This window comes from Tachypleus tridentatus, chromosome 10, assembly GCF_004210375.1.
Source record: "Tachypleus tridentatus isolate NWPU-2018 chromosome 10, ASM421037v1, whole genome shotgun sequence".
Lineage (NCBI taxonomy): Eukaryota > Metazoa > Arthropoda > Merostomata > Xiphosura > Limulidae > Tachypleus > Tachypleus tridentatus.
This window is the reverse complement of record NC_134834.1, coordinates 25,866,016-26,153,925: the sequence shown is the minus strand read 5'-3', so window position 1 is coordinate 26,153,925 and position 287,910 is coordinate 25,866,016. Positions and strand designations below refer to the sequence as shown.

Here is a 287,910-nt window from a genome sequence, read left to right as displayed (position 1 = left end):
TTAGTTCTAACTTTCTTCTTGATTTTCTGTTAGTTCTAACTTTCTTTTTGATTTTCTATTAGTTCTAACTTATTTTTGATTTTCTATTAGTTCTAACTTTCTTCTTTATTTTCTATTAGTTCTAATTTTCTTTTTGATTTTCTATTAGTTCTAACTTTCTTCTTGATTTTCCATTAGTTCTAACTTTTTTTTGATTTTCTGTTAGTTCTAACTTAATTCTTGATTTTCTTTAGTTCTAACTTTCTTCTTGATTTTCTGTTAGTTCTAACTTTCTTCTTGATTCTATTAGTTCTAACTTTCTTCTTTGATTTTCTATTATTTCTACATTTCGATTTGATTTTCTATTAGTTCTAACTTTCTTCTTGATTTTCTGATAGTTCTAATTTCTTCCTGATTTTCTGTTCATTGTTTTTCTTGATTTTCTGTTAGTTCTAACTAATTCTTTGATTTTCGTTAGTTCTAATTTTCTTTTTGATTTTTCGTTATTTCTAATTTTCTTCTTGATTTTTGTTAGTTCTAACTTCTTTCTTGATTTTCTGTTTGTTCTAACTTCCTTCTTGATTTTCTGTTATTTCAATCTTTCTTCTTGATTTTCTGTTAGTTTATTTTTTTTGTTTCTTGATTTTTGTTAGTTCTAAATTTCCTTTTTTGATTTTCTGTTAGTTCTAACTTCTTTCTTGATTTTCTGTTAGTTCTAACTTTCTTCTTGATTTTCTGTTAGTTCTAACTTTCTTCTTGATTTTCTATTAGTTCTAACTTTTTTTTGATTTTCTATTATTTTTACGTTTCAATTTGATTTTCTATTAGTTCTAACTTTCTTCTTTATTTGATATTAGTTCTATTTTTTTTTTGATTTTCTGTTAGTTCTAAATTTCTTGATTTTCTATTCATTGTTTCTCTTTTGATTTTCTGTTAGTTCTAACCTATTTCTTGATTTTTTGTTCATTGTTTTTCTTTAGCTTTTTTGTGGTAATTCTAATTTAATTCTTGATTTTCTTGTTAGTTCTAATTTTCATTTTGATTTTTCGTTATTTCTAATTTTCTTCTTGATTTTCTGTTAGTTCTAACTTTCTTCTTGATTTTCTATTAGTTTTATCTTCCTTCTTCATTTTCTGTTTGTTCTAACTTTCTTTTTGATTTTCTGTTAATTCTAACTTTCTTCTTGATTTTCTGTTAATTCTAACATTATCTTCATTGATTTTCTATTAGTTCTAACTTTCATTATTTTTTCTCATTAGTTCTAACATTCTTCTTGATTTTCTATTTGTTCTAACTTTCTTTTTTTATTTTCTCTTAGTACTAACTTTCTTGATGATTTTCTACTTGTTCTAACTTTCTTCTTGATTTCTTATTAATTTTAATTTTCTTCTTGAATTTCTATTAGTTCTAAATTTCTTTATTCTCTAATAGTTCTAACTTCTTTATTTTCTATTAGTTGTAACTTTCTTGTTGATTCTCCATTAGTTCTAACTTTTTTTTTGATTTTCTGTTAGTTCTACCTCAATTCTTGATTTTCTTTTCGTTCTAACATTCTTCTTGATTTTCTATTAGTTCTAACTTTCTTCTTTATTTTCTACTAGTTTTAACTTTTTTCTTGATTTTTTGTTAGTTTTAATTTTCTTTTTGATTTTATGTTTGTTCTAGCTTCCTTCTTTAATTTCTATTAGTTCTAACTTCCTTCTTAATTTCTGTTAGTTCTAACTTTCTTCTTGATTTTCTGTTAGTTCTAACTTTCTTCTTGATTTTCTGTTAGTTCTAACTTTCTTCTTGATTTTCTGTTAATTCTGACTTTCTTCTTGATTTTCTATTAGTTCTAACTTTCTTCTTGATTTTCTATTAGTTCTAACTTTTTTGATTTTCTGTTAGTTCTAGTTTAACTTCTTGATTTTCTCTCGTTCTAACTTTCTTCTTGATTTTCTATTAGTTCTTACGATTTTTGTTGATTTTTTTTCTTTATTCATTATTTCTTTTTAGTTCAATTTGATTTTCTATTAGTTCTAACTTTCTTCTTTATTTTCTATTAGTTCTAACTTTCTTTAGTTCTTGATTTTCCATTAGTTCTAACTTTTTTATTTGGTTTTCTGTTAGTTCTACCTCAATTCTTGATTTTCTTTTCGTTCTAACATTCTTCTTGATTTTCTGTTAATTCTAACTTCCTTCTTGATTTTCTGTTATTTTCTAACTTCCTTCTTATTTTTTCTTTTAGTTCTATTTCTAACTTTCTTCTTGATTTCTGTTAGTTCTTCTTGATTTTCTATTAGTTCTTTGTTTTTGATTTTCTTCTTGTTATTTCTAACTTTCTTCTTGATTTCATGTTAGTTTTAATTTTCTTATTGATTTTATGTTTGTTTTAACTTCTTTCTTTATTTTTTATTAGTTCTAACTTTTTTCTTAATAATCTGTTTGTTGTAACTTCTTTCTAAATTTTCTATTAGTTCTAACTTTTTTTTTTATTTTCTAGTAGTTCTAACTTTTTTTTTATAATCTGTTAGTTGTAACTTCCTTCTTGATTTTCTGTTAATTCTGATTATCTTCATGATTTTCTGTTAGTTCTAACTTAATTCTTGATTTTCTTTCAGTTCTAATATTTTCTTGATTTTCTGTTTGTTCTAACCTAATTCTTGATTTTTCGTTAGTACTAATTTTAATTTTAATTTTTCGTTAGTTCTAATTTTCTTCTTGATTTTCTGTTAATTCTAACTTCCTTCTTGATTTTCTGTTAGTTCTAACTTTCTTCTTGATTTTATGTTTGTTCTAACTTTCTTCTTGATTTTCTGTTAATTTTGACTTTCTTCTTGATTTTCTGTTAATTCTGATTATCTTCATGATTTTCTATTAGTTCTAACTTTCATTATTTTCTATTAGTTCCAACTTTCCTCTTGATTTTCTATTAGTTGTAACTTATTTTGAATTTCTGGTAGTTCTAACCTATTTCTTAATTTTTTGGTAAGTACTAATTTTCATTTTGATTTTTCGTTATTTCTAATTTTCTTCTTGATTTTCCATTAGTTCTAACCTTTTTTTTTGTTTTCGGTTAGTTCTATCTTAATTCTTGATTTTCTGTTAGTTCTAACTTTCTTCTTGATCTTCTATTAGTTTTTCTTTATTTTCTATTATTTCTACATTTCAATTTGATTTTCTATTATTTCTACATTTCGATTTGATTTTCTATTAGTTCTAACTCTCTTCCTGATTGTCTGATAGTTCTGAATTTCTTCCTGATTTTCTGTTCATTGTTTTTTCTTGATTTTCTGGTAGTTCTAAACTAATTCTTAATTTTTCGTTAGTACTAATTGTCATTTTGATTTTTCGTTATTTCTAATTTTCTTCTTGACTTTTGTTAGTTCTAACTTCTTTCTTGAATTTCTGTTTGTTCTAACTTCCTTCTTGATTTTCTGTTATTTCAATCTTTCTTCTTGATTTTATGTTAGTTTTAACTTTTTCTTGATTTTTTGTTTGTTCTAACTTCCTTCTTGATTGTCTGTTACTTCTAACTTCTTTCTTGATTTTCTGTTAATTCTAACTTCCTTCTTGATTTTCTGTTAGTTCTAACTTTCTTCTTGATCTTCTATTAGTTCTAACGTTTTTCTTCATTTTCTATTATTTCTACGTTTCAATTTGATTTTCTATTAGTTCTAACTTTCTTCTTTATTTGATATTAGTTCTATTTTTTTTTTGTATGACTGTTAGTTCTAAATTTCTTGATTTTCTATTCATTGTTTCTCTTTGATTTTCTGTTAGTTCTAACCTATTTATTGATTTTTTGTTCATTGTTTTTTCTTGCTTTTGTGGTAGTTCTAACATAATTCTTGATTTTTCGTTAGTACTAATTTTCATTTTGATTTTTCGTTATTTCTAATTTTCTATTATCTATTAGTTTTATCTTCCTTCTTCATTTTATGTTTGTTCTAACTTTCTTCTTGATTTTCTGTTAATTCTGACTTTCTTCTTGATTTTCTGTTAATTCTGATTATCTTCATGATTTTCTATTAGTTCTAACTTTCATTATTTTCTATTAGTTCTAACATTTTTTCTTGATTTTCTATTTGTTCTAACTTTCTTTCTATTTTCTTTAGTTCTAACTTTCTTGATGATTTTCTACTTGTTCTAACTTTCTTCTTGATTTTCTGTTAGTTCTAATTTTCTTCTTGATTTTCTATTAGTTCTAAATTTCTTTTGATTTTCTATTAGTTCTAACTTTCTTTCTTTATTTTCTATTAGTTCTAACTTTCTTGTTGATTTTCCATTAGTTCTAACTTTTTTCTTTGATTTTCTGTTAGTTCTAACTTCTTTCTTGATTTTCTTGATTTTCTATTAGTTCTAACTTTCTTCTTGATTTTCTGTTAGTTCTAGTTTTCTAGTTCTAACTTTTTTCTTGATTTTTTTTAGTTAGTTTTAACTTTCTTCTTGATTTTCTGTTAGTTCTAACTTTCTTCTTGATTTTCTGTTAGTTCTAACTTTTTCTTGATTTTCTGTTAGTTCTAACTTTTTTCTTGATTTTCTGTTAGTTCTAACTTTCTTCTTGATTTTCTGTTAGTTCTAACTTTCTTCTTGATTTTCTTTTAATTCTGACTTTCTTCTTGATTTTCTGTTAATTCTAACTTTCTTCATTATTTTTTCTATTAGTTCTAACTTTCTTCTTGATTTTCTATTAGTTCTAACTTTGATTTTCTGTTAGTTCTAACTTTCTTCTTGATTTTCTTCTTTTTTCTATTAGTTCTAACATTCTTCTTGATTTTCTATTAGTTCTTCTTGATTTTTCTGATTTAGTTCTATTTCTGTTAGTTTCAATTTGATTTTCTATTAGTTCTAACTTTCTTCTTTATTTTCTATTAGTTGTAACTTTCTTCTTGATTTTCCATTAGTTCTAACTTTTTTATTTGGTTTTCTGTTAGTTCTACCTCAATTCTTGATTTTCTTTTCGTTCTAACATTCTTCTTGATTTTCTGTTAATTCTAACTTCCTTCTTGATTTTCTGTTAATTCTAACTTTCTTCGTGATTTTCTATTAGTTCTTTGTTTTTGATTTTCTGTTATTTCTAACTTTCTTCTTGATTTCATGTTAGTTTTAATTTTCTTATTGATTTTATGTTTGTTTTAACTTCTTTCTTTATTTTTTATTAGTTCTAACTTTTTTCTTAATAATCTGTTTGTTGTAACTTCTTTCTAAATTTTCTATTAGTTCTAACTTTCATTTTTATTTTCTAGTAGTTCTAACTTTTTTTTTATAATCTGTTAGTTGTAACTTCCTTCTTGATTTTCTGTTAATTCTGATTATCTTCATGATTTTCTGTTAGTTCTAACTTAATTCTTGATTTTCTTTCAGTTCTAATATTTTCTTGATTTTCTGTTTGTTCTAACCTAATTCTTGATTTTTCGTTAGTACTAATTTCTTTTAGTTAGTTCTAACTTTTCTTCTAATTTTCTGTTATTCTAACTTTCTTCTTGATTTTCTGTTAGTTTTAACTTTCTTCTTCTTCATTTTATGTTTGTTCTAACTTTCTTCTTGATTTTCTGTTAATTCTAACTTTCTTCTTGATTTTCTGTTAGTTCTTTTTCTTCTTGATTTTCTGTTAGTTCTAACTTTCTTCTTGATTTTCTATTAGTTCTAACTTTCCTCTTGATTTTCTATTAGTTGTAACTTATTTCTTGATTTTCTGTTAGTTCTAACTTTCTTTTTTTTTTGTTAAGTTCTAATTTTCATTTTGATTTTCTCGTTATTTCTAACTTTTTTCTTGATTTTCCATTAGTTCTAACTTTTTTTTTGTTTTCTGTTAGTTCTATCTTAATTCTTGATTTTCTGTTAGTTCTAACTTTCTTCTTGATCTTCTATTAGTTTTCTTTATTTCTAACTTTCTTCAATTTGATTTTCTATTATTTCTAACTTTCTTTTGATTTTCTATTAGTTCTAACTTTCTTCTTGATTTTCTGATAGTTCTAATTTCTTCTTGATTTTCTGTTCATTGTTTTTTCTTGATTTTCTGTTAGTTCTAAACTAATTCTTGTTAGTTTTTCTTTCTGATTTTTCGTTAGTTCTAATTTTCTTCTTGATTTTCTGTTAGTTCTAACTTAATTCTTGATTTTCGTTAGTTCTAACTTTCTTCTTGATTTTCTGTTAGTTCTAACTTTCTTCTTGATTTTCTGTTAGTTCTAACTTTTTTCTTGATTTTTTGTTTGTTCTATTATTTCTAACTCTAACTTTGATTTTCTATTAGTTCTAACTTTCTTCTTTGATTTTCTATTAGTTCTAACTTTTCTTCTTGATTTTTTTTTTTCTAACTTTCCTTCTTGATTTTCTGTTAGTTCTAACTTCTTTTTCTGATTTTCTGTTAATTCTAACTTTCTTTTTGATTTTCTGTTAGTTCTAATTTTCTTCTTGATTTTCTATTAGTTCTAACTTTCTTCTTGATTTTCTATTATTTCTAACGTTTCAATTTGATTTTCTATTAGTTCTAACTTTCTTTTATTATTTTCTATTAGTTCTAACTTTCTTCTTGATTGATTTTCTAACTTTCTTCTAAATTTTCTTGATTTTCTTTTTTAACTTGATTTTCTGTTAGTTCTAACTTTTTTTTGATTTTCTGTTTGTTCTAACTTTTTTTCTTGATTTTCTGTTAGTTCTAACTTTCTTCTTGATTTTCTATTAGTTCTAACTTTCTTCTTGATTTTCTATTAGTTCTAACTTTCTTTGATTTTCTATTAGTTCTAACTTTCTTCTTGATTTTCTGTTAGTTCTAACTTTCTTCTTGATTTTCTGTTAGTTCTAACTTTCTTTTGATTTTCTGTTAGTTCTAACTTTTTTCTTGATTTTTTTGTTAGTTTTAATTTTCTTTTTTTGATTTTATGTTTGTTCTAACTTCCTTCTTTAATTTTTTATTAGTTCTAACTTTTTTCTTGATTTTCTGTTAGTTCTAACTTTCTTCTTGATTTTCTGTTAGTTCTAACTTCCTTCTTGATTTTCTGTTAGTTCTAACTTTCTTCTTGATTTTCTTTTTCTATTCTTTTGACTTTCTTCTTGATTTTCTGTTAATTCTGATTTTCTTCTTGATTTTCTATTAGTTCTAACTTTGATTATTTTCTATTAGTTCTATCTTTCTTCTTGATTTTCTATTAGTTCTAACTTTTTTTGATTTTCTGTTAGTTCTAACTTTCTTCTTGATTTTCTCGTTAGTTCTAACTTTCTTCTTGATTTTTTATTAGTTCTAACTTTCTTCTTGATTTTCTATTAGTTCTTACTTTTTTGTTGATTTTTTATTATTTCTAGTTTCAATTTGATTTTCTATTAGTTCTAACTTTCTTCTTTATTTTCTATTAGTTCTAACTTTCTTGTTGATTTTCCATTAGTTCTAACTTTTTTTATTTTCTGTTAGTTCTACTTCTTCTTGATTTTCTTTTAGTTCTAACTTTCTTCTTGATTTTCTGTTAGTTCTAACTTTCTTCTTGATTTTCTATTAGTTCTTACGTTTTTCTTGATTTTCTATTATTTCTACGTTTCAATTTGATTTTCTATTAGTTCTAACTTTCTTCTTTATTCAATATTTGTTCTAACTTTCTTCTTGATTTTCTGTTAGTTCTAACTTTCTTCTTGATTTTCTATTGTTTATTTCTTTTTTGATTTTCTGTTAGTTCTAACTTTTCTTGATTTTCTGTTAGTTCTAACTTAATTCTTGATTTTCGTTAGTTCTAATTTTTTATTTTGATTTTCTGTTATTTCTAATTTTCTTCTTGATTTTCCATTAGTTCTAACTTTTTTTTTGATTTTCTGTTAGTTCTAACTTTCTTCTTGATTTTCTTTTGAGTTCTAACTTTCTTCTTGATTTTCTGTTAGTTCTAACATTCTTCTTGATCTTCTATTAGTTCTTACGTTTTTTTTTGATTTTTTATTATTTCTACGTTTCAATTTGATTTTCTATTAGTTCTAACTTTCTTCTTTATTTGATATTAGTTCTAACTTTCTTCTTGATTTTCTGTTAGTTCTAAATTTTCTTGATTTTCTATTCATTGTTTCTTTTTTTGATTTTCTGTTAGTTCTAACCTATTTCTTGATTTTCTGTTCATTGTTTTTTCTTGCTTTTGTGGTAGTTCTAACATAATTCTTGATTTTTCGTTAGTTCTAATTTTAATTTTGATTTTCGTTATTTCTAATTTTCTTCTTGATTTTCTGTTAGTTCTAACTTTCTTCTTGATTTTCTATTAGTTTTATCTTCCTTCTTCATTTTATGTTTGTTCTAACTTTCTTCTTGATTTTCTGTTAATTTTGACTTTCTTCTTGATTTTCTATTAGTTCTAACTTATCTTCATTGATTTTCTGTTAGTTCTAACTTTCTTCTTGATTTTCTATTAGTTTAACTTTTCTTTATTTTCTATTATTTCTACATTTCAATTTGATTTTCTATTATTTCTACATTTCTTTGATTTTCTATTAGTTCTAACTTTCTTTCTTGATTTTCTGATAGTTCTAATTTCTTCCTGATTTTCTGTTCACTGTTTTTCTTCTTGATTTTCTGGTAGTTCTAACTAATTCTTGATTTTTTTCGTTAGTTCTAATTTCATTTTGATTTTCGTTATTTCTAATTTTCTTCTTGATTTTGTTAGTTCTAACTTCTTTCTTGAATTTTCTGTTTGTTCTAACTTCCTTCTTGATTTTCTGTTATTTCAATCTTTCTTCTTGATTTTATGTTAGTTTTAACTTTTTTCTTGATTTTTTGTTTGTTCTAACTTCCTTCTTGATTTTCTGTTAGTTCTAACTTCTTTCTTGATTTTCTGTTAGTTCTAACTTCCTTCTTGATTTTCTGTTAGTTCTAACTTTCTTCTTTTCTGTTTTTCTATTAATTTTCTAACTTTTCTTCTTGATTTTCTGTTTGTTCTAAATATTTTCTTTTGATTTTCTATTAGTTCTAACTTTCTTCTTGATTTTCTATTAGTTCTAATTTTTTTTTCTTGTTAGTTCTATTCTTTCTTCTTGATTTTCTGTTAGTTCTAACTCTTCTTTGATTTTCTGTTAGTTCTAACTTTCTTTTGATTTTCTGTTAGTTCTAACTTTCTTTTTTGATTTTCTGTTCTATTCTTTTTTTTCTATTAGTTCTTGGTTTCTAACTTTCTTCTTGATTTTCTGTTAGTTCTAATTTTCTTCTTGATTTTCTGTTAGTTCTAACTTTCTTCTTGATTTTCTGTTAGTTCTAACTTCCTTCTTGATTTTCTGTTAGTTCTAACTTCCTTCTTGATTTTCTGTTAATTCTAACTTTCTTCTTGATTTTCTATTAGTTCTATTGTTTTTGATTTTCTGTTATTTCTAACTTTCTTCTTGATTTCATGTTAGTTTTAATTTTCTTATTGATTTTATGTTTGTTCTAACTTCTTTCTTTATTTTTTATTAGTTCTAACTTTTTTTTGATTTTCTGTTTGTTCTAACTTCTTTCTAAATTTTCTATTAGTTCTAACTTTCTTTTTTATTTTCTAGTAGTTCTAACTTTTTTTTTTATTTTCTGTTAGTTCTAACTTCCTTCTTGATTTTCTGTTAATTCTGATTATCTTCTTGATTTTCTGTTAGTTCTAACTTAATTCTTGATTTTTTAGTTCTAATAGATTTTCTAATTTTAACCTTTCTTGATTTTCGTTAGTTCTAATTTTCTTTTGATTTTCTGTTAGTTCTAACTTTCTTCTTGATTTTCTATTAGTTTATCTTCTTCTTGATTTTCTGTTTGTTCTAACTTCCTTCTTGATTTTCTGTTAATTCTAACTTTCTTCTTGATTTTCTATTAGTTCTTTGTTCATTTTTGATTTTCTGTTTTTTCTAACTTTGTTCTTGATTTTCTGTTAGTTCTAATTTTTCTTGATTTTTTATTAGTTCTAATTTTCTTCTTGATTTTATGTTTGTTCTAACTTCTTGATTTTCTTCTTTTTTTTTTTTTATTAGTTCTAACTTTTTCTTGATTTTCTGTTTGTTCTAACTTCTTTCTTGATTTTCTATTAGTTCTAACTTTCTTCTTTTTATTTTCTATTAGTTCTAAATTTTTTCTTTATTTTCTGTTAGTTCTAACTTCCTTCTTGATTTTCTGTTAATTCTAATTTCTTCTTGATTTTCTGTTAGTTCTAACTTTCTTCTTGATTTTCTTTAGTTCTAATTTTTCTTGATTTTCTGTTTGTTCTAACCTTTCTTGATTTTCGTTAGTTCTAACTTTCTTCTTGATTTTCGTTAGTTCTAACTTTCTTCTTGATTTTCTATTAGTTCTAACTTTTTGTTGATTTTCTATTATTTCTATGTTTAAATTTGATTTTCTATTAGTTCTAACTTTCTTCTTTATTTTCTATTAGTTCTAACTTTCTTCTTGATTTTTTTTCTGTAGTTCTAATTTCCTTCTTGATTTTCTGTTAGTTCTAACTTCTTTCTTGATTTTCTGTTAGTTCTAACTTTCTTCTTGATTTTCTGTTAGTTCTCTTTCTTTCTTCTTATTTTCTTTATAACTTTCTTCTTGATTTTCTGTTAGTTCTAACTTTCTTCTTGATTTTCTATTAGTTCTAACTTTCTTCTTGATTTTCTTTTAGTTCTAACTTTTTTCTTTATTTTCTGTAGTTCTAAACTTTCTTCTTGATTTTTTATTAGTTCTAACTATTCTTCTTGATTTTCTGTTTGTTCTAACTTTCTTCTTGATTTTCTATTAGTTCTAACTTTCTTCTTGATTTTCTATTAGTTCTAACTTTCTTTTTGATTTTCTGTTAGTTCTAACTCTTTCTAATTCTTGATTTTCTTTTAGTTCTAACTTTTTTTTTGATTTTCTATTATTTCTAACTTTCTTTTGATTTTCTATTAGTTCTAACTTTTTTCTTGATTTTCTGTTAGTTTTAACTTTCTTCTTGATTTTCTGTTAGTTCTAACTTTTTTTGATTTTCTGTTATTTCTAACTTTTTTCTTGATTTTTTGTTAGTTTTAATTTTCTTTTGATTTTATGTTTGTTCTAACTTCCTTCTTTATTTTTTATTAGTTCTAACTTTTTTTTTTAATTTCTGTTAGTTGTAACTTCTTTCTTGATTTTCTGTTAGTTCTAACTTTCTTCTTGATTTTCTGTTAGTTCTAACTTTTTTCTTGATTTTCTTTTAGTTCTAACTTTCTTCTTGATTTTCTGTTAATTCTGATTATCTTCTTGATTTTCTATTAGTTCTAACTTTCTTCTTGATTTTCTATTAGTTCTAATTTTTTTCTTGATTTTCTGTTAGTTCTAACCTTCTTTTTGATTTTCGTTAGTTCTAACTTTCTTCTTGATTTTTTCATTAGTTCTAACATTTTCTTGATTTTCTATTAGTTCTAACTTTTTTTTGATTTTCTGTTATTTCTAACTTTCTTCTTTGATTTTCTATTAGTTCTAACTTTCTTCTTTATTTTCTATTAGTTCTAACTTTCTTCTTGATTTTCCATTAGTTCTAACTTTTTTTGATTTTATGTTAGTTCTAACTTTCTTCTTGATTTTCTTTAGTTCTAACTTTCTTCTTGATTTTTGTTAGTTCTAACTTTCTTCTTGATCTTCTATTAATTCTTACGTTTTTTTGATTTTTTATTATTTCTGCGTTTCAATTTGATTTTCTATTAGTTCTATCTTTCTTCTTTATTTGATATTACTTCTAAATTTTTTCTTGATTTTCTATTCATTGTTTCTTTTTTATTTTCTGTTAGTTCTAACCTATTTCTTGATTTTCTGTTCATTCTTTTTCTTGCTTTTGTGGTAGTTCTAACATAATTTTGATTTTTGTGGTTTTTTCGTTAGTACTAATTTTAATTTTGATTTTCGTTATTTCTAATTTTCTTCTTGATTTTCTGTTAGTTCTAACTTTCTTCTTGATTATCTATTAGTTTTATCTTCCTTCTTCATTTTATGTTTGTTCTAACTTTCTTCTTGATTTTCTGTTAATTTTGACTTTCTTCTTGATTTTCTGTTAATTCTGATTATCTTCATGATTTTCTGTTAGTTCTAACTTTCTTCTTGATCTTCTATTAGTTTTTTCTTCTTTTATTTTCTATTATTTCTACATTTCTAATTTGATTTTCTATTATTTCTACTTTCGATTTGATTTTCTATTAGTTCTAAGTTCTAACTCTTTCCTGATTTTCTGATAGTTCTGAATTTCTTCCTGATTTTCTGTTCATTTTTTTTCTTGATTTTCTGGTAGTTCTAAACTAATTCTTGATTTTTTCGTTAGTACTAATTATCATTTTGATTTTCGTTATTTCTAATTTTCTTCTTGACTTTTGTTAGTTCTAACTTCTTTCTTGAATTTCTGTTTGTTCTAACTTCCTTCTTGATTTTCTGTTATTTCAATCTTTCTTCTTGATTTTATGTTAGTTTTAACTTTTTTCTTGATTTTTTGTTTGTTCTAACTTCCTTCTTGATTTTCTGTTAGTTCTAACTTCTTTCTTGATTTTCTGTTAATTCTAACTTTCCTTCTTGATTTTCTGTTAGTTCTAACTTTCTTTTGATTTTCTATTAGTTCTAACTTTCTTCTTGATTTTATGTTTGTTCTAAATTCTTCTTTTTTTTCTATTAGTTCTAACTTTCTTCTTTATTTTCTATTAGTTCTAATTTCTTCTTGATATTCTGTTAGTTCAAACTTCTTGATTTTCTGTTAGTTCTAACTTTTTGATTTTCTGTTAGTTCTAAATTTCTTTTTGATTTTCTGTTCATTCTTTTTTTTCTTCTTTTCTCTTAGTTTTAACTTTCTTCTTGATTTTCTGTTAGTTCTTATTTTCTTCTTGATTTTCTATTAGTTCTAACTTCCTTCTTGATTTTCTGATAGTTCTAATTTCTTCTTAATTTTCTGTTAGTTCTAACTTCCTTTTTGATTTTCTGTTAATTCTAACTTTCTTCTTGATTTTCTATTAGTTCATTGTTTTTGATTTTCTGTTATTTCTAACTTTCTTCTTGATTTCATGTTAGTTTTAATTTTCTTATTGATTTTATGTTTGTTCTAACTTCTTTTTTTATTTTTTATTAGTTCTAACTTTTTTCTTAATAATCTGTTTGTTGTAACTTCTTTCTAAATTTTCTATTAGTTCTAACTTTCTTCTTTATTTTCTAGTAGTTCTAACTTTTTTCTTTATAATCTGTTAGTTGTAACTTCCTTCTTGATTTTCTGTTAATTCTGATTATCTTCTTGATTTTCTGTTTGTTCTAACCTATTTCTTGATTTTCTCGTTAGTTCTAATTTTAATTTTCATTTTCTGTTATTTCTTATTTTCTTTTTGATTTTCTGTTAGTTCTAACTTTCTTCTTGATTATCTATTAGTTTTATCTTCCTTCTTCATTTTATGTTTGTTCTAACTTCCTTTTTTGATTTTCTGTTAATTCTAACTTTCTTCTTGATTTTCTATTAGTTCTTTGTTTTTTGATTTTCTGTTTTTCTAACTTTGTTCTTGATTTCTGTTAGTTCTATTTTTTCTTGATTTTTTGTTAGTCTTAATTTTCTTATTGATTTTATGTTTGTTCTAACTTCTTTCTTTATTTTTTTATTAGTTCTAACCTTTTTCTTAATAATCTGTTTGTTGTAACTTCTTTCTAAATTTTCTATTAGTTCTAACTTTCTTCTTTATTTTCTAGTAGTTCTAAATTTTTTCTTTATAATCTGTTAGTTGTAACTTCCTTCTTGATTTTCTGTTAATTCTCATTATCTTCATGATTTTCTGTTAGTTCTAACTTAATTCTTGATTTTCTTTCAGTTCTAATTTTTCTTGATTTTCTGTTTGTTCTAACCTAATTCTTGATTTTTTCGTTAGTTCTAAATTTCTTTTGATTTTCGTTAGTTCTAACATTCTTCTTGATTTTCTATTAGTTCTAACGTTTTTCTTGATTTTTATTATTTCTATGTTTAAATTTGATTTTGTATTAGTTCTAACTTTCTTCTTTATTTGATATTAGTTCTAACTTTCTTCTTGATTTTTGTTTTTTCTAATTTCCTTCTTGATTTTCTGTTAGTTCTAACTTCTTTCTTCTGTTTTCCGTTAATTGTAACTTTCTTTATGATTTTTTCTTTGTTCTTATTTTTTTCATGATTTTTGTTAGTTCTCACTTTCTTCTAGATTTTCTATTAGTTCTAAATTTCTTCTTGATTTTTTATTAGTTAAAAATTTCTTTAATTTTTTATTGGTTCTAACATTCTTCTTGATTTTCTGTTTGTTCTGACTTTCTTCTTGATTTTCTCTTCGTACTAACTTTCTTGTTGATTTTCCATTAGTTCTAACTTTTTTATTTGGTTTTCTGTTAGTTCTACCTCAATTCTTGATTTTCTTTTCGTTCTAACATTTTTCTTGATTTTCTATTATTTCTACGTTTCAATTTGAGTTTCTATTAGTTCTAACTTTTTTCTTTATTTTCTACTAGTTTTAACTTTCTTAGTGATTTTCTGTCAGTTCTGTGTTTTTTATTTTCTGTTATTTCTAACTTTTTTCTTGATTTTTTGTTAGTTTTAATTTTCTTTTTGATTTTATGTTTGTTCTAACTTCCTTCTTTAATTTTTATTAGTTCTAACTTTTTTCTTAATAATCTGTTAGTTGTAACTTCCTTCTTGATCATCTGTTAGTTCCAACTTCCTTCTTTATTTTCTGTTAGTTCTAACTTTCTTCTTGATTTTCTTTTAATTCTGACTTTCTTCTTGATTTTCTGTTAATTCTGATTATCTTCATTATTTTCTATTAGTTCTAACTTTCTTCTTGATTTTCTATTAGTTGTAATTTTTTTGATTTTCTGTTAGTTCTAACCAAATTCTTGATTTTTCGTTAGTTCTAACTTTCTACTTGATTTTTCATTCGTTCTAACATTCTTCTTGATCTTCTATTAGTTCTTACGTTTTTGTTGATTTTTTTATTATTTCTAGTTTCAATTTGATTTTCTATTAGTTCTAACTTTCTTCTTTATTTTCTATTAGTTGTAACTTTCTTGTTGATTTTCCATTAGTTCTAACTTTTTTATTTGGTTTTCTGTTAGTTCTACCTCAATTCTTGATTTTCTTTTCGTTCTAACATTCTTCTTGATTTTCTGTTAGTTCTAACTTTCTTCTTGATTTTCTATTAGTTCTTACTTTTTTCTTGATTTTTAATTATTTCTACGTTTCAATTTGATTTTCTATTAGTTCTAACTTTCTTCTTTATTCAATATTTGTTCTAAGTTTCTTCTTGATTGTCTGTTAGTTCTACATTTCTTCTTGATTTTCTATTGATTATTTCTTTTTGATTTTCTGGTAGTTCTAACCTATGTCTTGATTTTCTGGTAGTTCTAACCTAATTCTTGATTTTTCGTTAGTACTAATTTTTATTTTGATTTTTCGTTATTTCTAATTTTCTTCTTGATTTTCCATTAGTTCTAACTTTTTTTTGGTTTTATGTTAGTTCTAACTTTCTACTTGATTTTTCTTGAGTTCTAACTTTCTACTTGATTTTCGTTCGTTGTAACATTCTTCTTGATCTTCTATTAATTCTTACGTTTTTGTTGATTTTTTAATATTTCTGCGTTTCAATTTGATTTTCTATTAGTTCTATCTTTCTTCTTTATTTGATATTACTTCTAAATTTTTTCTTGATTTTCTATTCATTGTTTCTTTTTTATTTTCTGTTAGTTCTAACCTATTTCTTGATTTTCTGTTCATTGTTTTTTCTTGCTTTTGTGGTACTTCTAACATAATTCTTGATTTTTCGTTAGTACTAATTTTAATTTTGATTTTTCGTTATTTCTAATTTTCTTCTTGATTTTCTGTTAGGTCTAACTTTCTTCTCGATTATCTATTAGTTTTATCTTCCTTCTTCATTTTATGTTTGTTCTAACTTTCTTCTTGATTTTCTGTTAATTTTGACTTTCTTCTTGATTTTCTGTTAATTCTGATTATCTTCATGATTTTCTGTTAGTTCTAACTTTCTTCTTGATCTTCTATTAGTTTTTCTTTATTTTCTATTATTTCTACATTTCAATTTGATTTTCTATTATTTCTACGTTTCGATTTGATTTTCTATTAGTTCTAACTCTCTTCCTGATTGTCTGATAATTCTGAATTTCTTCCTGATTTTCTGTTCATTGTTTTTTCTTGATTTTCTGGTAGTTCTAAACTAATTCTTGATTTTTCGTTAGTACTAATTATCATTTTGATTTTTCGTTATTTCTAATTTTCTTCTTGACTTTTGTTAGTTCTAACTTCTTTCTTGAATTTCTGTTTGTTCTAACTTCCTTCTTGATTTTCTGTTATTTCAATCTTTCTTCTTGATTTTATGTTAGTTTTAACATTTTTCTTGATTTTTTGTTTGTTCTAACTTCCTTCTTGATTGTCTGTTACTTCTAACTTCTTTCTTGATTTTCTGTTAATTCTAACTTCCTTCTTCATTTTCTGTTAATTCTGACTTTCTTTATTTTCTATTAATTTTAACTTTCTTGGTGATTTTATGTTTGTTCTAAATTCCTTCTTTATTTTCTATTAGTTCTAACTTTCTTCGTAATATTCCATAAGTTCTAATTTCTTCATATACTGTTAGTTCAAACTTCTTGATAATCTGTTAGTTCTAACTTTTTGATATTCTGTTAGTTCTAAATTTCTTTTTGATTTTCTGTTCATTCTTTTTTTATTCTTTTCTCTTGGTTTTAACTTTCTTCTTGATTGTCTGTTAGTTCTTATTTTCTTCTTGATTTTTATTAGTTCTAACTTCCTTCTTAATTTTCTGATAGTTCTAATTTCCTTCTTAATTTTCTGTTAGTTCTAACTTCCTTTTTGATTTTCTGTTAATTATAACTTTCTTCGTGATTTTGTATTAGTTCATTGTTTTTGATTTTCTGTTATTTCTAACTTTCTTCTTGATTTCATGTTAGTTTTAATTTTCTTATTGATTTTATGTTTGTTCTAACTTCTTTTTTTATTTTTTATTAGTTCTAACTTTTTTCTTAATAATCTGTTTGTTGTAACTTCTTTCTAAATTTTCTATTAGTTCTAACTTTCTTCTTTATTTTCTAGTAGTTCCAACTTTTTTCTTTATAATCTGTTACTTGTAACTTCCTTCTTGATTTTCTGTTAATTCCGATTATCTTCATGATTTTCTGTTTGTTCTAACCTATTTCTTGATTTTTCGTTAGTACTAATTTTAATTTTCATTTTTCGTTATTTCTTATTTTCTTTTTGATTTTCTGTTAGTTCTAGCTTTCTTCTGGATTATCTATTAGTTTTATCTTCCTTCTTCATTTTATGTTTGTTCTAACTTCCTTTTTGATTTTCTGTTAATTCTAACTTTCTTCGTGATTTTCTATTAGTTCTTTGTTTTTGATTTTCTGTTTTTTCTCACTTTGTTCTTGATTTCATGTTAGTTCTATTTTTTCTTGATTTTTTGTTAGTCTTAATTTTCTTATTGATTTTATGTTTGTTCTAACTTCTTTCTTTATTTTTTATTAGTTCTAACCTTTTTCTTAATAATCTGTTTGTTGTAACTTCTTTCTAAATTTTCTATTAGTTCTAACTTTCTTCTTTATTTTCTAGTAGTTCTAAATTTTTTCTTTATAATCTGTTAGTTGTAACTTCCTTCTTGATTTTCTGTTAATTCTCATTATCTTCATGATTTTCTGTTAGTTCTAACTTAATTCTTGATTTTCTTTCAGTTCTAATTTTTACTTGATTTTCTGTTTGTTCTAACCTAATTCTTGATTTTTCGTTAGTTCTAAATTACTACTTGAGTTTTCGTTCGTTCTAACATTCTTCTTGATCTTCTATTAGTTCTCACGTTTTTGTTGATTTTTTATTATTTCTATGTTTAAATTTGATTTTGTATTAGTTCTAACTTTCTTCTTTATTTGATATTAGTTCTAACTTTCTTCTTGAATTTTTGTTTTTCTAATTTCCTTCTTGATTGTGAGTTAGTTCTAACTTCTTTCTTCTGTTTTCCGTTAATTGTAACTTTCTTTATGATTTTTTCTTTGTTCTTATTTTTTTCATGATTTTTGTTAGTTCTCACTTTCTTCTAGATTTTCTATTAGTTCTAAATTTCTTCTTGATTTTTTATTAGTTAAAAATTTCTTTAATTTTTTATTGGTTCTAACATTCTTCTTGATTTTCTGTTTGTTCTGACTTTCTTCTTGATTTTCTCTTCGTACTAACTTTCTTGTTGATTTTCCATTAGTTCTAACTTTTTTATTTGGTTTTCTGTTAGTTCTACCTCAATTCTTGATTTTCTTTTCGTTCTAACATTTTTCTTGATTTTCTATTATTTCTACGTTTCAATTTGAGTTTCTATTAGTTCTAACTTTTTTCTTTATTTTCTACTAGTTTTAACTTTCTTAGTGATTTTCTGTCAGTTCTGTGTTTTTTATTTTCTGTTATTTCTAACTTTTTTCTTGATTTTTTGTTAGTTTTAATTTTCTTTTTGATTTTATGTTTGTTCTAACTTCCTTCTTTAATTTTTATTAGTTCTAACTTTTTTCTTAATAATCTGTTAGTTGTATCTTCCTTCTTGATCATCTGTTAGTTCCAACTTCCTTCATTATTTTCTGTTAGTTCTAACTTTCTTCTTGATTTTCTTTTAATTCTGACTTTCTTCTTGATTTTCTGTTAATTCTGATTATCTTCATTATTTTCTATTAGTTCCATCTTTCTTCTTGATTTTCTATTAGTTGTAATTTTTTTGATTTTCTGTTAGTTCTAACCAAATTCTTGATTTTTCGTTAGTTCTAACTTTCTACTTGATTTTTCATTAGTTCTAACATTCTTCTTGATCTTCTATTAGTTCTTACGTTTTTGTTGATTTTTTTATTATTTCTAGTTTCAATTTGATTTTCTATTAGTTCTAACTTTCTTCTTTATTTTCTATTAGTTGTAACTTTCTTGTTGATTTTCCATTAGTTCTAACTTTTTTATTTGGTTTTCTGTTAGTTCTACCTCAATTCTTGATTTTCTTTTCGTTCTAACATTCTTCTTGATTTTCTGTTAGTTCTAACTTTCTTCTTGATCTTCTATTAGTTCTTACGTTTTTCTTGATTTTTAATTATTTCTACGTTTCAATTTGATTTTCTATTAGTTCTAACTTTCTTCTTTATTCAATATTTGTTCTAAGTTTCTTCTTGATTGTCTGTTAGTTCTACATTTCTTCTTGATTTTCTATTGATTATTTCTTTTTGATTTTCTGGTAGTTCTAACCTATGTCTTGATTTTCTGGTAGTTCTAACCTAATTCTTGATTTTTCGTTAGTAATAATTTTTATTTTGATTTTTCGTTATTTCTAATTTTCTTCTTGATTTTCCATTAGTTCTAACTTTTTTTTTGATTTTATGTTAGTTCTAACTTTCTACTTGATTTTCTTGAGTTCTAACTTTCTTTCTTGATTTTTTAGTTCTGTTCGTTGTAACATTCTTCTTGATCTTCTATTAATTCTTACGTTTTTGTTGATTTTTTATTATTTCTGCGTTTCAATTTGATTTTCTATTAGTTCTATCTTTCTTCTTCATTTGATATTACTTCTAAATTTTTTCTTGATTTTCTATTCATTGTTTCTTTTTTATTTTCTGTTAGTTCTAACCTATTTCTTGATTTTCTGTTCATTGTTTTTTCTTGCTTTTGTGGTACTTCTAACATAATTCTTGATTTTTCGTTAGTACTAATTTTAATTTTGATTTTTCGTTATTTCTAATTTTCTTCTTGATTTTCTGTTAGGTCTAGCTTTCTTCTCGATTATCTATTAGTTTTATCTTCCTTCTTCATTTTATGTTTGTTCTAACTTTCTTCTTGATTTTCTGTTAGTTCTAACTTTCTTCTTGATCTTCTATTAGTTTTTCTTTATTTTCTATTATTTCTACATTTCAATTTGATTTTCTATTATTTCTACATTTCGATTTGATTTTCTATTAGTTCTAACTCTCTTCCTGATTGTCTGATAATTCTGAATTTCTTCCTGATTTTCTGTTCACTGTTTTTTCTTGATTTTCTGGTAGTTCTAAACTAATTCTTGATTTTTCGTTAGTACTAATTATCATTTTGATTTTTCGTTATTTCTAATTTTCTTCTTGACTTTTGTTAGTTCTAACTTCTTTCTTGAATTTCTGTTTGTTCTAACTTCCTTCTTGATTTTCTGTTATTTCAATCTTTCTTCTTGATTTTATGTTAGTTTTAACATTTTTCTTGATTTTTTGTTTGTTCTAACTTCCTTCTTGATTGTCTGTTACTTCTAACTTCTTTCTTGATTTTCTGTTAATTCTAACTTCCTTCTTCATTTTCTGTTAATTCTGACTTTCTTTATTTTCTATTAATTTTAACTTTCTTGGTGATTTTATGTTTGTTCTAAATTCCTTCTTTATTTTCTATTAGTTCTAACTTTCTTCGTAATATTCCATAAGTTCTAATTTCTTCATATACTGTTAGTTTAAACTTCTTGATAATCTGTTAGTTCTAACTTTTTTGATATTCTGTTAGTTCTAAATTTCTTTTTGATTTTCTGTTCATTCTTTTTTTTTTTCTTCTTTTCTCTTGGTTTTAACTTTCTTCTTGATTGTCTGTTAGTTCTTATTTTCTTCTTGATTTTTATTAGTTCTAACTTCCTTCTTAATTTTCTGATAGTTCTAATTTCCTTCTTAATTTTCTGTTAGTTCTAACTTCCTTTTTGATTTTCTGTTAATTATAACTTTCTTCGTGATTTTGTATTAGTTCATTGTTTTGATTTTCTGTTATTTCTAACTTTCTTCTTGATTTCATGTTAGTTTTAATTTTCTTATTGATTTTATGTTTGTTCTAACTTCTTTCTTTATTTTTTATTAGTTCTAACTTTTTTCTTAATAATCTGTTTGTTGTAACTTCTTTCTAAATTTTCTATTAGTTCTAACTTTCTTCTTTATTTTCTAGTAGTTCCAACTTTTTTCTTTATAATCTGTTACTTGTAACTTCCTTCTTGATTTTCTGTTAATTCCGATTATCTTCATGATTTTCTGTTAGTTCTAACTTAATTCTTGATTTTCTTTCAGTTCTAATTTTTTCTTGATTTTCTGTTTGTTCTAACCTATTTCTTGATTTTTCGTTAGTACTAATTTTAATTTTCATTTTTCGTTATTTCTTATTTTCTTCTTGATTTTCTGTTAGTTCTAGCTTTCTTCTGGATTATCTATTAGTTTTATCTTCCTTCTTCATTTTATGTTTGTTCTAACTTCCTTTTTGATTTTCTGTTAATTCTAACTTTCTTCGTGATTTTCTATTAGTTCTTTGTTTTTGATTTTCTGTTATTTCTCACTTTGTTCTTGATTTCATGTTAGTTCTATTTTTTCTTGATTTTTTGTTAGTCTTAATTTTCTTATTGATTTTATGTTTGTTCTAACTTCTTTCTTTATTTTTTATTAGTTCTAACCTTTTTCTTAATAATCTGTTTGTTGTAACTTCTTTCTAAATTTTCTATTAGTTCTAACTTTCTTCTTTATTTTCTAGTAGTTCTAAATTTTTTCTTTATAATCTGTTAGTTGTAACTTCCTTCTTGATTTTCTGTTAATTCTCATTATCTTCATGATTTTCTGTTAGTTCTAACTTAATTCTTGATTTTCTTTCAGTTCTAATTTTTTCTTGATTTTCTGTTTGTTCTAACCTAATTCTTGATTTTTCGTTAGTACTAATTTTAATTTTAATTTTTCATTATTTCTAAGTTTCTTCTTGATTTTCTGTTAGTTCTAGCTTTCTTCTTGATTTTCTATTAGTTTTAACTTCCTTCTTCATTTTATGTTTGTTCTAACTTTCTTCTTGATTTTCTGTTAATTTTAACTTTCTTCTTGATTTTCTGTTAATTCTGAATTACTTCATGATTTTCTATTAGTTCTAACTTTCATTATTTTCTTTTTTGTTCTAACTTTCTTCTTGATTTTCTATTAGTTCTAACTTTTTTTTGATTTTCTGTTAGTTCTAACCTATTTCTTGATTTTTTTTAAGTTCTAATTTTCATTTTGATTTTCTATTATTTCTAATTTTCTTCTTGATTTTCCATTAGTTCTAACTTTTTTTTGTTTTTTGTTAGTTCTATTTTGATTTTCTTTAATTCTTGATCTTTTATTAGTTTTTTCTTTTTTTCTTTATTTTCTTCTATTATTTCTATGTTTCAATTTGATTTTCTATTAGTTCTAACTTTCTTCTTGATTTTCTGATAGTTCTAATTTCTTCCTGATTTTCTGTTCATTGTTTTTCTTGATTTTCTGTTAGTTCTAAACTTTTTCTTGATTTTTTGTTAGTTCTAATTTTCATTTTGATTTTTCGTTATTTCTAATTTCCTTCTTGATTTTTGTTAGTTCTAATTTCTTTCTTGAATTTCTGTTTGTTCTAACTTCCTTCTTGATTTTCTGTTAGTTCTAACTTTCTTCTGGATTATCTATTAGTTTTAACTTCCTTTTTCTTGATTTTCTGTTTGTTCTAACTTCCTTTTGATTTTCTGTTAATTCTGACTTTCTTCATGATTTTTTGTTTGTTCTTACTTTTTTCTAGATTTTCTATTAGTCCTAACTTTCTTCTTTATTTTCTATTATTTTTAACTTTCTTCGTGATTTTCTGTTAGTTCTTTGTTTTTGATTTTCTGTTATTTCAATCTTTCTTCTTGATTTTATGTTAGTTCTAACTTCCTTCTTAATTTTCTGTTAGTTCTAACTTCCTTTTTGATTTTCTGTTAATTCTAACTTTCTTCGTGATTTTCTATTAGTTCTTTGTTTTTGATTTTCTGTTATTTCTAACTTTTTTTTTGATTTTATGTTAGTTTTAATTTTCTTATTGATTTTATGTTTGTTTTAACTTCTTTCTTTATTTTTTATTAGTTCTTACTTTTTTCTTAATAATCTGTTTGTTGTAACTTCTTTCTAAATTTTCTATTAGTTCTAACTTTTTTCTTTATAATCTGTTAGTTGTAACTTCCTTCTTGATTTTTTGTTAATTCTGATTATCTTCATGATTTTCTGTTAGTTTTACTTAATTCTTGATTTTCTTTCAGTTCTAATATTTTCTTGATTTTCTGTTTGTTCTAACCTAATTCTTGATTTTTCGTTAGTACTAATTTTAATTTTAATTTTTCGTTAGTACTAATTTTAATTTTAATTTTTCGTTATTTCTAATTTTCTTCTTGATTTTCTGTTAGTTCTAACTTTCTTCTGGATTATCTATTAGTTTTATCTTCCTTCTTCATTTTATGTTTGTTCTAACTTTCTTCTTGATTTTCTGTTAATTTTGACTTTCTTCTTGATTTTCTGTTAGTTCTGATTATCTTCATGATTTTCTATTAGTTCTAACTTTCATTATTTTCTATTAGTTCCAACTTTCTTCTTGATTTTCTATTAGTTGTAACTTATTTTGATTTTCTGGTAGTTCTAACCTATTTCTTAATTTTTTGGTAAGTACTAATTTTCATTTTGATTTTTCGTTATTTCTAATTTTCTTCTTGATTTTCCATTAGTTCTAACTTTTTTTTTGTTTTCGGTTAGTTCTATCTTAATTCTTGATTTTCTGTTAGTTCTAACTTTCTTCTTGATCTTCTATTAGTTTTTCTTTATTTTCTATTATTTCTACATTTCAATTTGATTTTCTATTATTTCTACGTTTCGATTTGATTTTCTATTAGTTCTAACTCTCTTCCTGATTGTCTGATAATTCTGAATTTCTTCCTGATTTTCTGTTCACTGTTTTTTCTTGATTTTCTGGTAGTTCTAAACTAATTCTTGATTTTTCGTTAGTACTAATTGTCATTTTGATTTTTCGTTATTTCTAATTTTCTTCTTGACTTTTGTTAGTTCTAACTTCTTTCTTGAATTTCTGTTTGTTCTAACTTCCTTCTTGATTTTCTGTTATTTCAATCTTTCTTCTTGATTTTATGTTAGTTTTAACTTTTTCTTGATTTTTTGTTTGTTCTAACTTCCTTCTTGATTGTCTGTTACTTCTAACTTCTTTCTTGATTTTCTGTTAATTCTAACTTCCTTCTTGATTTTCTGTTAGTTCTGACTTTCTTTATTTTCTATTAATTTTAACTTTCTTGGTGATTTTATGTTTGTTCTAAATTCCTTCTTTATTTTCTATTAGTTCTAACTTTCTTCATAATATTCCATAAGTTCTAATTTCTTCATATTCTGTTAGTTCAAACTTCTTGATAATCTGTTAGTTCTAACTTTTTGATATTCTGTTAGTTCTAAATTTCTTTTTGATTTTCTGTTCATTCTTTTTTTATTCTTTTCTCTTGGTTTTAACTTTCTTCTTGATTGTCTGTTAGTTCTTATTTTCTTCTTGATTTTTATTAGTTCTAACTTCCTTCTTAATTTTCTGTTAGTTCTAATTTCCTTCTTGAATTTTCTTCTGTTAGTTCTAACTTCCTTTTTTTTCTTTTCGTTCTATTTTCTGTTAATTCTAACTTTCTTCGTGATTTTGTATTAGTTCATTGTTTTTGATTTTCTGTTATTTCTAACTTTCTTCTTGATTTCATGTTAGTTTTAATTTTCTTATTGATTTTATGTTTGTTCTAACTTCTTTCTTTATTTTTTATTAGTTCTAACTTTTTTCTTAATAATCTGTTTGTTGTAACTTCTTTCTAAATTTTCTATTAGTTCTAACTTTCTTCTTTATTTTCTAGTAGTTCCAACTTTTTTCTTTATAATCTGTTACTTGTAACTTCCTTCTTGATTTTCTGTTAATTCCGATTATCTTCATGATTTTCTGTTAGTTCTAACTTAATTCTTGATTTTCTTTCAGTTCTAATTTTTTCTTGATTTTCTGTTTGTTCTAACCTATTTCTTGATTTTTCGTTAGTACTAATTTTAATTTTCATTTTTCGTTATTTCTAAGTTTCTTCTTGATTTTCTGTTAGTTCTAGCTTTCTTCTGGATTATCTATTAGTTTTATCTTCCTTCTTCATTTTATGTTTGTTCTAACTTTCTTCTTGATTTTCTGTTAATTTTAACTTTCTTCTTGATTTTCTGTTAATTCTGAATTACTTCATGATTTTCTATTAGTTCTAACTTTCATTATTTTCTTTTTGTTCCAACTTTCTTCTTGATTTGCTATTAGTTGTAACTTTTTTGATTTTCTGGTAGTTCTAACCTATTTCTTAATTTTTTGGTAAGTACTAATTTTCATTTTGATTTTTCGTTATTTCTAATTTTCTTCTTGATTTTCCATTAGTTCTAACTTTTTTTTGTTTTTCGGTTAGTTCTATCTTAATTCTTGATCTTTTATTAGTTTTTCTTTATTTTCTATTATTTCTACGTTTCAATTTGATTTTCTATTAGTTCTAACTCTCTTCCTGATTGTCTGATAGTTCTGAATTTGTTCTTGATTTTCTGGTAGTTCTAAACTAATTCTTGATTTTTCGTTAGTACTAATTATCATTTTGATTTTTCGTTATTTCTAATTTTCTTCTTGATTTTTGTTAGTTGTAACTTCTTTCTTGAATTTCTGTTTGTTCTAACTTCCTACTTGATTTTCTTTTTGTTCTAACTTCCTTCTTGATTTTCTGTTAGTTCTAACTTTCTTCTGGATTATCTATTAGTTTTAACTTCCTTCTTCATTTTATGTTTGTTCTAACTTCCTTTTTGATTTTCTGTTAATTCTGACTTTCTTCATGATTTTTTTGTTTGTTCTTACTTTTTTCTAGATTTTCTATTAGTTCTAACTTTCTTCTTTATTTTCTATTATTTTTAACTTTCTTCGTGATTTTCTGTTAGTTCTTTGTTTTTGATTTTCTGTTAGTTCTTTGTTTTTGATTTTCTGTTATTTCAATCTTTCTTCTTGATTTTATGTTAGTTCTAACTTTTTTCTTGATTTTTTGTTTGTTCTAACTTCCTTCTTGATTTTCTGTTAGTTCTAACTTTTTTCTTGATATTCCTCTGTTAATTCTGACTTTCTTTCTTGATTTTCTATTAGTTTTAATTTCATCTTAATTTTTTGTTAGTTCTAACTTTCTTCATGATTTTTCATTAGTTCAAACCTTCTCTCTGATGTTCTGTTCTCACTTTCTTTTTGATTTTCTGTAATTTCTAAATTCTTGATTTTCTTTTATTTTTAAGTTTCTTCTTGATTTTATGTTTGTTCTAACTTTCTTTATGATTTTCTGTCACTTCTAACTATTTGATTTTCTATTATTTCTAACTTACTTCTTTATTATCTTTTAGTTCTTACTTTCTTCTTGATTATATGTTCTAACATTTTTTTTATTCTATGTTAGTTTTAATTTTCTACTTGATTTTCTTTTAGTTCAAACTTCTTGATTTTCTGTTGGTTCAAACTTCTTTCTTGATTTTCTATTAGTTCTAGCTTTCTTCTTGATTATCTATTTGTTCTAACTATCTTCTTTATTATCTTTTAGTTCTTACTTTCTTCTTGATTATATGTTCTAACATTTTTTTATTCTATGTTAGTTTTAATTTTCTATTTGATTTTCTTTTAGTTCAAACTTCTTGATTTTCTGTTAATTCAAACTTTTTTCTTGATTTTCTGTTAGTTCTAAATTTCTTATTGATTATCTGTTCATTCTATCTTTTTGATTATCTGTTAGTTCTAACTTCTTAAATTTATGTTAGTTTAACTTTTTTCTTTATTTTCTAATCGTTCTTTCTTCTTGATTTTCAGTTATTTCTAACTTTATTCTTCATTTTTAATTAGTTCTAACATCATCTTGATTTTCCATTAGTTCTAACTTTCTTCATGATTTTTTATTAGTTTTAACCTTCTCTCTGATATTCTGTTAGTTCTTTCTTATTGATTTTCTATTAATTCAAACTTTTGTCTTGATTTTTCGTGAGTTCTATTTTCCTTTTTGATTTTCTAATAGTTCTTTTTCCTTGATTTTCTATTAGTTCAAAGTTTTTCTTGATTTCTCATTAGTTCTTACTTTCTTTTTGATTTTTCGTCAGTTCTGTTTTCCTTTTTGATTTTCTATTAGTTCTAAATTTCTTCTTGATTTTCTGTTAGTTTTAATTTCTTCTTGATTTTTTGTTAGTTCTAGCTTCCTCCTTGTTTTTCTGTCAGTTTACCTTTTTTCTTGATTTTCTATTAATTCTAACTTCTTGATTTTCTATCAGTTTTAACTTTCTCCATTATTTTCTTTCTTCTTGATTTTCTGTTAGTTCTAATTTTCTTCTTGGTTTTCTAATATTTCTAATTTATTCTTGATTTTCTAATATTTCTAACTTTATTCTTGATTTTCTATTATTTGTATATTTTTTCTTGATTTTCTAATCGTTCTTTCTTGATTTTCTATTAGTTTTAACTTCATCTTAATTTTTTGTTAGTTCTAACTTTCTTCATGATTTTTCATTAGTTCTAACCTTCTCTCTATTGTTCTGTTCTCACTTTCTTTTTGATTTTCTGTAATTTCTAAATTCTTGATTTTCTTTTATTTCTATCTTTCTTCTTGATTTTATATTATTTTTAAGTTTCTTCTTGATTTTATGTTTGTTCTAACTTTCTTTATGATTTTCTGTCAGTTCTAACTATTTGATTTTCTAACATTTCTGATTTTCTTCTTGATTTTCTAACATTTCTGACTTTCTTCCTGATTTTCTATTATTTTTAAGTTTATTTTTGATTTTATGTTAAGTCGAAGTTTGTTAATTTTGAAAAAATTCTGACTTTCTTGATTTTATGTTTGTTCTAACTTTCTTCTTGATTTCCTTGTAATTCTAACTTCTTGATTTTCTATTAGGTCTAACTTTCTTCATAATTTTCTTTCTTCTTGGTTTTCTGTTAGTTCTATCTTTCTTCTTGATTTTTTAATCGTCCTTTCTTCTTGATTTTCTGTTATTTCTCACTTCATTCTTGATTTTCTATTAGTTCAAACTTCGTTTTGATTTTCTGTTAGTTCTAACTTTTTCATGACTTTTCATTAGTTCTAACCTTCTGTCTGATGTTCTGTTCTAACTTTCTTCTTGATTTTTTATTAGTTCTAACTTTTTTATTAGTTCTAAATTCCTTTTTGATTTTCTGTTAGTTCTAACTTTCTTCTTTATTTTCTATTTTTTCTAACCTTTTTCATGATTTTATTTTAGTTCTAACTTTCTTCTTGATTATCTATTAGTATTAACTTCCTTCTTGTTTTTATGTTAGTTCTAACTTTCTTTTTGAATTTCTGTTTTATTTAACTTTCTTCTTGATTTTCTGTTAATTTTAATTTTCTTCTTGATTATTTATTAGTTCTAACTTTTTTTGATTTGTTACTTATTATATCTTTTTTCTTTATTTTCTGTTAGTTCTACCTTTTTTCTTCATTTTGTGTTAGTTTTAACTTTCTTGTTTATTTTCTATTACTTGTAACTTTCTTCTTGATTATATGTTCTAACATTTTTTAGATTTTATGTTAGTTTTAATTTTCTACTTGATTTTCTTTTAGTTCAAACTTCTTGATTTTCTGTTGGTTCAAACTTCTTTCTTGATTTTCTATTAGTTCTAGCTTTCTTCTTGATTATCTATTTGTTCTAACTATCTTCTTTATTATCTTTTAGTTCTTACTTTCTTCTTGATTATATGTTCTAACATTTTTTAATTCTATGTTAGTTTTAATTTTTTATTTGATTTTCTTTTAGTTCAAACTTCTTGATTTTCTGTTAGTTCAAACTTTTTCTTAATTTTCTGTTAGTTCTAAATTTCTTATTGATTATCTGTTTATTCTATCTTTTTGATTATCTGTTAGTTCTAACTTCTTAAATTTATGTTAGTTTAACTTTCTTCTTGATTTTCTAATATTTCTAAATTTATTTTTGATTTTCTATTATTTCTAACTTTATTCTTCATTATCTATTATTTCTATCTTTTTTCTTTATTTTCTAATCGTTCTTTCTTCTTGATTTTCAGTTATTTCTAACTTTATTCTTCATTTTTAATTAGTTCTAACATCATCTTGATTTTCCGTTAGTTCTAACTTTCTTCATGATTTTTTATTAGTTCTAACCTTCTCTCTGATGTTCTGTCCTAACTTTCTTCTTGATTTTTTATTAGTTCTAACTTCCTTTTTGATTTTCTGTTAGTTCTTTCTTCTTGATTTTCTATTAGTTCACACTTTTGTCTTGATTTTTCGTGAGTTCTATTTTACTTTTTGATTTTCTAATAGTTCTTTTTCCTTGATTTTCTATTAGTTCAAAGTTTTTCTTGATTTCTCATTAGTTCTTACTTTCTTTTTGATTTTTCGTCAGTTCTGTTTTCCTTTTTGATTTTCTATTAGTTCTAAATTTCTTCTTGATTTTCTGTTAGTTTTAATTTTTTTTTGATTTTCTATTAATTCTAACTTCTTGATTTTCTATCAGTTTTAACTTTCTCCATTATTTTCTTTCTTCTTGATTTTCTGTTAGTTCTAAATTTCTTCTTGATTTTCTAATATTTCTAATTTATTCTTGATTTTCTATTATTTCTAACTTTATTCTTGATTTTCTATTATTTGTATATTTTTTCTTGATTTTCTAATCGTTCTTTCTTGATTTTCTATTAGTTTTAACTTCATCTTAATTTTTTGTTAGTTCTAACTTTCTTCATGATTTTTCATTAGTTCTAACCTTCTCTCTATTGTTCTGTTCTCACTTTCTTTTTGATTTTCTGTAATTTCTAAATTCTTGATTTTCTTTTATTTCTATCTTTCTTCTTGATTTTCTATTATTTTTAAGTTTCTTCTTGATTTTATGTTTGTTCTAACTTTCTTTATGATTTTCTGTCAGTTCTAACTATTTGATTTTCTAACATTTCTGATTTTCTTCTTGATTTTCTAACATTTCTCACTTTCTTCCTGATTTTCTATTATTTTTAAGTTTATTCTTGATTTTATGTTAGGTCGAAGTTTGTTAATTTTGAAAAAATTCTGACTTTCTTGATTTTATGTTTGTTCTAACTTTCTTCTTGATTTCCTATTAATTCTAACTTCTTGATTTTCTATTAGTTCTAACTTTCTTCATAATTTTCTTTCTTCTTGGTTTTTCTGTTAGTTCTATCTTTCTTCCTGATTTTTTAATCGTCATTTCTTCTTGATTTTCTGTTATTTCTCACTTTATTCTTGATTTTCTATTAGTTCAAACTTCATTTTGATTTTCTGTTAGTTCTAACTTTTTCATGATTTTTCATTAGTTCTAACCTTCTGTCTGATGTTCTGTTCTGACTTTCTTTTTCATATTCTATTAGTTCTAACTTTTTCTTACTTTTCTATTGGTTCTAACTTCTGTGTTGATTTTCTGTTAGTTCTAACTTTTTTGTAGATTTTCTGTTAGTTTTAACTTTCTTTTTCATTTTATGTTATTTCTAGTTTTCTTCTTCATATTCTATAAGTTCAAACTTTCTTCTTGATTTTTCGTTAGTTCTAACTTTCTTCTTGATTTTTTTCTTTTTAACTTTCTTTTTGATTTTCTATTAGTTCTAACTTTTTCTTGATTTTCTATTAGTTATGACTTTCTTATTGATTTCTTATTAATTCTAACTTTTTCATTTTCTGTTGATTCTAATTTTCTTCTTGATTTTCTGCTAGTTCTAATTTAATTCTTGATTTTTCGTTAGTTCTTTCTTTCTTCTTGATTTTTTGTTAGTTCTAACGTTTTCTTGATTTTCTATTAGTTCTAACTTTCTTCTTGATTTCGTATTAATTCTAACTGTGTTCTTCATTTTCTGTTGGTTCTAATCTTCTTGTTGATTTTCTTTATTTCTAACTTTCTTCTTGATTTCTTATTAATTCTAACTTTCTTCTTGATTTCTTATTAATTCTAACTTTCTTCTTCATTTTCTATTGGTTCTAATTTTCTTCTTGATTTTCTATTATTTCTAACTTTTTCTTGATTTTATGTTAGTTTTACCTTTTTTCTTGATTTTTTGTTTGTTTTCGTTTTTTCTTGATTATCGATTAGTTCTAACTTTCTTTTTGATTTTCTGTTAGTTCTAAATTCCTTCTTGATTTTCTATTTGTTCTAACTTTTTAATCTTGTATTATTTCTACCTTTCTTCTTGATTTGATGTCAGTTCTCACTTTCTTCTTTGTTTTCTTTCTTCTTGATATTCTGTTTGATCTAACTTTCTTTTTGATTTTCTGTTAGTTCTAACTTTCTCCTTGATTTTATGTTTGTTCTAACTGTCTTCTTGATTTTATATTAGTTCTAACTTGCTTCTTGATTGTCTGTTAAATCTAATTTCCTTCTTCATTGTCTGTTTGTTCTAACTTTCTTCTTACTTTTCTGTTAGTTCTTATTTTCTTTTTGATTTTTGTTAATTCTTTGTTTTTAATTTTCTATTATTTTTAACTTTCTACTTGATTTTATATTTATGTTACTTTTAACTTTCTTCTTACTTTTCTGTTAGTTCTTACTTTCGTTTAATTTTTGTTAATTCTTTGTTTATAATTTTCTATTATTTTTAACTTTCTACTTGATTTTATATTTATGTTACTTGTAACTTTCTTCTTGATTTTTTGTTAGTTCTTTCTTCTTTGTTAATTTTCTATTAGTTCTAAGTTTCTTCTTGATTTGCTATTAGTTCTAACTTTTATGTTATTTTCTATTGGTTCTAACTTCTTGATTTTTCATTAGTTCTAACTTTTTCCTTTATTTTCTATTAGTTTTAACTTTCTTCTTGATTTTATTTTTGTTCTAACTTTTTTCTCCATTTTCTAATAGTTCCAACTTTGTTCTTTGTTTTGTATTAGTTCTAACTTTATTCATGATTTTATATTAGTTTTAACTCCCTTTTTGATTTTCTGTTAGTTCTATCTTTCTTTGTGATTTTTCATTAGTTATAACTTTCTCTCTGATATTCTGTTTTTACTTTCTTCTTGATTTTCTATTAATTCTAACCTTTTTTTTTCTAACAGAACTTTTCTGTTAGTTCTAACTTCGTTTTTGATTTTCTCTTAGTTTTTTATTCTTGATTTTGTATTATTTCTTTTTTCTTAATTTTCACTTATTTCTATCTTTCTTCTTTATTTACTATTAGTTCTAACTTTGTTCTCTATTTTCTAATATTTTTTACTTTCTTCTTGATTTTCTATTATTTTTATGTTTCTTCTTTATTTTATGTTAGTTCTAACTTTCTTCTTGATTTTCTGTTAGTTTTAATTTCTTCTTGATTTTCTGTTAATTTTAATTTATTCTTGATTTTCTATTAGTTATAACTTCCTTCTTGTTTATCTGTCAGTTTTATTTTTTTTTGATTTTCTATTAATTCTAACTTCTTGATTTTCTATTAGTTCTAACTTTCTTTTTGATATTCTATAATTTTATCTTCCTTCGTGATGTTCTGTTTATTCTAGCTTTCTTTTAAATTTTCTGTTAGTTCTAATTTCTTGATATTTTGTTATTCTAACTTCTTGATCTTCTATTAGTTCTAACTTTTTTCGTTATATTGTATTAGTTCTAACTTCTTTATTTTCTATTAGTTCTAACTTCATTTTTGATTTGATGTTAGTTCTAACTTCCTTCTTGATTATCTGTTAGTTCCAACTTCTTGATTTTCTATTAGCTCTAACTTTTCTTCTTTTTCTCCTTTTTGTAACTTTGTTCTTGGTTTTCTATTAGTTTTAATTTTCTTCTTGATTTTCTATTAGCTCTAACTTTTTAACTATTTTCTAGTACTTGTAACTTCCTTCTTGATTTTTTATTACTTCTAACTTTCTTAATTTTCTGTTAGGTCTAATTTTTTTCTTTATATTCTATTAGTTCTAACTTTGTTCTTGATTTGCTATTATTTCTAACTTTTTGATTTTTTGTTAGTTCTAACTTCTTTCTTGATTGTCTGATAGTTCTAACTTCCTTGATTTGCTGTTAATTCTAACTTTCTTCATGATTCTCTGTTTGTTCTAAGTTTTTTCGTGATTTTCTGTTAGTTCTAACTTTCTTCTTGCTTTTTTGTTATTTCTAACTTTCTTCTTGATTTACTATAAGTTCTAACTTTCTCCTCTATTTTCTAATATTTTGTACTTTTTTCTTGATTTTCTATTATTTTTAAGTTTCTTCTTGATTTTATGTTAGTTCTATCTTTCTTCTTAGTTTTGTAATAGTTCTAACTTTCTTCTTCATTTTATGCTTGTTCTTACTTTCTTCTTGATTTTCTGTTAGTTTTAATTTCTTCTTCATTTTATGTTAGTTTTAACTTTTTCTTGACTTTCTATTAGTTCTAACTTCCTTTTTGTTTTTCAGTTCTACTTTTTTTCTTGATTTTCTATTAATTCTAACTTCTTGATTTTCTATTAGTTCTATCTTTCTTCAGTAGTTTCTTTCTTCTTGGTTTTGTGTTAGTTTTAAGTTTCTTCTTGATATTCTATTAGTTCTAACATTTTCTTGGTTTTCTATTAGTTCTAACATTTTTTTGGTTTTCTATAAGTTATATCTTTTTTCGTGAATTGTAAAGGTGAATGAATTATGGAGCGCAGAAGTTGAAAATTTAGTTGGATCTGCCACTGGTCTGCCCCAGGGATCACCACTCTTACAAGCCTTATTCAGCATCTACATCGTGGATACAGTCCACCTTAACAGTCCAACCAGATGCTGTGTGTTAAACTTTGCTAAAATTAAAAACAAAATGCAACCATCCTTTATAGCAGAGTGGTTAAATAGTTCAGTGACAGAGTCATCAGTCCTGCCAAAGTCTCAGCCATGTTTTGACAGATATGCTACTGAGGATGATTCGTCACCATTCATTCTGAGCATTACTTTCTTTCGGGAATAAATACTAAAGAACCTCAGGGTAACCTTTAATAGACAAATCAATTTTACAAAGTTAACACAACGTTAATCAAAACTACCAAAAAATTCATGTACTGAAAGTTGCAGCAGGAAATAGAGTTGAAGGACGTCAGCTTCTTGTGTGCAAAAGTTCTACTCACTTCATCTTGGATTAAGCACTACAGCTAAATAAGATTCGAAAGTTACAAGTCATCTGTTTAATACTGGTCACGTGATCAAATTCAGCCACTCTCATCAAAGTTATATTACCCTTCACATACCACGGCAACGTTGCAGAATACCAACTGTATTTACAAGCAAGTGGAACATTTTAATTCCAACAGAATCTTGCACACCCCAACCAAGCAGGATATTGCCTTAATGACATCTCGGAAGATAGTAATGGATGGACATCTACCACTGAGATAACTCTTTATCACCTGATCTCTAATCTCCTTATTTGAAATAAACATTTGATATGAATGGGATCTTTGAAAATCAGCCTCGACAGAAAGTATAAAAACTGGACATAGGATGGTGTATAAAAGTCTTTCAACACCTACCATGACAAAAGTATAGAAACTGGACATAGGATGGTGTATAAAAGTCTTTCAACACCTACCATGACAAAAGTATAGAAACTGGACATAGGATGGTGTATAAAAGTCTTTCAACACCTACCATGACAAAAGTATAGCAACTGGACATAGGATGGTGTATAAAAGTCTTTCAACACCTCCCATGACAAAAGTATAGAAACTGGACATAGGATGGTGTATAAAAGTCTTTCAACACCTCCCATGACAAAAGTATAGAAACTGGACATAGGATGGTGTATAAAAGTCTTTCAACACCTTCCATGACAAAAGTATAAAAACTGGACATAGGATGGTGTATAAAGTCTTTCAACACCTACCATGACAAAAGTATAGAAACTGGACATAGGATGGTGTATAAAAGTCTTTCAACACCTTCCATGACAAAAGTATAGAAACTGGACATAGGATGGTGTATAAAAGTCTTTCAACACCTACCATGACAAAAGTATAGAAACTGGACATAGGATGGTGTATAAAAGTCTTTCAACACCTTCCATGACAAAAGTATAGAAACTGGACATAGGATGGTGTATAAAAGTCTTTCAACACCTACCATGACAAAAGTATAGAAACTGGACATAGGATGGTGTATAAAAGTCTTTCAACACCTTCCATGACAAAAGTATAGAAACTGGACATAGGATGGTGTATAAAAGTCTTTCAACACCTTCCATGACAAAAGTATAAAAACTGGACATAGGATGGTGTATAAAAGTCTTTCAACACCTACCATGACAAAAGTATAGAAACTGGACATAGGATGGTGTATAAAAGTCTTTCAACACCTTCCATGACAAAAGTATAGAAACTGGACATAGGATGGTGTATAAAAGTCTTTCAACACCTACCATGACAAAAGTATAGAAACTGGACATAGGATGGTGTATAAAAGTCTTTCAACACCTTCCATGACAAAAGTATAGAAACTGGACATAGGATGGTGTATAAAAGTCTTTCAACACCTACCATGACAAAAGTATAGAAACTGGACATAGGATGGTGTATAAAAGTCTTTCAACACCTTCCATGACAAAAGTATAGAAACTGGACATAGGATGGTGTATAAAAGTCTTTCAACACCTCTCATGACAAAAGTATAGAAACTGGACATAGGATGGTGTATAAAAGTCTTTCAACACCTTCCATGACAAAAGTATAGAAACTGGACATAGGATGGTGTATAAAAGTCTTTCAACACCTCTCATAACAAAAGTATAGAAACTGGACATAGGATGGTGTATAAAAGTCTTTGAACACCTACCATGACAACAGACAGCGAAAGAGCTGGTCATCATCTCGTAGAGCAGCAATAATTTTAATAGATGGTGGAGTGTTCAAGCTTCCCACAAGTAGTACAAGGACCAAGGTAGAAGCAATAAAACAAGCTCTCTTCTGGACAACTAGGAAAAATAAACCATCAGAGATGTCTCAGATGAAATATGAAACGTTTAAGCTTCTATACAGGAACTTCAGCTAGAATTCAAGATATTTAGCTTTATTGGTTTCTCAACTCGAATTCGAAACGTATTTCAAACTAGGTAAATTGCGTGAATGATGTAGTTAGTTAGTTTATAGTTAATAAAATGTTATCATGAGATAAAGCCATACTAACTATACATGAGTTTATAGAAATGTTTTGCATACGTAATCATTTGAAAACCGCGGGCAACTTAATTATTCTATATTTTAACTATAACATTGTATGAATGAACAAACACCATTTACAATATACTTAATACTTTAAGAAACACCATTTACAATATACTTAATACTTTAAGAAAAACCATTTACAATATACTTAATACTTTAAGAAACACCATTTACAATATACTTAATACTTTAAGAAAAACCATTTACAATATACTTAATACTTTAAGAAACACCATTTCAAAATATACTTAATACTTGATTGTGTATAAACGTGCAGAAAATTAAATTGACCAGTTTCTTAACTGTCGTAACATTGAAAATATCTTGTAGTGAAATTATTAATTCTTCATACAGGTTTATAATTTTATTTGTTCATATAATGGTAAACAAGCTGAAATATGAGTACATGTTAACAATTAATTTAACAATTAAAAACAAACTTCTCGAATAAAACTTATGTATGAGTAGTTAAATAGTCCCGAAACTTTGTATAAAGCCACCCGTATGGTGTGTGAACATTTTTGTAATATTGAGTTAGTACTTTTAAAGAAATAATATCAAATTCACAAAAATATAATAAGATTATTCAAAGGATTAATGTATCTAGACGCTTACATCTTTAAGTATTAAATTAATTCAAATAGACGATTTTATTTATTAATACAATAAGTTCTTGCAGCAACACTGATTCATAGATAAATTGAGGTATACACATATTCGTGAGAAGTTTGTACGTGTGTTTCATAGGAAACTAACTTCAGTAGGAAGAAAACTTCGTACTTCTTGTGCTGGTTACATCATCACAGTAGAAGGTAATGGTAGTACAGACTGTGTCTATCGTACACAAGAAAACACTTGTTGCATATTCCAGAGAATTACCACACCCTTTTTCAATGCCCACTGTTCTTTGAACCAGTATTCTTGGCATTGGATCAGGATGGCTTTGTTGCGTAACTACAGTTTGCCTGTTTTACAAGCAAATCTCACTAACAATTTCGCTAACAGATTCAGTTATAAGATATCAACGCATGAATTCAGATCAGACATAGCCATTACTGCCCAGTACGTGTGTTGTACGGATAAAATCAAAGATATGCCTTTTCTGAGAGACTTAAGTTCATGATAACTGGCTCATGTTTTAGCTTTAAGTGGAATGCGTAGTGTACAGTGAGTTTGAATAATACTGTGGTTGTATCAAAGTCCACTAATAATTCAGCCTCGTGCAGATGTGTCATTATTGGCATTGACTCTTTGACACTAAGACAATGGTACTCTGGGCAAGCCACAATCGCTTTAGGTTGAGCTGATTGCTGCACTCGACCCAGTGACCAGATAAAGCCCAGACTCAACTAATTTAAACTAACAAGTACTACTGCAGACATTACTCGTTGGTTGAAGTCATTCTTTCATTTGTTATGATTTTCGCTTAGAAGGTACATGCATTCGACACTCCTGATTGACAACAGGATGTAAACATTTTCACAACCAGTGACCAAGCATTTCAACGTTGAAAGAGACATTCCTGCCCTCACATCCATGGCGCGTGTTGGGTGTACAGTTCTGGTTGCAGCTGTTGTGTGGTCATGGTCCTGATCCAGAGATATTCTGCTGCATTATTTACATTCGTGGCTGCTATACGATGTTGTCTTGAACTATTTACTACACTGAAGCTATTGGTGCAATAGGATGGCATGTTTCTGATTAAAAAAATGGCGCCTTTATAAGTTCTGAAGACTGTGTTTGAGCAAGGTCCAAGCAACAGATGCTATTGCTACTAGATTCTTGTTTTGTTTGAGCGTGATGCTTAATGTGACAACTTCAAACTGTTGCACACATCTGCATGTTAGTTTGCTAAGAGATATATTTATGACTCACTGGAATTAAGGACCTTTCTTTGTCTTCAGGTGTTCAGCATCAATTCGGAGTGTTTTGTTTCTCTACTGGTACTTAATCTGGTTGCTGTGTTTTGACCAGTGACCAACATAATGAGCTTTCTGGGCTCTGTCTACCTCGGGTAATCGAACTTTAGATTTTTAATCCTTAAACTTACCGCTGGCCAACGACTTATTGATGGTTCTTATTCAGTCACATTTGTAGTTTGTAAGGTGTTTCCCTAATAGAATGAGATGTTCTGCGTCTTTGATGAATGAGTGATTACTATATGTTTCCAAAATGTCCTCATATTTGTCTTTTATAAAGTCTGTAAGAATGTGTAATTTTAGTCTTTTTGTGTGTAAGTCAAACAAGTTGAGAAACTAAGGAAATACTGACATCAGTATTTAAAACACGTGGTCACTTTTCAAGTATTAGTAGACTTGCAGAAAATGCCTTCCAACATCATTTTGTGCCTACAAAAGGATTTTACAAATGAACAGATACGTATTTATGACTATTTAAAAATACTAAGAATATGTGTATTAATTAACAACATTGTATTCTACTCTGCTTGTATAAATTACAACTTAAGAAACTATTTCTTTAATAATTAGTGTTGTAAGTTTGTACAAGCTATAAACAGTTAGTTTATATGTTATATTTATTTGGCAGCCTTACAAAGGTTAAGAAGCTCAAGTGAAATAGAAGATGACATAGAAGAAATGAGGATAGAGGAGCGAGCTCACCAGCAAGAAGTAGAGGTGAACTTGTTGAAGATAATCTTCTGTTTTTTATTATAATCATTTCAAGACTCTTTCTCAGCTTATTTTCTGGAAAAAAAATTGATAATTTTGAAATACAACTGCAATAACTGTTCAACAGGTTTACACCCCAAGTGGCACAGCGGTATGTCTGCGAATCTACAACGCTAGAAACCGGGTTTCGATACCCGTGGTGGTATCTTTAAAACAAATAAACAAACGACAGGCTGACCACATAAAAACCTAGTGTTATTAAAGTTTCGGGTATTCAGGTGTATTGACATCCCGCATAAAAGCAATAAAAGTCTTATTAAATACAAGTTCACGATCGTTAAGCAAATAATAAATTGAACACAAACTCTAGAAAGAAAACTATCAGACATGGGAGTTATTTATTTAATAAACACACTGTTCTCTTACCAAAACTACCTGGGATTCTTCTTTCATATCATATGGCTGCTGGAGTCATAAATCTGCAAAAAAAAAAAAAAGGTGACTGATGACCAAGAGCATTTAGGTGTCAAGCACAAAAGACAGCTCCCTAAAGTTACTCGATTTAAACAAAGAAAGTCACGCAAAGGTATTCTCCAAGTCCACACACGTTATGCACTCCAAAACCAATGGTCCATGCAATCTTAGGTCAATCCAATTGTAAAAGTTTCTGTATATTCTGTTTCAAATGGCTACCTATGCCTATACTCATCTGGGTAACATTCACGACATATATTAAATGATTCATCTTAGCATTCAACACACCACATCTGAACAGACATAATAATATTATTACATGAAATCTCACTAGCCAATAAACATAAAGAAAGTGTTTGCTTGTAGTTAGTACAAAGATACACAATAGGGTATCTATGCTATGCCTACCATAACCTGGTTTTTAGCATTATAAGATTGTAGATTTGTCATTGTGCAACTGGGGAAGAGGCCAGAAACAAAGGTAATACATAACTCAAAATAATAGTAAAAGATAAAAAACAACGTACGTGAAAGAAGGTCTAACATAGTAGCAGCTTTGTCAGTAAAACCAAACTTGATATGGTTAAGTTTATAATGAGTTAGATAAATCTAGATCATCGTGTTTCACGAAAGACATTTTGTATCACGCCGAAACGCCATAACTCAAATGAACTGTAAACTGATAAGGCAGGTTTTACTCAAGATTTGAAATCGTTGGGACTGGAACTGTAGCATAGATGTTCACAAATAAAATCATTTCTTTTAGCAATATCTTACCACACTAAGTTTTGTTCTAATCTCTACACGGATCATCAGGTGTACAAGACATTTTGGTACATTGGGTTACTAGTGGGTTTAACGAGATTTTCAGCGAATAAAGAAAAACAAGATAAAGTCCTGTACCAGGAATATTCTCGACAATGAGAAGATATCCCTGTATCTTGTTGCCTAGTGTGCACCAACCACAACAACAGCAGCCACATTATTATAGGCCTGCAGTCACTCACTCACTTTGTTATGGGGAATAAGGTTAGGAACAGAACTTATTAAAAGTGAATGGTTATTTTTTTGCCTAGAAACAGTAATAACTAACACCATACTGTCCAGACACATCCTCATGAAAGTAACATATATCGTGTATTCAGTAGAGGACCTCAAATATCTAGTAGGATAAGAAAAACAAGGAATCCAAGTCAGAAACATCGAGTACATAAAGGATACAAGCATAAAAACTACATAAGATCATATCAGTCTCACATTATAATATGTTACTACAGTTTCAAGGAGACTGGGATGAGGGGGTACTCAGTCTCACATCATAATATGTTACTACAGTTTCAAGGAGACTGGGATGAGGGGTTACTCAAGTCTCACATCATATGTTACTACAGTTTCAAGGAGACTGGGATGAAGGGTTACTCAGTCTCACATGATATGTTACAACAGTTTCAAGGAGACTGGTATGAGGGGTTACCCAGTCTCATATCGTGATATGTTACCACAGTTTTAAGAAGATTGGGGTGAGGGGGGTTACAAGTGCTACTTTGAGAAGCTTGCTGAATTTTATGACCTCATATTCTTTTAAACCTAATACCCTGGGGAGTTCTCTGTCACTGACTTTTTACTTCATGCCACATGTTGACCCAGAGGCTGGGATTGCCACTTTAGCTTGACATGACAGTAGCGTCTACCATGAATTTTATGATAGCTCACAGTGGAACAGTCACCACTGAGAACTACAAACCATCTGGAGAACTCACTCAGTGTTACTCACACGAATCATGATAACCAATGTGTACATGAACGGTAACATGCTTTATATCATAAGTTCTTGAATGACTTTAACACATTATTTTGTTTCTAGCAGAAAAAGACTTGCTAACCATTCCTCCTGAAAAGCAGGTAAAATTATTAAGGGTAAGGGGCTAACTTTTTTTTTTTTTTTTACATTACAGCTAACGACTTATATTCTTAAATCTGGGTAAACCAACAAACATCTGTTAACTCCAAGTTGACAGAATACCCTTTATACCCGATGACACGAAGTATCTGTGTATGAAGACTGGAATATTAAGTAATATGAAACAATTACGTATCAAGACATTTCTTATTGTGGTATGCAGTCATACCGTGTGCGTGCCACTCTCTGTTGTCAATATAAAATTATTCAAAAAAGTTGAATTTATTCAGATGTATGTAATTTTCACACAGAATATTGGTCAACAAAGTCAGTAAGTTCCTTTCTCTCTACTACCTATTGCTCAGTATTATGTCCTGAACCTGGAACATCACCTTTGTTTTCCGGATACATGTGTGAAACTATGTGTGAAAGTAACCAGCAACTGTTTTTAATTAGCTGGCCAACTGATGGCTGAGATCTATAAGTTTCCTTATGTTTCATTGGATATAACCAATAGTATTCACGTCAGTAGTCCAAGCAGCAGGAGAAGATAGTATTGATGTTTCGTGTGTATGACGCCGTGTTTTCTCAGTCTGAAATTACTTCTGAAGCTTTCTAGGGAGGTATTTAGATATTCAGCAATTAAAAAAAAAAACAGGTAAAAGATTAGCGTACGTATACATACGTATATTTAATATATACATCAGTAGCACCCAACTTTATTCATTGACAATAACCTCAACCACTGACTTTTACGACACCCTTAATAAGTTGTTACGACACACAATTTTGAAACTGTACATGGATATTTTTGTTTTGTTTAATAAGTTGTTTACAGGGTGTATTCCGTATTGTTCCATTTCTCTGTTTTTTTACTGACATGGCGTTTGTTTTTTCATAATTACAGATAACCACGTGGCAGCTGATAAGGAACAAGCCGCTTCAACTTCCATTGTTAATTGGTATTGTGATGCAGTTGTCACAATAATTCTCAGGCATTAATGCAGTATGTATTACAGTTCTGAAGCGCATCGTTGAATTACATTGAACTTCAAGCACAATAAGCACTTTCGTATTAATATTAAAAACGTAATAGTTTGAAGGAAAATTCAATAACAAACGTCGAGGAAAAACACCTTGATTTGTTTTGAATCTTGCGCAAAGCTACATCAGAGCTATCTGCGCTAGCTGTCCCAAATTTAGCAGTGTAAGACTAGGAAGAAGGCAAATAGTCCTCACCACCCACCGCCAAGTCTGGCATGGCCAGGTAGGTTAAGGCGTTCGACTGGTAATCTGAGGGTCGTGGGTTCGAACGCCGGTCGCACCAAACATGTTCGCCCTTTCAACCGTAGGGGCGTTATAATGTGACGATCATTTCCACTATTCGTTGGTAAAAGAGTAGCCCAAGAGTTGGCGGTGGGTGGTGATGACTAGCTGCCTTCCCTCTAGTCTTACACTGCTAAATTAGAGACGGCTAGCACAGATAGCCCTCGAGTAGCTTTGTGCGAAATTTAAAAATAAACAAACAAACTCTTTTACCAACAAATAGTGGGATTGGTAGTCGCATTATAAACACCCATAACTGACACAGCGGGCATGTTTAGTGTAACGGGGTTTGAACCCGCGACACTCAGATTACCAGTCGAGTGCCTAAACAACCTGGTCATGCAGCGCCTAGTAAAAACAGAAGAAAACGGACAGCTACTGTAAGCTAAGCTAAGGAATTTAACGAATCTTCGTGCCATCTAGTTTTGTCTGGATGAACACTTATTATGGTAGGAATAATATATTTGTAATTAATTGCATCTGAACACATATCACTGTTTTGTTGCTTTATGAATAACTAGTGAGAGTGAGGCCAATCACAGTTTAAAATATCATAAAGTTGAAATTCTGGTTTTATTTTATAATGATTTGCAGCTTTTAAAGGAAAATAAAAAGGGATAAATGAGTATGGTTGGCATTTATATGGTATCAGGTCATCCCTTAAGTAATGCCCGATTTTAGATTCGGTAAAAAGAGAAAGGATTTCAAACGCTTTTTATGTTATTTAATCAATAATGTATGTTCCACTTTTATTAATTACTTCATGTCAAAGATTCACAAGCTTCTGAATGTCACTTCTATAAAATTCTTGGGGTTTGGAGGAAAAGAATGTAGAGATGGTAGTTTTGACATCTTCATGTGTTCCAAGCTTTTTTCATCAAGATAGTTCTGCAAACTTTGGAATAGAAGATAATCAGATGGGGCGAGGTCTGAAAGAAGTGGAAGTTTTTCCATGTCTAGCTCTTCAGTCTTTGCAAATGCAATCCATGCTGTATGTGGCCGTGCATTATCGTGGTGTAACATAACATCTTTACGACTGATCAAAGCAGGCCTTTTTTCCTTCAGCGCAACATAAAAGCACTCTAACTGTTGACAATAGAAGGCTCATGTAATCGTTATATTGAGTAGCAACAATTCAAAGTGGATCACAACAACAATATCCCACAAAACGCGTAAGAAGACTTTCCTAGGGTGGAGGTCCATTTTGGGCTGTAATTTAGCCAGTTTACTTGCACTGAGTCATTGTCTTTGGCACTTAGCATATATATAATATATCCATTTTTCATCTCCAGTCACTAACATGTCTCAAAAAGGTGAGTTACGTTCACGAAAGTGTAGAGAGGAGCAAATGTCAGTTCTTGCTCTATGTTCGGCTTCTGTCAAATCATGAGGGACCCATTTTTTACGTTTTGACACCTTTCCAAGCTGTTGCAGATGATGGTGAACTGTTGAATGGGTTGAAATAAGCCTCTGTGCTAGTTCTTCAACTGTTACATCACAATCTTCATCAAGTACAGCCAGCAGCAAGTCATCATTAAACTCAACAGGACAACCTGAACGCGAAGCATCACTTAAGTTGTTGTCACTTGTTCTGAACTTTTGAAACCATCTTCGACATCTTCTTTCATTGAGAGGTTTCTAACCATAAACACCTTGAATGTTTTGTGTAGTTTCTGCTGCAGTATTGCCTATTTTAATCTCGTAAAGCATTATATATACCTAATGTGCTCTTCAGACACATCCATCTACATAAGGCTTTATTTGATTACTGATCTGAAACAGTGGAGTTGGGTTAGTTTCTTTTATTTGTCTGAATATTTTTATATACGTCTTACTACATATTTTAGTGATAAAGCTTTCTACAAAGACAGAAATGATGATGCACTTTCTGTATTAAATTTTTGAACATTACTTATAGGATGACCTGATACTTTATATATTTTGAGTTTCGCGCCAAGATACTCGAGGGCTATCTGTGTTAGGCATCCCTAATCTAATCAACATCCCATGCTGCCAACGTTTATGCTACTCTTTACCAACAAATAGTGGGATTGGTCGTAGAATTATAACACCCCTATGGCTGAAAGGGCGAGCATGTTCGAGGAAGGATTTCGAACTCGCAGTCATATCGATTGCACTAACCTCCAAGTCGTGCAACACCCTATGCTTCAATAAATTTTCATTTCAAAAAATATTCTCGTATATATATAAATCAATTTCGAGAGAACATCCAGTGAAATATTATTTTGAATAGAAGCTGGTCCCTTTCTTACTGTTGTTAAACATTGGTTTAACTTTTCACTGTACTTCTAAATCTTAGACAATAACTCTACAGAATATTAGGCCAACACTGAAAATTTGGTTAAAAATTTTAAAAATCAATTACTATCAGTGTTTGTAATCTTACTATGAAAAGAAGTTAAAAAAGATATTTGAAAATTTACTTACTCCGTCAATGCTAGGCCCGGCATGGCCAAGCGTGTTAAGGCGTTCGACTCGTAATCCGAGGGTTGCAGGTTCGAATCCCGGTCGCACCAAATATGCTCGCCCTCCCAGCCGTGGGGGCGTTACAATGTGACGGTTAATCCCACTATTCGTCGGTAAAAGAGTACCCGAAGAGTTAGCGGTGGGTGGTGATGACTAACTGCCTTCCCTCTAGTCTTACACTGCTACATTAGGGACGGCTAGCGCAGATAGCCATCGAGTAGCTTTGCGCGAAATTCAAAAACAAACAAACCGTCAATGCATTTTTATGGATTCGTTTTTTTCTTCCTTACTTAAATATATTTAAAGCTTCCTACATGAAGTTTGTTATCCTGATGTTACTGGTGAAAAATGATTCATACCTTCCAAGATGGGAGAAGAAATGATCAGTGGTTGTTTAATTAGAAACGATGACTGTTGTATCTCTGGTGGTGATGGTCGTAAATTAACATAAACTTGTCTTCCTTACGCTATTGGTTTCTAAAGTTACAGGTAGTTCTTATTATCAAAGTTCTGGTTTTTTATGTTTGATTAAAGATGGCGCTGGTACGATAGTGAAATATGGGGAATAAAAATACTTGAAATTTTATTTACGTTATAAATTTTTGTAATAACATCTAATTTTGAATGTTACTTTGGTGAATAATTTCAATATCAGATTAAACAATATTTAATAAAAATATTTAATAAAAATATTGTTTAATATTGTATTTCCATTAGGTGTTCTATTATATCACCAATCTCTTCACAAAAGCAGGACTTTCAGATACAACGTCAAGGTATGTCACCATTGGAGTTGGAGTTGTCATGGTTGCCATGTCATTGGTATCTATTCCTCTGATGGACCATGCCGGCAGAAGGACATTACAAATTTATGGTCTTGGGGAAATGTTCATTTTTAGTATTTTCATCATCATTTCATTACTTGGTGAGAAACGTTTTAATATATTTCTCTTCCTTCTTAACATTGAAGATTTGTGTTAATATTCTTGAAACAATAGAACAAGAAAAACATTTGTATTAAGCCCAGTGACAGAAGTTCAGTACTCTATTTAATACATTTCAAACACTTGGAATGATTAATATATCAAACTAAATCAATTCTATAGAACAATAAAATATCGCAGTACCTTGTCAGTGGGGATTCACCCCCCTCAATATTGAACTTCAACATTCATTGTATGCTCCAAACTGCCTCAGAATGAGTGATTATCTTGTTTCATAGAAAAAAAAGTGATATATATATATATATACTATCAAAAGAATGTTGTTATCGATTAAATGCTATTTAAGATAATGCTACCAGAACCTATTTGTTAGTAGTATTTGATTGTGATTTTATGGGCAAAACATAATGCCTTTGTTTTTAATGATTTTTTGTAGTTCCTTTACACGTGGGTTACGTACATCAGTGTTGTGAGTACACTAAGCTTTGTCATCTTCTTTGCAATAGGACCAGGTAAGTAAAATATTATCATAGTCTCCATATTGTTAACACAAATGTGTTTTCGTAAAAGTGGTAAAGCATAATTGTAAGTTATAATACGCAGGTTATGTATAAGTACGTAGACATTCACCCCAGAGATTACGTCTTCATTACGTCATGTGCAAATGACGCCAATGCATAAATACAGGCCCGTCATGTCTAAATGGTTCGGGCGTTCGACTCGAAATCTGAGGGTCGTAGATTCGAATCCCTGTACCACCAAACATGCTCGCCCTTTCAGCCTTGGGGGCGTTATAATGTGATGGTCAATCCTACTATTTGTTGCCAAAAGAATAGTCTAAGAGTTGGTGGTGGGTGGTGATGACTAGATGCCTTCTATATACTCTTACTATGCTAAATTAGGGACGGCTAGTGCAGATAACCCTCGTGTATATGTACATGAAATTAAAAAATACAAACAAAAACAAACATAATACAGGTATGTTTTACGAAAGAGCACAGATAAAAGCAGCCAACATGAACGAGAAGATGCAGGAATCACCTGTAGTTTCGTGATGTCTCGATGGGACAGCAGAAGCCAAAGGTAGTGAAAGATTACCAATTCACTTGCAGTACTACTGTTCATGGTGAATATAGCGACAGTGCAGTCCCAGATTACTTCCACCTGCTTGAAGGTACTTGATTTTGTGAGAAGAGATTTGTGGTAAAGAATGACTCATATTGAACACGTGTTACTATTGTGGGACTGATGTAAGGTGTGCCAGTATCATCAAGGATTATTTTCAATTAAAGTTATATGCGTGTCGTCCAGACTTATCATAATTCCATGAAATATCGTCCATCAACAGCATTGGACGTCACATGTGAAATGCTACCACGTTCTTCTGCCTTTTCAGAAACTATAGGTTTTTCTGAAAAAAGTTCAGATTTGGATCTGATGACTCTCCTCCCAGGAACTAAATCTTATCGATCCAGTTGGTCAGTTTAACTCATAATAAAATATGGTCTGGTGTGGAGGCCAGTTGATCAGTTTAACAATGGCAGCAGCAGGGCACGTGAAGATATTGCTATTTTTGTAAAGGATCAAGGGATTGAAGTAGAGTCCCAGGGACCCAGATCACAGATGAGAGGTACAGACCCGTAGGTCCTTACTTCATATCTTTTACCTAAGATGCGTAACTATATTTTTGCACTAAATAGTACGAAGGTGAGATTTACTAAATACTAATAGTAATTTTGAACCATTTGTTTTATATCTATTTTATTAGAAAAGTGGTGCTTCTCCTGGAGAAGGTGTTTATTGGTAGGCTGTGTATATAGTCAATATGAGTATGTAATCTTATGGAACTAATGCTTTTATAAGAGTTATATTGCAATTTAAAGAAAATATAAATATTGTAAAAAAGTAGGGCTTGTATTTAACTAAATTTACTGACACGTGTAGAACTAAACATAATGTATCTCTTATCAGTTTCTTTTTACTTTAACCTCATATATGTAATATCTCTAGTAAAGTAGATTTCATTCTAGCATACATTTTTTGAATTAAAAATATTTAATATTTAATTTTAATTAATATTTAATTTAAATATTTAACAGGTAGCGCTACTGTCTTAAATTGCCATTTCGTGCAATTTCAAAAGATAAGCTGTCTTATTAACATTGTTGAAAGTTTGATAAAACCATTCAATTGTTAATGACCATCTATTCAGAAAGCATCAGGCATTATGATTTTTTTTTTCCAGAGTTAAAATTTTGTCAGAGAACAAAGTGTAGTGAATAGCATTAAGTTGTCCTGATTATTTATATTAATAGTTTATCCACTTCGGTTGTTATAAGATTCGACTGAACATTAAGCACCATTTATAAACAATAATTAGGTGAACTTAACTGTGAACAAAGTGTAAGTAATTTCTTCCTGAATTTGTCCTTTCTCTGTCAACAACCACGGGGGTTTTAGTTTTAAATGTCCATGATGGAATGCATTACATGTGTCAGCTAACCTCAGACCCTCCAAGTTACTCATATCCCTTAACAACTTCTTTACGTTTTAATTCCTTGTTTCCTTTATCATCATTCCCTCAAGACATATTTGTTTACTTTTGTTTATGTTGTGTAAAAGACGTTTAGATATCTACACCCACAACGCATCACGCCTCTTATGTTTCCAGAAATGTCTCTACTGGTGTCCAGGTAGAGACTTCTAACCTAGGATATAGTTTACAAGGAATGATAAATAGTGTTTCTCGACTTCTGTGTTATCTCGATTCTGGAAATTTTTTGTTGTCTTTCAAAATTTGGAATGCAAAGATGGTTTTCTTAACTTTTATAAAAACGTATAAATCCCTTCAGTATGCACTACAAATTTTGAAAGACAAATATACATTATCATGATGTCCTTTTTTTTTTTCTTAAAATTTGTCCTGAATCTGAATGACCCAGATTATCATTCAGATTATTGCCTTTTTATTTCCCGACAGGGCTAATTGTTGTTCTCTCACATGTACTGAATTATTTTTAGAAGGTTTTGGTAAAGGTTCTTTGGACCAGTTGAAGAATTACATTGTTTCATACCAAAAACTGACTGTCGTTGCTTGCCCATCTAATCTGCTGTAATGAGTCTGATAACCTTAAAATTGAATTTTGTGTTTCATGTCACTGAAGGCAACAATTAGTGATGTCACAATAACTCTGTTGTCTGCACAATAAGTCACGTGGACAGTTGGAAAATGGAGAATTTTGGGTAAGTTAACACAAACGTACAATACATTGCATCAGAACTTTTGGAACTATATGTCACGTTGTTGACAGAGTTGGAACAACTCGATAAGAAAAGGCTTGTAATATTTTATAGACGTGGACTTGCTTTAAATTCATTTTAACTGAAACATTTAAAAACGTTTCGGCAAAGAAACAGTTCTATGTTAGGTTGATATTATATACGAATTATTGGATATTAATTTAAAAGATGATTAAATGTGTTTGTTGATTAGTTCATATACACTAAATATTATATTGCATTTTTGGAAATCTTTGCTTTCAAAAGGACAAAAAACAAAATGGAAATGAAACTTGAAAATGTAATTTAAAAATGTGAACGTTACCATGATGAAAAACAATAATTTGGAGTCTTCGTTAAAACCAGTTCTGAACAGTTTTCTTGAAAAGTTGACGTTCAAAGAAGAAATTCACTGTTTAGTTAATATTGGCATGTAAGTGTCGCCTATTAAATGTTGTGAAAAACACGAGAGCTGTGGAGTACACAACATGGAACGTTGTTATTATGTCTTGTTATTGTGGTAGCCATCTGTAAGATGGATACTATTAATAAACATTGTTATATTGTACTTTGAATACCCCAGTGTATTTTGTGAATACAGTCCACGAAAATTATGTTACAGATATTACTAAAATTTGTTATTCAAGTACAATCATTCTTTAGAATTAATACATTCTAAACAAAGTTACATCGCTTTGTGGTACTTATACTTTTACTAAGCATTAGATAAATGATTTAAAATCCTTTTACTTAACTAGAACACAAGCATTCTGTATTCACATAACAAGCATTAAGGTTGTGATAAACATGCAGAAAAATAAACCTATGTCTCTTTGCCATCATTACAGGCATTGCAATAACACGAATTTTAGTCTTTATATAACACCCATTAATAGTTGAAAAAACATTCTATAACATCCCATAATAGTTTTAAAAACATTCTATAACATCCCATAATAGTTTTAAAAACACTCCATAACATCTCATAATAGTTAAACCACCATTATTTAACATTCCATAATAGTTAAATAACCACGATATAACATCCCATAATAGTTTAGCGTTATGATATTAACGAGTACATAACTAGCATGTCAAACACTTGTTCTTCTAAATGTAACAAAATAATTCACTTCTTTCGTGTTATTTGTGATATTGTTGTTCCTATAGTTAATTTTGTGTTGAACAGTTTTTATACACTCAGAACGTTTCCTTCCGTTAACCAGTATATTTCTTTTGCTGTAGGCTCAATCCCGTGGGTGATCACTGCTGAACTGTTTTCACAAGGACCACGGCCTGCTGCCATTAGTATAATAGTGCTAGTCAATTGGTTTGCCAACTTTGTTGTCGGCCTGGTCTTTCCAATAATGCTGGTAGATTTAAACTGTTTTTATACAGTCTGTTAGTCGTTCTTTTACTTTCTTAATTTAATTTAGTATTCTTAGATTCCCTTGTCATTCTCTTGAGATAATACCTGGTTTGCCTATGGGTGATGTGGCTGTAAAGTGCGCATGGATTTCGAAAGTAGTGTCCTTCAACGGAAAGTCAAGTGATGTTTCCAGTTCACGAACTTCCTTAAGATTAAACACGAAAGGTCAGTCATGCGAATAGCGCTGGTTGTTGTAGGTAAGTCTGGCGTTACCAAGTTAAGTAAGCCATACTGAGTTATATCAGTTTCATATAAATCTTTATAAAGCCCAGTTTGGAGAAAGAACAGCTGTGTTTCAGTGGAAGTGACTGTCTAACATCCAAAACATAAATACATTGTGTTTACGTTCAAAATGATAAACATTGTTTGTCATATCTCTACACTGTATCCTGTCTTTTATTTCCTTTTGTTGCTTTAACGAGTTCGCTCCACAGTGCGGTCTCACAAAGCTAGAAACCGGGTTTCGATATCTGTGGGCAGAGCATAGATAGCCCATTGTGTAGTTTTATATTTATTTCTAAATAATCAATTTACTCAGTTACAAAGAACTTCGGAACTACTATGCGATAAGTATCTTATTCGATTGGTTTGTTTTGAATTTCACGCAAAGCTACTCGAGGGCTATCTGCGCTAGCCGTCCCTAATTTAACAGTATAAGACTAGAGGGAAGGCAGCTAGTCATCACCATCCACCGCTAACCTTTGGACTACTCTTTCACCAACGAATAGTGGGATTGACCGTGATATTATAATGCCCCCACGGCTGAAAGGGCGATCATGTTTGGTGTGACGGGGATTCGAACCCGCGACCCTCAGATTACGAGTCGAGTGCCTTAACCACCTGGCCATGCCGAGCCTATCTTTTTTCAATCTCCTGTTGTTTTGTAGGTCTGTCTTGTCACTGCTGGGTGAGACCAGTTTAACTTAGGATTTCCGCACATGAACTTCAATTTTTCAGTCGTTTCTCTGAACTGCTTTTTCTTATGTTTGTTTAGAATGAAGCACAAAGCTACACAATGGGCTATCTGTGCTCTGCCCATTAGGGGTATCGAAATCCCGGATTTTAGCAATGTGAGTCCTTAGAGATGCTACTATGCCATTGGGAGGCATTTGTTTTTCTTATGGTGAATCATTGCTCGTGGTTTTTATGTGTGTATTATATAGTTTACGGGGGAAAAAATCAGGAACGTTTTGAAAATACAGTGGTACCTCGGTTGTCGAACGATTCCCTTCTCGAACAATTCGGTTTTGGAAGAGCCTTCTGGAACGAATTAAGTTGTAATTTTTCAAGAACTGATTTTCAAACCTTTTTACGATAGAAAAACTACTGGTGATTAATTAATCTCCAGAAGTCAAATCTTTAAGAATTCTAATAATAATTCACGTATTATGAAGTTGAAATATTTTGAGGCCACGTTCATTTTTGTCTTTAATTTTTTTTTAAAGTTGTTCTGCTCATAGTATTTTAAAAAGATCTTGCTCTACGTAGTTAAGAAAAACTACGAAGCACTTATAGAAACTGGTTTTTGAGGGCGTAGCCATGACAAAACGCTTGTTAGTGTTTCGTCTCACGAAACAAAGTTACTAGATGTTAAAATTATCAGATTCGAATTATGGTGAAAATAATTTATAAAGAACTACGTGTACTTATTGTCATGTACTTCCGTACAGAAAACTAATTGTTGTGTATAGTTCAAAATAGTATTCGCATTATTATTTGTATAACGTTTGTTGATGCATTGGATGTAGAATTTCCTAGAACATTTAACGTATTTGGAATTTTATGTCAGGGCGCTTCTTGTCACTAGACCGTATATGTGTATAACCAGTCAACACACGTTCTTGTTACTAAATATGAAACTTGGTACCATTATTACAGCATACTTTTGGAAACTGCACGTTTCTCCCCTTCACGGCACTACCAGCAATTTTCTGGACGTTCATCTACAAAATGGTTCCCGAAACTAAAAACAGAACATTTCAGGATATTGCTACTGTCTTACGGAGGAAGGATATGAGCAACATTAATGGCATGAATATCCCCCGGGAATCTATACACTCAGGAGAACTCGTGTTTGAAGACAAGCCACTTGAGTCGTGTAAGATAAACACAGTTTATGTCTTCTGGTAAGGAAGTTGGCACAGAGGATCTCCTACGAAAGTTGAAATGTTTTCAGACGGGACTCAAAACTCGAGCGCTTTCGAATAGGAGAATAAAGGTAAACAAACTGCTCGAATTTTGGGTCTCGTCTAGAAACATTGGAGATGTATTTTAACTTTATATACTGAAGCCAATATGACAAGAATATACAAATGTATGTTTTAATTTAAAACAAGATACAAGCTACAATGTGAGACCTTTTCAGTTGATGCAGCGTTTTTTGTTTGATTTGTTTTTGTTTCGGTTTGATTTTGAGTTAAAATAACAAATTGTATAATTAGCCAGAGGTTTGAATTTTTTGTTTTTAACGCAGTCCTTCATTATGATTTTACTTGTTTAATGTCATTAAAATGTAATTATTTTCACTGAAATATATATACGATATTTTTTTTTTCTCTTTTTCACCAGAGGTGAAGTTAAAAGAGAATCCGTGACGTAGAGGCCTAATGCATTTTTTGTTTGCCTGAACCCTCCGCTGTTCACTGCAGTTTTGCCTGTTTAAGGCTTATCAACAGAGCTTGGGTCTGTTAACCAAGGAAATACAGTTAGGCATGTAAAGAATGATTGATCGTGATATAGAAATTTTAATAACACTTTCTGATTGCTGTTGTTAGACTAATTATTCTACTTGTAACATTTACACTTTTTGGAATTAACTAAAAATAAGTTTATATATATATATTTAAAAATCTACTAGTTACTAGTGCTTTGAGTGATTCATCCGCTTTGACTATCATAGTATCACATTCCAACTACAGCAATGGGAATTATCTATAACAATGTAATGAAACGTAACGAATGTAAGTTAAAAAGTTGTAGTTGATGAACTGGGTGATTGAGAATCGTTTATTTATTCCTAGGGACTGAAAACGTTCGAGTTTGAAAACATGCTGCTACTCTAAGCGTTTTTTTCTGTTTAACCTTGAAGGGTGCACATTTCATACCAGTGACAAAAATATTCCCCAGTCGTGTCTATTTCTACTGACATGTCACATTAGAGGTTTTCTTCCTGCCCTGTCACGAAGTCTGCCTTCTAATAATCAGTGTTAAATCTGAAAAAATATCTGTATCTTCCTTGATTATACGTTTGACCTCATTTTTCATATTTTATAATTCAGTTTAACATCTCTTTCCTTTCAGTGCTCAATATGTACATAGGTGATGTGGTTTATAAGCTTATGAGTTTGTTTTTTCATAAAGTTCATTCGTATTATGATAATGTTATTGTTTCAATGTAAGTTTATTTAATTTAGCAGTTTAAGACTAGATAGAAGGCCATTAGTCAGCACCACTCACTACCAATTCTTTGTCTACTCTTCTACCCACGAAGAGCGGAATTGACCTTAAATTTATAACGACTGAAAGGGCGAGTATGTTTGGTGTGATTTGGAGCGACATTCCGATCACGAATCCAGCACCATAAGTACTGGGCCTTTAGTTCTTAAAGAACCTTTTACTTTAAAGTGGCAATTTAGTTTTGTTTGTTTTGAATTTCGCGCAAAGCTACACGAGGGCTATCTGCGCTAGCCGTCCCTAATTTAACAGTGTAAGACTAGAGGGAAGGCAGCTAGTCATTACCATCCACTTTGGCTACTCTTTTACCAACGAATAGTGGGATTGACCGTCACATTATAACGCCCCACGGCTGAAAGGGCATGTTTGGTGTGACAGGGATTCAAACCCGCGACCCTCAAGTACGAGTCGAGTGCCTTAACCACATGGCCGTGCCGGGCCTGGCAATTTAGTAATTTCACGTTTTTTCTTCACTCTTGCATTTTGTTTATTTACATATTTCAGTTTTGTTTATATTATCTTCTGTTATAACATCTTGATATGATTATTCTGTATTTCCTCAAGGCTTTAGTGGTTGTTGTATTATCTTAGTAATGTGTATTAAATTTGTTAGATACGTCGATAACGATACGTTCATTAAACTTATTATTGAATATTTCATATAATCTGACTTATTGAATATTTCATATAATCTGACTTAGGTCCTTACATTATCGTTCCCAGTGCCAATTAGAAGAACTTCCTTACAGAAACAAATTTGTGGAGGTCCTAACCATTTATAGGATCAACTATAATAGGTAAGATAATCCCGCTATAGTAACAGAGTCAAACAGCGGGTTCGTAGCAGGTATGTTTTCGTATTTTTTTAAATGTATATTCTAGACTACCGCGCATTAACTTGAACAGAATACATCACATGTTCACTCGATACGATTTTTTATATGACTTTAAATCCAGTGCATCTCCGGAAACTTGATGAGCTAAAAAAAAAAATCGAACATCAAGTTACATGTTATAACTAAATATGTTTTATACGGGTATGTAAATAACTAAATATGTTTCATACGGGTATGTAAATAACTAAATATGTTTTATACGGGTATGTAAATAACTAAATATGTTTCATACGGGTATGTAAATAACTAAATATGTTTCATACGGGTATGTAAATAACTGGAATCTGTTTTGCCAGATGTCATTTAATGTCTTTGTCTATCATTCAGTTGCTCCTATCTAAAAGTAAAGGTGTGAAGCCTAATCATTCAGTTGAATCACATTCGATTCAACACATATCCCCGAGTTATACCGGTTTCATGGTATCCCAACCTTCACCAATAAACTTGGCCACGGGAAAATTGAAGGACCTTATACTATATACGTATGTTCCTATTTCCTATTTAAATATTTATATCTTATCATCTTCCTACATACTATGTATGTACGTACATCAGCCACTGTGTTGCATTGTATTATTCAACTTGTTAATTCTGCTGTAAGTGGGTACCTATAACTATCTTACAAGTAGGTTTTACTTTGGATATATATATACATACATACATATTCTTTGTCGACCTCTACATTCTGATTTGTTTCAACTTTTCTGTAGTATATCTAATAATCAGTTTGTGGTATTTGGTAATTATCACTCATTGTCTCTTGTTTGAGTGCTTACATGATTCAGTTCCTCTCCTATGTAAATAGTTGGTAATATTTCCCTCGTGCGTATAATTTCCAGTTCTTGCGATATTTATCACCTAGTTTGGTGTAGCTGTGTAGGTATGTGTTTACATATCTTCCAGTTTCTTAACCTACTTATCACTCAGTTAACAGTGATTGTGTGTGTACATATACAATCAAATTTCTCTTGTCTGGGTATCTGTCATCATGTTAGTACCTACTGTGTGCATATATGTATATATTACACATTACACTGTGTACTATTTATTACCTAGTCTGTGTATATAGTTGTGTTTACGTGTTTGATTTCTCTAATCTGGTTCTTTCTATGATTTAGTTATCTTCTGTTGAGTAAGTGTGCAGACAAAACACGTGATCCAGTTTCTACTGTGTAGGTTCATGTTACTTAGCTGCTTTTCACATGAACACTCGTGTATATATATATGTATGTGTGTAAAAAGCAGTTTCTATACAAGTTCTTTTATCGTCTGTTTAATGTGTTGGTTTGTAATTAATCACAAAGCTGCATAACTGGCTACCTGTGCTCTGGTTTCCAGTGTTTTAAGTATGCAGACACACTGCTGTGTCACTGGTTGTTAGTAGCTTTGTGTACACATAAGAAGCTCACCTAAAGTGGCTAAGTTAGCCAAACATCATGGATATTTATTGGAATTACAACCAAACGTCTTAGTAACAGTGCGAATACCAACTGCTAATTAGCACATCGTAATCACTGTATGTTTTAACCTTATGTACAAATGACCTCAGTAATCAATCTATAAGTTACTCGTAGCCCTTACTGGTAGAGTGAATATGTCGTTTTGATCAGAATTTGATACTGTTTCCAGTTTCTCTTTTCTTGATGTTTATCACATATTTAATTTCTACTGCATCATACATTTTATACTGTTTACGTATTTGTAATCTGGGTTAGATTTCCAATTTTTGTGAGTGCACACTTATTTTCCAGTTTTTGCTGTGTAGGTATTCATTACCCACACTCTGGTGTTATTGGTGTTATTTTATGGAGCACATGTTGATAGAATGAAAATATAATCCTTTAAGGTATAACTTTTGAACAAATAAAAGTAATTCAACTTCCTGTTTTGTGTACGAAGGTGTTAACCTATGATCAGAATGGAGTCATGTAAGTGGTGTGCTTTAGGGAAAAGCAACAGTTGATATTAAAATAGTTTTAGGATAACAGTATATAAATTTGAAAACTAAACTGTTTTATATGGTGTATGATTTCTTAAAAAATATTTTATTGTAGGCATGAAATCACTTTTCCTGGTGAAGGGCATGAATTTATACATTTTTTTGGATTTAATGGTACATCATGCCAAAAAAGTGTGAAATCACACCTTGGTTTTAAAGTCCATATATACTTCTATATGTTCATACCATCAGTTATGTGTGGTGTGTGACAGTGTACTCTTTTTCACTGGTTACACTGCACAACAATTTTTTTGAAAAGTTTTTGCTGATTGTTACAGGTACCTGGTGGGTATGCACATATATAGTTTTGGTTTTGCTTCACCACGTAGGAACTCTGAGAAATAGACAGCTGTTTACTGGCAATAACGTATTTATGTTTCTAATATGCTATTAAGTTCAACATAATTAAAAGTGTTTTGCTTCTGATTTTCGTTTGTATTCAATGTCCGGTACATCACATTACAGTGTTCAACAGTAGTCAGCAAGCATTGACGGATTCCAGTCGCCCTGACATCGTTTTTCCATTGTAGCGATGTCCTGGTGAAACTGAATATTTCGATGAAACGGTACGTGATGGGCAAATCTGGTTGTGATTTTCGTGATCAGCAGCCAAAAATCTGAAACAAATACCCAACAGCGTTCAAGAAGCAGAAACTTTGTTGTGCAGTGTTATCTGTATCTTTGAGCATCTTTAATGATATATATACAGGGTGAGCCAAAAGTAGGTGGACAGCATTTGGAATAGGTTTATGTATCGGTTATATTAATGCAATTGTATATTATAACTATGTTGCAACTATATTATTTGTGTTATATAATTACAATTTTATAATTACATTTGTTTTTAATTTAATCTGTTTTCTTTTTTTTTAGATTGTTAATAGAACCCATAATGTCAAATACTTTAAATACAGATAAAAGAATATGGGTGTTAAAAGAGTATTGGAAATCTCAAAATATTGAAACCGTAAGGAGAAAGTGGGTTGAAACATTTGATACTCCAGCTCCAAAAAAGACAAACCATTTACCGTATCCGTGACAAATTCGACGCCACTGGCTCAATCCTTAATGCTGCTAAAACTGGTCGACCCAAAACAGTCTGTACAGAGAATAATAAGCAACGTATTGCCGATGCATTTGTTCAAAGTCTAAACAAATCCACCAGAAGAGCTTCTATGGAATTGAACATACCACAAACCTCTATTAGGCGAATTATAACGCAAATTGGGTTGAAACCCTATCGACCACAACTAATTCACGGCTTATTGGAGGATGATCCAGACAGGCGACTGCAATTTAGTGAAATTATGCTGAACAAGATTGAAGAAAACCCAGGAATTTTAGATAACATTGTGTGGAGTGATAAAGCTTCTTTTAAATTATCCGGTCATGTCAGTAGACATAATTGTGTTTACTGGTATAGTGAGAACATGCATTTAACATTAGAACAACAGCTAAATCAGCCTGGTGTCAATGTTTGGGGTGGTATTTCAAGTTCTGGTGTTTATGGACAATTTTTTTTGGACGGAACAATTACAGGAGATAAGTATCTCGAAATTCTAAGGAATCAAGTTGTTCCCCAGTTACAGCAACAACCTAATTTACATGACTTTTATTTTCAACAAGATGGGGCCCCTCCACATTATTCCTAAGGAGTTCGTGAGTATCTTGATGAAACATTTCCATTGAAATGGATTGGTCGAAGAGGTCCAATCGATTGGCCAGCACGTTCACCGGACTTGACCCTATGGATTTTTTTTTTGGGGAGTACTCAAGGAAAAGTTTATAGTCAAAACCAAGAAGTGTTGGTGATTTAAAAATTACATAAGAGATGCATTTCAAGAAATTAATGCCCAGAGTGACTTGTGCAAAAATGGTTGTCGAAGCGTAAGAGGTAGACTTCAAAGCTGTGTAAATCAAGAAGGAAAACAATTTGAGCATTGGCGTTAATAACATTTTATTTTCATTAATATAATTGTTTTATTACATATAGTTGTACGTATACGTGATCTCTAAATAAATGTTTTTTTACTGTCCACCTACTTTTGGCTCACCCTGTATATATATATATATCAGTGGTTCAAGTATTTCACTCTTGTCTTTTTCAGGCTTTAACTGAAGCACCATCATTGGACAAAGTTCATTCTGCTCAGGGATATATTCAAATAGGAAGTGCATAAGTCAGTGACAGCTGATTGTACAGTGGTGCCCTCAAGAAGTTTGCCATTTCATCTTTTTAATTTTGTGTATTTTCATTGAGAGAAGCCAAACAATATATATATATATATATATAAAAGGTTCAAGTATAATTACCAAAAATCATAATTTAACAATGGAAAAATAGGCCATTTCAAATATATATTTTTTAATAGAGAAATCTGAAGGAAACTCAGAAACTGTGGAAAGTTGACTGGTTTTCATCTACCTATGTCAATTCATATATGTGACACTCATGTTTTTAGAGTTCATTTTGTCATAACAGGCTTATATAACTAATGAACTCACAGAAATGGCTCTTGTCCATCCAGTTTTGTTGCAGATTTGCTGGTACCAGTTTCCTTTGTCATTTTAATGTTACATATTGACTAGTTAAGTTACCTGCCAGAGCAGTCAAGTGACCAAGCTATGCAGCTATCTTTTCACTCTTCAACAAGGATTAAGACATTGTGAAAAATAAGAGTTTTCAGGTTTCTGTATATCCACCATTAGACTTACTGTTAAAACTATCAGAAAAGTGTTTCTGAAGTGAAGTTGTCTTTTATAATGTTTATGTATTTCTGTGTAAAAAATATAAAAAAGATTTCCAGGTGCCCCGTGACAAAGTGTTCCTTGAATGTCATTATACTTAGTTGTTGTTTATTTCAAATTCCAAAAGAGCAACAGTGGTTGACTGCACATTCTGCCCACTAGTTAAAGAGTTATCTGTGGATTTTAATTTTAAGAAGATCTTTCTAGAAACAAATTACAAAATGTTAAATATTAATGCACAAAGGTAGATGGAATAAATTGGTCATAACAGTAAATGATTCACCTAATTAGGAAGGATATTGTAATACTACAATAATGTTTCATCTAGTTTAATTTAAAAGTAATTCTCAAGAGTACTTGACATTTATTCAGTTGGCTATTTTAGAAATCTCAAAACCAGATGGTTAGCTTTTAATAGTTTTTAAACTACATTAAAATTAAAATTATATTATCAAGTTTCTGTGGGATCTATGCGTTATTTATGGATTGTTATGAAAGAAACCTATCTTTTGTAAGGGTGTCTTCTAATTTGTTAAATAATTACTTACTGTAAAAACTGATTAATTAGTCTGTAAGATCTTTACTAACACATTTTTGGTGCCAAATGTTGTTTAAAGAAAGATAAACTTTCTCCTATATTATTGTAGATCCTAGGTAAAAATGTAATTTAGCTATCTGTAAATAAAATGTACAGTCTGTATACTAGACTTCTTGTTTTTGTTGTTAACTTTGTTCAAATGGATGTAAGGAGGGAAATTATTTGTTACAGTGTAATGTTCAGCTTTTCTAAAGAATAATAAGACGAACATTTATAGTTTTATGAAATGCTTAAATGTGGATTTTTCCAAACTTGAAATCTTACATGTTGTGTTTAAAGTGTAATTCACAACATACAAACAAGTTCTTCTTGTCTTCACAATCAATAATTAAAAAGTCAACAGGTGACTTGTCACATTAGTTTGTTTTGTTTGTTTTGCAATTTCGCGCAAATCTACACTAGGACTGTCATCACTACCCGTTCTTAATTTAGCAGTGTAAGACCAGAGGGAAGGCAACTAGTCATCACCACCCACTGCCATCTCTTGGGCTACTCTTTTACCAACGAGTAGTAGGATTGACCGTTACATTATAACGCCGATACGGCTGAAAGGGCGACTATGTTTGATATGGGGTGATTCGAACCCGCATTCCTCAGATTACGAGTCGAGTGCCTTAACAACCTGGCCATGCTTGGCCTCCAGAGTTATTAAACAAAAAGATATATATTGCCAGGCTCAACAATAATGAACTTGTTTAGATAAAAAGTACAAATTGAGTATTGAATTATTACTGTATATTGGCTAACTGCACAATACTGGGAACATCGAGTTTCAAAACACTCACTGGTGTTAAGCGTTAGAAAATTTGTTTGTTTGTTTTTTTGGAATTTCGCACAAAGCTACACGAGGGCTATCTTTGCTAGCCGTCCCTAATTTAGCAATGTAAGACTAGAGGGAAGGCAGCTCGTCATCACCACCCACCGCCAACTCTTGGGCTACTCTTTTACCAACGAATAGTGGGATTAACCGTCACATTATACACCCCCACGGCTGGGAGGGCGAGCATGTTTAGCGCGACGCGGGCGCGAACCCGCGACCCTCGGATTACGAGTCGTACGCCTTACGCGCTTGGCCATACGTTCGAAAATACGAATTAAATATTTTCGGTGTATGCGCTGTTGACATATGGACTAGTTTTGTTTTTTTGCCTGCTCTAAATGATCCAGGAGTTTCAATATGACAGACAATGTACACTGATGCTCCAATCACAAAGTATTTTAACAAGATATGAATGTTGTTGAACCTCGTACGTATTTGTGTTTTTTTTTATTTTCAGTAAATAGATAAATTTTGTTTATTCTACAGTGAACTGTTGTAAAATACAGCCAGCCAAACACTGCTCGCGTATTTATATAATGACTCACGTGTTTAAGTATCTGTGGTACCGCACTGTTGAAGGCAGATTTTGTAAGCCAATATGTAACTGAATCCATCTTCATGGATGTCTAACATAAACTGTAAAATATCAATATTACTTTCAATTGTAGAACAAGAGATAGACTTCCCTTAGTAAATAACAGTTGCTTATATTATTTTACCACTAAGTAGAGAGTAGTGTAGAATGCTTTCATGACAGCTGGACAAAAGCAGCACTTTGGACCCAGTGGATTGAGGGAGAGGTTCAGATAAAACATTTTGTAAGAAAATAAATTATATTAGTTAAGTAAACTAAAAAACTTTTACGTGTTAGCTATTTGAGTACAGTTTAGAGATTTCGTAATCAAACAAAAAGCGTTTATTTGTTATTAAGCACAAAAAGTAATTTGTATTATGTTCATTACGGGTAGCGAAACACGATTGGTCAGAGACACTGAGAGGAAATAAAGATTTGGCAATAATTATCATAAAAAAAATTCTGAAGAATGTACGTGAATATTCACGATTTTATGAACTTATGCTATGTTTTATTTCCGGCAAAATAATTTTGAGAATTAATATATTTGGAAAGCGTGAAGTAGGCATCAGTAGCAGTTATATGAGTCATCTAGTTTGTTTTTCCCACTTGATATGAGTCTCCAAAGTTATCTAAAGCACAATAAATATAGTATAAAAATTACTGCGGTATTACGGACCAATAAAAATATTGCAAAAAGCACTTTGTGAGAGACTAAATCGATGTTTAATTTCAATACATACCCCAGTGGGTAAGTTTAGCGTCTTATCACGGAACAAACACGAGTTCGATTCTACGTGGTGAGAAGAGCGCAGATAGCCAGCCATTGTAACTTTGGGCTAACACAAACGAAATCAAAACAAAGAACAGTTAAGTTACTTGAGATGATAAACTTTGAATTTTGAAGGCGTGAAAAGTCCGTTTTCTGTAAGTTTTTAGAACTCTCTGTATTGTGTCCAAATTTTGTCATCAGAACTTTCTATTCTAAATGGTTTCTGTGGAACTTTGATCCACCTAGGATCAGAATCAGATTAACACAACAGCCCTCGTTTTTCGAATTTATATTTTACCCAGCAAAATAATATTCTATAAATACATACGATTGAGCATGCTGCATGCATATGAGAAGAATTTTGAATATTCAAATCAGCAACTTACGATATAAAGTTCTAGTAGGACAACACGATTTGTTTGTTTCGTTGACGTTCGCTCAGATATACTCGAGAGGGCTAACTGCGCTAGGCGTACCTAATTTTGAAGTGATGTAGTAGAGAGAAAGCAACTAGTCAACACCACTCACTGCCAACTCTTGGGCTATTCTTTACCCATGAATATTGAAATTGACCGTAACGTCATAAAGCTCCTTCTGCTGAAAAGATGAGTATGTTTGATGATATTTTTCGATTCTGTGACCCGCAGATTGTGAGTGGAATTCCTTAATCACAACTACATTTTGGCATATTTGGTGTTACCAAGTAAAGAGATGACACCGAAAACCAGTCGCTTTCGAGAATGGTGTATAGCTGCCCTTTTCAACATAAAATATTCAACACTAATATGACAAAGATGTGTGCAAATCCTGGTTTTATTTTTAACTTACGAAACGGATATGTTTCTTTTACTTAATGACGTTGGAAAACAAAAACATGGATCATTCGCAGGCACCAAGCCCATTCAGGAAGATACCTAAAGGAAGTCGTACCTCAGAATTGGTAAGCAATGTACCGCGTCTTATAACAATGTATGTGGGGGATAATTCGCGAACAAAAAGACCAGTAGAAACAGTTGTCCATGTGCCTAAAGCAACAATTCATAACTTACTCGAGAAGAATAGATGTTTGAAAAATCAGTACAAGTTTCCTCCATGACATATTTGTTGAATTTCCGCATACCGCAAACAGTTGGAGAATGAAACGAGTATTCATGCTATTCCATATGAAAATACAACAGTCAAGTCATACACAGTGTCTATAGATTTCTATGTAGTCAGAGTGTTGGAAGAGATGTTGAGAAACTGTCATCCTCGTACATTCCACGGTTTATGGAAAGCCAGGCAGAAGAAAGAGTGTGCTTTGGACACATAAACCTTATCAAAAAGTTGCTTTTGTTTTTCGCTAAGGAAAACTACATTGCTTGGCTATTGTCCACATCCACGGTCGCCATATGGAGCATAATCAGACCTGACGACATACACTATAATGACGTAGTACGACTCTAAAACCATTTTAATATAGCCCATTCAACATGAATATTAATTCTTTCAAAATACCAGTTTTCTACTTGAAAGATCATATGACAATAATATTAAAGAAACATAACCACCCTAAGCCTCTTGACACGATTCAAATCAAACTCCACGATGCCTGAGCACTTATAACGAATAAGAAGACAAATGTTTGGAAAGTGAACAGATACATGATCGTTAACACGGTGTGTATGTCCACTCATCATTTCACAATACTTATGATTATAAAAAGATGGACATCGATAACACAATACTGTACAATTTTTCAAAAAAAAATCCCAAATGGTCTACGAAATTGATAATGTAATAATGTTTCGGTGTCAAGGAAATTCCAAAGGAGTTTTGTCAAACTCTTTAAAATCATAGGACCGTTTGTTTATTTTTTTACTTCCAAATTATATCGAAATTACTGAATAAGCTTTTAGACTGACATTTTTGGTTGTCCTTATTTATTTAAATGCACACATGTGGCTGGACCTGAATTTAATTAAACATATAGATCATTTAACTAATTATTTATAAGTAATCTCATTTCAGAGGAACTTAATTTAAAACATAGTACAAAATATCTTCTTCTACGATAAAAACCAGATGTTGATACTTGTTGTCATCCACAGCTGTATTTTGATTCTTTCTCATTTAGCCGTCAAAGAGTCAACCAATCAAGGCAGCAACAAGTGGGTGGTTTTCTGGTATTTAACGTTATAAACTGATGTGATTGTGTTGTATAGAAACCACATAGAAACGTTCAATGTAACAACTGATGAATAATTCATTGTTTGAGATTCTTCAGTTTTGGTGTTTCACTTTCAAAAATTCCCTTATCACTACGTGCTGTATTATTGGAAGGGAATCGGGTCCTGAATTTTAAATATATGATCTCTCGAAGTTACAACAGTGTCACTGACAAATGTTCTAATAACTAAAGTACATGTGATGTAATTATCATCATTCCAGAGTTTCTTCTTTTCATATTGTTCTACATCAAGAAAAAATAGATCTAGCAGCCGAAACAGTTATAACATAATAAACCATTCAACAATGCTAATAACTAAAAACAGAAGTGTTTATATATGTATATCTGTACAGACAGATAGCTAACACACAGTGAAACAATCATTCAGTAGTCCAGTTAATAGAAAACAGAATATGAATACTATGTAAGCAGCGTATTGATTCACAATAAATAGAGAATTGTGTCTATATCATATATATATCCCACGAAAATTTAATACAGAAAGTGCATCATCATTTCTGTCTTTGTAGAAGACTTTACTGACTAAAATATGTAGTAGGACGTGTATAAAAATGTTCATACAAATAAAGTAAATTTACCCAACTCCACTGTTTCAGATAATTAATCAAATAAACCCTTATGAAGATGGATGTGTCAGAGGAGCACATTTAGCATATAATGCTTTATGAGATTAAAACATGCAATACTGCAGCAGAAATTACAGGAAACATTCAAAGTGTTTATGGTACGGAACCCTCAATGAAAGAAGATGTCGAAGGTGGTTTCAGAAGTTCAGAATAAGTGACAACAACTTAAGTGATGCGCCACGTTCAGGTCGTCCTGTTGAGTTTAATGATGACTTGCTGCTGGCTGCACTTGATGAAGATTGTGATGTAACAGTTAAACAACTAGCACAGAAGCTTAATTCAACCCATTCAACAGCTCATCATCATCTGCAACAGCTTGTACAGGTGTCAAAACTTAGAAAATGGATCTCCCATGATTTGACAGAAGCCGACCTCAGAGCAATAGCAGACATTTTCACTTCTCTGCACTTTCGTGAACTTAACACACTTTTTTGAGACATGTTAGTGACTGGAGATGAAAAATAAATATATTATATATATGTTAAGTGCCAAAAACAATGATTCAGTGCAAGTAAACTGACTAAAACACAGCCCAAAATGGACCTCCACCCTAGGAAACTCTTGTTAAACGTTTGTTGTGATCCACTTTGAGTTGCTGCTACTCAATGTAACGATTACATCAGACTTCTATTGTCAACAGTTAGAGTACTTGAATGTTGCACTGAAAGAAAAGAGGCCTCTTTTGATCAATCATAAAGGTGTTGTGATACACCAGGATAATGCATGGCCCCATGTAACAAGGATCACATCCACAAAGATTGAAGAGCAAGACTGGGAAAAACTTCCACATCCTGCTTATTCTTCAGACCTCGCTCCATTTGATTACAATCTATTCCAAAGTTTGCAGAGCTATCTTGATGGAAAAGAGCTTGGAACACATGAAGATGTCAAAACTACCCTCTCTACATTATTTTCCTCCAAACCCCAATAATTTTATAAAAGTGACATTCAGAAGCATGTGAATCTTTGGCAGGAAGTAATTAATAAAAATGGAACATACATTATTGATTAAATAACATTAAAAGCATTTGAAATCCTTTCTCTTTTTTCTCAACCTAAAATCGGACATTAATTAAGGGATGACCTGATATATATGTACTGAGGAAGAAAAGGAGCAACAATCATGTCGTAATTAAAATAATATGAACAGAAACATCATTACTATAAACATATATATCAGCCAAGAGAATTATGACATATGGAATAAATAACCTAATACTTGTGGCGATAATAAAAAATAATAGAAATATCTCTAACTTTGTTTGTTTTGAATTTCACGCAAAACTACTCACGGGCTATCTGCGCTAGCCGTCCCTAATTTAACAGTGTAAGATTAGAGGGAAGGCAGCTAGTCATCACCACCCTCCGCTAACTCGTGGGCTACTCTTTTACCAACGAATAGTGGATTGACCATCACTTTATAACTCCCCTATGGCTGAAAAGGCGAGCATGTTTGGTGCGACGGGGATTCGAACCAGCGAGCCTCAAATTACGAGTCGAACGCCTTAACCCACCTGGCCATGCCGAGCCAATATCTATAACAGACGAGAGAGTTGTAGGACACGGAAATATAAGTCTAATTCTTTTGACAATAAGCAAAAAAATGGAGAAATCTATAGAGGTGACAAAAAACGTAGGCTACACAGGAGCAACCAACTAACATCTCTATAATAATACACAACATATATAAATGTATATATTGTAGTTTAGAGTTTTATAACACACATCTAATAATTATCTAACAGTTCTATAATAACAAATAACGGGAAACTTAGTAGGCAGGAGAGACCTATAACACACATGAACAATGATCTAATAGTTCTATGATAACAAACAAAAGGATACTTAGTAGGTAGGAGAGACCTATAACACACATGAACAATTATCTAATAGTTCTATAATAACAAACAACAGGAAACTTAGCAGGCATGAGAGACGTTTCACACTCACAAACAACTGTCTAATAATTGATGTTTTATAATAACAAATACCAAGAGACTTATTAGGAAGGAGAGAGTTATAACATACAGAAACAAAAGAGTTCCATACATTGACCCTAAGAACTACAGTTATATCTAAACAGTATTTTAATATACTTATAATAATAAATAATCTACTGAACCTTTAAGTACACATAATAGTTAAGAGAGTTACAATATACGTATATTAGGTGGAAATAAATTTTTGAATTTCGCGCAAAGCTACTCGAGGGCTATCTGCGCTAGCCGTCCCTAATTTAGCAGTGTAAGACTAGAGGGAAGGCAGCTAGTCATTACCACCCACCGCCAACTCTTGGGCTACCTTTTTACCAACGAATAGTGGGATTGACCGTCACATTAAAACGCCTCCATGGCTGAAAGGGTAAAGATGTTTGGTCCCAGCGGGATTCCAACCCGCGACCCTCGGATTAGGAGTCGACCGTCGTAACCCACCTGGCCATGCCGGGCCTAGGTGGAAATAATGATAAAACATAGTTATAATAGTAATCAATATTTACTGTAAAATTAGTTCAATAGTATAAATGTAGTTATATGTTTGGCTACAAATTTCAATTTCATTTCTTTAAGTCGCACACACAAATTTTTTTTCGTTGTACCTTTTGTTTCTCACATCCAAGGCGTTTTTGATTAGATTAATAATATCTATTACCAGCGAATTACAAGAATAAAACAAACGTTCACTTATCAACCTACTTGAATAATATTGTGATTTTCACGCAAAGCTACTCGAGGGCTATCTGCGCTAGCCGTCCCTAATTTAGCAGTTTAAGACTAGAGGGAAGGCAGCTAGTCATCGTTACCCATCGCCACCTCTTGGTCTACTCTTTTACCGACGAATAGTGAGATTGACCGTCACATTATAACGTCCTCACGGCTGAAAGGGCGAGCATGTGTGGTGGGAAGCCGCAAATTACGAGTCGAGTGACTTAACCACCCGGTCATGCCGGGCCTTTTTTTTAAAAGAAAAAAGATTAGTAATGTGAACCAAAAATGAAAAAAAATATTGAGTATACTGTACGGATGACAATAACACAGAACCAAGAGGGGAATGATTATACAAAATGATACAAAAATTACCACATGAAAAAAAATGTTTAGCTATAACTAAATATTAACTTCCTGTCTGTTGTATGAATTCAGATTCGAATAAAAATGTTTAAACTGAAGAGTGCTATAAAGTCTTACAGCGACTAATAACCACGACTTAACACTCACTGGATACTTACGTAGGGATTTTTGTATAGTTTAGCTTTAGCGAATAGTAGCTTTAATTAAGAATAAACCTTTTTCACGTTGTTTTCTATGGCTGCATATAAAAGGTTATGCAAATTCTCTAAGTCTACTTCAGTGAGAGATCACTGGGTTATTTCTATTGAGTGTGCGTACAACGATAAAGTTGTAAGGGCACCCACTGGATTATAAATATGGTAACCTGAGTGACTGGCAACCTGACAACCAATGATATTTAATTAACATTGATACATAGGTGTTGTTGATAACAGTGACGTTTGTGCACGAGGATTGTTAATAATATCTAAAGGACATATTTTGTTAGTTTGGCTTATTTCAGTGAAAGTTTACATATCATCTGTCCCTAATTCATTCTTGTCTTTCTTATTTCAGTGAAAGTTTACGTATCATCTGGCCCTAATTCATTCTTGTCTTTCTTATTTCAGTGAAAGTTTACGTATCATCTGGCCCTAATTCATTCTTGTCTTTCTTTCTGAATGGTGAATAAACTTACATTTTAAGTTACATTCATTTCTTTGTAGATGGCTTTTCCCCCAGAACTACTTCGTTCTTTCTATTTCAATGGAAATTTATTTGTCCAATATTGTTTATTAGTTTAATATTTAAAATTTTTTAAAAGCATGACGCCTCAGACAGCACGTTTAAAATGTATAATATCACATACATCTACTGGTAACAGTTAAAAATAATCCATGTGATATGTAAGTAACAATCATAAGTTTTTACTGAGAGAGTTCCATTTACAATAGTTTATTTTGTCTTTGAGAATAATTCACATTCAGACCTTGTGGAATTTGATTTAAAACAACTTTTCTTACCAGTTCTATTTTTAATGAATAATTAAATTATATCTTCAGTGTCACAAAATGAGCTTCCACGAAACATTTTCGTTATTCATTATTTATATTACTGTATACAAGAAGCATGTTTATGTTTTCTTATCGTAAAGCCACAATGGGCTATCTACTGAGTCCACCGAAGGGAATCAACCCCTAATTTTAGCGTTGTAAATCCGTAGACTTACAGCGGGTGACAACATGAAGTGGGACGGTTTAATTGTTCAACAGTATTTATATTTTTTCTCAAGTAAAGTCATATAATAAACAAAGGTTTAAAATCTCATGATATAACAAATGAAAACAAAGAATTTCATTAGCAGACATAGATAATTAATACACTTTACTAAACAAAATGTTTTCATCTAAATAATACAGAATATTAACTTATCAGAATAAATGCATTTTGCTTGTTATTAATATTTAATATAACATTTTCTAGAGAGGTGATCAACCATGTACAAGACTCTAAACCAGGCCTTCTTTTATCATATTAGAACTATAACCTTTTCAAAGTTTTTTTGGAATATATGAACAAGTGTGATTACAGTGAAAATGTAACAGTTTAGAAATTTAACTATATTTGTATTAAAACAATAGAAAAGTGAAATAACATTTCGTTAAAGTTGATAAATAAATGTCACCTACTACAAGGTAAAACATTTGTTTCTTATTGTTTTCTCAAGATGGTGGATTAAACCTCAGTTGTAAAAAACAAACAAATATTAGTCTATAGCTTTATTATGTACACAGAATAAACACATCTTGTAAATATATACTTTTATAACCACTTTTATATAATAATAATATATAGTAAGTGTTGGAAAAAAAACATTAGGTTAAAAAACTGAAACATAATTATTATATATTGAGAAGAAAACAAATTATACATGAAAAACTGTCTTAGAGACGCTCGACTTTCTCCGTTTGTTTCTATTAGTACTTTCTGAGGCAGTGTCCTGACTATCACTGATCTCAAACACGGATTTCTCCTACATACAAACTTTATATTTAGTGTGATATATATATTTCACACTACACTTAACATATATTTTACAAGTCATTCTTATATTAATTGTTCTACTTTTAACAGTTATTTTCTATTGTATACAGTCAAGATTATTTTAATATTTATGTACCATAGTATAGATTTGGTACAATGTTTTTATATTTTAATCAAATGTTTCTGTACGTAAACAGAAACATTATTAACACTACAGTTTATAAAAACAGTAAAAGTTATATAAATCTTAACTTCAAGCTTATAGATCAATATTTTTGTTCCAAAGTACACACACACACACACACACATATATATATATATACTGAAACACTTTAAAGCAAAATTTATAATATGCCACATTATAAGAAGTTAAGTTGTTACCAAATTTTTCATATGTGTGTGTTCTGTTTAGTTATTTTATAAGTTACGACTAGGAGAGTTGAAACATGTTTACTCATACCAATATAGTCTATAAAACAACACTATTCAAATCATAATATGACATATGTACAAGCTGGGATGGATTATTTATAGAACAAGCAAAACAACTTTGATTTATAAATATTTATTAACCTGTATAATGACAAAATGTCATAACAGATGAATGTTTCCACCACAAGTCTGTTGAATTTGAGTTAGATTTTCTGTCACAAAACAACTAATTACACTGCACAATAATTTCCTAAAAAGTTTTTGCTGATTGTGACAGGTACCTGGTGGGTATGCAGACATATAGTTTTGGTTTTGCTTCATAACGTCGGAACTCTGAGAAATAGACAGTTAACTGTTTACCGGCAATAACGTATTTATGTTTCTAATACGCTATTAAGTTCAACATAATTAAAAGTGTTTTGCTCCTGATTTTCGTTTGTGCATCACGTTGCAGTGTCTAACAGTAGTCAGTAAACGTTGACGGATTCCAGTTGCCCTGATATCGTTTCTCCATTGTAACAATGTTCTGGTGGAACCTTTCACTGTGTTCGTTACTGACAGCACTGAGATTTGCGAGGAAGAAGTCCAAGTGTGAGTGGAGGAAATGAATCTTGAGTGACATGTTACACTTTATTTTTTGTATGCTTTGAGAAGTTTGTCTACCAGCTGAATGTAATGTGGGACTCTGTAATTGCCATGAAAATTGCCAACAACGTCTTTGAAGGCTTTCCAGGCAGTCTTTTCTGGCCCAACTAACAGATCTTTGAACCGCTTGTCACTCATAACATGTCTGATCTTAGGACCAACAAAAATGCCCTCTTTGGTCTTGGTCTCAGTTATTCTTGGGAACATCTGTCTTAAATAATGAAAACATTCGCCTTCTTTATTCATTATTTTTACGAAATTCTTCATAAGTCCCAATTTTATGTGAAGAGGAGGAAAAAAAAATATTTGCCGGGTCGACAAGTGGTTCATGCGCCACATTTCTCTGTCCTGAAATTAACTTTTTACGGGGTGGCCAGCTCTGTCTAGAATCATGTGACTCTTTGGCACGACTGTCCCAGTAACAGAGCAATGACTTTCAGATCTCCACAGATATTCCAGTTGTACTTGCTGTAGTGGATGCTTCAGCAACATTTCCATGTTTTCTTTCATGTGTACTGCATAGCCAACAGGTATTGAAGGGTGAACGTTGTCATTGTGAAACAAAACAGCTTTGAGGCTTAACATTGATGAATCAATAAAGAGACGCCACTCTTGCGGGTCATGGTCACAACCCGAAGCAGAAAACAATCCTTCGATGTCAACGCAGAAACAGAGACTGTCAACTTGTGTAAAGAATTTGGTTATATCATCTTGACGGCTCGAAAAACAGAAATTTTCGTAGCAGCAAACACCATTCCTGTGGTCTCGAACCCAGCAATTCGGCTTTTGCTTTTGACAGACCCAAATCTCTGACCAGATCATTTAATTCTGACTGTGTTATGAGATGTGGATCGCCTGAGGTGCACGGTTCAAAATCCGGATCAATGTTACTGCCAGTTCCCTGCATTGCAGTTTCTTCATGTGGTTCGTCTGAGGTTCATTCCTCTGGTGATTTCGGAATTGGAAGACTGTCGTCATATGGCACGGGTCTCATTGCTGAAAGCAGATTAGGGTATTCAATTGACTTCTTGTTTGTGGCAGAGAAACCAGACACATTAGTCACAAAGAAGTAACAGTCCGTCACATGGTCTTTCTGTTCTTGTCATATCATCGGAACAGCAAACGGCATTGTCTTTCAAGTGCCCCTGAGCCAAGCTCTCTCAGACAGAGAGCACATGTTGCACAAAAAATGTGAGGCGTCCATTCCTGGTCTTGATCACCAATTTTACAACCCAAGTACAGATGATATGCTTTCTTCACAAGAACAGTCATTGAGCGTCTCTGATGAACAAGTGTATAGTCGCCACAAATATAGCAGAATGTATCGCGGCTGTTACGACATTGACAAGACATATTGACCGACACCAATCATCCTGTAAAACGTCTATAACATCTAACATACTTGTTACAGTGCTACTGAGACAATGCTATATTCTGAAACAATACGTACACACTATAAAGTCTATATTAATTCAATGAGCAGCATCTGTGTATGCAAGCCACTTTATAGCCTGCTGAGACAGTGCCAAGCTGGCTCTGGCCTGCCTGGGCATGCTCGAGCTGCATACTTCCACAGAACAGCTTCCAACCTGGCCTGATTTCAGGCCCACTGGACATGCTCAGACTGCATAAAACATTGTTCATAGGTCTCTTACAGAAACGAAAATTTGTGGATACAAATATAAGAAAAAACATGACAAAACTGAAGATTTCGATGAAATGGTACGTGATGGGCAAATTTGGATGTGATTTTTGTGATAAGCAGCCAAAAATCTATAAGGAACACCTAACAGTGTTCAAGAAACAAGAATTTTGTTGTGAAGTGTTATCAGATAGTAAATTCTACTTTACTTTTGTTATGGCTTTGTTTATCATTCATTATTCCTTATATCATTGAATTCAACCATGAATTTTTAGTCACCTTAAAGTGTTAACTTACCTTCTATCCAGAACATGTTGATTTTAAGTATGTATGTATTATGAAACAGGCACAAGCTTACCCTAGCAGTGATGCACAGGTTATAATGTTATGAAAGATTATATAGATTTATGGTAATAGTTAATCATATCAGATGTAATCTCATGGTCTAACCAATAAATAAATAACCTTCTTTGATCTTGAAAATGAATTAGTTCACAAGATATGGTTAGAAAGAATTATTGCTATTTATTGTTCTGGATAATGAGAACTGGTTCAAATTTTGAATAAGATCATTTCTTCTTCTGGTTCTTTTTCTAATTCATTTGATTTTCCTTGAACTTAATAACATTGTAATCAATGTTGTAATTACTAACGTTTGTACCTAGTTCTGACCATACCAGGTTTATTAATTGTGTTTTGGAAGTGATAAAATTTGTATTCCAACTGTTTGAAAGTTTTATTTTGGATTTCCTTTGTTATATTTTAACAAACTGTTTTTATTGCTTAGTTCAGTACATGATAGCCATAGCTGTAAAAGTTGACTGCAAGAATTTTGTGCATTGGGAAGTATGTCTTCAGTTTCAGTTATATCTAAGAAGGATTCTAAATTATTTAATTATTGGAGTTTCTTTGATAGCAAAGCCACAAAGGCTATATACTGTGTCCACCACAGATAATAAAACCATTAATTTTATTAAATGCTTCTATGGCTTCATTTCATTAAGAAATATAGTTGCACAATATTAGTTTCTTAAATGATTAAGAATCAAGAGATAAATAAGTAAAAATTCAAATATTCAATGCAATTGTCATTGTAAGAGGGCCTTCTGTAGGAGCACCTGATATGGTCTAGTAGTTACCTTGTTCATACTGTGAATTGAAAGATTCAAGATGTGCACCTCTTTACTGATTGTTATAAATTACTACTAAATGTGACAAGAGTAGCCCAAAACTTAATTATGGATGCTGTTAACAAGTATAAAGCTTTTAGTGTAAAAATATTAGAAGATCTATCTGCAAATGTCCTTTCATGGAGCTTTACAAAAAAATATGAACAAAACACTACATACAAATACTATAATAAGAATAAGGTTTCTAGACAAGGGTATTTAAAGTTATTTTAATTTGTTAAAGTACTATAAAATCTAGTTTAATATGTATCTTGAAACTTCATATCTCTCTTCATTATGAAACAATAACAATGTTTCTATACCTTAAAATATACGAAATAAAGATTTCAAATATTTTTCCTTTAGAAATGGGTTATTACCTCTAGAAATCTTTTCCTGGTATCTCTAGTTAAAGGGGTTGAATATGTTTTGCTGTTGAGCAATGATAGTTGTTCCGTTTCATCTGTTAAACTCTCAATCTAGAAGTAATAGATATAAAGAAGAGTTAAAAAAGAATTTCAGACATTTTTACTGCAGAATTAAAATTTTCTGGTTAAAAAAAACTTATTAAGTGCATATTATCTCTTTCAAGAAATGAGATTAAAAATAGACTCTATATATAAGCTCTTCCAACAAAAAATTACTTACATCAATATAAAATGTCTTCCTGATAGCAAAGCAATATTTCAAAACTATGGCTGAAATATATTAGAATACCTTTAGCAGAAGCCTGTGCAGAGAAGTACAAAGTAATGGTTGCAATCTGTATATTAAAATTCTAAAGAAATTACACAGTAACTAGTTAATTAGAAATAACATCTCCAGCAGAAATCTTTCACATATTTTGTCTTGAACAACTATGTACATACCCATACAAGTTCTTCATTTTCTACTTGCATACCTTGTTATCAAAGATTTTGAAAATGTAAAAATTATACATATTTGAACAACTCCTTATCTGTCCATGATAAGTTTCTTATCAATTTGTTGACACTATCCTAAGAACCTCTATAATTAGGGTCTGTACAAGAACTAAGGCTCTGTTTCTTGGGAAATTTGATAACTCGCAAAGTTTCTTACATTATGCTCTTGATAAATTTGCTACTTAAGAAACGAAATTCTCAAACACAATTCATGTGGAGTGGCATGTGTAATACTTGTCCATGTTTTCTCTTTATTCAGTTCTTACTGTCTTGGCAATAAAAATTACATACCTGTATTTCACATACATGCTTACCACAATACAATGCAATCAGTAGCCCCACCTATTAGCAATCAACAGAATAACATTAATTATATGAAAATACATTGTGATACAACATCACTCACACTAATCCCTCATCCCAGAAACTGTTGCCCAAAATAAATTTTTGAACACTCAAAGTAATTAACATCAATTCAACTAGTTTCAAGTTCAGAGTTTAATAACATAGAGTTCATTGGAAAGTTCAGTGAGTTAGGTTAACACTACAGTTATTCCATCTTCTATTTTATCAGCTTCTTTCAAGCATTCATTTATATTGATCTTGTTGTAGAAATTCACTATGTTCATCTCATTATCTTGAAAGTTATCATTACAGTTTATCTCAAGTGGATAAGGATGCTGTGTAGGACATTTCAGGAAACTACAGCTTACCTTTCTTGTTCCAAATTTAAATGTAACTCCTATAGTGAGGCCATCTGCTCCAGAGATGAACTGTTCAGTCCTACCAAGTTTCCATAATCCTCTAGAATAATTATCATCCTGAACTAACACAGTATCTGCCTATTTTATACTTACATATACTATTATCTTGTCATTCAACGATAGGAATTTCTCAATTCCAATAAACAATTGTTTATTCATTTTTCCCAAAAGTACTTTTGCAAAAGGGGGTCAATCTCTTGTTCATGTTCTCTGAAGAAACCACAAAAGCTGTAATTCAATAAAATGTTGGAACTCTAATCCAGTAAACCCTTGATCCTTTGATAACAAAGTAGGCAGGATAGTCTAAAAGGTTTGTTAGGATCTTCCAATGAAACATATGAGAGAGGACAAAAATTTAAAATCATTTCCATTCAGTCACCAGGGTTGTAGGTTTATCAGATGACACGTTAGTTGAGCCAACATTTCCCTCAAATAGGTTTTTAGAGACATCACTATTTCTAAAAATACTTCTCCAGTGAGGTCACTTCTCCAAATTAAATAAACATGTTAAAGACCCTTCAGTAATGAAATACTTCTCCAATGAGGTCACTTCTCCAAATTAAATACCCATTTGAGGTGCTCTCTTGGAAAATATTTCACTACTGAAGGGTCTTTAACGAGTTTGTTAAATTCATTTGATGTAGATTTAAACATTTTTGTATTGTTACAAACTACAATTATAGGAACAGACATATGAGTAATGAATCTCTGAAAATATCTTAAAAGTAACATTATCAATGACTTCCAGATAAGAAGCTGTAACTGTACAGTGTGTAAAGAGATCTATACTTTACCAGTTTACTTTAAGGCCATCTTGATGTACAAAGAATACACAAAATATAAACCTGTGTAAGTAGATAATGGCACCTTCTTAACATTAAATTTAGGTAAAGATGGATATTGGTAGAATCTCTCTTTCTTATCTTTTATAGAGACCACACTTTTGAACAACAGATTTCTTACAAAATGACTGCTATAAATAATACAAAATCATCTTTAAAATCTGTGAGAGTTTCCTTCACTTCTACATGGATTATTCTTTTATGACAATTCCATACAATAAGAGCAATGGAATGATGGCTAGAGTCAAGTACAATGGTATATTTTGCTGAATAACCTAATTGTGTGTATGCCAGTTTCCCATTGTTCTTGATTATATGCCCCCCCAGTGGTACAGACGTATGTCTGTAGACTTACAATGCTAAAAATTGGGTTTCGATACCTGTGGTGAGCAAAGCACAGATAGGCCATTGTGTAGCCTTGTTTTGTGCTTAATCACAAACAAACAAGTAAACCTAATTATACTATTCTTACTAGTGAATATATCAAGTGTGAAACTTCTCTTGTTCTTAATGATTCTTTACCTGTAGAAACTGAATCTCTTCAATATCAACACTTCCAATCTACAGATCATTTGCACCTTCCCTAACTTGAGTTTCATTGTAATCACAATGACAATCTCAAAATACATCTGTTAGGTTTCTACGTATGTATGGGCTGGATTCTTTTACAGTAGGTAACTGTGATTTGTTGGCAGTAAATGCGAACAACAAGTAGACAACACACAATCCACTTGTTTTAAAATGATGTTTTCCAAACAAGTCAAATGTATCTACAAAAATCTTTTCACTATAGGATATTCACAGTGGTATTTAATGTTCTAAGTAAATTTATTTTCTTGTCAAAAGTCCCACAGGTTAGTTCAGTTATTTTAAAATCCAGCTGACAAGATAAATTATTTTTCTATATTCTGTTTCTTACTATGTATTCTGCAGTAAATCAACTTGTGTTATCTTGTGGGTTATCACATGCAGCTGTGTTCAATATTCTAAATAAATGTCTTCTTTTCATCAAAGTCCACACAGGGGAGTTCAGTTACTTTAGAACAACTTTTCACATGACAAATTATTATCATTTTACCTGCTAAACTGTAAAATACACTCTAAAATTTGTTAAACTAACAATCATATAGTATAACTTCACTGTCACTAGCTTAAAATTTTTTTTTGACTCAACTTCTTTAAAAATCACCCACCATGGCTAAACTGCCAATCGCTCCATCTAGATTGGTCTAATTATCTCCACTTAACTTGCTTTGTTAAAATTATCTTTGTATTTTCGTGTACTTATAACACACGACAGAAAAATCTAGCCCTCTAGTGACCACAATATTACACACAATGAAAAAACGTAGAAGTTTCATGTAAGATAACATCAACATCATTACAAAATCCAAGTCCAACAATTAAACTGCATACACAATGTGTGACTCATACAGAGTAATTCAACAAAACTTGCAACAACTCTAGCTTTTAAAATAATTAACTTTTAATACTCTTGTTGGGAAAACTAAATAATAGCTTTTAAAGTAAACAGTATTGTACATTTAATAATAAATCCCTCTTCAAAAAAAATATTCACAATATTTTTATACCATATACAAAGACTTTTTCAGTTATACACAAAGTCTCCTCATGTAATCTGCACAACAGCTGTAGTTCTCTTGCCAATTTCTCTTTACATAAGGCATTTGGTAGAACTTCACCTTGAAATGATCCCTGGTATTTGTCTTGATTTTATGTTCCTTTAGCTCTTCTTTGTGTAATATGTATACTGGCACAGTATATCTTGTACATTTTTCTTCTGCTTGCCAGTCAGTTCTTCACTTTGTATGTCTCATCTCCATGCAGTTATATTAGGTCTAGTAGGCTTAGATCTACTGTAACAAGGTCACTGTCTTCATGTTCTACATCAATGAGAGTTATACCTGCAACATTTATCATTATTTTGATAGTTACATCTGTTATGTCTTCTTCCCTTTCAAATACCTATTTATCAGATTAGCATGGTATATCTTGGTCTTCCCATTCACTTTCACCTTTAGTCCATTCTGCTGAGAACTTTCTGAACTTCAAAAGTTCCTATCCACTGCAGGGTTAATTGGTTGTTGGATGTAGGAGGCAGAACTGAGACCTTCTGTCCAACCTTAAAATATCAACCCTTAGCCTTCTTGATAAAAACAATGTGTCAGCTTTACTTTAATGGGTTTAACTTCAACCTGTAGAACTACTTTGACAGGTATGTCACAGTACTCCTTTTTGGCTTCCTACTTTGTAAGTTCTCACCCCTTTGTCTTGTGATAAAGGTTTTATTGAGCACAGTCCTAAAGTTTCTGCAATGATGGGTCCTTCTTCTGTGCTTTCCACAGCTCCTGTAGACTTACATTCAGAATGTGACTTCTAGAAACTTAAAGAGGCTTGATGTTTTGCTTGCTATTTTTCCCTTGATTTCTTGTGGAGATTGCAGATCCCTCATCAATTTTCCTTCTCTCTATATCCTCCAAATTTCTACAGCCTGGTATACTTCCAATCACCAAGTCATATATTGGTGCCCTCATATGCATGGCTTCAACACCTCTTACATAACACAGAGTAGTCACTTTTATTTTGTTATGGAAAACATTCTCATTGTCCCATAAATTAATATATATAGGTATACTTCGCCTATAATCTGATCACCAGATACTAAACTGGCTCTCACTGCTGCACTACTGTACTCTTTGTCTCTCAGAAATTTAACTTTCTTATATCCAACATAGCCTTTGTCTATTGGCATGTTGTGAGTTATTGGAAGATCTCAGTATTTGTAACATGTTCTGACCATGACTAGCACTGTTTATCCATTTACTAACTTGAGCTGACCATCAGCTGTGCACTGTATAATTGAAAAAATAACATTTCCTTCTCATGGTGGTTTGGTGAGCTGTGTCCATTCTGTTTCTTCTGTCAGTAGCATTTATGGGAACAATCACTCTTTTTTTCATTTCTTCCTAGCACCATCTTTGTAAGTAGCTGGTGTTACTTGTTGGTGATGGATTTGCACTTCTTTTGAATGTGCCCTATCTTATAAGAATTACTACACACACTTGATATATCTAACTTTTTTTAAGTTAATGTAGTTTATTTCTTACAGTGTTATTCCATAAACAGATTTCCACGGTTTTATCTATTCTGCTTATTCAAATAATCTTATTCAATTATGATACATTTTAATTCTGCCTAACAATACATCAAAGTCATAACAACATAATAGAAAATATCATCTAATTATCATATTGTCCTTGTATTAATTTTACTTCAACAAGCTTGACAAGTTAGAAACATTACAAATGTATATTTTTAGTGATTTCTTTTATGGCTCAATTCAAATAGGCAGCATTGTTTCCAGACCATATTTATATGCTCTGAATGATAATTAAATGTGAATTATTTTTTGCACTGGAAAAACGTTTTATATAACTAGAGTAATTAAAAGTCCCCAGTAGCACAGCAGTATGTCTGCAGGCTTATACTGCTAAAAACTGGGTTTCATACTCATGGTAAGCAGAGCACAGAGAGCCCTTTGTGCTAACTAACAAGCAACAGTGCAATTAAAACACGTGACAATTACAACAGAGTTTAGATCTGTACTAATAGATCAATACATAACTTATATAGACACTAATTTCAACACTTTATGTATTCTCTTCAGGTACTGTGTATTTACCAATTATTACCTGACAATTACTTTTGTCTTGCACATTGGATATTTCAGATTCAGGGTCCTCCATATCTAAAGGCTGCTTGGTTGGTCTCAAATATTTTGGAAAAGCTTCAGATATAATAAGTTTCTTTTTCACAGTCTTTCTATTTCTGTGACTAGAATAAATATATATATATATAAACAACTTTTTATATTTCATCATTTTAATATACATATTAAATTTATTTTTACCATAGATGGTTGAGCATCTTTAAATGTACTTCAATATAAAAGGCAGGCCCAAATCTTAACCTTGACATTGTATTCATTTTGTTGATTGTTCTGAATTTTTTCTCAACCTTCTAGAAGGTTGCAGACTTGTATGCAAATTTATATCTGAAGAGTCTGGTAAAATATAAACAATGCAACCTTACTTACATCTACTTGTTGATAGATTTTGGTCTTCTAAAGAAATTTCATTTTATGCTCTGTCAGTTTTGTGTATAGACCATATTTTTTATAGTAGGTATCTGTGACTTGTTGGCAATAATAAACAAACAGTGGTTTTAAAATAATACATTACAACAAGCCAAACATATATATATATATATATAAATGATTGTTACGTTGTTGGTTATCACAGTTGTATCCAGAGCTTTAAATAATTGTTTCTTCATATCATCAAAGTCCACAGAAGCTGGTTTAGTTATTTTGGAACAAAATTTGACAAGATGAATTACTATTTCTCCTCTCTTATTACAATAGCCTGTAGTACTCTCACTTAAAAATCACTACTATAACAATTTGTTATCACAGTTGTATCCAGAGCTTTAAATAAATGCCTCCTTTTTGTCAAAGTCTATATAGTTAGGTTTAATTACTTAAGAACATAACTGAGAAGACAGATTATTCTTCTATACTCTGTTATTACAATACAATCTTTGATAATTTCATTTTAAAAAATACCACATTATACTCTACCTAAACTCTCAATCACACACTCTAGAGCTATCTATCAAACTAAATTTTTCGTGCATATTTATATCCCAACAGAAATCTAGAATGTTCCACACACTATGATATATATAGTGATGCAATAATACACAGTTAAAACAAGAAAAACACAGAAGGTTCTACCAACATGAAGCAGAAGTATAACAATCATCAATTCATAACTATTGAGCAACACAAGGCATGATTTGTAAACAGTTACATACAAAAATCTGCAATATACTTTCACTTCTAAAAATAGCTAAATACAACACTCATGTTATAGAAATTAAATCTAAATCATAACACATTAAACTTAAATTGAAACAGTTGTGTACACCTAACATGTTCCTATCTCATATGTGAACCGGATTTTGCATTTTTATTTTATAATGAACACTTATTCTTCCAAATAAAATATTTATCTGAAGCTGCACTTGTCTGATTGAATCCATTCTCATATATTTCACCATTTAAACATTAAAATCTGGAAGTATGATAAGAAGTGACTATGTTATTACAACAAATTCAATTTGTTTTGTCTAATAGCTTCTAATTTCCCAATTTTGTTAACAACAGTATTTTAATATTACCACTGAAATTTTACTCCAATTATAATGTGACAACACACACACACATACTTATACATACAGGTACTGATATAAATATCTTCAACCCTACAAATGAAAATTAGTAACACTCACTGGCGTTTGCTAGAAGCAATATAACCTTCTTTTTCCAGTCTTTTAAGGATACAAGCAACAACGTTTTTATCAATATCCAGTTGCTCCCTTAGATAACCAGCCTCAACATTGGTCAGCTTACTACACAAGACCAAAGTACGCCGCCAGATACATAATGCCTGTAAGATGAGATGTGTTTTTAAATACTGGATTTAATATATTAATATAAAGGTAATATTTCAGTTATACACACTACTCCATGCAAGATATGTTATATTCTGTTAGCTTACAACTATTATAAGCCAGCTCTATAAATGTTTCTTATTATTTGTACTAAAAGTTTTAGTTTAAGAAACTAAATGAAACGTAGGTAACTCAAATTTGCTTCATTCATCAAAGAAACAACTGTTACATTACGTAATTATGAAATACACAAAAAACAATATTTCCTTCAAAAATTATTCAACACAAATTCCATTTCAATTTTATAATTTAGTCATCAGTAATTTAGCCAAAAACAGAATTATTAATTAACCTAAATAAATGATTAAGTTACATATGATGCTAAATCTACTGATATTTCAAATGACTTTAATAATTTCATGAACACAGTCGTCAATAATGTTAAATGTTTTATTTCCCGTTTTGTAGTTGTGTTTTTAATTTTATCTACATCATAATAGGGATAATATTTTCTAGTTCTCTTGTCTGTCACATTTATTACAATGATATAATAAGCTCTTCAACCTGTTTCTCAACCACAGGCAGACTCGACAGGTAATAGTCAGTTAACTGGTGTCTTTCCTTCTTCTCACTTGCACATTCTTCACATACATGCCAAGATGGTATCTCTTCCTTTTTCATTATTCCATAGCACATTCCGTGCTGCAAGGAATTACATTCTGCACAAGTAAGCATTATAGGATCAACCTGGAATGAGCATGCTTGAATTAGTTTTACTGAGCAATTACAAGTGAAGAATGTTCCTTGTGTTTTCAGACCCATTGCAATGTTCAAACACATTATTTACTTTGTTTTTCCAGGTTTACAATAGTTACCTAAATTGATGTGCCAAAATAATAATTACAGATAATAAGTGTTTAATACAAACAATCAAAGATTTATCTTCTCAAATCTGTTTCATTCCATGATAGTCAATTTCCACAGATAAAGAGACAATGGCATTTCAGAAAATAATAATTTGCAGAATACAGTTTTAATAGTCATCATCATTATAAAGTTGGTAAGTTGAGTTCTAGTATGTTTTTATCATAAGCTACATGCAGACACAGTGAAAAGAAACAACAATTTATAACTGAACAAAAGCTTCATATGGACTACACTAAAGTTAGACCTAAATACAATTTACTTTTAATGATAAGGTATATATGTAGATAATATGTTGACAAACGACAATAAGCATAATGAAGTGATAAAGATATAGTAACTTTAGCCTAGCTTTTTTGTATAAAGTTATGCACGAATCCTACCTTTTGTAAACAGCAGGAGCAACTTATTAACTGTTCTTTAGTGTTCATAATACTGCACATGGCATCCTGACTTTCTTCTTCATTTAAAGATACAAGAAATACAGTTTTTAGAAAACGAAATATCAAGCAATGTGTGTGACAGTGAAGGTACAAAAATTTATGAAAAATTAAAGACGAATACAATTCAAATCGAAATTTGTTACATATTTTTGTACATTTATAAATTTGGTACCTAAAGTGTTTACATATATGCCTATCCTGCTACATATGATTTTGTATGTGTGTTTTCTTATAGCAAAGCCACATAGGGCTATCTGCTGAGCCCACCGAGGGGAATCAAACCCCTGATTTTAGCTTTGTAAATCCATAGACATACTGCTGTACTAGCGGAAGGTGGTGATTTTGTAAACAAGTCTAATTCCAGGATCAGTTTTCAGTTACTAGTGATGTCATAACATAACATATAATTTACTAATTATTTAATCTAGCTAAAAGTATAACATGATTTTTTCCACTTTTTACATAACTCAAGCAACATGAATTAAATGCTTGTAAGTTTTCTATAATCTATATAATTATATTCTAGCACCACCTCTTGTCTGTTATATGTCCATGTAACTAGTTTTCAAGGTGTGAATGGATTTTCACCAGAAGTGATATGAAGGTTCATTAGGTCCATGTGGAGATATATGCAAATTTTCAGTTTTGTATTTTGCAGTTTTTATGAGAATATTTGCACTTTTTTTAACCACTACCTCACCTCCTGCAGATGGATCTTAACAAAATTTTGTATGGAAGTTCATTGGGTCCATGAGAAGATACATATAAATTTGTGGCATACAATTTGTATTTTGCAGTTCTAATTGGTGTTTTTTGCATTTTTTAAAACTACATATAAGGAAAACAGATTTTCATATCCTACGATAGCTTTTCATTAATCACAATTTTACGTAACATCCTAACAAAAGATGGGTTTTACAGCTAGTAATGAATACAATAAATATATGTTAACTTAAAGATTTGCATGTGTAACACTTCTGGAAAATGCTTTATTTTCTTTGTTTTCAAAAATAAATTCCTTTTTATTGTTTTTTTTTCTCTGAAATTGAATTATCTCAGTTCATTAATTCACACTTCTAACAGCAAAAGTTCAATTCTTTTTATATGAACCTTACTTTTGACAAGCATGTTATTCATTCTGACTACAAAAAAATTATGGTTTGCAAAGCATATCATGAGTTTAAACTAACAATATTTGTTTAGGTAGTCCAACAATTAATTTAATTACAATAACATTTACAATATGTTAGAAAGTAAACGCAAAAACTATTAACAAAAATATTAAACAATAGACTTTCTGTCTTCAATGAATTAATTACTTTTTAACAATTATTCTTTCCATAAAATATTTTTAATGGACACAAAGTTAAAAATACTCTTATTTTGTCAAATACAATTACCTGTCTTCATGTAGAGAGCATTCATAGATATAGATATTTAACACACTTCTTAACATAATAGCATGTTAATTCAATGAATCAGTATTTTGCAATTTTTTACACTGATTTTACTTAATTGTATATAAACTATTTGTAGCTATTATTTAACAATTTGAAACACATTAAAATATTTTTCATTCTTTTCATAAGAGGAACTGTTTACTTGTCTGCTAATAATCTTCATTAAATTATTGTCAGTAAATCTTACAATGAAAGATAAAAGTAATAATTTTAATAATAAGTGTGATGAATTTTATTTATTCTGTTAACTTCTTACCTGGTTTTGTTGGACTCTTAAATGGTACAGTATTACACTGTGGTATATCTTCTTGTGGCTTTCCACCTTCTTGTAAACTAGTAATAGCTGAAGAATCTTCTAATGCACCAGTGGTACCCAACTGATGATATATTATTTGATAATATTAGCAAACAAAAAAGACCCAATGGAAAACATTATTACTAAGAACAATACTGAAATGTTTATACGCAAATTATCATTGTTGATGACAGAATTAGCTGAAATTTACACTTACTGAAATAATGACTTGACTGATAAGTAAACAATTAAGATGTGAAAATTTTTCTTGAGTAAGCTAAGTTTTGCTTTGGAACATAACTATTGTAGCACAAGGTACATGAAAAGTTGTTGTAATTATAATAATTCTAGACATGCAAAATGGTTAATGGAGTAAAACTACTTTCTGAGATGAAATTTCATGTATGTGCAGAATCTTAAACTTTCATACAAAGATATATGATGCACTAAGTTACTTTTATTATAATAAGTCATTCAGAAATGTCTAAAAATGAAATGACTAAAGCATCACCCAGCTACAAAATATACTAACTAACTAATTTATAAATAATAATAAATAAATGACCTTTACATAGCATATTGGTTATAAAAGACAAATGATTTGATAATCCAAATTCAAAGTCATTGAATAAATTAATTGTTTTTCATTAAAAAAATTAACTTAAAGAATATAGAATATTTAAAATATTATTTGTCTTCATAAATCATATCTACTTAGTTATAACACCACTCAATTAGTACTATTACAGAAGCCCTTATTAGTTCAGTAAGAATCACATCAAACATGTTATAATGATATTAAAGAAATCATAACTTATCTGAAAAATCAAACAGTTATCTTTATAGTCTACATTTTTACCTCATAATGTATTACACCATAATTAGATAAATAAATTGTTTAAATTGCTTTCAGAATTAGCTCTATTCCACTCTATATAAAGCAAGTACCAAGTGTTTATAAAATTTCTATTTTATAAAATCTATATGATTTCTTATTTGCAAGTAAATATTTGTATTCTACATCTGTGTTATATTTTATTTTTATATTATAAATTCATTTTGCTAAGTTTACAAAATATTAAAATTATGAATAAAGTAAAGCAGTAAATGAATTGTCATACCCATAGTCAATGCAGTTTTTCTTCTGACTATTCTTAAATGAATTATTTACAAAATAATTTACCTACTTCATTAACGTTTATATAAAATATGTACAATTTTATTTTACCTTAATGCTACTACGTTTTAAACACTATTAATTAAGCAATACTTAGTAAAGTCCCAGATTCATAGTCAGGTTTTTCAATGCTCACATTGCAAGCTTGCAATATTTCCTTTTCTACAGTATGGCTTTCTGGTTCTTCAAACTTTTTTCTGTCTGTTTTAATTCGTAGTTCCAATCTGACAAAAAAAATGCATACAATAAAAATTACTCTTAAGCATGCTTGTAACAGACTTAGGTGTAGGATGCCATCAGCGCTGATACTTTCAAATGAAATCTAGTGAAATAAAGTTGGTTTCAAATGCTGTATAGTCAAATCTAAAATTTAAACCACAAATATCTCAATTTAATTTGTAACTACAAGATCAATATGAAAAAATAACTTTTAAGATATGCTAGATGAACAGCTCAGTTACTTGGAGACACTGATCAGATGTAGAAAATTTTAAAAATAATTTAACAAATTGGATAAATAAATGACAAGTGGATTCTAATTATAATATATGCAAGATGGATGGGAATAACCTTAACAGTGAAAGGAAGGGATCTTTGGTTGATAATGGTCTGTAAAGCCATCCAAGCTGTGTGTTGTTACTAGTAGTAGGGCAAATAGGATTTTAGGTTGTGTCTACAGAAATATTAAATACAAGTTTAAAGACGTTACAATTTCATTGTATAAGTCACTCGTTAGGCCACATTTAAAGTACTGTGTTCAATCTTGGATTCCTTGTCTTAAGAAGGACCTTGAACTGTTGAAAAGGGTTCAGAGTAGAATGGTGCCATGGATGGAGGGATTATTATATTTAAAGTATTGTGTTCAATCTTGGATTCCTTGTCTTAAGAAGGACCTTGAACTGTTGAAAAGGTTTCAGAGTAGAATGGTGCCATGGGTGGAGGGATTATTATATGAGGAGAGATTAAGATTTCTGAAATTTTTAGAGGGGATCTCACTGAGGTATTTAAGATTGTAAAGAGAACTGATAATGTCGATGTATCATCTCTTTTCATGCTTCATGGCAAAAACAACAGAAGCAGTTGACCCAAACATAAATGTTTCCAAAGTAAGAATCATCTTCAGTTAAGAGAGTTTTATTTTTTTAATAAGATAGTTGGCCTCTGGAATGGGTTGCCCTTCGACATTGTTGAGGCAGTAAATTTAAGTGAGTTTATGAGAAAGCTTGATAACTATATGAATGATAAGAGCTGGATCTTAAAATTGTAATTGAATTTATTTTTGTAATTTTATTTCTTTGATTGTTTAAATTTAGTTTATAGGATGGAACAGCCAAAATGGACAAGTATAGGCCCCTTGTTGTTCCTAAATATTGTTATGTTATATTAGGTCAAAACTACTTAATTACTTAAGTATAGAGAGATCTACATCAGTGTTAAAACTGTTACTGCAAGCATCATGAAAGAGACTGAAGTTTATTGTCTAATTGTTTTACAATACATATTACTGCCATCAATGTTATTGCTATTTCATGATCATACTTCTTGTAAATTTGATAAATTATTTAAGTTTAATTAAGGAAAGTTCAACACTTATTTTCTTTCTTTTAATTGGAATTTAGTTCTGGTGTATAGTAGAATTTCAACAGCATATATTCCATGATTAATTACACTGACCACACTCTTTTATAATTGCAAGCTTTCCAGACTCAATTATCTATAGAAGTAACCCAATTAGATGAAAATATATATAACAGTCTATTCGTAACACAAATGTGAAAAAAAGAATAATTCTGGTTATGTACAGTATGATATTAAATATTTAGATATATATTTCTAAGCATGACTTGTTTTCCTTTTACATGACTATGGCCATTCATCTGACACTGTATGCTTTGCTTGGCATCCTATCATTCAGTAGAAAATTGTTCATTAACACGGCCTTCAATACGTACTTCTGGGTGTTTATAACAACCCAAGATAATATGAAATTTCCATCTACTGCATGTTATATTTAAAACTTTAGAGATTGTAGCTGTAATTTTGTGTAAAAGTAGATAAAGGATGGCACATATGTAACATTACGTTCACGTTTTCATGTGTAAATAAATAAATTTAACATTTTATATATATTTAGAACTTTGTTAATCACTTTTACATGTGTAATTTTACCCTTGTTTGAACTTTCTACTTCATTAAAATATTCTTAATGTGTCCATACCAAACATAATCGTAACAAGAATGAACAATCACTCATATATTTAATACAATGCAATATAATTCAACATTTAAAACTAAAATGTTGAAAGTTATAATAAAACATATCTTACAACTTTAAGTTACTTACGTATGAAATGGTGTTGTAACATCTCCAACTTTCACACAAATGGGCACACTCTTAAAGAAAAAACAGTCTGTATTACAATCCATAAATCCAGGAGGTTGATAATCTGGTGGAGTAACTGAAGTAAAAAAAACAAAACATCACACACACACACATATTATCACTGAGTATGTTTAGATCTACTGGTCTAGAATTCAGCAATTAAAAAATTGAGGTGCTAAAAAGGCAAGATAGAAATATTTTGCAGTTAGAAACAAAAATATTAATAAACACGGTAAATATAAAAAATGTTTGCAGAAATTTTGAATTTCCATACAGTTTTTATTCATTAACCAATACTGTATCAACAGGTTAATATGACTGTTACATATTTTATAACAGTTGAAATCCTACAAAATAGTTTGTATATTATTATTCTGAATAACATAAAAAATTGATGATATAATTAGCATTGTGTCCTTAACAAAACAGACATAACAGCGAATATTTCAATCACTGGTAAATAGTTGAAATAATAAAAAATAGTAACAATCAAGTACTCTAATTTCGATTAGTTAATTATTTTCATGGCAGATATTTAATCACAATTTTGATTAATTGTCTGTTGAAAAAATGAAGAACAGTAATTATCAGAAAGTCCAAATTTGATTAGCAAACTATTTTTATGGTAATCGATTTAACTGCAGTTTTGAGTTACCAACTGTCAGAATAATTAAAACAGTAATAATTAGAAGCATAAATTTCAATTAATCACTTTGTTTAAATGACTTTAATTAGATAATAGATTACATGATTAAATCAAATCACAGAGATGTAAACATGATCATTTCTTATGACATATTTACATACTGTCATCATAGTAAAGTATTTTCATAGTCAGATATGCACTATCTGGAAGAGGATCAAGTCCCTGAGTCAAGATCACAATAGTCCGTAGTAAAGAAAGTGTTGCCTTGCGTGTTAATTTTGAACTATTTGAAGATAATGTTGCTATTTCTTCACCATTGCTGGAAAAACAAAATCCAAATATATTCCAAATATATTCCATGTACACAACTTTAATTTTAAAATTCTAATGGATCATTTCATTTCTTTCACACACACAAACAGAGGTTATGACACTAAGTTTGAGAATCTATATATTTTAATGTTTTTATTACTCAGTGGCTAAGATTCTTTAAATTCTGAGAACGAAAAGTTTATTAATATATTTTGATCTTAAAAACGATACACAAACTGATGGAAATTATGAACTGTACTGTACATATTTTATTGTTCATATTTCACAATAAATTTTTCCACTATGGAAAACTTGCCAATTAGACATAAGGCATCCTTAAAATCAATTACGCATCTAGCCAACCACGATATTCATTGTTGGTTTATGTATATATGTTTGTGTGAATCAAAATTTTGGATTTCAAAAACAGGGGAAACTCATAGTAAGAAAGGAATAATTTTTCGATTAACTTTTTGTTAACAGTTATAAGACTCCTTAAAGTCATTTCTTTCTCAATTCTAGACACAGTGTTAAAAGCTACATGAGTAAGTTTGCACAGTATATTTGATTAACATTAATAGAATTTACACAGTTATGACATTAAGGCTAGACACATGTTTGATAGCTGTTACATTTCTGAACATAATGCATATCTTTTACAGTTTTCCAGGAGCATCTTTTAATTTGATTTGCTTTAGTTAGTCAGATTTATAAAATCTCTATCAGTTATCCTTTGTTGTATAAAAAATTAGTTGAAAATCAATATTTTTTTGGTTTCTTTAATAACATGTTCAATGAATGTTTCAAATAACAGTGCCACTCTACACCTCTTGCAGTACCTGTTTTTATGGTAACTGTAATTCTAACATACACAGTATAACAGCTTAGCTACACTTTAAAGTATTAGATAAATGTATTATATACATATACAGGGGTGAAATTTTGTCGGTATGCCAGAATCCGGGTGAGCCAAACATTTTAGTGTAGCTAAATGCTTAATTACAAACAAACAAACAAACCTGTACTGATACCAGAACTTATTTCTTAAGGAGGTACTACTAGTGGGACTTATTTGAGATGTGCTTTGTCATTTTTTATGTTTACATGTAGATTTTTTTCTGTTTCCACTTTACCCAGTTGAGTACCTCAATTTTTTTATGAGAATTAGTTTCACAGACAAACACAAAGTATACAAAGGTTAGTAAACCTTTTCCTACAAAAATATAAACCTTTGATATAAAAATGTTATTAAAAAAAGCAGAAATACTTATTGACATGCTAACACTGAGGTTAAGTAGGATTCAAACGTGGAATATTATAATTATAAGGCAAATTTGTTTGAAGTTGAGTTCAAAGACACATAATGGGTTATCTGTGCTCTGCCCACCACAGCTATAGAAACCTAGTTTCTAGCGTTGTAAGTTCGCAGACGTAGTGCTGTACCACTGTGTGTGTGTGGCGTTAAAACTTACGTATTGTAACATAAGAAGATACAACATTTTAATACGTCAAGCGTCGTCTTTATTCCAGTCTTTTAGTTTTGACACAGTATGCCCTCTACTTACAAGTTTATTTATTTCAATTGTTCAAAATAATATGTTGCATAAGCCTCGATCATTGTTCACAAGAAACGAACACAAACATGCTTAAATGATTAAGTTTAGCCCTCTCTTCATGGTGTCTGGTTGAAACGCTTTAGTTCTGGTAAAACTTAACAATGTGGGTTAGAGTGATCATTAATTATTTAAACAAAGTTTGTGAACGATTTCGAATTAACAGTCCAAAACTAGTTTTAAAACTACTTATCTAAACCATTTTTCTTCTCTACAAATTATATGCTTTTTCATTTTTGTAATTTAATTAATACAAATATGCTTATATCATGTATTTTATTACTGCACAAACACCATTGCGTACGTCTTCGCTCTCTCCAACCACACGTGATTTCTGCAAGCGTATGTATGTATTTTGTTATAGCAAAGCCAGAACGAATTGTTTGCTATGTCCACCGAGGAGAATCGAACCCCTGATTTTAGCGTTGTAAATCCAACGACTTATCGCTGTTTCTCCTGGGGGACGATTTATACAAGTTGAAGTTAAAACAACTTATCCGAAAGTACTTGATTATTCAAACACGTATAGTTTAATAACATTTAATTTTAGATTATTTAGTAAAAATAAGCGAGATTCAATCATCGTACCAATAACAAGTTACCTTCTTCTTTAATGTATCGTGTATCCACAGATAATAACTACGCACTTTTTACATCAGCCAAAATTTCTCCATTGTGACTTCATGAGAGGTAATAGTATAAACATTGAGCTGTTTTTTCTAACTGTTCTATAGTTGTAAGAAAATCAGCCTATTCGAGTGTAACACATCTTTTCTCTCATATTTGAGTTGGGTTTGTTTATGGACCAATCCAACTTACATCCTTTAAACCCAGTGATAATTCTAACAATTGTGTTTCGATAACTGCGGTTGGCAGGTACACAGGGTGATGAGGTCTTGGTTACTTTAGATACACTTATTTAAATAAATTCGTTGTTACAAGTGTTACTATAACTACACGTAAACCAGACTTGTCTCTATGTAATTAAGTGGATTTGATGTTTTGTCGACAGGCGATATAATCACCTGGCATTAAATTGTTATCTCGTTGACAGGTAGAAAATAAAAGAAAAGGAAATTCGAAATTGCACTAGCTAGTTGTTCAAAACCAGGAAGTTTCAGATCACGGTAGTGTGTCGTACAGTGAAAACAATCAACAGGACACGATGTGTATTATTAACTGGAGTTATAGCTTGGCGATTTCTCACTTTATGTAGCTCGGACTGTTGTAAAATTTTTATCAATGTTATAAGTGTGGCTACCAGTTTTTATTTCATTCCTTTATCTAAGTTGCACACTCAATCCTGTTTTCACATCTAAGGTGTTTTTGATTAGTCGGATATTGCTTGAAACTTGATTACAGCTAAAAAGTCTTGTGTGTTATAATCAATAACCAGATATTTGGTAAGCATTGTGTTGTTATGCATATTTTCGATATTTACGAGTTCTAAATAACTGAAAAGCTTGTGATAATTTACATAGCCATTTTTTCCTAATTTTCTGAGCTCGGTATGGTTAAGTGGTTATGAACGCTCGACTCGTAATCTGAGGATTGCAGATTCGAATCCTCGTCACATCAAAATGCTCCCCTTTCATCCGTGGTGGATTTATAACGTAATGGTCAATCCCGCTACTCGTTGGTAAAAGAGTAGCCGAAGAGTTACTGGTGGGTGGTGATGACTAGACTAGCTGCCTTCCTTCTAGTTTTACACTGCTAAATTAGGGACGTCTAGCACAGATAGTCCTTGTGTAGCTTTGCACGAAATTCAAAACAGGCAAACCTAATCTTTTATTTCAATGTTATACCTTTCAGTCAGAAATTTGAAATTTAGTGGTGCCGTTTGTAAAAGTCGTGGCCAACCATTTTCGAATTGTAAGCATGTTACGTTCAACATGTGTAAATCTTAAGAAATATTCTATTTTGAAAAAAATTCTGATCTCTGTGTTTCGGTTATTATTACTTTCGAATAAAAGATTCGGAACAATTAATGATTACGTATCATCGTCCTGAAATGTTTTCAATAGTCAATTGATAAATACACACTACAATCGTATATTATCAGTTATCGTATAAAGATTTTGTAAAGCTTGGGTGCCGAAATTGTTTCAAATAAATGTAAGATTTTCTTATCATGCTTCCATGATAAAAACGAAACGCTCTACCCCAACAACGTTGCGTGTCAAACTGTAAGATATGCGCTGAAAATATTAATAATTTTTGCCTTCGCCCGCATTCAGTTATGATACAAAATTATATCCAGACAGGTAAATTATGTCATTGGCTTCTGGAAGTTTATACGTAAAACAAAACCAGTGATACAAAATGTGTGATCGCTTATCGTACACAATATATACATTTTACAAAATTTTAATATTAAATTACGACTTGTCCATTTTATCTAACAATATATAAGTGACACAACGGCATATTTACAGGTATTGTATTTTTTTACAGCAAGGCCACATCGGGCTATCTGCTGTGTCCACCGAGAAGAATTGAACCTCTGCTTTTAGCGTTGTAAATCCGAAGTTTTACCGCTGTCTCAGCGGGGGATGGTACATCTATGAACGTACGACGCTATAAACCAGATTTCGATACCTGTGGTGGATAGAGCACGGATAAGCCAATTTGTGTAGCCTTGTGGTTAACTACAAACTAACTAAAAATATAGTAATCAGAATAACTCACTTCATACCATGTCATAGATGTGTCATTTTTACTATAACCAAACTTGAAAGTGTAGGCTTCAATGACATCCTGTAAAATACATAAAAACAGAACTTCCAGGACATGATGTTAAAATTAAGTTAATGTTAGAATTACAGTTGTTTTCTTATTTAATTAAACAAAAACTGAAGTTGGTTCAAGATACTTAGATCTATTTTTTTTATGGAGACGAAATTCTGAAACACTATAAAGTGAAAATAAAGTTGTTGTTTTGTAAGTATTAATACTTTCTTAATGAAAAGGTTTAAAAGCAGCTAAATATAATACTACATATGTTTTTACGGTTTCTAAAAGAAGATATTCAAGTTTGGTTGTTACTTTTACAATAAATATGTCTGTCTTATGATTGTGTTTAGATACTGTTAACTCCCCAAAAACCATAGAATTAGATAAAAACCACGTTTAAAAGTATATAACACAGTTTAAATATTTACTTACATCAGGCTTTTGGGGATCAGTGTAAACCTGCAATGTAAACTGCTGTTATAATTGGACTTATGGATCATAATTAAATGTAACATTCATTTTAATTCTACAGAAATATGCATTTTTCAAAACAAAGAATATACTGTTCAGCAGTTAGCCAGGGAAGATACAACAGCAGTGTTGTTGGCTATACACAATATTAATTAAAAGTGTAATATGACATTATATTAATAACGACTTAAGGCTACACATAACATATTTCACACAGTTGCATCTTTTTTGTGTTTGTAAAATGTACGAGATCTACAACCCTCTCTTCACTCCTAAGTATTTCCATTACGATATAGAAACTTTATCAGTCATTTTATTTCAGCTGATGGGACATGTTGATAAGTGATGAATGAATTCTTTCATTTTTAATCAAACACACTACCGAAAACGAAATAATTAATATTTTATTTTAATTGGCAAATCTTTGTTCGCTTTCTTTTGAATAATATGAAGACAGTTTCAATAATTGAAAATATTGAAAGTGACCAGACTTATTTCTTTCTTTTTATTTCATTATGGTGAATATATACTAAATACATGTACTATGAAAACAAAAATATATATCATATGATCTTAATAGCATAACCATCCGAGAACTGTCAGTTAGATACAACTCTAGCTATTGCCCAACAAATACAGAATATAAAATAATTGCATTTGTACTCGCAAAATGACAGTACACAAACATTCTGACAAACATAAAAGTAGGTGAACTTTCTAATAGCATATTATATAAGAGTGGTACTGTAGGTATAAATAGATCAACCGTTATACACAAAATTATTAGTTTTACATATTCAAGCATTTAGTTAATTACTGGTATTAAAGTGAAACTATAAAGTAAAAAATAGTTCATAATAATAATATAAAAAGCAAACTATGTAGTATAAAGAATGAGACAGTATTTTTTTTATAATTTGACATTCTTTTCCACACATTTTGGTTTTTTCTCAGGAATCACGTAACAAAACCTAGTGACGTTCTTTAGAACTACCATTTCCTTTTACAATGTCAAAACACTGGTCCAATTTCCCTCTGTTCATCTCTAAATGAATATGAGGGTGGCGGGTTCAAATCCCTGAAATGTTTTAGTGGTGTGTATTTATTTAGGTGAACCGTTTCTTCGTATTTATTGCGGGTTCGAATCCCCGTCGCACAAGACATGCTCGCCCTTTCAGCCGTGGGGGGTTATAATGTTACGGTCAATCCCACTATTCTGTTGGTAAAAGAGTAGCCCAAGAGTTGGCGGTGAGTGGTGATGACTAGCTGCTTTCTCTCTAGTCTTACACTGCTAAATTAGGGACGGCTAGCGCAGATAGCCCTCGAGTAGCTTTGCGCGAAATTCAAAACAAACAATCTCTAAACTGTTTATCTTTCTATGCCCCAAGAGATTCCATAATATCACACAGAATGACTTGTGCATACAAAAATATTTAATACTCTGAAGACCACAAAAGTCACTTACCATTGCTGTTATCTTAATTATAGCACGTAGTTTACAAATAATAATAATAGTATTACACTTAAATTTTGCACTTACATTTACACTTGCGAAATACAAAGCATTATTTGTTATTCTCTATCGAATAGCTCAAATTATAAATAGAGAAACTTTCATAACGTTTCTGTTTTGTTATTTGTTAATAAAACGTTTAAACTAAAACATAATCCACATAATAACTGTGTGTAACACTAATATGTACATAGTTTGCTATGTTTAGATTACAACAATAATTTTAAACTTCTGTGGTACTAGGTGGACTCGCTGTCCCATGAACGAAAGTTATGTAAATTCATGATTAATGAAACGTTATTATAGGAAAAGTTGCTTCTCTTATATGTAATTGTGATAAAATGAAAAAAAAACACCCAAAAAATGTAGAACGCAAAATGTGAAAGCGCAAAATTGCACGAACCTCCTCACTAAACGTAACAAACCTTCGTGCAAAATTTGCTGAAGATTCATCTAGAGGGGGGCGTAGTAGTGGTAAAAACGCAAAATCGCCCCAAAATACCCGAAAATTGAAAATTTGTATGTACCTCCGCATGGACCTAAGGAACTTCCGTATCAGTTTGGGTGAAGGTTTTTCCACATCCTGTGAAGTAGCTATATGGACATACAACAGATAATAGACAGAACTACTATATTAATATTTTAGTTGTTTTTAGTAACACCAGAATGAAAGATAGTTACCCGTAATTATAAGTTCTGTAGATTCTATCATAGGGCCAGACACTAAACTTCCCATTAACAAACGTTTAAAAATAAGTATATAAACTTTAGGTAATATATCTTGTGAAATCGGTACTTACCCCAATCATCAGTCGTCGAAGCTGCAACGTATAAAAATAGTTAATTTTTAATACATCAAAACACAACATAAAAAGTGATATATCACTATTAAAACGTTTTCATTTCATTATAACATTGCTGTGTACACTTCTGTAGAACAAGGTATTTTTACTTTCAAATTTTGAGCACTTGTATATTTGAATGAATCCATAATTAAAATCAAACGATGTATGTTACAAAATACATTCTTGTCCTTAAATGTTGATGGAGCTAGTATCCAAATTAATAATCATAGTGAATCTCACGTGGGTCTTCGAAAACCAAAGATTAATTTTCTTACTTACATAATGAGGTCGCCCTCTTTATATATGTAAATATTTTGATATAGAATCTTCAATAAAGACTACTTTGAGGAAGCAGTTGGTTAAAAAAACTGTAACATTGGAACATTTTTCTCAATTATTTCATCGAAATGTATTCATTGCTCAAGATCTAAGGAACCTTAAATTATTTTTAAGAACGCGTTAATGTTAAATTCATTTTTACTGGATATGTAATTTCTATTTAAGAATATTTTAGTCAAACATAATACGTTATATAACAAAATACATATCAGAATCACTCCTCACATATTTTTTGTCCAAAGCATCAAAACAACCACGAATCCATTTGATGATCTGGTTAGCTCCAGGGCAGTCTTTGCCTTCACTGAGAATCTTCAGCCGCAAGTCTTATATCAATGAGCAAATAACAAGAGAATATTTTATTTATAGCTTATGAATTTTCTTTTCACTAGAGACTGAAATACCTTTATCCTTAATTTTATGTGAATAACGTCTTCAGCTATATTAAAGTTCATTTCAGGTTTCATTATTTTCAATTTTTAATAAGCTAAATCAACTTTGAGTCTATGGTTTGAAAATACAATATAGAATCTACATAAAATGTAATTATAACCTACCAAAAATATGTACAGTCTACCAAATTCAAACTTCGCAGTGGACTCATTTAATTGAATTTTCGAAAATGTAATTTTTTTTAGTTCTGATAAATTTTAATAGACGTGGAAAAATCTCCAATAATGTTAATTTTAGATTCACTGGTTTCCCATAGACTAACTGGATAGAAACCGCAGGATAATATGGGATTTTCCAATAAATGTATTGCGGGGCAGAGGTCTGACTCTCTCAAATTACAACTGACTTTAACAGAAAGAAAAATACTTTGAAGAAATTTCTACACAGTAAAGCTGACTTTATTCAAATGATAAACAGTCAAAGCTGCAGGATGCAGTAAGGCCTTATCACTACTTTATTGTGTAATATATCTATATAGCTACAACTGATTTAATAAAATTAGCTGAAAATTCAAAAAGGGCAATGTTAACTAAGGGGTAGAAAATGCATTATATGCTTACGCACCATGATGTATCCTTTATAATGCACGTATCAATGTATGAAGATAGTAAATTGTTTAAAAATTATTTTCAACTAAGTATTTTTCTCACATTAACTGTGTGACACATATAAATATGCCAAATAAACGACTGAAGATAAGTCTTATCCCATAGATAATAACAGAATATAATCTATCCTTTGATATATATATATTATCCTAAATTAAATAACTGCACTGCTTCTTCAAAAATTACAAGAATGAAATTAGCTGAAAAATAAAATACCTTCTAGTATTCTGTTTCCAAATTCTTTTTCAGGAAGAATTGCTCTAAGATACATGATGTTTGAGACAGAAATTGCAAGCAGTTTCTTTATGAAAAGGTTTGATTGAACTTCAGTTACTTGTTCTTTGGGAAATGTAGCATTCCACTAGAGAAGACATATAGATAGTTTCATATTTGTTAATGATTTTTTATCGGAGATATGTGCTTAAACATTCACTAAAATAAATACATGCACTGTAGTTTTTGATTATATCCATGATAAAACATTTCCATATTAATCAAAATGTTTTTCTTCAATATTGTATTTTCTTTTAATTTGAAGTGTATTTATATTTGATCCAATGTGGTACGCAGAATTAAAACTCAAATTGACTAGATATACGAATCTTATAATTGATAATAACACAAGTCAGGCTAGAAGAGTCGTATTAATACAGAGTGATTAACCTCTGTATAATTCATATGTAGTATCGATAGTGAGTACTGAATAGAAAAATTGCACATCTTAGAATATGAAGTATTCTGAAATAGAGCGACAGTGAAAGTGCACGCATAAACAATATATTTGAATAAATTGTTCAAATTACAATAACATTTAAAAACAATATCAAAAGTTAAAAAATAATAATGACCTTATTTAAAAAAACAGTTTTATCAAAGTCAAATATTATTAATTTTATGTAAAAATTCCAATTTGTTTCAGGAAACTTAGTAAGTGGAATATAATTTTACTGAGAGTTACTTACGCTGGAAGTCTTTTCCTTTGGACGTATCATCTGAGCAGTGAATGCCATTTTTTTCAGAACAAATAGCAGCAACTATTTTTTTTAAGTAGGAAAAGAACAAGAAAATGCAGATATAGCATAGTTTAGCTTTTTATATACATAATTTTAAATAATCTAAATAACAACAGTAAGAATTGAGTTACGTTTATAAATTGGAATTAGATCTACAAATATGTTAAGTAATTCTAAAATAATGATAAAGTTTATGTTGAAGAGTTTTAATTTAAAAAAATGATGAAATTTCTAATTGTACCATAAAGATTCACAGGGTAATGGGCCCGTTCATAAGATAACTGATAATGAAAAATTCATTATACTAAATACATATAGGCTTACAGCTTAAGTGTTAAACCATCTAACATAATCTTAACATTTATATCTTGATCACCTTTACAATGCGGAAGTAATTTTTAAGTAATTAAATTGCAAAGTTTCGGCCCATAAGAGCCGGTCATCTACGGTTAACAACAAGTGCAAAGTTTAATGGTTTTTCTCAGCAGTGCGTCTCTTAAATTGTAAGTATTTAACCAAAGTGGAAAGAATTACCACAAAAAATAAAATAATAATTAAAATGCGGTGTAAGATTATTTGGTTTGTAACTAGAGGGAAAGAGAAAATTTCTGTGATATTTGATCAAAGAAAGTTTTCATTTTATTATCAGTGTATCTTCTACAATGTTTGCTCTCTTTATATGATTGACTTTGTATAATTTGGATGTGGTTTTCCAACGTAAGATATTTGGTTTATTTAAACTGTTAAAAACACAGGATTGTCCTTTAATGAGAGCAGTGATTCTCAAAGTGTTGTGTACAGCCCACTGGTGGCGCAAGGTTTTCTTCAGATGATCAGCGGACTGATCCAAAATGCAAGTCATTGACGCGCAACGTCATTGTTTCGATTATGATAAATAAACAAAACAAGTGGAGTAAGACCAGGAGGTGGTTCACGGGATCCTTTGCCCCGCCTAAGTTGTCTGTGGACAAAAATGTCGGTGAACTATTGCTTCAAATAAAGTGTTTTATGATCTTGTATTCAGTTTTTTTCCAATTTCATCTAATTAAAATTGTTCTCCTGTGTCAAATTTGACTTCATACATTAGTATTTTAGTGTTTTTTATTACGATTATTTATTCCAAATACATGTATTTTCACTCCACTTTTTGTCCCTTTTGTATTAATAAACTGATTTTAATATTATGCTTTTTTGTTGGGGTGTTTCCTTATTTCTGCAAGTTTTCAATGACATGTCTAATTAAAGGTATAATATTTGTGATAAAAATTGTCAATAATTTCATTGTATCTTATCGCATTAAGTATTTTGTAAATTGTTTATTTTGACTTCTATGTTTTTCAAAACTTTTTCCGTGAGGGTAACCATCATTCTCCATAATTCACTGTCATATGCCAAGTGCGATTTGAATTATGTACCTTAAGAGTTTCACATTTTGTTGTAAATGGTGTGTAAACTTTCAATTCACGTATTGCTCACAGTGAATCGACATCTTGTTAATATAAACAGGTGCCAAATCCGTTTATTTCCTAAGGTTATTAACATTAAAAAAAATTACTTATAAATTTACTTCATCTTTAGTGGAGAAGTGAGTTCACTGATAATGATGCAATTTATAAATTTGTTTCCCAAAGTTAAAACCACATAAAACGCCATAAACATACATTATACAGGAGTGTATTAACTTGAGCAGTAAGTTATTGTTTTAAAAGTAAAACTTTGTCGCAAAGTCAAATAATGTCGTTCGATTTGAAGTGGATGTGTTCATTTTCTACTTAATTTGGGTTTATGATATATCTTTTTAAAAATATTTTGCTTGAATGCTTCTTCTCGATTAATGTTGGTGCATAAGTTCTGTAGACCAAAGCTTGTTGTTTAATATACACTACTGTTCATTTTAAGTTTAGTACGAGAGTATTATATAGTGTATAGAGTGCGAACTTTAAAATAAGTTATTTTTAGAAAGGATATTTTTGGAAAATTTGCATATGTAACTGTTTACGTCTCGTTTGTTGTGTAGTTCAGTTGTTTTGAACTGATGCATATTTTACTAAAACTTCTGAATTTTTCTCGTTACTTTAATCGAGTATTGTTGCATTATATAATATTTGGTAGTACGTAGAGAGTTCTAAATTGTAGTCGAAAATACACGTGTCGAAAAATTAGTTTAATATATATACAGATTGATTGGGTGATCGTGAGTTTAGCCATAAAGAATGTATAATAGCAATTCTTAGTGTAACAATCGCAAATTGTATTGTGATAACATGCTAGAGAAGAAAATTTCATTTTTTCAATAAGAGTTCTAAAGAAACAGAACCAGTCTGTGTGAACTTTTGACAAAAAAAAAGAAAATTGTTTAAAGTTTTGGATTCAACTGTAGTGATTAATTGTGTGACAAACATTTGTATATATGTTTGACTTGTTTTAATATATTATTATAAAACAAATTAACTATGCGGTGTTTAGAAACAGTTATAATTTACTTCCAAGAAGTCACAGGCACATATTTTAAAGAATCGCAGCCCTATAAAACCTGACACTTGTTATTTTATATTTATGATTTAATTTCTTCAAGGATTGAAGAAAACGAGATATATCTTTATCGTGTTCATAAATGCACTGAATCGTGAAATGATCCAGGCAAGAAGCACGCTAAGCTTGTAATTGTAAACGGGATAAGTTGATATAACGAAACAAGCTTTAAAAGCGTTTTACGTGCTATTAGTTAAACCGTAAAGTTTCGGTAGTCTGCTTTAACTACAGCGTAACCAATGGTGTAATGGTTTATTCCCTTTGAACACAACAAGGAGTTGGCTAAAATGTATATATACATATACTGTTGTGAGTATAACATTTCGGGCAATGCTCTTTTCAGTATCACTTGAATAAATTGGTTACAGTAACACTAAATTTTGTCATTATTTAATAAATGCTTAGATTTATTAAATTACCAAGTCAAAAACTGGGGCTACAATTAACTGCCAATGTTAGTGTAAAGTGTAACTTTTAAGAATATAATAATCATTACAGATTAGGCGCACACGTAGTTTAGTCAAATACTAAAACTTAGATAAACATTAAGACTGGTGTTAAGAAATGAGAAGCCCACTGTCTTATTACATTTGGCCTGGCATGGCCAAGCGCGTAAGGCGTGCGACTCGTAATTCGAGGGTCGCGGGTTCGCGCCCGAGTCGCGCTAAACATGCTCGCCCTCCCAGCCGTGGGGGCGTATAATGTCACGGTCAATCCCACTATTCGTTGGTAAAAGAGTAGCCCAAGAGTTGGCGGTGGGTGGTGATGACTAGCTGCCTTCCCTCTAGTCTTACACTGCTAAATTAGGGACGGCTAGCACAGATAGCCCTCGAGTAGCTTTGTGCGAAATTCCAAAAAACAAACAAACAAACTTATTACATTTAATATCGTGATGAGGTTTACTGAGGAAATTATTTTTCAAAACTAAAGCTATGTTTCATCCTATAGAAGCGAACTATCTTCAGCGAGAGTTGGGTTATCAGCAATTTCAAATTCAAAGAATGAAGTAACTGTTATTTTCAGCAGTTAACCTTTAGGATTATAATTATTTAATATAGGTGGAAATATAATTATATACAAAAAACAAACAAAGAAAATCTCAACTATCAGAAATTTTCATACGGAGACCTAAGTAAACCTGTCTAAATCAAAAACTGTTCTCGTTTGTTGTTATTTGACAGTTCATATGAATTAGTAAATAAATGTTCGAAGTGTTTACATTTAAGAGCAAAGACACGTTAAGTTAAATACTGTGCCCAACCACAGGAAATGGAACACCTGATCGAGGTTTCAACATGATGCAATTGAGTAAATGGTTCGGTTTAATGTTAATGGTGAAGTCAGATTTACGTAAGACACGATTTAAAACAATTACATAATTAGAGAATTTATATTCTTGGACTTTCTTGAAAAACAATTTCAAAACACTAAATTTAAAAGTTTAGGTTAAAGTGAAGAAGCTGGCAAATATTAGAAACCAGTGCATCTAAAATTTGTGATAAAAATCACGTTAGAGGCAGATGTCAACTGCACTAACTTTGGGTGTGGGGTGTGGTTTACGCGTAAAGCTCACTGGTATTACTAGTGTTACTTTTAGTAACATACACTGAAAGTTTGGCCTTAGAGTTGCTATTTAGTACTAGTAGCACAGGCCTATTTCACAAATACAATAAGTTAGAAATGTATAAATAACATTAACAACAATTTTAATAGTTAGTAATTTATTCCAGCCACAAAACAAGATCTACAACTTATAAAGACTATTTTCTCTATCTTAAAATTTTACTCTTACCTATATAATCTGCGGTAAAGCTTAGACGGTTTATTAAAATTGATATTGAAAACTGTTATCTTCATTCTACGACTTACAATATATCGTCTGCCTCATTTAGCGCCCTCTTCATGGTGATTGTTTTAGTAAAGTATTCATTATAAGTTGCTGTTTAATGTTTGAAAAATGGTGAGGATTTTAGAGACGGCTAAGCCTAAAATTTGTGACAACTGCAGACATTCGCTTTTCCAACATGTATAGAATATATAAGTAGTATTTCAATGAATTTCTTGTTCCTCATTGTCGGCCCAAGGAAAAACAAATCTGGTATTGAACGAGACTTCATAGGCAGTGACGTGTGGAAGATAAGAGATATGTTATTTTTACATCATTTGATTTTGAATTCGCGATAAACAAATGAAGATGAATGTGTAAAATGTAATAGTATCTATAAGAATAAAAGGACGAGTCTGTGTGCCTGCGTATGACCACCATAACTCCAAGAGGAAAAATTCTAGAGACCTGAAATTTTTTATCCATAATAAGTAGACACTGAAGGTGTGCATAAGATATTATTACTCATCCATGTGCGTGCGCGCATGCTCATCTTTTTAATTAGGCAAGCTAGCAAAGAGAAAAAAAACAGAAATAAATGTGACCATCATAACTCCAAGTGGAAATAACTCATATATCTGAAATTTTGTACCCATACTGAGGGTGTGAATTTAGGTATTATTTATCTTATCCAATGTGCGTGTGAAACTTTTTAATGAAGCAAGTTAACGAAAATTCACATAGAAAAGAAGCGATTCCTTACATAATAACTTCTAAATTATAGAAAAGCCATTGCGTTTTGGTAAAAATGAGTTCAGAATACACAAACTGGCATAGACATCTAAAATATACCAACCTACTAAACCAGGTGAAGCTAATTTAGGATAACTTACCAGTGTACATGCTGTTTAGGTAGGCTGGAACCCAATGGAAATCCATTTCAGCACGAGAACCGTGAGACCGATTATAAAAATAGTGGCAGTCTTAATCTTGTGCATTACCACAAAAATATTAAGGTTATTAAGTTATTAAATAAAATCAATTTCACGATTTAACAAAAAATCATTCTTTTTCGACAAAAGATACGCTAAAACAAAAGTTGTAGCTGTTGATATACTATAAAAATTAAAGGCTTCAGAAGTTGCATCATGCTAAAATCAGTTTTTTATTCCCCTCGGTGTCTCAGCAGATAGCCAGAAGTGGCTTTGCTATAAGAAAGCACACACACAGTTAAATTATACCAAACTGCACGTTATATTGATTGTTTTTTGTTAATTTTGCGCAGAGCTACATGAGGACTCTCTGCACTAGCCGTCCCTAATTTAGCAATTTAAGACAAGAGGTGAGGCACGTAATCACCACCACCTACCGTCACCTCTTGGACTACTCTTTTTACCAAATAGTGATCGTCACATTAAAATACACCCATGGCTGAAAGAGCGAACATGTTTGGTGTGATGGAGATTCAAACTTTCGAGCCTCAAATTACGAGTCGAATGCTTTAACCACCTGGCCATACTGGGTCAGCCAGTTTTTAAACTGAATGTATTATTATTTTTTGAAATTCAATTGAGCTTATACTTTCCAGAAAAGTATTTGTTTTCGAATTTCGCACAAAATTACAAGAGGGCTGTTTGTGCTAGACTTTCCAAATTTAGGTGAGTAAGACTAAAGAGAAAGCACCTAATCATCACCACCCAACGCCAACTCTTGGGCTGCTCTTTTACCAACGAATAATGGGATTGACCGTCATGTTATAATGCTCCCACGGCTGATAGGGCGAGCATGTTTGGTGTGACGGGGATTCGAAAACGCGACCCTTAGATTACGAGCCTTCTAGAAAAGTAAAATGAATCACACAGATTATTGGAATACATTAAATATCGGTGGAGTTATGTTTTTATCTTTAAACTCTTCTTACAAACTAATTCAAAAATATTAGAAACTCTTGATAAAATCTGGTGTTCTATTCCCCGTAATGGACAGAACTCAGATAGCCCACGTTTAGCTTTACATACACACACAAAAACAAAAACACCACAAAAATATGTAATAACTTTCTATGTATTCTTGATCATCAGTACTGTAATGTGTTCTTAAATTTATCATTTAAATAATCTTTAAATTTCACACTAGGAAAATTTTTCGACCCATTAAGTGGTTCTACTATAACAGCATCATCCGGATTGACAAAGAAGGCAATAGAACTTCTTGATCGTTGTCTTTCAGCTTCTTCTTTTGGCACCAAAACTCGATGACGCTAAAGGATGCGATTCAAGAAAGGAAATAAAACCACGTGAGCAAAATATTTTTTTTAACAGTGGTCTAAAACAAATAATGTGGTTTAAATACGTTTACTTTTATGTACCAAACTTAATAATTATTTTAATTACCCAATTAATATTTAATAATACGTAGTAGAAGTTAACGAATTACCGTTGCTTTGTATAACCCATCAGTCCATATGGTCATCATGTCCCCAATGTTGACTAAAATAGAATCCTCCAGCGGAGTTGCTGAGATCCACTCTCCTGTTCTTGATTTCAACTAAAGAAAAAATAAATAGATTTAAGGATTACTTTCCGTGAATAAAAGTAGCAGTAATAACTCATGCGCCAACTAATTAATTTTTTCTGATACGTTCTAAACTTTCAAATACAACTCGTAATGGTAGTAGCGGAAAATAAAACACGGCAATTCAGTAGTTATCAAGTATAATAACCATGTTCTAAATTAATCTGAAATATTTTGATGTAAAATTGTTGCACTACTTGGCCAACGAAGAAAACCGATTTACTGTGGACTGTAATGTTAAAATATGCATAAGATTTAATACATTCAGAATGTGTTTTATTTTCTCAAATAAAATTCCTGTGCTGCAGGGTTCAAAGGCCTAAGTCATGATTTTCAGAGGTCTCATTCTACAAATCAAATTCCACCATTATCCTGAATTACTTCTAGATAACTGGAAACAAACCTCATTAGGACACACGGTTATGGTACCCGAGCATCTGGGCATGAATACAGTTTCAAATATGACGCCCCCAGCATATAGTAGTAATATAGTAGTTCCGTCCCATATTCATGTTTAGTGGCCCTGAACATCTACTGTTAATATCATGTTTGAGATACCTTCTGGATATGTTTTAGCCCCCTTGGGACACTTATAGAGCCACCTCCAGTCCACATGCCTAGTTTGACCCTGAGGACTTCAAGAGCATGGGAGGAGATCGCGGACTAAAAAAGAAAACCAATAAGTTCACACATACAATCGATATTAAGATAATATTATGCATTAGTTTATTTCTATTTTGATTTTTGTTGCTTGTTGAGCACAACATTAACAGTTTCATTAGCACTGACGAATATGAAATATACGTAATCCCAATAAACAGTTACCTTTACCGCAATATTCGATTTAGTAATTTTATGTTGCTACTACAAAGGAGTGGTAATTTATGTTCGTGCATTGACATGCAAGTGGTCAGATTCATACAGTATCCAAATAAACATAACCGAGTAAAGCAAGCTCGGGTGACCTAAGTAATGTGAACTGTCAATACGGAGTAAGTCACTGGACTCAGAAATGTGAGAAATAAAACACTGATGTTATTTAGTGATAGATGTTATTTGACAGATGAAAAGTATGACAAATGTGAAGTGAAAGCTGATGAATGAACTTGGATACTTCTGCAAATTTGTGATATAAGACAATCTTGAACTTATCGTAATTCAGTTTTAGGGATGAATGATTTGTTTGTTTGTTTGTTTGTTTGATTTCACACAAAACTACACGAGGGCTATCTACGCTAGCTATCTCTAGTTTTAAACTAAAATGTGGTCAGCTAGTCAAACATCCACCGTCAGCTCTTGGAAAATTCTTCTGAGACCGAATAGTGGGACTTGACTAATGCCATTTGGTTTGGCTAAGCGACATCTCAGTCTTTGATGAAGATATTTTCCCTCTGAAAGCGGATTGTCCTAAAAATCTTCCTTTGGTAGTTTAATAGGCCATATTTTGTTTAAAGTATGCAACAACTTAGTTTTTAATAAATATTATTGTCTTGAGATGGAAACTTAAACTGTTGAAATAATTTCCAAGAGTAGAAAACTGCGAACTGACAGTTTAGAGAAAAGGCAGCAAGTTATAAGTACCCACTGCAAACTTTTAAGGCTCTCTCTTTAAACATTTGATTGTCTCTGCTATAAAGCACGTGCTTCACTAAAGTGTGGAGCGCATGTTTTAGCGACTAGAGGACACAAGACATGATATCTCTGGCTTACAGTCTCAGTATGCATACCACTAGGTCTACCCCAGATCTCGTTAAACATTTCAGAAGGTTATATTCTATCCATTTCAATCTGTCCGTGAAGAAAGAGACATTTAATGTTATTTATAGAAACATATTTGGCAACATGCTTGCTTTATACTTGGAATTTCTACAATTGTAAAACATTTTGTAAACCCCCACGTATATGCTTATCGAGAACATTCAACTCAGAATTAATTTTCCTGGTGCTGTTAGAAACTATCACACTTTCTCTACATTCGTTTGTTAGTGGTTAATGTGATAAAAAACCCTGCATCCAGTAATTTATGGATATCTTATCATATTACAACTTGCGCGATTCACTTACTCATTTTACAGGGTATGTTCTAAGTCAAGGAATTACCGAGTGATATGAAGTGTTCCTTTCGTTTTGGTTACTGGTGAGAGGTTAAAAGACGGCCCGGCATGGCCAGGTGGGTTAAGGCGTTCGACTCGTAATTTGAGAGTCGCGGATTCGAATCCCAGTCGCACCAAATATGTTCGCTCGTTTAACCGTGGAGGCGTTATAATGTGACGGTCAATCTTACTATTCGTTGGTAAAAAAGCAGCCCAAGAGTTGGCGGTGGGTGTTGCTGACTAGCTGCCTTCCCTCTAGTCTTACACTGCTAAATTAGGGACGGCTAGCGCAGATAGCTCTCGAGCAGCTTTGCGCGAAATTCAAAAAACAAACAAACAGAAGTTAAAAGTATGAATTTTGCATCTCAATAGAAAACGTTTCACATCAACTCTAGTATTTTGACACAGTCTGTATATGTTTCACTCAGCAGTTTGCACTATGAATTCGATTAATACTTTACACATTCCTTACCTCCAGACCACCGACATTATCCTGAAATAAAAACGTCATTGTTCCATAATCTGAATGTTCACCACATCGAACTGTATTAGGTTTCAATATTCCCTCAACAGGTGGATAATGAAGCATTCGCAGCGTCGTTAGAGTGTTGTATTTGGTGTTGAAGCTGTGATTTTTCAGAAAAATGTCGTCCTCTTGACCTATAACAAAAAAATCATTGAATTTAAACGTTACGTCTTTTCAGTTTACTGAAATGTTTTAGTGGCGTGTATTTATTTGTGTGAACCGATTCTTCGTATTTATCGCGGGTTCGAATCCCCGTCGCACCAAACATGCTCACTCTTTTAGCCGTGGGGGCGTTAAAATGAGACGGTCAATCTCACTATTCGGTGGTAAAAGAATAGTCCAAGAGTTGGCGGTGGGTGGTGATGACAAGCTGCCTTCCTTCTAGTCTTACACTGCTAAATTAGGGACGGCCAGCGCAGACAGCCCTCGTGTAGCTTTGCGCGAAATTCAAAAACCAAACAAACAATCTTCGTACTTAACTATACTAATCCTATAGAAGATACTGTACTATGTAAAGATTGCTTGGTTGTTTTTGAATTTCACCAAAGCTACGCGAAAGCTATCTTTGCTAGGTGTCCCTAATTTAGCAGTGTAAGACAAGAGGGAAGGTGGCTAATCATCACCACTTCAAGCTAGCTCTTGGGCTACTCTTCTTTTACCAACGAATAGTGGGACTGACCGTTACATTATAACGCCCCATGGCTGAAAGGGCGAGTATGTTTGGTGTAACAGGTATTCGAATCCACGATCCTCAGATTGCGAGTCGAGAGCCCTAACTACCTAACCATACCGGGCCAATCTTGAGTATGGAGCAATACACTGTAAAAACCCACCTAAAGCAACTGCAAGAACTCTTAAGAAACGACGAGAGAGGGCTCTACAGGAGTCCAGGAAATCTACACAGGCTTGCTTAAACCCAGGGACTTCTTCCTCAACCGGAAATGCAGTGTCAGTTTTGACTACCTCGTACATCTCCTTCATTTCTTGTGATACACCTGGCTGAAGACTAAATAACAAAAGAAGAAATAAATTCTTATAACGTGGGCTATGGTGAAAACAGCTGTTACTCGGAAATTCTAATTTAGTTTTTAATCTTCATCAAAAGCATTGTTTTCAATGATAGCTTTCATCAAGTATTTATTTCTCACATGGGCGTTCGAGACAATCTACCATATCCCACTACCTCTCATGTAGTAAATTATGTTTTGATAGAAATGCGTCTACGTTTTTACGCGGTTTTTGTACCTTTTTTTAAGCTGTTAAAATGTTACATTTTGCTATCAGGTCGTTATGTAATGCCTCCCGCTAATACAGCGGTAAGTATACGGACTTACAACCCTAAGATCAGGGATTCGATTCCCTTCGTTGGACTCAACAGATAGCTCGATGTAACTTTGCCATAAGAAAAACATACAGTCATTCTTTAGGCTAGCAAAAGGGGCGATTCTTCACTAATGTAATATTCTGGTGTTCGTTAGATTACTAAATCTCTATCACGTGAGTAGCTTGAGTTCTACAACGAAGAAATTTTTACGAAAGTCGGAAAACGTTTTATTCTAGGACATTGTTACGTCAGTTTTATTCCGATAGATACACCCTCTCCCTAGTGGCTCAGTGGTAAGTCAGAGGATACCCGTAGAGTAACAGGTCATACATACCATTTTGTTGCTTTATTCTTAACAACAAAATAATTATTTGTATACAATCAGGACTAGATACACTCATCTCAAGAATATAAATAAAATACTGTCGTAAAGTTGTTCTTTTTATTTGGTGGTGGTGGAGAATTATTTTAAATTATTTAGTAAAAAATAATTCGAGGCTCAATCAACTTAACGATAAATTAGTTTCTTTCTTTCTTAACGTTTCCACATTCTTGTGCATTATTGTTACCGAAAGTTTCCAAATGACGTTCAAATAGAAATGCCTCACCAGTACCACTAAAACCAACATAAAAACAAACTTAATTGCATAATTTCATGACTAATCGATCTAGGAACTGAATATACCTCAAAACCCTTATTGCTCTAATTTTTTCTTTGAAACTAAACAACTACTGGTCAATACTTTACCGACTGAAAACAACTGATCCATTGCAAACTTGCTAATGTGGTTCACTCATTTTATATCTGATGTTTAACATTTAGTATACATCAATTAAAAATATTTATCGAAGTTATTAAATTCCTAATGTTAAACTTAGAATTTTCTAAATATTGCAAACCTACTTTTATAAATTTTAAATGTTAACGTAATGAGCTTTTTATCTATTACACTATGTAAAGTTTTCTTTTACTTTTTCTTGTTCCTGGACAGAAAGTGTTATTTTCCAATTGCTTATGCTTAAAGTAAATGGAAAAGACTTAGTTTTCTCTTCAAATTTTGCTTTTGTGACCAGGGTAATGGAATTTTCAAATTTACCCGTTTTCTAGAACATTCCAGGTAGATTCAGTGCTGAGTAGCAAACAGAGAATTTTCAAGAACTTTCTAGAATGTTGTAAAAGAACTTTCTAGAGGTGCAGTAAGTGAGAGGAGGTAGACCCCAACCAGAGAGACCAGACTAGATGAGAGATCCCAACAACCCCAAACGCCGAGCTTTGACATCTTGGCTCAATGACTTGTTAGATGAAAGTGTGCAAGTCCCAAGTCAGAGGAAGCGTCACCGACATTTTTCAAGTTTTTTCATTGATCGAAATGGGTTCTGCTTCCGCCATAATGTATTCGGTCTGTGCTAGGCCTGGCCTGTAACCCGAACGAGTGGCGCCTCTATATTGATCGCTCATCCAAAAGCCTCAAAGCTGTGCTGCTCCATAATGAGAATAAGAATTCGTCTCTTCTCCTGACTCATTTGGTGCACCTCAAAGAGAAATACAACAGCGTCAAAACCTTGCTAGAAGCCTTGAAGTATGATGAGTATGGCTGGGATGTTATCGGAGACTTCAAAATGGTGGCATTCCTGCTGGGTCTCCAAGGAGGCTTTACCAAGTTTCCCTGTTATCTTTGCCTTTGGGACAGCAGGGACACCGCAGCACACTACAACAGGAAGCACTGGCCACAATGGACCGAGTTCTCTGTGGGGAGGCACAATGTCAAGTGTGAGCCACTAGTGGACTCCAGAAGGTGTTGTTCCCACCATTGCACATAAAAATGGGTGTTATGAAACAATTTGTCACAGCTCTTGATAAGGAATCTGCAGCCTTCAAGTACCTTCGAGATTTTTTCCCTAAGCTGTCTGAATCAAAGGTCAAAGCAGATGTCTTCGTTGAACTACAAATAAAGAAGATACTGGAGTGCGCTGAATTCCCCAAGTAGCTCAGTAAGAAGGAACAAAAGCTTGGGACATCTATATCGCAGTGGTTCGGGGCTTTTTGGGCAATCACAAGGCCGAAAATTATGTGGAACTGGTTGAAGAACTACGGCAAAATGGGCTGCAGGATGTCCCTGAAAGTCTATATCCTTGACGTTCATCTTCATAAATTCAAAGAAAACATTGAAGCATACTCAGAGAAGCAAGATGAGCGCTTTCACCAAGATTTACTGGACTTTGAACGCCGCTACCAAGGAACGTACAACTAAAACATTATGGGGGCTGATACGTGAAAGTGTTTCACATTACAGTCGCAAATCTTGAAAAAAATACTCACTTCTTAACATTTTTGTTCATTTTTGAATAACTTTTGAATAACTACATGTAAATCTTGATTCATATGTCATTTTATTCAGACCTTATGTAAATGAAAATGTGAAAATTTGCCCGTTTTTACACAGAAAATTGGTTAATTTTTAAATTTCATTATCCAGGTCGCAAAAGCAAAGTTTGAAGGGAATAATGGCCGCTTTCTGTACTTTTACAACATAAGCAATTAAGAAATAATACATACTAGACAGGAAAAATGTTTGTGTTACATAGTGTTATCTGAAAGGAAGCATTGAAAATATAGCTTAGAGCAACACCATAAACTCCAAATTGTGGAATTCACGTTTATATATCTACATATATACATACACATCAGTATAGTGAGTATAAATACACTATATAATTTTAATGATAGTCGTTATAAACCGTTTTTTTGAAATAGCATTTTTACAAATTTGAAATTATTAACGTATTAACATGTGTAAAACTTTGTTTCATCTTTTGCTCATTTCATCAGCAGTGTATTTCTTGAGCAAAGCCAAATTAAGCTATCTGCTGTGTCTAATGTAGTGAATAGAACCCTGTATTTTGGCGTAATAAATCTAGAGACACACTGCTGTCTCAACATCAAGTGCAGAGAAACTGTCTGAACAAATCGATATGTTTCGAAAAAGATTATATCAAAATCACATACATTTATACAAAACTGATGAAGTATGTATACTTTAACGAACAAATGTTCAAAACAACTTATACAAACTAGAATAACAACTGGTACATGATTGTCCGATCATAAGCTACCTCATCTGTCATTGTTCAACATTTATCTCATGTATGTAAACAATACCTTCCACCGTGACTTCATATTTACTGTGATTATTACTTCACCAGTTTATTTGCATATTAAAATTTGCCTGTAATAATTACTCAGGCCGGTATATTCCGTAATTTTACCATGAGAATATACATATATTTTTTTCATAAAGTTTCTTGAATATAAACAACTGATGAAACACGTGCAAGGACAAGTTACGAAGTGATTAGTTAATAAGTCACTCTATATCGAAAGACAAGATAATTTGTAAACTGTAATTTACGATGAAGGTTATTTCACAGCGTGGTTTAAGCAGTTCAGTCATGGTAGACATCAGTGGTTCTACAACAGTTTAGTTTATCAGCCTTTTTCTCGTGTTCCACACATTCAACGTATAGTAGACAGCTGAAGACAGGCAAACGTTTAAGGTGACAAAAATGATATAAAGATATATACGTCACACGTGTTTAGTCACCATTTTAGTCAGAACGTTTTCTGGTCGGATATACCAGTCTTGACTGCATTGTTTCTTCAGTACAGCCACATTATTCGTTCCAATTAATAATGTTTCGATAATTACTTTTTGCTTTCTGAATTTTCCATGTGTTTTCAAGGATACGTTCCCAAAGGGCTTCCCAGTCTGAGAACCATCAGTATAAACTATGATAGTGAGGTGCTGAAAAGTCTATCAGAAACTGATTCTCGCTTTAAATATATGAGCCATATAAAAAACATTAATTTCCATGAATTAATGACAGCTGTGCTCACATTTCTTTATCAGAGCTAAGGTACCCTTCAAGACCACAAGGCAGTGACCTATTGTATTTCTCCTTCACATTGAGTGGAAGTTTAAAAAACTCCAGAGATTTTTGATGTATTGCTAGGACCTAAAATTTAAAAAAGACAAAAAATTACCATAACCAACAAGAAGCCACATGTTTAGTTTGTTGATAAAAAAAGTTTGCAAAATACAAAACCAGAAACCTAGAAATTAGTTATTGCTTTTATATATTCAGCTTATCTTTAAAAAAAAATATCTGATATGAAAATCATTTGACAAGTTTGTTTGTTTTCCTCCTACATATGTTTGCAAGTAATTAGTACGTACGTGGACACTAATGTTGAAAGTTGTTTAAAAATCTAGTAACGTGATATTTTTAGTAGTTTTGACGAAAATGGTGCCAAGGTTCGTGAGCTTTGATAAAAATATTTTTATATCTTTATTGATGTTTTTTACGTCTCACTCAAGCTCTGCCTTTACAATGTTCTTGTAAATACCACGTGGACGGGTTTTATATGTTATTTATTCAGGAGTTTGCAGGATGTTTCTTACTGCATCGTTATTATGACTATTATAAATAATTCTCAAACTAATATTTAACATTACCTATGACCTTTATTCACATGTTAACTAAAACCAAAGTCTTTTTGTAATTATCGCTGAATCTCTGAAAACAGCCATAAATCACAAGTGTTTCTGTTATACCCTTGGATACATTACCATTTGCAAACAGCAGTTTTCTGCAATGGGATATTGTTTATGGTTTGTTACTGACACAATACACACACATTCTTAATAGCTATTGTAAACTTTAAGTGACAAAATATAAAACAAGCTACCTGTTCCATGGGAAATCCGTGATTTATTACGTATGCAAAACCAATCTCAGAGAATGCCTGATGAACTTGAGTGGCAACATGACGAATTGATTCTTTACTAGGCTCAGCGGTTTCTGAGAGACCTGTGAAAAATAACTGTTTATTGGGCTTTATTTTCTATATATTTCGTATGCATTGTAGTTGAATATATTGTTTTCTTTAGCTTTTTCATACATACTAAACAATCTGAACTCTATCGCAAAACAAAGCATTAACAATTTTCACTTATAAAAATAATTTAAATATTTCGAGTTTCCCACTAGGGGTGGTAGAGTTGAATTATTCTAACGTCACCAAAAAACGTTGTTACCAAAGTAATCAGTGATGTCGAGAAAACCCACTTATAGAGAAAAATATATATGTAAAAATGGCTCGTTTGGGTTGAGAAAATATTTTACGTAGAGGAGCAAACAACGTTTCGACCTTCTTCTGTCATCATCAGGTTCACAAAGAAAAAAAAGAGGTAACTGACCGGAAGTTGACCAAATGTTTGAAAGGGGTTTTGTAACTGAGTGTCGGAATGTAGAGGGCGTGCTTAGATCTTTGAATATATAATTTTATATTATTTATTTTATTATTATTATTTATTATATTATTTTTAATATAGGTATAAAGGTGTTCCTTTGTACTGGTTTATTTTGGGCTTGAGTTGTTATGTATTAAAGAAGTCTTACTTGTGAAGGTCAATCCCACTATTCGTTGGTAAAAGAGTAGCTCAAGAGTTGGTGGTTGGTGGAGATGACTAGATTCCATCCCTTAAGTCTTACACTGAAGATAAGGGACAGCTAGCGGAGATAGTCCTCGTGTTCTATAGATCTTAAAAAGATTTTCCATTCTTATTTTGGTTTGCATTGGGATCCGTATAGCTAAATGAAACAGTGTACATTTCTCAACTAAAGTCGAAATCGGAAATCGTTTTAAGATCTATTCAAAAGTACCACTTTACTCGTTTGCTCACTTTTTATTGTATCATTTCTTTTGCTTTGAATAATTCTCATAGCAATTCTACAAATTACCAACGATACGTCCCCTCACTACTCTTTAGTGGCACAGCGCTACGTCTTTAGACTTAAGACGTTGGCAAGCGGGTTTCGATATCCTTGGTGGAGAGAACATATATAGCTCTTTATGTAGCTTTGTGCTTAATTCCAAATAATCAATCAATCATATTGTATACTCCTAAATGAATCAGCGGCAAGGCTGACTACATAAGTTAAACACCTTGTTTCGATACCCGTGGTGAGCAAACCACAGAGAGCCTATTGTGTAGCTTTGTACTTAATATCAAATAAACTATAGTACTTGCATATGAAAATAGCATATATGACGTTCCCATAAATCAGGGAAAAAGAAAATCATAAAACATTTATCCACTATTCATTTATGTTTATTTATGAATTTCGCGCGAAACTACGCGAGGGTTCTCTGCGCTGGGCCCGGCATGGCCAAGAGTGTTAAGGCGTGCGATTCGTAATCTGAGGGACGCGAGTTCGCATCACCGTCGTGCCAAACATGCTCGCCCTTTCAGCCGTGGGGGCGTTATAATGTGACGGTCAATCCCACTATTCGTTGGTAAAAGAGTATCCCAAGAGTTGGCGGTGGGTGGTGATGACTAGCTGCCTTCCCTCTAGTCTTACACTGCTAAATTAGGGACGGCTAGCGCAGATAGCTCTCGAGCAGCTTTGCGCGAAATTCAAAACAAACAAGCTCTCTGCGCTAGCTGTCCTTAACTTATTTAACAGTGTGAGACTAGAAGAAACCCAACTAGTTATCACCAGTCACCGCCCACTCTTGAGCTACTATTTTACCAACGAATAGTGGGATTGACCGTCACATATAATGTCCTCACGGCTGATGGAGCGAGTGTGCTTGGTGTCACTGGGATTTGAACCTGAGTCGAGTGTCATATCCACCTCGCCATGCCGACACATTTCTTTATGAGTTTACATTATTTATCTAGACGTCGGTGGACTCAGCAGATAGCCAAATGTGACTTTGCTGTAAGAAAACACACACACACACCTTATAATATTAGGGTTTTAACTAATACGGGTGTGGTACCTTTAACAAGAGACTTATAACGGTGGACAGAGCATTGATTAAATGTATTTTTTATACATTGTATTTCAACTAATTTCAGACTGATTTGCTTAGAATACCGCTGAGCATATATTTAGATATCAAATTAGTATTGCCTGACTATATCAACCAAAGAATTTAAAAAAAATAGAAACTTGCCTATGGTTTGAACGTCCACGACAGGAATAGACATCATTACAAACGTTTCAGATAATATCTTATAGTTGACCGTGACTTTAGTCGAGCTGGATTTATCTGAAAACAACAACAAAAACTGTTATAAATACTAACACATTACATTTTTCAGAATTTTTTTTGACAAATGTAAGTTATGTTCTGACTTTAATTGTTCTGTGCATAATTTTAAGGTGTTTTTTGTTAAGTACGCTTACAATATTCAGACAATATGTCCATACTATTAATGGTTAAATATTAGATAAAATGGTGTTTTCATCGCACCTTGTATGCGTACATATATATATATATATGTGTTTGTTTGTTTGTTTTTTAATTTAGCGCAAAGCTCTAGCTGTCTCTAATTTAGAAGTGCAAGACTACAGGGAAAGCAGCTAGTCATCACCACCCACCGCCAACTTTTGGGCTATTCATTTACCAACGAATAATGGGATTGACCGTCGCATTATAACGCCCTCACGGGTGAAAGGGCGAGCATGATTGGTGTGACGGGGAGTTTTATGTTTGTAATAGGTTTCATGCTATAACTTTTAACTCAGTAAGCGTATGTTGACGACGTTTACCAGATTATTGGTAAACATTACAATGCTTTTTCAAGCAAAATATCTAATTTTTTATTACGTTTTAAGGTTTATTAATCAATGTTTTTTCTCACCCCTCCTCTAGTGGTACAGCAGTATGTCTTGATATTAGGCTTTGATACCTCTGGTTACAACGCACAAATAGCCCTCGGTGCTATATAACTAAAAAAATATATAAATTATTATGTCTTTTCTTTTCACATGTTGCCTGTCCAATATGCAAAGCAATTTTCATTTTAAGTTTAAAAATACTTTGAAGCATTAGAAAAATTATAAATTTCGCATGCAGTGTCCATATAGTTATCAAATGTTTGTTTTAAAAACTATATATTTTATCTGTCATTTTTACTCATGAATCAATTAGTAAAATAATACGGGTTTTTGACTGATCTCAAGCGATTAGGAAATAAATATAAATTATGCTTCTTTCAATCTAGAATTCTAACACGAAAACACAAATGTTTAGACTGAATAACTTAAACCTCATAACGTTTATTTGTATTTACTGTTTTAACCTTTTAGACTATCCTGGCTCATTACAGAGGTTACAATGCATTGGTGTTGTCGTATCCTATAACATAAAACTGGCCTTTAGTCTTTATAAAGTGACCCGCTTCAGTTTTTATATATTATATATGTATATAGATCATTAATATTTATGAACAAATTGGCCCGGCATGGCCAAGCGTGTTAAGGCGTGCGACTCGTAATCTGAGGGTCGCGAGTTCGCATTCCCGTCGCGCCAAACATGCTCGCCCTCCCAGCCGTGGAGGCGTTATAATGTTACGGTCAATTCCATTATTCGTTGGTAAAAGAGTAGCCCAAAAGTTGGCGGTGGGTGGTGATGACTAGCTGCCTTCCCTCTACTCTTACACTGCTAAATTAGGGACGGCTAGCATAGATAGCCCTCGAGTAGCTTTGTGCGAAATTCAAAAACAAACAAACAAACAATAATAAACAAATTATTAAATTGTTATTAAGACACAGAACAGTAAATAAAGATGCAAACAATTATTTCTTCTAGGTACGATCATTGTACTTGGTTGTTAAGCCTTTCAAAATTTCGCATTTGGAGGTCATTGAATGAAATCACTTCTTTAGGTTTTTATACATAAATACAGTTGAATAACCAAAAACATCATAAATTACTATAGTGATATTATAGAAACCCACTATAATCCATCAATCATATTAACTAAACTATATTTTGATCCAAAAATATATATTTACAATTTCGAACAAACTAAAAACACTGCTTACCCGCTTAAAATCTTGATTCGAAAGAATGATATGGCCTTGTAACACATTGAAAAGGTTGAAATAAACCATTGGGGAGTCATTCTGATCTTTCGATTGGTTTTTCACATGCCATATGTTGAACTATGTATATATAAGGGACCGTTTCTAAAAGTGGAAAGAGGTAAGCGGGACCCCTAGGTTTGATCCAGTACATAAGCGATATCTGACAAGAGATATGATATTCTTATTTTATATTCTAGCTTATCAATATCATTAATTTGCCTTCCTAATTCGTACGAAGCTACAGACTTAGTATTTTGGCATCACAAATACCTTATTTGAACCAGAGCTGCATTCAACATACCACATGGCACATGAGAATCAAAGTTTAACCGAGTTTTGTTAATATGTACTTTTAAAGTACGAAATTGAACAATGTATGATACTAAAATTTGAATTATAATATGCAGTGTGATACCTAATTTATTGTAATAAATTCATGAAATAATAGTTCAATAAAATTTTGAATGACCTTCCACAGTATTTAGATAATTGACGATTATTACCGCAAGAGCTGCTTAGGAACCGACTTCGAAAGGTCACGGGTCAAAAAAACAGCTCTTGATATCATTCTTATGGTGATTGTTTGAGTAAACACTTGAGCTGACTTTATATATTACTTGAAGCGTCAGTAGTCTGATTCCAGTCCTATATAGAGAGTGTCAGAAAATTCTCTGAGATATATAATACGTTTGTGTATCCTTTCTCACACTGTGTGCATGTTGTGGTATAGAAAACTTAATGAACTGCCTTTTAAGCTGCGTTTAAGAAATTATTGCTAATTCATTCGATGTGCAAGTTGCATAATTTACAAAAATATATTTATACAGGACAAAGAATAATTATTTACTCGACTGAAATCTTATTCTGTTTGTTTGTTACATAAACAATTATATAAATACAAGCCCTGAGCAATATACCCCTATTTCTTTTTTTATATGTACAATATTTTGAGTTTTCTCTTTCTCTCGACACTGAATCTAAATCTATACAGAAGTTTAAAAATCTGTAACAGCTAGAATGCCCACATTCAGAAAATATTTTCCAAGTCAAATAAAGGGCGCATTTCATTAGCGACATCTGTCAGGGACTTGCGTTTGAGTTTGTTTTCCGGAAATTCTTTGTTTTGAATTTCGCGCAAAGCTACTCGAGGACTATCTGCGCTAGCCGTTCCTAATTTAGCAGTATAAGACTAGAGGGAAGGCAGCTAGTCATCACCACCCACCGCCAACTCTTGGGCTACTCTTTTACCAACGAATAGTGGGATTAACCATCACATCATAACGCTCCCACGGCTGAAAGGACGGACATATTTGGTGCGACCGGGATTCAATCCCGCGACCTTCGGATTACGAGTCGAACGCCTTAACACGCTTGGCCATGCCAGGCCTCATGATGGAATCAACACAAGAAACTGCTGATCCCATTTATCTCTTCTTAGCAGTACTTGATTCAAAATTCTGCATGATATACATTGAACATAATATTTTGACATCAGAATGTTAGAAGGAGAAGGTCAAGAATCTTGCAAAAGGTAATTATCATTAAATCATCAATAGCCGTTCGAGCCATGGGAGTGAAATATGAAGTATGGGCTACTTTCAGGAGAGCAACTTTTTTGAAATAAAAACCAAATGCAAAATGATAAGACATTTACATGCAAAAACGGCTCGTTTGGGTTGAGAAAATATTTTACATAGAAGAGCGAACAACGTTTCGACCTTCTTCGGTCATCGTCGTGAATCTGACGATGAAATAATGTATGCATAGCAATTTAACTTAAAACTTGTTTTACTTTGGATTTTTTTCCATATATTTTTAGACAAATTTGATCACATCTCAGGCCAGCACGATACCAAAATAAACCAACACCAGGAGCGAGGCAATTCTTGTCCAGGGTCATATTAAATATTCATTAAATAATAATTCACTAAACAATAACTGTTAAGCCAAACAGTCTTATATATGCAATAAAGGCCTGCTTGTGCTCGCTGTCCTCAATTGTAAACTGACAGATTAGGGGAAAGGCAGCCTGTAAACTGTATCCACTACCAACTTTTGTCTGACAAATACTGGAACTCGACTATTAGTCTTATAACACCTGTAACCTTATATGTTACAGCTTCAAAACGTAACATAACTAAATATAATCCAAACTGAACAATACTTCGGACGGAGACATAATTATGATACATCCTGCTTATTCTATACATATGTCAGATGCTGAGGGAACTCCCCTAATTTAATTCATTTTCATGGTCACAATTTAAATAAATACTCTTAGGTTAAAACTACGAACAACAAAGTTTCTAACAGAAAAATCAGAAAAGAATCGTGAAAAAGTGAATATTATTTGTTGCTTTGTTTTAGTAAACCATTTTAGGTAGAGTAAACATGTACAAGACGATGATATAGGAAGTAAAACTCGATGTACGTATAACGTATGGTAACTTATATAATACATAAATTAAAATCAGTGTGATGTTTAATTGATGTTAAGTCTCACCAATAAGAGACTTAGATTCAGGAGACTAAAATACGTTTAAGCCTTTGAAAACTTAGAAACCAAAAACATATAAAACAGGGAAAATTCAAGCTAAGACAGCTTTATTTTTCTTACAGGGTAGTTGGCCTTTGAAATTAATTGATTTTACATGTGGTAAAAGCAATTTATTTGAGAGAGTTTAAGAGTTTAGATAATTTTTTGTTTGTTTGGAATTTCGCACAAAGCTACTCGAGAGCTATCTGTGCTAGCCGTCCCTAATTTAGCAGTGTAAGACTAAAGGGAAGGCAGCTAGTCATCACCACCCACCGCCAACTCTTGGGCTACTCTTTTACCAACGAATAGTGGGATTGATCGTCACATTATACGCCCCCACGGCTGGGAGGGCGAGCATGTTTAGGAGTTTAGATAAGGCTTGATAGATATTTGAATGGTTTATACTGGCTTTGTGTGTTATTTTTATTTTAAAGTTTAGCTTAGTAGATGGGATGGTTTATACAGACCAACAAGTTCCTTGTTGTTCTTAAATTAGCTAAATACATATATTATACTTAGATCGAAAGCTAGACATTCTCCATTACTCCTTGGAATGGTAAAAGAGCGCAATGATTGGAACAGAAAAACAAATAACGGTGTGCGCGTTATTAATCAGTAAAAAGCTGTTAAGATGTGTATAACTACGATATTATGTGACATTTAACTAGGGTTAAATGACAAATAAGAAAACACAAGCTTTATAAATGTTTCACAATACTATTTATGATTCAATAAACAAAAAAAATTAAATTCACGAGAGCAGTTTATTCTGGTACTATTGTTTTGTACTATGTTATTTATCATCTTAAACACCAATAGGTTTTTTAAGTGGAGCAACTAGTTCCTGGAGAGATAAATCACTGAATCAAGATGAACGTGAATAAACGTTTATTTAATGTATTACTAAAAAAACGTAGAGTTATATACACATATTTACACATTCCATACAATTCACTAAACTTTGTTTACACTTACGCCCGTATTTTAAGTTTTAGTAAATACCAGAGGGCGCATTGCAATTTCTGCCACACATAGATTTAGTGTGTAAGACAGAGATGTACATTTGAGCAGTGATTTTATTAATTAATTAAATATTTTATTGTTCTGTTGCTACTTCATAGATATAAACTGTCACAAATATGGAACAACAAATTTCACTGCGCCTTAAATTTAATAATAAAATAATACTTGCCCCGATGGTTAGAGTTGGTACTCTTCCGATGAGGTTACTAGCTCTTGATTTTGGTGCAGACATTGTGTTTACTGAGGTAAGGGTTAATGTTTATTTTTATGATTTGTCCTTGTCTAGATAAGATTAAAAATAAGATGCCACAGTGCATTTTATCTTTACTCAGCCTTTAAGATTATCTAGTTTAGTAAAAAACGTCGAAATCTGTGCAATATTGATTAAGGAGCATAATTCATTAGTTATTGACTGTATTTATAACTACTAGGGTACTAGTATTGGCGAATGAGAATTGTTATTTAACGTTTTGGATTTTTACTAACTTTTCGTATTATACTGTAAGTTAAATACCTCATTATTTGAATAATTTTTTTAACTGGCTTTATATATATTTTTTACTGTTTATTATAATCACTTTTTCATGTGTCTTCCTGGCTTTGGTGAGATTTGTATAATGTATCACAAGTTACCAGAACTATTGTGTATGAGAAATGTACAATATATAGTTATTTTAATTTTATATAATCATTAATAACAGCTTTTGAATCAATGGTCTGTTTACTTTTGTTGGTGGTTCTTGATTGTATTTAGTAAGAACTAAGTAAAATTATTGAACTGTGGTCTGCAATAAATGGAAAGTATTTTATTTAACAGAATACATTTTGTATATTATCACAATATCTACAATATTAATTGAAGATTTGATTCAAATCTAAATGAAACATCAAAACACCCTCATCTTTTACCTCCAGGCTATTCTGACTTGCATTGTGTAGGGATTTCAATTTATATATCCTTAATGATGAAAGTTCCTGACTTTGAGGTCCATCAAGATACCATATGGGGAAAAATGGTTTCCAGGTTCTAGTTTAGTGCATAAAAAAGAATTGGTGAAACAATATTTTGAGTATGACAATGTCTAAGGTATTTGTGTAAGTTAAGATTGAGTGATATCTGTATGTACTTGTTAACTACAGCTTTGATCTCTTTTTCTTGCAGGAACTTATAGATTATCGATTATTGAAGTGTCAAAGATTTATTAATAGTAAGTCCTTTTTAAATGCCATTATTGCTTTTATAACTTTTAAGGATTTCAGAAAAATGTGATTGGCAATAGAACTGAAGGATTAACTTGATTAGCAAATATAATGAATTACATATGAGCACAAATTAATCATGTAAAATAATAAAATTACAGCTAAGTTAATTAGTCATTAAAATAATAAATTAATCAGAATTGGTGTTTGTAGTTATTATTGTTTTCTGTTATTCTAACTGTCCAGGTAATTAAAGTATTCTCATTATAATTTTCAATTATTTTCAAGAGTGTCATGATTCTTGAATATATTAAACTAATTAAAATTAGTTTTCCAATTATTAGCAAGGTTTGTAATAATAATCAGTTGGATGTAATTGAGTTAATGAGCTGCATAATTTTATAATAAAAGCACCAAGATTTAAGATTATTACTTTGCAAATTTTAAAACTTCAAGTTTAACCGAAAGATTTTGTAGGAGATAACAACACTTATGATTTTTTTTTTTTTTAATGTTATGATTACTTCATATCCTCTTTATGTTAGACCTTTCCTAGTTTCATGCAAGAAAAATGTAAATGTAACTAAAGTGCTTTATTATTATATGTTGCAAATCTATCATTACCACAATCCAGAGTATAATATCCTCTGTTGTGGTCATTATCTTGTTAATATCAACAGTTATGGCAAACTAAAATAAGTGTTGGCTTGCATAATGATATGTACATGTAAGGTAACTGCAAAGCCAATCTTACTAAATTTATTTAACTTTCTGGTGAAATTTTTCTGATAAATCTCAAGTCTGTGAATACATTTTTACGTAAGTAAATGTACTACATGACATTATTAATCTGTATTCATCAATAAGCTGTTACCACTACTGACACTGATATGTTGAGTGACATATGGTGCTGCATACTGGTGAATAATAAGGAACTAAATAGGTGAAGTATATAAAAAGTATAACATTTAATCATTTTGATTAAACAAACTAAAAATTGGTATTTGTATATAATGGAAAATGAAAATGTATATAAAAATAGAATAAATTCTTTTTGTGTATGAAAATATACAATTTGTTTTACTTTGTGTTACTGGATTCTTATATTTCAGAGGTTCTTGGAACTATAGATTACATAGATGATGATGAAAATGTTGTTTTTAGAACCTGCAGTAAAGAAAGAAGTAAAGTTGTTTTACAAATGGTAAGAAAAGATTACATTTATAAGAAAATGTTAATAGGTTTATAAAGAGTATTGAAATTTAAAAAATATATTTTCATGTAAAAAATGTTTTATGACTTATGCAGTCATTGATCCTCAATTTTATTTTCATTACCTTGGTTGAAAACTTTTTTTCACTGTTTGTTCTAATTCATAATTATTAAAATTAACATGGAAATGAGTTTAAAGGTACAAATGGAAAGAGCATTCTATTTTCCATTTTTAATTACAAGCTGATCGTTCAAATTAGATACAAAGTGGACAAATAGTGATACATAGAATAACATAACATTACTAGAATTTAATTTTCAAGCAACAAAAATGTAAATGATCAATAGAAATAAATTACTTAACCATAGTCAAGGTTTATCAGATTCTAAATTCACATTTCTAATGTTTTGATAATTGCAAATATCATTTTTATACACTTCTCAACACCAGTATCTGTAGGTTGTACACATGGAAATTAATTACTCTAAATTGTTTTTGGACAGAGTCAAATTTATAAAATTTGTAGGTTATGTATATGTGTTTTTTAACATTTTGGTTCTTTTAAGCTACATGTATAAAATAGCATTAAGAAAAAAATGCAAGTATTTATTATCTTATAATATTTAATTCTAATTTGCTACACTATAAATTTCATATATGTTATGGTTTTTACTCATTAATTCCAAAGAAGAAACTTCAGAGAGATGAGCAGAAAGTATAAGTTATGTGATGCTGTATGTTACAGTTCTTAAGTTTTTGGTCTATATTACATTTTTTTAAAATAGTCTTACCTTGTTACTAAGCTGTCCTTCCTTGCAGTCTTATTATTTTTTGGTCTATTAAAGTATGATTTTATGCCTGGAAAGTATTTATATTCATGATACCTATATTCCTAATGAAGTACAAATCAAAGCCATCAATGTTAACATTATTATAGATTCCTGTAGCTGCTTTCAATTATTGTTTTACACACTATTTTGAGTCTTTTCTTTCAATAGGAAGCATAAAATTTCATCTCGAAACCAAATTAGAATCATAGTGGCAATATTAACATAGTCATGTAAATTGAATTATGTCCATCTTTGATAACCATGTTTTTATTTAGTATTTGCTTTACATTTTATTCAGTCTAATTCATGTAATTCTACAGAAACTATTCCTTAGCATGCTCAGATAAGGTTAACATGTTGCATTGTGTTTTGAATAGTAGAAGAACATGATTGTAACCAAGTAGCTCAGAAACTTATTAACTTCCATAAAGATTTTTGGTTTTTTTTGTCATTACTCTGTTTCTTCAACTCAAATAATCCTTTCAACGTTGAGGTATCCTTTGGTATAATTCCCATAGGAACATTTTAGAATACTATTGTTCTTTTCAGTATGGATACCTTAACATGTTTTACACTTTCCTTTAAATGTGAACAGTTCCTGGAAAAAGTTGGTTGTTTGTGCAGGAAGTTTTCAAAAAGATGTTTGAGTTTTTATTTATCTCATTTATTATGACTCAATGTTTAGACTAAAAAATAGTTTAAAAGCTACTTGATAAAGTTTACTAAACATATGTAGCTTCTCAAAAGGCTAAGACAGATGTTTATTTTTTTCTTTTAAAATTTTTATCAGCTTTTATGTTTCAATTTCACTTAAAATATTTTTATGTGGCTCTAAATGTAATCTACTACAAACTTGTAGCTCCTCCAAAAAATTAAGACCCATGTTATTTATTTTTATTTTAATTATCTGTTGTGTCTCATTCTGGCTTAAACAGACCTTTTTCATCTAGATATGAGTGCTACTTGCTGGTATAATTTAAATTTTTAGTTTCTTCTCATGCTAAGGTCAATGTTATTTTTATTTTTCAATTTTTATTCAGCTTGTGTTCTCATTTTGTTTGACCAAGTAAAGCTAATACTTTCAATGTAAACTTTCCATACATTAAATTAATTTTTTTCTAGATACAAAATCATGTGAAAATTATTTGAATAAATTTATTTTTATTCTAAAAGATTATTTTGTTAATAATTTACTAATATTTTTGTTAATAATAAAATTTATTAAAAAAAAGTACTTTCATGTGCATTTTCTTTATACTTAGAATATTTTATTTTCATTAATGTAGTAATAGCTAGATTTGTGTTATTATAAATTAAAACTTTGTGAATTTGTACAGTATACTTTTAATTTAGAATCTTCAAGTTAATATACAGATAATCAGTTAAAAGAAGCTGTTTAGATTGATGTACATAAATGACTTGTTTTTTTCATATTATAATAAATCTTCATTCTTTAAATATGTAATGTCAACCATGTGTTCAAGGATATAAATGTCTCTGTGTTTTGTGGTTTTAGTATAAAATTCATTCTCAGTTTTATGAAATGCACAGTACAGTGAATGCAATTTTTTAAATTAGGGAACATGTGATCCTGGAAGAGCATTGGCTGTTGCAAAACTGGTGTAAGTGAATTACTCATATACTCTTATTATTCTGAATGGAGAATATTTTGGTGTTTTATTTCTCTTTTTTTGTAAATGTTTTTTGTAGACTTTTCTTGAAGCTTTGTTATTCACAGAATTCAATACAATATTCACTTCTACATTTAGGGGCATATAAATAATATACAACTAGCAAACCTGTGGGCCTATAGAGCACATTCACAGAAATACAAGTTTAATATTTTCATAAATTGTTATGAAAATTATTTAGGCCTATTTATTTATGAGCTATCATATAAATCATGTCCACGCTTTGGGTCCACTTTTAAGGATTCTCTGTAAATATTTTTCACAAAATACCTAAGTTTTGTAAGGGAGTTGGGTGAAAACATTAGTGCTGAGGCACTGATCAAAGGTGGAAATTTTTAAAAGTTTTTAAATAATCAAGATAAACATAAAATTGAATCCTAGGCTGAAATGTTGTTCTCTGCTTTAAGAGTAATAGTGTTAATACCCATACCAACCATTCTGAAATACATATTTATTTCAAGTGGGTTTCTCATCATTCAAGATAAAACATATTCCTTATAGAAAGAAAACAAAGCAGCTGCAAATACAAAAAAACCAGGTTGGATCACAAAGCATTTTAAAGATAAAAAAAGTCAATTCTTGATGATAAGAAACCCACTTGAAATAAAAATGTATCTCAGAATGGCTGATATGGGTATTAACACTTTTACTGATAAGGAGAGAACAATGTTTTGACCTTTCTAGGTCATCTTCTTAACCTGAAGATATCAGTCATTTTGAGATATAAAAAAAGTCGAGTTTAAGAAATTTAAATTGACTGATATGACAGGAGACTTAGAAGACTGTATTATTAAGGAAGTTCATGAAACAGGAACTAAGGACATCAAAAAGACGTATGAGGAAAGGTTGGCTGAAAATGTTCAGATTAACAGTAAGGATTTCTCTAAATACATTAAAGACAAATAGAATGTTAGAATGGAGATATAGAACCCTTGAGGGATATTAAAGGAATGTTAGCATATAATGTATGAGTTATTAAATTTTCTTTTTCGTTTTGTTTTTACTGATAAAGACTTAAGCAGTGATCCACATTTTAAACAGTTGATAAATAGAAACAAAATGATTGCATTAATTCTGAGCTATAAGTTTATGAAATGATAAGGCTCCTTGGCCAGTTAATATTTCCTCAAGAGTTTTGAATGAAGTTAAAGGTTTTTATCAGTACTTGAATAGTGACCAGGTACCAGAGGATTTGAAGTTAGCAAATGTAACTCTGCTTTTTAAGGGAGAAGAACAAACATATTAGCTTTACATCAGTTGTGGGAAAAGTTTTGGAAAGTCTGTTAGTAGATGCTTTGAAAAGTCATTTAATGAAGTTTAAAATTTTATTGGATGGTCAAAATGGTTTCACTAAGGGAAAATATTGCCTTGCAAATCTTTTGACATTATTTGAAAAGGTTATTGCTTATGTAAATGAGGGTAAGGGTGTATATTTTCAGAAAACATTTGACAAGGTGCAACATAAATGGCTTGTGAAACAAATTGTCTTTATTGGTGTGGATGATAAGTTAGCAAATTGAATAGAAGAGTGGCTGGATGGATGAAAGAAGAAGGTTGCCATAAATGGAGTTCAGTCATGCTGGATTAATGTCACAAGTGAGGCACTTCAGGGCTCAGTCTTGGGATCTTTGCTGTTTTGGATTTACGTCAATGACATTGGTGAAGCAATAAATTACTTAAATTTTTTTCTAGCTGTGAAGAGGATACTGCTGATTTACAAAAGGATTTAGGTCATATAGTGAGTTGGGCAAACAAATGGCAGATGGATTTAATTATAATAAATGCAAGATAAAGCATATGGATTATTACAATTTGAACTATAAGTATAATTTAAATGGGAACAACCTTAACAGTGTAATCAAAGAAAAGGATCTTTGTGTAATGATTGGTAAGTCTCTTAAGCCATTCAAGTAGCGTGCTGTTGCTAGTGGCAGGGCAAATAGGATTCTAGACTGTATCTAAAAAAATATTAAATAAAACTTTAAAGAGGTTATACAAATCACTGGTTAGGCCATATTTGAAATATTGTGTTCATTCTTGGGCTCCTTATCTTTGGAAGGACATTGTTGGAAAGGGTTCAGAGAACTGTTACTAGAATGATGAAAGAAGGGAGGGATTGTCATACAAGGAGAGGCTAAAAAGTCTAAAAAATTGTTTTCTATTGAAAAAAGATAAATTATGGAGATTTGGTTGAGGTGTTTGAGATTGTAAAAGGAATTGGTGGTGTTTATGGTTTTTCTTTTCATATTTAACAGTGAGAATAGTAGGACCAGGGTACACTAGTATAAATTTTAGCAGGTGAAAGTCATTTTCTGCTAAGACAGTTTTTTTTAATAAGGTTGTTGACTTTGGGTGTTTGTAGCAGCAATAGATTTGAATGAATTTAAGAAAAAGCTTTATAAGTATGTGAATAATAAGGGCTGCCTTTAATTTTTTTATTTTTATAATTTAACATAGTTTAGAGTGTGGAACAGTCAAGATGGACCAATGGATCCCATGTTGCCCCAAAATGTTATATTAAGATACATTTGGCACTATTTAGGAAACCCATAAACCTATGACCCACATTTATAATGCTGCTATAATGCAAATTTAATGCTTAAACTACATAGGAGTTATGATGAAATGTTTTACTATGTGCAGACATTGGGGCTGAAATGGTTTGTTTGGCACTATTTAGCAAACTTGCTTATGGCCCACATCACTGAGCTGCTGTGATGTATATTTAATGCTTGAACTACTATATTTACATGCTCTAATGTAAATCAGTGCCAAATTTGGGGTCTGCTTTTGGGAAATCTCTGTAAAAGTATTTTCTTGAAATACCCAGGTTCCCTAAGTGGTTGGAGGAAAGTTTTACCTTTGAGCATAGTATGGAACTGAGATGATTCAGTCAATACCATTTAGAAGTTGGGGAAACAGCATTGTAAGAAAGGTTACATGACACACACAAGCACTGAAGTTTATTGTACTGATAATAATAAAAATTAATATTTGGCCAAGTAATTTTTTCATTGATTGATTTCTAGCTGAAATTGTGTTTGTCAAATAATTATTCCACAATAATACAGATGATATTCCAAATGACCATTGTTAGTTTTTTTCATGCTGTATTGTTTCTTGGTCTTTACATCAAAAATCATTTGTTATTCATGCAAACACAAAGTGTGGATCTTTTACCAATTTACTTTGTTCTGTCAACATTTTTGTTCATTTTTCATAATTTTCTAAGCTGCATTTTGTTTAAGTTTTAACTAGTAAAGGATCTACTTTAATTTTTGTTTTACATGAATTATTATTTGTTATTGTTCTTATAGTTTAAATGTAAGTATGTACATATTTTATTATTATAGGGAAAAAGATGTAGCTGGAATAGATGTTAACATGGGATGCCCAAAAGAGTTTTCCATAAAAGTAAGATACTAAAATATTCGATTGGCTTAAACAGTTGGATTACCTTGGTCTTTTAGTAAATTATTTTGGCAATTTCAAATTTACTGTTTTCTCAACTCAGGTTTGATACATTTTTAGAAACTATTAATATCATAATAGCCTAAACCTTGACTTTTTAACATGTTCATAAGCCTATTGAAATGGGTCATGGTTCAAAGGCCATGTCATTGTTTGTTGATGTGCATTGAAAATTTTATTCAAATACTACTTTATGAATTTATGTCAATATGTTTGTTATCAGATTAAGGTTTGTAATAAAATAAGAGCCTACAATAATTTCTATTTGCTGAGATACTGTTACATTTACTGACTCAAGTGTAATGGTTATGCCTGCTTTCCATTTTTGGAAACACTTGTGAACACCTGCTTCTGCATTTGATGTGAATAACAAATCTAAATCTCAGAATGTTCCTTTAGTGGTTTTCTGAGCCTTTTAAAAATATACGGATATACAGGTACGAGTTCAGTGAATTTAAAGTTTCATATTTTTTTCAACCCAATGCAGCTCAGTTACTGAGCTTGATAAATTATGGTGGAATTCTATCAATATGATATAACAATTTATAATTTTTGGTAATTTTGAATCACACAAAAACCTAGAAAAAAATTTTGTTTCACATTCTCTATGTGCAAAATATGATAAGGCTTAACAACCTGTGGCAAGCAGCAAATGAATACAAAGTTCATAACTAGAACAGATAGTTTGATGCACTTCTTTAATTACTGTGTCATGTTAAAAAATAAAACAAACTTATTTGTAAATAGTAATAATGTATTATAACTGAAATATGACTGTGTTTTACAAAATACTAGTCCACTAAATACAGCCAAGATAGGTCAGTTTATAAAAGCCAATTTTATATTCTTGGTTATAGTAACATGAGTGCACATGTGCAGTGTCATTGCAATTTCTGAAATGTTAGCCAGCCATAGCAGAAAAGGTTAATATAATAAATATTTATCTATAAATGTGTAATTTTATGAGATTTAAGTTATTTAAACTAAATATTTGTGTTTTCATATTATAATTTGTAGTTATATTTGAGATTTTTTGGACAAAGAATAGTTTTTAATCAAAACATGAAAATCACTTCTCAATCTTACTAATAACGAAATAGACTCAAGATATTTACAAACAAACTTTTAATAAAAATAATTCATTAAAATATATATTTTGTGTACACAAGGCTTCTAATGTTTGCTAAAGGTTTACCAAATTTTGAAGATACACACACTGCATTAAATGTTACAGTATAAATGCCTAATGTGTGTACAAATTTCTGTATTTTATACCAAGACCTTTGTGAAAGGGTCAGTATTGTCATAATAGCTATAAATTTTACTTATTAACATATTTATTGATATATTCACAGAAACTAATGATACTGTAATAATAGTGTAAAAAAAACAAACTATACTAACCTGAGAAATGTAAAAATCAGTCATAACAAATCAAAGATAGTGAGTGTCAGGTGAAATCTATAATGTTATTAAAGATTTTATTAAAACATGAGAAGAATATATTTAACTTTGGTTTTGTTCTCATAGGGGGGTATGGGAGCAGCTTTGTTGAAACAACCAGATAAGGTTTATAATATATTGTCAACACTAGTCAGGGAGGTTTCTTGTCCTGTCACGTGTAAAATGAGGGTGTTACCAGAGGTACGTATGTATGATTACCCCAGGCAGAAAATATTTATAGTAATTTGAATAATTATAAAGATAGACAATTATCAAAACTGAAAAGTAAAAAAAAAAAATTTAAATACTTGGATGTTTTTCACTGATAGATTTGTCTTTGCTCTTTAGTTTCAGGAACCTTGAACTTTACTTTTAGTTTCATGTTTCTGATTACATTTTGTATTACTGTGTTTGTAGCTATATTTAGCAGTGGTAGCAAAACTAGTAGTTTCTGTATCCTTTGAATTAGAGTTGATGTTTTCCATTTTTCTCACTTTTTATGAATTATAACATTTGTGTTTGATTTTGCATTTCCTTTGGATCAGTAATATGACTATTGGTTTGTGTTAAATCTCTAGACTGGAATTTTCTTTCTATTATATCTGTTATGCTAGGGAGTTGTTACAAATTTTGTGATTGGTTTCTGCACTTATTTTATAACTTAATGTCATCTCTTTAATCTGGTATTTCTGTGTGAATTGAATGAATTTGATGTTATCTAGCTGGAGGATACAGTAGCTCTAGCTAAACTCATTGAAAGCACTGGAGTAGCAGGACTAACGATACATGGTAGAACTAAAGAAGAGAGACCACAGCATCAAAACAGAACTCATATAATTAAGGCCGTTGCTGCAGTATTATCCATACCAGTAATAGCTAAGTAAGTATTTGAATAAAGGAAACGTTTTAAATAGTCTGATCATTTGCACTTTACAAATCAGTTAAATATTTTGAAAAAGAAATCAAATGAAAGTATATACTGCTTCTACGTTTTACTTTAGAGCTTGCTTAGTAGTACTTTTATTTACCAATCATTGCAGCCTTTTTTGCCAGTTTTCTGTTTAGATATTATATAAATATATTTAAAATTGCTTTACAATTTATATATTTATTTACAAGACTGTGAAGTCTTAAATTATTCTTTATTTATATGCTCTATCTTGACTGCCTTTACTTCTGCAAGTTTTTGATAGGGTACTGTATTTTAGAAGCACTATTTAGTGCTACAACAGTTAGTTATGTTTTGAGCATAACCTTGCAGAAAATATTTTATTGAAAAAATTAATTATGAAGATCTGTGTTGTTTGGAGTTTTATGGGTTTTTTTTCATGCTCTGTAGTGGTGGTTCTGGAGAAATTTCTTGCTACTCAGATATAGAAAAGTTCCGACTGGCAACTAATGCTTCTTCGGTTGCGATTGCTCGACAGGCTGAGTGGAATTGTTCAATCTTTCGTCCTGAAGGCAAACTCCCTCTTGATGAAATCATTATAGCCTATTTAAAATATGTAAGTTAAATAATCTATAAATAGCTAACATTGTAAAATACAGTTGTATTGAGTACTTTCATATTTCTAATAATTTTTATATTTCATATGTAATAAAAAATTTTCTAGTTAAGTTGTGATAGAATGTATTGCTCACCTACACTATATTACAAAACCCAAAAGTCTCATAAGGCTTAACTCACTAAACAGAACTTATACATTTAAATACTGTATTATGACAATTTTTACATTAGTTACAATAGATGTGTTCAGGAAAATAATTTAACACAATTAGGTTTGGTTTATATAAAACAATTAAATGATGTATTAATACACTTCAAAGCCTGAAGATATAAAATATATTTGTTTGTTTGTATGGAGAATTTTATATAGAAATTCCATTACCTCTACGAAATCCATGCTGTAACAATCATCTATTGTATTAACTGTATGTAAGTTGAAGTTTTAGAATTGCTTTTGCTGATTATTTAGCTCCAGAGAATTAAATACCTTGTTTTTATATATAATAATTCTATGAATTTGCAACTTCGAGTTTTGAAAAGATTTCAGTGTTTACCTTTGTTTGAGGTTTTAATATTTTTTTTAAACTTCCTTATAAAGTTATTATTGTGTGAAACTTGAAGTTCTATTTTTTTTTCTTTTAATTTGAAGAACAAAGAACATAGTTGGATTGTGCTTACAGTCACTGGCATTCTAGAAAAGTAGCTTTTCTTAACCATACCAAAATTATAAATGAGCCAACTTTTTGAAATTGTTAATCAGAAGTTTTTGTTTAAAGTATACAATAAGTTTTAAACATTTTATATATATATATGTGTGTATGTTTTTACATTTTGTTTCAGTGGTTTTCTTTTTTCATTCAATTGCTTACTGAGGCTCATAAAGCCTGATGGAAACAAGGCCTACCACAATGGACTTGTTGGTGAAATTAAATTTGATGTGGTCAAATGCAGAATGATTTAACTAAGTATATACCATCTTGTTTCACTCAAAAAAACATTTCTTATCATACCACACTACATCATAATTCAAATGAAGTGTACAATCATAAACCAACATGTAAAACAGAACATCAGGAGTGTAGTTGTAGTGGAAGCTGTTCACGTACACGTGCACAAATTTCTTTCTAGCAATGTATTTTGAAGCTAAGTAATTGGTCCCAGTCTCTCTGCAAGTCTGTGCTAAACCAAATGTACCAACAGCTTTTATTATATATGTTTAAGAGTTTTATTCTGTAGCTTTGAAACTGAGATATAGGCAATTACATTACACTTTGACAACCGAGGTTGGGACATAGATATTAGCTAAAAGTTAATTAAACTTAACTTTTATTTAAAGTTTGTTCAAAGGTGTTATAATTGTGCCCCTGTAGGGGCTCAATAAAAAAATTAGGCAATTTACAAACACTAATAATTTCATTGGAAGCTTTCTTTAATCAACCCCTAATCAAAGTTTGAGACTTTTACCCTTTTTACTGCACAGTTTGGGTATATTTGAATAAACATATATACTCACTGACTGTGAAGTTTGGATTTACTGCATGGTTCCCAAAAAAAGTTTCCCCACACTGCAGGGTGTGAGAATGTCCCCCTGTGCTTGGAACAGTCAGTAAACCTGCATGTGTGCTGCCATCTATTTTCTGTGCCATAAAACTTGGATGTTTTCTGCTCAACTTTGCAGAAACACATATAGAACCTATATAAAGGCAGCTTCTGTGTATTTTGTATATTGTTATTTAAATAATGTTATTATCTTTTGTAATGATTTTGGTCCTTAACTAACTTAGTTTAGCTATATTTATGCTATTTACTGGAGAATGATTTTCTTCTAATTTTTCTTAATTTTTGTTTAAATTGCTATTTTTCATTGTTAAATATAGTTTTCAAGGAATGTTACTGTTATGTAGAATGTACATCTTTCAATACTAGAAAAGTAATACAATTGGTCAAATTAATACTTTAATTTTTTGGTTGTTAATTGACAGCTTTTGGGAATAAGTCTGAAAATTAATTGTGCAGTGATAGGGTTAAAAACTCGTGTATATAAATGGATAAGTTAAAAACCTTTGTTTTCTTAGATAAATTTCATCTCTGAAGTTCTTTTTTTAAGTTTGGAATGATAACTATAAGTTTATTTGACATAATTTTGATATGCTGATGAAATTTTGTCTATCTTGGTGTGTAAGAGTTAACTGAGGCCCTACTAATGACTACATAAGTTAAAGATTGCTTTATAGGTAAATTTGATCACAGTCTGTCATATTGTTATACAAAAAATATCAGCTTAAACTAGATATTGAAGGTCATTGTGGTAACTCTATCTTGGCCAAATAACTGATAAAGTAAAACTGTCAAGTTAACATATCTCTCAGGGGTCAAGGGGTGTCTTTATGCTACAGTGTGTCAGATATTAAATATAATTTCAGTATCAAAACTCCCAAAGATGTTGGTTTTAGATGTATATTTTCCAGGCAAACTCAAGATAAGTTTTCATATATTAATTATGAGAAGCAATTAATGCCTTGTCCCATTGTGACTCAGAGATAAAACAAGAGTATTATAACACTAAAAACTCAGGTTTCAATAGCTAGTTCACTATGTGGTTTAGGGCTTAACAACAAACAAACAAAACACTTTAAACATAAAGGTCTGTTTTGTTCTTTACCTGAAGTGGACCTAAGTCTGATACATTGCACATACCTAAAGCCAAAACACTGCAAAATAAATCCCACTTAGTAAGAGTGTAGAAACATCCTTAATCTATTTTCATTGTGAAATTTCGTTAATATAACAAAAAAAAAGGTCTGTTCAAATTAACAGACTGTAACACATCATTCAGTGATGTCGATAAAACCCACTTGTAGAGAAATATATATGTAAAAATGGCTTGTTTGGGGTGAGAAAATATTTTATGTAAAGGAGCGAACAATGTTTTGACCATCTTCAGTCATTGTTGTTCGCTCCTCTACGTAAAATATTTTCTCAACCCAAACAAGACATTTTTACATATATATGTATCACATCATTGTTTTATTAATTTGTAGCTTATGAGCCACACAGAAAAAATATTAACTCATCCCCTAGTAGTTAAGAGATGTCTTCCCACTACAATTTGTTGATTATTAAAAGTAAGTTCAAACCAGAAACTCTCCTAGCAGGTGGTTATGGACATGTATTTTTGAGACAACTTTAAGACAAGTTTTCGTTTGTTAATTGATAAATTTTAAAGTAAAATACAGCATCTTCTGGTTGCTATACTAATTAGTATAAAGGTTTACCCACTGAGAGTAAATTCAGTTTATATATTAATAAAGCTGCATTCTCAGCATCATTAAGTAATTGTCAACCTTTTATAATTTTGCTATCACAGTTTTATGTTTACCTTTCAACTGAAATACGAACAATTTCACCTGTGATTTGGTAGGGAAGGTCGAAGCATCATGATAGTCAGCAGTGGGATGAGCAGACAGGAACACTTTGAAAGCAGCTGCAGACATAATATTGCACTTGACTTTTGCAGAATATTTACTGAGGTGGTTCTAAATGGTTCCAGAATAACTGCATTTCATATGGAGACTTCCAGGTTTCTTGTGTGTAAACATTAAGATTTGATGTACCAAGGGATTTCAGTCACCTTACCAATTCCAATGACTTTTTGTAGCCATGATACTATAAAAAAGTGTGGAAAATGTCTTTTTTAAGCTAATAAGCATGTCTGAAGAATTTCAGTTAAAATTAAGAAAAACCAGATTGGGTAGTTTGTTGTTTTATCAACAAGAATGTCCCCTACTGGTTTGTGAGGGGCTTGTTGAAATACCCCCTTTTCATTGACCAATTAGCTGATATTGAGCAGATTAATAACCTGTTAGCCTTCTTTACCACTTACCCCAAATATTAAATTAGAAATATAATCAGTTCATTTTAAAAGGTGGACACGGAAAGAAAAATAATATATGAAATAGGCTTCCAATGGAAATGTGTGTATTTATTTTTAGGTTAGTGTGGCTTATAGTAATCACTCCTAATAAGTTTTAAATCCTTTCAACCGATTTATGACTGAATCAGTTACTCCTGTATCAAATATAGTGAATCCTGAGAAACCACTGAAACAATTTAAAACTAATTAAATAATAATGACTAAAAAATATCTAGCTATGTAAGTTAAGCCTAAAATCTGGCTTTGAAATTAAAATTAAAGTAATTATTGTGATTTATGTCCACAGAAACTTATCAGAAAAATAGTTACTATGTATTTTAAAGTAATGGTTAACTTTATGGTAAAATAAATGAAATAGACTTGTGTTTACATGTAAAAATTTGAAGAATATTTCATTCATATATTTTTGTGATGGAATTTGATGTAAATTCTAAATTGTTCAAGTTATATTAAAAGTAAATATAAGAGACAAATGATGTATCTGTTTCTTATAAAATGTTTTGCTTTTGTTTGTGTCTAAGTTGTGTCTGTTTTAGGCCATAGACTATGACAACAATGTGATGAACACCAAATACTGTATTCAACAAATGCTAGGCTCACTGCAAGAAACTGTGAGGGGGAAAGCCTTCCTAAATGCACAGCAAATACATGAAATATGGTAGGGTGAGACACTTAAGCAAATTAAATTCAACTGCACAAGTTTTATAAAGCCTTAGATATTGTGACTAAGCTGTACGATATATGATTAGCATCCTTAGAATTCTATTGGTTATGTTATTAATTCTAAAATTATAATTATTGTTTGAAATTTATCTAATTAGTCTCTGTTAGTTGTAATAAACAATTTTCTTGAAATTTAGAGTAAAATTAAACTTTAATAGAAATGTTACCAAGTAAAGACAATAAGTTTACATTAAAAAACTTATTCAGTGAATTTTCAAATTTGGGAAAATTTGAGAGAGCATGAAGTCTATGTTTAGATGCAGTATTTGAATGTGTAGTTCTGTTAAACATAATAATAAACTTATAATCATTGTATTTTTATATGATCAATTCTTTGTACACAGCAGTGTATCTCTGTGGATAAAAGGTCCACCATTGTTTTTCTTATATTGACCTGTTCTTGTGGAATTAATGTAAAGAACTCGATATTTCTGTGTACTTTTCATTGCTCCATTCTTCTCACACTGTCACTGGGACATGTTTCCCATTGCTCCAACCTCCTCATTCTGCCACTGGGATGTATGTTTCCCATTGCTCCAACCTTCTCATTCTGCCACTGGGGCATGTGTTTCCCATTGTTCCAACCTCCTCATTCTGCCACTGGGACATGTGTTTCCCATTGCTCCAACCTCCTCATGCTGCAATTGGTACGTGTTTCCCTTTGTTCCAACCTCCTCATTCTGCCACTGGGACATGTGTTTCCATTGCTCCAACCTCCTCATTGCTCCAACCTCCTGCTGCCACTGGGATGTGTGTTTCCCATTGCTCCAACCTCCTCATTCTGCCACTGGGATGTGTTTCTCATTGCTCCAACCTCCTCATGCTGCCACTAGGACACGTGAGCTCCATTGCTCCAACCTCCTCACGCTGCCACTGGGATGTCTGTTTCCCATTGCTCCAACCTCCTCATTCTGCCACTGGGATGTGACCCATTGCTCCAACCTCCTCACGCTGCCGCTGGATGTGCGTTTCCCATTGCTCCAACCTCCTCATGCTGCCACTAGGACACGTGTTTCCCATTGCTCCAACCTCCTCACGCTGCCACTGGGATGTGCGTTTCCCATTGCTCCAACCTCCTCACGCTGCCACTGGGATGTGCGTTTCCCATTGCTCCAACCTCCTCACGCTGCCACTGGGATGTGCGTTTCCCATTGCTCCAACCTCCTCATGCTGCCACTAGGACACGTGTTTCCCATTGCTCCAACCTCCTCACGCTGCCACTGGGATGTCTGTTTCCCATTGCTCCAACCTTCTCATTCTGCCACTAGGATGTGTGTTTCCCATTGCTTCAACCTCCTCATGCTGCAATTGGTACGTGTTTCCCTTTGTTCCAACCTCCTCATGCTGCAACTGGGGTGTATGTTTCCCATTGCTCCAACCTCCTCATGCTGCCACTGGGACATATGTTTCCCATTGCTCCAACTTCATGCTGCCACTGGGGCATGTGTTTCTCATTGTTCCAACCTCCTCATTCTGCCACTGGGATGTTTTCTCATTGCTCCAACCTCCTCATGCTGCCACTGGGATGTGTGTTTCCCATTGCTCCAACCTCCTCATTCTGCCACTGGGACATATGTTTCCCATTGCTCCAACCTCCTCATTCTGCCACTGGGACATATGTTTCCCATTGCTCCAACCTCCTCACGCTGCAATTAGTACGTATTTCCCATTGTTCCAACCTCCTCATGCTGCCACTGGGATGTGTGTTTCCCATTGCTCCAACCTCCTCATGCTGCCACTTGGACACGTGTTTCCCATTGCTCCAACCTCCTCACGCTGCCACTTGGACACGTGTTTCCCATTGTTCCAACCTCCTCACGCTGCCACTTGGACACGTGTTTCCCATTGTTCCAACCTCCTCATGCTGCCACTAGGACACGTGTTTCCCATTGCTCCAACCTCCTCATGCTGCCACTGGGACACGTGTTTCCCATTGTTCCAACCTCCTCATGCTGCAACTGGGACACTTGTTTCCCATTGCTCCAACCTCCTCATGCTGCAACTGGGACATGTGTTTCCCATTGCTCCAACCTCCTCATGCTGCAACTGGGACATGTACTTCCCATTGCTCTAACCTTCTAACTGCAGTGAAAGGATTAAAATGTACAATATTAATTAATTTCAGGTTATTAGTTTGTAATTTGAAATATATGCACATTTTTTATGTAATTTTTTAAAATGTTTATATAAAGAAATACAGTCAATGATAAGTAGGTCTCTTTTTTGTATGTTATTTATTTTTAGTTACAAAATAATAAAACTTCTTGATAGAATGTTCTATACTTCAAATATAGGAACTGAACATCATGTTTTATGAATAAAACATTTGTACTGATTGAGAGTGGCAAGATTGTATTATAATGTTATACATACATATATATAATGTGTAGTTTTCTTTTCAAATTTATTGATGTTGAAGTATTAAGAATCAGACAAGAAAATCTCTGCATGGCCAGATGGTTAAGGCACTCCAGTCATAATCTGAGGGCCATAGGTATAAATCCCCATCACACCAAACATGCTCATCCCTTTCAGCCATGAGGGTGTTATAATGTGACAGTCAATCCCACTATTCATTGGTTAAAGAGTAGCCCAAGAGTTGGCGGTGGGTAGCGATGACTCGTTGCCTTCCTTCTAGTCTTACACTGCTAAATTAGGGACAGCTAGTGCAGATAGCCATTGAGTAGCTTTGCACAAAATTCAAAACAAACAAACAGACAAGAAAATAGATTAAAATTGTGTATGTTAAATAAAATTTAATTTTTTTTTAGTGAGTTATGGGGTATGAAAGGATATCTTCAGACCAAACAAAAAGAATTTGAGCATCGAACAGAAAAGCTACGAAAGCTTCATGCCAGAGAAGATGATTGCTCTCTGACCCTCAAAAGGAGGAAAATTGGTGAGGATGAAATTTGGGAGCTTGAGGCTAGATTTATCAGGTACCAAGTCTTAGTATAAATACAGAAGATAATACTGAAATTGATCTAAAGTATATGAAAAATTAAAACAATAATTGAGAACACAGTTATGATTTTTTTATGGCTTGATTTTGTTACAGTTAAATGAAAAATGTAATTCTAGTATTAAGTATAAAACTGAGAACTTGCATATTTCATTTCTTTCAATAAGATTCATTCACTTATGTTTAATTTTACATATGATATCCATGTAAAATTTTTATTATGAGAAATATTTAAACTTGATTTTTGTATGTTTTTGTAACTGGTGATGTCGAAGGCCTGTTGATGAAATATTATGGGTATTAAACTAAAGATGAAACATTTCAGTTTTTTTTCTTGTTAACATTTTTATAATCAGTACTTTGTGGATTTTATTGATTTCTAATCAGAGATGTGTTAAAACAGAATTTCAGGCACAAATCACTGCTGTAGGTGGTAGAAAATTCCTCTGAAGGACTTTATTTACAGTAAGCAAATACTTCTATAATATTTAGAACGGGGGTTGGCAACATATGGCCTGTGGGCTGGATCTGGCCCGCCAGCTGAAATCTTCCAGCCCTCAGTCCCCAATTAAAAAGAAAATTCAAGTTTGTAACTTAAATGTGGTCCTCCATCAATTCACAGACATGGTCTCTGGCTCCTGTGCAGAAAGAGATTAGTGACCCCTGACTTAAAGTAAAAAGTATTGATTCATCAGAGCAGGCAGTAATTCTGAAATACTGTTTTTATGCATGTTTTATCCATGAAAAATTAATTAAAAGCAATGGGGAAGTTTTATTCAGCATAAGATTCTTACTTTACCAGTTTTGAAAACACATTGCCCTTTTATTGGGGGGGGGGGGTCTTTTGGACATGGAAACTGTCTAGCATCTCTTAAATAAGTCATTAATCATTCAGCTCTTGTAATAGATTAATCAAGAAAGAATATTAAAGAGTTATAGTGAAATATTTATTGAAAAAATATTTTTAGGAACATGTTTGACCTAAGTGACTTACCAAAGAGTCTTTTGCTTGACTGGACAAGAAGAAATGGTTGTGATGTACCATGTTATACTACTGTAAGTAGTTGCACAAAATAGAACTGTATTCAGTTATTTATGTCTAAAAAAAAGTTTAAACTGTGGAATTGTAGAAAGCAACCATCATCATTATTGTTGGTACTTGGGACCTGCAGTGTTTGTGTTGATGTCTACATTTGACTAATAAAAGACTAAACTTTAGCCTTAATCTTGCATTTTAGTAGTATCATAGCATTACATTTTAAGAAATATGCTTCATCTACTGTTACTTTACAAATATAAAGTAGTGAGTTCATTGGATTAAAACATTTTGAAGCCTCATCACATCTTTGCAATTCACGTTACCACATCTGGTCATGCCGTGTTTTGACAAGTGTGCATTTTGACAACTGTGAAGCGTAGTCATTGTTTCAAAAGGTTCTATCATTAAGTTTTCCTTTGATAAATCATCTAGTGTGAGAGGACAATGGCTTTCCAGCACAAAAATCTGGTACGTTTTCTTTTGGGATAGCAGGAAATGCTTTTTTTGTTTTATCCAGGTGTTTGAGGTATGTGACAGTTCAATAGATATGCCATTAAATTCAAAACATGTTCTTATCTCTGAAATTCTTGCTATCCAATCTGAATGCATCTTCATGATGTGTGTATGAACATTTTGTGTGATAAGCAGCTGTTACTTACTCCTCTAAAGTGATAAATTTGTTGGTGGCATCACACTATCTAAAAAATACCAAACAGTGTTAGTGTTGCTCTTGTTGTCACATGACTTGTTGATTTGCATGTTCAAAATCATTTTAATACAATGCACATTATATCTACATATTCCTTAGTGAATGCTTGTCAATTTTTACTTGGAAGCCACATATTTTCAGTAAATAAGTGATAAGTGACAGAATTGTGGTTCTGTCATTCATGTATCATTACTTCAGAAAAAATGAAGACTGTTCTACTCTACACTTTTGTGTTATAAGTGCATTGTAAGGGTAGAAGTGAAATCCCACACTTTTGTCAGACTAGGCTAGTCTAAGAGTTGACAGTGAATGCTGTTTACCAGCTGCCATATATGAAGTTACTCTTAAAAATTAGTATGGTTAGCATAAATATGGTCCTTGGTGTTGTCCTTGAGTAAGACTGGATGAACGTCTGAAAGAGAATCAAAGGTTAGCACAGATCTGGTCCTTGGTGTTGTCCTTGAGTAAGACTGGATGAACATCTGAATGAGAATCAAAGGTTAGCACAGATATGGTCCTTGGTGTTGTCCTTGAGTAAGACTGGTTGAACGTCTGAAAGAGAATCAAAGGTTAGCACAAATATGGTCCTTGAGTAAGACTGGATGAACATCTGAGAGAGAATCAAAAGTTAGCATGAATATGGTCCTTAGTGTTGTCCTTGAGTAAGACTGGATGAACATCTGAGAGAGAATCAAAGGTTAGCACAGATATGGTCCTTGGTGTTGTCCTTGAGTAAGACTGATGAACGTCTGAAAGAGAATCAAAGGTTAGCACAAATATGGTCCTTGGTGTTGTCCTTGAGTAAGACTGGATGAACATCTGAGAGAGAATCAAAGGTCAGCACAAATATGGTCCTTGGTGTTGTCCTTGAGTAAGACTGATGAACGTCTGAAAGAGAATCAAAGGTTAGCACAAATATGGTCCTTGGTGTTGTCCTTGAGTAAGACTGGATGAACATCTGAGAGAGAATCAAAGGTTAGCACAAATATGGTCCTTGGTGTTGTCCTTGAGTAAGACTGGATGAACATCTGAAAGAGAATCAAAGGTTAGCACAGATATGGTCCTTGGTCTTGTCCTTGAGTAAGACTGGATCAACGTCTGAAAGAGAATCAAAGGTTAGCACAGATATGGTCCTTGGTCTTGTCCTTGAGTAAGACTGGATGAACATCTGAGAGAGAATCAAAGGTTAGCACAAATATGGTCCTTGGTGTTGTCCTTGAGTAAGAGTGGATGAACATCTGAGAGAGAATCGAAAGTTAGCACAAACATGGTCCTTGGTGTTGTCCTTGAGTAAGACTGGATGAATGTCTGAAAGAGAATCAAACAGTAACAAAAATTTTGAATGTACGTAATCTGTTTCACATGTTAATTACACTTTAAACACTTAATCTGTTTATATATCTCAGAATGGGTGGTATGGGTATTAACACTTTTATTGATAAGGAGAGAACAATGTTTTGACCTAACTCTCTCTTTCTTAACCTGAAAATGACCTAAGAATGTCAAAACATTGTTGTCTCTTTATCAATAAAAGTGTTACCATACCAGCCATCCTGAGATATATTTTTATTTCAAGTGGGTTCCTCATCATTAAGAATTTAATTTTTTTATTGAAGGTGCTTAGTGTGAATTTTGCATATTTTATCAACCCAGACAAAATATTTATATTAATGTTTAGATGGTAAACATTTTTCACACTGATGGTTCAACTCTAACTTGTATTAATGGTAAATCATCCATTCTTGTTGGTTTTGTGATGACAGTAATAGTGTCTAATTTTTGCTTAAGATGAAATGTTCTACAGGAGTTTGTGAGAACATTGTCTGCTTGTTATGTATCACATTTTTCCAGCTCAATTTGTATATTAATAACATTGAAATAACTCATTTCATTATTTATACAACTATCTGAATCAGTGATGTCATTTATGTCTGCCCTGTTTCTGTGTTTACCTGAAGCTTGATTTGTGCTACTCAATTGGTTTTTAACAAACACTAACTTCTAGATCTAGAGTACTTACACAAAGTAATTTCAGTTATATGGTTAAATTTTGTTGCTTAGAAATAAGTATGTTGTAGTGTTTTTTGTACAATGTATTTTCAGATGTTAAGCTCATATCCATCAAGTTAGAAATGCATTTTTTAAATCAAATCTAATCAATCAAACTGTAACAATATGTTCTTCTTTAAGTATTCTTCAAAAACTGTATTATTTAGGATTTATCAAAGATTTCAGGTTATTACAACTGTAACACAGTATTTGTAACAAAGGGTCATTCCATGTCAAATCATCCAGATTTCGGAAAATTTTTCAGGTGACCCCCTCAGAATGCCTTGAAAAAATTCACATGTGCTCATGTACCCATATAATGAAAAATTGCCAAAGATTAGATCAATATCTAATAGTTTCTAATTAACAGCCCTTTAAAATTTAAGTAATTTTGTTTTATTTTATAACTCAAAAAGTAGGTTGAACACCATCCTGATTTTTTTTGTAGATCATATTCAGAGATGTAAGAATATATGGTGAAAATCTGAAAAGGCTGAATAACTGGTGACATGGTCAAACTGTGGCCTGAAGTAGGGCTATTTTTAGCTAAATCATAAAAAGTTGCATGCAACTACATTTTTTACAGGAGATCTAATAGACTTTTAATTACAACAATTGCTGATTTATCAACTGATATGTTATAGGAAATTTGAAATCACAGTTCAGCTTTGTGTCATATTAAGTCTTAGAGCTATGGCATATTAAATAAACCAGTTTTTTTATGATTTTGAGATTTCAGGTGATTTTACAGTCTCACTATGAAAATCCTGAGAGAGATAAACTTGGTTTGAGACAATTTTTGAATTCTCTGAGATTAATTCAGTCAGTGTAGCAAATTTCAGCCTTCTACCACCATTACTCTTGAAGCTTTTAAGCGGCCAAAGTTGCCCAAAAATGAATTTGCCAAAAATAAAAACAAATTAATTAAATTTTACAGGGCTGTAAATCAGAAACTATTAGAGATATTGTTCTAATCTTTGGCAATATATTTCATTATATGGGTAGATGAGCACATGTGAATGTTTTCAAGGCATTCTGTGGGGGTCACTTGCAGCCTCCTGGATGAGTTGACATGGAATGACCCCAAAATAACTTGACCATCTTTAAAGATATGATTCCTTCTTCATTACTCATCATACTAAACTCATCCTGTGTAACTTGTCCAAATGAATGAACTAATTAAACAACTCCTTATTTTCCTGAACGTTAAACTTATGCAGCTTCTTGAAAGGAATTTTTAAGTCAATTCTACAGAATATCCAATAATTGTTACTCTAAAAATTGTTTGAACTGACAATTTAAATCATGTTGATGGCTGAACCAGTACTTTTCAAGTTTAATTGTTCTGGTGTACTTGTTTACTTGTGATTAATTTCATGTATTCTTCATAATTGATTAAATGCAGTTTTTAAGTGTTTAGTTTTTTTGTTTTTCCTTCATAAGATAGCAACCAATGCCATGCAGTTGTTATGGAGGAAGTAAAATCAAAAAGTATTTTTGTTGTTGTTGTTGTTCTTTGTTTACTTTTAGGCACAAACCTGATTTCATTTTTGTTCTGATAGGAGCAGATTGAAAAAAGTTTCAAGGCAATAGTTAGTGTCAATGGAAAGAAATACTCAAGCACTCACTTGTAAGTTAATACATGTTCCAAATTCCTTATTGAGTAAAACAATAGTATCTTTAAAATTTATGGTAAATTGTAGTAAAGTCTACTAATTTTATTGTGGGTTTTACTCACATTATTGTATTTTATGCCTTGTAAGATGCTACATTGTAGAAGACACACCTAATTTTGGAAAGAAAAAAATATATTTTGATTCAACAACCAACACCTTGATGCAGCCTTGACTTTTTTTAACCTACTGAGTAAATACAGTCAAAGACTTTGTATTCTTCACAATATATCAACAATATTAGTTAAATTGAATGTTTTATGCTGTTGAAAATACTTGTAATTGGTAAATAATGAGATTACAATCTGTGTGAGAGGCTGTTTTGAGTAGACCCTAAGCTAACCTCTTGTCTTAACCCATCACTTTTGTCTTGGAAGATGCATGTGAATTTTTCAAGGTATTTTTAAAGAAAAAAGTGCATCTTACAAAGTGTCAAATACGGTAGTTTCTTTGTGACTATAATAGTTGTAAAGAGACCAGGAGGTTATGCATTCATAACCTAAAACCCAACCAACTTCTAAAATATTCCAGAATTTCTATTACTGTCCAATTTATCTTCATGAGATAAAATGTGTATTACAATAGACTACTGAAAACACAGTCCTTTTACAGCGAGTTACAACATCATTAACTCTTAGTATTGGCTGGGTATGTGGAACTGACCTTGTAACCATTTTGTGTTTGTTGCAGTTTTCATACTATTTTAAATTAGTAAGCATATGTTCATGAAATTTGGCAGGTCTTCAGGAAAGGTTATGAGGCTCTCATATGCAAAATATCAATATTTGTTCTATTAAGTCTTAAGGTTTGTTTTTCTTGTGCCTTTTTTATTTTGCATGCTGCCTATCCAACATGCAAAGTAATTTTCATTTTAAGATTAAAAATACTTTTATGCATCAGATTGTTATCAAACCTTTCTTATAAAAAGTTCATATCTTATCTGTTATATTTATTCATGAATATCTAACCATCATATAAATTAGGAAAATGAATATAAATTGTCTTTTGTTTTAGAATGTACCACAAATAAAAAGAAAATATAAATATATTATGACTAAATACCTTAAATATAATAACATATACAATAATATAGATTTATTATTTTTATTATAATGACCTCTCAGCCCTGTCTGGTTAACAATATAGAAGTTACAATAATGTTGCATGCACACACTCATGTTACCACATCCAGTAATATAAAACTGACCTTTAATTTTTACAAAATGACCCATCTTGGCTCTGTTTTAGTTTGGTAAAATACAGTCACATTTCAGTTATAAACTGTATATGTATACAGATTATTACTCTTTACAAACAATTTCCTAAATTTGTTTTTTTTTAAAACATTGTACTGTAAATAATAGAAACAATTATTTCTTCTAATTATGACTTTTGTACTCAGTTGCTGCTTGCCATAGCTTGTTAAGCCTTAAGAAATTTAGCATGTGGAGGATGTGAAACAATAATTTTTTTAGGTTTTGTATATACATTTGAAGAACCAAAAAATCATAAATTATTTCATTGACAGCATAAAATTTTATTATAAATTATCAAGTCTAATAACTAAATTGTATTTAAAAAAACAAACTAAATGTTTCAAAAGAAAGAATGGATGATGTTATATTTGAAAATCATTAAGGGGCATTCTGAGCTTCTGATTGGTTATTCACCTATCATATGTAGGAGTAAGTGTATATAAGGGACCATTTACTAAATTTCATGATAAATTAGCAAATGCAAAAGATAAAAGGTTCTTATTTTATGTTCTAGCTTGTCAGTATCAGTAATTTGTTTCTAATTCCTACAAAACTATACCCTTTGTATTTTGACATCATAAACATTTATTTGGATTAGTGTTGTATTCAATATACCACGTGACACACAAAAATCAATGTTTAGGTGTGTTTGTTTAATATTTACTTTTAAGTTACAAAATTGAATAATGTATAATATGAAAATTTGAATTATCTACAATTTGATTCCAAACTTATTGACATAAATTTATAAAATAGTAGTTTAATAAAACTTAAAATGCAAGTCAACAAATGTAATGAAAAGGCCTTTTCAGGGTTACTTCCTCATAATTCAACACTATCTTTTAATGTGTATATGTTATAGCATTTCTGTTTCCATTAAAAACTTGTAATACACTTAATTACTCTAATTGTTTTGAAATATTTCAACTATCTTATGTTTTATATGTATAAAATGGTATCCATTGAGGGGTAAATAACTGTTTTCTCATCCTGTTCATCCATTACAGTCAACTCTACCAGTAATATAATCTGTTTCGAAGTTGAATTTCCTCCACTTAACTGGTTGGATTGGTTTTTGAATCATTTGAGCAGCTTATGTCAGTGACTTGAAGACTAATTTCTTAGATCAGCAATTTTTTTGACTTACTGTAACCTTTGGTATTTCTTTGGAACTGTAAAAAATAAATTAAAATGATTTTTTTATCCTATTTTAATAAAAACATAGTCTAGTTATATGATTACTAAATAAACTGTTTTATTCATTGTAGTGCTATCACACACTAAAAGTCTAAGACATTGAAAAGTAGTTTAATTTTTTATTCTTTTATATATGTATATTCTTTTATATATGTATATTCTTTTAGTAATGCAAACTCTAAGAATTAGCTAGTGTGTTCAGTGTCTGTAGTTCTTAACTGTTTTATGCTAGCAAAATATCTTTCGAATAAGACAGTGTTTTCATTATTTTTCAAATATCAATTTATCACTTTTTACAAGCCATATCTGTTGATTTTCAAAAATTATTCCTCAATCTGTGGATATTTATCAATGTAGACAGATAATCCCTTTCATTTCTGTTTTTCATACATTTAGAGAAAAGAACAAAAAGAATGCAGAACAGGCAGCTGCACTTGTAGCAGTTTTTCATCTAGGGTTAGTGGATGACAGTAAGATCAAAGGAAGACCTATTGGATTATCACTTGCTGCAAACCAAAACCAGCAAGTAAAGATAACAGGAGACTCTGCTGTGCCCTTAGATTCTGATGTTTGTAATTGTCAGCATAGAAATACAGATTCTGAGAAGAATCAAAAAACATTTTATTTGAAGTCGGATGATACTGATTCTTCGGATAACATATGTCAGTCATTTACCGAGAGGGATGAACTGTACAGTAAAAACAAAGTAGCTTTTGTATCAAACATCGGTAAGTGGAAGTATGAGACTTTTGATCCCAAGCTAATAAAGAACGGCACTTCACACTTAACAGAAATGAAAGTTAAAACCTTGGGAAACTCCAGTGAAACTTTAAAAACTTGTGCAGAATATAATCATAACTTTCATAGATGACAAAATGGCAAGTTAATGTAAGTTTTACAATGAAGTAACAGAAAAATTCTTCAAAAATGGTCAGATGTCTTTCACGTGTGAAGACAGAATGATCTGACAAAACTGTAGGTCTATAATTCGTGATTTGGGATATCGTACGATGAACAGCATAGAATATGAAATCAAAATATTAGTCTTAGGTAATTTTACTCTTTTTGAATGAAATTTTGGAAAATATGTTGTGAGGATATGGACCTGTAAGATTAACTGTTTATTGACTGGTGCATTTTTGTCTTTATCTTAGGTATTCATGGTTATAAATTCCTAATATTAATTTCAACTTTTCTAAAATTAAGATTCATGTAATGTTAATTTTGATTTTCATTAACTTTATATAAGTCTGAAGGTAATTGACATTTTTAAAATCAAAATATCAGTTTTTGATTTGAATCTTTGTCTTGTAACCCAGCTATAGTTTTGTTTCTCTATGGTACATGAATTTAAAATTGGAGTAACCTGAAATAAAATGCCTTATATGTATTTCCAACTCACAGTTGGCTCTGCCTACTGGTTAGGGTGCTACACTTGCAATCTGTGGGATCAAAAGGCATTGCTAACAGTGTGCTTTCCCTTTCAGCTATGGAGAGAGGGGTGTTATAGTGTAACAGCCAATCTCACTATGCATTGCTAAAGAGTAGCCCAAGAGTTGGCAGTGTTTTGATTTGTTACTTCAAAATTAGGGGTGGTTAATATAGTTGGTTGGTTAACAAATTCAAACCACTTGGGTATTATAATTTTAAGAAGAACCTACACTGAACTCTACACAAAATAATTTGATTATTGTACATCTCCTGATGCATGTTTGTCTTTAGGTTATATGAAATTATTGAATAATAATTTTTGTTTTATTTTGTATTTTGGCTCAGAGGCTTTTACTGTTTTCCTATGTATCTAAACTGTTTGATGAGCCAAATGAGATTATTCTAGACTGTGCTTTGTAAAGTGTACACCTCAGAAGATAGAAATATATTAGTTTTCTGATAGATGGTTACAAAAATGTTTCACTGTTCTTAATGAAATCTTCCAAGAACATAAGAAAATTCATATTTGCTAGGTCATGAACTGAATAAATATATTTAGGTTCTATGGAACTATGCATTATTTTATATAGAAGAAAAACAAAATGGAAGTTATTTTGCTCAAACTATTTTTATTTTGGAATTAAAAGTCAAATTTTATGAACATATGTGGAAATAAATATCTGTATACCATTATTTATGGTATTACATTCCTATACCTTTAATTATTGTGAATATTGTGTAACTAAACAAGAAAGAACTGTTAGTGTTGAGAATATACATTATCAATTTTAAAATTAGTAAGAAAAGGAATTGCAGCTATTGTGAGCAAAGGATAAAATCTATTAGTTGGTTGAAACTTGTATCCTTTATAGGTGGAGATGATCATACATAATTTGAAATCTTTCTCTGTGTTGAGAAATATTGTTTTTTGTGTAACATTTTTTGTTGGAATTAGTTACATGTTTTAATTAGTGTTAGTTTAATTAGTGTTGATGGCACATTACTTTGTGACTGACTAATGTTCACTAAGTCCATATTAATATCAAGGATATTCACAAATGATTAGAACCTATGTTAACATGAGTGTAGGTTAAATGTGATATTATTAACAAATTACAGTTTTTAGTTATATTAACATTTTTAACTGCTCACTATAAGTGTTACTTGCTTGGTAGCAAACTATGGTAAATTACAAGTTAGCAAAAATAACTGATATTAGCATTTTCTATTTCTTTAATAATAATAGTAGATGTTTATAAAGTATTACTGACTTGTTTGGACTGTTGTAAACTAGTGAATAATACAGAATAACTTTTACTTTAGAATGTGATTTGTTCCTTTTATCATTTTATGATATAGTTACTACAATATGGTTTTTAGATGATTGTAAGAAAGAGGTTTATTCATGTATTATTTGGTGTTATTAAAAGTTTTACCCACTGTTTGATATTGTCAGATCAGAAAATAATTTCAGTTATGCAAGTTAGCCACAACTTGATATTAATATATTACATACCCACATAAATCAAAACATTAATTGAATTTGAATAGACTGTTTGAACCAAGTTTGTGTATAAAGCCAGCACAAAAGTGTAAATCAGTTTCAGTAAATGTTTAAATGTAACTTGATTTAAATTCATTTGAGTAAAAGCTATAATTTCATTAATCAGACTATATATATAAGAACTATTTAGTAAGCTTACAAAATGTAAAGTTATAATAACAGTCATTACATTTGAACATGAATATTGAATATAAAGAAAGTTGTGTTTTATTTGTTACTATTAAAGAATAATCTTAGAGTATATGCATTTTTTTTGTAAATGTGGAGTTTTTACATAACTTTTCATCAAGACATATAATCAACCACAATTCTTATGAAACTATGTAGAATAGACGGCAACTGCCTGTTGTGGACCTGAAGACGAAAGGCTGAAGACTTTCCAAACATGGTTCTCTAGACTTGTGTTTCCACAACAAGCAGTTGCTCTCCATTCTACAAAGTTTCATCATGAATACTCTGCCTGAACAGTCTATCAAAGAATACACAGTTCATATGTTTCTGGAGTCTAATAACCTGCATTACAACATATCAAATGAGAAATAAATAAATTGCTTTTGACCCACATTAAGGTAGTTATTAAAACAAGCTTTTGATTGTCTTACTGGAGTCTTAAACAATGCATGACACTACTTGAAATCTACTGTTATATAAATATCAGTAGGGTTTAAAAACATTGTATATTGTTTAGTTATGAATAAAAATTATTGAAATTATTATTGTGAAATCACATATTGCGACCTTTGTTTTTATTGAACAAATATTCATTCAGTTTGTATTTAATGTTGAAATAATAAAACAAACTATATTTGACAAAAATATTGTTTAGTGTCCCATGTTACTGTGTAACTGGTATTTGACCAGTTGCTTCCATTGGCTTTCACATGTTGTGAACTACCTGGCATTTGGCTAGTTGCTTATAATTCTTGTGACTTGAGGTTTATAAGGCATCTAGTAATTAGTTAGTTGTCTGTGATATACAACACAAATGGTTGTAAGCTAATCCCATGTTTGGCTAGTTGATAATGATTTATGTCACTTGGGATTTGTAAGTTAGCTAGTAATTAGCTATTTTTCTATGATATATGTCACAAAGAGTTGTAAGCTGTCTTGCATTTGGCTAATTTCTTATGCTAAACATAGCAACTCCATAGGGCAAACTTTTCCAATACAGTTATGACAATTATATTAGCATTATGTCTTTAGTTATGAGTTTGCTGTCACATTTGTATTAGGTTCTTGTTTTTTTGCTCATCCATCCTCAGAATTTTGGCTCTTATAGGGAAAGAAAGGGAAAACACTGACCATTAAATGTTTATTTCTGTTAAAACTTAAAATCGTTATTACAATTTAGATTTAAGCACAATTTTTTTTACTGCTAATACTGTCTTTGGAATATGTTAATTCTCTTTTCTGGAGGCAGCAGATATCCCAGTGTAGCTTTGCTTTAAAACAAATAAAATATGTGGATGGAATAGTCCAAGGTTCAAATCCACTATTTGCTAATGAATACTCTATGCATTTGGAGCTCTAGGTAAGTTATAAATGTAACAGTAAGTTATTCTGTTCACATATAAGTAGCTGTATAAACAGATACTGTTTATATTGCCTTTCCTCTAGTCAACAGCTCTAAATTAAAATTGTAAAGTCTTGGACCTCTTGGTTTAAGTATTTAGCCCATGTGCCACACATTTTGTTTGGGTTGAATATACCAATTTCTTTATTTCTAGGATGGCAGATTAGTAGCCTAAGTGTAAGGACTAATTAGTATATAGTAGTTCACGGGTGGGAACTTTCAATATTACTGTCGGGTAGTCTAGTGTATCTTTGCTGTAACAGAAAACACACATACATACAGTATATAGTAAACAAAAAAGTAATAATTAGACTTAGCCGGCAGCATGATGGTAAAGTTGGAGTAAAAGCACATTGCTGATTTATTGAAGATAATGTCGTAGGAGTTGTTTTAACTGGTATTAAACTTGTGAACAAATAAGAAAGCTGTATTTAGATGAAAGCAAATGAAAATAATCTACTAAAAATGTGTGTATACAAGAACAGCAGGTTAAATAATACTATAAAACAAAGCATTTCTACAGCATGTTCTAGTTCCATCAGGACTGGAAATAATTTATTCTCCTTAAAGATCAAATAGCATCTGGTTTGAAAGCACTGAAATTGCAGTTAAGCTTTCTTCTCCCTATAGTTGATCAATCAAGAAACTGGATCACAGTGATCCAGGAGCTTCTTCGTGTGACTATCATAAAGCACTCTTCACACGTAGTAAAGGTGGATAGAATACAATTATTGCATGCAACAGTATCCAAATTCTTTGACCAGATGTAATCTCAGAGGGATGTAGGAAATTCAAGTTAAGAGCTTAGAAAAATGTTAAAGTTTAGATGACATGAGACACATTATAGGAGAGTTAAGTGTGTACCTTCACACAGTTATTATAGTGCTAATTTGTTATGGTTTATTTGTACCTTTTGTTTGTATCATTAACAGATATTAACATGACTACTGTTTGTGTCATTAGCTTAACCACTGGTCATAGCATTAACATGACCACTGATTGTGTTGTCAACAGGTACTAATATGACCCCTGATTGTGTTATTGACTTGACCTCTGTTTGGAGGACAAAGGTGTAAAGTGCATGTGTTTTTAGACTTTAAATGGAACAATCTGTAACATACATTAAGTATTGCTACTTTCCAGGTTCCTTCACCACTATTTTACTATGATGTTAACCAAATAATCAGAGTTTTGCACTACCATGAAGTAAGGGTATTCCCCATTTGGTCTCTTCAAAGTTTCCCAGTTTCAAATTTCTGATAACTAATAAAATATTTAGATATTCGTTTTTCTGTTGTTGTTTTTAACTAACTAGCTAAAAAGAACCCCGGCTATAGATTTGTTCACTTACAAAGTGAAAGGGTTGAGAGACAGTGCATTGCCACTTCGTCCTGGTCTCTTATGTTCCATTTAGTGATAATACAGTGTCTGCCACTGAATCAGTGTTTTCAAGATATTGTAAAAGAATATTTACAAGCAGTCTCAATGTGCATTATTGTTTTCCAGACACTTCGACATAACTTTTGTTTTACACTTAATGTAAGTGGTAAAGTATGTTGGTGTGGTCAAATATATTTCTCAGTTAGGATGTACTTGTCACGTAGTTCTCAGTGAGGATACATCTATGCCTTATTTACTCAGTGAGAATACATTTATGCCTCATCTTACTCGGTGAGGATACATCAATTCCATTATTCTTTACATGATGTAGTCATGCTATATATTCCTTAATGGGGAAGTATTTCTGCTAGTATAATTTGTTTTAACTGTAGAGAGGGTTGATATGATTTCTTTCAACTTCAGAATGAGAAGGTCTAAGTTTTGTTTCAATTTTATAAAAAGTTAGTAGATTAATCGCAACTATACAACAATTAGGGCTAGTATAACTTGTTTCAACCATCGAAAGATGCATGTATTATGGCTTGTCTCAATTGCAAAAAACGTAAGGTTAAAATTATCTGCTTTGTGTAAATAAATAGAAGACTGGTATGGTTTGTCTGAATAACGGAAAGAGAATGCTAATATGATTTGTTTCAGTCCTAGAAGAGGAGTTAATGTGATTTGGTCCAGGTGTATGCTAACTTCAGAAGTAACGGGAATAGTACTTGAGCTGTACAAGAGAAATTAATGTGACTTATTTCAACTGTAAAGAAGGGATGTTAACAGGAGTTGTTTCAATCATAGATCTGTGATCTGTTTTATTAAGGCCAGGTGGTTAAGGCGTCCGACTCGTCATCTGAGGGTCGCGGGTTCGAATCTCGGTCACACCAAACATGCTCGCCCTTTCAGTCGTGGGGGAGTTATAATGTGACGATTAATCCCACTATTCGTTGGTAAAAGAGTAGCGGTGGGTAATGAGGACTAGCTCGCTTCCCTCTAGTCTTACACTGCTAAATTAGAGATGGCTAACGTAGATAGCCCTTGAGAAGCTTTGCGCGAAATTCAAAAAACAACCAAACAAATCCACCCACCTCCAGGACGAGTTAATATAATGTGTCTACTATAACTTAGGTTAATTTGTCTTAGCTATGGAATGAACAGGTCAAAAGTACGATATTCTTCACTCGATAGTTGTTTCAATAATATCTGAATAATAACAGGTTGAACAATCGGAAGGTTTTTATTTTAAAAAGATGACGTTTCGAGCTTCCGGTCGTTGTGGGATTGTACAGGTTACAAGAAAAGTCTTTACTATCAACTGCTACAAGGAAGAGCGCTGGCTCAAAACGCCATCTTTTTTATAATAAAAAAATATTAAAAACTTGGTGGTGATCAACCTGTTATTTAATTTTGTAATTTTCGTCGCCTGTGTTGTTTTGAATATATTTGTTTTTCAGCAAAATAAAGGCATTATTACGATATTTAATTTCAATTCTCCTGTTAGTTTACAGTAACTTCTCTGGTCATAATATGAAGATATTTTTTGTTTCACTTTAAAAGATACTTGTTCATACAGACTGCTGCGCTTTGTCTTTTTTACCCATTTCTGAGATGAAAAGAGATTTAGTGACAGTTGAAGCAAAAAAAAACGTTCGTTTTGTTTCAATTTACGTTAAGAACGAAAGAAGTGAGACTTTTCGTGAGAGGTTGTCAGTATATTTATTGCATTTATAGAAATATGGAATGACACGTTGAAAATACAAACAAGTTAGCAGTACAATAAATAATATGCACTAAGCAGAACTGTGCGGCGAAATTCCAAGTGGTTTAAACTTTAAATCAAATAAAATAACACAGTGAACAATGAAACTGACTTTCTTTTCGAACCTTCAGTTGTTGGAAACAATTTTTGTCACTTTCGTCCGACCATGAACGCAAATAAAAACAAACAAGAATTACACAATTTTTCAAATAAATCTTCTTCAGCGTGTAAGGCAGATTTGTTATCTGACTGACGTTTTATTTGAATTTCGTAGATTATCCGCAAGGAGACGAATTCGTTATTATTCAGAGACAATTTCACGTAATGTTTTAGTTTTGCGTCTCATTGCAGCAGTGTATCTCCAACTGTCACTTGCCGTTGTTTATGCTAAACACTTAAACGTTTATTGAACACATTTCAAGTGGCAATCGTTACACGTTCACCCTTTTTTTATTTTGAAAAAAAGTAAAGAAAATATTAAAGGAAAACAATTTGATTTTTGTAAGTTTATTACGACCTTAACTAATGATGTAATTTCCATTGCAGGCCCTCAGAGATGACTTAAAAATAGAAATTATTAAACTGACCAAAGTTAATTTGATGGTATTAGAAATACTAGAATCACGGAAGATAAATTATTATAGTTATATATGTACAATAAGTATAGCATTTGTTTAATTTAAAACATGCAAATGCCCTAGCAGCTAACAACGATTAAACATTACTTTATTGTAAATTATAACATGCATAAAAGAACAATTTAATAGATAGTGATGGAGTTGGAAAGCGAAGTTAAAGAAAATACGTGTAGAGTGGCATATTTATATCTTTAGTTTATCTGTTACATGTTTTAAACCTATCACAGTACTGTTACAAGGTTTATGTTAAAAATGTAATACTATTCATATTGACCAAATAAAACCCACTTCTGGTTCCATTATAGCCCTAAATAATCTAAGAAAAATTATAATATTTCCATATAGAAAACAACAACAACAAAAATGGCGCTGTAAGGTTTTGTGCAACAAATTAAACATTATATTTCTTGTTTATTATTGTTTGAGCGCAAAGTAACACAAGGGCCACCTACGCTTCATCCACCCACTACTGCGGATATCGAGCACCTATATGTAGCATTATAAACCATAAACTTACTACCGAACCACCCGGGGATGGAAGGCATTAATTTAACTAGATTCCTTGTGAGTTAAACACATGAAATTCTTTCACTTTTAACCTAAATTTCAAGCTTCAAATTCAATACGAGAAAAAATAGTGATTAATACTTGCAAATTTAAATAGTTTTTTAAATACTATTTCACAAAGTTTTGAAAACCACAGATGTCACCCTTAATTCATCGTAACTAGCAATCAGTAATAAATTGATTTATCTTAATAAAACAGTAATATTATGAGCAAAGAAACTAATAAAATACATAATACAATCTTAGTAACGACATCAGTATTTTAACGTTTTTATCAGACAAATTCACTCGTTTTATTCCAAGGTACAACTTTTACAGTAAGAAAGATCAATTTTAGAACAGGCTCGACTTTTCGATCAGTGGTACGATCATTCTCGAGTGCACGAGTTTTAACGGTAAAGAAACTTTAAACATAAAAACATTTGTGTATTTGAGAATTATCCCACCAGTAATAGAAAAGACGTACCTTGTTTTAAAAATATTCTTTCTTACTGTAGAAGCTGTAACTTCAAAGTGAAACTGTTAAAACGTTTGCTTGTTTCATGCAGTCGTACGCTGAAGCAACAAAGAATACTCGTCGTTGCGATTTACATAAAATTCTATCTTCTGGTTTAGCGAGGTAGGCTGACATGGTGTTTGAAAGTTATAACTTTAAATAAGTTAGCCTTTGTTTGAAAAAAAGGAAAGAAAGTATTCCATGAAAAATACCATGCAATCTAAAGAAAACATGTTTGACGTTTTTTGCCACATGTCGATTAAATAAGGAAACAGTAGGGTTAATGGCCTATTAGTAGCTCCCGGTGGTGTAGTTAAATATTTTATTCACTTAGGATCAAGTGGAAAGATCATTGTGTTGTTTAAGTATCACCATAAGTCTTGCTTTCATTAAAACAAAAATAAACACAAGTGTGTTTTTAAGTTTAACGTTAATGCTATCAGATGTTTTAAAATTCAAAGAACCGAGACAAATCCCGGTTTTAATTTTACCAACGTAACTGTTGTTTTATTAAGCTTTTTTTTTTTTAGTATTTAGAAACGTGCGTCATAAAATTTATAAAATCTTAATTTGATTAAACGATTCCATATTATTAAATGATTTGCTTTACTGGTGTTTCATCATTATTTTAACTTTACTTCCGGGTCAAATCGCACGGTATGAAATGAACTGTGTTTTTTTGCACGAATATTGTACAGATAATTTCATTGGGCTACTCGTAAATATCGTTATCTGAAACAAAATTTACATAGTTTTGTTTCATGAGGTTAGAGACTTAACGCATTCTAATACCTTAGTTTAATGCCTATGTGTATGGTAATTCAAACGAGATTTTCAAAACAGTTAATTTTGAACCAAATTGAATAAATATTTGATCTTTCAAAATAGAAACTGCCTCATTGAAAGAATTTCTTCTTCTGCAGAGTAGTTATACCTGGGTTAATATATTCCTGCGCTCAATGTATGGAGAAGATATATATGAATTTTCTTCGTTAAATATGTGATCTTTGGTATACGAGTTAGAAGAATTTATTACATCTAACTAGTTTATTACCAGTAAAGCAAGGGAAAATCCTATTATTTTATATTACTTTTTTTATATAAAAGTAAGATTTATATATCTGGAAGTTTTTTTTTCTAGGACAATGTTCTACTAGAACTATTTCGCCTTTCTTTATATATGTATCTTTAGAATAAGTAGCAACGTTTCCTTCTCTCACAAGAAACGCATGGACTACTAGTTATCGATTTGAAGTAATCTCAGCGACTCCTGCCGCCCATTATACGGTGGTATCTCCTTTAGGAGCTGAGAAGCTGTTTAACCTAATAACGAATGTAGCGACGGATCTTGGAAGTTCTCAGAGTGGTGAGGGCGTTGAAAGTGTAGTCGTAGCGTTCAGCTAGAGCAATCTGTTACTTGATATACGAACATTGAGCTTTTATTGGAGATCCGATAACTCCCATCCCATTCCGAAGTATAACACTAACAACCGTCTTCACTCTAACTGTTAAACCAGTCACGTTCTTACTAAAATCAAGGAAGTTGACAAACAGGGTAAACCAGCCTGGAATTTAAACCCTACAAGAAATAAACGTTTTATAACACAGTTAAGTTATAAAGGATGACTTTTCTTTTTCAAGGTATAAAACTGGTTACTGTGAAAAGACCTATTTCTCTACCATAGAACTTGTTGATCGGGGAAGAAAGGGGGAAACCGGTTAAAAGTAAAATTCACTCAACGTGTCATGAAAGGCATTTTTCATTTCGCTTCTCTTTGTTTGCTACAATACTTAAAACCTTATTGCGTACGGGTTTCAAATGAAAGAACATTATTCGGAACATTAATAATGTATGTTTTCTTATAGTAAAGCTACATCAGGCTGTCTGCTGAGTCTACCGAGGGGAATCGAACGCCTGGTTTTAGCGTTGTAAATCCGTAGACTTACCGCTGTACCAGCGGAGGACGCGTTAAGAGTGAAAAATTAAATGTACTTTTGTTCAAAAGCCGAACCAACATCGTTGTAAAAACGAAAACTTAACCAACAAATTATGCACAACTTTCCAGAATACAAAACCATATATACTGTTATTTTCCAAATAAACAACAACTAGTAAAAAAAACAAAAACTTTTTTAGTATACACAATTAGTCAACCAGAACATATAAATAATTTAAAATTCACGAAACGAGCTGCTGGCATATGGACGTCTGTCTGTCTGATTAATTATTTGTTACTCTTTTAGTTCCGTATAGTATAGATAGACAAGAAATCTATTTTAGTGAAGTCTTGGTTCTATCACATTTCTGCTTACATCTAGATTTATCACTCAACCAGCAGGAAGAGAGTGACATGTCAACCATTACCTCCTGTACACTTTTTTCCCCCCATAGAGTCACAGCTTTCTCTATCAGTAGTTACTGACTTAATATATATATATATAAAATCAGGAGACATACCGCTGCATTTTTCCTTGAACAAGTCTGCTCTGCAGTTCTTTAATAATTCAATAAATGGTCTCTAAGGCTTTCTTGAGGGGAAGGGGGGAATCAAACTCCATGATGTTCCTAAACGTAAGTTTCCAATCAATTAAACAAACTTTTAAAATTTTCACAGAACATGTTGCTACGTTTTCACGATATTTTATTAAAAATAAGTCTTATGCATTTTCCAGTGAATTGGCGGTAGCTTTACTAACTTACAACGTTAAAATCTAGGGTTTAAATCCCGTGGTGGGTAGAGCGCAGATAGTTTATTGTGTAGCTTTTTGCCTAAAAACACACACCAGAAATCTACGTCTGTACGTGATTTCAACATGTTCTTTCTCCTGATTTTTTTTTTTTTTCAAAGAATGAAGTGTGATCTTTATTTGCTTTTCTTATGCTATTCTTCACCGAGTTTGGGGATATTTGAAAAATTGTTACAATATCGTTTAATTTGAGAGAGTAATGCCCTCTCTCGTCTTTTAAACGAAATGTTAAACAATTAAAAAAAGATCAACGTTATAGAGGAAGATTATGGGGACAACTCATGTCTCTAAGTAACAATGCACCTTTATGACAACACATTCATCCTACCTCTATTTACGATTTTCCCATACAACAGTTTCCCTAATTACAACGCTAAAATCAGAGGTTCGATTCCCCTCAGTGAACACAGCAGATAGCTTAATGTGGCTTTGCTATAAGAAAACACGCCCTTATACAACAACATAATACAGCAACCAGGCAGTAAGATAATATTTATATTTTGTGTGTACGGAAACAGTAAACAAATTTGTATAAAATAACACGTTATTTATAAGTTCTGATTATCAACACAGATATATACTTGAACAATGAACAAACAATAAGTTATATACCAGTTCGTTACAGGAATGTTCTAGCAGTACAGACCTGCCATGCAGTGAAACCGTTATAAAGGCTTGTTGGTTTTTATCCATTCAACTTTGACGTAACTACAAGCGTATATTGTAAAATTAGAAGAGAGATGCAGATAACTTTCAAGCATTAGAGTGGAATACATTCATCAACCAGTATCACAATAACATTGAAATACTGCCCGAAAGTAATTTGTTTGATTCAAAGGAGTTTTAAAACTTTAATATATTCCACTAAGTCCAAAAATGCTTATTCGTGTTACGAACAACAATAATTTAAAAAAAAACATATTTTTAAAAAATTCTTTTGTTTTTCACTTTCTATAGATAACTATCTCGATTTCGAAGAAAATTTCCAATGGTCAAGAATGATGTAAGAAAAGGACGTAGAAACAGGCACTGGGAGAATATAATTTGAATTACTAAGTTTATATTAGGACGTTACAAGAACATGTAATGTTTAGAAGAACACAGATGTCACTATAAGTATACATACAATATACAGACCAACACGTAGACGCATGAGGAGTTAAACGAACATTCAGAAATTCGCGAATAAGTAGTTAATTTATTAAAAGTTATATTTTATGTCAGCTCAATGGTAAGCTAAAGAAAAACAGTTCTTTTCTTATTTAGATCAAGTTGCAAAATATCTTCGCACGTTGTTTCCAACGAGATAGGAAGTTAAACCGCTGAATAAAATTATGTAGGAATAGAAAGAATATCCTAAAGTAATATAACAGTCCAATTTGTTAGGAACTTTCAACACACGGTATGCTTGAAACATTACAATGAGTGTTTTCAAAGGATTTTTTTCACTTTGGTCATTATCTCAATAAATAACTAAGCGATCAATAACGAAACCATTAGTAATCCAAAGGGACAAAAACGAAGGATACACTTTAGCACGCGTTACGAAACACCAAATGCCTCGATAGTGTAAACCGAAATCTCGTTACAAAAATAGAAAATAAGATAATAAACAGAAAACATCACTAGTCAGAATGAATGTTGACTGAGTTATATCTTGATACACGGTGGTAAACAATTCAGTTAAGATTCAAATATTTCATAATAAAATCTTTCTGATTGGAGAAGTGCGAATCCGAGACTGGCCAATAAACTAGCATCACAAGTTGTTTCCTGAGCAACGAATTGTTAGAATATACGAGCTCGTGCTGCTGTTCTTTTAGAAAAGAAGTGTAGTAACCGTATGGAAATGTGAAGGTTTTCAATCATAGTAATAGCCACTGGTTAAAAGAGACGACAAGCGTTACCAGGAAACTGTGGAACCACATACATTATAGAAAGAATACATGTGTCCAGTCAATCCCCCAGTTTCTGTAAAAAGAAGTAACGTTGTGAACAAGAGTGGGGAGTTAGCACAAGTCCCCAGGACAAACCCCCTCATCAGGTCCCCCTTCCACTCTCTTTTTGAACATTTTAAATAAGTTATTAAAAAGAAAATCCCAAATTAGAATAGCAATGTGCTCATAAACAAGATAAAAATCACAGTAGCTAAAGTTTTTACTCACTGCTTAAGTGTAAAAACGTTAGTAAAGTAACAACAAAAATCTATTAAATATATAAATTCAAAATGTATATTAATCATTAATCAAATTATTATTTCAATCATATTTAAATTATCAATACCTGCGAAGAAAGGTTAAAAAGTATGACTTTTTACGATTAAATGAAGATATAAAAGGTGCCTTGCGGCATAACCAGTTGTTTTTTGTTTTTTTTTACGCTCGGTCCTCATTATCGACGGGTCTGGTTATGAACGAAATATTATTTTAAATTCTGAAAACATTTTAGTATAAAGTTATGGTTATTTTTTATGTCTAAGGAGAACGAACAAGACAGTTTTAAATACAAAAAGTGTCTCCGTGGTAGTAAAGAGATTCTGGCGAAGTGTCTTTGCATGTTAAAGTAAAAAGCTCTTGCTAAAGATGCTGCACTATTACTGCACAGCAAGTACCACTGGTATATGTGTTTCTCGTTCGTGTAGTTAAGTTGAAGTTAACGAAACGACTTTGTAAGATGCATTGCTACAACATATCTCTGCGGAACTATTTCTTGCCAAAGGTATTGCTATATACGACACTTATTTGGCAAGCACTACTACTTATTAGCTGTACATGCTTAGCTAAATCCAGATAATCTAAAGCTATTTGTCGTATTACTACGTTCACATAACGAAGTTCAGTCACCTACGTTCATAGCTGTTCTTTATTCGCTCCTTATGCTTTACATCTGATGACTAGTCCACACTTTTAATTAAAGAGTTTTACACTATTTTTTACTTTCTTTGGGAAGGAGGAAGGAAAGCGAATAACCGTTTTCGTAAACTCAGCACAAATATTTAGTAACGTTTGTGAAAAACATGTTTTTATATTAAGATGAAATGTTAAAGAAAAACCCAAACAAATACGCTTCTGGGAAAGTTTCAAAGCTAATTTTGAGAAAAGGTGAAATCAGAAGCGCCATCACTAGAACCTCATAAAGGTTAAATGTAAAAGTTGTGGTGGAAAGCCATATGAATGGAAAAAACGTTATAGTTCACTATATATTATAGAAACAAGAGATGTTTATATCAGCCTATATATCATAACAGCGTAGGCAAAAATCTATAAAATGCGATAGTCAAGTTATATGGTCCGAGAAACATAGTTACTCGGACGATTATTATAATTTTCATTGAAAAAAATGAATTTTGATGGTACTTGGGGCTGTTTCAACATCTGTTAGATATGTTACATATATATAAGTGCAATTTATGGGTATACCATTTCCACCACCACAATCATTTCACCTACGTTCTTAAATCAATCACGTGGTATTTGTCACGTGGTAAATGAACAAAGATTCTAGGAAATTCCCATTATTGTATCGTATCATAATTAAGTCTAAATCTATCCTCTAGCTGTCCTATGTATTTGAAGAGAAGTCAAACCTTTATGCGATTCAAATTCCTTTATCGAAACGTTCTCAAAGCGAGATAAATTGAATATGATTTTCTAAAGTCAATGTCTTGTACCAACCGATCCATTTTTTGGATTGATCTTTTCATTATCAAAATTGGATTGTTTTTGTTGAGGTTTATAAAACTCATGATATTTCATTTACTTAAAGGAAATTATTCCTTTTTTTTTCTAAATCAGAAGAAACAGTAAAATCAACGTTTTACATTTATCACAGTATTCTCTCCAGTGTCCATTCAGTAGGACATCGTGTCATTCTTGTCTCGACCCTTCTTTGTCAGTTAGAGGTTCCCTTTCCTTAGCAATCGCTGTTTCTGAATGGTTTTTATCCAGCATATCAGTTTCCTGTTTGGAACTTTCCAAAGATTCGGCTGCATTCGCTTGAGTATTTGGTTTTTCGTATGATTTAGAGTCCAGGTTAATGCAAATGTCATCCAAGTCGGACTCGGAATTCCTTCCTTCGTCTGCTTCACGAAGCAGCCTTGGAAATGACGGACTCCACTCTGGGGAATAGTCAGGGGAATGTTGATGAATTATAATTTCACTTCTAGAACACGGCAAGTTTTTTGCAGGACCTGCTTTCAGGTGACACTGACTTCTTACCTTCAGTTTTTCAAATTTTCTAGTGCTTTGACTAGATAGAGACCGCAATAAAGCCGGAAGGCTTTTCAGCGAATGCTTTTTCAGGGAATTATCGGATGCTACTTTACGGCTAGGAGTCAATTTGTTAACCCATCCGATACTAGTCATGCTCTTAGATTTACTGTTGGAAACATTATCAGCATTGACGTGGAGATGAGAAGGATTGTGGACACTGTCAGTGCTTCCACGAATAGTTGCTTTACTTTGTTGCAAATTCTCGTTGGCATTTTCGTGTAGCCATTTGCAAACATTTGTCTCGTTATCTCCAACATAGTCGTGTGCAGAATGTTTTTTTATAGTGATGTGAGGACGAAATGAGGCGTCTTTGTCTTGATCCTCCTGAGTGGACGAATCAGGAATGGATGTGTCGTTAGTGTTTGATGAATCAACCTTATGATCTCCTGTGGAATGGTCACTAGAAACAATAACATGTTCATCTTTATACGTAGAGATGTCGCTGCTGTCTTCATGACTGTTTTCAGCTAACCTGTTGTAGAAACAGTTAAATTTCTCTTCCATTTCTTTACTTTTGAAATATAATGGTGGACTTCGATTTTTCCTGGAACAATTTGGACATAAAACACCTTGTCGTAATGGCAGAAAGGGTGGAGATTTTTGGAGAAGTCTCGTATCGGATCCTCTGACGATTTGCTTCTGGTTATACGTATCGTCTACTGCCACCTGCCGGCAAAGTCGTGGTTTATCACGGGATATGCTCACCACGTCACGCATTAGACAAGACATAGATTCTCCATCAATATACATCTTTTCTCTAACACCTCCTAGATGTCGCCCAAGCTGACCGCTTTCTATAGGTCCCTGACGGTCTCGAAAATTGAGCAGCCCTGGCCGATGGTTGGATGAGTCACTACTAACGCTGGAACGAGATATTCGGAAGGTGGATGTTGAGGAATCTTGTCTACTGCAGGACATGTTAGAATCTTGGGAAAATTTCCTATTGAGATTGGGGCGTCCACTCCGTTCTAGGAGTCGCAGTGGGATGTTGCCTTGTCTCCAACTGTCCGATCGTGAGGAGAAGTTCTCGCTGGAGATACTTGTTGCCCGTTTTGTTCCACGTTCCAAGTTTTTCTGGATTTGTGCTATAGCATATGTATAGTCATTGTTTTCAGATTCTTCTGGTTGGTCTTGACACGTAAGATACCTCATAGCCACCCGCTTCCATCGTCTTCGTCTCCCCAACAGCGTGGCTCCATCAGTAACTTTAAGAGAACCACAATGGCAAGGTGGAAGATCACTTCCGCCACTCTTTCTTTCAATCGCGGAGTTTGTATTGGCTGGTGTTTGTCTGTTTGAGAAGTTGGAGCTGTGACGACATCGGCCAATTCCACGTGTTACCCGAGATTCCTCTATTCTCTTGCAGATTAATACACAGTCCTTCTTGAACTGCTTAGTGAAGATGGCATACAGAAACGGATTGGCACAACTGTTGAATGGCAGAACAAATATGGTGAAAACTTTGGCTTCCTCCAGAGATATCAAATTCAAACCCGACACAGCAGAAAGGGAGAAAAATGCGATTGGCGCCCAACAGATAAAGTCGGTGAAGACGAGAAGAGCCATTCTCTTAGCAATACGCGAATCATTGGAGTTCCAAGCATGGGATCCTCTGATGGCACAGTACATCTTCAAATAGCATCCCATCAGGATGAGAAATGCGACGCCGTTAACAAGAATCAGAAACACGACGTAGCACAGAGATACGGTAGGTTCAGTCTCAAAAGGTAAACAGACGGCAAACTTCCTGTAGTCACTCACCCCGAACAAAGGCATTAAAGCCATGATGAGGGCAAACATCCACCCACAGATCATGACGTAGCCAGCGTGTTTGAGAGACAGACGCTTGTTGAGGTGCATCGCATGAGTGATTGCGTAATTTCTTTCGAGCGTAATCACGGACAAGGTGTATACTGATAGTTCGCTGCTCAAAACTCCCAAGAATCCAGCAACCTGGCAGCCAGCCGAGGTTTGCCAGGCGATAGCGAAGACCTGTAAAAATAAAGATACGTTAGACAGTAGCAGCTAAACGTAATACTGGAATCGCACGCTTCTTTATAACAGTATATTATTCCAGCCGACTGAAATGATTGTTTTTATAATTCGTAGTTATCTGTTACTCTCAGAGCAGAACTATTGATGCTACAGTGATTGTTTTTATTCTCGATATCAGTAAGCAGCATACTCATGACAGAAGTAGCTACATAAAGTATTCGATATCGAGGATGGTTGTTTGGCCGAAAAGCTGACCATACGTTTTCTCAACCACATTTGTAGTCTCTTTGTTGATAGGTTACTAACGACTGACATCACGTGATTTTATTCCAAAAACCAGCATTATAAGCCCTCGTTAGTAAAGAAATTAGTTTTTAAATGTTCATTTCATACAAGATCCAAAACGATGTACGTACACATATTATTTATAAAATTCTTAACACTTCCAATAGAAATAACGTTTATCAAAAAAGCCACAATTAAATAATCATCTTCTTATTTGTTTGTCTCGGTTTGTTTATTTGCTTTTTTTAATTTCGCACAAAGCTACTCGAGGGCTGTTTGTGCTAGCCGTCCCTAATTTAGCAGTGTAGGACTAGAGGGAAGGCAGCTAGTCATCACCACCCACCGCCAGCTCTTGGGCTACTCTTTTACCAACGAATAGTGGGATTGACCATCACATTATAACGCCCCCACGGCTGAAAGGACGATCATGTTTGGCGCGACGGGGATGCGAACCCGCGACCTTCAGATTATGAGTCGCACACCTTAACACGCTTGGCCATGCCGGGCCTGTTTGTCTTGGATATTCGAACATAGCTACAGAGAAGCTGGATGCGCTAACTGCACATAGTTTTGAAGTGATAATTTAGAGGAAAGGCAGCTAGGAACCAGCACCCACCGTCAACTCTTAGGCTGCTCTAATCGAAACAGTCACTCATATAACACATCAAGTGGATATCCAATGTTGACAGCTGTTTCTTTTGTTTTTGTGGCAACGGGATGCGTACCACGGATATTCTGATCCACATGCCCATTTTCTTTAAACTCTGATTGCAGTCTTACCTGTTTCACTTGAAATAATACATTTTCTTCATGGAGTCATATACGTAATTTTCCAGTATTTAAATGTTTGTAGGACAATGTAACTTTCATTTTTAATGAAACGAAAGTTTACTTTTTAAAATGGTTATTGAATTGAGCGCTGAGATAAAATTGTTTGCTTATTTTGAATGCTTAAAGTGACAGGGCGTAAATTAAATCTATTTATACAGTTAAAAACTACTTAGATTTAAAGGTATTATCCAACAAATTGTGTTTACGAAACACAGGCTTGGTTTCATTCAAATTGAATATTAATCTTGTAGTTTTTAAAAAGTATATTAAAGTGTTTGAATTAGAGTAGAAAAAAGAATAACCTTCTAAGTTTCATATTTTACCACAACATACATTTTTCATTGTAAAATAGTAAGTAATTAAAGTGAAAAAGATTTTATTAAAAATTTGTTTTATTCAGGCCTGGCATGGCCAGGTGGTTAAGACGCTCGACATGTAATCTGATAATCGCGGGTTCGAATCCCAATCATACCAAATATGCTTGCCATTTCAGCTGTTTGGACGTTATAATGTGACGGTCAATCCCACTATTCGTTGGTAAAAGAGTAGCCCAAGAGTTGGCGGTGGGTGGTGAGGGCTCGCCGCCTTCTCTCTAGTGTTACACTACTAAATTAGAGACAGCTATCGCAGATAGTCCTCGTGTAGCTTTGCGCGAAATTCAAAACCAAAACCAAAATATTTTGTTCAGAACTAGGAATTAAAGCTAGTTTTAATTTATTAGGTATGTTCATCAGTTCTGCTCCATCTTTCAATCGTGAGACATTATAATGCGACAGCTAATTCCATTATTCGTTCGTAAAGAGCATCAAAGCCTTTCACTATAAAATAAGGAACGATTTGCTTTGCGCGAAATACAGCAAGCAAACGTGAGCTCTACCTACTTAAGAAAACTAGGCTAGAATACTACAATAATATTACATTTGAACAAGCTTAGCATGTTTCCGCAATGGAAATAATATATTTTTTAAACTGTTTTAACCTTTATACAAGATGCATAAACACGTAACGAGAGAAATAGACTCACCCGGAATTCTCCTAGCGTTGAAGCATCTACAACTGCGAGGATTTCCAGGTATATACCCATGAAGAAGTCTGCTACGGCCAGATTACAAACCAGGAACCTAGGAACGTCCATTTTGCTGTGACCAAACAGTAGAACAATGACAACGACACCATTACCCAACATGGCGAGAAGAAACACGATCCAGACGCCACACCGCAACGTCCACCAACCAAATAAATCTTCACACGGCATGAAAGGGTCTTGAAAGAAAAGAACCCGGATATTAAACTTCAGATATCTTGTTCAATATAGATTACTCAAAAGCTGAAATATTGCAACGTTGTGATTAAGCGTGCGTGATGCCAAATGAATGATTTTGTGTAAGTAAACAAAAAAGAAAGGTTTTAAGCCTGGATTAGGACATATAAATATTTTCTTTTTGTTAAAAAACCTCAAGATTTAGTTCAGTGTTAGATGTGTTATTTTCATATAGCAAAGCTACACTGTTAAACCCACCGAGGGAATCGAACCCTTGATTTTAGCGTTGTAAATTTGTAGACTTACCGCTGTAGTGTTAGATGACAATATTACTTTAAAATGACATTAAAGAGTTCCTCGAATAGATTTGTGATCAAATAAATTTATTTATCTTGAAACTATTTAGACATTCGATGTTGACGAAAACCCAGCTTTAACTGATTAAACAACTAATTATATCAAACTGCTGGGCCCGGCATGGTCAAGTGTGTTAAGGCGTTTGTCTCCTGATCCGCGGGTCGCGAGTTCAAATCCCAGTCGCACCAAACATGCTCGCCCTTTCAGCCGTGGGGCGTTATAATGTGACGATCAATCCCACTATTCGTTTGTAAAAGAATAGCCCAACAGTTGGCGGTGGGTGGTGATGACTAGCTGCCTTACACTACTAAATTAGGGACGGCTAGCGCAGATAGCCCCCGAGTAGCTTTGCCCAAAATTCAAAACAAACAAACAAATCAAACTGTCGCTTTACTATGTTCTTTTTTTTTTTTCTTATGACAAATACACTTTCAGGTGAAATATTTTCATCTTCAGGTGTTGTACCCTTGTCTGGTGTAGTTGTAGTTTTGTAGTGGTAGTGATGGTGGTAACAAAACAGAGGAGATGATACTTATTGACAGCATTTAGCACACTGTAACGCACAACAGACTCACAGGTGCAGAACGCTGACAGATGAAATAACTATAATTAAATACGGTGTGAATTACAGTGTCAACAGTAATAAAAAACGTAGAGAAAACAATCCTGGTTGAGTATTAGGAATGCACATAATAGGATGAGGGTTATATTAGATTGAGTAACAAAAATATATAAGTGCAGGGTATACTAGATAAAGTAATAATAACTACACACCAGGCTGAGGTATACACTTGATTGGATAACGAGAAAGAAGCGCTTCCTCGCTATTATACACGGACTTGTAGTCTTCAAAATACTCTTCAGCATCCTGAACTACGTCATCAGGGATGCTGTAATCTCGACCTCCCGTTTTCCATAAGTTTTCAAACTCTTCGAAATTAGAAGAGAAATTTCCTGTGGAGAAAGAAATGTTGATAGATCTTTAACTAACACATTTTTTTCTTTAGTTTTAAATTTATCTGTTTGTTTGAAGGTATCACATTGATAAGTAGAAATGATGGGTTCCGTTCTCTTTACATTTTCATAACTGAAGATGTTGTGGTAACGGCCTCGTCTTCTGGCTAAGATCTGGTTTCTTAGCTTGTTAACAAGAGATTCTACCATCCTATGGTGAAATTCTTCCTGATAATAAAGGGCGACGTTGAAAAACCGAAGGTAGGAATAACATTAGTTTAAACAGTGATAGGCAAAAACAGTGGCGTTACAGGTGTTAGCTCTACTGTTCATGAATCAGCCACTAGAAGGCTCTGCAATCTTTTTCTTTTTTTTTGCTATTGAACAGAAAGCTAAACAATGGATTATTGCTTTTGTATCCACCATATTATTGAAAGTTTTATTTTTAGCATTATAGGCTCTCACATTTACCGAGAAACCTAATAAAAGAAAACAGCCACTACATCCTCCTGTGTGAAAATGTGAAGAGAGAACAAAATACAACACCTCGATTGTTGAGTATATATTCACACGAACAAATTAAATATATACTCTGAATTTGATTTAACTATTCTATAAGACACGTGGATGAACATATAAACAGATAAACAAAGATATTCGTTGGCCTCCACTCAGCTTCATAGAAACGTAGTATACTTAGTTTTTAAAACGGAACTTTTATATGCATATAAATCAAGAGAGATAGACAGAATTCTTTGTTTTTATGGTAGTTTTATATAAATCCTGAAATATAGTTATAATTTTTATTGATAATTTAAGTTAATGCGTGTGCGTTTTCTTACAGTAAAAGCTACATCGGACAATCTGCTATATTTTCACCGAGGAAGGATCGAACACTTTATTTTATCGTAGTAACTCTGAAGAGTTCCGCTGTCCCACAGGGGTGCAAATTATGGTTGAAAGATTTGTTAAAGTGTTTTGTTCTTTTAGTTTTACTTGTATGTCAATGGTGGATGCTTAACAAAAAAAAATATTGCATAACTTTTTGTTTCCTTCTCAACTCAAGTAGAAATTCGAAAATTTCTCTCTTACCGTAATTGGGCCAAACATCCGTAAGATTGGTCTTCCAGAAGCTAATGTCCACGTCATCCTTAGATAGCCAAACGATTGTTTCTTGAAGAGAGGAAGGTTTTGGAGTAGGCTTCTGAGTCACTGGAAGGAAAGCGCAGCAGTGATAAGCATACGATAGAGCTAAGGTGTGGACCTGGGGGAAAAACTCTGGGGGCGGAAACTCCTTCAGTTTAGGATTGTTGAAGGTCTTAAGCTGTCTCAAGTTTTGCAGACCTTGGGTGGGAAGCGTAGAAAAGAGGTTGTTTCCGAGGTTCCTTTACAAAACAAAGACTGAAGATAATTCTTCATCAAAAAGGTGGTATAAATCAGTCTTGTTTGTTTATGTTTAAGTCTAAACCCCACAATGTCTTACCTGAGTTGTTTCCACCATTAGAATCAAATTATCATGTCTTCGATATAAGCTCTTCCCCCAAATGTTAAAGCTGAACTAAAAGGTTGGTCAAAACCAATCTTTTTTTGTTTGTCTTTAAGTGCAAAACTACATAATGATCTATTTTCGCTGTGCCTGGGTATCGAACCCTGGTGTTTTCTTTATAATACCTTTAACATTACCCCTGAACTTTAGAATGAATCTTTTATTTATGACTCATCATCTGTATAGCAACTCTTTTGTACACACAATTAAGTTAACACTTGTATAGCAACTGTTCTGTACACACAATTAAGTTAACACTTATAAACAGTTTATTTTCTTCTTGTACGCGATACTTTTATAAGGATATTCTAATATATATATATATATATACGAAGAGATAAAACAATACTAATATATGGTATCAAAGCGTTATATTTCACGTGGTTTTTCACACACCTTACACCTGGAGACAGCTTCAATACATAAACCATAGCGTGCAGTAAAACATTCACAAAGATTGTTTTTGTTTGTTTGTTTTGGAATTTCGCGCAATGCTACTCGAGATATATCCATGCTAACCGTCCCTAATTTAGCAGTGTAAGACTAGAGAGAAGGCAACTAGTCATCACCACCCACCGCCAACTCTTGGGCTACTCTTTTACCGACGAATAGTAAGATTGACCGTCACATTATAACGTCCCCACGGCTGAAAGGGCGAGCATGTTTGGTGCGACCGGGATTCGAACCCGGAACCCTCGGATTACGAGTCGAACGCCTTAACACACTTGGCCATGCGGGGCCATTCATAAAGCACAGCATGACTCTTTCATTTCAGACAGACATATATTTACAGAAGTGTAACCTATCATTATGATAACTATGATGAAACAACTGCGGGTGGTGGTGACTATTTCAACCATATTGTCTGGAGAATCAGAGTATGACTTATTGTAATGTCATTTTACTGTCGACTGTTATGAATCACAGACAATTCGTATAATTTATGTGATACCAAAAATCATTGTTTTACTGAAATTCACACATTTCTCGGAAGTAATTTTGATGTGTAATTCAAACGATTGTGGGCTACATAATTTGCTATCTGTGCTTTGCCCACCACAGGTATCGAAACCCAGTTTCTAGCGTTGCAAGTCTACAGACATACTGTGGGGACTGATTTTAATTAAGTTTTCGTTTTCAGCCACACTTTTTTTAGTTAAAATTATTAAAAAATACCAAAATTTAGATTATTCTGTTTTTTGGTTCCGTTTACTTGAAGTCACAAAATATGTCAGGTAATTTACAAAACAATACAGAGTAAAACAATAACTTACAGATCTCTTAACTGTGGGACTTGAGCAAAAGCGTGGATGTCGATGAACGTAATTCGGTTGTTCTTCAAGTCCCTGAAAGAAGTTAAGTATATGGACCAAAAAAAACATGGACGTCAAACATAAAAAAACACTACAGTTTTTCGCATCATTTAGAAAATCTGGGAAAACGCTGGCAGATATTTAAGTTATGGGTTTCACTGTGGGCAAATTGCCATTATTTCAGGATAGATGTATTTAAACCCTTGTTTTGTTCTTTGTTTCAGAATCTTAAAGCAAATCTATATAAATAGAGAGAGCGTAACTAGTTAATAGAATCTATCGCTAGCTCTTAAGCTACTCTTGTTTAATGGAATTTTAGAATTTATTGTCATTCTAGAAGTGTACTCACGGCTCTAAAGTGCAGCCTGCATTCTTGCGGGAACAGGTTGCAAACCACAAATCATAAGATTCATACTAAGAACATGCACGCTAACCAATATATCAAACCTGATGTATAAAAAGAGACATATCGCAGTATCAAAACCTGATAACATTTTCCGAATAGTAGATATCTTTCTTCATTAATGTTTTGTTTTTGAATTTTGCGCAAAGCTATACGAGGGCTATCTGCGCCAGCCGTCCATAATTTAGCGGTGTAAGACTAAAGGGAAGGCAGCTATTCATCAACACCCACCGCCAACTCTTGCGCTAATCTATTACCAACGAAAAGTGGAATTGACCGTCACATTATAACGTCCCCACGGCTGAAAGAGCGAGCATGTTTGGTGTGACGGGGATTCGAATCCCCGATCCGCGGATTACTAGTCGAGTGCCTTAACCAACTAGCTATGCCGGGCCTCTTCTGTAGTGAACTAAATGGTCATGACTGGAAATTATTCAAAATAACATTTTCGTGTTATTGAATGCTATTAATTAATTAACACATATCTCATTACATACTAAATATTTGAGCGTCAAACAAAACTGAAGAAACTCTTCTGTAGGCTGCCGAAAACAGTTGGATAAAACAATAGCTGTAGGCTACAAGTTTAATGTGTACCGAGAACACATTATAAGTGTGAGAGTACAATTTATAGACATACTAGGCTATGAAAACTGAGTAACTTGGACTTTTGAAGATAATTCACTTAAATATATTTTTCGTTTATTTAATTGGCGACGTACCGAGAGACTGTTTGTTTTCCAACTCAGGAAGAAGTCTGTCACTGTATTACAGTCTACATCAAGAGCGTACTGAATGGGGTATAGTGTTAGTTTAAAACAATATATGCAGACACTTGAATAGATTATATTAAAATGATTTTGAAGAAGCAAATCAACAAGCCACGTGGCACCGCAGCAGATATGGAGTTACTGTGGAACTGAATGTAACAAGCTATACGTTTTGACGTAAGCAGAGTGATGCTACAAGGGAAAAATGTTCAATTTTGGAAATGGTATGTAACAGCCGCGGAATGTAATATTCTTTTAACCAATTTCTGTTGTCAAATCATGAAGCGAGCAAAACAAAACATTCTAAAAACATGAATAAATATTTTCGTCGAAAGTTATTTACAAAACAGCAACTAATCTTTCACACAATACTTATGAATAAAATGCCCGGTATGGCCAGGCGATTAAGGCACTCGACTTGTAGTCCGAGGATCGCAGGTTCGAATCCCCGTCACACCAAACATACTAGCTCTTTTAGCCGTGGGGGCGTTATAATGTGTCGGTCAATCTCACTATTTTTTGATAAACAAGTAGCTAAAGAATTGGCGGTAGGTGGTTATAACTAGCTGCCTTCCCTCTAGTCTTACAATGCTAAATTAGGGACGGCTAGCGCAAATAGACCTCGTGTGGTTTTGCGTGAAATTCATAAACAAACAAACTTAAGTAAAGTTCATGTTTTATTTGACCTACAGGGCTAGAAAAAAGTATTTCAATTAATTAAATAAAACAAGTATTTTTGGATAGATTATTTAGGCAATGTATTCACGATCAGCATACTAGAATGAACAGCTCCTGTCTGTTGTAAAAAACACAAGCGTAGAGGACGACCTTTGGAACGTCTTCCTTCCTGATATGTCACTATACCTTATCTCTTTACAACAGATAGTTGCCGTCTATTCTAGTACACTCATCAAAAGAAACATTTCCTTTCAAGATAATAGTTGCCGTCTATTCTAGTACACTCATCAAAAGAAACATTTTCTTTCAAGATAATAATATTATGTTTGAACGAATTTGGGGAAGTGTGGCACGTTTTAGATCAGGTGGCAAATTCCATTCATAATTCTGTAAGTCTAGTCATAACATATGCAAGAACTGGCTCCAAAAACGCAACCACAAACCAAATTACAAAACTCCTAATACTCACATCACTTGCAAATCCTTTAAGCCTAAGAAAGAAGAGTTGTAAATACGTTCGACAAAGTTGTTTCCAAGGAAAAGATCGATTAGTTTTGTCTGGCTTCTGAACGGCGAATCTTCTAAGGACTGAATATGATTATAACTGAGATCTCTAAAGGACAGGAGAAAAGTTTTTGCTTATCAACCACCCAATTACAACAACAACAGCAAGTTATTTCGTTCGATTACAGTTTTCTCTAAGCGATCATCCATTCATCCGCTTTGATGGCTATTTAGATCCGTGAATCCAAACTGTAGAATTTGACCACATATACGATAATAAAAATGTAAAACGTATGAGGAACAATCCATTGTAAATGTATTTAAACTAAGTTCGATCAAGTGCAGTAAATAGTGTAGGTTACACGATTATATTTGTCTTACTTATCAGTCTTGTTTATTTTTTGTTAATAAGCACAAATTTGCACAACTGGCTCCTTGCTCTGCTCATTTCGGGTAAAGAAACTTAAATTTTGAAGTGGTAAGTCGTGAGATTTGTTACTGAGCCACTATGCTGCTATTTATTATCAGAGAATCTTTGTAAATAGTTCACAATAAGTTAGAGTGAAGAATTAATTACACGGACGTTAACATTTAAAGATAACAAATATTTGAATAAAGAAACAACTCAATAAAAATTCGAACATCACAAAAACTGGCCCGTTAGTCTATTATTTTTTAAACCTAAAACTTTAGAATACAGGAAATGAGATTCGCACTTACAAAAGACGAAGTTTTGTACAGTTTCGCAGTTCCGGAAGTTTTGAAAGTCGGTTAGATTTCAAATCGCTGAAAGAAGATATATACATATATCTGCATTAACTCGCTTCGTTACATCTCAGAGCAACTAGAAAATACAAAATACGAAATAATTGCAAGCTTAATTTACTTAGGTGTCGCCTACTTAAACGTATTTAAGCAAATATTTTTAAGCCTTTCAACTAATAAGAAACTCTTCATAAATCCAGTATTAGAGAAAGAAAAAATAAATAAATAGAGGTTCCTTGTTTCTTATAAGTGCAAAATTACATAATGAGCTGCCTGCACTGTGCCTATCTCAAGGGTTAAGCCCCCAGTATCTTGGCTTTTAAAGCCTGTAAGCCTAAAAGTTAATCATTGTGTAAATGCGTCGAAAAGAGAAGTCGGTTAGTTTTGCCAGACTTCTTAACTGAGATATCGGTGGAAGATTAAGAACTTAACGTGCAGAGCTGTATTTTGGAAGAATTTATGGTAAAATGTCGAGCGACATCGTAGATAGGACAAAAAAAATGCCATTCCATCTGAGTACGTGGAAAGTGTGTTTCCTCATATACCTCTGTATAGTGTTTCAATATTGGTTTTTCTTTCCTTTTTAATCGGGTTTGATAAATGATAATAAATAAAACTGCGGGTTATAACTGACATTATTAGATGAATCATGGTGATTTATGGAAGCTTAAAAGAAATATATATTGAATATTATTTTCTATTCTTCCTGATGTCTTACAGGCTTCTCAGGTGTGGTGTCTGGGTACAAAACCCCGACGGTACATCTTGCAGAAGACCTCTATTTAACAGAAGATGTTCTAACGCTGTGGTACCGCTAAGGTCAGGAAACAGCTTCAAATTGTGGACTTCTCTGAGATACCTGAAAAAGAAAATAACGTCAAGTTCAACAAATGTATTTTCAATAATTTTAATGTTTAGTTTTAAGGTAGTTAGAGCAAGTTTATGGTTATCATTTACATAAATATATATCGTTCTCGTGATTAGTTGCCGTAAAGTAATCGATCACCTGGATCAACTAGCTAGAAGTACTAGTGTACTCATCTAGATTAAAAACATAGTCCTATGGACTTGTTTGCTTTTGAATTTCGCCAAAGCTACACAGTGGCTGTCTGCGTTAGCCATCCCTAATGTATCAGTTCAAGATCAAAGGGGAGGCAGCTAGTTATCAACACCCACCGTTGTTTTGTTTGGCTCCTCTTTTTACTAACAAATAGTGGAATTGACTGATAAATTATAACTATTAAAACGCCCCATGGCTAACAGGGCGAACATATTTGGTGTGAGGGGGGTTCAAAACTAAGACCCTCAGATTGCGAGATAAGCGCCTAACCACCTGAACATGCGGAGCCTCGATTTTTTTGAAGACAGAAGCAGATTAGCAGCCACTATGTAGCATATAAACTAACTGATTATTAGTATCTAGTAATTAAAATTAACAAGTCAGTAGTAATGAAACTTTGATAATAGATTAGGCCATTAACAATGACAACGATTAATTGCGAGTAGCTGAACGTAATATAGGATAATACATGTGGAGCTCAATATAGATATTTTTTTACAGAACTTGTTTTACGAAAAAAACACTTTAACACCAATTACAAAAATATCCTTCGATGCAAGTGGTTTTTTAAACCACTTTATTGTTTCGTATTTCCTTGCAGAACGTGTCGAAACAATTAAAGACTGAGATTAGTTTATTTTTTATATAAGTAAAACAAAGTCAGTGAAACGTTAAAACATATAACTGACTCTGTCTTTTGTTTTAAATGATGCAAAGATTTAAATAAGATGAACACTATTTATTGTATTAATAAAACTATGTAACAAAATGTTTACTTTTTATTGTTCCTGGACAGAAAGTGTTATTTCCCAATTGCTTATGCCTAAAGTGAATGGAAAAGACCTATTTTTCTCTTCAAACTTTACTTTTGTAACCTGGGAGTGTACAACGAAAACGTGATGGGAGACTATATTTGGGGGCTGATACGTGAAAGTGATTTACATTACAGTCGCAAATCTCGGAAAATCTACTCACTTCTAAACATTTTTGTATAACTTTAGTATAAATACATATAAATCTTGATTCATATGTTGTTTTATTCAGACCTTATGTAAATGAAAATGTGCAAATTTGCCCGTTTTTACATAGAAAATATGTTAATTTATAAATTTCATAAATTAAATCCAGGTCACTAAAGCAAAGTTTGAAGGGAATAATGGCCATTTTCTGTACTTTTACAACATAAGTAATTAAGAAATAACACATAGTATCCAGGAACAAAATTTGTGTTACATAGTGTTGTATATCCACATTCGTTTTCTCTAATACTTCAGCCAGACAAAACTTTTCATACGAAATCATCTAAATATCTAATAATTTTTTATCATTTTTTATGATGCTTTTACGAAAGTGAGTGTTATTAAGTGCGCATGTATATAAAGGGCTGTCTGTGTTCTGCCCACCACGGGTATCGAAACTCGGTTTCTAACAGTATAAGTCCGCAGACACACCGTTGTGCCACTGGGAGGCTTACGGAAGGGTAATATTAATGTTGAATTGTATAGAATATAATAACAGTTATTATTTAGTTCTGCCAAACGTAAGGAACAGACGGAACAAAGCACTGATGACGTTAATGACATTAGTTGTTATATATACGTAAAATTAATTATAAGTCATTACCTAGTTCATTAACATAGTGAAACTCTGACATAGTAATGGATAAAACTGTTTATCTTTCTCTTGATATGTTATACACAATATTAACTGATTGAACTTATGTTCGTCGATGTGTACACGGAAGTAATGCAGATAAACCATAATGTTGTATGATACCAATATGCTCACCAGACGTCATTAGTGTAAACTTCATTATAGTGCAGCTTCTCTGTGTTATTTGAATCTATGGTAGCTATCAAGCTGTGTTATTAATGCAAATCATTGCCAATGTCTGTATTGTTTCTGGATTATGTATGTGGCTATCAACAAGCGCTTTTCTTATAGGGAAAGCGGTGATTTCATGATATACGTGTGTGTTTAGGATTCTATTGTATATTAACTCTTATTTTATTATGTGAAAGGTATTTAAAACTTTACATACTCGTAAAGAATAATTTGGTAAACTAAGTACCAAAAATGTTTTCAAAACTAAAATAAAAATAAAATTTCTAAGTTAAAATAATAATAAACGCATCAATAATACAACTCTCAATCGTCTTCGACGCAGTTGAGAATTACAATATTCATAAATTCATTTCAAATCAATTTTTTTTAAAGGAACCTGATACATTACTACTGTGAATTTCTTCCAAATCAAATGCCACTTGCCTTATTGTTAACGTTCAGTATACAAACAGACGTATTGTAAAATAAAGTGTTTGTTTCTTTTATATCTGTCAACACTGGCTTTGTAGACACCGCAGCGTCGGTTGACGTAACGCTCAGTGCAACACACGTGCTCTTTGGAAGATTCATAGCTTGTTTGTTATGAATTTTCTGACAACTCTAGTTGTAACAGTGCCAGTTGACAATAATAGAACTAAAATCAGCTATTCTTGTCATGTGACCGAACAAGAAGTATTGTTCTTTAATATATTTCAATGTGAAACTACAGAATACGTTTATAAATGGTTAAAAAGGGACCGTTTCGTCGTTTATAGTAGCATCACTTTGAAGAAAGTTATTACACCGGTAGTTATTACACAACGTTAAGAAAACAAGACTGAAATCTAACATCATATTTTAACAACTCTAAATTTGCACAAAATCACCATATTTGTATTACCTTGTCTCTTTTTAACACTTCTTATTTTCACATGAATAGTTACCTTAAATTTTGGACACAACAACCACCAGTGTTTAACTACCAATCAGCGCAACGAAACCTCATGAATTCGCTATTTATATCTCAAACTTATGACAAGTATATATATATACTGGTAAATATACGTATTACACGAACAGTTAGTTTCTTACAATTCTTTCAAGTCCGGAAGGTACGAGAAGGCATGTCTTCCCACGTCCACAATGGGGTTACCTCCCATTTCTAACAGGGTCAGCTGTGGGTTGTTTTGAAAGGCGTTGTCAGGTACGTAGGAAATCTGGTTATCCGCAAATGTTCTTATATGGAAAATGTAAAAGAAAACGTAGACTTTATGAGAGCTAGTCCTAAACACGGTTTTGTTATACACAAAAACGAAATTTTTACACTTTACTCGTTTATATTACTATAGACACCTTTATTGTGTGGCAGTTCAAGGGGTTAGTGAGTATATTCCGAGACTATTATTAGAGCAAAGGAAATGAAATGGTTGTGATACGTAACGTGAATTTAACGTAAGGTTCACTTATTTTGACCTTCAAGCTTACATACTGATTTACAAGCTGCTTATTTCCGGTGAAATCTGTATATTACATCGGATTTTGCAATTTTGTGTTTTTGCGTATTACATAACTCAGCGTAAGGGAGAAAAATAAATAATCTCTTTGTTTGTTTTAAATTTCGTGCAAAGTTACACGAGGGCTCTCTGCACCAGCCTTCCCTAATTTTGCAGTGTAAGACTAGAGGGAAGGCAGCTAGTTATCACCACCCACCACCAACTCTTGGGTTTCTCTTTCACCAACGAATTGTGGGATTGGTCGTAACTTTATAATGCCCCAACGGCTGAAAGGGCGAGCATGTTTGGTGTGACGGGTACTCGAACAAGCGACCTTTGGATTACGAGTCGAGTGCCTTAACCACCTGGCCATACCGGTCCAAAAATATATAAACAAAACCATGAATTTTCCATGCAAGTTACGTAGATAATTCCAAATGTAGCTAGTGAAATTTTAACTGTTATATTGATGTTATCTTTGCTTAATTTGTGTGTGTGTCTCGTGTGTTGTTAAGGGTTCCGTAACGTATAAATATGATGTATAAATGGTTCAGAAAAAAATGTATTTGAAAAGTTGACGGACCCCTTAATGGACACCATCGGTAAACGTAGGGTCATTAACTCAGAGAAGTATTGATTTATGTGCAAGTGATAACAAACATTTTGAGAAATGTCTCAGTAAAATATTTTTAGTTGTTACTGTTATAAATGAAGGAAGAAAAATAACGCTTAAAACATGCATAACCTAAGCCTAAAGTCAGCACTTCTCATCAAAACTCCACTTTCTGCCAGATCTTTTTTTTTTTCATTTAACAGTATTTGTTTGTTTTGTTTTTAAATTTCGCACAAAGCTACTAGAGGGCTATCTGTGCTAGCCGTCCCTAATTTGGCAGTGTAAGACTAGAGGGAAAGCAGCTAGTCATCACCACCCACCGCCAACTCTTGGGCTACTCTTTTACCAACGAATAGTGGGATTGACCGTCACATTATAACGCCCCCACGGCTGAAAGGGCGAGCATGTTTGGCGCGACGGGGATGCGAACCGCGACCCTCAGATTACGAGTCGCACGCCTTAACACGCTTGGCCATGCCGGGCCTCATTTAACAGTGTATGCGTTAAATTACTCTAGTATTTCTTGATGACGAGAAACCCACTCGAAATACAAATGTATCTGACAACGGCTGGTATGGGTATTAACACTTTTATTGATAAGGTGACAACAAGACCTTCCTAGGTCATCTTCAGGTTAAGTTTACTCTTTCTTTCGACCTAGGAAGGTCGAAACGTTGTTGTCATCTTATCAATAAAAGTGTTAATACCCATACCAGCCATCCTGAGAAACATTTTTACTCCAGTATTTATTACAAATGAACATGGCGGTACTAAAATATTTATGTAGAAACGGCTGGTATGGGTTGAGAAAATTTTTTTACGCAGAAACAGCCCATACCAGCCGTTTTTACATGTATATTTTTCTCTACAAGAGGGTTTTCTCGTCATCACGGATTATGGCGGTACTCAGCCCGAATAACTGAGGAGGGTCACTGGTAGAGCTGGCTGCCAGGATGCAAAACACTTTGGCCAAAACCAAGATAAGAAATTTGGGTCTAGTAGAACCCGAGCAGCTGAATTAATTTCGAAACAGGATTAACGTTGTATGAAAAGAAAGATTAATGGGAAATCTTACAAGTCTTGTAACATAGGAAGACTGCTTAGTGCTTCTGGTAGAGTTTGGAGTTTGTTGCTGTTTATTTCTCTGTAAAAAATATTAAAAATGATTTGTTAAAAGCGAAACAACAACATGTATATCGATGTTTATTAAAAAAAACCGTGATGGAAAAACTTATATATTAGAAGTTATTTACGACTCATACGCGAGTTACGTAGGGGAAATTACTTGCATTACCTAATAAAAAACAACAAACCAAGTTTAAAATTATCGTATTTTAAAATTGCATATAATTTTATTTTACATAATTCAAGTAACTTGTATGTTCATAGATTATAGAAACAAATTATCGCTTTATCTAACTCATCGATACAGTGTTTTCTTGAAGTTAAGCACAAGGCAGCATAATGGGCTATCTATGCTCTGCCCACCATGGTTACTGAAACGTGGATTCTAGCGATGCAAGCCCGCAGACATGGCGCTTTGTCACTGAGAAGCTACGACATTAGAATAATCTGCTTAATAGCTAATATTCTTCATCCTCACAGTTGATAGCCCAAGATAAGACTAGTTTTTTTACCACAATAAACCTAGATTATCATTATCTAACTTAACCGTACAGAGTGCTTCACTGTGTAACTGGTGTACTTTTTTACAGTTAATAGAATAAGATAAGTTCGTACTTTTTACAACAGAATATTGAGTTTGACTTTCTAGTAATGAATGGCGGAGTGTTTGGACAAATCGCTATGCAGCTGAAGCTTTCCCACCCTTCATTGGCCAAAAAATGTTCACTCAGTTTCTACGGAAACGTTTCGTTTAGATGAAAATTCATATTCACATTTTTTGTTACTTTCTAATTTCTATACAAATATTAAATTTATAGTTGTAAAATGTCACACACGTTAAGATTTAGACTTAATTTTTTGTTTAAGTATCTGACTTGTATTTCCAAGGAGTTGTTGTTGTTTTTTGAATTAAGCACAAAGCTACACAATGGGCGATCTGTGCTCTGCCCACTACGGGTATCGAAACCCGGATTTTAGCGTTGTAAGTCCACAGACACACTGCTGAGCCTTGGGGGACTTTCCAAGGAGAGACTGACCATAACAGCTGTCGGTGTAATTAACGGGACGGACGGTCAGTCATTTCTAATAAATGGGTAACCCGCCGGACTATTAACATAAATCGAAAATAACATCGTTGGTTATCGTAGTAAAATGTTCTGGTTTTTAAGTTCTGCATACGTTTGTTACTTAATTTTAACTCAGATTTGAGCCCCCCCTCCTCCTATAATGTGATAGGGACTGCATAATAGCCAAACACCGGGCCACTTCGATACCCACCATAATTCACTCCCGTATATTTATTTTCATGCTCTTAGGAAGTAAGCTTAGTTACACAGATTTCACACGTAGCAACTCTCGTGTTTTGGTTAATCAACCAGGAAGATAGATGCGTCTACGTTACGAGATTTTTACAGGAACTCAACTTTTTATAGATTTTGGAGCTACTTTCCACGTAATTTCTTCTATAGCTAAGCCTTTTGATGCGGGTGATCGGATACTAGTATGGAATTACATACCTCTACACTTTTACCACCACCAATCTCTGTATTAAGTCTTCTACTATGATAAGTACTATTAAATATATCCACGTGTTCACTACCACAGACCTCTGTATTAAATATATACTATAATAACCAAGTATTGTTAATTGTCGTTCTTTAATGTTTCAGTATTGTTCCCTTCAAACAATGTTGTGCACAATAATACGTAAGTTACATCAGAGGTAATAGGTAGAAACAATAGCCAAATTGTTTTTATATTGTGTTTAGTGCCATTTATCAGATCTTACAACTGACAGCCTGTTATATTTGTTATTGTTCTACCTATTACTTAACTATAATTATCACAAAATAGCTTGGCAAATTACGATTTATAAACCTAGAGAAAATTTTTATTGATGGTAGAACATACGATATGTTTCTACAGAGCATTGGTTTGTATTCTTAAGATATGATCAGTATTAAGCCATAAAAGGTTTATATACTGTTACAATGAAGTATCTAAATAAGACAGACCAACGTTTTGTCGAAACATGATGTTCTACCATCAAGGAAACTCTTCCTTATGTTTACAAATAATTGTTTGCCTACCTATTGTTGTATTAGCCTAAAGCGCTTCGTTACTCAAGCACTGCTGTGACAATGAATTTTTAATACATTGTATTTAAGCTAATTCGGTACACTTATTATATTTTTAACAATTACAACTTTTATTCAGTTTTTCATGGGTTTTACAAAGAATAGTGTAGAGTATTTCAACCATACTATGTCCATCGTATCGATTGCCGAAGATGTGGATACGTCAGACGTAGTCTGATTGAAATACTATTATAAATTGTGATTATTCTTGAAAAACGTCCTAAAGAACTGAATAAAAGATGCAGTTTTAACATTATAGTAGGCCTAATGTTCATATATTAATGCAAGTATAGCTGATTGGAATTTTATAGAGTTAATAATAATTTCTTTCGAGAAAAATATTCTTCCACATCAGACATCCGCGATTATATGCAGATAGTCGAATATTTTAAAACTAATCTAATGCTAAAAGGTCATATTTAGTACTAAGAAAACCCATTTTTTTCTACTTACAAAACTCTAAGGGAATTTAGACCCGTGAAAGCCCTGTTTTGGATTACTTCGATACTGTTCTTCTGAAGTACTCTAGAAACAGAAAACAGAACAAATTCATAAAAACTGCTATAGAGCTCTACTCGCGTGATAAAATGTATTTCTACATAACACTAAGACAAAGTGTCACTACACTGTGGGTGCAAAGCGAGCCTTATAAGTAAACAAATAGAATTTTTTACTTATAATTCTGAAACAAAAAACTTAAAGGATACATTTTTATATAGTTTCAAACTTTACTAATAAAACAAATTTTGAGCTTGTACAAAAAATAGCTGAAACAACATTTATGTTAAAGTCTGCTAATTTGTTGTTAAGCCCAAAGCCACTCAATGAGCTATCTGTACTCTGTTTACTATTATAAGCCCCCGGTTAAAGCTATCATACCTGATTTAATGTTATTAAAAGGTCCAGATAAACAACGTAAATCCATAAAAAAAGAAATATTTTCCTGATTTAAAGGTACGATATACACTATTTTCATATGTAAATAATACAGATTATTTGTTATTAAATACAAAACTGTACATTGGGCTATCAGTGGTGTGCACACCACAGGTATTCAAATCCGGTTTCTAGCTTTGTAAGTCCGTGGAAATACCGCTGTGCCACTGGGAGGACATGGTTTAGTTTGTTTTGAATTTCGCACAAAACTACGCGAGGGCTAACTGCATTAGCCCTCCCTAATTTAGCAGTGTAAGACTAGATGGAAGACAATTAGTCATCACCACCCACCGCAAACTCTTGGGCTACTCTTTTACCAACGAATAGTGGGATTGACCGTCACTTTTTAACGCCCCCACAGCTGAAAGGGCGAGCATGTTAGGTGCGACGGGGATTCGAACACATGACCATCGGATTACGAGTCGAGTACCTCAACCACCTGTGTGTGTGTGTTTTCTTAAAAGCAAAGCCACATCGGTCAATCTGCTATGTCCACCGACAACCTGGGGGAAGTCGTGTAATGGGGAAGTAAAAATAACTCTAATTAAATAATTGGTAAATCGGTGTTTTGTGTTTTTCATAAGTAATTTTTAGGTTTACAAAAGCCTATTAAGTGCATTGGATTAAATTCTCTAAATTGTTTTTGTCTTTCAAAATCTGTAGTGCATAATGGAAGGATCTGCGTATTGTGATAAAAAGTTTAGAAAAAACGACCTTTAGACTTTAGTTATATATAATTTTTCAAAATTTATTTTTACCAACGTTTCTCCTTTGGGGCTTCCTCAGGGTTATAATATACAACTGTCTGATGTTATAACGATTCTAATTAGAACTATACTATATTATAAATATAATATTTGTAATGTATAAACAGAACAAATATAAAATAAATTAGTAACTTATATACATTTGAACGTTTTCAGTTGGTGAGAAGGAGTGATTTGGATCTTTCTCAGGCTGAAAACTTATACGTGAATGACAAAAATTCTGTAATGACAAATCATTTTGAAAATCGATTATTAAGTTTCAAGTATTGTGAGTCGTAAAACGCACGTGACGTCCAAGAATAGGAATATATTAATGAGTTCGTGCAGTCCCTCCCTCTTAGACAGCGGTAAGTCTGCGGATTTGCAACGCTTAAATTAGGGATTCGATTCCCCTCTGTGAACATAGCAGTTAGCCTGACTTAGCTTTATTATACGAAGCCGCCTTTGTATTCGTGCAACTCACAGTTTATTGTTGTTGATATTTGAATTAAGCCCAAAGCTACACAATGGGTTATTTGTGCTCTACCCACGACGGGTATCGAAACCACTGGGGTGCCAGTTTACTGTTAAAGTTAATAAAAAAAACATTTTGTCATTGTTGTATGCATGCAACAAACCTTTTTTAAGAGTTAAACTTATGCAACGCTTGTCTCTAATTATTGTATTCCCGTGTTTATGCAACCTTTATTTTAATATTGTTATACGCAAGCAATGTACATTTTGTCATTGTTGTACTCTTTACAGCGTATGTTATCTTTGTGATGCTAGCGTAACAAACATTTTTCAAAGTTACAACTAGGTAATCTATAGTACTTATATTAACACAGTTGCAAAATTATCATATCTGTCATAAATGAAAAAAAAAAGACTCCATTAAACTTTAATCGGACGTTTGGCCATCTTTCAATTTACGATCTTGAAATCCGAAATTAGCTGTAAAATTAAATCTTTCTGCGTCTAGATACTCAAGCCTAATTTGTCCTTCTCGTTGTACACATAAATATTACAGACTGTCATGTTAGGTTTGCTCTGTTTTATTACTAAAGAACTTCAGTTACTGCTAGGATTAAGAACATGGCCTCGACAGATAAATCTCGTAAAATTGTTTGTTTTTCTGTAACTGTAAAACAGCTTAATGTACTTTCTGTGCTGCACTAACTGGAAGGGAGAGGCTTCGAATATTAGCGTAATAAGTTCTCGAGCTTTATGCAAAGTAGAGCGGGATGACAATAAAATTAGGTGTAAATACTTTACAAATATAAATAGTGATATATTTAAGAATGGTGCATATTAATGTGTATATTTACAGTGTTTGTAACTATCTCTAAAAAATTTCGAAATACGCTTAGACAGAAATACAAGAGTACTATAGAAATTCGATTTGTGGTCTCCAATGAGTGAGCAATATACAACTTTTAAATCAAGAGTTTGGTTCCCCGCAGTGGAGAGAATACAAACAGCCTGTTGTGTAACTTTGTACAAACAAAACGTTGGCTACTAACGTATCGTTAAAAACATTTACGAAATGCACAAGATAAAAAAGTACTTACAGTATAAGAAGTTTTGTCTGATTCATGAAAGCAAATTCTGGAACTATTTGAATTTTATTCGCAGCCAGGTTTCTGTGAAAAGTAAATAGTAGATATTCAACAGAAGCTCAAACATTAAAATAATGTGTGTAGTGAAGTTTCGGCAAACCTTAAATATTGTTATCAAAGAAACGGTTAAAGTATGACAGCAAACAATAACATCCCTTGTAAAATACTGCAATAAAAGAAACGGTTAAAGTATGACAGCAAACAATAACATCCCTTGTAAAATACTGCAATAAAAGAAATGGTTAAAGTATGACAGCAAACAATAACATCCCTTGTAAAATATTACAATAGAAGAAACGGTTAAAGTATGACAGCAAACAATAACATCCCTTGTAAAATATTACAATAGAAGAAACGGTTAAAGTATGACAGCAAACAATAACATCCCTTGTAAAATATTACAATAGAAGAAACGGTTAAAGTATGACAGCAAACAATAACATCCTTAAGAGTTCAGCATAATACAATAAAACATCCCTAACTGATGAATACTAGTGATGTAGACTGTTTTGTGATGAATACTAGTGATGTAGACTGTTTTGTAATGAATACTACTGATGTAGACTGTTTTGTGATGAATACTAGTGATGTAGACTGTTTTGTGATGAATACTAGTGATGTAGACTGTTTTGTGATGAATACTAGTGATGTAGACTGTTTTGTGATGAATACTAGTGATGTAGACTGTTTTGTTGTTTTTTTTCGCGCAAAACTACACGAGGCTATCTGTGCTAACCGTCCCTAATTTAGCAGTGTAAGACTAGAGGGAAGGCAGCTAGTCATCACCACCCACCGCCAACTCTTGGGCTACTCTTTTACCAACGAATAGTGGGCTTTAACGTCACATTATAAACGCACTCCACGGATAAAAAGAAAAGCATATTTGATGTGATGGAGATTGAAACCTACTACCCTCAGATTATAAGTCGAGTGCTCTAACCGCCTGGTTATGTTAGGCCAGTGGCGTAGACTGGATATAATTTAAATATGAAGAAAATTTTAACATGCTATGACGTTTCTTGAGTTTCTGAGTTAAAAAATTCGCTTTTGTTTAACTCAGTCAAACAGCGCGTTTCTTAAAAGTATACTAAACCGTAGACGGTGAGATTATGGTACACACCCCCATTTCTAGGCCGGTAGCAAAATGTCTCTTTGAATAAGAGATAGAGATTTGTGTATAGCTGGGGCGGGAAGTCGCTATTTTAGTTTTTAATTTGAAATTCACTGTTAAGATACCAAATAAGGAAATTCTACCTTAAATTCAATATATTTTATAGCCTATTTTCTAGGCAGTGATATACATCAAACAGTTACATATAGAAAAACAAAAATATCTAATTTTAAAAATATAAATCTATTTCCTAGTGTCACGCTGTAAGTTCTAAAGTTTATTTAAATTATCAAATTGTCTTAATCACAAACAAATGCTAATAAGTACATTAACTCACAATGCTTGCAGGTTTGGTAGTTCAGTAAGGACCTCCACTGGTACTTCAGTTAGAAAGTTGCCATCTAGCCATAACCTTTGCAAGTGTTTTTGATTTGACAGGCTTTTCCTTGGAACATGTGCAATTTTGTTTGCATTAATATAACTGGAAAAGCCAAGATAAAATTTATCGTTTCATTTCTAACGTCGCACAAGGATTTTAAAATAATTTAATTACTAATTTATTATTAATCGTATATTTACCTGAAATCACTTACTTAAGTCGCTAATTAAAAAGGTAAAAATATTATGTTACTGCTTGAATTCAGAAGCAAAAAGGTGATGTAATAATGCCGAGTTAAAAATTTTAAGCTTAATTAAAATTCTTTCGTTTTATTGGATAAATCCTTCACCTCGAATGTTTTCGCCAATCAAAACTAATTACGTAACATGAGGGCGTGCTCAACAAATAAAAAAAAAAGCCAAAAGATTACAAAGAAATATTTAAGCTTAGGATCGCAATATATAATACAATATCTCGTCATTTTCTCAATAATAACTATAAGTAGTAACAATAATGTTATTTAATTGTTCAATAACAGAATTTGAATAAGGAACTCACTAGCTTGATCTATTTAGAGAACAAGTAAACTAACTGCTCAAGTGAATATTTTCCCGTATTAAAAGGAGATCGTAAGTCCATCCATCCATCCACAAAGACATCAACTTTTATGTTAACTATGATGTGATCAACCTGTTAAATCATGAATGGAACCACAAACACTTGCTTGTATGAAGGTCTTATGTGAAACTAAAAACTGAACCGGCCCGCCATGGCCAGGTGGTTAGGGTCGCGGATTCGAATCCTTGTCATACCAAACTTGCTTGCCTCTTTTAGCCGTGGTGGCGTTATAAAGTTACGGTGAATCCCACTATTCGTTGGTAAAAGAGTAGACCAAGAGTTGGCGGTGAGTGGTGATGACTATTTACCTTCCCTCTAGTCTTACACTACTGGATTAGGGACGGCTAGCGCAGATGACCCTCGTGTAGCATTGCGCGAAATTAAAAAACAAACAAACAAACACAACTGAATTTTTAACAGCCCCTGAATTATGAAAATAAGAAACGTAGAACTACCGACATCACATAAATAATTCAGATAAAGTGAAACAACTTCATGGTAAACAACGACAACAAATTATTCCTAAATAACACTGATCATACAGTAAGCTAATACTATATATATATATACAGTAAGCTAATACTATATATATATACAGTAAGCTAATACTATATATATATACAGTAAACTAATACTATATATATATACAGTAAGCTAATACTATATATATATATACAGTAAACTAATACTATATATATATACAGTAAGCTAATACTATATATATATGCAGTAAGCTAATACTATATATATATGCAGTAAGCTAATACTATATATATATATACAGTAAACTAAAACTATATATATATACAGTAAGCTAATACTATATATATATGCAGTAAGCTAATACTATATATATATATATACAGTAAACTAATACTATATATATATACAGTAAGCTAATACTATATATATATGCAGTAAGCTAATACTATATATATATATATACAGTAAACTAAAACTATATATATATACAGTAAGCTAATACTATATATATATACAGTAAGCTAATACTATATATATATACAGTAAGCTAATACTATATATATATGCAGTAAGCTAATACTATATATATATGCAGTAAGCTAATACTATATATATATATATACAGTAAACTAAAACTATATATATATACAGTAAGCTAATACTATATATATATGCAGTAAGCTAATACTATATATATATATATACAGTAAACCAAAACTATATATATATATAGTAAGCTAAACTATATATATACAGACTATACTATATATATATACAGTAAGCTAGCTATATATATATGCAGTAAGCAATATATATATATATATACAGTAAAACTAAAACTATATATATATATGCAGTAAGCTAATACTATATATATATATATACAGTAAACTAAAACTATATATATATATATACAGTAAGCTAATACTATATATATATATATACAGTAAACTAAAACTATATATATATATACAGTAAGCTAATACTATATATATATACATAAGTAAACTAGTACTATATATATATATACACAGTAAGCTAATACTATATATATATATATACAGTAAGCTAATACTTTATATATATATACAGTAAGCTAATACTATATATATATACACAATAAGCTGATACTATATGTATATATATACAGTAAGCTAATACTATATATATATATGAAAGCTTAAGAACATTTTGACAGTTGCTATTAATTTTCAACTTTAATTATGCTTATTAATAAATGTAACTTTACCAAAATCTACGTTTCATAGAAGTGTTATTGCTCATTTTATTTGGATCACAAAACTGGAAAATAGGCTATTTGAGCTTTATCCATTACGAGGAATCGAACTAAGGATTCTAGCGTAATAAGTCCTCGAGCTTTACATTGAGATACAGAAGAACGAAGTATTAAAAAATGGTGAAATACAGGAGTAAATGTGAAACAGTGTTTTAAAATTGCAGGATTAAACAACACTTAGGATTTAACTCACAGCGTTTCCAGGGTTGGTAGGAAACGTAACGCTTCTTCTGGCACATGCTCCAGTTTGTTGTCTTGAAGAGATCTGTTTATCAAATATAATAAACAGCATTAGTAGGTTTAAACAAATAAATTAAATAATACGATAGACGGGTAAAGAATTATTGAAGTTATAATAGCAATGACATTGTTTAGAAAAGTAGAAACAGCTCTAAAACAAAATCAAATGTTTACGATTTTCATATAATGGGAGAACTATTCTCGTGTTATTACTAAAATACACAATATATATTTTCAAAGTACGTTGAAAAGATGTGGAAATTACCAATTATTCTTGTATTTCGTAAAAATTGAACTATAAAGTTTTGTTTTTGTCTTTTATAAAGGTATAGATACCATTTGTTTGTTGTTTAAACACAAAGCCATGCAAAGGGCTTTGTGTGTGATTGGCCACTGCAGTATTGAAACTCGATTTTTAGCGTTATGTGTCTTCAAAGTTATCGCTGAGCCACGGATGGGGGGCGGAGAGATAAAAGTGCAGAATTGTTTGTTTGTTTTGGAATTTCGCACAAAGCTACTCGAGGGCTATCTGTGCTAGCCGTCCCTAATTTGGCAGTGTAAGACTAGAGGGAAAGCAGCTAGTCATCACCACCCACCGCCAACTCTTGGGCTACTCTTTTACCAACGAATGGTGGGATTGACCGTCACATTATAACGCCCCCACGGCTGAAAGGGCGAGCATGTTTGGCGCGACGCGGGCGCGAACCCGCGACCCTCGGATTACGAGTCGCACGCCTTACGCGCTTGGCCATGCCGGGCCGAAAGTGCAGAAATAGCACAGTTTATATTTATATTTTTTGGCACTGAATAGATTTAAATTAATCTGCGTGGGAATGTAACAAAGAAAACATTTTATTATGACATGGCCAAGCGTGTTAAGGCGTTCGACTCGTAATCCGAGGGTCGCGGGTTCGCATCCCCGTCGCGCCAAACATGCTCGCCCTTTCAGCCGTGGGGGCGTTATAATGTGACGGCAATCCCACTATTTCTTGGTAAAAGAGTAGCCCAAGAGTTGGCGGTGGGTGGTGATGACTAGCTGCCTTCCCTCCAGTCTTACACTGCTAAATTAGGAACGGCTAGCGCAGATAGCCCTCGAGTAGCTTTGTGCGAAATTAAAAAAAAAAAATTTTACTTTAAAGAAGTTAAACTGATTATTATAGCTGTTTAATAATTAATACTTTACTTCAAGAAAGATTTGAGTGCTGAAAAAAAACTTCAAATAAAATAAGACATGCATATATCTAAATGATAACGATATTAAAAAATACAAACAAACTAAAACCAAATTCAAAAGAAAATAGAATCTAAAAAAAAGTCTTGGAGTGCATTCAAATATTCTAAATCACTAGATTGTCGGGCTTAATACAGCGTGAAACGACGTAACGGTAAAACTCATTTATTAAATGAGGAAAGTCAGAATTTAAGGTACGAACAAGAGAAAAAGAGTCAGAGACAGGAGTGATATTTTAAAAAAAATGTGAATACGAAGATAAACGATAAAAAATAATCGCATCGCTGTGTTCTAAACAAGAGTTCCAGAGGCTTTGAATAAGGAGATTCTAATATACAACTAATATTTAATACGTGCATAAAATTCCAGAACATTCTATTTATGGCCCTAGTTATTTTAGACTAATGCGACCAAGTACGTATGTATGTATATATTTATATGTTTCTTAAAGTTTTAAGCTTCCAGCGCACCAAACTATAAAGAAGGATATGTGTCTTATGACAACACCGGAATCCAGGGGGCAAACCATGCTCACGAACCACAAACATTTACACTTTATTCTCGTGCTGAACAAAGTTAAAAGCATCTAGATAGTCTTTTTAGAAAGTAAAGTAATGGTTTTAAACACAACACAACTTATATACTGTTACATAGCACAAACTTGAATTTGTTTGTGACAAAGTACATGAAGGCTATCTGATATATTGCTACTGTCCATTACTGGACTGCTAACCAGAAGAAATGTAACCATTTAACAGTACACAACATCCGTTTCGGTCCGCACATAGTGGGATTTACTGATACGTTATTATCTTTCCATGAATGAAATAGCAAGCATTTTGGTGGAATTTTAGATCCTATAGCTTATTAGACCAGTGCCTTATCCTGTGAGTTCCTAAGCGCAAAATCACAATCAAAATGAGCTTAAATCTAACAAGCATGCAAGTTTGTACATTTAGAAAATAGATTTATTGTAAGTTAAATAGGCCGCATATATATTAACATGTCATAATATAAAAGAAAACAATTTAATTCATATTCAGTAAACACAAAATCAGCCGAATAAAAGGAATTTACGTTTCTTTTTTACTTTCGCGCAAAGCTGCGTCCACCGAGAGGAATCGAACTTCTAATTTTAGTGTTGTAAATGCAAAGACTTACTGCTGTCTCAGCAGTATAAAATAGTAGTATGTCAACATCACTCTTATAACATACTCTATTCTCCAAAATGTGAAGTGTAACTCTGAGGTAACGGGACTCGAGCCATGTACCCTTGGATTCGGGAAATTGGCACGCTAACAACTAGGCCACCTCCGGCTCAGCGTTAAGAAAAAAGTGTAGTTATCGTTGTATGTGTAATTTATTGACTTTGTGGAGATCTATTATTTGTTTTATTAAGATGTAGGTTAAAAGTTTGCGCACAAGAACTTGGTAATTTAAGATCTACGTCACTTTTGTTTGTTTGTTTGCAATTAAACACAAAGCTATACAATAGGCTATCAGTGCTGTGTTCACCAATAGTTTCGAAACCCAGATTTTAGCTTTATGAGTCCAGAGATTTACGGCTGTGCCGCTAGGAGGGGTTACGTATTGATTAAATTGCACTGAATGAATGTAATGAACCTATATATAGGGACATATATAAGACACCTGCTGGAGACAACATTTAACAAGTACTGACAACAAATGATTGCGCATTAATCCATGGTCTCAAATCGAAGTTGACCGAGTAAAACAGCGCGTTTTGTTTATTATTGAATATTTGGGTGTTAGTAACTGGTTAAGCAAAAGCTCTGTGCTAAAAATAATTTTAAACGACCAGGCAATGTTAAAAAAACCTGTAGTTTTATCATCATTTTAAACGTTGTTTAATCCAAACGTATCTTTCACTTACAAAACTTTCAGCTTGTGGAGTCCATTGAACACATTTGGTGATAGCTGCATCAAACTGTTACTCCCTAAGTTTCTAGAATGTTAAAAAAGTTTAAACATTAAGATTTGCCATATAGCTTTTCATTCTCTAGTATGAGTTTTTCATTTCCTTTAATTACCAGTTCGTTTAAATTGTTGAGAAAATAAATGTTAATCCACAAAACTTTGAGTTACAAATCAAGAAAATATAATAAATAGGTTTGAATAAATCGTAATACTCATTGACACAAGTGCAAATACAATAAATAGGCTGAATAAATAGTAACAAGAAATAGATCAAGTACAAACTGTTATGACATCATACTATAATGGAACTCTTACTTATATGATACTGGAAAAACCTTTTATTACACGACGTGCAACTCTTAACTACGCGAAATTTTATCCTGTGTGCATGTAGATTTACAATAGTGGTCACGGATAACTTTATTTTTCTCCATTATCAGGCTGCAAATATGACATCATGAAACGTAACACGCTGATCTAATGCACTAGCGCCACCGATAATTATAAATAATCTTTCTACTTACGAAATAATGGAACTGATCTTCCAAAAAAAATAACTTTTAGACTAACTCGCTGCGGCAAGGAATATGAAGGTTTTGAATTCGAAACAAATGTTATTTACTTTTATTACGAAAGTAGAAACACGTGAACGTTCTTGTTATTTTAAACAAGAAATACATCAATTACAAACTGTTACGAAATTATTTCAAACAAGAAATGGATCTGGTTCAAAAGTAGCAATGATAAAAAATTAAAACTAACTGGTAATGTTTTGTAAAATAGAGCATTTGTGCGTACTATGATTAATACCGCATTCACTGATGCTGTAGGAATTTATACAACATGAACTTTTTAAGAATAACTATTGTTAAAGTTTTAATACCATTCACGACAGTTCGTCACGAAAACGTTGCTATCCACAGGGGTTAGAAGGTTCTCACCATTATTTTCTGACAGAAGGCCTGAAGACAGAAATAATAACACTGTGTAATTTAAGCATAGCTATTCTGCCATATATGTCAAAAGTTTTTTTTCTTGAGTTGTTAAAATTCGAATCAGTTCGAATAGCCACTTCTACTCTCTCTTTACTATCACAAAACGTTGTTTATTTACGCGGTTTGCTTTTGCGGTTATAAGTAGTAGTTAAGTTTAAATACGAGAAAAACAAAAATAAAGTTTTGAGTACGTTATTATCGGCTTTTTTAACCCTGAAATCAAATTTAAAAACCGACGCGAAATGAAATCTCAAAACAAAGCTAACCGAGTGGATAAGTGAATTTTCTGTAATCGATAGGAGAGGCACTAGTATGTTTAGTTTACTGACGTGTATAGTGTTGTCTGAGGTAAAACAAAACAAAACAACTGGTACTTACAGTTCTTCCAATTGTGGTAGATGAGAAAATGCGAAGTCTGACAGCTGGCTTATTTTGTTGTCGCTTAGATCCCTGAAACGAAAAAGAAAAATGGAATTTGTCACAATAACATGAAAGACTAAACCAACTAGAGTTTCTTATTCTCGGGTGGGCCCAGCATGGCCAAGCGCCTTAAGGCGTGCGACTCGTAATCCGAGAGTCGCGGGTTCGCATCCCCGTTGCGCCAAACATGCTCGCCCTTTCAGCCGTGAGGGCGTTATAATGTGACGGTCAATCCCACTATTCGTTGGTAAAAGAGTCGTCCAAGAGTTGGCGGTGGATGGTGATGACTAGCTGCCTTCCCTCTAGTCTTACACTGCTAAATTAGGGTCGGCTAGCACAGATAGCCCTCGAGTAGCTTTTTGCGAAATTCAAAAACAAACAAAACTTATTCACGGGAATCTTGAAACGAGTAATCACAGTAATATGATTAGCAGCCCCTGGATGCTCAAGTTTAAATTATTATTGCGTCAAACTTCTGGTTCGATTCCTGCGATGGGAACAACTAAGGTAACCCATTGTGCTGCGTTATACTCAAAAAATAAGCAAAAATAATATCAGAACATTTTCAGTCACTGCTTACATATTACATCATTTAGTTTGAGACTCGCTGAAAATTGATTGGATAACTCGACATTTACTCTAAATCCACACATAACTTGCCGTCAAACCCTTTGTGGTTTCACTAAATTAAACAAAAAAAAGGCCCTATCGTCGAGTACGCGCATTCTTGAATCGGTAAAATTTCTTAAAATTTTGCTTGAACACAGATTTTTACAGTCAATACAATGGAAGCTATACATAAAGAGCTAAGCCTATTAAGGACAAAAGATAAAATTATTCACACGTAGTTCAAAACCGAATCCTAAACTGTCGCTTTTTTCATTTTCTCTTACGTTAATCTTTTGATGAGACTTCACTTTTAAGTCAGATTAAAATACTCAAGTTATAAGGGTGAAAGTTAGTTTACAATACTTAACGTTAATAGGAAGGCCAGTGCACAATACTCATGTTATTAGAGTGAAGGTTTGTTTACAATACTTAACGTTAATAGGAAGGCCAGTGTACAATACTCGTGTTATTAGAGTGAAGGTTAGTTTACAATACTTAACGTTATTAGGAAGGCCAGTGTACAATATTCACGTTGTTACAGTGTAGATAAGTACTCACGTTATTAGAGTGAAGGTAAGCTTACAATACTCACGTTATTAGAGTGTAGGTAAGTTTACAATAGTCACGTTAGTAGAGTAAAGATAAGTTTCCAATATACTCACGCTATTAGAGGGAAGATAAGTTGATAAATTTACGTTATTGGAGTGAAGGTAAGTAATGTAAAAAAATTCGCTTGGAAGCAGGCGAATCTCGATCAGATGTTGCCAGAGCTGTGAATGTCCACCCAAGCACCATCACAAGGCTATGGAATCGTCACCAACAACATGGATCAACTCGTGACCGTCCACGATCTGGCAGACCTCGTGTGACCACGCCCGAACAAGATCGCTACATCCGGTTACGTCACCTTCGGGATAGGACCACCACTGCGACGTCTACTGCCTCAACCATACCAGGGCTGCGTAGGATTTCCGATCAGACCGTGCGCAACCATCGACGAGATTCTTAGGCTCCATGTGCAACCCATCATGGTGAACGTCAACGACGTTTTTCAACATGACAACGCCCGTCCTCACACAGCCCGACTCACCACTGTCTCCTTGAGACACCAGAACATCAACGTTTTTCCCTGGCCCTCCAGATCACCAGATTTAAACCCCATCGAACATCTTTGGGACGAGTTGGACTGACGTCTGCGACGGCGACAACCTCAACCGCAGACTCTACCCCAGCTTGGAGGAGCTTTGCAGGCTGAGTGGACAGCCATTCCACAGGATGTGATTCGTCATCTCATCGATTCCATGTGCAGGAGATGCCAAGCAGTTATTGATGCTCACGGGGGCATATTCGTTATTGACGTTAAACTTCAACTAGTGAGCGTGAACTTCGCCTTTGCAGACTTTGGATGTTCAGTAGTGAATGTGCAAAGTTTCACACATGTCATACAGAACTACTCGGAATAAACTTGTTAACAATTTGTCTCATATTTTGCCTTTTGCGTTTCTTTTTTTGAAGAGTATATATCCTTATTACTAAACGAAGGACATTGTTTGATATAAAGCCCAAAGCTACATAAAGGGCTATCTGTGCTGTGCCCACAACGGGTATCAAAACTCGGTTTCTAGCAGTACAGGACTAATGACATATCATTGTCCCATTAGAGGGCATTAGGGAAGGAGTAAATTTAGTTTTTGAAAAATACAAAGCCAGGGATATTGTGAAGTGGAAAGAAACGTGCCATTCTTTTGAAAAACTAAACCTTACAATATAAACCACGATAACAAATATCTGAGTTTACGTGTAAAAGTTAATGAGAGCAAAATTTTTCAAACAAAGTTAAATAAACATTTCTCCTTTTTGAATGTATTATCAAGTTATTATTTGAAAAAAGTTACTATACTTTTTAATAGGTTTTTAACAGACGAGAAATAAAATAAATCGATCTAAAACTCAGGAACTATTTCTTAATTTGATAAAAATACAAACAGTTTCCATTTTACTTATACTCTACACATTACTGATAGAAGTAGAAAATAACTTTATTTCTGATGATACTCTACACATTACTGATAGAGGTATAAAATAACTTTATTTCTAATGATACTCTACACATTGCTGATAGAGATATAATATAACTTTATTTCTGATGATACTCTACACATTACTGATAGAAGTATAAAATAACTTTATTTCTAATGATACTCTACACATTGCTGATAGAGATATAATATAACTTTATTTCTGATGATACTCTACACATTACTGATAGAGGTACAAAATAAGCTTTATTTCTGATGATACTCTACACATTACTGATAGAGGTATAAAATAACTTTATTTCTAATGATACTCTACACATTACTGATAGAGATATAATATAACTTTATTTCTGATGATACTCTACACATTACTGATAGAGGTATAAAATAACTTTATTTCTAATGATACTCTACACATTGCTGATAGAGATATAATATAACTTTATTTCTGATGATACTCTACACATTACTGATAGAGGTACAAAATAAGCTTTATTTCTGATGATACTCTACACATTGCTGATAGAGATATAAAATAAACTTTCTTTCTGATGATACTCTACACATTACTGATAGAGGTATAAAATAACTTTATTTCTAATGATACTCTACACATTGCTGATAGAGATATAATATAACTTTATTTCTGATGATACTCTACACATTACTGATAGAGGTACAAAATAACTTTATTTCTGATGATACTCTACACATTACTGATAGAGGTATAAAATAACTTTATTTCTAATGATACTCTACACATTACTGATAGAGATATAATATAACTTTATTTCTGATGATACTCTACACATTACTGATAGAGGTATAAAATAACTTTATTTCTAATGATACTCTACACATTGCTGATAGAGATATAATATAACTTTATTTCTGATGATACTCTACACATTACTGATAGAGGTACAAAATAAGCTTTATTTCTGATGATACTCTACACATTGCTGATAGAGATATAAAATAAACTTTCTTTCTGATGATACTCTACACATTACTGATAGAGGTACAAAATAAACTTTATTTCTGATGATACTCTACACATTGCTGATAGAGATATAAAATAAACTTTCTTTCTGATGATACTCTACACATTACTGATAGAGATATAAAATAACTTTCTTTCTGATGATGCTATACACATTGCTGATAGAGATATAAAATAACTTTCTTTCTGATGATACTCTACACATTGCTGATAGAGATATAAAATAACTTTCTTTCTGATGATACTCTACACATTGCTGATAGAGGTACAAAATAACTTTCTTTCTGATGATACTCTACACATTACTGATAGAGATGTAAAATAAACTTTCTTTCTGATGATACTATACACATTGCTGATACAGGTACAAATAAACTCTTTTTCCACTGATATTTCTAAAGGGCCCCCCCAGTGGCTCAGCGTTATGTCTGCGGACTTCGAACGCTAAAATCCGGGTTTCAACACCCGTGGTGGGCAAAGCACTGATAGCCCATTGTGTAGCTTTGTGTTTAATTAAAAAAAAATAGTATAAAGGTCTTTATTATATCTGTACTGTTTTCACGCTCTCTGAAGCTATATTTTCTAGCGATGTGATTCACGAGTTCGGTGCAATTGTACGTAACTTGACAAATATCTGCCTTCAACTTGTTTTGTTCTGCATTTATCTTTTTTTCCCCTATAAACTGTGTAAAGGCTGAGAATCTCTTCAACCACGTCTTTCTTAACTTGAATCTAACCGGGACATTTAAAGCCTTATTAAATCCTAGTGAAATATGGACATTGATTTTTTAACCCCACATGCTGATAAAATCCTATATTGAGAAAGTATAAAAATGAAAAAAATTTGGAAATATAGATAAACCAACCCGTTCCATCAACTCACATAGAAAATCGATTCGCTTTTCAAGATAAACTGGCAGAGAATGTACAACGTGCTACGTATGAAGAAAATTTTAAAACAAGAATCTGGTCTTAGGCTGAAGTTCTATAAAACCAACCTGAAAATATGGATTTGGAATGTCTAATCAGTTAGACGAAGCGGATTACAATTATCCGTTGTTTACGACCATAATGTCAGCAGGAAAGGTATATATGTTTCAAATGTACTAGTATTTAAGTTACGTTTATAACTGTGCTTAAGTTTTTATAACTCCCTTTTTTATATTTCAAGTACTTTTTGAATGAACAACCGTGAAAACATTTCAATGGAAACAGTCTTACAAAGCGCGTCACCTAATGTGACTGATAGGGAATGAAAGAGGCCCGGAGTGACTGTGTGGCAGCGTGCTGTGTCTTAAAGCTATCTAGTATGTTTGAGCCCTTACTGTACAAAAAAAGAAAAGAAAAAAATGCCCTCCATTTTTAAGCTGCGAATGTATTATAAGAGTAGCAGTAAATACGTTGACGTGGATGGTAACTGTTAGAGTACTGCTCATTATTACGGACTGTGGCAAATAGTCCTAGTGGAATAAATACCGAATAACGATTGAAATGAATATTACATTTTAATTTGTTTATGAAGAGTTTATCATTTATGTATAAGGGTAACAAACAGATGTATCTAGGTTAGTAAGTCATAAATAGTAAAAAGCATAAAAGCACCTTGCAAGGGCTTCAATTGGCTTCGTAATGGGCTATCTGTATTGTGCCCACCACAGATATTGAATCTCAGTTTTTAATGTAATAAGCTTTCAGAATTACTGCATAACACTGGTAAAATACTGACTTTAAAAGTTTATTTACCTAAAAGAAAACTTTTTGTTAAACATTCAGAGGAACTAACCAGTAACATAACGCTTCTCTAAATTCTTTCGAAATATATCTCTTCCGATTATTATTACATTGTAATTTTTTTTATTTATCTATAACTTTTTAGGATGTTTTTAGACAATACTGGGGTCGTTAAAACAATGCAGTTTTGAGCATTTCAGCGAAGCTCTAATTTTATCCGAAATAATACGAATACAAGTATTGTTTTGATTGCTTCCTGATACATAGTTATATCATAAATCCAATGAAGTCTAGCAACATATCACATGGTTATTACTAAAATTCCTTTTGTAAAGAAAAATAGAAATTTCCAGATTCGATATTTGTAATTTTACAAACATCCATGTTTTTATTATTATTATTTTTAGGGTAAACCACGGAGGACCTATATTCAAGGCTTAATAATTCTTCCAGTAAGGACCTAGCCTCTTATATCCACCAGCTATTTTGGATCACGTGACACGAGTTGTCATTGACTATTTTGGATTAGTTTAATAACACCTATCAGTCACGCTCACATACGGACTACAGCGTATTTTGTTGAAGCTGCTCGAGTTATTAATATGTTTTGATTAGGACGGAATCTATCGCTTGAAGTAATGGAATAATATAAGCTCTTCTGTATCAGTTATGTTTCAAGATGGACGTTTAATCATGAACGTTATAATATGGTGGATAGAGCCAAGCGAACGATCGATGGTCAGATATGAAATTAATTATTTCGTGTCAATTTCCCACAGGTTTATTATTTTCTTTATAAACTTCCTGAATATATTCATTAAAGCGTGTAAGAACTGATTTACGGTAGCACTATTCACGTGGTTCATCCCGATACTGGGTTGTGCATTAAAAACATAATTTGTTTAATTACTCGATCACATGTCATGTAATGGCTTCCATTTAGTGTTGTTCTTCCAAAGATAGAGGTTCTGTTAGATTATAAAGGTTTTCAAGTCGATAAAATCTTCGTTGGAGTAAGAAGGTTTTTACATTGATGTGTGTTTTCTTATTGCAAAGCCACATCGGGCTCAGCCCACCGAGGGGAATCGAACCCCTGATTTTAGCTTTGTAAATCCTTAGACGTACCGCCGTACTAGTGGGGGCTTTACACTGCTGCAATCTCTGTTGCATTATGAGGGTTTTTGCATTGATACAGTTTTTGTGTTGATGGAACCTTTGTTCGAGTTGAGGACTTTCATATTTATAGAGTCCATTGGAGTATGATGGTTTACACATTAGTCTCTGTTGTATTATGAAGGTTTTTATGTTGATGCAATCTTTGTTTGAGTAAGAAAGTGTTTTCACTGATAGAGTCTCTGTTGGATTGTGAAAGTTTTTTTTGTTGATGGAACCTTTGTTTGAGTTGAGGACTTTTATGTTTATAGAGTCTTTTGGAGTATGACAGTTTACACATCAATAGTCTGTGTTAGATTGTGAAAACTTTTGTGTTAATGGAACCTTTGATAGAGTTCGAAGACTTTCATGTTAACAGAGTCTATTGGAGATTGAAGGTTTTCATGTTGTGACAAAGGAATCACGTGATATGCCGATGTATAACTGTATTAATCAGAATCGTTTGATTTGTGCTGATGATTAAGAGAGAGAATGATTATCAGTCTTACAGTTACATACGGAAAAATGAATGACATCAATTACTAAAGAAGATAAATAGATTTGTTTGTAGTTTAGCACAAAGCCAAACAATCGGCTCTCTGTGCTTTGTCTCCCACGGGTAACGAAACCCGTTTCTTGCGTAATAAGTCCGCAGACATATTGATGAATCACTGGGAGGGGGCAAAATATGCATGTGTTGTATTAAAAAAAAATAGTACAATGGGATTTAAAACATTTAAAAATCCTTTCCAAAAGGGGTTCACCCTCTGGTGAAAAATAATTCACCCCAACCCCCAGTGGCACAGTAGTGTGTTTACGAACTTACAACACGTTTAATTATTGAACTCTGGATTAATAATTTTATAAAGACGATTTAATCTACTGAAACAAGAGCACTATTAAAACCAGTGTTAGAAACAGAACAAGTACACTTTATCAGGCCCGGCATGGCCAAGCGTGTTAAGGCGTTCGACTCGTCATCCGAGGATCGCGGGTTCGAATCCCGGTCGCACCAAACATGCTCGTCCTTTCAGCCGTGGGGGCGTTATAATATGACGGTCAATCCCACTATTCGTTGATAAGAGAGTAGCCCAAGAGTTGGCGGTGGGTGGTGATGACTAGCTACCTTCTTTCTAGTCTTACACTGGTAAATTAAGGACGGCTAGCTCAGATAGCCCTCGTGTAGCTTTGCGCGAAATTGAAAAACATTGCGCGAAATTGAAAACAAACCAAACTAAACCCTTAGAGGTATTAGTCGTAGAAGCTGAGCCGAAGAAATGTTTACGAACTCTTAAGTGTGAAATATTGTACAATACGAATAAGCAGAGTTAAAATTTTCGCGTCATAAAGTTTAGAAGTCGCCATATTTAGTGTTATAATGATAAATTTTGTGTGCAAATGAAAGGAGTACAGCAGGTTTATGTTTCCCATAAATCATTAACCTCACGCGCCAGTAAGGAATTAGTTACATACAGAGAATACCTTATGAAAGATGTTCACTGTGGAACCATATTAAATCATGATTTTCTAGGACAGAAATAAGTGTACTTAAAGCAATGTAGGGAACTTTAAGTTATAAAAAGCTAATCAGAATGTGCTACGGTAGTTAGAAAAATGAGGGTTTTCATTTATTTGTGTCTTAGGTACAGTTCCTTATATATTTAGATTTAAATAAACTTTTTTTTTTCCAAGGAAAGACCGCTTCACAAATCTCTACATTGTTAACTGGAAACAGTATCGATATAGTAAAGTTTTGATTTCTCTGAAACTTGTCTAAAAATCGATAGTTCAGGCTAAAGTTATGTTTTTGTTTATTTGTTCTTGAGCAAAGCTGCACTGGGCTATCTGCTGAAAACTACGTATATGGTATCTAAAATAATATTTCACGTTAAAATATTATTAGTTGTTTTCGTCACGGACTAGGTTATAACTACGTCATTCATCTTAATATTATGGCTACCAGTCTGGTTGATTTATTGTTGTACTCTGAAGAGAAATTTCCAAATTCAGGTAAAACATTCAACAATCCACTGAACTTAAGGCTAAAGCTGAGACATAATTAGATTAAATGTGACCCAAATTCTGTAACTGTGAGAACAGTTCTGCAGTTTCAGTCTCATGAACTAATTATTTTTTTGGATAACGTTTTAGGAGCTAAAAATTCTAAACTTGTGCAATTTAAATATAAACTAGTAACGGGCCCGACATGGCCAGGTGGGTTAAGGCGTTCGACTCGTAATCCGAGGGTCGCGGGTTTAAATCCCCGTCGCACCAAACATGCTCACCCTTTCAGCCGTGGGGCGTTATAATGTGACGGTCAATCCCACTATTCGTTGGTAAAAGAGTAATCCAAGAGTTGGCGGTGGGTGGTAATGACTAGCTACCTTCCTTCTAGTCTTACACTGCCAAATTAGGGACGGCTAGCGCAAAATAGCCCTCGTGTAGTTTTGCGCGAAATTCAAAACAAACAAATTAGTAACATGGTATTAGAATGAAAAAAAACAATCATATTAAACGTATCTGCTTAATGTAAGATTACTTGAGGTAAACAAAGTAAAGCTAAGAATTTATAAACAAATGGAGTATTTTTTAAATTCATGTACAGAAACAAAAAAGAACAAAAACAAACATTCTATTTAATGACCACGTTTCAAGTAATCGCTTTTCGTCAGGTTTGACCTGAATGTTTGTTTTTGCATTTCACGCGAAGCTACACGAAAGCTATCTGCGCTAGCTAGTCATCACCACCCACCGCCAACTCTTGGGCTACTCTTTTACCAACGAATAGTGGGATTGACTGTAACATAACGTTACCATGGCTGGAAGGGCGAAGATGTTTGGTGTGACGGGGATTCAAACCCGTGATCCTCAGATTACGAGTCGAGCGCCTTGACCACATGGCCACGCCGGGTCTGTTTTGACATGGACACTTATGTCGATATAGTTTTATATTCTGCAAATATACATACGTTTTTGTGGATTTCTAAAATGTTTAAACATTTGAAAGAATCGGGTTTTAAACACTTTACCACTTTTTATAATAATAGAATCTTGAAAGCGATTTTTATGATTACAATAAACGCGTTTCACTATCTGGATATATTTCTTTCTGGACTAAATTGTCAACTTAAATTGTCTAATCCATTACTCGGCCGTAAATTAGTAATAAATCTGAACCAGACGGCTTGCCAAGCAACCAAAATGTTGCTGTTACGTCTTTGAAACGCATAACCGTTATTGTATTATTATGACACCTATAGTAATGTTGGTGCCTTAGTTGTGCCGAATAGTAAAGTGTAGTGAATATAAGGTCGTTTTCTAGGAGTTTTAAAGTTAAGTGTCTGATAAGGACATAGGCTAAAAGAAGCAATTATAAAGAAGCACTGTATCCCGTTGAACGAAAACATACATAGTGATGAAAATGCTTTTATGAGATTTCGCGTCTTAGCATGTGCGATTCGCTCGCTACGTGCCACGTGTGAAATGAGTAATAATTTTAAAGTCTGCTCGGATGTGAATTAAAAATAATAGTCAATGGGCAGACCTAAGGCTTAGGATGTATAAACTAAGGTATGTACTGCTTTTCTGAATGTTTTATTAAAGTATAAGGAAGACATTTAAATCTAATACTGAACTCACAACGTAATCAAATTGTAAAAGAGCTGTAAGGTAAGGCCTGGCATGGCCTAGCGCGTTAAGGCGTGCACTTCGTAATCTGAGGGTCGCGGGTTCGCGCCCGACTCGCGCCAAACATGCTCGCCCTCCCAGCCGTGGGGGCGTTATAATGTGACGGTCAATCCCACTATTCGTTGGTAAAAGAGTAGCCCAAGAGTTGGCGGTGGGTGGTGATGACTAGCTGCCTTCCCTCTAGTCTTACACTGCTAAATTAGGGACGGCTAGCACAGATAGCCCTCGAGTAGCTTTGTGCGAAATTCCAAAACAAACAAAAGCTGTAAGGTAAACTACAGGAATGTTTGATAGACTTTTAAATGGGGATAAACATTTATTATGTAACCGATATGTCACAGATTATAAAATTTACTGTGTTTATAGTTAATAAAATTCAACTTTAAAACATTGAAGTTGAAATTATTTAAACAGGTGAAAATGGAAAGAAGAAAAAAAAAACGAATAATTTATATAATTTATCGCAAATACAATCATCGTTGAAAACGTTGTTGTCATGTTCAATACAAATGAGGAACGTCATCGAAATGTCTCTAGAATCTAATAGTGAAATACAATAGTGTTACATTATTTTATGCGCGTATTTCAAATCATTGTAAAAGTGAAATAAATTGTCCATGACAGAATTTCAATCCACATGACGACATTTCATCAAAGTATCGCTTAGATATTCAATAACGTTTATTCTAAGATCAGGAGATAGTAACTACAGGAACTGGAACAGTGAAGGAGATTAATCTTCCAAGAATATCAGGAGATAGGAACTACAGGAATTGAAATAGTGAAGGAGATAGAGTCTCTACGAAAGTCGCCCCAAGTAACATAGCGGCCTTATGTTAAAAACCGATTTTCGATACCCGTGGTAGGCAGAGCGCAGATAGCTTTATGCTTAACTACGAACAAACAATCGAACAAGCCAAGAAAAGTCAAATCGAGAAGTAAACCAGACAATTTGATAAAAAAAATGAAATCAGAGAGAGGCTAAGTAAAACTGGTAAAAATTCATTTGTTTGAAGTGAGAACCAACCAGTAAAACTGGTAAAAACCCATTTGTTTGAAGTGAGAACCAACCAGTAAAACTGGTAAAAACTCATTTGTTTGAAGTGAGAACCAACCAGTAAAACTGGTAAAAACCCATTTGTTTGAAGTGAGAACCAACCAGTAAAACCGGTAAAAATCCATTTATTTGAAGTGAGAACCAACCAGTAAAGCTGGAAAAATCCATTTGTTTGAAGTGAGAACCAACCAGTAAAACCGGTAAAAACCCATTTGTTTGAAGTGAGAACCAACCAGTAAAACCGGTAAAAATCCATTTATTTGAAGTGAGAACCAACCAGTAAAGCTGGAAAAATCCATTTGTTTGAAGTGAGAACCAACCAGTAAAACCGGTAAAAACCCATTTGTTTGAAGTGAGAACCAACCAGTAAAGCTGGAAAAATCCATTTGTTTGAAGTGAGAACCAACTAGTAAAACCGGTAAAAACCCATTTGTTTGAAGTGAGAACCAACCAGTAAAACTGGTAAAAATCCATGCATTTAAAATCAGGAAGAGACATTTTAATAAAAATTATTATATTTTATTTTAGCTTCATCAGAAATTTTGTAACCTACATATTAGATTTATGCTGCTAGTTTACTTCGTGAATAGGTTAAGGAACTCAAGAAGTAAAACTTAACATTCGTCTACACTGGTTGGCGTTTGCGAGCCAGCAAAAGAAAACACAAATTTTTATCTGTATGTGACAATCAAAAATTATTCAATAATATAAAAAAATTGCTATAACAAAGAATAGCAACGTAAGAAGTTCATTTTGTTATCTTAGTACAAAGATGAACAATAGGCTATCTGTATTCTGTCAATTGCGGGAAATTTAAGTCCAACATTTGCGTCGCAAATGTCTAAATATACTGCTGGCTCAACAATGTGGGAAGGGGATGTATAGTAACGTAATTCTTTTTTCTGAAGTAGATTTAAATTGAATAATTTCTTATCAAGGGTTTCTGCGAATTGGTTTTTTTAAGTAGTGACTGTGCTCAGAGTGTGAAAATGGGTTTGGTTTGTTTTGAATTTCGCGCAAAGCTACACGAGGGCTATTTGCACTAGCCGTCAATAATTTAGCAGTGTAAGACTAGAGTGAAGACAGCTAGTCGTCATCACCAACTGCCAACTCTTGGGCTACTCTTTTACTAATGAATAGTGGGATTGGCTGTCACATTATAACGCCCCCACGACTGAAAATGCGAGCATGTTTGATGTGACGGGATTCGAACCCCAACCCTCGGATTACAAGTCGAGTGCTTTAACCACCCGTGAAAGTGGGTTTTCGCGTCTCGTTGATACCAAAAACACGCTCATCACTTTGTGGCTGCTAGTATATAACAAACGTGTAACATTCAAATTCTATTATCCAGTTTGACATGAGGTCAAACTTTTCGCGAGTATTCTAAATAAACAAACTTTGTGCTTCTCCAATTTTTGAAGAAGACAAACTGTTTAAAATGCTTTTCACGTCCCACACAAAGATGACTAAATCTTTATTAATGAACTAGCGAACATAATAATAACATGAACACAATCAATACATTGTTTCACTTCATCCTTAGTGTGTATTGGCATAATAAAGTCATAATATTAATAAAATAATACTTTAGATAATTATAGTTAAATTGTAGCGTTTGTTGATTGTTAAGTTCAGCATCTTGTAAACACCAAGATATTTGAAATACATTTTGAAGCCATCTAACCTACTTTTCATATCACTATTTTACAGTTTTGTTTTGTTTTATCTTCTTTCTCGTTTCTTCCAGTATTTCTTCTTTCTTTCCTTCTCTTTTTCTGACTCATTAAATCATATTATATTTTATTGTTAAACGTTAAATCTTGTTACATGTTGTTGTTAAACGTTAAATCTTATTATATTTTATTGTTGATCGTTAAATCTTATCATATTTTATTGTTAAACTTTAAATCTTATTACATTTTATTGTTGAACGTTAAATCTTATCACATTTTATTGTTAAACGTTAAACCTTATTACATTTTATTGTTGAATGTTAAATCTTATTATATTTTATTGTTGAACGTTAAATCTTGTCACATTTTATTGTTAAACGTTAAACCTTATTACATTTTATTGTTGAATGTTAAATCATATTATATTTTATTGTTAAACGTTAGATCTTATTATATTTTATTGTTAAACGTTAAATCTTGTTACATGTTATTGTTAAACGTTAAATCTTATTATATTTTATTGTTAAACGTTAAATCTTATCACATTTTATTGTTAAACGTTAAATCTTATTATATTTTATTGTTAAACGTTAAATCTTATCACATTTTATTGTTAAACGTTAAATCTTATTATATTTCATTGTTTATCGTTGATGTTTCTCTTAACAAATATGTCTTCTTCCCTCGCTACTCTGTCTTTCTGCCTTTTTGTCACTGCAGTTTTTTATATATCAGACATTTGATTTCCTGTTTTCTGTCTTTACCTCTGTCGTAATTCTTCTCTTATTTCACCCAATCTATCTATTTATCCATCCAAGTTTTAATGGCTATTAAACATGAATTTATTCTCTTAACATATGTGCTCACAATTCTTAATGACTTGTCAGACCCAGTTGTTTGGTAACAGATAGTGCATAGCTGAACTTAGTGAAAACTGTTTTGGACTAGAGTTTTATCTCCACCCTCTCGAGTCAACATGAGGATTTAAACAAGTCCAAAGCTTCTCTACAAACAGCAGAGTCGAGGAATATCGACCGTCAAAGACGTATGAGGCTGAAAGACTGGTTTTAGCATGAATATCTTACACCATCCATTTTATGTAGGTTTTAACATAAAACAGTTAAGGGTCACCTACTGTCATATGTTGATACCTGAAACGTTAAAATAGAGTAAAACAGTCATTCCCTCATATGAGTTACACCAAACTTCTAGTCTACTCTGTTTGTTTCGCGTAATAAAATACGTCCAAATGATTTATCACTCTTGAAACCGCCATATTTGATTCTTAGTGACTATATGTATTTCAACTGAAGACACTTTATATTTCTGGTTTCAAACTATAAGCCATTCTCATAAACTATAAGCTATTCTCATAAACTATAAGCCATTCTCATAAACTATAAGCCATTCCCATTAAAATTATTAGTATCTACGTTAGTTCAGTCAAATGATAAAAGAAGCAGTAGAACAATTACTAATACCAAAACGTTCTTCTTTAGGTTTAAAACAAAGGCATCTATAGAATACTCTAGCCTTAACTCAACCAAACCTGTTTTTCATAATGACTAGCGGGAAGCAAGTGGAAATGTTGTTACGACATCGCATAAAACAGCTAATAGCTTGCACTCTCCGAAGTTGGAAAATTACATTTAAAGTACTTTTGTTTCAAGCATACGAGGTCTTCTAGACTACTCATAAGTCACTAAAAATATTATAACAAAACGCTGAGTTTCCAAGTACAGTGGATAAAACTGTTATTTCTAGGAAGGATAAAATTATATTCTAAGCTAAAAAAACACTTTATTGAAGTTGAAATGCGTAACCGACTCATCAGTTCTAATGCGAGGTTTCCAAAGATCTAACACGGTTAGTTAGTTCTAGTTTGAGGTTTCAGAGGATTTAAAATCATTATATTGTTGTGGAGGTTGAATTACGTAATCCGCCTACCAGTTCTAGCTTTGAGGTTTCAGAGGATCTATAATTATTTTATTGTTGTGGAGGTTGAATTACGTAAACCACCTACCAGTTCTAGCTTGAGGTTTCAGAGGATCTATAATTATTATATTGTTGTGGAGGTTGAATTACGTAATCCACCTACCAGTTCTAGCTTGAGGTTTCAGAGGATCTATAATTATTATATTGTTGTGGAGGTTGAATTACGTAATCCACCTACCAGTTCTAGCTTGCGGTCTTAGAGGATCTATAATTATTGTGTAGGTTGAATTACGTAATCCACCTACCAGTTCTAGTTTGAGGTTTCAGAGGATCTATAATTAGTATATTGTTGTGGAGGTTGAATTACGTAATCTACCTACCAGTTCAAGTTTGAGGTTTCAGAGGATCTATAATTATTATATTGTTGTGGAGGTTGAATTACGTAATCCACCTACCAGTTCTAGCTTGCGGTTTCAGAGAATCTATAATTATTATATTGTTGTGTAGGTTGAATTACGTAATCCACCTACCAGTTCTAGCTTGCGGTTTCAGAGGATCTATAATTATTATATTGTTGTGTAGGTTGAATTACGTAATCCACCTACCAGTTCTAGTTTGAAATTTCAGAGGATCTATAATTATTATATTGTTGTGGAGGTTGAATTACGTAATCCACCTACCAGTTCTAGTTTGAGGTTTCAGAGGATCTATAATTATTATATTGTTGTGGAGGTTGAATTACATAATCCACCTACCAGTTCTAGCTTGCGGTTTCAGAGGATCTATAATTATTATATTGTTGTGGAGGTTGAATTACGTAATCCACCTACCAGTTCTAGTTTGAGGTTTCAGAGGATCTATAATTATTATATTGTTGTGGAGGTTGAAATACGTAATCCACCTACCAGTTCTAGTTTGAGGTTTCAGAAGATTTATAATTATTATATTGTTGTGGAGGTTGAATTACGTAATCCACCTACCAGTTCTAGCTTGCGGTTTCAGAGGATCTATAATTATTATATTGTTGTGGAGGTTGAATTACGTAATCCACCTACCAGTTCCAGTTTGAGGTTTCAGAGGATCTATAATTATTATATTGTTGTGGAGGTTGAATTACGTAATCCACTTACCAGTTCTAGTTTGAGGTTTCAGAAGATTTATAATTATTATATTGTTGTGGAGGTTGAATTACGTAATCCACCTACCAGTTCTAGCTTGCGGTTTCAGAGGATCTATAATTATTATATTGTTGTGGAGGTTGAATTACGTAATCCACCTACCAGTTCTAGTTTGAGGTTTCAGAGGATCTATAATTATTATATTGTTGTGGAGGTTGAATTATTGAATTACGTAAACCACCTACCAGTTCTAGCTTGAGGATTCAGAGGATCTATAATTATTATATTGATGTGGCAAAACGCCTACCAATCGTCAGCTGCTTCCGATTAATGTTCTCATTTTTTATTTTTTTCCGATATTGTTTACACTACTGGATCTTATTTTTTAAAATTTGAAATAACAATTTTCTGAGTATCATGTCCAGGGTATAAAACCAATGGTGCAGTTTCCAAGTAAAAAAGAAGGACACATCATAACTAAATCACGAGTATTGACAACAATAGTTTAAAGCTACGTGCCTTATAACTGAACTCCCTTATTGCAATTAATTGTAACTTTCAGCTGACAAAGTTTTGGAAGAGTAACCATGAATAAGACATAACGACTACAAACCACAGATCCCACCACCACCACTTTTATTTATGGATAGAACAGAGATTCGAATCACTGTCACACCAAACATATTTGCTCTTTCAGCCGTGTAGGAGTTATGATGTTACAGTCAAGCCCACTATTCGTTGGTAAAAAAGTAGCCTAAGATTTGGCGTTGGGTGGTGATGACTAGCTGCCTTCCCTCTAGTCTTACACTGCTAAATTAGAGATGCCTAGCGTAGATAGCCCCCGTGTAGCTTTACGCGAAATTCAAACCAAACCAAACCATAAACAGAGAATGTAGAACAACAATGAACATATTTTGAAACTCGTGGTCGAGTCGTGGGCCTTGATGAGTTTTACAGAATGCAAATTTATGTGAAGTAATTTACTTGAAAACTACGGACGAGAATTTATTGTTGTATTATCTCAAAATGAATTTCACATGGGACTAATAACAAATTTGTTTCTAGTCATGTTTGTTTAAGTATTTTTATATTTCTTTTTTAGCATCTTAATAAACAAGCAGCACTGGCTGTATCAGAAGATTCTGCTGAAAAAAATCTGATTATTCAATTTACAGGTTACAGTATCACGTGTATTTTACGGAATTTTGTTAACACTTTTTTTTTTAGCGACGTTAGAAAAGAAGTGGCTTTTGTTTTATCAGTTACTTAAGCAGAAAGTTGACTGAGCCGAGCTAGTGATCCGATAATAAAAAGAAGCGTGAACATTGCCAAAAAACAAATATAGATGTAAGACTTTAAAAAAAACAAACCTCTGTTATTCGGAGTAAAGCTGTACAACAGACGCGGGAATACAAACTTTAATTTTTAACTTTATGAGTTTTTAAGTGTACCACTGAGCCCTAGAGACGGGGAGGAAGCATAATAATTGTAGCAGCTACTAAATTGATGCTAACACCTATTATTATATTCTCTCTTGGAGATGTGTATGTTTAAAACTAGACGGACATTATTATGTTCTCTCTTGGAGATGTGTATGTTTAAAACTAGATGGGCATTATTATGTTCTCGTTTGGGGATGTGTATGTTCAAAACTAGACGGAACTATTATTATGTTCTCGTTTGAAGATGTGTATGTTCAAAACTAGACGGAACTATTATTATATTCTCTCTTGGAGATGTGTATGTTTAAAACTAGACGGAACTATTATTATGTTCTCTCTTGAGATGTGTATGTTTAAAACTAGACGGGCATTATTATGTTCTCGTTTGGGGATGTGTATGTTCAAAACTAGACGGAACTATTATTATGTTCTCTCTTGGAGATGTGTATGTTTAAAACTAGACGGGCATTATTATGTTCTCGTTTGGGGATGTGTATGTTCAAAACTAGACGGAACTATTATTATATTCTCTCTTGAAGATGTGTATGTTTAAAACAAGACGGAACTATTATTATGTTCTCTCTTGGAGATGTGTATGTTTAAAACTAGACGGGCATTATTATGTTCTCGTTTGGGGATGTGTATGTTCAAAACTAGACGGAACTATTATTATATTCTCTCTTGAAGATGTGTATGTTTAAAACTAGACGGAACTATTATTATGTTCTCTCTTGGAGATGTGTATGTTTAAAACTAGATGGGCATTATTATGTTCTCGCTTGGGAATGTGTATGTTCAAAACTAGACGGAACTATTATTATATTCTCTCTTGAAGATGTGTATGTTTAAAACTGGACAGAACTATTATTATGTTCTCTATTGGAGATGTGTATGTTTAAAACTAGACGGAACTATTATTATGTTCTCTCTTGGAGATGTGTATGTTTAAAACTAGATGAACATTATTATGTTCTCGCTTGGGGATGTGTATGTTCAAAACTAGACGGAACTATTATTATATTCTCTCTTGACGATGTGTATGTTTAAAACTGGACAGAACTATTATTATGTTCTCTATTGGAGATGTGTATGTTTAAAACTAGACGGAACTATTATGATCTTATCTCTTGGAGATGTGTATGTTTAAAACTAGACGGAACTAATATTATGTTCTCTCTTGGAAATGTGTATGTTTAAAACTAGACGGAACTATTATTATGTTCTCTTTGAGATGTGTATGTTTAAAACTAGACGGGCATTATTATGTTCTCGTTTGGGGGCATGTGTATGTTCAAAACTAGACGGAACTATTATTATGTTCTCTCTTGAAGATGTGTATGTTTAAAACTAGACGGAACTATTATTATGTTCTCTATTGAGATGTGTATGTTTAAAACTAGACGGAACTATTATTATGTTCTCTCTTGGAGATGTGTATGTTTAAAACTAGACGGGCATTATTATGTTCTCGTTTGGGGATGTGTATGTTCAAAACTAGACGGAACTATTATTATGTTCTCTCTTGGAGATGTGTATGTTTAAAACTAGACGGGCATTATTATGTTCTCGTTTGGGGATGTGTATGTTCAAAAATAGACGGAACTATTATTATATTCTCTCTTGGAGATGTGTATGTTTAAAACTAGACGGACATTATTATGTTCTCTCTTGGAGATGTGTATGTTTAAAACTAGACGGGCATTATTATGTTCTCTCTTGGAGATGTGTATGTTTAAAACTAGACGGAACTATTATTATATTCTCTCTTGACGATGTGTATGTTTAAAACTGGACAGAACTATTATTATGTTCTCTATTGGAGATGTGTATGTTTAAAACTAGATGGGTATTATTATGTTCTCGCTTGGGGATGTGTATGTTCAAAACTAGACGGGACTATTATTATATTCTCTCTTGACGATGTGTATGTTTAAAACTGGACAGAACTATTATTATGTTCTCTATTGGAGATGTGTATGTTTAAAACTAGACGGAACTATTATTATGTTCTCTCTTGGAGATGTGTATGTTTAAAACTAGACGGAACTATTATTATGTTCTCTCTTGGAGATGTGTATGTTTAAAACTAGACGGAACTATTATTATGTTCTCTCTTGGAGATGTGTATGTTTAAAACTAGATGGGCATTATTATGTTCTCGCTTGGGAATGTGTATGTTCAAAACTAGACGGAACTATTATTATATTCTCTCTTGAAGATGTGTATGTTTAAAACTGGACAGAACTATTATTATGTTCTCTATTGGAGATGTGTATGTTTAAACTAGACGGGCATTATTATGTTCTCGTTTGGGGATGTGTATGTTCAAAACTAGACGGAACTATTATTATGTTCTCTTGAGATGTGTATGTTTAAAACTAGACGGAATTATTATGTTCTCTCTTTGGAGATGTGTATGTTTAAAACTAGACGGAACTATTATTATGTTCTCTCTTGGAGATGTGTATGTTTAAAACTAGACGGGCATTATTATGTTCTCGTTTGGGGATGTGTATGTTCAAAACTAGACGGAACTATTATTATATTCTCTCTTGGAGATGTGTATGTTTAAAACTAGACGGAACTATTATTATGTTCTCTCTTGGAGATGTGTATGTTTAAAACTAGACGGGCATTATTATGTTCTCGTTTGGGGATGTGTATGTTCAAAACTAGACGGAACTATTATTATATTCTCTCTTGAAGATGTGTATGTTTAAAACTAGACGGAACTATTATTATGTTCTCTTTGGAGATGTGTATGTTTAAAACTAGACGGGCATTATTATGTTCTCGTTTGGGATGTGTATGTTCAAAACTAGACGGAACTATTATTATATTCTCTCTTGAGATGTGTATGTTTAAAACTAGACGGACATTATTATGTTCTCTCTTGGAGATGTGTATGTTTAAAACTAGACGGGCATTATTATGTTCTCGCTTGGGATGTGTATGTTCAAAACTAGACGGAACTATTATTATATTCTCTCTTGAAGATGTGTATGTTTAAAACTGGACAGAACTATTATTATGTTCTCTATTGGAAATGTGTATGTTTAAAACTAGACGGAACTATTATTATGTTCTCTCTTGGAGATGTGTATGTTTAAAACTAGATGAACATTATTATGTTCTCGTTTGGGATGTGTATGTTCAAAAACTAGACGGAACTATTATTATATTCTCTCTTGAGATGTGTATGTTTAAAACTAGACGGAACTATTATTATGTTCTCTCTTGAGATGTGTATGTTTAAAACAAGACGGACTTATTACTATGTTCTCGCTTGGAGATGTGTATGTTTAAAACTAGACGGAACTATTATTATGTTCTCTCTTGGAGATGTGTATGTTTAAAACTAGACGGGCATTATTATGTTCTCGTTTGGGGATGTGTATGTTCAAAACTAGACGGAACTATTATTATATTCTCTCTTGAAGATGTGTATGTTTAAAACTAGACGGAACTATTATTATGTTCTCTCTTGGAGATGTGTATGTTTAAAACTAGACGGGCATTATTATGTTCTCGTTTGGGGATGTGTATGTTCAAAAATAGACGGAACTATTATTATATTCTCTCTTGGAGATGTGTATGTTTAAAACTAGACGGACATTATTATGTTCTCTCTTGGAGATGTGTATGTTTAAAACTAGATGGGCATTATTATGTTCTCTCTTGGGAATGTGTATGTTTAAAACTAGACGGAACTATTATTATATTCTCTCTTGAAGATGTGTATGTTTAAAACTGGACAGAACTATTATTATGTTCTCTATTGGAGATGTGTATGTTTAAAACTAGACGGAACTATTATTATGTTCTCTCTTGGAGATGTGTATGTTTAAAACTAGATGGGTATTATTATGTTCTCGCTTGGGGATGTGTATGTTCAAAACTAGACGGAACTATTATTATATTCTCTCTTGACGATGTGTATGTTTAAAACTGGACAGAACTATTATTATGTTCTCTATTGGAGATGTGTATGTTTAAAACTAGACGGAACTATTATGATCTTATCTCTTGGAGATGTGTATGTTTAAAACTAGACGGAACTAATATTATGTTCTCTCTTGGAAATGTGTATGTTTAAAACTAGACGGAACTATTATTATGTTCTCTCTTGGAGATGTGTATGTTTAAAACTAGATGGGCATTATTATGTTCTCGCTTGGGAATGTGTATGTTCAAAACTAGACGGAACTATTATTATATTCTCTCTTGAAGATGTGTATGTTTAAAACTAGACAGAACTATTATTATGTTCTCTATTGGAGATGTGTATGTTTAAAACTAGACGGAACTATTATTATGTTCTCTCTTGGAGATGTGTATGTTTAAAACTAGACGGGCATTATTATGTTCTCGTTTGGGGATGTGTATGTTCAAAACTAGACGGAACTATTATTATGTTCTCTCTTGGAGATGTGTATGTTTAAAACTAGACGGGCATTATTATGTTCTCGTTTGAAGATGTGTATGTTCAAAACTAGACGGAACTATTATTATATTCTCTCTTGAGATGTGTATGTTTAAAACTAGACGGAACTATTATTATGTTCTCTCTTGGAGATGTGTATGTTTAAAACTAGACGGAACTATTATTATGTTCTCTTTGGAGATGTTCTAGACGGAACTATTATTATCTTCTCTCTTGGTAGATGTGTATGTTTAAAACTAGACGGAACTATTATTATGTTCTCTCTTGGAGATGTGTATGTTTAAAACTAGACGGAACATTATTATGTTCTCGGAACTTGGGAGATGTGTATGTTCAAAACTAGACGGAACTATTATTATATTCTCTCTTGAAGATGTGTATGTTTAAAACTAGACGGAACTATTATTATGTTCTCTCTTGGAGATGTGTATGTTTAAAACTAGACGGGCATTATTATGTTCTCTCTCTTGGGATGGGACGGAATGTGTATGTTTAAAACTAGACGGAACTATTATTATGTTCTCTCTTGGAGATGTGTATGTTTAAAACTAGACGGACATTATTATGTTCTCTCTTGGAGATGTGTATGTTTAAAACTAGACGGAACTATTATTATGTTCTCTCTTGGAGATGTGTATGTTTAAAACTAGACGGGCATTATTATGTTCTCGTTTGGGGATGTGTATGTTCAAAACTAGACGGAACTATTATTATATTCTCTCTTGGAGATGTGTATGTTTAAAACTAGACGGAACTATTATTATGTTCTCTGGAGATGTGTATGTTTAAAACTAGACGGGCATTATTATGTTCTCGTTTGGGGATGTGTATGTTTAAAACTAGACGGAATTATTATGTTCTCGTTTGGGGATGTGTATGTTCAAAACTAGACGGAACTATTATTATGTTCTCTCTTGGAGATGTGTATGTTTAAAACTAGACGGGCATTATTATGTTCTCGTTTGGGGATGTGTATGTTCAAAACTAGACGGAACTATTATTATATTCTCTCTTGAAGATGTGTATGTTTAAAACTAGACGGAACTATTATTATGTTCTCTCTTGGAGATGTGTATGTTTAAAACTAGACGGGCATTATTATGTTCTCGTTTGGGGATGTGTATGTTCAAAACTAGACGGAACTATTATTATATTCTCTCTTGAGATGTGTATGTTTAAAACTAGACGGACATTATTATGTTCTCTTTGGAGATGTGTATGTTTAAAACTAGACGGGCATTATTATGTTCTCTCTTGGAGATGTGTATGTTTAAAACTAGACGGAACTATTATTATATTCTCTCTTGAAGATGTGTATGTTTAAAACTGGACAGAACTATTATTATGTTCTCTATTGGAGATGTGTATGTTTAAAACTAGACGGAACTATTATTATGTTCTCTCTTGGAGATGTGTATGTTTAAAACTAGATGAACATTATTATGTTCTCGCTTGGGGATGTGTATGTTCAAAACTAGACGGAACTATTATTATATTCTCTCTTGAGAGATGTGTATGTTTAAAACTAGACAGAACTATTATTATGTTCTCTTTGGAGATGTGTATGTTTAAAACTAGACGGAACTATTATTATGTTCTCGGAACTTGGAGATGTGTATGTTTAAAACTAGACGGAACTATTATTATGTTCTCTCTTGAGATGTGTATGTTTAAAACTAGACGGGCATTATTATGTTCTCGTTTGGGGATGTGTATGTTCAAAACTAGACGGAACTATTATTATATTCTCTCTTGAAGATGTGTATGTTTAAAACTAGACGGAACTATTATTATGTTCTCTCTTGGAGATGTGTATGTTTAAAACTAGACGGAACATTATTATGTTCTCGTTTGGGGATGTGTATGTTCAAAACTAGACGGAACTATTATTATATTCTCTCTTGGAGATGTGTATGTTTAAAACTAGACGGAACATTATTATGTTCTCTCTTGGAGATGTGTATGTTTAAAACTAGACGGGCATTATTATGTTCTCGCTTGGGAATGTGTATGTTCAAAACTAGACGGAACTATTATTATATTCTCTCTTGAAGATGTGTATGTTTAAAACTAGACGGAACTATTATTATGTTCTCTATGGGAGATGTGTATGTTTAAAACTAGACGGAACTATTATTATGTTCTCTCTTGGAGATGTGTATGTTTAAAACTAGACGGAACATTATTATGTTCTCGCTTGGGATGTGTATGTTCAAAACTAGACGGAACTATTATTATATTCTCTCTTGACTGGACAGAACTATTATTATGTTCTCTTGGAGATGTGTTTGAAGATGTGTATGTTCAAAACTAGACGGAACTATTATTATCTTCTCTCTTGGAGATGTGTATGTTTAAAACTAGACGGAACTATTATTATGTTCTCTCTTGGAGATGTGTATGTTTAATGTGTATGTTTAAAACTAGACGGAACTATTATTATGTTCTCTCTTGAGATGTGTATGTTTAAAACTAGACGGGCATTATTATGTTCTCGTTTGGGGATGTGTATGTTCAAAACTAGACGGAACTATTATTATATTCTCTCTTGAAGATGTGTATGTTTAAAACTAGACGGAACTATTATTATGTTCTCTCTTGGAGATGTGTATGTTTAAAACTAGACGGGCATTATTATGTTCTCTCTTGGGGATGTGTATGTTTAAAACTAGACGGAACATTATTATGTTCTCTCTTGGGGATGTGTATGTTTAAAACTAGACGGAACTATTATTATGTTCTCTCTTGGAGATGTGTATGTTTAAAACTAGACGGGCATTATTATGTTCTCCTTTGGGGATGTGTATGTTCAAAAATAGACGGAACTATTATTATATTCTCTCTTGGAGATGTGTATGTTTAAAACTAGACGGACATTATTATGTTCTCTCTTGGAGATGTGTATGTTTAAAACTAGACGGACATTATTATGTTCTCTCTTGGAGATGTGTATGTTTAAAACTAGACGGAACTATTATTATATTCTCTCTTGACGATGTGTATGTTTAAAACTGGACAGAACTATTATTATGTTCTCTATTGGAGATGTGTATGTTTAAAACTAGATGGGTATTATTATGTTCTCGCTTGGGGATGTGTATGTTCAAAACTAGACGGGACTATTATTATATTCTCTCTTGACGATGTGTATGTTTAAAACTGGACAGAACTATTATTATGTTCTCTATTGGAGATGTGTATGTTTAAAACTAGACGGAACTATTATGATCTTATCTCTTGGAGAAGTGTATGTTTAAAACTAGACGGAACTAATATTATGTTCTCTCTTGGAAATGTGTATGTTTAAAACTAGACGGAACTATTATTATGTTCTCTCTTGGAGATGTGTATGTTTAAAACTAGATGGGCATTATTATGTTCTCGCTTGGGAATGTGTATGTTCAAAACTAGACGGAACTATTATTATATTCTCTCTTGAAGATGTGTATGTTTAAAACTGGACAGAACTATTATTATGTTCTCTATTGGAGATGTGTATGTTTAAAACTAGACGGAACTATTATTATGTTCTCTCTTGGAGATGTGTATGTTTAAACTAGACGGGCATTATTATGTTCTCGTTTGGGGATGTGTATGTTCAAAACTAGACGGAACTATTATTATGTTCTCTCTTGGAGATGTGTATGTTTAAAACTAGACGTGCATTATTATGTTCTCGTTTGAAGATGTGTATGTTCAAAACTAGACGGAACTATTATTATATTCTCTCTTGGAGATGTGTATGTTTAAAACTAGACGGAACTATTATTATGTTCTCTCTTGGAGATGTGTATGTTTAAAACTAGACGGGCATTATTATGTTCTCGTTTGGGGATGTGTATGTTCAAAACTAGACGGAACTATTATTATGTTCTCTCTTGGAGATGTGTATGTTTAAAACTAGACGGGCATTATTATGTTCTCGTTTGGGGATGTGTATGTTCAAAACTAGACGGAACTATTATTATATTCTCTTTTGAAGATGTGTATGTTTAAAACAAGACGGAACTATTATTATGTTCTCTCTTGGAGATGTGTATGTTTAAAACTAGACGGGCATTATTATGTTCTCGTTTGGGGATGTGTATGTTCAAAAATAGACGGAACTATTATTATATTCTCTCTTGGAGATGTGTATGTTTAAAACTAGACGGACATTATTATGTTCTCTCTTGGAGATGTGTATGTTTAAAACTAGACGGGCATTATTATGTTCTCTCTTGGAGATGTGTATGTTTAAAACTAGACGGAACTATTATTATATTCTCTCTTGACGATGTGTATGTTTAAAACTGGACAGAACTATTATTATGTTCTCTATTGGAGATGTGTATGTTTAAAACTAGACGGAACTATTATTATGTTCTCTTTGGAGATGTGTATGTTTAAAACTAGACGGAACTATTATTATGTTCTCTCTTGAGATGTGTTTATGTTTAAAACTAGACGGAACTTATTATATTCTCTCTTGGAGATGTGTATGTTTAAAACTAGACGGACATTATTATGTTGTCTTGGAGATGTGTATGTTTAAAACTAGACGGAACTATTATTATGTTCTCTCTTGGAGATGTGTATGTTTAAAACTAGACGGAACTATTATTATGTTCTCTCTTGGAGATGTGTATGTTTAAAACTAGACGGAACTATTATTATGTTCTCTCTTGGAGATGTGTATGTTTAAAACTAGGCGGAACTATTATTATGTTCTCTCTTGTGGAGATGTGTATGTTTAAAACTAGACGGAACTATTATTATGTTCTCTCTTGGATGATGTGTATGTTTAAAACTAGACGGAACTATTATTATGTTCTCTTTGAGATGTGTATGTTTAAAACTAGACGGAACTATTATTATGTTCTCTATTGGAGATGTGTATGTTTAAAACTAGACGGAACTATTATTATGTTCTCTCTTGGAGATGTGTATGTTTAAAACTAGACGGATTACTCGTTTGGATTATTATGTTCTCTCTTGGAGATGTGTATGTTTAAAACTAGACGGAACTATTATTATGTTATCTCTTGTAGATGTGTATGTTTAAAACTAGACGGACATTATTATGTTCTCTCTTGGAGATGTGTATGTTTAAAACCAGACGGAACTATTATTATGTTCTCTCTTGGAGATGTGTATGTTTAAAACTAGACGGAACTATTAATATGTTCTCTCTTGGAGATGTGTATGTTTAAAACTAGACGGGCATTATTATGTTCTCGTTTGGGATGTGTATGTTTAAAACTAGACGGAACTATTATTATGTTCTCTTGGAGATGTGTATGTTTAAAACTAGACGGGCATTATTATGTTCTCGTTTGGGGATGTGTATGTTCAAAACTAGACGGAACTATTATTATATTCTCTCTTGAAGATGTGCATGTTTGAAACAAGACGGACTTAATACTATGTTCTCGCTTGGAGATGTGTATGTTTAAAACTAGACGGAACATTATTATGTTCTCTCTTGGTGTATGTTTAAAACTGACGGAACTGTTCTCTTTGATGTTTTTAAAACTAGACGGAACTATTATTATGTTCTCTCTTGGAGATGTGTATGTTTAAAACTAGACGGAACTATTATTATGTTCTCTCTTGAAGATGTGTATGTTTAAAACTAGACGGAACTATGTATGTTTAAAACTAGACGGAACTATTCTCTCTTTGGAGATGTGTATGTTTAAAACTAGACGGAACTATTATTATGTTCTCTCTTGAGATGTGTATGTTTAAAACTAGACGGAACTATTATTATGTTCTCTCTTGGAGATGTGTATGTTTAAAACTAGACGGAACTATTATTATGTTCTCTCTTGGAGATGTGTATGTTTAAAACTAGACGGAACTATTATTATGTTCTCTCTTGGAGATGTGTATGTTTAAAACTAGACGGAACTATTATTATGTTTCTCTTGGAATGTGTATGTTTAAAACTAGACGGAACTATTATTATGTTCTCTCTTGGATGTGTATGTGTATGTTTAAAACTAGACGGAACTATTATTATGTTCTCTTTGTATGTTTAAAACTAGACGATGTGTATGTTATGTTTAAAACTAGACGGAACTATTATTATGTTCTCTCTTGGAGATGTGTATGTTTAAAACTAGACGGAACTATTATTATGTTCTCTCTTGGAGATGTGTATGTTTAAAACTAGACGGATTATTATGTTCTCGTTTGGGGATGTATGTTTAAAACTAGACGGAACTTCTCTCTTGGAGATGTGTATGTTTAAAACTAGACGGAACATTATTATGTTCTCTCTTGGAGATGTGTATGTTTAAAACTAGACGGAACTATTATTATGTTCTCTCTTGGAGATGTGTATGTTTAAAACTAGGCGGACCTATTATTATGTTCTCTCTTGGAGATGTGTATGTTTAAAACTAGACGGAACTATTATTATGTTCTCTCTTGGAGATGTGTATGTTTAAAACTAGACGGAACTATTATTATGTTCTCTCTTGAGATGTGTATGTTTAAAACTAGACGGAACATTATTATGTTCTCTCTTGGAGATGTGTATGTTTAAAACTAGACGGAACTATTATTATGTTCTCTTTGAGATGTGTATGTTTAAAACTAGACGGAACTATTATTATGTTCTCTCTTGGAGATGTGTATGTTTAAAACTAGACGGAACATTATTATGTTCTCGTTTGAGATGTGTATGTTTAAAACTAGACGGAATTATTATGTTCTATTATTATGTTCTCTTTGGAGATGTGTATGTTTAAAACTAGACGGAACTATTATTATGTTCTCTCTTGGAGATGTGTATGTTTAAAACTAGACGGAACTATTATTATGTTCTCTTTGAGATGTGTATGTTTAAAACTAGACGGAACTATTATTATGTTCTCTCTTGGAGATGTGTATGTTTAAAACTAGACGGGAACTATTATTATGTTCTCTCTTGGAGATGTGTATGTTTAAAACTAGACGGAACTATTATTATGTTCTCTCTTGGAGATGTGTATGTTTAAAACTAGACGGAACTATTATTATGTTCTCTCTTGAGATGTGTATGTTTAAAACTAGACGGAACTATTATTATGTTCTCTTTGGAGATGTGTATGTTTAAAACTAGACGGAACTATTATTATGTTCTCTTTGGAGATGTGTATGTTTAAAACTAGACGGAACTATTATTATGTTCTCTTGAGATGTGTATGTTTAAAACTAGACGGGCATTATTATGTTCTCGTTTGGGATGTGTATGTTCATAGACGGAACTATTATTATATTCTCTCTTGGAGATGTGTATGTTTAAAACTAGACGGAACTATTATTATGTTCTCTCTTGGAGATGTGTATGTTTAAAACTAGACGGAACTATTATTATGTTCTCTCTCTGTGGTGTATGTTTATGTTTAAAACTAGACGGAACTATTATTATGTTCTCTCTTGGAGATGTGTATGTTTAAAACTAGACGGACATTATTATGTTCTCTCTTGGAGATGTGTATGTTTAAAACTAGACGGAACTATTATTATGTTCTCTCTTGAGATGTGTATGTTTAAAACTAGACGGAACTATTATTATGTTCTCTCTTGGAGATGTGTATGTTTAAAACTAGACGGAACTATTATTATGTTCTCTCTTGGAGATGTGTATGTTTAAAACTAGACGGAACTATTATTATGTTCTCTCTTGGAGATGTGTATGTTTAAAACTAGACGGACCTATTATTATGTTCTCTTGGAGATGTGTATGTTTAAAACTAGACGGAACTATTATTATGTTCTCTCTTGAGATGTGTATGTTTAAAACTAGACGGAACTATTATTATGTTATCTCTTGACGGAAGATGTGTATGTTTAAAACTAGACGGAACTATTATTATGTTCTCTCTTGGAGATGTGTATGTTTAAAACTAGACGGAACTATTATTATCTATTGTTCTCTAGACGGAACTATTATTATGGAGATGTGTATGTTTAAAACTAGACGGAACTATTATTATATCTCTTGAGATGTTCTCGGAACTATTTATGTTCTCTCTTGAATGTGTATGTTTAAAACTAGACGGAACTATTATTATGTTCTCTCTTGGAGATGTGTATGTTTAAAACTAGACGGAACATTATTATGTATGTTTAAAACTAGACGGAACTATTATTATGTTCTCTCTTGGAGATGTGTATGTTTAAAACTAGACGGAACTATTATTATGTTCTCTCTTGGAGATGTGTATGTTTAAAACTAGACGGATTACTATTTCTCTCTTGGGATGTATGTTCTCTAGACGGAACTATTATTATGTTCTCTCTTGGAGATGTGTATGTTTAAAACTAGACGGAACTATTATTATGTTCTCTCTTGGAGATGTGTATGTTTAAAACTAGACGGATGTGTATGTTCAAAACTATATTATTATGTTCTCTCTTGAGATGTGTATGTTTAAAACTAGACGGATTATTATGTTCTATTATTATAGACGGAACTTCTCTCTTGGAGATGTGTATGTTTAAAACTAGACGGAACTATTATTATGTTCTCTTTGGAGATGTGTATGTTTAAAACTAGACGGAATTATTATGTTCTCGTTTGGGATGTGTATGTTCAAAACTAGACGGAACTATTATTATGTTCTCTCTTGGAGATGTGTATGTTTAAAACTAGACGGGCATTATTATGTTCTCGTTTGGGGATGTGTATGTTCAAAACTAGACGGAACTATTATTATATTCTCTCTTGAAGATGTGTATGTTTAAAACAAGACGGAACTATTATTATGTTCTCTTTGAGATGTGTATGTTTAAAACTAGACGGATTATTATTATTATGTTCTCGGATTTGGAGATGTGTATGTTTAAAAATAGACGGAACTATTATTATGTTCTCTTTGAGATGTGTATGTTTAAAACTAGACGGACTATTATTATATGTTATGTTTAAAACTAGACTGTTCTCTCTTGGAGATGTGTATGTTTAAAACTAGACGGACTATTATTATGTTCTCTTATGTGTATGTTCTCGGAACTATTATTATGGAGATGTGTATGTTTAAAACTAGACGGAACTATTATTATGTTCTCTATTGAGATGTGTATGTTTAAAACTAGACGGAACTATTATTATGTTCTCTCTTGGAGATGTGTATGTTTAAAACTAGACGGAACTATTATTATGTTCTCTCTTGGAGATGTGTATGTTTAAAACTAGACGGAACTATTATTATGTTCTCTCTTGGAGATGTGTATGTTTAAAACTAGACGGAACTATTATTATGTTCTCTCTTGGAGATGTGTATGTTTAAAACTAGACGGAACTATTATTATGTTCTCTCTTGGAGATGTGTATGTTTAAAACTAGACGGAACTATTATTATGTTCTCTCTTGAGATGTGTATGTTTAAAACTAGACGGAACTATTATTATGTTCTCTCTTGGAGATGTGTATGTTTAAAACTAGACGGAACTATTATTATGTTCTCTCTTGGAGATGTGTATGTTTAAAACTAGACGGAACTATTATTATGTTCTCTCTTGGAGATGTGTATGTTTAAAACTAGACGGAACTATTATTATGTTCTCTTTGAGATGTGTATGTTTAAAACTAGACGGAACTATTATTATGTTCTCGTTTGGAGATGTGTATGTTTAAAACTAGACGGAACTATTATTATGTTCTCGACGGAACTTTGGTTCTCTCTTGATGTGTATGTTTAAAACTAGACGGAACTATTATTATGTTCTCTCTTGAGATGTGTATGTTTAAAACTAGACGGAACTATTATTATGTTCTCTCTTGGAGATGTGTATGTTTAAAACTAGACGGAATTATTATGTTCTCTCTTGAGAGATGTGTATGTTTAAAACTAGACGGAACTATTATTATGTTCTCTCTTGGAGATGTGTATGTTTAAAACTAGACGGAAAACTATTATTATGTTCTCTCTTGGAGATGTGTATGTTTAAAACTAGACGGAACTATTATTATGTTGTTCTCTTGAAGATGTGTATGTTTAAAACTAGACGGAACATTATTATGTTCTCTTTGGAGATGTGTATGTTTAAAACTAGACGGATTACTATTATTATAGTTCTCTCTTGGAGATGTGTATGTTTAAAACTAGACGGAACTATTATTATGTTCTCTTTGGAGATGTGTATGTTTAAAACTAGACGGAACATTATTATGTTCTCTTTGGAGATGTGTATGTTTAAAACTAGACGGAACTATTATTATGTTCTCTCTTGAGATGTGTATGTTTAAAACTAGACGGAACTATTATTATGTTCTCTCTTGGAGATGTGTATGTTTAAAACTAGACGGAACTATTATTATGTTCTCTCTTGGAGATGTGTATGTTTAAAACTAGACTATTATTATGGAACTAGACGGAACTATTATGTTCTCTTTGGAGATGTGTATGTTTAAAACTAGATGTGTATGTTTAAAACTAGACGGACCTATTATTATGTTCTCGTTGGAGATGTGTATGTTTAAAACTAGACGGAACTATTATTATGTTCTCTCTTGGAGATGTGTATGTTTAAAACTAGACGGAACTATTATTATGTTCTCTCTTGGAGATGTGTATGTTTAAAACTAGACGGAACTATTATTATGTTCTCTCTTGAAGATGTGTATGTTTAAAACTAGACGGAACTTTATTATGTTCTCTTTGGATGTGTATGTTTAAAACTAGACGGAACTATTATTATGTTCTCTCTTGGAGATGTGTATGTTTAAAACTAGACGGAACTATTATTATGTTCTCTCTTGGAGATGTGTATGTTTAAAACTAGACGGAACTATTATTATGTTCTCTCTTGGAGATGTGTATGTTTAAAACTAGACGGAACTATTATTATGTTCTCTCTTGGAGATGTGTATGTTTAAAACTAGACGGAACTATTATTATGTTCTCTCTTGGAGATGTGTATGTTTAAAACTAGACGGAACTATTATTATGTTCTCTCTTGGAGATGTGTATGTTTAAAACTAGACGGAACTATTATTATGTTCTCTCTTGAGATGTGTATGTTTAAAACTAGACGGAACTATTATTATGTTCTCTCTTGAGATGTGTATGTTTAAAACTAGACGGAACTATTATTATGTTCTCTTTGGAGATGTGTATGTTTAAAACTAGACGGAACTATTATTATGTTCTCTCTTGGAGATGTGTATGTTTAAAACTAGACGGAACTATATTATGTTCTCTCTTGAGATGTGTATGTTTAAAACTAGACGGAACTATTATTATGTTCTCTCTTGAGATGTGTATGTTTAAAACTAGACGGAACTATTATTATGTTCTCTTTGGAGATGTGTATGTTTAAAACTAGACGGAACTATTATTATGTTCTCGCTTGGAGATGTGTATGTTTAAAACTAGACGGAACTATTATTATGTTCTCTCTTGGGGATGTGTATGTTTAAAACTAGACGGAACTATTATTATGAGATGTGTATGTTTAAAACTAGACGGACATTATTATGTTCTCGCTTGAGATGTGTATGTTTAAAACTAGACGGAACTATTATTATGTTTCTCTCTTGGAGATGTGTATGTTTAAAACTAGACGGAACTATTATTATGTTCTCTTTGGGATGTGTATGTTTAAAACTAGACGGAACTATTATTGTGTTCTCTCTTGGAAATGTGTATGTTTAAAACTAGACGGAACTATTATTATGTTCTCTCTTGGAGATGTGTATGTTTAAAACTAGACGGAACTATTATTATATTCTCTCTTGACGATGTGTATGTTTAAAACTGGACAGAACTATTATTATGTTCTCTCTTGGAGATGTGTATGTTTAAAACTAGACGGAACTATTATTATGTTCTCTTTGAGATGTGTATGTTTAAAACTAGACGGAACTATTATTATGTTCTCTCTTGGAGATGTGTATGTTTAAAACTAGACGGACCTATTAATATGTTCTCGCTTGGAGATGTGTATGTTTAAAACTAGACGGACCTATTATTATGTTCTCGCTTGGAGATGTGTATGTTTAAAACTAGACGGAACTATTATTATGTTCTCTCTTGAAGATGTGTATGTTTAAAACTAGACGGACCTATTATTATGTTCTCGCTTGGAGATGTGTATGTTTAAAACTAGACGGAACTATTATTATGTTCTCTCTTGGAGATGTGTATGTTTAAAACTAGACGGACCTATTATTATGTTCTCGCTTGGAGATGTGTATGTTTAAAACTAGACGGACCTATTACTATGTTCTCGCTTGGAGATGTGTATGTTTAAAACTAGACGGACATTATTATGTTCTCGTTGGAGATGTGTATCTTTAAAACCAGACGGAACTATTATTATGTTCTTTCTTGAAGATGTGTATGTTTAAAACTAGACGGACCTATTATTATGTTCTCGCTTGGAGATGTGTATGTTTAAAACCAGACGGACCTATTACTATGTTCTCGCTTGGAGATGTGTATGTTTAAAACTAGACGGACCTATTACTATGTTCTCGCTTGGAGATGTGTATGTTTAAAACTAGACGGACCTATTACTATGTTCTCGCTTGGAGATGTGTATGTTTAAAACTAGGCGGACATTGTTATGTTCTCTCTTGAAGATGTGTATGTTTAAAATTAGACGGACCTACTACCATGTTCTCTGTTGGAGATGTGTATGTTTAAAATTAGACGGACCTATTATTATGTTTTTTCTTGGAGATGTGTATGTTTAGAACTAGGCATTGAGTAACTAACTATTCAGTCTCCCACCTTGGTAATTCGTCCTACGTAAAATTCTGAGTGTTATATTTTAGCCACTTAAGACACATTTAAACGGACTATCGTCACTAGTTAGTAATGGATGTTTTAGAACCATAGTGGTGGATACCTGCACTGGTACTTGAAATAATGTCTTCCTGAACTGATATAACAAAAGCTATGGCTATTTTGTTACGCTAGAGTGACCATTTAAACTCTGGAAGCATGCTCATTTATGAGAACGAAGAATGGTAAGTTTTAATAACTGAAACAGAAGGGCACTGAGATTAGTCACATTTTAATAAACAAGATGCAGGTGGTCCTTGCTGGAATCATAGCCTCACTGCTAGGTCACATACCACAGTATTCATTCACTTATTTACGATCCACACCCTAGGTGAAAGGTGATATGGAGGTTGCTTATACATATTAGTATGAGCTACGAGTTAATCTCACATTGAATATATTGTAATATAGTGCTGTATCCCACAATCCTAGGACCCTTGCTTAACCAGAAATGTGATATTGACATATATACCTAGAAATATCAACTGTATATCATAATATAAGAATAGATTCAGCGTTAGCGCTACACTTATGCTTCTGTCAAAGCTTCTGGCTATTATCTGACCTATTTTGCCACCTGTGAACTGATAACTGTTTCTTACACTATTGCATATATACTTCTCAAAGATGTAGTTACAGACGTTATGAAGCCCAGTAATTCTCGTGAAATTCTGAAGTAAAAGCTATAGACGTAATGTACTTGAATAAACTTTCTTAAAATGAATTCAATTTTTAATTTATACTGTTAACATGTCACCAAATTGGTTAAAAACAACCTCAATGTTTTTTTCTAATATAAATAATTATTTAAAATGGAGAGTTGGAATTTTCAACCAGAACGACATGTGATGTTCAGATAGGCCCTGCATTCAAATCAGAGACCTTGATCACCGTGATTAATTCTCGAACTAAAAGGAAGGCAATTGGCCAGCAGCACATACCGTTAAATGGGCTTTGTGAGTATCTTTAAACAAGATTGATTATTAGTTTTATAATAAGGTCACAGTTGAAACAGTGGAGCATAATTAGCCTGTTTCTTTCACATCTGAAACCACCAAACCCCTTAATCCGCAGCCCGAAACGCTAATCATATATGCCATACCATCTCGTTTAAATTGTGTAAAGGATTGTTACGAATTCAGTGGAGACATACATTCAAAAGATTTAAGAGATTTCAGATGTCTTCCTGTAACTTGAATTAAAATAGTAGCTAGCTGTGAAGTTGGCCACTCTAATGTCCAGGCCAAGACAGGTCTCTAACAGAAAATAATGATACGATTTAAATATAGTTTTTGAAAACAAATAGTTTAGAGTAATAAATTTGTCTCCCTCAGCTGTAAACCAGACAGGTAAGACTATAAACATGTAATCTCTGCAAATATCCTTATAATTTTTGTGTCAGGTTTATATAATCAGGAATTGGTTTCAAGAACTTATTAATATCAAATAAAACGTCCAAAACTCGCAAATATTCATAGCTCATTTAAAATATTAATAGTTTAATTGTGTGTTTTTTTAGTGTGTATTTGAAAGATTTGTTGTTGTGTTACGCGTATCCTGTCTTTCTTTCTCTTATTTGTTCCATTACTTTGATATATCTATTGAAAACAACCTTTTTATTCTTATATAATTATTATATAACTAATAATTACTGTTTGTTTGTTTTTGAATTTCGCGCAAAGCTACTCGAGGCTATATGCGTTAGCTGTCCCTAATTTTGCAGTGTAAGACTAGAGGGAAGGCAGCTAGTCATCACCACCCACCGCCAATTCTTGGGCTACTCTTTTAGCAACAAATAGTGGAACTGACCGTCACGTTATAACGCATTCACGACTGAAATGGCGAGCATGTTTGGTGCGACGGGGATGCGAACTAGTGACCCTCAGATTATGAGTCGCACGCCTTAACCCACCTGGCCATGCCGGGCTACTAATAATTATTAGCGTGTACGTTTTTCACAAACTGATGAAAAATGATTACAGATATGCTTGTCGTAATACATGAATGTTAGGCCTAGTACATTTTTAAATACATTCTTAATCTACGCCTCCTCCCATTGGCTCAGCCGTATTTCTGCGGGCTTACAACGCTAAAACCGGGTTTCGATACTCGTGGTGGGCAGAGCACAGATAGCCAAGTTTGTAGCTTTGTGCTTAATTCAAAACAAAAACAACATCTTAATCTACTCGCTTAGGAAATTTTGAGAATTACAATAGTGTACAATTAAATAATTTAAAGTACGCTATATTTGTCATATCCAAACCATATGTAGCGTAGTTGAAATACTATTCTTATAAACCCTTCTAATTCTTAACAAAGTATAATCTAAGCCTTATTTTTGTAAAGTACTCTTTTATATCTTAATTAAATTAGTTCAACAGTAGTTAAGACAGTGTTAACATTAGCTTTAAGGACCTTGTGACATAACAATGTAATGAAAGCCATTGCTTTCATGAATATTTTAAGTATGTAATTATCTATGACGTATTTGTACAGCCATAATATAAAGCCCGTTTTTCGCATGCTGAGCCCACACATAATTGTAATAGGTATATCTTTATCCATGAGCTTATAAGATCACATTCTGATGGTAAGAAGGATGAGGCTATACAGTCAGCATATGTGCCTTTCTATTCAAATATCCGAGATCACTCAATGAATTACTTGGTGGAAAGTATACTACAATTTAGCAATATCTACAATATCTACATGCGAGTTTTTCGTGAGGGGGTAAGGGGACCGATAATTGGAGGTGCCTTATTTGTTGTGTTAACCGAGACCATTTGTTTCATAATTAAAACAGCGGTTTCAGTGATAATTACATATAAATCTTTATTCCCCATTCTTGTTTTTTTTTTTTTTCATTTCGCACAAAGCTACTCGAGGGCTATCTGTGCTAGCCGTCCCTAATTTAGCAGTGTAAGACTAGAGGGAAGGCAGCTAGTCATCACCACCCACCGCCAACTCTTGGGCTACTCTTTTACCAACGAATAGTGGGATTGACCGTAACTTACTAACGCCCCCACGGCGAGCATGTTTGGCGCGACGCGGGCTCGAACCCGCGACCCTCGGATTACGAATCGCACGCCTTACGCGCTGGGCCATGCCGTCCTTATTCCCTATTCAAAGAAGCCCTTTATTAGCGGGTTAAAGCTAGGAGATAAATGCTTAAGTTCCCCCCCCCAATGTTCTGTCCCTTTGCACACTTGATACTCTTGTAACAGTTTAAAGTTTATTTTAGAAACAATATTCATACTACAATTTATTTAAATATATCTAAAATACTTCATCCCTAACCCATGAAGGCAAAACAAAAACAAAGATACCATTTAAATAGCACAATAAAACAACAAACTGAAAGTGTAAAAATCCTATGTTACAAACAGAAATTGAACGATTTTCACCGAGAATCCGGAGTGAACGAAGCCGAATGTTTTCTCGGTTCAGATTCAATAGAGTACAACACAACCTGACCAGACAGACCGAAAATTTCTGCCTTTAGTGACAGAAGAACACTCTTCAAGCGTGACTGAATCTTATCCCAAGAGATGTGTGATAAGTCTTTCGATTCTAAGTGTGGTTGTCAGACTTTGAAATTTGTCGTTGTCATTATCTATAGCATGTGCTCTCAAGACAACCCAACCATTTTCTCGTCCTTTAAGAAAAAAACTTAATATGGGAGGTAATATACAGATGTATGAAATATTATTGTATTTATGTGATAAAATCAGCACTATATAACAATGATGAATAGTTGTATAACATCAAAAACCAAAATGTTTGGTGTTGGACTAAAACAAATCAACACTTACAACAAATTTTAAATTTGTAGTTTTTATATGTAATGACTGAAGTAGAGCGTTTAATCTTACACCATTTGTTAATAGAAGGTTTAATATATAAAGAAAAATATCTGTGGTCATAGCACTCAAATAGGGCCCGACATGGCCAGGCGGTTAAGATGCTCGACTCGTAATCTGGGGGTCACGGGTTTGAATCTCTGTCGCTCCAAACATGGTTACTCTTTCAGCCGTAAGGGCGTTATAATGTGACGATTATTCCCCCTATTCGTTGGTAAAAGAGCAGCTAAAGAGTTGGTGTCGGGTGGTAATAATTAGCTACCTTCCCTCTAGTCTTACACTGCTAGATTAGGGGCGGTTAACGTAGATAGCCCACACGTAGCTTTGCTCGAAATTCAAAAACAAACAAGCACTTAAATATCTGTTTTCATAGTGCCCAAAAGCATTGAGAGTAATATTTTTGCCACTAGGTTCATGTATAACAAGGATGGGAGTTAAGGACGATTATTTGCCAAAAAAAGCCCCCCTGTGGCACAGTGGTACGTATGCTAAAAACCAGGTTTTGATTCCCGTGGTGGGCAGGGCACAGACAGTCATTTGTGTAGCTTTGTACTTACTAATAAACAAACTTAACACAAAAAAATCTAATACGATGTTACTTTTGAAATCATAAACCTTTCAGGGGCGCCTAGAAAACCACTGAATTGTGAGTTAAAGCGCTCAATTTCTAGCCCATAACGCATTTTCCGTGACAGTTATGTTGTTATTAATTTGCCTTTATGTCTGGTAGAAGAAATATCTCCACCGCTGCTATGGGGTGCTATAACAGCACTTTGTTATGTTATACTTGGTGAACTTTATTAACAAATGATGTAATTTTTTAATGTTTTATTTCAAGTGTCGTTTATGAAGTTTATTGTGAATATTGGTTGTTTGTTTTGAATTTCGCGCAAAGCTACACAAGGGCTATCTGCGCTAGCCGTCCCTAATTTAACAGTGTAAGACTAGAGGGAAGGCAGCTAGTCATTGCCACCCACCGCCAACTCTTGGGCTACTCTTTTACCAATGAATAATGGGATTGACTGTTACATTATAAAAACCCCACGATATATTTCGTCACTTATAAAAAAAAATGACATTCTGGTGGAGAAGATAGACTGTGGAATCAATTTTAGTGTTTGTAAGTGAAGAATATAAATCATGAACTTGTCTGGGTGTGATCCTTTCATCACTTTAGTGTTTGTAAGTGGAGAATATAGAGCATGAACTTGTCTGGGTGTGAGCCTTTCATCACTTTAGTGTTTGTAAGTGGAGAATATAAATCATGAACTTGTCTAGGTGTGAGCCTTTCATCACTTTAGTGTTTGTAAGTGGAGAATATAAAGCATGAACTTGTCTGGGTGTGAGCCTTTCATCACTTTAGTGTTTGTAAGTGGAGAATATAAATCATGAACTTGTCTGGGTGTGATCCTTTCATCACTTTAGTGTTTGTAAGTGGAGAATATAGAGCATGAACTTGTCTGGATGTGAGCCTTTCATCACTTTAGTGTTTGTAAGTGGAGAATATAAATCATGAACTTGTCTGGGTGTGAGCCTTTCATCACTTTAGTGTTTGTAAGTGGAGAATATAAAGCATGAACTTGTCTAGGTGTGAGCCTTTCATCACTTTAGTGTTTGTAAGTGGAGAATATAAAGCATGAACTTGTCTAGGTGTGAGCCTTTCATCACTTTAGTGTTTGTAAGTGGAGAATATAAAGCATGAACTTGTCTAGGTGTGAGCCTTTCATCACTTTAGTGTTTGTAAGTGGAGAATATAAAGCATGAACTTGTCTAGGTGTGAGCCTTTCATCACTTTAGTGTTTGTAAGTGGAGAATATAAAGCATGAACTTGTCTAGGTGTGAGCCTTTCATCACTTTAGTGTTTGTAAGTGGAGAATATAAAGCATGAACTTGTCTAGGTGTGAGCCTTTCATCACTTTAGTGTTTGTAAGTGGAGAATATAAAGCATGAACTTGTCTAGGTGTGAGCCTTTCATCACTTTAGTGTTTGTAAGTGGAGAATATAAAGCATGAACTTGTCTAGGTGCGGACCTTTTATCACTTTATCGTTAGGCAGTTTCGATGATAACTCAATAAAAATGTTTGAAAACCTAATTATTTGATAAAATTATTTTTCATTTTGAAAACAACGAAATTCACACAAATATAATTTAGAGAAAGAAGTTAAAACTTAAGTAATGTTTCAATAAATCTTAATTTCGTAAATATATATTAAGGTCCTGTCCCGAAAAGTATTTTAGTCTTTGATAATAAAAAAAGGTTTGATATATTTAAAAAGAAAGAGTAAGAGAGAAATAGCTAAAGGCACGTGTTACCATCACGTGACAGCATCTTTAGAGATAGAATTGGGAAGTTTGGAAGGATATTTTTTATGTTGTGTTTTAAATCTCCGAATGTTTTGAAGACCATTAAGCGTATTTTGTTTTTGTAGTACTTAAAAGCTAACTTAAAGCATAAGAGTTTTTTCATATTAAACTATACTTAAGTCCCTATAATTTTTATAAAAAGGGAGCTTGATATATAGTTGTTAACGCTTATAATCAGATGGTCTCCTTGAGGGATTTTTCATTTTTGTGGTTTCATTATCGCAATGTTATGGTTTGATTACATAGACCTGTAAATTTAAACTTCACAAAAGTTATTTTAGTTTTTATAACGGATTGTCCATAGATCAGATACGTAGATTTCGAAAATAATATTAATTTTCTTCTATTACGTAATGATTTTTTTTACAACGAATGTGACGGTCAATCCCACTATTTACTGATCAAAAAGCCCAAGAGTTGGCGGTGGGCGCTGATGACTAGCTGCCTTTCTTCTAGTCTTACACTGCTGAATTAGGGACGGTTAGCACAGATAATCCTCGGGTACCTTTGCGCGAAATTTAAAACAAACAAACAAAAAGACTCTCAGAGCGGTCTAGAGAAATCTATAACTAGTTGTTTGCTTGTTTGTTTGGAACTAAGCACAAAGTTATACAATGAGCTATTTTTTCTCTGATCATCACGACTACCGAAATCCGGTTTCTTTCCAGTAGTTGTCAACATTTTAAGCATAACAAAATCTGACCCGATTTGAGTTAAAATGATTCACTTATGTAAAAGTACGTATGATATTTTGTGAATAACCTATACGGGACAGGTATCATTTTCGATTCATCAAACGGAATTACTGTAGAACATGTAAAATTTTCATGATAATAACATTCGCTTCAGTCCTGTATCATTATTAATTTCTGGTCAAAGTGATTTACATGTAATGACTAAAGCTTTAAGGAATACATCTAATTTAAAACATCGTTTTTGCTTGTAATGATTAGCATGCATTGGTTCATTAGGTGGTTATCCTCACTGTTAGCGATTGTTCTCGGCCATAATCCCAATAATATCTCATGAGGGTCGGTCACTTTGTTTTGTTATAAATTTCGCGCAAAGCTACACGAGGATTATCTGCGCTAGTCGTCCGTAATTTTGTAGTGTAAGACTAGAAGGAAGGTAGGTAGTTATCACCACCCACCGCCAACTCTTGGGCTACCTTTTTACCAACGAATGGTGGAATCGACCTAACATAACGCCGCTACGACTGAAAGGGCGAGCATGTTTTGTGTGACGGGGATTCGAATCCGCGACCGTCAGATTACGAGTCGAGTGCCTCGACCACCTGGCCAAACCGGGCCTACTGAGAACGAGAAATATCGCAGTATTAATACGTCTTAAGCGAAGAAATATCGTCAATGGTAAATATACCAATTAAATTATGTTTAACAGGAACTAACATAATAAGCAAATGGTAAATTAATCTACAACTGACAAATGAAGGAGAATGTAAGAAAAGAAAAGTGTTTGTGGATAACGCGATTTTTATCACAAATTTTAGGACAGACGTTTGGTCTAAAATTTGTGATAAAAAATTACGTAAACTACAAACGTCTGTAGTTAACGTAACTGTTTTACAGCTTGCATTAACCATAGCAAAAGCTTAGTCAAACGAATGGTAAATCTGGTAATGATAACCTCCATATCAAAGAAGTTCATTATCTTACAAAATAGTTAATAGGTGTTTACATAATAGTTTTGAACAGGCTGTGATATTCTGTTAAAATGATTAATCCAATAATCGGCAAAAGAGCACTCTATTAGCTTTACCGCAAAACTGGTTAGATATGCTGTTCAAACATTTGTTATATTTGACACCATTGGCTTGTTCATTGTTCTTTTTCTTATCCTGTTTTGATGTATTGTTTAGGAATATTATTACTTTTTGACATAATTATAACAAGTTTAGTTATCAAAATCTGATACGAATGTTTCATATAGAATATATTTACAAAGATACAAACTGTTATATTTATATATATACATACTTCCAGGTTCCTTAAACTTTCTAAACTGATGACACGTGGATAAAAAATTCCAGTAAGATTCTGAACTGGTGACACCTGGATCAAGAAACCCAATGAAAATATAGGTTGATGACACCTAGATCAAGAAATCCAGCGAATGTCTAAACTGGTGACACTTAGATCAAGAAATCCAGCGAATGTCTAAACTGGTGTCACTTAGATCAAGAAATTCAGAGAATGTCTAAACTGGTAACACTTAGATCAAGAAATCCAGAGAATGTCTAAACTGGTGACACTAAGATCAAGAAATCCAGCGAATGTCTAAACTGGTGACACCTGGATCAAGAAATCCAGAGAATATCTAAACTGGTGGCACCTGAATCAAGAAATCCAGCAAATGTCTAAACTGGTGACACCTGGATCAAGAAATCCAGTGAATGTCTAAACTGATGACACCTGGATCAAGAAATTCAGTGAATGTCTAAACTGGTGACACCTGGATCAAGAAATCCAGGGAATGTCTAAACTGGTGACACCTGGATCAAGAAATCCAGCGAATGTGTAAACTGGTGACACCTGGATCAAGAAATCCAGTAAATGTCTAAACTGGTGACACCTGGATCAAGAAATTCAGTGAATGTCTAAACTGGTGACACCTGGATCAAGAAATCCAGAGAATGTCTAAACTGGTGACACCTGGATCAAGAAATCCAGTGAATGTCTAAACTGGTGACACCTGGATCAAGAAATTCAGTGAAAGTATTGGTTGATAACATCTAGATCAAGAAATACAGTGAGAGACTCTACTCGTGAGATATGGATTTAAAAAAAAAACTCCGTGAAATTCCACACTTGGTGGCACCTAAACAAATAAATCCAAAGAAAGCCAAGAAGTAGTGACACCTGGATCACGAAACCAGTGTTTTAAGAACCACTTTATATTTTAGGTTGTATTCTTGAATGAACGTAGTAATGTGTTGCTAGAAGAACCTTTTCTTTTCTTACTTTCAAAACTTTCCAATGTTTTTTACACACGAACAAAAAGACATTGCAAAGTTTTTCAAACAGATATTACTGAAAAGACACCACGTAAAGTAATTGAATTTTTTTCTGTATGTGTACATTAAACCATATGAAAATGCATCAAATGTTTAATTATCAACATTGTAGGAACAGTGAGAAACCGTCGTATCAAAAGCGAGTGCAGGGCTAGATCAATCAATAGTGTAAAGTTCCTTTAAAATATCAAACTTCACATTCGACATTGGCGACATCAAAGAGACGTCCTTACTATCGCATCTTTACTTGTTTGTCTCCACAGACCCACGAGATTCAAATTGCAAACGGACCACAGCGAGTTAAGTGTCCACTCTTAGCTTGCTGATTTCACAACCATGCCTGTCAAAACTGTTTTTTTTTTGGTAATTTAATACATCACTGTATTTCTTTGAAGCGCCTACACGTGACTTCAGTGGGAGATGCAGTAACGTTTGAGAGGAGCGTTAACCTCAAACTGAGGTTTACTTTAAATGGGTTTTTATATCATACTGCCCCATCAAATCGATAAACAAGCTTCGGTTTATATATCGTATCTAGATAAGAATAATAACACAATGAAAGAGATTTTTTTTTACATCATCCAAATCAAAAATACAGACAAAACGAAAAGTCATATCAGTATGTACCTGTATTAAAGTGATGTATAGTTTTTCAAGGTTCAACAAAGTTCTTCGACACACAACTTGTTAAATATTTCTTTCCGTGAGTTTTGGTCATTTGAGTGGCGTGACCCTTTGTTTTCATTTATTACTAATATTGGGCCCAGCATGGCCAGGTGGTTAATGCGTTCGACTCATAATATGAGGATCGCGGGTCCGAATCCCCGTCACACCAAACATGCTCGCCTTTTCAGCCATGGTGGCGTTATAATGGGACGGTCAATACCACTATTCATTAGTAAACGAGTAGCTCAAGAGTTGGCGGTGGGTGGTGATAACTAACTGCCTTCCCTCTAGTCTTACACTGCTAAATTAGGGACGACTATCGCAGATAGTTCTCGTGTAGCTGTGCGCGAAATCCAAAACAGACAAACTTCACAACGGATACTGTATGTTAAAGCTCAAGAAATCATTTTGATTTTTCTATAGGTAAGAATAATTCATACTATTCTATTATTGAGTGGATGAAATCTTTATTATTCTGTTTTTATCACTGTCCCTAAAACTATTTTAAGTTATAGTTCTTTAACCGGCCAAGAGAGAAGTTTTTTTTTTTTTCATTTGAATGATTAGAGACAGTATTGAAATCCATGAATACATACTCAACTGATGCTTTGATTTAAATTCGATTTTAACTTTTTCTCAGCTTCCCCTGGTGTCAAATGTCTGATAACCTCAAGTTCTCTAAACCTGTGGAAATAAAGAACAGTAACCGACTCGCGCCTCCTTCTTGGTTGAAAGCGGTGGTGCCGGTGATCTCTACAGGTCCGTCATGATTGATGGTCTGTCCTTTTGTACATTTCTGAAGAGGAAGGCTTGATGGAAAATGCTCGTCCGCAGAGCTACGGTTTATTGTTATTTTTCGTTGTGTGCTGAACATTGCTCTTACAACTTTATGTTCTAACGTTGGTCTCTTTTTTTTCAGAATACTTAACTTCACAATATTTTTGATAATTAGATAGTTTTCAGTTTAAAGTCCCTGTTTTAAGGTAGAATGATTTTCTTATTAGCCTATTCATTCTTCGTTGGCAACTATTCGGTTAATTCACGCTAATGAGATATTTATTTATTTATTAAAATATAGGTAAATGGAGGAAAAGACATCATGTATGATGAAACATTTAAGTCATTATAACGTTTTAATATTATGGTATTAAAATATTAATGTTTGCAATGCTGTGGCTCTCTTTAATAGGATTGAAACTTTAACGTCACTGCAACGTTATAGCTTTAGTAATATTATAACTTTAACGTTATCAAAAAGCGATGGCTTAATTATGTTTAGAATGTTAACGTTCTCACAACTTGATGGAATTTGTATATTTGAAAAATTAATATTCCTACAACATTTTGGGACTGCTTCCCGTTTCTGTAGCAACGCGCTCAGCACTTTTGGGACGTGGTTAAACTGTAAAACTGACTTTGAAATTCCACTATTCCATCAAACAAGAGAAACGAATAATCAAAAGCTGTGAAGAGCAGCACTCCCCGGTGCCTGAACAGTTTGAATAATTTATTAAATATTTCCACAAGGCTACTTATGGACTAACTGTGTTAACTGTTCCAAATTTTTGAACTTATAAACTAGAGAGAAGACAGCTAGTTTACAGCATCCTTCGCCAACGTTTGAGGGATCCTAGACAAATTTGACTGTCATTCTTATAACCAACAAGCAGTCATCAATATACAAACACCGCGCGACTTTTCAGTAACGGGACGCAAAACATGGACCTTGGGATTTGTAGCCCGTTGGGCTGACCAAGTATCTACGCCCTACCAATTCTGCAATACGCGCATTATAAAAAAAAAACTCAGGCTAAATATAGAAACATTATCTATCATGCTAGTTTTAGTTCTTTTTATTATTAAATGTTGTTTTAACTTGAGGAATAAAACTTGTCATTTGCAATTATTGAATTAAAGCAAAAAAATGTTCTCATTTTAATTATCCCTAAAACCAGATACTAATCACAATAAACTCATCATAAACAATTTTAATTACCCAGGATTCTTATAGATTCAAGAGATAAGACGATAAAACGAAATGATCACCTGTCTGTATCTACATAACCAAGTTACAACACGAACAGACAGGTACTCATTTGTACGTCTATACTGTTTATATCACTGAATAAAAAAATATTCTTTGCTATCGACTGCTTTACATCAAATTCTCTAACGTTTAAACACTAAAATGAAAGTTACTCAAACTTTACCTTTATGTCACCACGGCCTGACATGGCCAAGCGTGTTAAGGCGTTCGATTCATAATCCGAGGGTCGCGGGTTCGAATCCCGGTCGTACCAAACGTGCTCGCTCTTTCAGCCGTGGGAGCATTATAATGTGACGGTTAATCCCACTATTCGTTGATAAAAGAGTAGCCCAAGAGTTGGCGGTGGGTGGTGATGACTAGCTGCCTTCCCTCTAGTCTTACACTGCTAAATTAGGGAAGGCTAGCGCAGATAGCCCTCGAGTAGTTTTGCGCGAAATTCAAAACAAATTATGTCACACAATGCAACAAAATTGTATTATTTAAAAAATGGCATGCATGTATATACTTGCACACAAAAATGTCCGTGATAATCCATACCTTTCTTAGCAGCGAAAGGTCTTGTAATTAACTCATATTTCACCAGGAAGGACAAACCTACTGTTCTATATGAATTCTATACTTAAATTTTATATGGTTCGTACATCTTACTTGTGGCACGTGATACACGTTAGTTTCATAACGCGAGTGTGTTTTGTTTTTCATTTTCATGTGTCTCAGTTACAAAGAGCATAAAATAAATGCGTTAATTAACGTGATATATGATTAGATTCACGTTATTATTCAGAACGACCAGAATCGATGGATCTAGACTGAATGAACGATCAACCTTTCATTCTGTTGTCAAGCTTTGAGGTCACGATAAAACTGCCACTCCAAGATGTCACGTGATAAGAAAGATACAGTGCACGAACTAATAAAAAACGCTGTCGATTTAAGGTTCAACGATCTAGTTCAGGTAATTGATGTCATCAGTCCTACCAAAGTTTGTATGTCATATTACGCAAACGTAACAATAGCGTCACATTCTAGTTGAAACTTTATCAAAACAGCGTTTTCTAGCAAAGGCAACACACGTGTTGCAGCAATGTTAACAAAAGCCATACCAGTAACATAATACGTTAAAAAAATTCGCGATGTCGAAGTTGTGACACCGATGGTATATTCAAGTTGAGAAACATGTTAACAACACCACATGTAAATCGAAAATGATATAATGTTTGTTTGTTTGTTGAATTTCGCGCAAACCTACACGAGGGCTATATGCGCTAGCCGTCTCTAATTTAGCAGTGTAAGACTAGAGGGAAGGCAGCTGGTCATCACCACCCACCGCCAACTTTTGGGCTACTCTTTTACCAACGAATAGTGGGATTGACCGTCACTTTATAACGCTCCCATGGCTGAAAGGGCAAGCATGTTTTGGCGTGACGGGAAGTCGAACCCGCAACCCTTGAATACGAGTCGAGTGCCTTAACCACCTGGCAATGCCGGAACAAAAGTAATATAAACAGCACCACATAATAAAAAATAATTCTGTCAAGGTTTCGCCATTGTGGCTTTATCAGGACTAATAGTGTAAAAGCTTGTACTAATAATGTAACAGCTTGTACGAATAGTCCTCATAAATCCGCAGAAGGGAAAAATATTTTCAATTTTTTTCTCACTTAAAAGTATGTTGTATCGAAGGAATCTTCTAAATACGTCAGTGTTAGTAAGACTAGGCGAAGAATTCGGAGTTAAGAATGTTAAAAGGATGATGAAACGATAACAGACGTTCATGCAGAAGTAAAATGAGATGAAATATTTCTTTTTACTGAATTCTTAATCAAAACAAACCCAAAAGCCTAATTACTCATAAGTAACATTTTATGAACCTTTTGCCTATTAGTAACTAGCACAAGCGAATGTTCTTGAGAACGTTTTCTTGTTTCAACGCAAGAGGTAGTAGGAAATAACCTTACAAAACAAGAAACCCCATTTAGTGCAAGTGTTCAAATATAGGGTTATGTGCTGTTAGTCGCACTCTAGAGTTCAACAGTTGAAACACTTTGATGAGCTTGTATTTTGTTAGTTCTTTCCTATGCTTTATTTTCGATACAGATTTTCTCAGAGTTTCTTGTAGGATAAAGACTCGTCATAAAACAAACTTTCTTCCAACACAAAAATGTATACGTTGGTCGGTTGGTATTAACCGCAAAGCTACACGTGCTTTTCCAACCACGGGTATCGAAACCTTCTTCCTAGCCTTATAAGTCCGCAGACATACAACAGTGCCACTGGTGGACAAGTATTTATGAACGAACTAATTCTAATTTTTTCATGAATAATTATTTTGTCAGCCTTATCCACTCTTATTAATATTTACCCCTGTCCTCTTAGTATCTGTCACAAATACAACAAATAGGCCTGACATGGCCAGATGGTTAAAGCACTCGACTCGTACTCTAAGGGTCGTGGGCTCGAATCTCCGTCCCACCAAACACGCTCGCCCATTCAATCATGGGAACGTTATAACATTTCAATCAGTCCAATTATTTGTTGGTAAAAGAGTAACCCACAAATTAGCGGTGGATAGTGATGGCTAGCTGTCTTCTCTCTAATCTTACACTGCTAAATTAGGGACGGCTAGCGCAGATAGCCTACGTACAGCTTTGCGCGAAATTCAAACCAAACCTTCTTTCCATGAACGTGTTCATACATTAGCAGTTTAAAATAATAACGTTTCATGGTTTGAATAATCACAAAGCTCGACGGGTTTAAGAGAAATATATACTAAAATTTGAATTAACAATATTTAAAGGTTTTTTTAAATTTCCATAACACATGAGATAAATAAAAATAACTGTGGTAAAATTAAAATTAATTGTTATGACGTGTTTTTCAACTTTAAAATATATTCTAAGGAAAATAGAAAAATTTGATTTTTTTGTAGAACTAAGCACAATGTTACACGATGGACTATCTGAGTTCTATTCACCAAAGGTATCAAAACCCTTTACAAACCCTCCAATGTTATTGGAGGGCTAATTTGAATCTAAATTTAGAATTTCTCAACAGAGGGCCTCGTTTAAGGTATACAAGAAAATATAAATTAAGTTAATCGTAATTTCCTTTATTCATTTAGCTATTTAAGGATTTCCATATTTTTGTTTTAGTTTCATTTAAAAAAAACAATTAAAACGTTCCTATTGTACTTGACGAATTCTTCGATATATGAACTTGAGTATCATGCCCTCCGTTTGTCAAGTCAATGAGTTAGGTTTCAAATAAACGACCAACGTAGACTGATAACAATGAAACACTTTACGTAGCAGAACCTAACCCTTTCGCTGCTTACAACTATCTTGATGACGAGAAACCCATTTTAAGTAAAAATGTATTTCTGAAGAGCTGTTATGGATAATAACACTGTTACTGATAAGGAGAGAACAACCTTTCATCCTTCCTAGGTCATCTTCATGTTAAGTTTACTCTCTCTTAACCTGAAGATGACCTAGGAAGGTTGAAAGGTTGTTAATACTCATAACAGCCCTTCTGAAATACATTTTTACAACTCTCTGATCCAACTAGGCGTCTCTCAGTGGCACAGCGGGAATACCTCTGCAGTCTTACAACACTAGAAATCGGGTTACGATACCCATGGTGAGCAGACCACAAATAACCCATTGCACAGCTTTGAGCTTAACTTCAAAGAAACAAACAAATCCAGCTAGGTGCATTACAAAAAAAGAAAGAGGTCTTGTGGTCTTATTTTATGTAACTAATTCACAAAGAGAAGTTAGAATACAGCAGTCGCGTACATGTTAGGACAAGAGAAAAACTATACAAACGTCCACAAACAATAACCGTATTATCCTGGAAGGTCACCATTGGTTACCAAAGGCCCGTTGTATTATCCTGTGTTGTTCATGGAATGTCACCACAGGTAAACTTATTTCTTTTTTGATGGACTCTTTCCGAAATTGAAAAGATATATGTACATAACAATAGATGTTTTAAACAGACAAATTTCAAGTCTCAACTTTCCTCTTGTCTCTTAAGTTAAGGACAGGGTGTTTGTAAGACATAAAGACTATTTTACAAAAAAACTATATTATAATTGTGTGCACTATTTTAAATAAACAGAAGTAAGTGCTTGTGTAATATTAGTGGGAATTGTGAAACTGTGAAAACTATTCTTTGACAGATTGTTTGGGCAATGTATTCATGGTGAAACTTTGTAGAATGAACGACAACTGTTTGTTGTGGAGACACAAGTGTAGAGGACGACGTTTCGAAAGCCTTCCGCCTTTCGTCTTCAAGTCACTGAAAACGCCCTCTACACTTGTGTCTCTATAACAGGTGGCCCGGCATGGCCAAGTGTGTTAAGGTATGCGATTCGTAATTTGAGGGTCGCGGGTTCGCATCCCCATTACACCAAACATGCTCGCTCTTTCAGCTGTGAGGGCATTATAATGTGACGGTCAATTCCACTATTCGTTGGTAAAAGAGTAGCCCAAGAGTTGGAGGTGGGTGGTGATGGCTAGCTGCCTTCCCTCTAGTCTTACACTGCTAAATTAGGGACGGCTAGCACAAATAGCCCTCGAGTAGCTTTGTGCGAAATTCAAAAACAAACAAACAAACATCCACAACAGGCAGTTGCCGTCCATTCTACAAAGTTTCATCGTGAAAACTATTACTAAGGCTTACAGAAAAGTTAGTACATTAAATAAGAAGCATAAGATTAGGGAATAAATAATTTGTATTTCTATAACAACAAGAGAAAGTATAATTAGAATAAGGTTTTAATTTAAAGTATATATTGGATAAACTTTAACTTATTTCATTTTTGAACGTTTGTAATGCAAGTAATTTATACGTAGAATGCATTATGTGTTTGTACGTTTGGAAAATATACATATTAAATTTAGTTTAGTTATATTTAGCTCAGAAACGTTTTGAGTATGGATTCTCAGAAAATTGATATCCGAAAAGAGTGACCATTGAAGTCGCGAAACCGGTTGCAGAAAATAATACAGAGAAAAATTCAATGAAAGAGTCTAATATTCAATTGTTTTATTATTCGTATCCACAAGTGAATCGTGTTGGTGTTTTGGTTATACTTACAGATATATATATATATATATATGAAGAGATAGTAAATTACTAATTACTATAGCATGTTTCGTGGCCATACACCCTAACAACGTATCACTTTTAACTTTACCCTAATCTCCAGTCCTCAAATTACAGACTTGTTTTGTATAACGTTAACTACCGCTAGAGTTCACTAAATGTATTATATTAGTAATTATACATATATGACTTCCACAATATTCGGTATAAAGAAAGGACTGGACAAATTTGGCTAAAATCGCTCTGTAAAACAATAGGGGGATCTCAACAATAACCAGTGTAATTAATTGCAACATTGATAGTATTTCTTATTTACATTTGTTTTTGTTTGACTCTCATGTAATTAGGATCTTTGCTCCCAACAAACTAATGAGCGAATGAGCAATATGATACAATTTATTTGTTAATGTTTCAAACCCCCACTGTGTTCACTGGGATGGGCAATTCTATCAAGAAAACGGCATTTTTAGATTTCAGTTTATATATTTACATAAATACATACACACATATAAATATGCTCTCTTTTCTTCTCGGTGTAGTTGAAATAAATGATAGTAGACAGAAAACGAAAAGATATGAAAGGCCGGGATGATTACTGTTCGTGGGAAGAACTTATGCAGGATTTCACCGATTACGTACTTCCCTTCAGTAGATCGGTTTTCATCATTTGTTGTTCATCGTTTTGTGAAGTTCTGCATTTCACGGAGGAAACAGTAGCTTTGAATATCTACAATCAATGTATTGTATTAGTCTGTGGTGAAAGATAGAACAGTTTTCTATAGACAAAGAAATATACTACATTCACTGCCTATAAAATGTGATTAGAAAACGGTGAAGGGCCCGACATGGCCAAGTGAGTTAAGGCGTTCGACTCGTAATCCGAGGATCTCGGGTTTGAATCCCTATCGCACCAAACATGCTCGCCCTTTCAGTAGTAAAGGCTTTATAATGTTACACTCAATCCCACTATTAGTTGGTAAAAGAGTAGCCCAAGAGTTGGCGGTGGGTGGTGATAATTAGGTGTCTTTCCTCTAGTCTTACACCTCAAAATTAAGGACGTCTAGCGCAGATAGCTATCGTGTAGCTTTGCGCGAAATTCATAAACAAAAAACGGTGAAAGACTTCATAAATAACACCAGAAATATCACCCGCCAACTTACAATCATAACTAAATAGATTATGTGAATATTGTGAAAAATACAGAATCAAAATAAATACAGCGAAGACGCAACTAGTAATATTTTCAAAAACTACGAAATATCAAAAAGTTCAACTCCAAATATATATGAATGTGGAACGCCTCCAAACTGCTACATCTGTAAAGTTTTTAGGATTAACATCTGATTCGAAACTTACATAGATAAAACATGTAAATAACATAAAAAGTAATATTTGGCGAAGAATAAACTATGGTAGGAGTCTAACTGGTAAAAACTACGGAACAACACCAGAAAACATCATTAAAATATACAAGTCATACATTAGACCTGTAATAGACTATGCAGCTCCTGCATGGATCAATGTAAGTGTAAAACAAATACAAACCAAACTCCAAACATTACAGAATACAATAATTACATCAGGATACAGATTACCTAAAACCACTTCATCAAAGTTCATGTACAATTACTGAAATACACAAACAATACCAGATAGACTTCTACAGAGAACAATAAAATATTTTGATAAAAATTGGCGAAAAAATGAGTTGCTATGCGAACTAGACAGGTATTGTATACATGATGAAGAGAGACCTAAACACCTTTCCCCGTTAAACCTATACATTAGATCTTTAAGACAAAATCATTTAAAATAATAATAGTAGTATTAGAATATAGATTAAATTAAAACAGGCCACCTACGTTCTAGACTTATTAAATAATAATAATAGTAATAATAATAATAATAAAAAATCAAGAAGAATATAAATGGACATTGTCCTGAAAAGGACCAGACTAAATTTATTATATCACTCCAGCCATTCTGTATTTAAATCGAAATATATATTAATCTGGCCACTCCAACAAGTCATGGAAGGAGGAAGAGGTCGAGTGTACCTGACCCTTCCGGGTATACACATAAATATACCCAAACACCAGAGAGACTAGAGACTTCGTAAATATTTACGGCAATTGAAATATGATTTCGTTTTCGATCGTTTCTATGTCTATTACACTTTCGCAGTTTAACCTGATAACCTTACGTTTAACTGGTTTTCTGATGTAAATTTATGGATGTTCTATACGTCATCGATTTTGTAATGACGGTCTTGTTTGTTTGTATATTTTTTTTAACTGTTCTTTCCTATTTATGATCATTGTTATTAAGGAACAATTTGATATCATTACTTGCCATGAACTTGAATCACTTTATCTGAATTAAATGTGTGATGTGAGTAGTTCTATATTTCTTATTTTCACAATTCAGTGGTTATTAAAAATTCAGTTTTTTTTTTTTTTTAATTTCGCGTAATGCTATACGAGAGTTGTCTGTTCTACCCGTTCCTAACTTAGCGTGGTCCGGAATGGCCAGTTGGTTAAGGAACTCGACTCATAATCTTAGGGTCGCGGGTTCGAATCCCTATCATACCAAAGATGTTTGCCCTTTCAGCCGTGAGGGCGTTATAAAGTTACGGTCAATCCCACTATTCGTTGGTAAAAGAGGGGGAGCCCAAGAATTGGCGGTGAGTGGTGATGACTAGCTGCCTTCCCTCTAGTCTTACACTGCTAAATTAGGGACGGCTAGAGCAGTTAGCTCTCGAGTAGCTTTGCGCGAAATTCGAAACAAACCAAACCTAATTTAGCAGTGTAAGATTAGAGGGAAGGCAGATAGTCATTACCATCCACTGCCAACTCTTTTACCAACGAATAATGGGATTGACCGTCATCTTATAACGCTTCCACGGTTGAAAGGGCGAACAAGGTTGGTGTAACGGGGATTCAAACCTTCAACCCTTAGATTATGAGTCGAGCGTCCTAACGACCTTGTCATGCTGGACCTTATAATTCCAGACAAAGAAAAGCATTTGATAGAACCGAAAAGTGAAATCTCCTGAAAATACGTCTTCGTGAGACGACGTTGATGCCAATGTCGGCCTAACGATATAACGCCTGTACTGTCTCTACAGTGTAGCTAATGATATAACCTCTGAACTTTCTCTATAGTATAGCTAACGATATAACCCTTGAACTGTCTCTGTAGTACAGCTAACGTATGGTGTCACACAAAACAAACGTCTGCCTTCTTCTTCTCCGTTATATTGGGCTCCCGTTTGTATTCTCTACAAACGAGAAATATGAAACTCGGAACGCTCGCAATCTACGGGTCTCGGGATCAAAACCAGTCGCCGAACACGCTCGCGCTTTTAACCGTGAAGATATTATAATTTTACGATTAATTTCATTATTCGTTAGTAAAGAGTGTTTCAAGAGCTGTTGGCGACGAGCAATGTTGACTGGCTGCCTGCCCTCCACTTTAACACTTCAAATTAGGACTAACGCAGATAGTCCTCGAGTAGCTTTGCGCGATAATTCAAGAAACAAACAATCATTTATTTGTTACTTAGAGCAGAAAACAAGAAGAAGCGAAGGTCTCAGTCCTGGGCCGTCTTTCATGTACAGCATGAACTAAATTAAGTAGAAAACGTACTTAACATAGTTTTATTTTCATCAGTCGTTAAGGGTAACGTGTTCTGACTAACCCTAAATAAAGGATATTAAAATGATGGTTATAATGACTTGCAGGGAATTTTTAGTTTTTAATGTCACGCTGCAATCCCAACTTTGCTTTCTTTCTCTGCTCACGTGGCGCTAAAATATTATGTAATATGCGAGGAGGTCAGGTTAATGAGGTCGCGTCATACAAGGACTTCATAGAAAGATATATTATACAACTCTTTCGATTTAAGTGTTAAATTAAGCAGCTGTTGGGAGGGTAGGGGGTATGAGATCAGCAGGCTAGCATTAATTTGCCTTCTTAACAGCAGCTGGTCAAGTGAATAACATCAAAAATAATACTGTTATTGAATTTTGTAATTTGAAAACGTCTTCTCATCAGTTTGGTTTTCTCAGAATTCTTCCTAATATGAGTATTAATAATATCTTTATTTGATGGTGGATGAGTGGAACTCGTTTTTACATATTCATTCGAGCAGAATATAGCGCATTCTTATTAAAAACATATATCTAATTTATGGTTTGTTTGTGGAATTAGTTGTTGATACCAGATACAACTGAAGTATATGTGTGTGGATGTTATACAAATCACACCGTAGCGATGTCTGTCGGACTCGGACATAAACTGTACGTATGTCAGCCTCTGTAATCAGGAGGTTACAATGCCAGATCCACACCGTAAGGTTTTCTTGTAATTAAGAACCTCACTGTGTCTTGTAATTAGCAGATTCCTTTCATAGAACTCTGGATAAATTGTTTATAATTTTCTTCGCTATAGTTATCGCTGCGATAAGAAAAAACACCATTTCTCTCCTGTTAAAAGACTAATATAACAACCTCGGGTTCACCTCCTTCCCTGACCAACGTATACTCCATCACCCGTCGAATTTCATCACATGAATTTTTAAAAAGATCCCTTTTGAAAGTGACATCGTTACTGTGAGCTGCTTGATGTCTTAATTTTACACAATAAGGGAAGAAATCCGGTGATTTTTCCTGAAGCTTTTGTGTATATAAATGGTTTCTCCAAACACTTGCGCTTTAAATAAATTATTTAAGCACACACATATGTTAAGTGCTTCACTTTGCACTTTTCAACAGCACAGGCCAAGTGTTTTATTTCTATCTAACAAGTTTTATTCAATATTTCCAACAAGTCATAATTCGAATCAAGTCCACCATGCTTACGGAATATAATACAGAATTGTAACAAAAGGTATAGGAAGTAATAGCCTACAACCACTGTTTTACACACCCTATAATAAGTTATTATCATAATTACGTACGTATTAGTGAGCTTCGTGCAAACTATCAACTACTTATGGTTTGAACAAGAAAGGAGATGCTTTAAACAGTTGTTGTTATTTTGAATTAATCACAAAGCTACACAATAGGCTATCTGTACTCTGCCCACCACGAGTATCGAAACCCGGTTTTTAGCGTTGTAAGTCCGCAGATATACCGCTGAGCCACTGGGAGCGCTTTAAACAGAACATTAATATTAAATGCACAACAGATAAACTGAACCTGGTGAAATGTATTAACAATGTTGGGTGAAGAGAATACAAAGAGATAGCACAATAAATGAAAGTTTATTAATGTACTTCATTTTGTACCCTTCTACTTCATATGGATTCGGTTCATCTTTTGAACCAGGGAGGACAAGGTTCAGCCTGATCTTTTCCCCCCTTAATTTCTATGTTTCTTTTGGGGTTTTTTATTTCGAGCAAAACTGCTCAATGGTTGTCTGTGCTAGCCGTTTCTAATTTAGCAATGACAAACTGAAAGAAAGTCATCACTACATCCATCAACTCTTGGGGCGCTATTTTAACAACTAATAGTGGGATTGACCGTCACTTATGACGCCCCAGCGGCTGAAAGGACGAGCATCTCCGGTGACGGGGATTCGAACTCGAAATCACAAAAGAAGCCAGAACAATGCTCTGTCGAAACATGCAGTATGTATTAAAATTTTTGGTTCCGCACGGTTAGATGGTTAGGGCTCTTAATTTGAGGGTTCTGGGTTCGAATTCCCGTCACACCAAACACGCTCGCCCATTTAGCCGTGGGGACGTTATAACATTTCTATCAATCCCCCTATTTGTTGGTAAAAGAGTAACCCAGGAGTTGGCGGTGGGTGGTGATGACTAGTTGCCTTTCCTCTAGCCTTACACTACTAAATTAGGGATGACTAGCGCAGATAGCCCTCGTGCAGCTTTGCGCGAAATTGAAAAGAAACCAAACCAACTCTTTATTATGTTTAAAAAAAATCGTTGTGTAGCATGCTTCCTTACATAGGAAATCTAGATAGTTAAAATTACCATCTTGAGAGCTGAATGATAAAAGTGCTTTTACAAACACCGGTGATTTGTAGGCAGCCTAAATTAGGATATTTTCACTGAATTCGTTTCAATAGTTGTTTATCAAAACTTGTCTAGGTGTGTATGCATGTGTATATCTATAAACCTTATCACAGAAATTTGTACAAAACAGACTTTTAGATACGTTCTTTGTGCTTCACTTAATTTGATTTGTAGGGGGCGTTAATAACCCACTAGGATGTGTTTTTTTATGACGTAACTGAGTTGGCTCTGTAAAAGTTTTTTTGAAACGTTTTCAAATCACCTTTGTTTAAAGCTCTCCGACGCCTGTAAACTGAGTATTTTTTGCTTCTTTATTTATATAAATATATTTAGAAGAGGAACGCTGTAAAAACTATTAAGCTAGGGACTTGTCGGACCCACGAGAACTTTAGAGTTGTGCATAATTTACCATTAAGATGTCAACAAAGGTCATGCTGCCAACAGTCGGAACGCCGTCACGTCAAACCAGAGGTAATCGATCTGTTCTAGCACACCTTCAGTTTATGAGAACTTATGAATGAAAACAAAGAATAATGTATAGCATTATTTCAACCAAATTATATCTGCTACATCCATTGCTGACGAGGCCTTTCGTACAATACCATGACTCGTCAAGCCGGCTGCGACGTAACAGGCAGAATAGCGGTTGAAAAGCAATTTATATTGTTAAAGGGAATGAACATTAATAACTTTTCTAAGAACAATTTTTAGACATATTGGTTTCATATATTCCGCTGGCTATCAGACCATTAACAACAATTGTTATGGTATGGGTAGATTAAATTGTTGAAATACATCTTTTATTAATTCTATATGAGGCATTTACAGACTAGAATTTGGGTAAGAATCAATAAAACAGTATTATTACTTTTCAACGTCAGATATTTATGATAATTATTTATTTCACTTGATAGGACCGGCATGGCCAGGTGTTTGGGGCGCTTGACTCATTATCTGACGGTTCTGGGTTCGAATCCCAGTCACACCAAACATGTCCGCCATTTTAGCCGTGGGGACGCTATAACATGCGGTCAATCCCACTAGTCGTTGGTAAAAGGGTACCCCAATAGTTGGCTAGCTGCCTTCTTTCTAGTCTTACACTGCTAAACTGGGGACGGCTGGCGCAGATAGCCTTCTTGTAGCTTTGCGCGAAATTCAAAAATAAACAAACAATATATTGTACTTGAATTAACTTTTAGTGTTGGGAGCGGTACTGCAAACCAGAGGAAGTAGTTCTGTTCTTTACCACCTGGGAGCGCATAGCGTTGGAAATTTTGTAGTTTTCACAGGTGATTAACACATCTTAGTAAAATATTATTGTGGTCTCTATAAGGCTTACTCAAAACTGTATCATGAGATATCAATCAATATAAGTCAACAGGTGTGAATGAATGAGATTGGCTTCAACACTGATGACGTGTAAATAAAATCAAATTCAATAAGTATGTAAGCGAAAAAGGTTTATCCTATTTATAATATGGACCACAATGTTTATCAGATATTTTTTTTATGTGATAGTAAATTAACTTCCTATCCTACTTACAGGCAGTAAAACTTTGATGTTCTATAACATCCGAAGTCTTAACATCAAACGACTTCACAATAAAAGACACTTGACCTGTTGCCTGCCAAGTATTTCAGATGCTACAATACAACTCTTATGCTTCTTCATTTTGTAACTTTTTTGTGACGCCATTTTGGATCGAAAGTGAAACAATTTGTAAGTAGGTCAAATGCAGGTATGGTGCTAAAATCTAGCGTTGAAGTTAGGTATTATTGAGAACGAATTAACTCGTCCGTGGCACTGTGTTTGCGATCGGATTGGACGAGTTACCTCATCTATGGCCCTGAACAGGTTAAACAATCTTTTGAAGCGTTGTTGGCGATATAAACAGTAAGAGTCTTAACACCAAACTAGCGGTGGCTCAGTGGTATGCTTGAGAGCCTACAACGTTAAAAATCGATTTTTAATCATAGGTGTGAGAGCCCGGCATGGCCAGGTGGTTAAGGTACTCGACTCGTAATCCGAGGGTCGTGGGTTCGATTCTCCGTCACACCAAAGAGGCACGCCCTTTCAGCCGTGGGGCGTTGTAATGTAACGGTCAATCCCATTATTCGTTGGTAAAAGAGTAGCCAAAGAGTTGGCGGTGGATGGTGATGACTAGCTTCCTTCCCTGTAGTCTTACACTGCTAAATTACGGACAACGAGCGCAGATAACTATTATGTAGCTTTGCGCGAAATTCAAACCACTCATAGCAATGGGAACAGCGCAAATAGGAAGAAGAGGTCTAGTGTACCTGACCCTCCTGGGTATACAAATATATATATACAAACACCAGAGAGAGAGCAGATAGAGCGCAGTTTAGCGCTTAAAAAATTAAGAGTACATTACTCGATCGATAGTTTTTCGTTGACACCAGAGTAGTGTTTTAGTGTAAGTAATTATATATTCATTTCAAGTCTGTTGTTACAATAGTAAAATATAACCTCTAACTCTAATGGGCGCAGGATATAACCGGCTGTGGCTGGGTGTTTAGAGGGCCGATCAGTGAATATGAGAATTTCTGTGATTTCGTGGTTTGTGCCTTGTTATCGCCAAAGAATTCGTAACTAATATTTTGTCGATGATTTAAGCAGACTGTCCAAAAATGAACAAATGGAGTTGAGATAAACGGTAACTGCCAAGGTGGAAGAAAGATAAACGGTAACTGTCATGGTGGAAAAAAGACCTGAGATATTTTTATGAGCAGTCTTCCAAGATGTAATACTCAAATGTTTCACTGTTGTTGTTCATTCAACCTATTGACTAAATGTCTTCCTTCTAGTCTATCACTTTAAAATTACAGCCCAGCATGGCCAAGCGTGTTAATGCGTTCGACTCGTAATCCGAGGGTCGTGGGTTCGAATCTCGTTCGCGCCAAACATTCTCGCCCTGCCAGCCGTGGAGGCGTTATAATGTGACGGTCAATCCCACTATTCGTCAGTAAAAGTGTGCGTAGTCCAAGAGTTGGCGGTGGGTGGTGATGACTAGCTGCTTTCCCTCTAGTCTTACACTGCTAAATGAGAGATGGCTAGCGCAGATAGCTCTCGAGTAGGTTTGCGCGAAATTCAAAAACAAACAAACTTTAAAATTAAAGGCTGCTAGCTCAGATATCTCTTTCATATTAGCTCTACTCGAAATTCAACAAATGAAGAAACACTCTAATGTTTTACAGTGTATTCAAGTAAAACGTTTGAGGATATTCTGAATAAAACATAGCATAACAAAACTGTGTTTTAAGACTTAGAAGTAAATTCTTATTAAATTTTAAACTAGAGTTTGTAACTTTACATATAAAACTATTCGTATAAACGATCTGTGTGTGATAGGGTTACGAGGATCTTATATTTCTGAACCCAGACTTGCAGCTGAGAAAATATAGAAAAATTTAAAGTTGATGTATGATAGATAAAAATAAAAAAAAAACGACAACAAAGCTTTGGAAAGATATTTTAAAACTATGTTTTAGGCTTGACATTTATATTCATATCGGGATATCTTTTTACATTTAGACGAAGTCTATCAGAAAAAAAAATCGTTTTATACAAGAAAATTCCTTTTCTTTGTTTTTTAAAAAAACAATAAATTTATTTGTCTCCATAAAAAACAGCGTGAATTTTATTTTAGTGAACTAATGTAAAGTTGTTTTTTTATCTTTTTTGCTATGTTCTTTGCCTACCGTAGATATCGAAACTCAATTTTTAGGGTTGTAAGTTTAAGACTTACCGTTGAGCCATTAGAGGGCAACTGATGAAACATTCTCAACATATTTCTGTGTGAGCAAATTCTGAGGAGAAGGAAAAAAAATGAAAGATTCTCAAGGGTCGTTATTTCCATATTTTTCAAACCTGGTCTTACAGATGGATAGGATTAGTTTATTAAACGGGACGGACACAATTTTGAAATTCAAATTTTGTTTTTATATAAAATAACGTTAACTCACACATTACTGTGGAAGAAATTGTATGTGTTTCCCCATCCTACAAAAAAAAATATAGTTTTTGGAATGATGTCCTGCACATGAATAAGAGATCAAAAGCATGTTTAGTCATCGCTTAAAGGCCCTCTACTGACTTAATATAAGTAGTATCCTTTAATCTTTGTTGCTCTCAGGGCTTCCTGGTGTACAGCGAGCAACATTTTTTTCTTGGTAAAGTGAAGAAAAAAGTGTATCGTATTTATTGAGGAGTCCCGACATGGCCAGGTGATTAAGGCGCTGAACTCGTAGTCTGAGGATCCCAGGTTCGAATCCCCGCCATTTCAGTCGTAGGGGCGTTATAACATGAAGGTCAATCCTACTATTTGTTAGTAAAAGAGTATTTCAAGAATTGGCTGCGGGTGATGATGACTAGCTGCCTTCGATCTAGTCTTACACTGCTAAATTAGGGAGAGCTAGCGCAGATAGCTCTCTCATAGCTTTAAGTGAAGTTCAGAACAAACCAAGCTATACTTACTTATTAAGGATATGAAGAAAACTAAATGTGTTACACGTATTGAGGAAATGAAATAGGAAATGTGTTATACTTATTGAAAAATGAAATAGGAAATGTGTTATACTTATTAAGGAAATGAAGAAACCAAAATGTGTTATATTATTTAGAAAATGAAAAAAACAAAATGTGTTATACTTATTGAGAAAATGAAGAAAACAAAATGTGTTATATTATTTAGAAAATGAAGAAAACAAAATGTGTTATACTTATTGAGAAAATGAAGAAAACAAAATGTGTTATATTATTTAGAAAATGAAGAAAACAAAATGTGTTATACTTATTGAGAAAATGAAGAAAACAAAATGTGTCATACTTATTGATAAAATGAAGAAAACAAAATGTGTTATACTTATTGAGAAAATGAAGAAAACAAAATGTGTTATATTATTTAGAAAATGAAGAAAACAAAATGTGTTAAATTGAGAAAATGAAGAAAACAAAATGTGTTATAAAATGAAGAAAACAAAATTTATTGAGAAAATGAAGAAAACAAAATGTGTTATATTGAGAAAATGAAGAAAACTTATTGAGAAAATGAAGAAAACAAAATGTGTTATACTTATTGAGAAAATGAAGAAAACAAAATGTGTTATATTATTTAGAAAATTATACTTATTGAGAAAATGAAGTGTTAAAACAAAATGTGTTATACTTGAGAAAATGAAGAAAACAAAATGTGTTATACTTATTGAGAAAATGAAGAAAACAAAATGTGTTATACTTATTGAGAAAATGAAGAAAACAAAATGTGTTATACTTATTGAGAAAATGAAGAAAACAAAATGTGTTATACTTATTGAAGAAATGAAGAAAACAAAATGTGTTATAAATTGAGAAAATGAAGAAAACAAAATGTGTATACTTATTGAAGAAATGAAGAAAACAAAATGTGTTATACTTATTGAGAAAATGAAGAAAACAAAATTATAAAAATAAAGGTAACAGAAGAAAGAAATAATTTTACTAAAAGTAAAAAAAACAAAACAGGTTTGAATAAAAATGAAAAAACAAACTTTTAAGTTCCAAAAGGAACATTGATGTTGCAACATTCTGATAGCTAGATAAATATATATATATACAAGGAATTGGACAAAGAAATTAGTAGACGGACAGAAGAATGACCTGCAATAAGCATATACTTAGAGATAAATGATTTGAAACTTTTCTTTATTAATCTTTTTTAGGAATTATATTTTACTTACCTTTGACTTGAGGAAACGTTAACAGTGGAAATCTGCTACTGTACATTTAAGAAACATAAGATGTAGTTAACAAAGTTGTAATTATAATTTATTCAAGAATTATGTTGATATACACGAAACGTAATGCCTTTGATGCTGATTATACGATGTTTTGTTTCGGGTACGATGTCGTGTTATTGGTTTGGTTTGTTTTTGAATTTCGCACAAAGCTACTCGAGGGCTATCTGTGCTAGCCGTCCCTAATTTAGCACTGTAAGACTAGAGAGAAGGCAGTTAGTCATCACCACCCACCGCCAACTCTTGGGCTACTTTTTTAACCAATGAATAGTGGGATTGACCGTCACATTATAACGCCCCCACGGCTGAAAGGGTGAGCATGTTTGGTGCGACGGGGATTCGAACCCGCAACCCTAGGATTACGAGTTGAACGCCTTAACACGTTTGGCTATGCCGGGCCAACTATCTAGTCTCACGCTGGTGAATGAACCGAATTTACATCTGATTTTACATGACAGGTTGACGAATGGTTTGATCTGAAGCTGTATTTGTTTAATGCACCACACACCGAACAATTAACGTTCATGATTTTGAAACATAAAAAGAGATTTGTTTCGAAAGGAAAACTTGTCTCAGCCACCCAAGTATGGTTTGTTTTTCAGTCCCCGTAAGTTTGCTGTCAGTTCATCCTTAATAAAGTCCTTCTTTTGTAATCTGTTCCCCAATTAAGATAAAATCGTTTGATGAAGTTTGTTTTTAATTTCGCGCAAAGCTACATGAGAACAACCTGCGCTAGCCGTCCCTAATTTAGCAGTGGAAGACTAGGCGGAAGTCAGTTAGTCATCACAACCCACCGCCAACTCTTGGGCTACTCTTTTACCAACGAATAGTGGGATTGACCTTCACATTATAACGATTCCATGGCTGAAAGGACAAGAATGTTTGGTGTGATGAGGATTCAAACCCGCAACCCTCAGGATCTAGTTCTCATGATATGTACAATCGTAAAATTAATACTTAACATTTTATGAAAACCAAAACCGTTCAACAAAAAAAATACTCAAAAAACTCAGCATAAAAACGCGGTTCATAAACCTTATATGTTCAACAAATACAGTTCCATATCAGAATAAGTGACGATACGTTTGGTTGGATGACGGATTTTGATTTTCATACAATGTAAATCTAAACTATAAGATAAATGTATTAATATACATATCGAAGTGGTAGATGATTCTCATATATATATATACATAGTTGAATATGACATATTAAAACGATTTTGATTATGTAAGTCATCAATTCACATGACAACCATAGTCAAGATAATGTAATGGTAGTACGGAATGTATCACAACCATAATACGATGTTGGGTGCTACGTACAGATACTGTGATGCCACCAAAACTGATCATTTTTGGGAACATATTTGTAAAAAATCCTTTCATATGCCAAATTTTCATATAATCAGATCGGTAATTTACAATTTCCAAGACAAAGATGCCCCTCCACTCAATGGCTTTGAAAAATAAAGAAAATGGATCATTTAGGATCCCTAGATGATCTGAAAAGATACTTGCAACAAGTCGTACTCACGCCATAGTTAGTAGAATTCGGTGTTTTGTAGCAGGATAAGGTCCAAGAATTACAGATGTCAGTGATAAAAGCCATCCATGTGTACCAGAAAACAGAATGTAACATTATAAAAAAGGACCACCATCTGGTAATGTAATGCACGCCACATATACATAAGTTACTTCCACAACATATCAGGACAACCGTCAAATATATCATCATACAGTTGGAAAATGATACGGTAATTTTGTAATATTTAATTTGAAAACATACCGCTAAGGTCGTCTAATGGTTTCTGTGCAATAAGTCTGTTAAAATAAGCGCACTAAATAATGGAAAGCAGCTGGAATGAGAAGTGTACTTTAAATGTGACAGCGCTACGTCGGAGTCTTTTGCAATAGAAACTGCGCTGCAGGATTATTATCAAGATACACGGTTTTAAGACAAAGTATTACCGGACAACATGGACTTATCGAGGTGGTAAGACTCCAAAATCATTTTAATGTGGAATCATTCCCATTAGTTGGTTGGCTTGTATTAAGGTATTAAGTGTAGGGGAATGTATTCATAAATAATGTGTGTTAACATGATGTTTTAACCTTCCAAAATCTCGATTTTTAAAAATAATTAAACAAGCTGATAAATGTTTTTAGGCATCCAGTGACTCAGCGATATGTCTGCTGACTTACAACGCTAAAAAACGGATTTCGATACCCGTGGTGGACAGAGCACAGATAGCAACATTGTGTTGACTTGTGCTTGATTCAAAAGACAAATGTCTTTAGTTTCTACCCCTTACAGATTGAAAGCTGTAATTTGAAGTTTATCATCGAAATTGACCTTAAATCTTAATATCTGAGAAGTTTAAACAATCGATACGTGTATAATAGATAAAACTTATTATCCTCGCGAAGGTTAAATATTCCAAATACATAGACTTCAAGTTGCAGAGATTCAAATATTTCACTGTCATTACCGACGTAAACACTACACTTAAGAAATATTGAAGTGTCAATTTTAGACAATCCTTTATTACTGATAATTTCGTTCAATATTTGTTTTGTGTATGTGGAGGCAAGTCTCGTCAATGGGCTGTCAGAACTGTGCGTACAACGTATATCAGAATACGCTTTTTATCATTATAAATCATCGAATCTACCATTGAGCCACTGTAGGGAAAGGACGTAAATTGTCTGAGACAGTAAAGCCAGTCTCCTAACAGCGACCGTTTAACGGTACAGTTTCCACACCTTCTGTTAACCTGAACGTGTACCTGGAATGAATGTGGAAACCGAAATTAAAACTTACACTACAAAAGCAGTTTGTGCGCTTGTCTTTGAACTTCGCGCAAAGCTACACGAGGGCTATCTGCGCTAGCCGTCCGAAATATAGCAGTGTAAGAGAAGAGGGAAGGCGCGTAGTCATTACCGCTCATCGCCAACTTTTGGGATACTCTTTTACTAGCGAATAGTGGAATTGACCGTCACATTATAAAGTCTCCACGGCTAAAACGCATGTTTGGTGTGGCGGGGATTCGAGCCGGGGACCCTCAGATTACGAGTCGAGTGACCTAACCACCTGATTAGTGGTTAAAAATGCTTTTTGGGCCGAGCATGGTGTATTTGTTAACATGCCAGTTTCTGAATCCGATGGTTAATGGCTCTTTTCCCGTTATTGCAAAATCGAACTCCGCACTTTGGAGAAGTGGGTGCGTTATAAGAGTGAGAGTCATATCCCACTATTCGGTTAGAGTCCCAAAAGCTGGCAGTAGGTGCTTTTGCCAAGCTGAATTTCTTTTCGTCAATCAGTTTCAAATTAGGGACGGCTAGCGTGAATGTACTTTGTGTAACTTTGTGCTAAGTTTTATGACAATCAAACACTTATGATACGTTTTGTTTAACTAAGACGTCTAGGAACTTTGTGGAATAATAATTATTATTTTTCAAGTAAAAAATTCAGGAAATGCATACATATATACATACACACATATACGTAAACAATTATCATGTGCGTATTATGAATGTGTGTGAGAGATATCAAATGTTATCACTGTTGAAATGTTAGTCCTGTGGTGATTCTTCTGCATCAGTATTTGGTTCGAAATGAATACTTTAGAAGTATAAACGTAGAATATTGAAGTTAAGACCAACATATTCCTAAATGGAACTTCTCAAAACGTACATGAAGGTATTTAAATCGTTATATATTATTTTTTATTTCAGAGTTATAAATGTCACAAATTCTGGTCATTTTCCAAAATCAAATATATTCTGAATGTTGTTTAACTTCTTGAATGTAAGTGTTAGTTGCTTTTTCCCATTAAATAATATTTAGTAACTACTACATTACAATATTTTATCTCGTAATAAAGTACAGTGTCTTAGAAAATTAATAACCATGGCATAACCATACTTTAGAATTAGGTGGTTAGTAAGCGATAATTTCATAGACGGGCCCGGCTTGGCCAGGTGGGTTAAGGCGTTCGACTCGTAATCTGAGGGTCGCGAGTTCAAATCCCCATCACTATAAACATGCTCCCTCTTTCAACCATGAAGGCGCTATAAAGTTACGGTCAATCCCACTATTAGTTGGTAAAAGAGTACCCTAAGAGTTGGCGGTAGGTGGTGATGACTAGTTGCCTTTTCTCTAGCCTTACATTGCAAAAATAGGGACGACTAGCGCAGATAGCTCTCGTATAGCTTTGAGCGAAATTCAAAAGAAACCAAAAAACAAATTTCATAGACTTAAGACATCCAAGTCTGGGGTTAGATTCGCTATAGTGGACAGGCCATTGTGTAGCTCAAAGCTAAAATAAATAAACTAGACCAAAAATCAGCTAATTACAAAAAAAAAACCAATAAACCAAGCGCCTTTTGTAAGATAGTTTTTGTTTTTTTTTAGTAATAAACCCTAATCGGCTGGAGAAGTACATCTACCATAAGTCAGATGTAAGAAACGCGTCTTTAATTAGCTATACTGATTACCAAGTTTAATTGATAGAGTTTCGCTCAGAGTTTCAAACTTGCTCTGTTATGAAATAAGGAATTCGATAACCTAAGCGATTTCTGGAGGTAGGCTTTTCTTCTCAAAATAAGAAACCTGATAAATTCAAGCGCTTTCGAAAGATAGACCCTTTTCTTTAGGATTTTAAGTAGAACGGTCTACTTTCATAACCAAACGTGCATGGGTTATCAGGTTTCTTATTTTGTTATTCATTCAAGAGTTTATAATAAACTTACGCTATATTTCAACAACGTTAGAAATCTCTATATAAGTAACTGATTTGTTTTAGTCGATTTAATTTGGTTTATTTTTAATGTCGCGCAAAACTACACGAGGGCACATCTGTGTTAGCCATCCATAACTTAGCAGTGGGAGATTAGAGGTAAGACAGCTATACAAAACCACCCACCGCTAATTCTTGGGCTACTCTTTTACCATCGAAAAGTGTGGAGTTGACTGTCACATAATAACGCTTCCACGGCTGAAAAGACTAGCATCTCCGTTTACGAGGATTAGAACCCGCAACGACAGATTGCGAGTCGAGCGCATTGTTGCTTAGTTGTCTTCCCTCTAGTCTATCACTCGTAAACTAGGGACGGCTAGAGCAGATATCCCTCGTGCATCTTGTGCGAAATTTAACAAAGGAACAAACAAAGAGTAAAAATAGGTATAACAGCTCAATTTTAAAATTGTGCTTAAAACACAATAAACACATACTTGTTAAAGATATTAGGGTTTCTGGCTTCACCAACTACAGAAAACAAGCGATTAACGTAATGTCAAATCGTTATAAACTGTTATATATGAACCCGTGCTTACAGCATAAGCACTGCTTTGCAATTTCTTTCAAATTCGAAACTTACAAATAAGACCGAAGAAAGCAAACGTTGTACTTTTACATTTTGGGCTAAACCTTACACGACGAGATAATTACCCGTTCGTTTTCTTTACGGAAAGTTTCCGTAAAGAATGGAAAATGTACTTAAAGTTATTCCCCGAATATTTCGTGCTAGGAAGGGTCTAAGGCTACACTCATAAATTGTACAGTGTACATAATATAGGTTTTTCTGATGGTGAAAGTTAAAAATTATGAGATAGTTTGAGGCTTTTGGAAACTTTGACCGTTAAAGTTAAAAGTTTTTGGAAAGTTCGTAGCTCAGAATTGAATTTAAGGAACAGTTTCAGAATCAGGAGATATTGGGACGTTTCAGGTCACGAGATAATTTAAGTGTGGGTTAAAGATCATGAGATGTCCTGAGAATAAATGTTACATCTAAAAGGGTAGTTTTAGTGCGAACGGTTAAATCTCGTAGGGTAATATCAAGGACAATAATAAAGGAATTTGAAGGTGAGTATTAAAAATCACAGGGTAGTTCTGAGTGTGAATGTTAAAGATCGCAGGGTAGTTCTGAGTGTGAATGCTAAAGATCGCAGGGTAGTTCTGAGTGTGAATGTTAAAGATCGCAGGGTAGTTCTGAGTGTGAATGTTAAAGATCGCAGGGTAGTTCTGAGTGTGAATGTTAAAGATCGCAGGGTAGTTCTAAATGTGAATGTTAAAGATTATCAGGCAGATTTGAAGGTAATTGTTAAAGATCACATAATAATATTGAGCGTGAGTGTTAAAGATCACAATGTATTTTGAGTATGAATGTTAAAAACCATATGGAAATATAGAACTAGAGTTAAATGTTATGGAATATTCTGAAGATCAACGCATAAATTTATGAAATAATTTAACAGTTTTAGGGTTACTTACAAGAGCAAGTATTTTAATTTCAATTGTAGATATTCAGTTATAATATTTCTCAGTGATAATTTAATTCGATACATGCCAGGACTAAAACGTGTTATCTTGTCTTTACTGAACAAAGTCAGCAGTAACTTGAGGTCAACTCAGAAACAACTTTCAATCATGTGTCCCTGTTGTGCAGCCATCAATAACGGTCAAACGTGTCTTGTCTTTTACAGAGCTTAATAACCCGTTCACACGGTATTGAATACCCGTAGACTTTAATTTTAATAAACTGATTATTTTGCTCGTAGTTTCATCAGGTTCGATTGAGAGGAGTGAAACTTTCTTGTTTTTCAGCAGTCACTGATACTGTAATCAATCCAAGATGGTCGTTCTTAGGTATACTGACCTCTCGTGTAAACGCATTTGATACATTTAGCCGTTTAAAAATGAGAACTGATAGCGTAATTAAAACTTGAGGGGCGTTAATGAGAATTTTACACCCTTGTCGCGAAAAAAACAGCACCTTATTATTGTCTTACATAACCAATATGACACCTTTCTTTCAATCATTAGTATCGTGGTATGTAAAATAAAAATAAACAAATTATAAAAGTGTTTGTGTGTGTGTGTGTGTGTGTGTGTGTGTGTGTGTGTGTGTGTGTGTGTGTGTGTGTGTGTGTGTAGGCAACACTAAACAATAAACGTCAGTTTAATTACTAGAAATTCTCACATATATGACGGGTTATAATAAAATTAACGATATCAAATACATACACTAAACTAGAAAGATTGATAAGAGAAGGAAGGAAATACATAAGAGTTACTTACAATGAAGCAACTTTTGGGTTGATGGCTGAAGGAACTGACGTCAGATTTAGGTTAGAACAATCAACTTTTATCTGGGTTGTAGCTTTTATGCAGATACATTGCTTCGGGCAAACTTCCGTGTCGTTTATTCTTCCTGCGGGAAGTTTGGAATCTCCTGACGCAATTCCGACGAAGAGTAAGAGAGCTACCACCTTCATCAAGAGTGTAGAGATGGACCCTTTGCTGTTAGAAAACAGTGCGACTTGGACCCACCACGTCCATTGGTCTACCTGCTGAGTATATCTCATGATTAACCACAGTGAAACTTCGATAGTTCAGGACCTATCAGGAGTTTCGGAGCTTGTGACTCGTGTTATTCGTGCGACGTCAGAAAACAATTTGATTCAGCGGCTTTTGCGTGGCCGAGAGTGAGAGGAAGAGAAGTGTCGTATCACTTTTAAGACGTCACAGGAAATGCAACATTCTTTTTGAATACCGAAGTGGCGTTATTACTCTTTTCGGCTGGCTATACATTTTTCACGTTACAGGGGAACCGAAATCTTCAGTATGTTGTGTAGATTTAATATCATTGGACAATCATAAGCTGTGACGAAAAAAAACAAATAAACAAACAGAATCTGCTGCCGCCAACAATAGGATGCGTGCAAACTGCTGCTCGGGCCACAAGCAGTACAAACATGAACGCAACGCGCTGCTTGACTTCACTTCTCTGTGACGTCACCATCTAGCCCGGTCACTACTTCCTGTGGGATTCGAATAAGCCTGTTTGAAGCAATTTACATAATAGAAAAGGAGTATCTAACAGTGTCAGGTTTATCGTGTTTAAGAATGGCAGGTTATATACGTAAAACAATTCATTTCATTTGATTTAAGTAACTCGCGTTCTATCTAGATGTTCGTGTGTTTTTTTTAATAACCTCAATTCTAGAACTGAATGTTCCTCAGTCCTATGTTTAACCACATGGACAAGGTGTCAAGTCACAACGGCCAAAAGAAAAGATTACTGTTATTAAAGTACTGGCCCGAATGGAGATTTTCCTTGAATATGCAACTTAAAAAATTAAACACACACAAGTATGTAAATGAATAGATTAAACAAGAAATGCACACTTTTTCTGAGTCATATGTTACTATGGTTACAAATGTAAAACGATCCGAAACTTTTATTCGTCCCTAATAAAGTTACAAAATCCGAAAGTTTTTTTTTCTTTTTGCAATGTTTACTTCACTCTAACATTCCGGAAGTGACGGTAATGCACTTGCTATACTTACATATCTACATTTTGGTTTAGCTTATGTCAAAATAATCAAATATGCTGGGGCTGTTGTGTTTCACGTAAAGTATAAAACTAAACATTATACCTCATATATTGATATTTATGACGTCATATCTTGACATAGGGTGGCATAATTTTCTAGATTGAAAGTTCGGTAACAACAGTTCACGATTTCAAACCGAGAATAGGCAAGGCTAGGTGGTTAGGGCGTTCGACTCGCAATCTGAGAGTCGCGGGTTCAAATCCCTTTCACATCAAACTTGCTCGCCCTTTCAGCCGTGAGGGTGTTATAACATTTTGGTCAATCCCAATATTCATTGATAAAACTATAGTTCAAGAATTGGCGCTGGGTGATGACAACTATACTGCTAAATTAGAGAGGGTTAGCGGAAATAGCCCTCGTGTAGCTTTGCACGAAATTCTAAAACAAACAAACAAACACACAAAGAAGATGACATAACTTTATAGGCTGAACGAAGTTTTGTTTATAAATTTAATAATTTTACCGAAAGGGGTCTGAATGCTGCTTAGAGGGGTCACTTGATTTAACTACTTATACCACTTATACAATATGGGTGTATTGTCTGTCTGTCTGTCAGTCAGTAAGTAGACACTAAAATGTCTAAGGGACGCTTAACATTCAAAGTTGTACAACCGTGGCTTAAGCAAAGAGTGCGCATGCCATGAATCACGAGAAGTATCATGAACTCTGTAGGCTACAACACAACATGATACCTAACTTTCAAAAACAAGAAGTAAAAACGTTTGTTACTTTTTACTTTTGATGTTAATTACTCTTGAAGCAGAACGCTTTTGAAGTACATCTAATAAACTATTAAAATAAATCGGATATTATCGGATTTAAAGATAAGCGAATCAGGAGTATGAAACCGAGGGTTTCATTATTTGTTCAACAGGTGTTTTTCACAGTTTATACGTGTGTGTTTTGTTTCTTTTTTTACCTCACAACTTAAAACGAATATTTAGAATAACAGTTGAGCAGTTCGTAACATCACGTTAAATTTTGCCCCCCCTATTAATAAACTCGACGCGGTGTATGTCAAAACCGTTTTGTGTTAACTCCAGTCTGCATTAGTTAAGTATAAGTTTTTAGTCATACGTGCAAGCTGTCACACACAAAAAAGCAAATATATATTTATATAAATAACTATTTATGGTCAAAAACACCCGCGCGCACGTTGAACACCAGGACATTTCGAGACATAAATATTCTTACATTCATATCCTTATGATAGTGAACTGTATTCTGTGTAAGCTACAGTCACAACTGGTAAATATATTAATTGTAAGAAAGGTAGAAATCACAAGACAAAGATCCATTGCTTTGACTATGATGACAACGAAGGATAACACAGAAATCCTCAGGCAAAGATTCATGTTACTGTAATTATTACGGCAAAGAGGAAAAAAACAGAAGTCACAAGACAAAGATCCATTGCTGTGATTATGATGACAACGAAGGGTAACACAGAAATCCTCAGGCAAAGATTCATGTTTATGTAATTATTACGGCAAAGAGGGAAAAACTGAAGTCACAAGACAAAGATCCATTGCTGAGATTATGACGACAAGGAAGGATAACACATAAATCCTCAGGCAAAGATTCATGTTGCTGTAATTATTACGGCAAAGAGGTAAAAACAGAAGTCACAAGACAAAGATCCATTGCTGTGATTATGATGACAACGAAGGATAACACAGAAATCCTCAGGCAAAGATTCATGTTACTGTAATTATTACGGCAAAGAGGAAAAAATACAGAAGTCACAAGTCAAAGATCCATTGCTGAGATTATGACGACAAGGAAGGATAACACAGAAATCCTCAGGCAAAGATTCATGTTACTGTGATTATCATAGCCAGGAAAGAAAAACTATGCGACTCAGAAAAATAATATAAAGAAGAGACACAAAATTATCTTAATAAGCTACAAACTGACTTCATATTTTTAAAGGATTTTATAATGTAGTTATAAACAATAACGTATTTCTCAACTTTCTATAATATTGTTAGAGCAATAAGCTTTTTGTTCTTCTGTGTTACAAAATAAAACTCGCAAAAAAACCAGAAAGAAAACATTTAAAACTTGAAACACGTAGAAATCTATCGATTAGAAACAGTTTAAAAATAGTTAAACAACCGAAATCAAATGACTTGTGACAACACGAGATCTATTGGTCCATTGCGATGCTCCTATCCTCTAAACTAAACTAAAGCTATTATTTAAAAAAAAAAATTAAATCAACCATCATCATCCGGCTCAGCATGACTAGGTGGGTACACTAAACGTGCTCGCCCTTTCAGCCATGGAAGCGCTATAATGTAGGAGTCAATCCCATTATTCGTTGGTAAATGAGTAGCCCAAGAGTTGGCGGTGAATGGTGATGACTAACTGCCTTCCTTCTAGTCTTACACTGCTAAATTAGGGACTACTAGCGCAGACAGCCCTCGTATAGCTTTGCGCGAGATTCAAAAAACAAACCTTTATCATCCGTATACTTTTTACGCCTATTACACTTTAGAGAACAGATTGTGCAATATCGCTTTTCTATTACTTGGTTTAAACACAGAGTTGTCAATTATTTCTTCATGAATGGTTTCGAAGAACATTTCCAAAATCTGCTGAATACATTATTATGTTAGTTCTTTCCTAACATGAAAATAATAAAACCGCCGATAAAGTTCCAGTTCTAGCTGGAAGTTGCTTTTGTTTTAATTTAAAAATAATAATTTCATAACACACGAATGAATTATAACACTGCATTTAGAGCAAGCATGCAATTATTTACATGAAGGATATTTCAATTTCCGGGTGCGTGCTAAGACGTTCTTGCACAAGTGTAATGAAATTGTTGCCATAGAAACAAGAGCTGAGAATAACAAACATGAGTCTAGACTCTACAGGTTGATTTGTATTTAAATAGTGAAGGAACAACTGAAACACTTCTTCAGTTTATAAGCATTTACACATTTTTTAATGAAATTACAGAGAAGAGATTGGTTTTGTTTAAGTGCTGTGGAGAACATTAAAATTAAGTTATTTGTAAAATAAACATTTATTGTGAAAACATGTGGAAAAGTTTGTATTTAACACTCGCTAATGGAGTTCCACGGTGGCTTAACGTTAAATCTGAAGAGAACGTTAAAAACTTAGTTTTGATACCCGTGGTGGGTGTAGCACAGATAGACTATTGCTCAGCTTATTGCTAAACAGGCAACAAACTCTCTAACGTGTTGTTATATAGCATATGTAGAACAAAAGAATAATTTGGGCTACCTTATATCCCTTCTTGTTCAGCGATTTTCTTATTTTCTCTAACTAACCTAACATGTCTATACTGCATCCATGATTTGTTATTTGTGTTTAGTGAACCTAAACGTGGGATTGTGGTGTTGAGTGCTATAAGCACTTTCCTTTTTCTTCAGAAAATCTCAGGAGTGCCACCACCCCCACTTACATTTTTGAGGAAGAGAATGAACCCAAGAACAAACAGCTGGTGACAGTTCTTTTCCATTAAAATGCTGTAACTCAAAGAACTAACGTTTGGATCCAGTAAACTTTGTAAATAGCAACATCCGCCGGAGGTAAGATTTGGGGTCTAAAGTCATAATGGATGTTTCTTCTAAACTTTTGATCAAATATACGAATATTTTAGCCTATTATGTTCATAGAGTCTGTTTACTTCAATTATTATATCTTTTCGTCTCTTAACATACTATATTTTTCATCAAAAGATAGGTCTGATGTGCCTGAGTAGTAAGGCGTTCAACTCGCAATCTCAGGGTCGCATACTCTTCCATTCAGTCCTTACAGTGACTCCCAATTCCCCTAATCCTTGGTAAAATAGTAACCCAAGAGTTAGCAGTGGGTAATGATAACTAGCTGCTAAATTAGGGACAGTTTGCTTAAATACCTCTCGTGTAGCTTCGCGCCAAAATCAAGAAACAAACAAACAAGTAAGACTTATTCTCTAGATATTTCGGTACTCATCAACCGATTTTTCTGAGACTAAGCCTCATAGAATCCTCTAGAGGATTTTCTTTGTTATTAAGCATAAAGCTACAAAATGGATTATCTTGGTTGTGGCCATCACTGATATCAAAACCCGATTTTTAGTGTTATAAGTCCTAATCATTAGCGCTGAGCCACAGTAAAGCCGTATTGGGTCATTTCCTTCGTCCACGACGAGGAACCTAACACCATTTTATAACTTTGTAGGTTTGTAGACTTACTTCTGTTCCCTTTCGGGAGGCTTCTCTGAGAAATACAACAAGAAAAAAGACGAGATCCTAAGTTTGTTCAGACATTTATTTGTCAATATATAAAACATGTAGACACAATGTATCAAGTTATTCTAACAGCACATAAATTTTCAACTGTTTCTTTCGTTAGCTCTTGAATGTAATCAAGTTAGTTTCCATCAGATAGCTTAAGAGTTGTACCGTTGCCTAAAATCGTGCTCCGCAGTTCAGAGCCATGAGTACGTAACAAGAGTAACAGTCAAAACCCATTATTATATTAGAGTAGCCTCAAATTTGACGGTGGGATCTATTGACTATCTATCTTTCCTCTATAGTAGTGGTTCTTAACCATTTAGAATTCACGCAGCCCTTGTGTCATTGGATCAATCACAGAGTTAATTACAAATAAAAACACATTAGAGCTTTACAAGCAGCTGTTTTTACCTAGTTTCTCTCACTAACATAAAACAATGCAGTGACTTGTTGTTATGTTGTGTCATTGTTTTATTATTTATTAACCTGCTTTATTAATAACAATATTTGGTCTAGTGTGATTAAAATTATACAACTAATATATTTCTATGTATTCGAATATGTGGGGCTCTAGAATTCCATTGAATGTCTGTTGAGAAATTCCAGAATTTCAAGGATCCTGGTTGAGAATCTCTGCTCTGTAATGCATCATTTCTAAACAAGAGGTAAGGCAGATAGCGCTTGTGAGGCTTTGTATGAATATTCTAAAGTAACAAAAGAATAATAATATTGTAATATATGGAAGTTTATTATTATTAGAGTATGTAACATGAGACATATATAAGATCGTTAGATCAAGTGACTGGACTTTAATAGCTGTTTCACACGAAACAGATTTAGTTGGTTAGTGGTTAGTCGTCACAGTTTTATGCCTTTCTAACGCTATGTATAGGAAAACGTTCCTGTAAAAGATGTTAAGTAAATAAAAATAATTCTAAAAATCTATTTATACAGAATATCTGGATGTGGGCGCATCATATAAGTTATAGTTATATCAAGAGTAAAAAAAAACACACAAAAAGACGTTTATTATCACAGGAAGATCTTTATTATTAGTTACATTCGATTAGTTTTAGAAACACAATTACTCTCGTCATTGTTAACTGTGTTACTAAAAGTAGGCGGTTGTAACTAATAATACAGATTTTTACTTCGTTTTTTGTGTTATTTTAATGTAAACGAAACGTTATGGATTTCCTGTTAAGAATTGCTGTGTAGATGGCACGCGCTACTGGTTGATTTTCCTGCCCTCCCTTTCGTAAGGGCTCGGCATGGCCATTCAAGGCATTCGACTCGTAATCTGAGGGTCACGGGTTCGAATGGGGGATTATCCAATTATTGTTTGGTAAAAGAGTAGTCTAAGAGTTGGCGGTGGGCGGTGATAACTACCTGCTTTCCTTCTAGTTTTATACTTCTAAACTAGGGACGGTTAGCGCAGGTAGCCCTCGAGACTGAATAACTTTATTTGTTTTCGTGCAAAGCTACACGAGGGCTAACTGCACAAGCCGTTTCTAATTTAGATGGAATGCATCTAGTCATAACCACCCACCGCCAACTCTTGGGCTACTTTTTTACCAAAGAAGAACGGGATTGACCGCCTCATATAACGCTCCTACGGCTGAAAGGGCGAGAAAGTTTGGTGTGACAGGGATTCAAACCTGTTACCCACAGATTAAGAGTCGGGCACCCTAACCACCTGGCTATGCCGGGCTTGAAACTGAATAAGAAAAAAAAAATCAGAAGCCTCTACCCATCCCAAACCAGTTGTTGCTCTGGTGCAATGCTTTAGAAAGACATAATTTTGAGCTTAATCGTTATGGTGAGCACAGTCCAGGCCATCCTTTGTATAACTTTTAATTTAAATAAAACAAACTAATATAAAAATAATAAATCAGTAATTATAAACCTTGGGACACACAATACACATCATGGAAATCTTCATTTTATAATAAAATGTCATCGAATCTTGGTTAACAAGAGAAGTTTAGCCACGTTTCTTTAAACCAGTACAAAACAAGCGTAGTTTAATGTAAAGCCTGAAGTATCCAAACATATGCAACGTTCTTTGTATTTTGCATAAAATGAAATCCGGGGTAAAAGAACAAAACTTTGCAGTTTAAACGTAGTGTTGCCCCACTGATTAAACATCATCTAAGTTTATTATTTATCTATTCTTCATGCCACGTGGTAAATGCTGCAGATTTACTGAGGAAAAGTCATTCGGTGTGAGTGTTTTGAATCTAACTTGTCTTGCCCTGATATCAACTAGTATTACCAAATATCTCCTCATTTGTTAAATAACTATCCTTTCGTTTACAGTTAATTTATTGAGAGGATAGGTGACGTATCCATGAATTAATCGACTTATTTATTTTCTCTTGTTGTCTTGTTATCTTTGAAAATGTTTTTGGCATAAGATCTGTCGGTGTAATTTTAGATGTTTCAAGTTGTTGTACATAATGAAGAGTCAGACAGATGTTACTTGTCATAACAATCTAGTTTCTCATATTTAGATGTTGATGAAATACCTTGTGGTTAACCAAAGGTTGGTAAGATAAGTTACAGTGATAATCATGATACATGTGTTTAACTAAATAAACTCAAAAGTAGTTTTGAAGAAAAACTGATTTTACTGCATCAGATAGAGTGAAAATGTTGCCACATCATAAACTGGGTCCCAATGAGGACACATTAGAGAGGAAAAAAAGACATGCAAGAGTTTCTCAGATAAACTATTTTATAACTATTGTTATTGCTGTGGATGTTGGATCCAGAAGACTGCTGACTGAAATCCCATGTGATAAAGCACCATAAAAGGCACCAGCTTTGTAATAAGCGACATAACATGACATTGCATTTGTCTCTAGTTGATCTTTAACTTCAATCCAATAATACGCATTACGTGCGACATCTTTTTTTTTTACTAATTCAACCTGAGACTACTAAACGTATAAGGTTGAAAGCTCTGAGGACTAATAAGGAAATAAAAGATTAATTCTAGTGTATTTGTATATTTAGAATTTAATGAATGTAGGACATAAATAAACAATAACTGTATGGCATAATAAATCTGAACCGCCGGTAGAGGGAGAGGGAAAGAAGATGAAATAGCTACAAAATGAAAAAACAAAAATAATGGTGACTATGGTCCCTTAAAATAATATACAATCAAAAACAAACAGAGTAACTGATAGCTAAGGGAATAAGGTGACTGTGAAACTAAACAGAAGTAAAGACCACGCATACAACAGGCGAAGGACAGAGAGGAAAAGGGAATGGAGGTAGGAAGAGTAGGGAATGGAGGTAGGAAGAGTAGAGAATGGAGGTAAGAGTAGGGAATGGAGGTGGGAAGAGTAGAGAATGGAGATAAGAGTAGGGAATGGAAGTAGGAAGAGTAGGTAATGACAAAGTTTAGAGAACGGTCAAAAAGTTAGTTTTGATTGAGCAGAGAATGAACGAACTACATATAGGAACAAACAAATTGAAAAGAAATTTGGGACAAAATGACCAGATAATTGTGTAACTGATAGCAGGCCAGGAATAACTCAAACTGATTGACAGATAAATACAAATGTTGCTATATGAGTAAAGATAGTAATAGAAGGATTGGACAAATGGCTTAAAGCAGAATGTTTTAACAGATTTCAAGAGATCCCTTTGCATGTAAGAAATTTGAATGTTTATTAAAATTGAGGCATCAAAGGGCATCTAAGCATATATGAAAATTTCTGTAACACCAACAACAACATTGTAATTGTTATTATATATATTTATGATCTTTTGTTCTTATAAGATGCTTTTCGTGACTATTATTTACTGTATGTCTATAAACTTACAGTGTTGGGAGCTCTCGATAAGGAAACCTAACGTAATTGGAAGAAGCTTAAATCAACAAAAATTTGGTGACTATTGGTTTATTTTTTAAAAAAAACAAAGTAGAACCCAAGAAACTCAAAGACAATAGCAGGAAACGAATATAGGGTGTTTGAAACAATGGCATAAATTGTTTGTTTTTGAAATTCGCGCAAAGCTACACGAGGGCTATCTGCGCTAGCCGTCTCTAATTTAGCAGTGTAAAACTAGATGGAAGACAACTAGTCATCATTACCCACCGCCAACTCATGGAGTACTCTTTAACTAACGAATAGTGGGATTTGCCAAACGTTATATCGTCCCCACGGCTGAAAGGGCGAGCATGTTTGGTGTGACGGGGATTCGAACCCGCAACCCTCAGATTACGAGTCGAGTGCATTAACCACCAGGCCATGCCGTGCACGTGCCGCTACTGAAACAATGTATTAAATAATTTAGTTAAACACAAAATATAAATGGAACAATAAACAATTCAAAAGGTCCAGCTACACTTACGTACAATAATACCTAATAATAATTTATAATACATAACAATAGCAATAATAATTCATAATAATAATATAAAATACATGATAATAATAAATAATAAGAACATGAGAACGTTTTGAGAATCTTATTTAATATTCTTTAAAATCAAGTTAATAGGAGGCGTTTGTCTATTGTACTTTAACTCTGCCTTACTACAGTTTTTGTGTATATTTAAGTTTTTATGTATATGGAATGCTGCAATTATATATATATATATAAATTTAGAAAAGCGAACATTTTCTAGAATTAAGTTTTTTTCTAGAAAGCTTGTTTGTAAGTTAGGCACAAGGCTACACGATGGGCTATCTGTATATTGCCTACCACAGGTATCGAAATCCATTCTCTAGCGGTTTGAGTCCGCAAGACATATCGTTGTGCCACTGGGGGTGTTTCTGAGAGTACTGCACGGAAAAAGTGTTCCAAGTGAGCTCTTTTCTTATACGTTGAAATGATTTAATGAACAGAGCTCAAAACTTTTGTAAAGGTTTTTGGTATAAATTACTTACATACCTCAAAACTAAAACATAACGAAGTAATTCATGTAGTTCATTTAATATAGTGGTCTAACTTGCACCACACAGTGTCTTAAAACAAAAGCGTAAAACTAGTGGAATGCATCTATTAATCATTTAGATACTTTCACTGTTATCGATGTTTTCGGCCATAATCCCAGTAATATCTGACATATGCATCCAGACAACAAAAGAAAAATGATCATGAAAATTTATAAATTACTATCTTTTAACTCTAGATTGTGACAAAGTTCATGCATATGTGCATAATATTTTTATATAAAATATTTTGTTTTGGAAGCTTTTTGTTTAATTTCCCGCAAAGCCACTCGAGGGCTATCTGCGCTAGTCGTCCCTAATTGAGCAGTGTAAAGCTAGAAGGAAGGCAGATTAGTTATCACCACCAGCCGCCAACTCTTTAGCTACTCTTTTTACCAACGAATAGTGGTGGCCATGCCGGACCCCACTCTAACTATGTCGTGATAAACAACGTAGCTACTTTCACGTTAAATTCCCTTATAACACTTGAGAACGAAAACAAATTAATTATAAAGCGATATAACAGTCTCGCGTTGGTAACTCTTACTTGAAACTACATGCTATAGAATCGCAGAGAGGCTGTTAGCAGTCTGAAAGTACTTTGCTATAAAGAGTCCTAGAAATAATCAGAACCAGAAGAACTTTAAACAGCAGTATAAAGCACAGAAAAGTCTGCTTTTTCGAGATTAAACGATAAAAGCCTTGATATCTTTGAAATTTGTAGTCTGATATTTTACGTCAAATTAGGCATTTTATTAAGGTTAAATAAATGGTAATAAATATGATTTTGTTTCACTGTTCCTTGCAGGTACTTCGTTTATTTCCTTACAACTTAACAGACATCCTACAAGTACGACAAAAATATTTACAAATATTCATTTTTTATTTAACAGGTGTTGTTGTACTTGTAAAAAAACATTTCCTAGCCTGTTACAAAAATTGTGTAAATTGGTACAAGTGTAAATCGTTATATGATCCCTTGTACACTGTTACAAGATTCTCTTTCACTCATTATGGATCCCTTGTTAGCTACTACAGACTGAATTGTAAGTTATTATCAAATTCATTGTAAGATGTTACACGATTTATTATAAACTGTTAAATCATTCATATTAAATTATTGCGGTGTTCTTTGTAAGTAGAGCCGGCATGGCCAGGTGGATTAAGGCGTTTGACTCGTAATCTTAAGGTCGCGAGTTCGAATCTCCGTCGCACCAAACATGCTCGCCCTTTCAGCCGTTGAGGCGTTATAATGTTACGGTCAATCCCACTATTCGTTGGTAAAAGAGTAGCCCAAGAGTTGGCGGTGGGTGGTGATGACTAGCTGCCTTCCATCTAGTCTTACACTTCTAAATTAGGGACGGTTAGCGCAGATAGCCCTCGAGTAGCTTTGCACGAAATTCAAAAAACAAAAACAAACATCTTTCTAAGCTGTTAGAGACTTGCTTATATAATTATAGGATTCTTTTTAAGTTATTACAATAATTACAATATTAATAATTTATTATGAGATTTTACGGGGTTAATTGTAAGCTGTTACATAATTCCTTATAAGCTGCTGAAGGAATTATTGCAGGACATTGTGTGTCCGAATACAGCTTCGTGTTTATTCGTGAATCGCGGAGATCTAAGGATAATTGACAACGCCAGGAGGTTCTGCGGACGTTATTGAGCATATTTTTCAAACAGGGACACAAGCTTGTTGTTTGCACATTTTCTAAGTAAAGCCCTCTACTCAGCTATACTGTAAGTACAATAAGACTAATGCACTCAGCATTTCGCGCGGTAAATGTTTTGATTTTCCACAACAACACTTTAACATTATGCATTTTCTCCAGATCCTTTCCTTGGTTTGAATACATGAATAATTATGTATGGGCAACAGAGGTGTGCAGCTATGATATTTAATCTGTCATGCAATAAAAGCAGAATCAAAGGGGGGAAGATAGAAGAATATAGCCAATTCTTCGACGTTTCGCCCCTTTGATCGTATTTTTATTTTATGCCAACTTAAATACCAAAGCTACACATCTTTGTTACTCAGTTTGTGAACTTCTCGGGTCTTGTACTTGATTCTGTTCAGGGTTAAAGATGGAAGAATGAAACCAATTCAATCGACGTTTCTCTCCTTTGATCCTAAGAGTCGGAGAAATTATAAAAATATCAGCGTTTATAACCCTCAACAGTAAAAGAGTTCCTTAGCCGTTCATTGCTTAACCTACGTTTGTTTTCTGGGTGGGATGTGGTTGACATGTCGGGCTGTGTATAGAAGAATATGGGGTTCGAATCGTGATGTCACTGAATACACTCCACATTTTTAGCTGTTGACACATTACAAAAGTAACGGCAAGTTCTTTTATTTGCCATGTACGACCAAAAGTGTGTTTATAGTGCAATTTCTATTTATTAATTTTTTTCAGCTATTTCCTTACAAAGAATAACTTCGTTAATGTTAAATTTGTTTAAAATCCGCTCAGCTCAGATGTTGGTCATCTATACACACAAAAAAACACCCGGATATAAAACGCTTCCACATCACTGCTGTAGAAAAAGATTGATTATTGATTGATTGATTATTTAAAATTAAGCACAAAGCTATACAATGGGCTATCTCTGCTCTCTCCACCATGGGTATCGAAACCCGGTTTCTAGTGGTGTGAGTTCGCAGACATATCGCTGTGCCACTGTAAGACGTAAGAAAGGGTAAAGATAACTGAAAAATGAGTCACAGTGGGAGTTTTTTTTTTTTTTTTTGAAACAAGTAATTATAAATACACTTTGAAGAGTTAACACGATAGTAGAAACTTACACGATAGAGAAACCAATTCGGGCCTGGCATGGCCAAGCGTGTTAAGGCGTTCGACTCGTAATCTGAGAGTCGTGGGTTCGAATCCAGTCGCACCAAACATGCTTGCCCTTTCAGTGATGGCCTATAATGTGACGGCCAATCCCACTATTTGTTGGTAAAAGAGGAGCCCAAGAGTTGGCGGTGGGTGGTGATGACTAGCTGCCTTCCCTCTTGTCTTACACTGCTAAATTAAGGACGGCTGGCGCAGATAGCCCTCGAGTAGCTCTGCGCGAAATTTAAAACGAACAAACAAGAGAAGCCAATTCCACGGAACAAACTGGCTAGAAATATATAATTTTATATGAATGTCAATTGACCTTTAGCGATTAGAATACATCGAATCCACATTACAGTATCTTGGTTGTTACTGGCATTTTCGGCCGTAATTCAGTAACCGAGAACTTATACTCTGATTTAAAGGTAACTCTATGCAACTGATTAACAATATCTATTTGTATTTCTTCTGCCTCTATCCTGAAGTGTTATAACAGTAAAAAACAAACTGTGATACCCATGAAGTTACAGAATAGATAGACCATTGTGTTCGACAACAAACACACGTTTGAGGAGACAGTGATTATTATGGTTTATTTAAGTGAAATCTTTAAGTTGCGTGTTGCAAATATATTTTACCAATAGTAAGAAAGATAAAATATTTAGTGTGTTTTTGTTCAGGTAATTGCTAGTTTGCTGTTATTTCTTCCCACTACGTCAGTTTTGATTAAAATTAGATATATACGTGGGTGTTTTGTTATAGTAAAGCCACATCGAACTTCTGATTGTCTTCTGAGAGGAATCGAACTTCTGGTTGTAGCGTTCCAGATCCGAAGATTTACCAAGAAACTAAAGTTTAGTATAAACTCAAATCCAGTAACAGTATAACATCTTAGATTATGAAACAAAGAGTAGACACTGTCAGACCTGTTTCCAGAAACGCCATCTTAATTTGCTCTCATCGGTTTATTAGACGTTTTTATCAAGTGGTGTCGTTCGTACACGTGTCTCAAGATTTCGGAGTACACTATATAAAAAAGGTGATGACCCAGAAAAAATTCAGTCTTCATCAGTTGAAAGAAAGACGTAAATCTGAGTTGAGTAATCTGATGTGAATAACGTTGTGAATTTGTTCTCGTGTTAAATGTAACTTGAGTCAGCTGATGTGAATAACGTTGTGAATTTGTTCTCGTGTTAAATGTAACTTAAGTCAGCTGGTATGAATGATGTTGTGAATTTGTTCTCATGTTAAATGTAACTTGAGTCAGCTGGTGTGAATAACGTTGTGAATTTGTTCTCGTGTTAAATGTAACTTGAGTCAGCTGGTGTGAATAACATTGTGAATTTGTTCTCGTGTTAAATATGACTTGAGACATCTGGTGTGAATAACATTAAAACAAACAAACGGTTAAGGTAATAAACAAGTTTTTAATTCCAACGGCCTGTTTAGGAAGGTACCATTTTCACTATAGCTCAACATATACTGGCTTAGACTGAACTCGGTCTAAGATAGTCTGTGTGTTTGTTTGTTTTCGCTTACACTTTATCATTTTTATGGGCCTTTGAATATAGTTTTGTTCAAAAAAGTCAAGTAGGTTTTAGGTTACTCCAAGACGAGCCAAGTTTCTTTAAGATAAAAATATAGGTTTATATGTTTCTCCAAAACAGACAAGTAAATATCTTCGAGAGAAGCAACTAGGCTATTTTTAAAGCTATGAATCTAGGTTTCTCCAAAACATATACGTAGTTTTTTGTTGTTTTTTCAAGAAGAGCAAATAGATTTCTTTGAAGTTCAGCTTTTAGGTTTTTTCAAAACACGCAATTATGCTTTTAGTAAATATATGGAGGTATATTAACAACTGGTAAAAATATTTTGAACTGTGTTTCTTGTCATGAACGAATACGGACAGACTTGCTTTGCGATTTAGCATATTCCGTCTTGTAATAATCTTTCTACTCTATAATGGCGTGTTAGATAAAGATATTCGTCTTATTTACACGGTACGAGAAGGTAAATACGAATGGAAATATTCTGATTGAAACTAGAAATATAGAAAACACTTCCCATTCTTCTTACTATCTTCACGACTTAATTTAGATAAGTGCAAGTTCTTGTATAGTCGTTATTAAGTTCTTGTTTTTTGTTTGGCGTTACGACTTGGGTCACGAAACAAACCCAAACTGATCACACTTGAGTATCAAAAAGTGTGGACTGATCGAGGCGTCGGTTTAACACACTTGGTCAGTGTGCACTAATTGCTTGCTGACGGTCCAAAAAACAAAGATTCACTGGCCACTGACGTGAATAAAGGACCACAAAATTGGTGGACTTTATTTCAGTAATCGAATTTATCCATTTGATTTATGTATTTCCACTGATACGTTTCGCAGTGTAATCTCGCAATCCCATGTTTTGTGAAATTACATCACGTATTACTTTGGTATGTCTGGTGTATTGTTATGAATAATGTAATTAGTGATTACGTATTATTTTGATATGTCTGGTGTATTGTTATGAATAGTGTAATTAGTGATTACGTATTTTTTTGGAATGTCTGGTGTATTGTTATGAATAGTGTAATTAGTGATTACGTATTATTTTGGTATGTCTGGTGTATTGTTATGAATAGTGTAATTAGTGATTACGTATTATTTTAATATGCCCGGTGTATTGTTATGAATAATGTAATTAGTGATTACGTATCATTTTGATATGTTCGGTGTACTGTTATGAATAATGTAATTAGTGATTATGTATTATTTTGATATGTCTGGTGTATTGTTATGAATAGTGTAATTAGTGATTACGTATTATTTTGGTATGTCTGGTGTATTGTTATGAATAATGTAATTAGTGATTACGTATCATTTTGATATGTCTGGTGTATTGTTATGAAAAATGTAATTAGTGATTACGTATTATTTTGATATGTCTGGTCTATTGTTATGAATAATGTAATTAGTGATTATGTATTATTTTGATATGTCTGGTGTATTGTTATGAATAATGTAATTAGTGATTACGTATTATTTTGATATGTCTGGTCTATTGTTATGAATAATGTAATTAGTGATTACGTATTATTTTGGTATGTCTGGTGTATTGTTATGAATAATGTAATTAGTGATTATGTATTATTTTGATATGTCTGGTGTATTGTTATGAATAATGTAATTAGTGATTACGTATTATTTTGGTATGTCTGGTGTATTGTTATGAATAATGTAATTAGTGATTACGTATTATTTTGGTATGTCTGGTGTATTGTTATGAATAATGTAATTAGTGATTACGTATTATTTTGATATGTCTGGTGTATTGTTATGAATAATGTAATTAGTGATTATGTATTATTTTGATATGTCTGGTGTATTGTTATGAATAATGTAATTAGTGATTACGTATTATTTTGGTATGTCTGGTGTATTGTTATGAATAATGTAATTAGTGATTACGTATCATTTTGATATGTCTGGTGTATTGTTATGAATAATGTAATTAGTGATTACGTATTATTTTGATATGTCTGGTGTGTTGTAATGAATAATGTAATTAGTGATTACGTATTATTTTGATATGTCTGGTGTATTGTTATGAATAATGTAATTAGTGATTACGTATTATTTTTGATATGTCTGGTCTATTGCTATGAATAATGTAATTAGTGATTATGTATTATTTTGATATGTCTGGTGTATTGTTATGAATAATGTAATTAGTGATTACGTATTATTTTGATATGTCTGGTCTATTGTTATGAATAATGTAATTAGTGATTACGTATTATTTTGGTATGTCTGGTGTATTGTTATGAATAATGTAATTAGTGATTACGTATTATTTTGGTATGTCTGGTGTATTGTTATGAATAATGTAATTAGTGATTACGTATTATTTTGAAATGTCTGGTGTATTGTTATGAATAATGTAATTAGTGATTACGTATTATTTTGGTATGTCTGGTGTATTGTTATGAATAATGTAATTAGTGATTACGTATTATTTTGATATGTCTGGTGTGTTATTATGAATAATGTAATTAGTGATTACGTATTATTTTGGTATGTCTGGTGTATTGTTATGAATAATGTAATTAGTGATTATGTATTATTTTGATATGTCTGGTGTATTGTTATGAATAATGTAATTAGTGATTATGTATTATTTTGATATGTGTGGTGTATTGTTATGAATAATGTAGTTAGTGATTACGTATTATTTTGGTATGTCTGGTGTATTGTTATGAATAGTGTAATTAGTGATTATGTATTATTTTGGTATGCCTGGTGTATTGTTATGAATAGTGTAATTAGTGATTACGTATTATTTTGGTATGTCTGGTGTATTGTTATGAATAGTGTAATTAGTGATTACGTATTATTTTGGTATGTCTGGTGTATTGTTATGAATAGTGTAATTAGTGATTATGTATTATTTTGGTATGCCTGGTGTATTGTTATGAATAGTGTAATTAGTGATTACGTATCATTTTGATATGTCTGGTGTATTGTTATGAATAATGTAATTAGTGATTATGTATTATTTTGATATGTGTGGTGTATTGTTATGAATAATGTAGTTAGTGATTACGTATTATTTTGGTATGTCTGGTGTATTGTTATGAATAGTGTAATTAGTGATTATGTATTATTTTGGTATGCCTGGTGTATTGTTATGAATAGTGTAATTAGTGATTACGTATTATTTTGGTATGTCTGGTGTATTGTTATGAATAGTGTAATTAGTGATTACGTATTATTTTGGTATGTCTGGTGTATTGTTATGAATAGTGTAATTAGTGATTATGTATTATTTTGGTATGCCTGGTGTATTGTTATGAATAGTGTAATTAGTGATTACGTATCATTTTGATATGTCTGGTGTATTGTTATGAATAATGTAATTAGTGATTACGTATTATTTTGGTATGTCTGGTGTATTGTTATGAATAGTGTAATTAGTGATTACGTATTATTTTGGTATGTTTGGTGTATTGTTATGAATAATGTAATTAGTGATTACGTATTATTTTGGTATGTCTGGTGTATTGTTGTGAATAATGTAATTAGTGATTACGTATCATTTTGATATGTCTGGTGTATTGTTATGAATAATGTAATTAGTGATTACGTATTATTTTGATATGTCTGGTGTGTTGTTATGAATAATGTAATTAGTGATTACGCATTATTTTGATATGTCGGGTGTATTGTTATGAATAATGTAATTAGTGATTACGTATTATTTTGATATGTCTGGTGTATTGTTATGAATAGTGTAATTAGTGGTTATGTATTATTTTGATATGCCCGATGTATTGTTATGAATAATGTAATTAGTGAATATGTATTATTTTGGTATGTCTGGTGTATTGTTATGAATAGTGTAATTAGTGATTACGTTTTATTTTGGTACGCCCGGCTTATTGTTACGAATAATGTAATTAGTGATTACGTATTATTTTAATATGCCCGGTGTATTGTTATGAATAATGTAATTAGTGATTATGTATTATTTTGATATGTCTGGTGTATTGTTATGAATAATGTAATTAGTGATTATGTATTATTTTGATATGTCTGGTGTATTGTTATGAATAGTGTAATTAGTGATTACGTATTATTTTGGTATGTCTGGTGTATTGTTATGAATAATGTAATTAGTGATTACGTATCATTTTGATATGTCTGGTGTATTGTTATGAATAATGTAATTAGTGATTACGTATTATTTTGATATGTCTGGTCTATTGTTATGAATAATGTAATTAGTGATTATGTATTATTTTGATATGTCTGGTGTATTGTTATGAATAATGTAATTAGTGATTACGTATTATTTTGATATGTCTGGTCTATTGTTATGAATAATGTAATTAGTGATTACGTATTATTTTGGTATGTCTGGTGTATTGTTATGAATAATGTAATTAGTGATTACGTATTATT

The 287,910-nt window shown here is 32.6% G+C and overlaps 4 protein-coding genes and 1 pseudogene across 7 annotated transcripts; 2 read left to right on the top strand and 3 right to left on the bottom strand.

The window, feature by feature from the left end:
• The window catches only part of LOC143228317 (glucose transporter type 1-like), a 74,321-nt pseudogene extending 21,866 nt beyond the window's left edge, over window positions 1–52,455 (top strand).
• A 16,894-nt stretch (window positions 52,456–69,349) lies between these two features.
• LOC143228316 (uncharacterized) lies at window positions 69,350–99,308 on the bottom strand. The gene is made up of 15 exons (XM_076459587.1): window positions 99,261–99,308; window positions 98,515–98,659; window positions 97,463–97,563; window positions 96,854–96,874; window positions 94,032–94,093; window positions 89,573–89,730; window positions 88,727–88,841; window positions 86,519–86,606; window positions 85,167–85,287; window positions 83,391–83,467; window positions 82,648–82,830; window positions 81,922–82,079; window positions 80,262–80,403; window positions 74,400–74,498; window positions 69,350–70,120 (listed from the first exon to the last, which is right to left on the bottom strand). Exons 1-15 carry the CDS (start codon window positions 99,306–99,308, stop codon window positions 70,013–70,015), a joined length of 1,626 nt encoding a protein of 541 aa, XP_076315702.1. The 3' UTR covers window positions 69,350–70,012.
• Window positions 99,309–105,614: 6,306 nt separating this feature from the next.
• On the bottom strand, window positions 105,615–119,147 carry LOC143228916 (uncharacterized). 2 transcript variants are annotated; one of them, XM_076460368.1, is made up of 8 exons: window positions 119,087–119,147; window positions 117,210–117,305; window positions 114,933–115,054; window positions 114,081–114,199; window positions 109,695–109,867; window positions 108,808–108,995; window positions 106,105–106,215; window positions 105,615–105,928 (listed from the first exon to the last, which is right to left on the bottom strand). In XM_076460368.1, exons 2-8 carry the CDS (start codon window positions 117,244–117,246, stop codon window positions 105,746–105,748), a joined length of 933 nt encoding a protein of 310 aa, XP_076316483.1. In that variant the 5' UTR covers window positions 117,247–117,305; window positions 119,087–119,147; the 3' UTR covers window positions 105,615–105,745. The 2 variants fall into 2 exon arrangements, with proteins under 2 accessions (XP_076316483.1, XP_076316482.1); XM_076460367.1 differs by lacking the exons at window positions 117,210–117,305; window positions 119,087–119,147 and adding an exon at window positions 115,646–115,783.
• Window positions 119,148–122,676: 3,529 nt separating this feature from the next.
• Window positions 122,677–153,395, top strand: Dus2 (Dihydrouridine synthase 2). 2 transcript variants are annotated; one of them, XM_076460365.1, is made up of 13 exons: window positions 122,677–122,932; window positions 123,850–123,895; window positions 125,000–125,091; window positions 127,509–127,552; window positions 130,975–131,035; window positions 132,623–132,736; window positions 133,258–133,415; window positions 133,875–134,040; window positions 138,513–138,634; window positions 141,471–141,638; window positions 142,630–142,717; window positions 147,021–147,088; window positions 149,981–153,395. In XM_076460365.1, exons 1-13 carry the CDS (start codon window positions 122,804–122,806, stop codon window positions 150,453–150,455), a joined length of 1,731 nt encoding a protein of 576 aa, XP_076316480.1. In that variant the 5' UTR covers window positions 122,677–122,803; the 3' UTR covers window positions 150,456–153,395. The 2 variants fall into 2 exon arrangements, with proteins under 2 accessions (XP_076316480.1, XP_076316481.1); XM_076460366.1 differs by lacking the exon at window positions 132,623–132,736.
• Window positions 153,396–157,244: 3,849 nt separating this feature from the next.
• Window positions 157,245–269,300, bottom strand: LOC143228914 (uncharacterized). Of its 2 annotated transcripts, XM_076460362.1 has the most exons (17): window positions 268,595–269,300; window positions 197,901–197,972; window positions 196,484–196,555; window positions 193,312–193,383; window positions 190,679–190,822; window positions 189,183–189,254; window positions 186,383–186,454; window positions 183,742–183,810; window positions 181,653–181,796; window positions 178,395–178,535; window positions 177,632–177,697; window positions 176,877–177,020; window positions 174,518–174,589; window positions 172,790–173,082; window positions 171,518–171,697; window positions 170,150–170,388; window positions 157,245–168,006 (listed from the first exon to the last, which is right to left on the bottom strand). In XM_076460362.1, the coding sequence occupies exons 1-17, from the start codon at window positions 268,879–268,881 to the stop codon at window positions 165,610–165,612; spliced, it is 4,536 nt and encodes a 1,511-aa protein (XP_076316477.1). In that variant the 5' UTR covers window positions 268,882–269,300; the 3' UTR covers window positions 157,245–165,609. The 2 variants fall into 2 exon arrangements, with proteins under 2 accessions (XP_076316477.1, XP_076316479.1); XM_076460364.1 differs by lacking the exon at window positions 190,679–190,822 and having other exon boundaries at window positions 268,595–269,296.
• Window positions 269,301–287,910: the final 18,610 nt, after the last annotated feature.

What these genes read in the sequence shown, in the direction of transcription:
- Dus2 (XM_076460365.1), top strand. Translation starts at nt 122,804, where the DNA reads ATGGAACAACAAATTTCACTGCGCCTTAAATTTAATAATAAAATAATA. An exon ending in GTAAAGTTGTTTTACAAATG is followed by an intron (nt 125,092 to 127,508) that starts GTAAGAAAAGAT and finishes TTTTTAAATTAG; the next exon opens with GGAACATGTGATCCTGGAAG. An exon ending in TCCATACCAGTAATAGCTAA is followed by an intron (nt 133,416 to 133,874) that starts GTAAGTATTTGA and finishes CATGCTCTGTAG; the next exon opens with TGGTGGTTCTGGAGAAATTT.
- LOC143228916 (XM_076460367.1), bottom strand. Translation starts at nt 115,724, where the DNA reads ATGGAATCTAGTCATCTCCACCAACCACCAACTCTTGAGCTACTCTTT. An exon ending in ACGGATTTCCCATGGAACAG is followed by an intron (nt 114,200 to 114,932) that starts GTAGCTTGTTTT and finishes TTTAAATTTTAG; the next exon opens with GTCCTAGCAATACATCAAAA. An exon ending in ATAATGTCGGTGGTCTGGAG is followed by an intron (nt 106,216 to 108,807) that starts GTAAGGAATGTG and finishes TTTTTTCTTTAG; the next exon opens with TTGAAATCAAGAACAGGAGA.
- LOC143228316 (XM_076459587.1), bottom strand. Translation starts at nt 99,308, where the DNA reads ATGGCATTCACTGCTCAGATGATACGTCCAAAGGAAAAGACTTCCAGC. An exon ending in GTTACAACACCATTTCATAC is followed by an intron (nt 86,607 to 88,726) that starts GTAAGTAACTTA and finishes TTTTTTTGTCAG; the next exon opens with ATTGGAACTACGAATTAAAA. An exon ending in TAAGAGTCCAACAAAACCAG is followed by an intron (nt 83,468 to 85,166) that starts GTAAGAAGTTAA and finishes CTTTAAATGAAG; the next exon opens with AAGAAAGTCAGGATGCCATG.
- LOC143228914 (XM_076460362.1), bottom strand. Translation starts at nt 268,881, where the DNA reads ATGAGATATACTCAGCAGGTAGACCAATGGACGTGGTGGGTCCAAGTC. An exon ending in CTACCAAACCTGCAAGCATT is followed by an intron (nt 189,255 to 190,678) that starts GTGAGTTAATGT and finishes TACTTTTCACAG; the next exon opens with AAACCTGGCTGCGAATAAAA. An exon ending in GTCCCACAGTTAAGAGATCT is followed by an intron (nt 173,083 to 174,517) that starts GTAAGTTATTGT and finishes TGTTTTGTAAAG; the next exon opens with GAACCTCGGAAACAACCTCT.